The 288,358-nt window shown below is 38.5% G+C and overlaps 3 protein-coding genes and 1 pseudogene across 8 annotated transcripts; 3 read left to right on the top strand and 1 right to left on the bottom strand.

The window, feature by feature from the left end:
* Nucleotides 1-96,902: 96,902 nt before the first annotated feature.
* LOC306863781 (leucine-rich repeat transmembrane neuronal protein 4-like) lies at nucleotides 96,903-153,521 on the top strand (the record flags this gene model as incomplete). The annotated part of the gene is made up of 3 exons (XM_079407335.1): nucleotides 96,903-96,939; nucleotides 124,067-125,712; nucleotides 153,456-153,521. The coding sequence occupies 3 exons, from the start codon at nucleotides 96,903-96,905 to the stop codon at nucleotides 153,519-153,521; spliced, it is 1,749 nt and encodes a 582-aa protein (XP_079263461.1).
* Nucleotides 153,522-163,731: 10,210 nt separating this feature from the next.
* On the bottom strand, nucleotides 163,732-208,231 carry LOC306863780 (amine oxidase [flavin-containing] A-like; annotated as a pseudogene). Its single transcript has 11 exons — nucleotides 208,092-208,231; nucleotides 205,944-206,124; nucleotides 205,494-205,608; nucleotides 204,088-204,288; nucleotides 201,225-201,309; nucleotides 188,246-188,334; nucleotides 187,048-187,206; nucleotides 178,661-178,738; nucleotides 171,962-172,062; nucleotides 168,073-168,244; nucleotides 163,732-163,914 (listed from the first exon to the last, which is right to left on the bottom strand). The product of its transcript is annotated as an amine oxidase [flavin-containing] A-like (transcript).
* Nucleotides 208,232-209,311: 1,080 nt separating this feature from the next.
* On the top strand, nucleotides 209,312-216,284 carry LOC306863986 (coxsackievirus and adenovirus receptor homolog; the record flags this gene model as incomplete). Of its 5 annotated transcripts, XM_079407623.1 has the most annotated exons (10): nucleotides 209,312-209,398; nucleotides 209,667-209,727; nucleotides 210,626-210,745; nucleotides 210,878-210,972; nucleotides 212,434-212,603; nucleotides 212,723-212,927; nucleotides 213,585-213,737; nucleotides 214,833-214,955; nucleotides 215,034-215,169; nucleotides 215,294-216,284. In XM_079407623.1, 9 exons carry the CDS (start codon nucleotides 209,708-209,710, stop codon nucleotides 215,457-215,459), a joined length of 1,188 nt encoding a protein of 395 aa, XP_079263749.1. In that variant the 3' UTR covers nucleotides 215,460-216,284. The 5 variants fall into 5 exon arrangements, with proteins under 5 accessions (XP_079263749.1, XP_079263751.1, XP_079263748.1 ...); XM_079407625.1 differs by lacking the exon at nucleotides 210,878-210,972 and having other exon boundaries at nucleotides 209,342-209,398; XM_079407622.1 differs by lacking the exon at nucleotides 209,312-209,398 and having other exon boundaries at nucleotides 209,506-209,727.
* Nucleotides 216,285-217,042: 758 nt separating this feature from the next.
* Nucleotides 217,043-251,967, top strand: LOC306863985 (V-type proton ATPase subunit B, brain isoform). Its single transcript, XM_079407621.1, has 14 exons — nucleotides 217,043-217,277; nucleotides 220,761-220,816; nucleotides 221,187-221,285; nucleotides 221,382-221,475; nucleotides 221,559-221,636; nucleotides 221,746-221,885; nucleotides 226,800-226,901; nucleotides 226,976-227,073; nucleotides 227,404-227,527; nucleotides 228,146-228,296; nucleotides 231,061-231,143; nucleotides 231,236-231,340; nucleotides 236,307-236,436; nucleotides 250,829-251,967. Exons 1-14 carry the CDS (start codon nucleotides 217,145-217,147, stop codon nucleotides 250,963-250,965), a joined length of 1,530 nt encoding a protein of 509 aa, XP_079263747.1. The 5' UTR covers nucleotides 217,043-217,144; the 3' UTR covers nucleotides 250,966-251,967.
* Nucleotides 251,968-288,358: the final 36,391 nt, after the last annotated feature.

Genomic DNA, 288,358 nt, shown 5'->3' with positions numbered 1-288,358 from the left:
TTTTCACCCAAAACCGAAAACATAGCCTATCTAAATTTTAGTTTGGATGACAGGATTAAATTGAATATTACAGGATAAATATGTTTGCTAGATGTAATGACCTCCAGTCTTCCCTGCAATTCAAAGCCACAAGCAAAACTTGTGTTCTTGTCTGTGAAGTTTTTTTTTTTCTGCTTGCAATGACATTTACAGAGTTTACTAACAGCTTTAGCGGAGATCATCTCTGTCCACATTAAGAAATGTATATTTACAACCAAACATTCGGTAGTTAACCCAAATGCATTTCAAACCATTATGGACTTTGCCTGCCTTTACAGTAAGTCTGCAGTAAACAGTAACACCAGCAGTTAACTGGCAGAAGCTACTTTTGACTCTGATATTAAGCCACAAGACAATGAATCTTTATATTATTGAATAAAAAACGTCTTTCCACTACACATTGACAAACTACAACCCCCCCCCCCCCCCCCCAAAAAAAAAAAAAAAAAACTTTAGTATTAATATTGATATATTTTAGATATACAGTAACTGTGTGGACTGTCTAAGCTATGTCTGTGACTACATGCATACTTCTACAAAAGACTCCAAGGATAATATTCTCACTAGCACATTTCTTTGAATGACATTGGCTGACCTCTTCTATGTTTTCTTCCACAATCTCATTTGGCTTTATTTTAAATAGTGTGAAATATCATCAACCTAGTCTCATGCAGAGAATGTTGCATTAAATAACAGGAAGGCCCACGCAGAGTAAAACGTTCCCCTCGTGTTTTGGCTCCAGTTGCATCAAGCTTGATTCCACAGAGCGATGCTGCTTTAATTGTCTCTTCACTGAATAGCTGTCATATTTAGAAGCATTTACATAATCAGAGTCATTTGCATATGGGGCAGTGGAGTTTGCGGTAGGAGAAGAACTACAGCAGATGTGAGTTTATGGCGCTGTTGTCTGTGGAGTTGTTCATTTAACTCCATATTTGTCAGTGTTGAATAATGGGATACACTCTAACCTCCAAATGCATACCTGTAATTTGGAATGTAATTCTAGATGGCAGCATCTTGGGAAAATAATTGCTTAAGGCAAAGTGCAGTACATTCTTTAAAGATAGCTGGAAGGAAGCTCTGTAATGTAGGCCTATTCATTAAGCAAAACTCCCCTGCTAAGGGCTAATTTTATCTCTGGTACTTTTTTTTCCTTTCGCTTACGCTTATATTCTTATGAGATAAATTGACTTTTTCATCATATCATAAATAAAATCACTAGTTATGCTAATGGACGGGAAATCCCAGCGCTGCACTTTTACTTTACTCTATGGAGTGCTTTCTGAAACTGTGCAGATAACTCTAAATGTTCTTTATAATGATATAAACAAAGTCCATTCTGCAAGGTGTAACATCTGCTTATGATCCTTGATGGTCATTGGGACTTTATGTCTTAAGAGACCCCTTTTAGCCTTTTGACATTTGCATATAATTCACAGACCTGGCCCCACATTCGACCTTTATATGGGTGCTAAATTGCCAATGGTTGCCCCCCACTGTCAAAAAGACGTTAGACAGACTACTATCTGTTCTCTTCATGGGACTTCAAACACATTCCAGAGAACTAAATGACCCTCGATACCAGACACCAGCTGCCTGGCTGACCAGCGGACTACCTCCACGAGTACAACACACATAACACACACGCATAGAGACATTTCAGTTATTTAGACCATAATTAATCCGTTACGTAAAGGTATCTGGTATAGGCACGTGCTGTTTGTATGTTTCCTTATTATATTAGCCTAGGGGGGGGGGGGGGGGGGGGGTGAGTTCGAGCTTCTGGCAGTTTTAAGTCCAGTAACTTTGGCGATTCACTTCGGGCCAATCAACCCATGGCTGGCATGACGAAGCTTTCACTCCTAAAGGAATTTATCAGGAATCTACGCATTATACATGCAGCAGGACAATTTACTCAGCATCAACAAACCAGTGCATGTAACCGCTTGTTAACTATTTAGATGCGCTTCTAGGCTTCGACCCCTTTTGATTAAGGTGATGTAATTCTTTGATGGTTCTAACAGGTTGTGTTTAGCTGATGTGCACTGCAGATCCTGTCATTATGCTCTCTCTCTCTCTCTCTCTCTCTCTCTCTCTCTCCATGCCTTCCTTCTGTTGGCATCTATGTTTAATGTGTGTATGTTTGTGTTTAGTTCAATGTTACACGTTCCCCTGTAGTGTAGTTTAATAAACATCCATATGTATTCACACTTGGTTGTCTGCGGCTCACAGAAGGTCACTTCAACGTTCCGGTTTTGTTACATGCTCTATGAGCAATGTATTAGTAAGGAAATTAATTTTCCGTGGCCAGAGAAATAATTTTCCTTAGAGTCAATAGACGATTAAAACTGTCCATACTGTGGACGAACAAATAATTTTATTGTACTATTAATGCTACAGTTAATTCCTGAAGAGGAATATATAATTGATAACAACCTGTTGTGATTAATTATGTTCATCTCACTTTGAGCTAATTTGTTTCAAAGGATTATTATTTAGCCTACTTTCTGGAATATAAGGGGAAAAAATAGACTGAATGTAATCATTAACTATAGGGTACAACAGCATTCAGGCTCTCTTTTTATTTTGTTCCCAGAGTACTAAAGTATCAAATACAATACCACAGTGCTTTCCTAGCAGACTTTCTTTCCTAGTCTCCTAGTCAAGGTCAGTAAATCTCCAGAAATTTGCCAAGATTAGTTCAGGTTGTGCAATGTTAAAAATCTTTCTGATATTTATAAATTAATAGTTTGTTGTATTTTGAAATGATACTTTTTACCTTGAAAAGCTTGGGGTAAGTAAGAATTTTTGTTTTTAATGAAATGCATATTTTTAATTAGCAAGGATGTATTAAATTGATCAAATGTGACATTTAAAGATTTTTACATTGTTACAAAATCTATTTCAAATAAATCTTGTTCTTTTGAATCTCATCAAAGAGTCCTGAAAAAATAATCAAAGTTTCCAGAAAATTATGAAGCAGCAGAACTGTCTTTAACATTGATAATAATAAGAAAATCAGAACATTAAAAAGGATCACGTGACACCGAAGACTGAAAATTCAACTTAAATTGCATTTTAAAATATATTCAAACATAAAAATAGGCCTATAGAAAAAAATCAAAATATAAATATTTTAAATTGTAATATTTTACTTTATCTTTGATTACTAAATTTAATAAAATATTTCACAATGTGTGAAGAGTCAAAAATAGGGGTGCAACGATTCGCTTGTTTTCTCGATGCATCGATTACAAACCCTGACGAGGCAGAAACTTATTTTTGAATCGTGAATCGTTGATTTCGGCCAATAATCAATTTTAAACACCAAGAATCGAATTAATCGCAATTCCTTAAGTGATTCAATGCTTTAAAATCTGTACACATTAAATTACTACAAGCACGAATTAATGGAGACCTTGAACAGCGTTTGTTCGTGGCCTCACATCTCTGCTTCACGCGTTCCACCTTTTACCGCCTGTCACAGGATTGCGCTCGCGCTCAGTGTTGCCAATTTGGGGATTTTGTCACCAAATTTAGCTACTTTCTCATTGTTGCTGTGACTTTTATTGATTTTTTGCGACAAGGAGCTATTTTAGCTATACTTAAATAAAAATTGCCATTTCATTATAAGCATCAAGATGGCGGAGAAAAAATATGATTACATCAGGGCACCAACTACTCTCATATACTATGAATAAAGGTTTTGTTTTTGGGGAATCATAATATCTCTTGTCTGTTGCATTTGAGCAGGACAGGGATGAACTTTGGTGACACATGAAACAAATGCCCAACATTGTGTCTTTTGTGTCTTTCCATCATCTTTGATGTGCTTGCAAATCACAGGAAGAATGTCGGAAACGCTCCGTAGCTCTCACGGACACATTTTTTAACCAGCCACGTTAATGATCTCTCTTTAGTACTCCTGGTCAGTACTGCTAGTAGGGTTGGGCATCGAGAACCGGTTCCAACTTGGAACCGTTAAAAAAATAACGATGCCATTGGAATTGTTTCTAAAATTTGTTTTCGATTCCGATCATCGGTTCCAAACGCGCAAGTTTTGGTTTCCATTGTGGCCACCGTATTTCCGGAAGTGCTTGCCGCGCGCTTGTTCAGTTGCAGCTATGGAGCACGGTAAGCGGCGCTCAAAAGTGTGGCTTTATTTCACACTAAAAAAGCCTGGGTCGGCACAGTGCAACACATGTGACAAAATGATATCTTGCACGGGAGGATGCACTACGAATATGACGAAACACCTACATGATGTACAAATTAAGGAGTGTAGCGTGTTTGACGTGCTGCGCAGGTCCACTGTCTCGTCCTCCTTGGGCAACCCTGCGCTAACCAACGTTAGTAACGTTACCTCGTCACAACAATCAGATAAGTGACAACAATAAAGCGCTTGACCAAATTTGGTGAACAACAACGTTACTGAAATATTTTTTTTTCCCTCGTAGATGAATGTAGCGTTATGCAAATTGCCCACGCTAGTAGCAGTCCTAATATTACTGCTGCTAATGCTAAACCGGTGGAGACTCGTTGTGAAACTCCATTGGCAGCAAAGCAGGGGAAAATGCCAGCGGAGAAAGTGGAAGAGTGCCACAGAAAAGTTACCGCATATGTGGTAATTTTCTCCTACATGGGCTGCAGCTCCTAAAACTAAAACTCATATTGAATCAAAATAAAATTATCCTCTGTGAAATCAAATGAGCCTGTGACATGTTTTGACTCCAGCCCACAAAGAATCGGAATTGAGAATCGAAAAGAACCAAAATCGAAAGGAAGAATCGGAATCGGAATCAGAATCGTTCAAATCAAAACGATGCCCAACCCTAACTGCTAGAGTAAAGTAGTTTTAAATTTCTTTAGTTTTTCAGTGGCTCTCGGTCATACCATTGACATTGCCTGAGAATTTATTGCATAGACGGAGCCAAAACAATGTGAGTGTCTAAAAGCATATACGCACAGTTCCATTGAATGATAAATGACTTTTAACAATGTTGTTAAACCGAATGTACGAAGGAAACTGTTAAAATAACCACAGCATTTACAACAACCTTGAAATAAGAGTGCAAGGTTTATCTGTCATTGTCAATCATATGCATGAAAGATGCGTTCGTTGTTATAGCAAACAGACATCGGGCACATTTTCTGTCGGAATCATCATTCGCTGATAGAAAGGAAAAGTCAAACAGTTTGTTCTTACATGCCCTATAGTGAAAAATAAATATCGGCCTACTAAAATGCATTTGAAATACATTTATTTATTTTCAAGAATACTACAAATAAATTTACATATTTATATAAAAAATACCCTGCAATTGTACTTTTAGTAGCCTATACTAAACTCCAACTAAAGATTAACTGAAGTATATTTGGTTGTGCTAAAGTGGAACTGTTGCAAGGATATTTCAGGTACACTTTAAATTAAAGACATTTATTATTCAAAGATCATACAACCCTCATTATTAGTGACATTAAAACACATTTTAGGCTTAATATTAAGTAACGCGCATTGCGCACAAGTAGTACTCCAAATAAAGATTAATTAGAATTTTTATATCAGTAAGTCTCGAGCGATGCAGTAAATATGTTAATAGATTCGTATGAAATAATGTAGGCAATTCATTATTTTTACCCAAGTAAAATACATGACTTTTTTACTAGGGTAAATTTCCACATATGCCACATGTCATGCCATAACATCATTCAACTAACATCTAACAATGGATACATTTTTGTTTGTTTGTTTTAGTTTTTTTGCCCTCACTCTCTGACTCCATATGGGCCGCTGTGTAATTCTCCCCTGACCAAGCGTTTAAAGAATTTAGGGGAATCATTTAAAATAATCCTGTGAATGCACTTGAAGAATGCAGAAACAAACCATTAATCGAATCACATTGAATTTAATTGTGAATCGTTTCGAATGGAATCGTTCTGAATTTGCAAGAATCATTCTTGAATCGAATCGAAACCTTATGAATCGTGAATCGAATTGATTCACTGTTTCCCCAAGGATTCACAGCCCTAGTCCAAAATGGTATATATCGAAATTTCCATTCAGTATTTTGATGGAAATGTCTACATTAGGGAATCTAGGACGGATACAAAGACCTGTTAAGCTAAATTGTTGAAATATTTACCAAGCGTAGGAATATCATTGATTCAAATTGCTCCTGAGGCATGCAACAGCATTCAAAGTACAAACTCATGTAGTTTCAAGGCAATGGATGCTGAGAGCACATCGTTTAACTCCAGTTAGAGCTCTGCAGGGCTGTGCAGTGATTATGAGTCTCAGTGCATGAACGTGAATCAAATAAAGTGCAAAATAGGAAGTAGGGGAGCCAGTTTGACTTGATCAATAAAACATGTACACAAACAGAAGCAGCTAACAAAGGAAAAGGTGGCAGAAGTCAGTGCCAAGATGCTTGCAGTCATCAGTTCTACTCTACTAGTTATATCCCCTAAACTTGGGTGGCAAGGTTTGGCGAAGCAGAATGAGGAAGTGTAATGTCTGGTAAGTCAGAAAGATGCATTTCAGCTACTTTTGCATGATTCATGTTATGTCTTGAGATAAATAAATCTGCAAAGCTGACTTGACATGCAATTGCAAAACTGAACCTTTTTTTTTTGTAGAGATTAAAGTTCTTCCAAAAAGAAATCTGTCATGTAGTCACCCTTATGTCATGAACTATTCCTTTAATGTGCAAATGGATACAGTAAAGGAATATTCTGGGTTTAATAAAAGTCAATGTCAGTCAAATAAAAATTTAAATGTTTTGTTTTCTTTTTTTTTTATAAACAAATCTTGGTTGCAGTGGAACACTTACAATGGAAGTGAATGGGGCTGATATGTAAACATTATACTGTATTACACACTGTTTAATAGTATAGTTACAAGATGCATCTTAACATGATTTCAGTGTGAAAAACAAACTAAACTTTTATATGCAAAATCATCTCTAGTTTTACACAATGCAATGCCATACACTTCAAAACTGACAATATAGTTTAACAATTACGTTTCAACAGATTCACAGCTCAATTGAACACTTGTAAGTGCTTTTATAAAATGATGGGCTTGACATTTCTGTTTCTAAATTTGGACCATTTCCTTTTTATTGTAAATGCCTCATTATTATCTTGATTTTAGGGACAAGATGAAATTATTTTTTGGTAGTAATCAAAATAATTATACAAATGTTATCGGTTGTACGTGACCTACTGTATATTGAACCATGTAAAGGAATTGTTCACCCAAAAATGACAATTTGCTGAACATTTACTCATCCTCAGGCCAAAGATATATATGTAGAAACTTTCATTATCTGAACAGATTTGGACAAATTTAGCATTACATCACTTGCCCACCAATGGATCCTCTGCAGTGAATGGGTGCCAGAATGAGGGTCCAAACAGATGCTAAAAACATTAAATAATCCATCACTGGAGGGATGTTATAATAGATTATGGACTCGTATTTTGGCCAAAGACAACAGTTTAAAGTTGAAATGCCTTAATAATGGCTTTTCTCTTCACAAAACGTTAATTGATGGACTGGAGTCGAGTGGATTCCTTTCTCATTCTGATGGCACTCATTCACTGCCGAGAATCCATTGGTGAACAGAGATGTAATAAGAGCTGAGTAGTATCTGATTACATGTAATCTGGATTACGAAATAAGATTCCAAAAATTTAGTACTTGTAATTAGATTACATTTGAAAATACTCTTAATCAGACTACAGTTACTCACTTATTAATTACATAATTACATATTACTCACACAGTAGCAATAAATTATTCATAATTTATTGATTCTCCTCTTTTTCATCTTTTGAATGTTCCACTTCTATACACTCAGAAAGTCTTCCAGTTTTGTGGACAATCACACAAAGATCAGTCACTAGTCAGGTGGCACAGAATTTGACCCCTGGATTTACAAAAGCATTTCAGGTTTAAGAAGTGTTTCAACAATGCATCAACTACTGATGAACACATACATTTTTATTTGAATTATCACTCAGTAGGTTATTTAACCACGTATTACTGTGTCTTTGTAAGGCTTTTGTCTTTCAAACACATCGAAATGCACAAATTCACAAATCTTGAAAAAAAACTTTTTCGTCATCTGAACCTCTTTTACCTAATATTTACTTGAAGTACCCATGCGATTTTTAAAATAAATATTTTAATAATTAAGTATCATAGTTTGATGTTGATCTTTGATGTTGGTTAGTCATTTTACATTCGGGAAACCTGGACGTAATGTAATGTTTAATGCACTTCGTATCGATAAATACAACGAATGGAACATATTTTCTTATTCTTAGTTATTTTTGATCAATATTTAAATCGGTAAACGAGTTAGGTCAATAAGTAATCAAAAATTAGTCTGATTAAATTACCTAAAATGTGTAATGTAATGGATGGATTATGAACTATTTCCATCATGTAATTTGGAATCAGTTAACAGACTACAATTTATACCCAGCACTGTAATGCTAAATTTGTCCAAATCTGTTCCAATAAAGAAAGCTTTTAAATTTTGGGTGAATTATTTCTTTAAGAGCAATACACCCATGTATCACTGAGCCTCCTTGTGTCCATTTGACCTGCAGCTTCACAGCCATATGCCTACTCATAAAATAATTTTTCAAAGCAGAAAAACGACTGCAGGGGTGGTCAGGAGGAGGATCGTTTGATGTGGTCTGTTACTTTACAGAGAAATCATTTTCTCTTAAATGTCAGAATGATGTCAAACCAGCATTTCTGTTAGATTTAGGTTCATTGGGCTGGAATGCCTGTTTAATTCAGGTCTATATTTGCATATGTATGCAAATACATTTGTCACAACCTAATGAGTATTTTGAAATGAAAAATCAAATTATTGATGTCCACCCAAGCTTGCATATAAATTTGTATGGAGTTGTCAGTCAAACAGATTTCTTCCTGTAACAACCCACGTTCGTATGATCAATTACCTGCTTGACATGTTTGACTAGTCTCGTCTAATTAGCCATTTTTCCTCTTTCTAATTAGAGTTATCAATCTAAACTGAAATGAAAATAGACTGAGAGAAACTACTATAGCGCTCAGCCTCATAAGATGAATTATGGAAAGCTTTTCTGCAGGCACTAAATCACAATCAAGAGGCGTATGAGCACATGGTCAATTATGAGGTGAAGTGCATCCTGTTTTGGAGAAAAAAAGAAAGAAGAATCTGCCTGTGGGAGATTATTTTAAAACTCATATGATGTGTGTAACTTACAGTGTTAAGGAGTTAATAAGTGAAAGTAGCAATACCACAAATAATTTTTTTCAGCAGCATGACAGTAGTTCAGCTGTTGTCATAACAAAGTAGCTTTACATGTAGGAATATAACAAGCTAAATGTGTTTGCCTAAAATGAATGCTTTCATATGACACATTGGGGAGTTTGGTTTATTTTAATGAACCAGAATCCTAAAATAATAATAATAATAAAAAATGGTTCCCACAAAAATTTTAAGCAGCACAATCGTTTTCAACATTGATAATCAGAAAAGTTTCTTGAGCAGCAAATCAGAATATTTAGAATGATTTCTGAAGGACCATGTGACACTGAAGACTAGTAATGAAGCTGAAAATTCAGCTTTGCATCACAGGAATTACTTTGTAAAAGTTATGAAAGTTGAACAAATTGTAATAATATTATATATGGATATATATGAACTTATATGCATTTGTATATATTGGGATGCTTTGACATATGGTTCTGGTCTCTTTTGAGATATAAACAAGGGGAGCAGCCAACTGTTTTCTTCATATGATCCATATAAAAAACAAGACAATGCACTCACTTCTCCTAATTGTTTTAATACCTGAGAAAGCCTGTCCGACTGTGGCACTCAGAGGGTGATATTGCCTGTCTCGATCAAGTTCGGGATATTTTGTCTTAAAATGAACTATGCTGCTTGACAGCTATGTTTGTGGAAATAATGAACTATGTTTAAATCATGAAGTTTAGAGCACATGTTCCACCTGAGGTGCATATGAATCTCTCCATCTGTCCGTCTGCATTTTCAGCCACACACAACACCCCATAAACAAACTAAATCTTCCTAACTACCGCTCTGGCAACAACATGCATTAGAAAATCTAAAGGAATAGTGCACCTGAAAATTAAAAGTTGCTAAACATTTACTCCCCCTCAGGCCATCCAAGATGTAGATGAGTTTGTTTCTTCATGGGAACAGATTTGGAGAAATGTAGCATTATATCATTTGCTCACCAATGGATCCTCTGCAGTGAATGGGTGCCGTCAGAATGAGAGTCCAAACAGTTGATAAAAACATAATAATAATCCACAAGTAATCCACATGACTCCAGTCCAGCAATGAATGTCTTTTAAAAACCTGTGTGTGTGTAAAAAATAAAGCCATTATTAAGGACTTTTAACTTCCAACCTTCACTTAATAATTTGTTCATTTAAGAAAAACACTCTAAAATTTAATTTGAAAGTTGACCTTAAATCAAAATGAACCCAGTTCTTGCTGTAGATGATTTATCATTACATGTTGATTTACTGGGAGAAAAAAAATAGTTTGTCTTAGTAATCTTTTATTAGAATGTTATACCTGCCTCTGAAATTACTTTCCAATCATTTCTAATGACAGTAACAAGTAAACATGTCCTTCATCCTTCACTTTGTCCTTCAAGCACACAATGTAGAATAAAACCAAAGAGATGAATAGAAAATTCCGTAGAGGAACTAAATGATCTTAAGCCTGAAGGTCCGAGGCAGTTTTGCACAAAACCTGTTGATAACCCACTTGACATCCAGTTTGTAAAATAAGTAGTTTTAACAACATTAGTTAAATTACATTTTTGCTAACACTTTGTTTTACAGACCCACTTTTGAGGAGTATACTAGAACTGAACCTGAACCTGAAATAAAAGTACATTCAAAAAGTTGGACAGTTTGTGAACATAGATGTAGCTTTGAAGGCCAAAGCCTTTAGGTTAAATGCACAGTGTTTGGGCATACATTAGACAAAGTATCTCAAGGTCTGATAATTCTATTGATACTAAACTCAAACAGTTTTTATTTTTATTTATTATAATTTGTTTTTGAAGGACAGAAAGTCATTAAGGGTGATCAAAAATGCTGTTAGGCTTCATATAGAGCCTACTGTTTATTTAGATTATTTAAAAGTATTTAACTCATAAATGACTCAATTAATTAGTAAATCTTACAATGAATAGGCTAGATATTACATTAATTTGACACTCTGACTTCAAATGTTTTTGTGTAATTAACTGCTTTACACATTCCGTTACTTTTTAAGGAAGAAAATCATGTGTAGGTTTTGTGAATTTGTAGCGCATATGCACTTTTAATATATAAATTGTATATTTTTATGATGCTAAAATATGTTTAGTGACAATGACAAGCTCCTCTACAGTAATCTTCAAACACTAATAAACATATTCCTTAGGTGTGTTATCTCACCTAATGATGTCATGCTGTTACACAATGAGAAGATGCAATGATTAGTTTCACACATTTTAAAAATCCTGGAAGTGTCATTATGTTCCCAGTTCCCGTTGGGTGTAGGTTGGGAGAAGAACACCTCAGGGATTAGTTCATCGCTAGTATTTAATTGGTAAAAATGTCAAGGAGAGAACTGTTCTTTTTCACTGCCAATTATTAGATCACAACCAGGGTAGACTTGTTTTTTGTGAAAAATAAATTGACCTATTTAGTAATTGCATGGCTTAATTTGGTTATAATTTGAAGTGTGATTTCCCACACAAGATGATTTTTTTAATTATTTTTCACTGACTTATGTTTCACATCTGGGTTTGTTTTTTTAAATATTTGCAGAATATTTCCTGGCATTTTAACTCACTTACTGTCAAATTAGCCCTGAGACTTTAGCTCAAATTGTTAAAATTTTGTACATGTCATGCACCTGCAGTTATCATTTTCTGATACTTGACAGTATCTGTCAACATCCTCCACATGGAGGATTCACTCTCCTCGAGTTAAAGAGGTCACAGAATTCAGCTCATATGGATCTATGCAATGTATATTCATGCTATCATATTGAGCCTGCATCAATGACAAATAATTATGCCTAAGATTACGAAAAAGAAAACATCCTTAAAAAAAGCAGAGTTCAAATGCAAGAGCCAAAAAATGTAATCTTGGGTTTATGTTGATTTTATACATAAAAAAGAGTATTTTCAATAAAACATTTTAATGTTTTAAATGTTCTATTAAACGTAATAAACATTTTTATGAAATAATCTAAAAATGACAAAAGTATAATTATGTATTGATATTAAAGTAAAAAATCAAGTAAAATACTTTCTAAACACTGGAAGAAAAATAAAAAGGTACTGGTGATTTTCTACCAAGTTATTCTTCGTTATTTCTTTTCTTTTAACCCTAAAACACAATGCTAAGTTAAAATATAGGTAAAAAACCTGAAAAAGCCAATATGGAAAATTCTTTCACATTAACACAGTCTCCTGTCTGTCGTGCTGCTGAGAGGTTTGCAATTGTAGCTCCGTGTAGCTTCGCTTTTCTGTTGAATATAACTTAATTCCTACCATATTTCTGATATTATCTATCAAACTAACCTGACTAATTTGATTGTTCGCTTTTAATCTAAAACTGTGAGTGCGTGCCGCGTGCTAGCATTTGTTAGCCGGTTAGCTTGTCATAAGTGTGTCTACTTGCGTCTATTACTGTTTTATTTTTTCTCGCTCAGTTTAATTTCTCTCTTGTTCATCAATCACGGTGAGTAATGGCTTCTTCTCCTGCTATTTTTGTTTGCACTGCTTGCCACATGTATAGTTTATCTCTCTCTGTCAGCGACGAGGGATTCACATGTGATAAATGCAGGGAAATAGTTAGGCTGACACAATAGGTTTTAGAACTAGAGACACGCATCCAAACTTTAGTTGAGGACAGTAAGAATTTGAGGGCTCTAGATACCGTTTTGGATGCGACTAACTCAGGGAGTCCTGTACATTGTTCGGTTCCAGTAGAGCCTGTGCAGCAGGGCAACTGGGTGACTGTGAGGCGGCCTAGTCGCGGGTCAAAACACAGTTTTTTTCTCCATTCTGTCACTGAAGGAGTTTTAGTTCCTTGCCGCTGTCGCCTCTGGCTTGCTTAGTTGGGGACACTTCATTTCCAGCGATATCGTCGACCTGATTGCAAAGACACTATTTAAACTGAACTGAGCTGGACGATGACATCACTGAATTCAACAATGAAATGCCTTTAAATGAAAACTGAGAGTTTAATCTGGTCATTTTACATTATTGACACTATTTTCCTATTTTGATATTGTGCAGTTGCTTTGACACAATTTGCATTGTTAAAAACGCTATATAAATAAAGGTGACTTGACTTGACAGTATATTACGCCCTGTTTTTTATTTTGCTTTTTGTTTTTTCTAATCAACATTTTTAAAATACTTTCAAACATATTAGTTAAACCATTAAATACATTGATTTGGCAGATTTTTACGTTAAAACAATATTATACGTTAAAACAATATTAAAATAAACAAATTATATTAAATATATCAAAACACCGAACTGCTAATGCAAGTTTTTCAGGAATTTCAGCTCTGAGGATTTTTTCCCCTTCTATCTCCATAAATGTAATACATTTTGTCTTTAAACCCCACAAGAAGGATCTTAATGACTTGTAATTCAAGTGAAAACATATTCAGCGCATGTTATTCAAGTCATTGTCTGCATGAATAGCATTTTTAATGCATCTTTGAATAAGTGTCACGTCATTGAACCATGTACAGATTGTAATGTAAAGACACTAAACTGCACACATTGCACACACGGTACTAAAACCACTCCATGATAAATGTTTCGTCTGCCTTTCACTAGCAGAACAAAAACGTTTGACGTTATGAGAAAACGTTTGCTATACTTAGCTAAAGTGGGTATTGGAAAAGATGTGTTTGAGTTGAGTGAAGGATTTTTATTTGCCATTGTGTTTGAAAGATCCTCTTTTGGCTTGTCCCACTGGTGTCTGAGTACTCAAGCAGACCTCTTGTGCCAGTGCCCAGGAATCACACAAAGAATGTTTAATCTTGGACGAGGATGGGATGATATATAGGCTGCTGTACTTACCAGGACAGACTGTACTCTAAATTCAGCAGAATACTCAATGCAATAAGTCAGTTAGGAGAACTATTATACTTAATAGTTTAATAAGAGGTATTTGTAAAACTGTAGCAAAGTGTACTAATCTTTGTGTCAATTTCTCAAACTATGGTATCCACCCTGGAATTGAGGAGCCCATTAATTTAAGTATGCATATTGAGCTGCTGTAAAGAATAGACTTACAATGCTGATTCTGAGGGTGTGAGAGATCAATGAGTCAATCAAAGCCTTTTTACATTTACTTAAACCACGAATCGGTGACGTGCGCCTGTTGAGGTTAATCCGCTTACTGGAACACAGCTGGCAGTCATATAAAAAGATATCTGGAAAAAACTGATAATAAATATGCATAAAACAGAGTGCCAACATAAACATGCTTGCTAGTGCTCATTTTAGATTGAGAAAATGATGCAGTCACATTAGCAATTAGAGGCAATTATCATAGAAGTGGTATAAATGCATTTTAATATTTTTACCCTCATATCAATTGCAATGTGTTTTTATTAGGCCCACAAATGTACCTGAATGAGATAATGCATAGATGGTTTCTATAGTTAATGTTCTTAATTAAAACGTTTTAATTAAAGTAAAATTCTTAAATGAATGTTGGCATAATTAAGTAAATTTCATTATCAATTCAATTCATATTGCTTTATTGGCATGACATACTGCATACATGACATAGATACATATTGCCAAAGCATTGTACATAAAATAAAAACAAAACAAAAACCCATATAATATGCATCCATAAATAAACAAAACAAAATACATGTAAAATACATCCATATATATATTTATATAAACATTAATGGTACTATTAATGCAGATGTGTTCACTCTTTACTTCTTAGTTCGTGGAATTTATAAATATGTTGTGCTACCAAAGAGGAAGCAGGTCCTTCACCAAGTAATATTGTTAATTTGTCATTTTCATGGAGTGACTGGAACTCAGGAATAATCTGCTGTATTTGACTGTACAGTGCATCTCTTAAGGACGTGTATTTGTCACAGTGGAGGAGAAAGTGTTCCTCCGTCTCAACTGATCCAGATCTGCATTCGTTACAGATTCGCTTTTCTTTAGGAAAAATAGGACAGAACATATTTTGGGTTCATTTTACCCAGCAAATTCGGTTGTTTATTTAACCCAGCATGGTAGGTTGATTCATATTTTTTCTCCAATACTACTAGCTTAGTTTTTATTTCATACTTGTTTACAGATTAATTTAAATCTTCTAAACCTTTGTAAAATACTCCACACAACCACTGGTTTGCATGATAGCTTTCTTTATTTACATCATATTTACTGTATAGCATATTTTACATAATTTTTAATACATAGGCCATATATATTGCCTATATTTAAACTTGTTTTATAAACAGTATGTAAAAAATTAAACATTAAACAATGGGTTTTTATGTTTGACCCAGGAGCTGAGTAACACAAATACCCAAACACTGAAAAAAAACACAGGTTTTTTTTTTTTTTTTAAGTGAACGAAAAATATTGAATGAAACTTTAATAAAAAAATTATAAAAGTAGTGTGTATAATAAATAAATAAATAAATAAATCTTACAATCAATGTAAGATAAGTATTTGTACTTTTCCTTAATTTACACATTTGAGTGATATGCATTTCTAAACTTTTATTTGTATCTTACAAATATAGTAGAATTATATCAAAGGTTAAAGGGGTCATATGACGTGTAATGCAATGTGTTTACACAGTTTAAGGTTTAAAAAAACAAATCATTTTCCACATACTTTACATTAATGTTACTCCTCTCTGCACTGCCTCTCTGAAACGCATCGATTTTCACAAAGCTCATCGTTCTGAAAAGCACGGTGTGCTCTGATTGGCCAGCCATCCATTGCATTGTGATTTGCCAAATACCTTAAGTGTGTGATGGAAATGTTAATGCCCCTTACCATATTCGGAAACACACAGAGTCTCCACGACATGGCAGCAGCAGCAATACGAGAATAAGTTACGCCTTCTTTCTTTGCATTTACATTTGGGCGATGTTATACAAATTTTCCCATACAGTGATGTAAATTTGTGGGGGCATGTTTGAATGAATGTTTGAATTATAGGAAGGCATGAACGAGTCTTATCTTTTAGAAAGAGTATTTCTTTGGGTTTGAGACTTTAATCTTTGCGACTTTACAGATTTGATATGCACGAACAGCTTGTAACATTCCAAAGACAAAGGAAAACATGAAATCGTATCATATGACCCCTTTAAAACGCATAGCACAAGAAAAAGTAACAAAACGTATTTCGACATTTCTATGAATAACTCATTGAATAACACAGCAATTAATTATTATTATTATTTTTTGTTTTCAATTTGTGTAGCACTTTTCACAATGCATAAAGGAAATGTAAAAGCAGTTTTAAGTAAACAGTGTTATTCTAATTAACTAAAACCATTACATGTTTTGTTTCTTTAAATAAAATAAACATTACATGAAAAAAAAACAAAGTTGCCAAGGAAACATTTTAATTTAGTTAAACTTGAGGTACTGAAACAACTTTAACTAAAACTGAAAATGTAGACATTGTGACACGTGTCCCGAAGCCTCATCAGCGTCGCCCTGGTAACCCACGAGGAACACCTGAAAGTCCTCATCCCGGGCTGATCGGTCACGGCTGCTGGCAAATCAAGCGGCGGCCATATAAGCCGCCGCCAACCCGAACACAAGTGAGTGATCACTCCAGAAGACTGGATGTTAACGTCTGTTCTGATCTTCTCCCACAGAAAGCCCGTGACCGATCAGCACCGCCTCGCACGGACACGCCGCTCTGGGAGCACCAGGATTACCAGCACTACCAGCACTACCAGCACTACCACGGATAAGCACCCCGGCACGTGGTTTCTTCACTTTTATTAATAAATCCACCCTTCGGGGACTTCCCTGCCATTCTCTGTTGTCGTGTGATTCCTCACCCCGCCACACTGGTGGAGAATGCGGGCATGTGAGTGAGGGATCGCCGGTAACCACCCATCCTTGCACAGACACTGAATTGTTGTTTTTTTTTCCTTTTTTCCCCTCTCACCAGGCGGACGCTCCTCCCTGCAGCATGGAAGAGCTGCTGAAGCACCTCACCGAGGTCAGCATCCGCCAGCAGCAGATTGTAGAGCACATCGCCAGCCGGCAGGGAGAGGCAGAACGCGAGCTCGCCGCTTTTCGCGCCACACAACACGTTCCGCCGCCTGATCCCCGTGTCCAGGCTGCCCAGCTGCTGCCTAAAATGACACCCGGCGATGATGTGGAATTGTTCCTGCAAATGTTCGAGAACGTCGCCACCCGCGAGGGCTGGAGTCACCGGGACTGGGCACGGCTGGTAGACCCCCTGTTGACAGGAGAAGCGCAGCGCGCTTACTTCTCACTACCCTCTGAGCTTAGTGACAGCTACGCCGAACTGAAGCAGGAAATATTGTCGCGGCTGGGATTATCCCCGATTGCAGCCGCCCAAATGTTCCTGGACTGGAGCTACAGCCCGCGATTGCCGCCCCGAGCTCAGGCAGCCGAACTCTCCCGTCTCGCGCAGCACTGACTGCTGGCCGGGGATCCCACCGCCAGCCAGGTGGCGGAGCGTGTGGTCATTGACCGGCTCCTGCGTGCGCTTCCCCGCACCCACCGTCAGGCCGCAGGCATGCGGAACCCCACCACTCTCGGCGAGCTCATAGAGGCGATTGAACTGGCGGATGCGACCCAACAGCGGGAGGCTGGGGAGCGAGCGCCGCCTTTTCCCCGAAGGGTGGGCCAGGAGCGACGCACGCCGGAGGGCACCCAGCGGCCAGTAGGCAGGCCGGCGGCTCCTGCTCCTCAGGACGAGCCCATGCCCACCGAACCACCCCGCTCGTCCGGGCGGACTTGGCTGGCAGGCTGCGCCGTTCACCACGCCCCGCCAGGAGGAGCTCCACGGGCGGAAGTGAAGGTAAACGGCCACCCGTTTGAGGCCCTCCTGGACTCCGGAAGTGCGGTCACCCTCGTCAATCCGGCCGTGTTATCCCCTCGCCCGGACTCTAGGGCCCGCCTGGCCATCACGTGCGTCCATGGAGACACGCGGGAGGTGTCCGCACGACGAGTCACCATCGCGGCTTCGCCGGGGACATGGCCAGTCGAGGTGGGGATTGTGAAAGATCTGCCCGTACCGGTGCTCCTTGGAAGAGACTGGCCAGGGTTCGACCGCCTTCTCGTCCCCGCCACTCAGCCTGCCAGCTTCAGCGGGAGCCGCCGAAGACCCCAACGAGCGAAGGGGGACCGGCGTCGTCCCGTGCTGCTGGCCTCCGACAGTCCAAGAGATGGTGAGTCTCCCTCCCGTAATCCTAACCTATTCTATGATGTCTTCCAGCAGGTGTCGGAAGGGGGGGACTTCAGCAAGGCCCAGCACGAGGACGACCGGTTGAAGCACTGTTGGACTCAAGTGAGGGTGATCGACGGCCAAGAAGTCCAACCCGGCCCTCACCCGGTCCCCCACTTCATTGTGGAGAAAGGCCTGCTCTACTGCGTCGCGGAGCGAAGGGGGGAGGAAAAGACTTTGTTAGTGGTGCCACGGACGAAAACCGAGACAGTGGTGGAGTTGGCCCACTCTCACCCTATGGCTGGCCACCTGGGGCCTCAAAACACCATCCAGCGGATCCGCGACCGCTTCCACTGGCCCGGCCTGGAGGCTGAGGTGAAGCGGTTCTGCCAGGCCTGCCCGATCTGCCAACGGACCTCACCAAAAACTCCTCCCCCCCAGTCCGCTGATTCCTCTACCCATTATCGGGGTGCCCTTCGAGCGAATCGGGATGGATTTAGTGGGGCCGCTGCCAAAGTCCGCCCGGGGACACGAGCACATACTGGTGATAGTCGACTATGCCACCCGGTACCCCGAGGCCGTTCCCCTACGAAAGGCAACTGCTAAGAACATCGCCCATGAACTATTCCTCCTGTGTAGCCGAGTCGGCATCCCAGCCGAGATCCTGACCGACCAGGGGACCCCCTTCATGTCCCGGCTAATGGCAGACCTCTGTCGACTCCTCAAAGTCAAACAGATCCGAACGACCGTTTACCACCCTCAGACGGACGGCTTTGTCGAGCGATTCAACCAAACCTTAAAGCGCATGCTGAGGCGGGTGGCGGCAGAAGATAGACGCGATTGGGACCAGATGCTGCCCTACGTCCTCTTCGGCATCCGAGAGGTCCCCCAGGCTTCTACGGGGTTCACCCCCTTTGAGCTCCTGTTCGGGAGGCAGCCCCGGGGCCTCTTGGATGTCGTAAGAGAGGCGTGGGAGCAGCAGCCACCCGCCCAACGAACCTCGATCGAGCACGTCCGTCTGATGCGAGAGAGAATCGACAGGGTGATGCCATTGGTCCGGGAGCACCTCAGTCGGGCACAGCAGGCCCAGCAACGACATTATAACCGGGCAGCGCAGCCACGGGAGTTCCGGCCGGGAGACCATGTGCTGGTCCTGGTCCCGAATGCAGCCTGCAAATTCTTGGCCACCTGGCAGGGACCATATACCGTGACCGAGAAGGTGGGCCCGGTCACCTATCGTATCCGCCGGCCTGGACGAAGGCGCCAAGACCAACTGTTTCATATTAACTTGCTAAAACGGTGGGTCGGGTCCAGGGCCCAACTCTCGGCCCTCACCACCACCACTCCCGTGGTTGTTGACATGGACTCCCAATTGTCGGCGACCCAGAAGTCGGAGCTGCAGCACCTGGTCGGTCAGTTCTCCGATGTGTTCTCCCCACTCCCCGGGCGGACCAACGTCGTACGACACGACATCCGCACACCACCAGGGGTCATCGTCAGGCAGCGGCCCTATCGTGTACCGGAGGCTCGGAGACACGCCATCGAAGAGGAGATCAGGGAGATGTTGAGGTTAGGGGTAATCGAGCCATCACGGAGCCCGTGGTCCAGCCCCATCGTCATGGTCCCGAAGCCGGACGGCACCCTCCGCTTCTGCAACGACTTCCGCCGCCTCAATGAAATCTCCGAGTTTGACGGCTATCCAATGCCCAGGGTAGACGAGCTGCTGGACCGGCTCGGGAGGGCCCGGTACATCTCGACACTCGACCTAACAAAGGGGTATTGGCAGGTCGCCCTAACGGAGGAAGCCAAGCCCAAGACTGCTTTCTCCACCGCCAGTGGCCACTGGCAATACCGGACCCTCCCGTTCGGCCTGCACGGGGCACCGGCGACATTCCAACGGATGATGGACATCCTACTCCGGCCCCATCAAGCCTACGCAGCCGCCTACCTGGACGACGTCGTCATACACTCGGAGCAGTGGGAGGACCACCTCGAGCGACTGCGGAGGGTGCTGGGAGAGCTGCGAAAGGCTGGACTCACTGCCAACCCCCGAAAGTGCCACCTTGCCCGGGCGGAAGCCAAATATCTGGGGTTCCAGGTGGGACGGGGCCTGATCAAGCCCCAGGAGGCCAAAGTGACAGCCATTCTCTCCGCACCACGACCCGCATCCAAGACGCAGGTGCGGGCTTTTCTGGGGTTGGCAGGGTATTACCGATGTTTTATCCCTAACTTCTCCTCCCTAGCCGCTCCCCTGACAGACTTGACCAGGAAGGGGCAACCGGAGAAGACACCTTGGGGGCCCGTGGAAGAGGAAGCGTTCCAGCGGATCAAGACTGCGCTGACGTCAGAGCCAGTCCTCCGGGCCCCGGACTTTAACAGCCCCTTTCTGTTACAGACCGACGCCTCAGCCACTGGGTTGGGAGCCGTCCTCTCCCAGGTCCAGGATGGTGAGGAACACCCAGTGGTCTACATCAGCCGGAAGCTGACCCCGGCAGAACGACGCTATGCCACCGTGGAGAGGGAGGCGCTGGCCGTCAAGTGGGAAGTCCTGGAGCTCAGGTATTATCTGCTGGGACGAAAATTCACTCTTGTCACTGACCATGCCCCTCTGCAGTGGATGGCCCGGGCGAAGGACACCAACGCCCGGGTGACTCGATGGTTCCTGGCGCTCCAGGACTTCCACTTCAGCGTGCAACATCGAGCAGGGACGGCCAACGCCAACGCCGACGGACTCTCCAGGATCTGGTCAGCTTTCGCAAGTCTGTCAGGGCACACTTCCCACCCAACCCCAACCTCCCCGTTGTGCAGGACGACCAGAGCAACGCTTGGGGGAGGGAGTGTGACACGTGTCCCGAAGCCTCATCAGCGTCGCCCTGGTAACCCACGAGGAACACCTGAAAGTCCTCATCCCGGGCTGATCGGTCACGGCTGCTGGCAAATCAAGCGGCGGCCATATAAGCCGCCGCCAACCCGAACACAAGTGAGTGATCACTCCAGAAGACTGGATGTTAACGTCTGTTCTGATCTTCTCCCACAGAAAGCCCGTGACCGATCAGCACCGCCCCACACGGACACGCCGCTCTGGGAGCACCAGGATTACCAGCACTACCAGCACTACCAGCACTACCACGGATGAGCACCCCGGCACGTGGTTTCTTCACTTTTATTAATAAATCCACCCTTCGGGGACTTCCCTGCCATTCTCTGTTGTCGTGTGATTCCTCACCCCGCCACAACATATATATAAAAAACAACCTAATTAATAAAACTTTAATGAAAATTCAAATGGAAAACTTAAAAAAACCCCAGCTCAGACTATAATAGTAATATTATCTTAATGATATTAAAATAACACCAGAAAATGTGATGTTTTCATCATCTGCTGGCACTTCACTCCCACGTTAACTGTTAATTAGACTACAGTAATTACAAAATATATTTGTTAAGAGGTGTCTCTGTCACTCAAGATGACAGAGGCCTCACTTAATGAACAGAAACAAACAAGTGCTCTTGCACTTCAATTAAAACCTGCTTGAAGCCTCTATTGCAGGGGTCAGCAAGTAAGTTTGGCATCGGGCCAAAAACAAATTCACCACTAGATGGCGGACCAGAACATAGTCAAAGGATAATGTAAGATATTAATTGATGAAAAATGCAACCAGAATTGCCTGTGACTGACTGTTACGGTGTATTTTGTAACTGGTAGTGAGCTGTTACTCTGTATAAAATCCCGCGACAGTCATTAACAAAAAGCCATATTTGTGTGGAGGTGTCCGATCAGAGTATGTGAGCGGAGTGGAGCGTCAACAATTTCCCCTCCGCGCATTTATTAATCACTCCACTCCCACTCCCACTCCACTCCGCGCTCATTGATATCAGAAACACCGCTCCACGTCTGAAGTATTTCAGTATGTTTGAAATATCACAGTTCTATGGAAGCCCGTTTCCGCCACTGAATAAACAATTTAAAAAGCCTATTGCGACTTTTTATCTCACAATTCTGACCTTTTCTTTTCTTTTTTTTTTCTTCACAGAATTGTGAGATATAAACTCGCAATTGCGAGTTATAAAGTCAGAATTGCGAGTTAAAGTCCAAAGTTAAAGTTAAAGATGGGGGGGGGGGCTGATATGATCTCAGAATTGCGAGTTTATATCTCAGAATTATGACTTTTTAACTCACAATTGTGAGTTTATATCATGCAATTCTGAGAAAAAAAAGTCAGTTGTCAGCTGAAAATATTCAGAAGGAACAAATTCCGTGAGAAATATAACTTCCCGCTCATGTCCAATGCAGTCATCATAGCCTTCACATTCTTTCTGATTTGAGTGATCCTTTTCTAGCTAGCTAACTAAATATGTTTAACATGTGAATTCTTGCTAAATATGCAGTTATATTACGGGTCGTTGGCATGAATTTTACTCGTGAAGGAGCGGTGATGGAGCGCTCTTGGAGCGAGTGAAAACCACGACACTCCGACTTTTAAAAAATCCGCTCTTCACTCCATTCAAATTCACACCGCTGCACTCGTGCTCCGCTCACATACTCTGATTGTGAGTAACTGTTGCTGTCATGACAGATCTATTTCAGAACCAGCCGCTATCAAAATAATCTGGCTACGGGCGCGAGCCAGATATTATTGCTAGCGGGCCACTTTTGGCTGCCTGTTGCAGACCACTGCTCTAGCGATTAAGAAGTTCAAATAACTTTTCACACAGTAACTATATTATCTTGGACCAATGAAATGCATTGCAACATAGGCTAGCTTCATTTTTATGAGTATTTACAGGCAAAATTATAATGACACCAACCTGCAAATGTTGTTTGTAATTTGTTTTCTCTTTTGTTAAATTGTATGCAGAACTAAAACCACAAAAACTGAAATCTGATTTTAGAAAAAGGATGCTGTTTTTATTACATTTTTAATTAGTAATCCTGAGCTCAGATCTGTTGTGTCCTACAGTAATGAGAACCACAGAGTCACATGATTGACAGTTTTAACACATGAATGTCTATTTTACATCTTCCTACCTTGTATCACCCAGTAAACTTGGAATAGAGGAGATTTTAATGTATGCAAAACTTACTAGAACTGCCTTTTTATACAGATCAATCCAACTCAATTATTGATCCAGAACAAAAGTAATCCTCTAATCCCCATTCAAGAGAATTTTCTTTTAAATGGTCACAGCATGTGGCCAACATATTGTGAGACACACTTTCAAGATTTAAAGGATTTTTTATCATTATAAATTATATTTTTTTGTTTTTTTGTAATGCATTAAATATTTAAAGATGAAGATTTAATATTCTGAAGAAAATTTATGGTGTGTTGTTGGTTTTGATGTGGTCACACCACGTAACTGACAGAGGTTGAACAATATTTAACAATTATCTCAATAAGAAATAATAGCAGATAAACATAATAAACATCCCAACGCATGATGATCTATCAATGAGAAGAGTCACAGTCCATCCAACTGCTCTAAAAACTAAATAAAAATTTCAGTTTAGCAGTTTGAGCTGTCAAGGGAACAATTTGATGTGGAAATCAAATTGTTTGTGCAGTGTCTTTCTCGTAATAAGATAATTAGGTTATGAACAGTGAAGGAATGTGTGCACAAAACTGCAAACAAAATGCTCTGTTTTGATGGAAATAAATATCCTTCACACCTTGTTGTTACATTAAATAGTTCCCTAATAGCTCCCAAAGGAAATTTAATTATATCTTTGAACCACAGAAGCGTTTTTCAGTAAGCATTTGTTTGTTCATGCCCTCAAAAGTCAACATTCTATCTGATGTCACTTATATTTGATTACAGCCTATTGAGAAGAAGTAGTTTGGCAACGAGTGTATTCCACATCTCTCCCATGATGCTCAGCAGTCTAAACTAAATTTATAGAGCACAGCAGTCTGCTTCTGGAAGAAAAACCTTTTCGTTACCCGCAAAGAGAAACAGATTTTATGTGATGAAGTATAAATTGCCAAGACAGATGTACCATGTGCCCTGGAGTTAAGTAACGATATACTGCATTTTTATATAGGAACTTGCTTCAAGGTCATTAAAAAGTGTGTGTGTGTGTGTGTGTGTGAATATATATCTATATATATATAGAGAGAGAGAGAGGAACTTGCTGCTTCAGCGTCATTAAAAAGTCCCTGTAATTCATGTCTCTGTAAAGTTTTCTTGGTTAAATAAATATTACTTACACTTTCAGGAAAAAAAAAATATAAAAGATAATAATCACACGTGGGCCTCAAAGATGTGGTGTTCACGGCAATGCGTAATCTGAATGTGACCCTAAAGTGGCACATGTGGTAAATAGTAAATATGGCCCAAATAGTGCCAACCAAATGTGGTCCACATTTGGCAAAAATGTGGCACAATCGACAAAGGCTAATCAGGTTGTGAATCAAATGTGGTCCACATATGTTTCAGCAAATATGGCCCAGGTATATTAAAACGTATCTGGGCCAGTTTTGGCAAAGATGTGGCACAGTGAGCACTGGCTAATGTGGGTGTGAGCCTAAAGTGAAAGTGAAGTGACATTCAGCCAAGTATGGTGACCCATACTCGGAATTCGTGCTCTGCATTTAACCCATCCAACGTGCACACACACAGCAGTGAACACACACACACCGTGAACACACACCCGGAGCAGTGGGCAGCCAATTATGCTGCACGGGGAGCAGTTGGGGGTTTGTTGCCTTGCTCAAGGGCACCTCATTGAAAGTGGAGAGAGCTGGACATTCACTCCCCCCACCTACAATCCCTGCCGGCCCGAGACTCGAACCCACAACCTTTGGATTACGAGTCTGACTCTCTAACCATTAGGCCACGACTTCCCCAATGTGGCTGTGAGTCTAAAGTGGCCCGCATATGATGCCACAAACACTTGACACTGGCTAATTGAAATGAAAGTTTGAAATTGTAAATATGGCCTAATAGAATTTGGCTACTTTTAGTAGGATTCAACACAGTTAACTGATGCAGGATGATCTGGACATGAATCTTAAGAAGGCTACATGCAGCAATGTATTTTTGAAACATGCTTTTAATGGCAGTTTTTTTATGTATGTACTGTCCAGAATAAAAACAGAAGTGCACTATAATGATAGCTCTTACGGTCAAGGTTTCTCTTAATTTGGACTTTGTTTTCCCTTGTTGTGCTGATTGTATTATTCTGTTCAGGTGTGCCTAGTTAATTATCCTTGTTTGGTCTGAGTAATTAAGTTCCTGTATGTTCACTTTGAGTTTGTTTGGTCTCACGTTTACATGTCTTAAATGTTGCTGTGCTACATTGTGTTTGCATTTACCCTTTTTAGTTTAAAGACTTATGATATGTAACCTTTCATCTTCGTTGTGTGCTCTTTAACACAGCGTAGCTGTGACACTTACAAATTTACTGTGTAGGTAGAGCCTGAGTGAGAAGTATTTAGGTTCAAACTTGTGAAGGACTTATTTTAAAGTATTGGAATTTTTAAATTTCTTTTTAAAATTTGTTGAGTATTGTTGATGCTTGAGGCTTATTGTGGCCAAATGATGTATATTTATGGTTTATTTGGTTCATTATTAATATGCTAAAATGTGGCTGTGCAGTGGCCTGTTTGTGGACCACTGGCAAAATGCCCCCATTCCATGCAGCATGTGGGCCACATAAGGAATGTGGGGAAGACCAGGGTTTGAATAAAAATCAACTGTGGCCCACTTTTATTTGGTTGGCTTACATGCGACAATGCTAAGGTTTACTTGAGGCCCAAATCTGTCAGTTCTGCTGTATTTTATTCATTGTCACGGCTGCCATGCGGCCTTCCTATGACTTGCTTGTGGCCCAAATTTGGCAAACAGGTGTGGACCACCCAAATGCCATCATTCTACATAGAGCAAGGTGTTAGATCTGGGCCAGAATTAAAATAAATAGCCGCTTTTCCACTGTCGAGCCAGTGCTTTAAATGGCCTATGGCTTGCTTGTGGCCCAAATTTTGCAAACAGGAGCGGACCGCCCAAGTGCCATCATTCTCCACAGTATGTGGGCCGGAGCAAGGTGTTGGATCTGGGCCAGAATTAAATTATGCTTTATTTTATTTTATTTATTTTATTTATTCATGGCTGACATTGGTCCTTCCTTTGGCTTACTTGTTGCCCAAATTTGGCAAACAGGAGCAGACTGCCCAAGTGCCATCATTCTTCACAGTATGTGGGCCAGAGAAAGGTGTTGGATACGGGCCGGATCTGGCCCGACGCTCAAAGTTCAATTCAGAAGGAGATAATTTATTTTACAGAATTAGCTTTTTAAGGCCTACAATAAACAGCTGGTGGTAGGTACTCCAACAAGCTACTTCCTGGGTTAGTGACATCACAAACCCGGAAATTTACATAAACCCTGCACCCAGGAACATGCAACGGGGTGGGGCCATGTTGGGCTGCTTTAGAGAAGAGAAAGTGTTGTTGTAGAGTGTTGTTGCCATGCCATCGAAACGCTGCTATTATCACCAGGATTGCAGGGCCTCTTTGGTTTCTTCCTTCTGGACGCTGGATTTATGTAGAAATAGTTAAAATGTTTAACTCAGTTCCTGAAAATTATAATCCCAATATAGCTCTATATGCTGTACATTTTACAGAGGACAGCTTCTTCTTGACAGCAAAAATGCTATTCATCAGATTGTGATTCCAGCATGGTATTAATGTGGTTTGAGGCTTTATTAACGCCTACACCTACCCCAGTCCTAAACCTAACCTGTTGGTAGCATGATCTGATAGGTTTAATTATGTGTTAGAACACTGGATTCGCCCAAAAGCTTGTCCTGAAGAAAGATGGAGTAGCCTAGTTCCCACTTTAAAAGCAGAAGCTGTTGTTAATGGGCCACTACCTGTAAGTGTTTTATTCTTTGTTGATATATTTTTCATTAATAGTTTCTGTTGTTAGTTTTATGTTGTAGCAAGGACATAATCAAAGGGCAAGACAGTTTGGCTCCGCTAGCCAGTCAGCTAAATGCTAATTCATACTCATCCATCAAATGCCTACAAAGTTCTTTTTAATCCCACCAGTGAACTTTGAATGTTGGTGTTTGTTGGCATATCAGTGTAAACTATACTTTGATTAGAGCTTTTATGCTTGTTTATCTACAGGCTCACTAAATTAATTTGGCCACTGTAATAAAGCCATGGTTATATTTGGCTACACTCATTCTATAAAGACAAAACTAATGGTGCTATATACAGGTGCATCACAAAAATTAGAATATTGTGAAAAAGTTCTTTTTTTTGTAACTTATTTCAAAAAGTGAAACTTTCATATATTCTACATTCATTACATGTAAAGTAAAACATTTCAAAAGTTTTTTTGTTTTAATTTTGATGATTAGCGCTTACAGCTCATGAGTCAAAAATCCAGTATCTCAAAATATTAGAATATTTACATTTGAGTTTCATTAAATGACCATCGCTACAGTATACTGTAAATTCAATGTATCTATTGTTCTTTGAAAGCACAATAATGAAAAAAATACAAGTAAAAATATATATTTTTTACGATATTCAATTTCTTTTTAGATGCACCTGTAAAATAAAGGTAAAATCTGTGAAAAAATGTGATTTACTTATTTATTTTATTTTTTTAAACAAAGCATGAACATGTTACAGTGCACCACATAAACACAATCAAGCCAATCAAGAAAATAGCTGGTCGACCATCTCTTTAAAGCCAAGCATGAATCTCGTCAAATTAGTGTTTTAATTTTTTTTCCAAAATAATAACTCAAGGCAGTAACACTTTAAACAGTATATTTCATTTGTAAACTTATGCTCAACTTATGTTCTTTTTAATGGTTAACTTTTTTTTTTTTTATTATTATTATTCGGATCATAAGTCATCAAAGCTCGGTAAATATTGGTCTCAATTTATAAAATCAAATTTATAAAATCAAATAAATCAAATTTACTTTGAATTTCACATAGCTGATTACTCACTAAAAAATCCTAAAAAATGTTTCAAGTCTTATTTTTATGTAACACAGTGGTTATATCTACTGTAAGTGTGTGAGTTGTTTACATACTTTTTAAATTAGTCTTCCCATTAACACCATTATATTGTTTATTCAGACTGATTCATGAACGCGCAAGAACATGAGGTGCGATTTATCACATGAACCAATCGATCATAACTAGTCATATCGCGATAGAGACATTGCCTCCTCTCATATGATTTTCCCCCATTGGTTCTCAATTACTCAATTCATTTCAGTTATTGTTATTGTTACATCACTCACAATTTTATGTGGGAGAAGTAGTTCATTTCATTCACGAAAGGCATTAAGCAACAGAATGTTATACACTTTTTTTTTTTTCTTCAAATCAAAGTTTGTTGTGACTCATCTCAGAGATAGTTGGTTTGCTTTATGATTAGAACTCTTAATTTAAATGTTTTAATGTCTCTGAGGAAGATGAATGAGAAAAATCCTTCCGGAACGAAGGCTTGTTTAAAGGTTGGCGGCCACTGTTGTTCTCCATTGAAGAGAGGATAACAGTATGCTGCTGCTATTGGTGCGAACAGCTTTTTATGGTTTATATTTAGATGTTGATCTAATAATGGTCATACGCCATCTGCGATGCACATGTTTCTTGAGAGTGGATGAGCTAATTCTCACAAACGCAGGGATGAATGCTTCCTGTGGTTTGAATTTACTGTATACAACTGCACACTGTCTTATACAACCTCACAAAAAAAAAAGCAGCAAAGCAAATTCCCGGCAGATTTACGGCCACCATCACTGGATCAACCTTACACGCCTCTCTATTCCACTGTGAGTGTATATTTTTGCAATCCCAGGATGGTTCCGACGGCAAATGCATTGAGACTTTAACCTTTCAAGACAGTGTTAGTGGATACATGACAGTTTCATTTCTCACTACAGTTGTTTGTAAATGGCTTTGTACAAGCCTTTTTATCCAAGGACTCTTGCAACAGTCACACTAGAGTTGATCTTGGTTCTATATTTAAACCCTTTTCAAACTTGAGGTTGATGTGACTTCTTTGTTTAATTGGCTCTGCATTAAGAACAAGAAAAACTGGCTTGATTTATTGTCAATTGGTGAGTGCTCTGAGGGAGGAAAGGCCCTTGGAAAAATATAGCTCAGTAATAAAATATCACCTCTACAGGGCAATATTCTGTGAGAGATTAGTAGGAGTTTCATAAAGAGGTCAGTGCTGACGTGAACTGCACATGCATTAGGTGTTGAATCCATTCATTAGAAGAGTTAAAATCTCTGGCTTTTCTGCAATCACAGGAGTTCTTCTCAAAATGTGCATAATCTGAATTAGATAACATGCATGTCACCTCGCTAACTTTCATTGACTTGGATTTGGAGTTGGATTCTGCCGTTATGCTGTAATGAATAATCTTGTCATAGTTATGTGGTTATTGAATAAATCACATCAATAGAGATAGAGATCTTATTGTAGTTTCTTTGTTTTGTTTTGTTTTTTTTTTCAAAAAAAAAAGTTTCTAACAAGCAGTTATATTTAAATATTTAGCTTATATGTTCATACATTTTTGATAGCATGTCACAGTGACATCATGTCACTGTGCTGTGCATGTGTATGGTCACTGGCTAATGTTACAGTGTGTTTAAAAATGACTATTTTCAATTGTAAATGTTATATTTACAGTTGCCTAACAGTAAAATACTTGTTTTTAATGATGGTTTTAACCCCTTCAGTCACAAAATGGAAAACGTCATAAACAATAGGAAATAAAAATAGGAAGTAGGAAATAGGAAAATGCAATAAATAGTTTATTTTTAATGTTTGTATAATAAAGTGTATAGCTTACAATACTGTTTAAATTGTTGGGGTGGCTAAGATTTTTTCATGTTTTCTCACTAGGCTGCATTAATTTGATCAAAAATACAATAAAATCAGGAATATGGTGAAATATTATTACAATTTAAAATCCCTATTTTCTATTTTAATGTATTTTAAAATGTAATTTATTTCTGTGATAGAAAAGCTGAATTTTCAGCATCATTAATCCAGTCATCAGCATCACACAATCTTTCAGAAATCAGTCTAATATCATGTAATTATGCTCAAGAAATAGTTCTTCTTATTATTATTAGTTGAAAACAGTCATGCTGCTTAATATTTGTGGAAATCTTTTTCTATATATAAAAATATAAAGAGTATTTTGGTGAAAAGAATGCAAACATGATCATATAAAGTGTCATTTTTGATCAATTTAATGAATCATTGCTGAATAAATGTGCAAATTTCTTTCAAAAAAATCTTACTGACCCCAAACTTTTCAACAATGGTTTATACACGCACACACATATATATATATATATATATATATACACACATATATACATACATATACAGTGAGTACGGAAAGTATTCAGACCACCTTAAATTTTTCACTCTTTGTTATATTGCAGCAATTTGCTAAAATCATTTAAGTTCTTTTTTTTTTTTCCTCAATGTACACACAGCACCCCATATTGACAGAAAAACACAGAATTGTTGACATTTTTGCAAATTTATTAAAAAAGTAAAACTGAAATATCACATGGTCCTAAGTATTCAGACCCTTTGCTCAGTATTTAGTAGAAGCACCCTTTTGATCTAATACAGCCATGAGTCTTTTTGGGAAAGATGCAACAAGTTTTTCACACCTGGATTTGGGGATCCTCTGCCATTCCTCCTTGCAGATCCTCTCCAGTTCTGTCAGGTTGGATGGTAAACGTTGGTGGACAGCCATTTTTAGGTCTCTCCAGAGATGCTCAATTGGGTTTAAGTCAGGGCTCTGGCTGGGCCATTCAAGAACAGTCACGGAGTTGTTGTGAAGCCACTCCTTCGTTATTTTAGCTGTGTGCTTAGGGTCATTGTCTTGTTGGAAAGTAAACCTTCGGCCCAGTCTGAGGTCCTGAGCACTCTGGAGAAGGTTTTCGTCCAGGATATCCCTGTACTTGGCCGCATTCATCTTTCCTTCGATTGCAACCAGTCGTCCTGTCCCTGCAGCTGAAAAACACCCCCACAGCATGATGCTGCCACCACCATGCTTCACTGTTGGGACTGTATTGGACAGCAGTGCCTGGTTTTCTCCACACATACCGCTTAGAATTAAGGCCAAAAAGTTCTATCTTGGTCTCATCAGACCAGAGAATCTTATTTCTCACCATCTTGGAGTCCCTCAGGTGTTTTTTTGTGTCTTGCACTGAGGAGAGGCTTCCGTCGGGCCACTCTGCCATAAAGCCCCGACTGGTGGAGTGCTGCAGTGATGGTTGACTTTCTACAACTTTCTCCCATCTCCCGATTGCATCTCTGGAGCTCAGCCACAGTGATCTTTGGGTTCTTCTTTACCTCTCTCACCAAGGCTCTTCTCCTCCGAGAGCTTAGTTTGGCTGGACGGCCAGCTCTAAGAAGGGTTCTGGTCGTCCCAAACATCATCCATTTAAGGATTATGGAGGCCACTGTGCTCTTGGGAACCTTAAGTGCAGCAGAAATTTTTTGTAACCTTGGCCAGATCTGTGCCTTGCCACAATTCTGTCTCTGAGCTCTTCAGGCAGTTCCTTTGACCTCATGATTCTCATTTGCTCTGACATGCATTGTGAGCTGTAAGGTCTTATATAGACAGGTGTGTGGCTTTCCTAATTAAGTCCAGTCAGTATAATCAAACACAACTGGACTCAAATGAAGGTGTAGAACCATCTCAACGATGATCAGAAGAAATGGACAGCACCTGAGTTAAATATATGAGTGTCCCAGCAAAGGGTCTGAATACTTAGTGATATTTCAGTTTTTCTTTTTTAATAAATCTGCAAAAATGTCAACAATTCTGTGTTTTTCTGTCAATATGGGGTGCTGTGTGTACATTAATGAGGAAAAAAAATGAACTTAAATTATTTTAGCAAATGGCTGCAATATAACAAAGAGTGAAAAATTTAAGGGGGTCTGAATACTTTCCGTACCCACTGTGTGTGTGTGTGTGTATATATATATATATATATATATATACACACACACACACACACACACACACACACACACACATATACATATATATATATATATATATATATATATATATATATATATATATATAAATTAGTTCATGTGTATAATTTGACACTATAGAACAAGTGACTGCAGATTCCAAACATTCAGTATGCACATCAAATCCATGTTTGTGAAGTTTGGTTTAAGTTGGCTACACAAATTAACTGCAACCATACGCCAAGAAAGTCTAAAACAAATTTGTTCAGTTTATTCCATGTTTGGATTTGGATGAAGAGGCTGTAGAATATTTGTTGCATTATGCAATTCAAGCTGTTAATATCATTTCTCACCATACTGTTGACATATTTCTTAGTTTGAAAATTATCTTCTTTCAAAACTGTATAAAACAAGCATGTTCATTTTATGCTAAATGAAAACAAAAAAATTTGTGTTTTACAACAAAAAGATAAGAACATTCTTAAACTGAGAAGAAAAGCACCATAAAGTATTATTTTGCTTTAATTTTAACTCTCACAAAGAAAATTGCATGAGGTTTACACGGCAAGAAGCAGAAAACAATTTGCCAATGGGGAAAGAAAAATAAACTTAATTCAATATTGAAAACTAAAAAAATCTTTGTATCTTTTTTCAAAGTTATTTCTTTGAAATTTTTGCCAACCAATGATTCATATACATATATACATTGGTGATTTATTTATTCTTTGTCTTTGTCTGCATTAAAGATTTTCTCTGTGTGCTGAAGCGGCATCTGAGGCATCTACATGAAAGTCTCACTCTCGCCCTCCCTTCCTCTAACTTGCTTTAATCCAGAATAAATGGTTTCTAGGGGAGAAAAGAGCAGATGCTATCAAGCGTAAAGTTCAGCACCCTCAGTGCTTGTCTGAATGTGGGAGTATGTACCATTACAGCAATAACAAAGCAAAGCGGTTAAATGTGAGTCCCCTAAAGCCTTCAGATAACTCAGAGAAGTACTTGTCAGTTATTTGGAAAGGATTCAGTAATGTTGTGGTGCTTTAAGGGAATGCTAGGTTATGTCCATCTGCAGTGATGGCTGTGGACCAGATAAACCTTAATTGAAAAAGACAAGGTAATGCCCAGAATTAAGCAACAGCACTCTCACATATGTTCCTGTTGTTCTTTGTGCTAGATATGCCAATGTCATGGTTTCCAGGGAACACAAATATTACATTTTTATTTTGAATGCACTTTGGATCTTATGAGAAAACTGCAATTTCATATAAATTCATGGTTTGATTCACACAAAAATATGCTAAAATGAAAAATAGTTATGAGAGTGCCTTGAGAGTGTGTTGGATGAAGAACATATGACATGAGACTTTTGCATTTGATTTGTCCAATTCTGAATCATTATATGCTCTAATAATAGCACTGGGATGAAGACACTCCAAGAAGGTCAGCTTGTTGTTTCCTGCATGATCCAGGATGTTCTGTTAGTTTGAAGAGTTTTGGAAGAACATTAAAATAAATTTGTCATCCCATAAAGTACATCTGACTTTACAGGCTTTCGGTTCCTACAATGCAAGGTATCTTTTAGTCACAGTCTCAGACGTCATACCCACGCCCACGGACCATTTTGAAGTTTTCATCAGATTGGTTGAATTCTACAGGATTTCCAGGAGATGTGTGTGTCGTGTTCTTTAACATTCTGCCTGGAAACAAAGATGCTGGGCTGCCGCACGTCTGTGCCATTCATTCACACAGAGACACACAGAACATTCAGGATTCATATTTAAATGGATTTTTTTTTTTGCGCTCAGTATTTACAAACACTAGTCCATATCATGTTTTGATTTAAGTGTAGTAACCTACTTTTGATGTATCCTTCCAAAATTGGGCAAATTCCATGACATTCTGTCAGTATTTTCCACATCAGGGAAATCGTAGGGCTCTTGACGTTTGTCAGTTCAATAGTTCAAAACAGCAAATACCTGAATAAAGGTTTGAAAAGGTTTTTATCTCTCAAACTAGAAGCACATGCTGTGTGAACACATGTGACATGGGATTTTTTGGTTTTAAAATATCTGGCTTTCTGGAATATTTGATTACATTTTCATTTTTGGTTTATCTATTTCTTAAATCTCTTAAAGCTCAGAATCAGTTTTTGCCTTAAAAATGTAAGTAATGTAAGTGTTTTAGAAATATAAGTAATGCACATGTAAGTAATGTAAGTTTTTTTTTCATGGTAAAAAATGTATGTTTTAACATTTAAAGATGTAAGTAATAAGTATTAAATACCATTTATATACAATAAGAAATAATTGCAACTCATAATTGCAAAATAATTGCAATTAAATGAATATTTAATCTCCATGCATACATTCATCTGGTAGATATGTTATGAGCTGAATAATATACAGTTAGACTGCCATTATTACAAAATAAACCCCTTCAGGCTGAAACAAGACCTGTTCACCTTGGCTAGGTTTACTTTGCGACAAATGGCTGACCAGCTGTTTATTAGTTCTTTACAAAAATGAAATTCTGTGCACTAATTCAACATGTAATTGTTCTCTGTGATCTGTGTGTGCTGTTTTTTTAAATAGAGTATACAATATATCTTCCCTGTCTACAGCACTGCTTTTATACAAGTAATAATGGCTCAAGCCCACTCTGACCACAGCTGTTTTGTCAGCGAGGACATTCTGTTAGCACAATGTTGAAAATCACGGTGGATTTTCATGAACAGGGTTCCCAATGCCACTTTTATGAAAAAAGCTATTTATCAAAAGTGCAGAATGTTCTCTGCAAGGACAACCTTTCTGTCTAGACAAGAAGCTCTGTCAGCTTTCATATTTAATATGAGTTTCAGAGTTTATTTCTACAACTATACAGTAGGTGGTTTGACAGACTCAAGAAAAAACAAAGAAAAAAATTGGTAAAACGTGCTTGGTTACTAACGTAACCTCGGTTCCCTGAGATACGGGAACGAGTACTGCATCACTAGACGCTATGGGAAAATACTTTTTCAATCACGCAGCGTGACTGCACGGCCATTGGTTCATGCAGTAAATAAAAACAAACCAATGGCTCGTCAGCAGTGCTGCACGAGCCTATGGCGGCAAAGTCCGCCAGAGCCCACCAGAAAGGGCGGGGCCATCTGGCTATATAAGTGGGCGCATAGGAAATCAGGCCAATTCGACTGAAGCGACGACCTGAGTCATGCAGCTGAATGGCATGGCATGGTACACAGTACTCGTTCCCGTATCTCAGGGAACTGAGGTTACGTTAGTAACAGAGTACGTTCCTATTGATACTTCACTCGTACTTCATCGCTAGACACTATGGGGAACAAATACAATCCCGCCATGCCATGAAGAGAAACGACCAACATAAACTGGCCTTGAGCAATAAGGCTCAGAGGGACCAATTATGAGCAGGAAGAATCCTGCAGGAGGCATGAGGACCGAGCTCCTAGAGGTCAGTCCAACCTAGATATCGTTTCAACGGTCATAAGTACAGCCTCAGCACCAGGAATCGGGCCAAGAGCGTTCTTGAAGAATCAGGCAATGATTCTGAAGGGACCACTTTAAGAAAGGTGTGTGCCCTTTAAGCAGAGAGAAGCCGAGCCTGTAAGACCGGGACATCCAAGTTATAGAACCTGGCAAATGTGGACAGCGAGGCCCAGCCGGCCGCTGCACAAATGTCTGCCAAGAACACACCCCTAGACCACGCCCAGGAAGAGGCCACGCCTCTAGTGGAATGGGCTCTCACTCCAATGGGGAGTCCCCAGGGAGGCCCAGGGAGGAATATGCTAGTGCAATAGCGTCAACTAACCATCGAGATATCCTGTGCTTTTTGACTGGAGACCCCTTGGTGCGGCCGCCAAAGCAGACAAAGTGTTGTTCCGATTGCCTAAAGAGCGCGGAACCCTCAATGTAAGTTCTCAATGCCCTGACCGGGTAGATAAGGTTGAACTCTCGGTCCTCCTCAGAAGGGGGGAGCGCAGAGAGTGTAATAACCTGGGCCCTAAACGGAGTGTAGAGTGCCTTCGGGACATGTCTTGTCTTTAGGACGACCTTAGAGTTGTTAGACCCAAACTCAAGACAGGCAGGGTTTACAGAGACCCACCGACTGTCTGGCTATAGGAGCGTGAGAAGCTGCTATAGCTACCACATAGACTCTGAGCATGGAAGGGGCACGGCCCTTATCCAACAGCTCTTGTAAATAGGACAATATCACTGATATGCCACATGTTGTCGGCTCCTCGCCGTGGGCTTGACACCAGGCGGAGAAAACCGACCACTTAAGGGCGTAGAGGCGTCTCGTGGATGGGGCTCTAGCCTGTTCAATGGTATTTAGGACATTCTCGGAGAGATCTATTGACTCCCATCGAGTGCCCATAGATGCAGGTCCCACAGCTCGGGCTGGGGGTGCCAGATCTTTCTGTTCGCCTGAGAGAGGAGGTCTCGTCTCAGGGTAATGGGCACGGAGCCGCTATTAGCAGCTGAGATAACTCTGAGATCAAATGATGGTTCTTCCAGAGTGGGGCCACTAGAAGCACTTTGTGCTTGTGTTCCCTGATTCGCCTGATCAATCAGGGGAAAAGCATACAGAAGGAGGTTGGGCCATTCGTGGGCCAACGCGTCCTCGCTCTTCGAAAAGTCAATTTGGCAGTGAGAGTCGTCTTTGGAGGCGAAGAGGTCGACCTCTGCCCTGCCAAAGATTCGCAAGATTTCTTGAACTGTCTGTGGGTGGAGCATCCACTCCTCGGAGGGGACGTTGTTCCGAGAGAGCATATCCGCTCCTTGGTTCAGCACGCTGGGCACATGAGCTGCTCTCAGTGAACGCAGGTTGAGATGTACCCATACTAAGAGGCACTCCACCATCTCGAAAAGGCGTATCGAGGTGAGCCTGCCCTGGCGGTTTATATATGACACCACCGTCATGTTGTCTGAACGGACTAGCATGTGGTTCACAATAAGTTTACAGTTACAGGCTTCAAAAGTTTTTAAGACTCAGTATACATGTTTTTGTATAGAATTATAACCCAAATCTGGACCCAAAAATCTGAGTCTACACTGAAAAATCTAATTTAAACCTGGAAGTAAACAGAATGTTTTTTTTTTTTCTTTTTGAAAAATGTAAAACGAAGGCTATAATAAGAAGTACAGATTTTTTTCTCGATTGCTAAAACACTACAACCAGGCTTTTAAACTAAAATTTCAAAACCATAATGACTTTTTTTTTTTTTTTTTTTTTAAGCACACCCATTTCCCTAAACCATAAACTCTATTCCCCTGCTTTGACACATGAGTCAGACTTGGTGAACTGTTACAGCAAAACTATACACACGAATCCCTACATTTCTCAGTGCTTACACCATGTGGTCATCTAGAAAGTACTAGCAATCAATATTGTTCACTCAAGTCTGCAAATTTTGAGCTCAGTTAGCACACAATTACCCAAGTGGAAACACTAGGAGTCTAAATTTATCACACACCAATCAGAACATTGATGGATAGATAAAAAGGCTAAAGGCTAAATGTAAAGCTTACAGTTTTTCTCAGTGGCTTTGGTGCATTTCTCAGATCAGAAATTAAATTCTTAAAACATCATCTAGTCACTTGTACACACCATAAAGTTTCTCATTCTTTTGAACAAGTTGCTATTGCTTTGGTACATTCATGCAACTGATTATGTACATTTGTCTGTGCTTTCCTACATCATCAGTTGCCATTGCCATGTTGCTCAAAATGTATTATATAGTTCTCTGTGCTCTAGTCTTACCCCTCAAAACATCTAATCATTAGTTCACTGTAATTACGGTAAATGCAAAATGGTTGATCTAGTTGTCCTAAACTGTCAAGCATATTTTCTACACATTTCTGTTAGACTTTTTATACATTTGTGAATTGTGCAAGTGAATCTTGACTTTCACTAATGAAGAGAATATAGATCAACCAATGACAAACCGGTTCTCTGAAATAGCTCAAAGGTACATCTCATGAACCTTCAATTGGAAAGCATATATAGACAGAGGACAGTGGTCAGGCCACTAGTAAAAGTGTAACTGTGAATCATAGTCCTTTCAATTAATATCCCACATACAGTAATGTGTAAATTTGCACTTTTGAAATGGATACAGTTGGGCAAAAAAGTATTTAGTCAGCCACCAATTGTGCAAGTTCTCCCACTTAAAAAGTTGAGAGAGGCCTGTTGAAGTGTACCTATGATTTTCATCATAGGTACACTTCAACTATGAGAGACAGAATGGGGGGAAAGAATCCAGGAAATCACATTGTAGGATTTTTAATGAATTAATTGGTAAATTCCTCTGAGCAAAATTTCTGGCTCTCACAGACCACTGACTAAATACTTTTTTGTCCAACTGTATATGGCATTCATAACTACATTAACTGTCAATTTCAGTACAGTAACTGTCATGGATCCAGAGAGAGACGTGAAGGAAGAGGTCAAAGACATCACTGAGGACGAGGAGGAGTAGGGAGTCGAGAAAGAAATGAAGGAAGAGGAAGAGGAGAAGGTGGAGAGGGAGTACAGAGAGGAAGAGGAGGAAGAGGAAGAGGAGAAGGAGAAAGAGGAAGATGAGGAGGAAAAAGAGAAAGAGGAGAAGGAGGAAGAAGACGACAATACGGAAGAGAAAGAGGAGTGAGAATGGCAAGGGAAAGAAGACAAGCAGTCTCAGATATTTTAGTTGGATCAGGCATGCAAGAGGATTTCACCCCCGCTGCCTGGCCAGGGCCAATACAGCCTGTCATGTTGAAGAGGTTCTTTGGCCTGTCCCAGACCAAAGACGGGATGCTGGGGCAGAATAGTTATTTTTGTTGTCGTTTGCTCTATTGTACTTTACTCTACAGTAGGGAATAAAAGACTTGGGGAATACCACAAGCAACACTTATTACCGGTTTTTGTAGTATTGTTTTGAATTTATCTCATCAGTGTGTAAAACTGTGTTATAGTGTGTGTGTTTTGAGGGTTTGTGTGTCATGTCTGAGAGCAAAGTTAGTTTTTTTTTCAGCAAGATTGAGCTGCTTTGAGTGGAGAGCTTCATTTTGACCTGAATATAAGAAGTTTTGGGAATTGAGTTAGAAGTTATGGATTTGTTTAGTTTCGCAAAAATTAATTAAAGGCATAATTTTAAGAAATGTATTTAATCAATCGAGGAAAACTGTAAAATGAAAAATAAATATTTAAGTTATTGATCAAATAAGCAAATTGTGATCCTGACCATGTGAATTCCTTTGTACAAAGGGTCATAAAATATAATTTGCAGTGAAAAATGTTGGTTAAAAAAGAATAAGCAATTGCACCGTATGCATGTGTTTTTTTTTTTTTTTTTTTTAACCTTGAAAGCTCAGTTTAAAGGTGCCATAGAATGCATTGATTAAATATTTTAAATTGTTCTCTGATATCCACATAGAAGGTATGTGGCTTAGGTAAGGGCAAACAATCTCCAGAAACTGTTTTACATGTCCATTTAAAACCCTAACATTTGTCTCTGGAATGATATGGTCTGTTATTACCTTATTTGGAAAGGTAAATACAGTTTTCCATTCTATGGCACCTTTAAATATCATTCTGATGTTACACTGACTTCTGATAAGATGAATGGCTTGTGTTTCTTTCCCATGCTCCCCTCCAAATGTCTGTTCTGACAATGCACAAATTCATCTATTTACTGTAATTACGACAGTGAGGAGAACTGTAGGGTTCTCCAAAGTCACACAAAAATACACAAAACTACATACCTTTGCCTTAACAGAAGCTTTTTTACTAATGATCAGAAAAAAAACGAAAAAAAAAAACCTAATGATCAGACTGTTGGATCCCACAGACAGTGTATATACTTTGAGCAAACAGATAACATTGTAGCATTATTATATTTTTCTCTTACAAAGAAGCCATGGATGCCATTAGGTTTTGAGACAGAAATTCAAATAGCGCAACTGAAAAGTTTAATAAGCATCTAAAACTGACTTTGTATCGAGTTGGCAAAGTTTTGTTGGCGAGTTCCAGTTTGAGATTTAAACTTTAAATAAAGTTTTGTGGAAATGTTTGGAGGTTTTACTTGAAAGTCAAAAATTCTAACAGGCCAGTGTAGGTCTGTGGAGAATAGAGTGATTTAAAAAGGAAGATAAAGAATGTCACAGAAATTAGTATTTGTATTGTACAGCAGGTGTTAAAGCTCCCAGAATAAGATAAAGTATGATTTGGTGAGAATGACAATCTTTTTCCAGGTTTGCCCTTCATGAAGATACATGTGTGTGCCTGGGATGGTTGTGTGGGGAAAAAATGTCAATTACAAAAGACAGAAACTATTGGTGTGGAAAATGATGTTGAAGTTGGTTTGAAGTTTTGGGATTATTGTAGACTCTTATCCCCTCCTGCAGTACTGCTTTGATTACATACATAGAGCTGCGGTCATGCTGATTATAACTGCAGGAGACAGTAATTAAATGAAGATTCAATTAAATACTGCTCTACTTATTACTTACTTTTGATTTGAGGTGGTTTTTTTCACCTTTACAGGTGCATAGACCATTATCCAGACTCTCACCCACCTCAGGGGGCTTCAGAAAAAAATGAGAATAATTCAGAATTAATTTAATGAAATTAATTATATTACCCCTGGTAAAACACATTTAAAGAAATGTAATCATGCATCAATACAATTTTTAATAAGATTTTCAGTGCACGTTTAACATTTATTTCACATTGAAAGTTTATTTGAAAACTTTTTAACATGAAATTGTCTTAATGTAGCACTCATGGGACAAGACAGCAAAAAAAGCTTTGAATATTAATTCTTTAAATCACAATACAGAGTTCCTAAGTACAGTGATTTTGTAAAAAAAAAAAAAAGATGCTGCTGCTGTATTTTTTTTTTTTTTTTTTACGGTGCAGTTCTGCCAACCACAGCTGTTGTTGTTTTTTTTACTGTAAAATTCAATTTTTTTTAAGTGTAGATTTGCTCAGTGAGTTTTTATTTCTGCAAATGTGACTTAAGGGGCTTTGTAACTTGATGTCTTGCAGTGGCTTTTAAAACCAACTCCGAATAGACCTGTTGGATAAACCCAGGTTGTGCCATTTGGAATATAATCTCAATAACTCTCCAGTGACTGTTTCCCCTGTTAGCTCAGGTGCTTACTCCCACCTCAAAATACTAAAATAATCTACAGTTCTATTGATATTTATGTACGCCATCTGCATATTAGAGAAAAAAAAAATAATCAGGATTTTTGTCTTGCATACGATTTGTAAGTTAAATATAGTAAATTCAGGTTGTTTTTACATTTTTATCCTTGTTTTAAGCATACATTTAATGTATTGAGGTTTATAATGTTAAAAGAGGAATAAAACAATACCCCCCCCCTCCCCTACTGTTTTTCCCAAAGTAACCAAGATAAAGATAAATAATTTTTTATAGTAACTATGGACTACGTTGACAAGAGAGATGAAGCTTAAACTGTTGATGTACTGGAGAGAAAACGGATTTCACAGTAAATTATCTAATTTTCAGTAATACGAAAAAAAAAGTGTTTCAAAGCTTGTTGTTTTGTAGAACATCACAGTTATATATGATATGAGAACAATAGGGCATGTAGATAGGGAGTACGTGTTATTGAATGTTATTGACGTGTTATATATTGTTAATGAATTCTTTTTTTCTCAAACATAGTGTGTGGGGTAAAACGCCCCCCAGGGGGCAATGGGCAAGGACTGTAGTTATTCTGTTCTGAACATCAGTATTCTGCACAATAAAAATGCAACATCTTAATCTGAATCTAGATCATGTTAGCTTTGCTGCTCAAACTGGTTAATGCATCAAAGTGCATGAACGCGTTGAATTATTCAGATGGAAACAAGAGTGCAGTCTCAGGTTAATGGTAATTGAATTTGATGATGAGCTGTCCCTTTAGACAAATTGTTTTTGACTAGTTGTCTCTTACTCCCATGCCATAATTAAACATGCTAAAAAGGACAGGAGAACTGAGACTGTGTGAAACAGAGTGTGTCTCTGCACTACCTAGTGATAGCTAATGTGACACATTGCATTGTGAGTCAACTCACACAGGTCCAACCAACTCTAATTATCTAAGACAAAAGCTTTCACAGCTTGTGTCACCTACTTTTCAGTCTTTCTTCATGTAAACTCTTTAGATTGTTTGGTGAAGTGGAAGACTTGCATTAAATATACTGTGGTGTATTTGTGAGAAAATGCTATAATAGCTATTATTTAACTCCTGTATTGGTATGACATTGAAGTTTGTACATTAAAGGCAAGAGGCTCTGGAATTTTATTAAATTCATACTGTGTCACCCTTGAAATATTTTCTATAGACCTACATAAGAACTGTGAAATATTCTTCTCATTTTGACGCACAACCCAATCGTCTATGCATTCTGGAGGTGAAGTGACTTCATTGCTAATTGCTCCCTAGGAGAGCAGTGCTGTAATTTAATTTTCTCATAATAAAGAAAATATAAAGTTTAGCTGTCTGGGTATTTTCTTGCAACCATTTTGCAACCTATTCTTATTGATTATCACTGGCTTAAAATTAATCCCACTGAGGTCCCATTGAGATAATAAAACAATCTTTTCTTTGGTAAAATACAAATAGAAGCATTCATTAGAGGTGAAGACATCTCCATCAGAAACCTCAGAGCACATCTGTTCACAGATGGGTTTACTGATGAAAGCATGGAAGCCTGTCGCCTCCAAGCAAAGACATATTGGAATTCCATATTATTGGAAGTTCTGAGATGATTTAGTGTGTTTCTCTATTAGTGGACTATTTTTATTTTTACAATAATGTTAAATCGGAGGCATTTCCTTCGAGGAAGCATGGCAGTGCCTCTTCAAAAAATTATCCACAGTACAAATAGAAAGAAGAAGAAGAATCAGAATCAGAAAGAGCTTTATTGCCAAGTGTGTTTGCACACACAAGGAATTTGTCTTGGTGTTATGAGCTTCCAGTACAGAAAGTACAAACATAGTGCAGACAACATATAATTAAGGTGATAAAGAACACTAATTAAGAGAATATACAATAATTAAGAATAACAATAGTAATAAAAATAAAAATATACAGAAAAGAGACATGACCATAGACAGAACTGTGAATGTGCATGTGTCCTATGTACAGATGAAGGTTTGATGAGTTATTTACAGATGTACAGTACCGGGGTGTGTTATGTGTTGTTCAGGTGGGATACGGCCTGGGGGAAAAACTGTTCTTGTGTCTGGCTGTTCTGGTGCTCAGTGATCTGTAGCGCCGGCCAGAGGGCAACAGTACAAAGAGAGAGTGAGCTGGGTGTGAGGGGTCCAGAGTGACTTTCTTAGCCCTTTTCCTCACTCTAGAGGTGTAAAGTTCTTGGAGGCTGGGCAGAGGGGCACCAATAATTCTCTCAGCAGTCCTAACTGTCCGTTGTAGTCTTCTGATGTCTGTTTTGGTAGCTGAACCAAACCAAACAGTTATAGAAGAACATAGGACAGACTCGATGATTGCAGAGTAGAACTGTTTCAGCAGCTCCTGAGGCAGGTTGAACTTCCTTAGCTGGCGGAGGAAATACAGCCTCTGCTGGGCCTTTTTCGCAATAGAGTCAATGTGATTGTCCCACTTCAGGTCCTGGGAGATGGTGGTGCCCAGGAATCTGAATGACTCTACTGAAGTCACAGTGCTGTTCATGATGGTGAGTGGGGGGAGATCAGGGGGGTTTCTCCTGAAGTCCACTATCATCTCCACAGTTTTGAGCGTGTTCAGCTCCAGGTTGTTAAGACTGCACCAGACAGCCAGCTGCTCAACTTCCTGTCTGTAAGCAGACTCATCACCGTCCTTGATGAGGCCTATGACTGTAGTGTCGTCCGCAAACTTCAGGAGCTTGACAGAGGGGTCCTTTGATGTGCAGTCATTCGTGTAGAGGGAGAAGAGCAGTGGGGGAGAGAACACAACCCTGAGGGGTGCCAGTGCTGATGGTGAGAGTCCTGGATGTGAGTTTGCCCAGCCTCACTAGCTGCTGCCCGTCTGTCAGGAAGCTGGTGATCCACTGACAGATGGAGGAGGGCACAGAGAGCTGTCTCAGTTTGTCTGAGAGAAGGTCAGGTATGATGGTATTGAAGGCCGAGCTGAAGTCCACAAATAAGATCCTTGCATAATTCCCAGGTTTGTCGAGGTGTTGCAGGATGTAATGCAGTCCCATATTGACAGCGTCATCCACAGACCTGTTTGCTCTATATAAACCGAAGAGGATCCAGCAAGGGTCTAGTGATGTCCTTCAGGTAGGCCAGGACCAGTCTCTCAAGTGACTTCATGACCACAGACGTGAGTGCGACAGGTCTGTAGTCATTAAGTCCAGTGATTTTGGGCTTTTTGGGGATGGGAATGATGGTGGAGCGTTTGAAGCAGCAGGGAACTTCACACAGCTCCAGAGATCTGTTGAAGATTTGTGTAAGGATGGGGGCCAATTGGTCAGCACAGACTTTTAGACAGGCAGGTGAAATACCGTCTGGTCCTGAAGCTTTCCTAGATTTCTGTTTTCTGAAGACCCGGTTCACATCCTCTACACAGACTTTAAACGCAGGTAGAATGGTGGGGGAGGGAGTAAGGGGGGTTGCAGGGGGGGAAGGTGAATGTGTGAAGTGCAGATCAGAGCGGGTGCTGGGTGTCAGTCTGGCCTTTTCAAATCTGCAGTAAAACACATTGAGATCGTCAGCCAGTTGTTGATTCTCCACAGACTGTGGGGGCGGTGTCTTGTACATGGTGATGTTCCTCAGACCAGTCCATACCGACGCCGGATCGTTGGCTGAAAGTTCTTTTTTCAACTTCTCAGAGTAGTTCTTTTTAGCCACTCTGATCTCCTTTGTTAGTCTGTTCCTGGCCTGGTTATACAAGATTTTATCCCCACTTCTGTAAGCGTCCTCTTTGGCCTGACAAAGCTGTTTGAGTTTCCCAGTAAACCACGGTTTATCATTATTGAATGATAAGAATGTCCTGGTGGGGATGCATATATCCTCACAGAAACTGATATATGATGTTACAGTCTCTGTGAGTTCATCCAGATCGGTGGCAGCGGCTTCAAAAACAGTCCAATCAGTGAGGTCAAAACAAGCTTTTAAATCTTGCTCTGCTTCATTATTCCATCTCTTAACAGTTCTTAATACAGGCTTAGAAGATTTGAGTTTTTGCCTATAGGTCGGTATGAGATGAACCAAACAGTGATCAGAGAGCCCCAGAGCTGCCCGTGGGACAGAGTGATATGCATCTTTAATTATTGTGTAACAATGATCCAATATATTACTGTCTCTGGTGGGACATGTAACGTGCTATCTGTATTTTGGCAGTTCGCGGGAGAGATTTGCTTTATTAAAATCTCCAAGAATGATTAAAAAAGAGTCCGGGTACCTTTGCTCTGTTTCAGATATTTGTTCGGCCAGCTGTTGCATCGCGGCGCTCACGCACGCGTCCGGAGGCACGTACACATTCACGAGAATGAAGGAGGAGAACTCTCGGGGTGAATAGAACGGCTTACAGTTTATGAAGAAGGCCTCCAAATTAGGAGAACACATCTTCTTCAGAGTTGTTACATCTGAACACCAACCTTCATTTATGTAGAAACATAGTCCACCACCTCTCGTTTTCCCGTTAGCTCCGTGATGCGGTCTGATCTGAACAGCTGATATCCCGGCAAATGAAGCACGTTATCCGGGATGTTTTCACTCAGCCAGGTTTCAGTGAAGCACAATGCAGCAGAGTTTGAAAAGTCCTTATTTGTGTGGGTGAGGAGAAGTAGTTCATCCATTTTGTTAGGAAGGGATCGGAGATTCGCTAGATGAATGCTTGGGAGCGCAGTTCGGAAGCCGTGTTCGCGGAGTTTAACCAGCGCGCCGGCGCGCTTCCCTCTTTTCCGTCTGAGCGCGCGTTTGACTAGGACCGCTGCCCCTCCGACCAAAACATCCAACAAAGCGTCTGAATAATCAAAAACCGGAAAAAAATTGTCCGGTGTGTGTTGCCTTATGTCCAGTAGTTCGTCTCTGGTAAAACTGACAGTAAAAGAATGACTAAACACAGAACAAACAAACAAAAACAACAAAAGTACGGGAGCGTTCCACACCACAGCAGCCATACTCGGCGCCATCTTGAGAGTAAGATGGCAAAAATAAAATACATACAAATATGACATGTTTTGTTTTTCTAAAGTGACACTGTCCAACAGCGACACCAGTGGTTAAAGTTACAGCGGGAAGCAGTGTCTCTCTTGCCTCCTCTGAGCCTCCTCCTCCCACCACTTTTGTACATGTCTACAAATCTTGAAATGACTTAAAATTAATTGTGAGGTTTTTTTGAGTGCATCAGACCCGTAGTAGTTGACTAATCGCTATTCAACAAGAAGAGACTTAGTCAACCAAATTTTAATTAGTCGGTTGTTCGCAGAAAACTCAAGAGTTTTTCCATGCAGTCTCTTTTGCTTTTCTGACCTTTTATAACAAGTGTAAGTTGCTTTGGAACAATGGGTGAAACATGAAGATATTAGATAAGGGATGATCTCTGTCCTGCTCATGTCCCACAGCCATCTGAAACTGCAGAGTGGTAAATATGACGACACATAAATTAATATCATACACATGTGACTAGTCCATTAATGGCTTAAATGAACAACTAATGATCAACTGGGAAAATCTTTAGTCGGGGGCAGCCCTAAAAGGTACATCTCCAGACAAACAATGAGGATTTCACTTCCTCATTTCATAGCACCAGTACATGCCACTGTATTTGATATAATGAAAGTAAAAAACTACCTTCATGTCAGTCAAAAATGTATCATATGACGTCAGAAGACTTGCTATTTAGCATATGATTATTGGCTACTGTTATGATACTTAAATGGAGCTTTTTGACAAAACAAGTATTTTGTTTTCTGTGCACACAAAAAGTATTCTCGTAGCTTCGTAAAATTACAATTGAATCACTGATGTCACATGGACTATTTTATCAATGTCCTTATACGTTTTTGAGCCTGGGAACATTTCAGTTGTGTTGCTGCCTATGCAGCATCAGAGAGCTTTCGGATTTCATCAAAAATATGTTAATTTGTGTTTCAAAGATGAACGAAGGTCTTACGGGTTTGGAATGACATGAGGGTGAGTAATAAATGACTATCCCTTACATATTTATGATGTCTTTAAATAATACAATCAAGTGCACTTTTAATATGTCATTTGTTAGTTTTTTCCACATTAAAAATACAGATTTCAAAGTACTTTATGCTAAAAGTATATTTACTGTTCAATTGTGAATTTTGGTATACATGTAAACACACATGAATGAATAATCCATTCATGTGCTATTAGTGCATTTATAGTAGCCTAAACACAGAAACTTATAGGATCATACAATACAAGTAATACATTTCTGCTGTATTTGTCATGAAAATCCAAATTAGTGATAGTATATATCCGCTAAAATTTTATGTAAAGCTAATTTAAACGTAGGATAGCTTAATAAAAAGTGTACTGAAATGTAACTCATTTTGTAATCATTCAAAGCACACTTTTAAGAAATACACTAATAAATTCATCTATTTTTGCGGTAGTGTACATTATTTCAATACACTAAAAATGTATTTAAATTTCAGTGGTATTAGGTATACTTTTGCAATTTCACTGAAGTACTACTACAGTAGAATTATTCTTTTAATTAGTGTATTTATATTGTATAAATTTAATAATATTATTTAGCACAAAAAAATAAGAATGTATTGCAAATGTACTTGATTTTGCAATCAAGCACACTTTATATTTACCTGGGATGACACATGGGTGAGTAAATGATGACCGGGTTTTCATTTTAGGATGAACTCTACATTTAATGCTTTTTTTTTGTAAACATTTCTTTTGTCTGTGTTTTTTGTCAAAGCATTTATTCTCTTTTGATTTGCTTCATTTTTCAGTGCCAGCTTTTGTGACTGCATGAAATTACAGCTCATTGTGTTGTTGCTCTTAAAATACAAGACATGCTGCCTTCATGACAGAAATATAAAACGATTGCCAGTCCCAAGTCCTTTTAAAATTCCAATTCTCCACACACAAACACAATATTTTGCATCCATAATTATTGGAACTTGGTTTCTCAATAATCTAATATCGATGTAGATGTAGAGAGGCCAATATTCAGGAAGCAAAGGATGTTGCTGCAAGCAGAGCGTTTGTTTTAGTGGCACAAACTGGTGTTGTTTCGTTAACATATCTGTCCCTGTGTTAACGGGACATGATCCAGTTATTTTAATAGCATCTTGCAGCACTTATTCACACCGAGAGTGAGTATTGGCTGTAAACAAGACAATGGTTTTCCAAAAACCTAAGTGCAAGCTGTTTTTTTTTTTGTACTACTTTATTGTCTTGAAGTACATTGGGACATTTGGCATATGTGCAAACTGTACACATTGCGTGGTTTACACATCCACACTAGAAAGCTTCATTCTTATCCAGCGTCTAAAAGTAGAGTTATGTGTATTTCTCAACTCCCTCACACAAAGCTTGTCAATGCGGGTGTCTGTTGTTGTTGAGTCTCCAGTAGTTTGCTGTTGTTATGTCTCATTGGTTCATTTTTCAGCTGTGATCTGAGCGTATGGAGTAAACCAAAGGTTATTTTTTTGCAACAGATGTCAATGGAAGAGAAGCTTTACTGTGCTGAATAAACTGCTTTTGTGGGAAAATAGCTTTTAATGAATTGGCAGCCTATCGGATAATATTAACATAAGCATTCATTTTGGATTAATCTATTTTTAGAGTTTACACACACACACAATAAAAAGCCAGACAGTTTTGTGACAGGTAGGATTCAATTTATGCCAATATGGTTTCTAGGGGAGAAAAGAGCAGATGTTATCAAGCGTAAAGTTTGATCTGAATGTGGAAGTGTGGACCATTACAGCATTAACAAAAGCAAAGCAGTTGTGAGGCCTCTAAAGTCTTTAGATAACTGCAATATATGGCTGTGGACCAGATAGACCTTAATTGAAAAAGACAAGGTAATTCCCAGAATTAAGCAACAGCACTCTCACATATGTTCCTGTTGTGATTTGTGCTAGATATGCCAAGGTCATGGTTCTCAGGGAGCAAAAATGCTGATTAAATGTTTATTGTGAATGCACTTTCCATCTGCCATAGAAATAACAACTGAATTGGAATATTGAATATTGAAGTGTGCAGTAACAACCCCCGATCACTCAAGAATGAAAGTCAATCAAAATGTCATGCAGTAGTCGCCATTAGCAGTGATTTACATTTACATTTATTAATTCTGGCAGATGCTTTCACACAGAGCATGTTTTTTTGCCCATTCCACTGTACGATTTTTCCATTTTATTTATTTTCCATGTAAACACTCACAAGATGAATGCATTTGACCGTTGCACTTATATCTTTTGCAGTGCCTCGCACATGACATGGTATTCTAGAAAAATGCTCAAGTTAAAATAAGAACTTTCAGGAAAGCCTCAAAGGTTAGGGAAAAGCAATGTAATTCTGTGATACGCAGGGAAGGAGACCAGAGACTGTTTTTTTTGTTTGTTTTTTGAGTAAATGGCAATAAAGTATAATCATTTCTATGCTGAATTAATTGCTTTTGTGGGAAAATAGTTTATCATTTTAACAGCTTATCAGCTAATCTCCTCCATGTTTGCCATTAAACATTCATTTAGGTATTGATCTACTTTTTATGGAAGTCTGTTTCTGCTGATGAATAAAAAAAATAAAATAAAAAAAAAAGGTAATTTGGTCTTTTTTTCTCGCAATTACGAGTTTACATTTTGCAATATTTCCCAATTCTGAGAAAAAAGTAGGAAGATATAAACTTACATTTGCAAGAAATGTTTTTATCATGCTTGACTTGTATTTCTTGCAATTGCGAGTTTTTATTATGCAATTCTGAGAATAAAAAGAAAACCCACTTTCCTTAAGACCCATTCAGACTACACATTTTTTTTGTCGATTATGACAGTCACTGTGTCAGATTATGCGATTTTGACTCATAAAATATTGTTGTGTCGTGAACAAGAAACATGTCAGACTATACGATGCTACCCGAGCATTCATTGCATGCTGTCATTAACGATGTGCGTGCTGTCATCAGACAAGACAGAAGGTGCTATGAGCGTAAACAAACAATAGCTAGCAAACAGCATGTTTTGCCCTGTCTTGTCATCAGAAAAGGCCAAAAAAGAAAGAAAACCTGACAATGTTTCTCGTTTGGCTCTGTTCGAAGGCGGTCGCATTTTTCTTCCCTCCCTCCCTCCTGAACTTCCCTGCTTGCTCTCTTGTATTGTCCTGTCCTTCTTAAGAGACTCTAGCTGCACTATTTACAAAACCGAAATTATGGATCTGATCAACTGGTCTCTTAACGCAATTGACACCATCTTCTCGACTAGGAAAGCGGGATCTGGAGAACCGGAATGTCCCGCTGGGACGTTTGCTGCTGGCTACACGATGGACGCATGGGAGAGATGGCGGGTCGTGTGTCTGGCGGCTCTCTCCGTGGAGGACATTGAAGACATCTTCTTATTCGGAACAATGATAACTGGGTTTCTGCTATTTGGATTAGGCGTTGCCCTAAATTATCAGAAAATTAAGGAGACGGGACTGGCTATCCAAAACCTCTCACGGCTGCCCGTCATGATGGAGGCTGTAGGCAGAGCGGTCGCCTCGGAGACAGAGGCGATTAACCGCAATATGGATTCGATCACGGCTAAGCTCTCGGCTTTGGAAAGAAAAATTGATGGACAAGCAGATCAGAATGGACAATGAGAATAGCTGTGAAACTGGAAGACAGCTGTTCGCCCTAAGACAAAACAATCTTATCTCTTTCCGGCTTTCCACAACAGAACGGCTTGGCAAGGCCGCTCTGGTATCAACTCTCCGGTGAATACTGCAGGGAGACGCTCTTTCTTCCATTCCCTCCCCCCATCAAACACCTTGTTATTGTCGGGCGCTTGTGCTCTGTCCAAGGTCGTTTCCATGGCAATTGCTATGTCGCATCACAACCTGCGAACTGAGTCGACTGGTTTGGAGTGCTGGCGAAACGGATTTCAAGGCATACGAACTCACACGAACTTACACATACACACACTCATACACCTCCCTACCCCCATCCCACGCCTTCGTCGCTTCATCCTGTCAGTGATAACGGGTCCGTGTGTTTGCGCTGTAATGGCTGCTGGCCGGATGGCTGTTTCGTCTGAACTAGGATTACTATGCAAGTTATGTTCCTGTGTTGACTGTGCTTTATGCTGAGGTTTTTGTCTGTTCTCACACTGCACTCTCGTCCAGGAGCGTAGTGTGAGGACAATTTTTTTCTCCTCTCTTTCCTCATGTTATGCTGTATTTCTTCTTCTTTATTGCATTTCGTTGCCTTGTACCTACATGTTCAATGACAATAAATTGAATCCAATCCAATGGGCACAAATCTGGATGGCATGAAGAGGATTTATGGACTGTCAAAAAGAATTGAGGTAAAATAGTTTATTTTACCTTTTTTCACTGTCACGGTAGTCCCTCATCATAAATAAAAAGCTTGTACTAAGGCGCTTCTGTGCTCCTATTGGCCAGTCTCACAGATATGATGGAGTTGTGTACAACAGAAAAAAAAAATGAACATGCTAGTCTTTCTGTGTTGACGTCGTGAAGCATAGCAGTGGTGTCGTGCACTATAACACACTACCCATGATGAAATGATTCAGATCAATGAAGCAGATTGTGGCAAAATCGGGCTAAAATCGTGTAGTCTGAACGGGGCTTTAGTTACTGTTGCCATGTCCGACAATCCATGCCGCTCTCACACTACACATCATGTTCTCACACAAAAAAAAAACAACATTTCAGAGCAAACTATAATCTGACAACTGCCGACATACAAGAAAGAGCAGGTTACTGGTATGAAACAATGTCTCAGCTTTAAAATGTGTCTTTTAAAAAAAACAAAACATTAAATACCATTTTGTGGATCTTTAATGTGTCGTGACAGATCTCTGTATTGCCTCAGTTCAAGCGGCACATGTGAACCGATTGTAACATGGGTTTTGTTTCATGTTCATGCTTTCATGCCTTTTATTTTGGAGTTTAGTCAGGGTACATTTTCTGTCATGTGATTCCCTTGTCTCTGTGTTATATTCTGATTGGTTCATGTGTCATGTTCTCATTGGTTGTCTTAGTCATGTATCCTGTCTCTCATCATGTTGCCTTTGCTCTTGGTTGAGTATTGAACTGTGTAACCTGCTGTTGGTGAGTTTGCGTTTCTGTTCATGCTTAGTCAAGTCATGCTAGTGGTGGGCAGAGCAAGGCTTCATGAAACACTGAAACAGTCGAAGCAAATTAACATTAATAGAAGACATCAAGCCACAACGTCTTACATTTTTTACATATACAATTTTTTAACTCCACTTTTATAGTTTGTGGGAGTTAGGTTGAGACAGATGTGTGATTGTGTGGTTTGTTCCACTGTCGATCAAACACAGGTTCGGGTCTCAAAACACTTGTGAAATGCCCCGAAGCTTTGATTCACCTTAGTCACGTGACGTTTTTTTTTAAATCAAACTTCGGAGCAGTGTTTCGAAACATCTGCGCTTAGGGGATCTCGACACTGTGTCAAAACGTCAGTTTCATGTGAACCATCCCTATGCCAAGTCAAGTCTGTTCAAGCTAAGTCTGTTCATGCCACGTCAATTGTGTTTTAGTCCAGTGAAGTCTCTGTTTGTATTTGGATTACTTTTGAATAAAAGCTGCATTTGGCTTTATCACAACTCCCCCTCAGTGGACTGCTCTTTACAGAATACTCGACCGAACCATGAACCCAGCAGTTTCACGCCTCCTCTGCCTTCGTCAAGGTAACAGGGCTATAGAAGACTGTGGAGAACTTTTGTGGTTTGTATCATCTTGTGGCTTTTAATGAAGTGGCGCATAAGGACATTTTTTATTTTGGTTTGAACGAACCCATACGTTCTCAGTTACCTGGGGCAAAGATCACCTGGTCTCTGGAGAGATATATTGACTTTGCTTTGGTGGTCATCTGTTACACAGTGGGGATTTTTGCTCCTGTCTGCACTGCTGACCTGGTGATCCTCTGTTCCGCCTTGGCTTCCTGCTCTGCCTGCTCCGCCATGCCTTCCTGCTCTGTCGGCTCCGCCATGGCTCCATGCTCCTCTGGATCTGACCTGGTGGTCTCCTGGTCCACTGTTCCACAGTCTGCCTCTGATCCATAGCCCAAGTCCTCGAGTGCTTCACTGATTGCCACTGCTCCTTTTCAGTGGAGCATTTCCGTTTCACGGTCCAGGCTCACCTCTGCTCCATAATTTATACCTACGCTTGCTCCAGGGTTCAGGTCCACCATTGCTCTATGACCCATGGTCTTGCCCATTGTTCCACGGTCCATGTCATTATCCAGTATCGTGAGTTTTGTTTCATATTCATGTTTTCATGTCTTTTATTTTGGAGTTTAGTCACGGTCCTTGTACTGTCATGCGATTCCCTTGTCTGTGTGTTATGTTCTGATGGATTCTTTGCTTCATGTGTCATGTTCTCATTGGTTGTCTTAGTCATGAGTCCTTTCTCTCATTGGTTATTTCTTGTCATGTGACCTGCATTTTGAGATATAAATAGCCCTCGTTGACTTTTGTTGACTCTTGGTGTCTGTGCCATGATGGTAGATGAACAAATTCAGTGTTCCAGGATTAGTTTCGAGTTGACAAAACCAAACCACTCCAATCTGGCTTTGTTGTCAAACTTTCTTTGTCAACTCAGGCTTTGATCCTGAGTTTGTGGAGCACATGTGTATGAATGTGAGACATCATTGCCGAATAGCCAATCACGAGCCTTGGTTAAAGGTTTTGCTAAAGGTTAAAGGATTGAAGAATATGATGAATTTAAATAAATTTTTCATTTTCAAATGAAAAAAAATTACTTGTTCATGAAAGAGGACAAATAAAATAAATTATCTTGCTTTATCAGTGCAGTCACAAGTGAAACTTGTTAAGTTAGTTTATATAGTTGGAAATATACAGCGATTGAGACTCAAATGTAAGGTCACGTAGTCATTTTTAAAGCATTATCTATTGATTCTACAGCTTATTTATATTACATACGATCTGTATTAACAAGTCAAGTCTGTTCATGCCACGTCAAGTGTGTTTTAGTCCAGTGAAGTCCCTGTTTGTATTTGGATTATTTTTGAATAAGTGAAGTGAAGTGACATTCAGCCAAGTATGGTGACCCATACTCGGAATTCGTGCTCTGCATTTAACCCATCCAACGTGCACATACACAGCAGTGAACACACACACCGTGAATACACACCCGGAGCAGTGGGCAGCCATTTATGCTGCAGCGCCCGGGGAGCAGTTGGGGGTTCGGTGCCTTGCTCAAGGGCACCTCAGTCGTGGTATTAAGGGTGGAGAGAGCGCTGGACATTCACTCCCCCCACCTACAATTCCTGCCGGCCGGAGACTCGAACCCGCAACCTTTGGATCACGAGTCCAACTCTCTAACCATTAGGCCACGACTTCCCCATATTTTCATTTTACTTAAAGCATGAAACAAATATGGATGAACATCATAACATTTTATTTCAACAGTGGAAAAATTTCAATATACACAATTTTTCAAGTTTAAGTCCACCGAAGTTTATCAACTCTCCTCTCTGATTTGTTTGTCGGGCAAGATGGTGGATTCGGCATTATGATTGGTCAGATCGCCTGTCAAACAATATGAAGATTGTTAGTCTATTATGCTCACAGATGACACAAACTTACATCATACACACCCCAGTGTACGAATAAAACCTGAAATATTCTTTGGGCTTAGGGCACATTGAACACGTCGCCTTTAATGTAGAATGTGCATTTTTTCTTCTGCTTCTTGAATAGCACACCTTCACTGTTATGAATTTAAAACGATTGATGTATCCTGCAAATATGCTTAGCTAGCAAGATGAGTGATGAAAACACGTTGAGCGCAGCATAATACAAGAAAAGACAGCAAGTCGTTTTTGTCATATAATCAGACATGTTAAGAAGCATGCAATGAAAAGAAATGTATAAAAAATACATGGTCACCCAAGCAAAGTTTCATAATCAGAGTAATTGCAGGAAACATTATTGATTTATTATTGCATGTGCCTGTGCTATTCCTGTACTTTTACAACTGAGCGAGTTGAGCTTTGAAGGATTAAAATGTATGGTGTATAGCTTGCCAATGAATATATTTCAACCCTGTCATCCTTGTCCTTTTTGATTAATTTCCCTCATAATTCGTTATTCCTCTACCAGGCCCTTGCTTTGTATAATTTTGATTTGTGCCTTACACACCAAACCTGTTTCTAGTATAAAGACTCATACAATTTCAGAAAATGACACAATAAACCGTCTGTGTGTGGGCGATTCAGCACAGTTTTGCATTTCTCTCTGAATGAAACAACAGGGTCAGGAATCATCATGGGGCCGTTACATCAGTCATGGACTGCTCTGCTGAAACATGTCCTCAAACTGCCCAGCGGTGCTGCAGTTGTTATTTTTACACCTGTGAGAAAAAAGGTCTATTTGCAGCAGTCTTGAAAGTAATTTGTCACAAAGGTTTGCCAGAGCACTATATTTTTGTAATTTAAATCTTGAATGTTAATTTTTTTTTTGGGGGGGGGGGGGGGGGGGGGGGGGTTATATTTTAATAATGCTATCCAATGATAAAATGTTGTTATCTACTGTCGAACTCGAGGATATATTTTTTGAAGAATGTGCTGGTCTCTGTTTTCTATACAATTAATCGGGAATGAAGCTGTCAAGTTCCAAAACGGACACAAAAGTACCTTAAAATATAGTTTAAAATAGTCCATATTATGCATGCTATAAATATTCCGAAATCATGCGACAACTTTCTGTGGCAAATACCAAAACTGAGGTTGTTAAAGGGATAGTTTACCCCAAAATTTAAATTATTTTTATCATTTACTAATTCACCCTCATGTCGTTCCATCCTGTATGAATATCTTTCTTCTCGCAAAACAAGAGGGAAAGGGAGAACAACATAAAAGGACAGGAGAACATGAGGAACAGGTGACAACACTCAGACGAACAAGGACTAAACAAGGGGGCGTGGTAATGGGAAACAAGGAGGCAGAACGAGAGGAGCACATGGCAGACAACAACAAAGACAGACATGAAACAGAGACAAGACAGACAACACAGTGAGGGCAGGATCCTGACAGTTGTATGGCATCTATTTGCTTTTTTTAGCTAAAATTTCTTGAAGTCTGACAATATTGGAAAGATTGCTCAGAATATTCTTCAAAATGAATCTTTCGTGTTCTAGATGTCTTAGGGCCCTTCACAAAAAATGCATTTCTGCTCTATCGTTCTATTGTTTTTTCTATGTAAACGTGCTATGACCATTGTGTTCATGTCTTTTGTAGCGTTTAATGCATCATTGTAGCGTTGTTTTTTTTTTTAAATGCATCTGTGGACCTTTTTTTCATTCCCCTGCCCTGACACTTGAATTAAGTTCAAACCCGTGTTCTGTGTGAATAACCCCTTTTTTCCTTCGTTTCCTTTGCAAATGTATGTCCAGTTTTAGACCCATAATCTTCATGAACTTGATGACATGCTTTTTCTATGAGAGTGATGCCATACATTAGCCTGATTGGGTTTTTTGTACTTAAAGGCTCGAGTCTGGTCATGTGAGGCTGTCCATTGTGACTGAACAGTCTTGGAACAAGACCGCGTCTGATGAGCCAACACTCCTACACTTCTCCATTGGAGAATGTCCAAGCTGCCCATCATTTGAATGCTAGCCCAGTTTCTGAACGGGCCCTGAGTCAAATTAACAGCAAAAGCTATCTATACTGCAGATCAATCCAGATTACCTCAATTTTGAAAAATACTCTCAAGGTTATCAACACATTCTGTAAATCAAGCGTAATATAATGACATAAACTTCAGAGTTTCCTGCAAACAGGAAAAAGGCCAAAGCAAATTTAAGATGCTTTCAAAGGAAAAGGCTGGATCAACAGACCACTGGGAAGAAACGTAATAAAGCCGTCCATTACATATTGAACTCCAGTAGTCAAGGACTGGAAGTAGTCGAAGTCACATACTCTCTAATTAGGTACTTCTTATGAAAAAGTAATTACTTTGTTTATAAAGTATATTCTTTGTAACATAAACATGCGTACTATCAGTGTAATTTGGATGTATTTATCATGTGACCTACACCGTCAGTTGAGTCACTTCCCTGCCATTTACAACTCCTCTTCTGTGGCCTCATGGGACAGTAAAGTGTCCTTGGATGCCCACCGAAAATAGGTCATCGACTTTTCATCTACTGTTTTATGAATACTATGAATTTAGACATGCTGTACTACTCTTTTAAAGTCATTTTTTTGCGTACTATAGTAGTAAGGAAGCAGCCATATTCAGGTGCAGCCGGGTCATTCCGTGTCAACTCGACCAGAGGTCCCCAGCTCACATTTTTTATTTGGCTAATATTTTTTCTGAAGAAAGATAGGCATGTATAGTAATGAAAGCCAACATATTAAATGGAGAAGATCTGACTCAAAAAAGAAAAGAGCTGGTGCGGATGTCAAGATAGTCAGTCAATAAAAACATACATTTCAGTCTGTTCATCGCGCGGCTATCACATGTATGATTTACAGAAACTTGAAATATTGAGCAATATATAGTTGTTGTCAGGGTTTCTAGGAGAGAGGACTCAAATGCAGGATTGAGTTGACAGTTTATTAACAAAACAACAGACAGGACAAGAGATGGTGAGGAGGGGAGAGAACACAGTCCAGACAACAGGCGGCCTAGGTGAGCGGCCAGAGAGTCCAGTCCAGGATGGCAGACCGCCAGAGAGCTGTGAAGGCAGCAAAGCGGTTAGCAGCAGTGGCCAGACATATTAAACGTATTAAATGCCGTGGATGAATATTTACTGAGTACGTTTTGTTGAGAGGGGTCAAAATGGTTTTCAGATCCAAATTACAGAGGTGTAAAAATGACTTCAGAAAGATAGCAGCATCATATATATATTTTTTTCTCACTCTATTAGGTCTATCTGTAAAATCTGTTGACTTTAGTAATCTTTGTTGCATTATATGCCAATGGTGGGTAAAAGCACTTCCCTTCCAGGAACTTCGAGCTACGTCCGAAGACGCTATGGGAACGCCATCAGCGTAACCGGCGCTCTGAATATTTTATACAACAGTCTAATGGATGGGCGAGGCGTCACGGGCGGGGTGACGTCACGACCAGGAAGTTATATAAGCACGTGCGGCGGAGCCGGCATCAGCTTTCTGTCATTCAGCAAGCGCTCTGTGTGTTGTCAGTCTGATTTTGTGTCTTGTGAGTCTTATTTAGTGTTGTCTGTCCTAAAAAGATGCCTAAAGCAAAGGCCAAGACAATGGGCGATCCCAGATCGCATTTCAGGTTGTGTGTCAGTCCCTGCCCTCGCTACATCACGAGTGGGGACACACACAACCTGTGCGTGGTCTGCCTGGGTGCGGAGCATGCGGCGTCGGCTCTCGAGGGAGCCGATTGCCCGCACTGTGAGCGGCTCTCGCTGCGCACACTCCGCACCCGGAGGGCTCTCTTCGAGGAGGGAGCCTTCGTGAGCGTCCCGCGCGGTGCTGGTCCCGCTGCTGCCGAGGCAGAGCGGCGGCTGCACTCGTGGGGCTCACAGGCTGATCTGGCTGGCGAGAGTGAGACGGGCATGTCCCTATCTCCTCCCGTATCCGCCAGATCTGGCGTCCCGTCTCTCGGGGAAGCAGTTCCTTCCCCCCGAGATGAGGACTCAGCGCTTCGTCTCTCTTCCTCCGAGGAGGTTGACGCGACGAGCGTTGACGAGGTTTCGCCGCCTCTCTCGCCCCAATATGAGGAGTTACTAGAGGTGGTGACTCGGGCAGTGGCCAAGCTCGACATCAGTTGGCCCCCCGAGAAAGCAGCTGTGCCGCAGTCCAGCTTGCTGGACGAGCGCTTCCTGCGCTCGCGGCCACCACCTCTACGCAGGAGCCTTCCGTTTTTCCCCGATCTCCACACCGAGGTGTCGAGATCGTGGGTTAAACCTTATTCATCCCGCCCTTTCGTTCCCGCTTCTGATTACTACGGTAATGTGCGGGAGCTGGATGGGCGTGGATACAGGGCGATGCCCCGGATCGAACAGACGCTTGCGAGCTATCTGTCTCCGTCCGCGGCGTCGTCCTTGAAGGCTCCCACTCTGCCCACTAAGCCTCTGCGCACCACATCATCGTTAGTGGGCAGGGGGTATGCGGCAGCAGGACAGGCTGGTGCGTGTCTGCACACTATGGCAGTGCTGCAGGCGTACCAGGCTGAACTGCTGAAGGAGTTGGATGAGTTCGGGGATATCAGAGCTGACGATATTTTAGAGCTCAGGAGGACCGCCGATTTGGCTCTCCGCGCCACCAAGGAGTCGGCCCGCGCTATCGGCCGCTCCATGTCAGCTTTGGTGGCAGCAGAGAGACATCTGTGGCTGACCCTGTCCGACATCAAAGAGAAGGACAGGGCCTGCCTCCTGGACGCCCCGCTGCAGCCTTCTGGCCTGTTCGGCGACGCTGTGAGCACCGTCGTCGACAGGTTTCAGGAGGCTCGTAAGCAAGCGGAGGCGTTCCGGCGGTTCCTCCCCCGTCGCTCTCTAACTCTGGAGGCTGCTGGGCGGGAGCAGCCTCCTCCGCATACCAGCTCCTCACATAGGGCTGCGCAGAAAGAGAGCGTCGCCTCTCGTGCTCCCCCGAGGCGGGGCCGAGGGCAGCGGCGCTCCGCGCCGGGGACTTCGAGGCCAAGGGCAGACCTGAGGGATGTCTTGTCGGCCAAGAGGTCCTCGGCGAAAAAGTCCTGATGGGCGAGCCCCAGGACTTCGGAGGACGGCCCCTACTGGGGTGGAGCGGCTTACACCGCGGCACACGGTGACCGTCTCCCCTCGGTGCCCTCCGGGGATTTGTCTGTCAACCCTGCAGTTCCAGGGCACAGCAGGTCCCAGCGAGTGGTACTCTCAGGTTCTTCCGCCGGTGATTTCAGCGGGCCTGAGAAACTCGCCTCAGCCGCCAGATCATGCGTCTCCTGCCGGTGCGCCGCAGCGAGGCAGCGGTCTGGCCGCTTCTCTGACACCAGAGGTCAGTCTCGAGAGACTGATTCCCTTAGTAGATCGTTTGGTAGCTTGGCAGCGGCTGCCGAATGTGTCTCCTTGGGTCCTGCGGACGGTAGAGGCTGGTTATTCCATCCAGTTCGATGGGCCACCTCCGCTGTTCAACGGGGTCTGTGTGACTACGGTCCGCCCCGAGCAGGCTCTGGTCCTGGAACAGGAAGTCAACACTTTGCTGAAAAAGGAAGCCATAGAGTTGGTTCCACCTCACGAAGTGTACACCGGCTTCTACAGCCGATACTTCATTGTTCCGAAGAGGGACGGAGGGCTGAGGCCCATACTGGACTTGCGTCTCTTGAACCTCTCAGTCAGATCGCTGAAGTTCAAGATGCTCACGGTCAAGCAGATTGTATCTCAAATCAGGTCCGAGGACTGGTTTGTTACGATAGACCTCAAAGACGCCTATTTCCATGTGTCCATCCTTCCCTCTCACAGGAAGTTCCTGAGGTTCGCTTTCGGGGGCAAAGCGTACCAATATCGGGTTCTTCCCTTCGGCCTAGCACTCTCACCCCGCACTTTCACCAAGTGTGTAGATGCGGTCCTGGTCCCGTTGCGACTGCAAGGCATCCGCATACTAAACTACATCGACGATTGGTTGATCCTTGCTCAATCAGAGCAGTTGGCAGCTCGGCATCGAGATGTCGTTCTTGCCCACATGAAAGATTTGGGGTTAAGACTAAACGCCAAAAAGAGTGTGCTTTCTCCAGCTCAGAGAACCACTTATCTAGGCGTGGTTTGGGATTCGACCACGATGCAGGCTCGTTTGACCCCTGCTCGGATCGAGTCGATCCTCACGGCAGTCAGGAGAGTGCGAGAAGGCCAGCCATTCACTGTCAAGCAGTTTCAGAGGCTGCTTGGGCTCATGGCAGCTGCGTCCAGCGTGATTCCTTCTGGCCTGCTGTACATGAGGCCCCTACAGTGGTGGCTCAAGACCAGGGGGGTCTCCCTGAGGGGAAACTCGCTCCGCGCTGTCAAGGTATCACGGCGCTGCATCCGTGCCTTAGACATGTGGAGGAAACCCTGGTTCTTGTCCCAGGGCCCGGTGCTGGGAGCTCCTTGTCGCTGCGTCTCGCTAGCGACGGACGCTTCCCTCACCGGTTGGGGTGCGGTCATGAGTGGCCACCCTGCCCGCGGTCTGTGGAGTGGTCGCCACCTGACGTGGCATATCAACTGGCTAGAGATCCTAGCTGTGTTCCGTGCTCTCAAGCACTTCCTCCCAGACCTGAGAGATCGCCACGTGCTGGTCCGCACCGACAGCACGGCAGTGGTCTCTTACATCAACCACCAAGCAGGTCTGCGATCGCGCCCCTTGTACAAGCTGGCACACCAGATCCTTGTGTGGTCCCAGGGCAAGCTCCTATCATTGAGAGCTGTGCACATTCCTGGGTATCTCAACATCGGAGCAGACGTCCTGTCGAGACAGGGGCCGAGGCCCGGGGAATGGATGCTTCACCCCCAGGTGGTGAAGCAGATTTGGAAGGTTTTTGGCCAAGCACAGGTGGACCTCTTTGCGACTCGAGAGTCGGCGCAATGTCCCCTTTGGTTCTCTCTAGCTCCTCCAGCGCCTCTGGGACTGGATGCTATGGTACAGACCTGGCCGAGGCTTCGTCTGTACGCCTTCCCCCCGATCGCTCTGCTCCCGGGAGTTTTGGCGAGAGTGCGCCGGGACGCGGTAAGCCTACTGTTAGTAGCGCCGTTCTGGCCGGGCCGAGTATGGTTCTCGGATCTGATTTCCCTCCTCGACGGCACCCCGTGGCCGGTACCGATCAGGAGCGATCTCCTCTCACAGGCCGGGGGCACCCTTGTGCACCCCCGCCCGGAGTGCTGGAGGCTGTGGGTGTGGCCCCTGAGGGGGCACAACTCATAGCTTCCGGTCTGTCAACCGAGGTTGTCGAGACCATCCTCCAATCCAGAGCTCCCTCTACGAGGAAACTGTACACCTTGAAGTGGAAACTCTTCACTTCATGGTGCGGAGACCGCCAGCTCGACCCAGTCAACTGCCCGATCCGCGCAGTTCTGGAGTTCCTGCAGGCCCGCTTCTCCGCAGGGTTAACCCACTCCACTATTAAGGTCTATGTGGCAGCTATCTCGTCGTACCACGCCCTTATCAGTGGCCAGTCAGTGGGCAGACACCCCCTGGTTACACGTTTCCTCCGCGGTGCGCTGAGGCTGAGGCCGAGGCCGCCTGTACGACCCCGTGTCCCCACGTGGGACCTGGCCGTGGTACTAGAGGCTCTGGGCAGAGCACCCTTCGAGCCTCTCGGGGAGATAACTGATAGACTCCTCACGATTAAGACCGTCTTTCTGCTGGCTATCACCTCTCTGAGGAGGGTGAGTGACCTTCAGGCCCTATCTGTGGCCCCTTCGCATATCGACTTTGCGCCCGGTTCGGCGAAAGTCTTCCTCTACCCCCGTGCGGGGTACATACCGAAGGTTCTGACGGTCGTACCACAGCCGGTCGTACTCCAGGCCTTCTGTCCTCCTCCCTTCAGGGAGCCCGACGAGGAAAGGCACAACTGTGTGTGTCCAGTGCGAGCACTGGACGCATACATCCACAGAGCTGCCCTGTGGAGAAAAACGGACCAATTGCTCGTGTGCTTTGGTCCGCCTAAGAGGGGTCTTCCAGCTTCGAAGCCCACTCTTAGCAGGTGGATAGTGGATGCCATCAATCTGGCTTACGAGACCTCTGACCTTCCCCCGCCGTTGGGAGTCAGAGCACACTCGACCCGAGGTGTGGCGGCCTCCAAGGCCTTCTGGGCAGGTGTCTCCATGCAAGACATCTGCAACGCTGCTGGGTGGTCCACGCCCCTGACATTCGCCAGGTTTTACAACCTCGACATCAGAGCCACTCCAGGCTCCTCCGTCCTTTCAGCCTGACACCAGGCAGGGACTTGTCAGTCTGGCGGCGTTGGTATTGCGTCCCCATAGCGTCTTCGGACGTAGCTCGAAGTTCCTGGAAGGGAACGTACCAGGTTACGTATGTAACCCAGGTTCCCTGAAGGGAACGAGAGCTACGTCCCGAGCCACACTTCCGGCATCCCTGCCAGCGCTTGCTTCATGACTTGAAGCTGATGCCGGCTCCGCCGCACGTGCTTATATAACTTCCTGGTTGTGACGTCACCCCGCCCGTGACGCCTCGCCCATCCATTAGACTGTTGTATAAAATATTCAGAGCGCCGGTTACGCTGATGGCGTTCCCATAGCGTCTTCGGACGTAGCTCTCGTTCCCTTCAGGGAACCTGGGTTACATACGTAACCTGGTACGTTTTCAAGTTTTTTCTCCAAATTTTGCATGCCTGTAACTCAATAAGTTTCAAATATATCTTAATGCCCTTTTAGATATTGGGTCTTAACAGTCTTTCCTTTTGGCATCTTCATTTTTAAGGCCCTATATGGTTCAGTTCCTGAGATATTGGGATCTAAATATAGCTCCAGGAGTAAATTGTTAAAATGCACACATTTTCAGTGGTCAAAAATCAAATGTGGGTCACTTTGCAAAAATATGATAGTTCTTTTCTTTTAAAGAGGAAAGACTGAAGAACAAATAATGTTGAAACTAGAGATGTATCTCGTTTCCTTCTGTCAAAACAACAGCATTGGACATACCTGCCTGAGTATACCATAAATATTAGTTTTGCAAAGTTTACATGCCTATAGCTCAAATATGATTTTCTAGTTCATAATAAACTTTCCTCTCATAATCTACATTTTGGCCCTACATCATTCAGTCCCAGATATGGGGACCTCAATGAGACTCCATTTTCAGATTGTTGAATATTACCCATTTTCAGTGGCCGAAGACCAAATGTTGGTGCTGGCTCGGTTGGAAGTGATGGGCCAGACCAGAGCACGGTTCAGTTGGGCACCCCTGTGCACCGCACTAGATGATTATGGAATTTCGGTCCAATACATGCTTATTTCACTGTTTATAATACATACAATATGCTTAAAATGATTGTTCATACATATAAATGGTCACTACTTTAGACAAGGGGATGTAGTTGTTGTTGAAAATAATAATAAAGAATGGCATTGACAGCAGTTCATGTTCAATGTCTGATTAGGAAACTCGTATTTATGATCATTTCCATAGCACTTAAACGCAGCATAAAGCTTGCCCTGGCCTGTAGCATAAAGTGCAGTGTGAGTGCAGGCCAGCAGAGTGGGGTGGGGGACAATCGCGCTCGGGCTCAGTTCAAGGCAAGTGTAAATGCTTGTGCATATAGATTGACAAGACAAAGAACACTGTGAGGAAGATCACATGCGATCATGAGTCAGATTCTCATCTATAATGTTATAAGCACACAGGATACACAGTCTGCTGATCCATTAGAGATGCCCTGTCCAAGACCTGGGGTCCTATTTTAACTATCTAAGTGCATGGTCTAAAGCGCAAGGCGCAGGTGCACTTAGGGTGTGTCCAAATCCACTTTTTCTAGTTTAACGACGGGAAAAACATTCAGCGCGCCCGTCTAAAAGGTTTGCCCCTATTCTCTTAACGAGTAATGGGTGTGTTTTGGCCATAGCGTGCAATAAACCAATCAGAATCTCATCTCCCATTCCCATTAAGAGCCAGTTGTGCTCGCGCCATGGCGGATTCGCTATTTACACGGTAAGTGCATTTTTATATTCTTCCTTTTCTTTGAATTCTTCAATGACTTCAACAATGACTTCTTCCAACTTTAGCTTTTTCTTTGAAGACTTCTCTTTTGACTTCTTCAATTTCTTCTTCGACAAAGACTTCTTTTTCTTCTTAAACTTTGAAATCTTCCTCAAATTTGACTTCTTCGAATTTAAATTCTTCAAATTTAACTTCTTTGACTTTTTTCGACTTTTCACTTCTTCTTCAACTACTACTTCAACTTCTTCTTTGATTTTCTTTTTCATCTTTGACTACTTTTATTTATTCACTTTTTACTATAAATTTCAGTTGTTGATTACTATTATTATTATTATTATTTATTTACAGTGTAGGGTACAGGTGGACTTAATGAGGACTTAAACCTATCTGTTGTTTTTAGTAAGACTATTTTAAAATAAATGACTTAGTTTAAATGAACTTGTGTTCTAACATTTATTTTTTAAATTATTTGCAAGCATCACATGCATTAGTCTTATTTCTTGATATCATTGTAGCTATTGATAGCACAGTAGCAGTTGGCCAGTGAATAGGGCCCCACATTTCTCATTAGAAATATTGCCCTGGTTTGGAAATAATCAAACTAAACATTTCTTTGAAGCTTAATAAGAGCCTGATAATAATTAATAACAAACATACCCTGTCCTCCTTTTGTCTTAATTTTTGCACCATCTTATACATGGCCACAGCAGCTGTCATGAATTAAACATGTAATCACTTTTTTAAAAAGGGCTTCCTCAACAGCAAAATGCACTGAATCTTGCGGGAAGCACAAAACAATCACGATACACACAGCTGAGGTGTAGTTCCACAGTGAAAGTCTGAGACAGGGAACCCTCCTTCAGACGAGTGCAAACTCAGATTCTGTCCACAATCCATCACACTAAATCGAGGCAGAGAATCAGCTCTGGCTTTGCCGTCGTTCCCTCATCATGCAGTGGCCAAAAATACAACCGGAGTGAACCAGAAAACCTTATGAGTGAAGGGGCTGACATAGTCATGCGGGGAGGACAGCAGTGGGCTATAAAATACACACGCACACATACTTTCAAGCACATGGACATGCACACATGGATCTGTTCCTCCTCCACATCTTTCCTATCCACCACCGCCTCCTGAACAAGCTTAGTAATGGTAAAAAGAGAACTGCCCACAAAATACAGCCTTGTAAAAAGAGAGAGACCAGCAGATAATTTAAGTAGGACGGTAATATATGACTTTAATGTTTTTACCATGTTGCGACATTCGTGAGCCGCTCTGTCCTTATTCTTATTCTTAATGGCAATATAATCACATTGTTCAGAAAGCACAAACATTGATTCTTGCACAATGAGCTTGATTAGCTGTAGGCTTTAGCTCAGGCTTTGAGTTATGGCACAGCTGGGGAATACAGTTAAAAAGCCTCTTGCACTCAATATCTCTTCATTAGGTGTGAGGTTTCCTTTGCTCATTTCCTCCATCAGTCTATCTTTCTTAGGCTCTCTCCACCTCCCACCTCTCACCACCAAGCCTCATAAGAAGCACTGCATCTGCCTATTTTTAGCATTAACGTGGCAGATTTTCACCTTCCTCCAATGGACACTCACAGAAGGATGGAAAATATGGTGCTATGATATTGAGTGGGAAAAATATGAGGGGCTTTTCTAGGTTCATAACTGTGGAGTTTTGAAGGTCTTATGTGGAATTATCTACTAAAGGACATCGAGAAGTGACAGTACTGCTGAGAGTGTTACACACCGTGTGGTCCAAAAGATGGAAGTGGAAATGCTTCTATTTTGAATATTCTGATATTCTGATAGATTTTTATAATTATAATTATAGTAATAATCCTTATTAATTAATAGAATATAAACAATCTGATTAATAATAATTATTTTTTATAACAAACCATGTATTATATAGTTTAGGCAACAGTCCGAGTGCCGTAGGTAATCACAGCATTGCTGATATATTGCCATATTGCACTGCTACGAGTGTGACATTTTGTTTCTACAACAGTGAGACAGCATATAGGTGTGTAAATAAAAAATAGAAATCAATGGAGGGGCTTTTAAAAACCCTCTTTTGTGCTGAACTACTTCCTTCCGCCACAAATTCAAATCTCAGTTTGACAGTTTAACAGCTGAGCCCAAGCCTCCATTACTAATTCAAAAACGTCACTTTAGAACTAGTAGTGAAGGAACACTGAGTTGCTTCATTGAAAACTTATTGCATTACTGTAATAAAAGCAGTGTATTATAGTAGAGTATTATGAGAGATTGATGGACTGAGCAAGTGTGATTACCTCCATCTGATATGACATTCATTCTTCAGCTCAATCTCATATTCACAATAAAACATTAGTTTGAATGTCCGCTGAGGAAAGTGATATTGTTGTCGTACTATCCTTTCATCTGTTAAGGGTGATTTCTGATGAGAGCGCTGTTCAGTGCATTTGTTGGCTGCATCTTACAAGCTGTTGTTGAAAGTAAAATTACTTACTTGTTTACAACCCTGTTTCAGTCTCTTTCAATATAAAAGTCTTTATTGCTGACTCACTCCTAAAAACAGTCTCTTGTCGCCATCTAATGGTGGAATAATGTAATTAAAATTACCATCTCAAACACACACACACACCCTGTTTCCCAATAATACATACTATTATTCAATATTATTTTTATTAAATACTATGTATTAAAGAAAAATATATAATAAACAACAACAGCCATAATAAAAGCTGCTAGGCAATTCAGTCAAAAGTACAAAGGCAGCACTCTGATATACAGAATTGAATTTATATAAAATGTAAATGAGATGTTGCCCTCTCAGCCAAAACTGTTTGCTCTGGAACAAATAATAGATTAATGACACCAAAGACTGCACGTTAAATTTCCCCCCAAAAAATAACATTCATGTTTAACCACAATAGAGACATCAGAGTCAGCGGCAAATTCCAGAAGATCTGGCCGAGGTGAGGTGCTCTTGGCGGTTTGAGCGGTGAAGAGGTGCTGACACCCTGGAGTTCACATCTCTGAAAACATTGAAGCAAATTTCAAATAGACATAATCTTTAATAACAAACCTCAAATTTGAAGTATAAACAACAACATTCGTGTCTAAAAAAAACTCGTAAAACTACATTCCAATATACAAACAATATAATTTATAGAATTATAATGGATTTGAATGTCCGCCATGACACTCACTGTGAGGAATACTGCAAGCGGAGTAATACAAAAGGTTGGAATGAAACGGTTTCTGTTCTGTTATCACTATCGCACCGCTGGAAAAAGCTCTCAGCTAATCAGATTTGAAAACCAGAAAGAATGATTGTATAAATATATATTACATTTTATTATATTACTATTAATTGTTGTATTCGTTGGTGTTAAAGTTGATTTTCACAGTATTAGTATTAAATAATAAGTATTAAATGCCATGACCTCATCTTTATTCACAACTAGAGCCATTTCACAGTTTTGATTCAGCTTGATGTTTCAGTACTGAGCTTTGTATTTATCCAAAATAAAGGATAGAAAACAAGATTATTATTACTCTACAAGGCATAAACTGTGCAATTAGCAAACACTTTACATATGTATTTAACACCTTAAATGGGGGAAGTCGTGGCCTAATGGTTGGAGAGTCGGACTCGTAATCGAAAGGTTGCGGGTTCGAGTCCCCGGCCGGCAGGGATTGTAGGTGGGGGGAGTGAATGTACAGCGCTCTCTCCACCCTCAATACCACGACTGAGGTGCCCTTGAGCAAGGCACCGAACCCCCAACTGCTCCCCGGGCGCTGCAGCATGGCTGCCCACTGCTCCGGGTGTGTGTTCACGGTGTGTGTGCGTGTGTGTGTGTGCATTTGTTCACTACTCACTGCTGTGTGTGTGCACTTGGATGGGTTAAACGCAGAGCACCAATTTCGAGTATGGGTCACCATACTTGACAATACGTCACGACTTTACTTTACTTTACTTTAAATGCAGAAGACAATAAAATCACATCAAAGGCCAATTATTACTGTACTGAAGGGTTATAAGTGCAAAAAATAAAGCGTGATTTTCCATCTGTTTCCTCACTGTGGTTCAAAATAGAAATAAGCACTTCACACATTATAAATGCTGAGGAGAAAGCATTTTTGTTGTTGTTGTCTTTTGTTGTTTTGCCAACTTCTTTTCTCACATTATCCATTATTAATATCTTAAAACGTAATTGCTGTATTTATTGTAAAACACAGCTTCAGGCTTGTAGCAATCCAGCCGAGTGGAAGTTTCAGTTAAAAAACAGAAGAGTTCTCACTGATAAACGGCAAGGATTTGCCATGTAAAATAATTAGCATTTGAAAGGAAATTTTAATAAACTCTTAAAAGCTATTTTACAACAGTAAATAAAGCCCAGTGACAACCTTTATTTTATTTAGACTTTGTATATATTAAACTAACTGCAACACACATTAAATGTTTTTTTCTGAACCGAAAGTTGTCATAGTTTAACTTTTTAAACTCATTTTGATGCATTTGGAAACTCGCTCGCTGAACTTGAAGTTGTGCATATTCACAGAAGTTTTTTGGGCATTTGAAAAAACACCTCAGGAAACCTAATTATGCACATATCTAACAGATAAATAGTGGTTTAAATAATAAATAGCATAAAAAACACAGAAGGCACTGTAAAGCAGTACAATGAAATGTCATTACCATTCAGCGGCTACAGAATCAGAATCAGAAAGAGCTTTATTGCCAAGTGTGTTTGCACACACAAGGAATTTGTCTTGGTGTTATGAGCTTCCAGTACAGAAAGTACAAACATAGTGCAGACAACATATAATTAAGGTGATAAAGAACACTAATGAAGAGAATATACAATAATTAAGGATAACAATAGTAATAAAAATAAAAATATACAGAAAAGAGACATGACCATAGACAGAACTGTGAATGTGCATGTGTCCTATGTACAGATGAAGGTTTGATGAGTTATTTACAGATGTACAGTACCGGGGTGTGTTATGTGTTGTTCAGGTGGGATACGGCCTGGGGGAAAAACTGTTCTTGTGTCTGGCTGTTCTGGTGCTCAGTGATCTGTAGCGCCGGCCAGAGGGCAACAGTACAAAGAGAGAGTGAGCTGGGTGTGAGGGGTCCAGAGTGACTTTCTTAGCCCTTTTCCTCACTCTAGAGGTGTAAAGTTCTTGGAGGCTGGGCAGAGGGGCACCGATAATCCTCTCAGCAGTCCTAACTGTCCGTTGTAGTCTTCTGGTGTCTGTTTTGGTAGCTGAACCAAACCAAACAGTTATAGAAGAACATAGGACAGTGAGGAATTTGACAGTAACTTTAGCTGGGAAATTATATAAGCCAAACTGTTTGGTAATATTTGGGATATCTCCAAATACTGACAATTATATAATACTTCCCCTCAAGCAAATGTAACCTTTCACGACTGTTAAAATAAACCGTGTGGGGAGTAACTAACCAAACGTAGCGAAGTAAGTAAAGCTAGTTTTTTGCTAGTGCGATTTGAGCGTCACTAATTTTTATACTTCAAATTCCATTTTTTATGCTTTTCCAATTCAAAGCTAATTTTGTTTGCAACTCTGTACAGTAGCACTGTTTTTGGGATGAAGTTATTATTGTTACGGTTTTTAGTGGTTGTAGTAAATAAAGGTTCAGGAGAACGAAGTAGCATCAAAACTTTTACCTTTTATTAAACAACATTAAACTGAGACAAAGACAAGGGCAGAACTGAGGACTTAAGAACAAAATAGCAAACAAAATGATTAATACAAAACAGGTGAATGGAATAAACCATGATTAACTAAACTAGAACAGGAAAAACCAAATAAGGGCAAACAGGAACTAAACGGAAACCGACATGACAATTATACGTCTCATCAACAATTTTACATTAAATATCAGGAGACGTGCAAATCAGTCATTAATAATTGTCGCAAGAGACTTAATTTAGAAAATGTTTCATTTGACTTACATCATCATAGTGGATGTGATCAATTTTCTAATTGATGTCTGCAAGCACATAAAATATTCATAGGCAAAGGAAAATGCTCTTAAACAGGCATTTTGAAGAACACAATGTACATCAAAGTATGTAAAAGTATTATAATTATTTATGAGGGTCTGATATTTAAGTCAGTCAGATAAAGAATGATTCTTTTCAAAACTTTTCAGATGGATTATAATCATGAATTATTGTTTTTATGAGATAACATGGCATGATTCATGTCATACAGCAGGGTATTTCTTAATAGCTAATTGTTGCTGTGTTATAGTATTATGGTAGACGTTTTTTCCTTTTCATATTATTATTTTTTAATGGCCTGTAATTGAATAGTCATTATGGTAATTAGCTTGCCATGCTTACTTTTAATGATCCTCTTATTTAAATGAATCAGTTCATTCAGGTCACTTGAGTCTGCACACCAAAATCCCCACAATTTTGTTGCAGTTTAATACTTCTGTTTACCATGATTTCAACTTGGATATAACATAGAGGAATTTTCTTTTTTGTTGTTGTATTTTGCATACATTCATTTGTTCAGTAAATGATGTCACTCTATTGAGAACCTTAAATAACTTTATTGGTTTTAGCTAATTGTTTATTAAAGAAATAGTTCACCCAAAAAGGAAATATTGCTGAAAATGTAGTTACCCTCAGGCCATACAAGATGTAGCTGAGTTTGGTTTTTCAATAGAATAGATCTGGAGAAATTTAGCATCACTACTCACCAATGGATCCTCTGTGAATGGGTGCCGTCAGAATGAGAGTCCAAATAGCTGATAAAACTAATAAAAAATAATCCACAAGTAACACACCTCCAGTTAATTAGTTAATATCTTATGAAGCAAATAAGAAACATCTTATGAAAGCATAATTGGAAGAAACAAATCCATCATTACAACTTTTTACCTCATTAAACCATAATTTCTAAACAAAATATACCATAATTTCTAAACAAAATATAACATAATCCATAATAACACGTCATCCAGTCAAAAAGTCCATCCCCTATTGTGCTCTCACATCAAAATCCACCAACATATTTGTTTGGAACTGTAGGGGTAGAACTGTTGCGTGATTCCAAATAAATAGATTATGATTCACAAATAAATGTAAAGAGATTAACAAAAAATAAACATTGACAATAGAATGAGATCCACAAATAAACCTTAGAGCATCACAAACATGACTTAAATAATAATAATAATATATATATATATATATATATATATATATATATATATATATATATATATATATATATATATATATATATATATATATATATATAAACTAAAAACTAAAACTAGCCCAATTCTAGCGTTTCGAGGGTGTTTCCCTGTAAAAATTGCATTCCTGAGGGTAAAATGCACGATTTTTGGCAGGGTGCCCATAGTAAAAGTTACATTTCAGGGGCTAAATATCACGTCATTGGGGTCACTTTAACCTGCGGACATGAAAAACAACCCGCGGCAACAGTGTTAAAGTTGCCCAATTCTGCGGGAAAACTGTTGGGCTTGGCAACACTGGCATGGACTCCACCCACAGTCTACTCAAGCCAATCAGATAATAGCCTTACTTTGCTGACCATTCATTGCACGATCTCACCATAACCAATCACATTTCGCTTTATAGTCTGGATGGGAGCAGATTCATTTTGCAACCCTGTACAATAGTATGTTCCTGCACAACTGGAGGCTGCAGTTTCAGGACTGCAGTTCTAGGGCCACATTTTTAGGACCGCATGTCTAGGACCACATTTTTTTGTCACAGCCGCATCTAGCCAATTCTGTTCCAACAGAGAAGACCTGATTCAAACATAAAAAAAAACAAAAACAAACAAAAACAAAAAAACAGATGCAAAGACTAGATCCATGAAAACTATTAATTTTTTATCTTTCCATCTTATTTTTAATTAAGAGTGTTCGAGGGGATGTCAGCAATCTCCATTAAGCCTATTTAGTTGTGCAAAACTGTTAATTGTGCCGCTGGATGTTGTAAACTGGTATTTGTATTCAAATTATTTGACATTTATTAACATACTAATAAACACACTAATTTGTAGTGCAATTGTTTTACCGTTTGCTGCACTTTGTTTTGTGAGTCACACAGATGTGAAGCACAAGTCTTTCCTTCCAAGAAAACTGAATTTAAAACCAGAATATAGACTACCTGTATATTGAAATAACTTAGGTTAAATATTTCAAGAGGGTTACCAATGGGTGTGTTTAGGGTTAGGATTTGGCTAGGACAATAATTAAGTGTATACAACTACATATTTTCTTAAAAAATAATAATATACAGAATTGAATATCAAGTGCTCTAAAATAGTATGAGCTGCCAATACATACATACATAAAAAAAAAAAAAAAATTGTAAAAAAACTATAGGGGCCTAGAAATGCGGTCATGAAAGTGCAGCCTCCGGTTGTGCAGGAATACCCTTCTCCCCCTGTAAGGAACTGCATTCTATATACACTATTCTATATAATCTATATTGTTCAAATTGAGCTTTAGTGCTGTTTGTGCGGCTTAAAAATCATTTTTCCAAAGGATTGTTGGAGTGTAAGACTTCTTTATATTTCCATCAGTATCATTCATAGATCCCGAGCATCATAAGTAATACACTTCCGATGCATACAAAGCAAATATAATTTTTTTAAATCAGCGATACTGTCTACACTGGACGGGACGCTACATGATGAAGGACAAACGATTGGCACATTTGCTTTGATGTGTCCAGTTGCAGTAACAGCTGTTGCAGCACAGCGTGATAACTAGCAGAGTAGACATAGCATAAGACATGAAGCACAACTGTGGTAACAAATATAAAGCATAATGAAATGTATAATATCAAATATGGACCCAAATGACCATCTGGGCAGCAGCCTCTGCATCACTGCAGCATGAAGTGGGAATTTGTGAGTGAATGATTTAAATAAAAGCTGTGCATTTACTTTGGATTCTGTTACTTTTACAGTCAAAACTTGTAAGTCTGATTTATATGAAATATTGTTTGTGATCAAGTGTTTTGACCAATAAATATCCTGTCTTACATTTATATTCAACACACCTGCACCAAATTTAAAAAAGAACCCATTTGTATTTTTTCTCCCCAAACAATGGCGACTTTTTAATACTTTTAATTTATGTTGAAAACATTATTTTTAATACTTTATATATTGTTAGATCCACATAGCTGCTCATTTACATCATTTAAACGGCTTGAGTGAAAAACTTGAAAACGCTGTTGTATGATGACAATTTAACCTATTACACAAACTCGTATGTTTATCATGAGGTCGAGTCCAGTTATTTATTAGTGAGTTACTTATTGATGCTTTTCTTTCCATTTTGAATTACATGACGCTTCCAAAACGTGTTTGTATCCAGTATGGCATTGTACCCATAGCCATGATCAGGGGCGTTGCTAGTGAGGGAAAAGGGTGACAGAATGCATAGGGCCAGGAGGTCTGTGGGCCACTACCATGCAATTTGATGTATTTATTATATTTTGGCGAATTTAATTCATGTTAGGGAAACCCTAAGATTTATTTGCAGATCATAATATATTTATTTGGAATTACGAAACAAGTCTATAGTTTCCGCTTGTAAACATTGCTTAATCTGTGCATATTTCTCTCCTGATTCAGATAAGACAAGTTTTTTTTTTTTTTTTCTTTTACTGGAGAAAGCAATATTATGGATAGAGGACTTGTATTTTAGCCAGAAGCAATGGTTTGAAGTTTAAAAAATATCTTGATGGATTTGCTTATCACAAATACGTTAGTGTCACTTACATTACTTGTGGATTATTGTGATGTTTGTGATGTTTTTATCAGTTGTTTGGACTCTTATTCTGATGGCACCCATTCGCAGAGGAAACATTAGTGAGCAAGTAATGAAATGCTAAATTTCTCCAAATCTGATCTGATGAAGAAAAGCTCAGCTACATCTTGGATGGTCTGAGGGTGAGTCAATTTTCAGCAAATGGGTGAACTATTCCTTTAAGAGCTTGTCAGCAAGCAGCTGCTTTTCTAAAAGAGAAGCTTTAACTTCAAATTTTGAAGCACTGGTTGGTTTTCCCCGCACTGGACAACAGCAGTAAAGGAATATGATTCGATTTAGCAACAGAGACAGACAAACAAGCCTTTTTCAAAGCTCCTGTGTTTCCGTTATGACCCAGAGGTCTGAAATAAATGAGGTCTTATGGGGCAACCAACTCCAGAAATTCATTTCCATTCTGTTGAACACGCTGCTTCCCAAAAGTGTTTCCTTTGCTTCTTTTTGACTCTTTTATGCGCTATAGTAAAGACATGTTAAAACACTAATCTCCAAATAACCTTTGCTACTCATCATCTCTATAGTTCATTTTCATAGAAAATGCATTGGGGAATTTTGAAACAATTTACTACTTTCTTCTTTCGTGCAGTTGTTTAATCCTTAGTAACAAGGAAAACAGGGTTCAAATCACATAATATATTTTTTAACCCCTTCCTTGTCTCCGAATTGATGCATCTATATTTATTTGGTTTTTATGGTTTTGGTCATGAGGAACTTTAGAGTTTGCTCAATACTGTATGACGATGCTATGACTCTGATGCTCTTTAAGCCCAAGCCAGATCATTTTAATGAGCAGTGGGTTGAATCTATAGCCTGTGGCTAAGTACTAAATGTCAAGTAAGTGCAAATCAAAATTAATTGATATAGGAGCTTATCCGTGTACATGGCACTCTCGGTTTTGTCAAGTTTTCAGAAGCCTAAAGGATGACGCGATACAAGAAGGCCATATTTAATAAAAATAAATATTGCTTGTACAAATTACAGCTGATTATAGTCCTCTCACCCACACGAAAGGGAATGTGAAATGTGTTTGCGTCCAACATCAATTTTTGTGGCCAACTCATAGAGAAAAGAAGGTTCATCTAAGGTCTTCATTTCTTATTTATTTCTTGGCCCGTAGAACATCACTTGAATAAAAACTAGATGTTTTGGAGTCTAGATTTCCCTTGAAAATCTCTCATGTGAAGCACAGTGTTTGCTTTCCCAAAGTGCTTGAATCGCTAGTGATTTCTTACCTTATACAGTGCATTAAGACACTAAAAGAAAAAAAAAAAACATTGTTTTGAGATATTTTCCTATTATATTCCATTGTATCTGTCTTATTTCAAACTACTGGGGGAAAAAATGCATCTGGAATACACATTTAATTGATTTTCTCAAAATTATTATAATTGTTATTTTTTTTCTGAGCAAAAACATTTTCACTTCAGTAACAAGCTGTTGTGATATTCTGAAGATTTTTAGATTTTTACTGAGGTGTTTGTTCATATATCATTTGCCCTTATTTATATAACATTTTTGGTAGTGTTGGGGAAAGTTACTTTTAGAAGTAATGGATTACAATAGTTCATTACTCCCTGAAAAAATAACTAATTACGTTATGTAGCAAAATAAAAGCCCTTTCACACCAAAAATGAAATGAAAAGTACATTGAAAAAACATTGGTTAATAAAATGGGATTAAAATACATACATGATATTTACTTTATTTAACACATTTATTTATTGCAAGTTTGCGTCATATTCTGAGTTTGCATCTCACTGTTTTTATTCATTTCGTGGAACACTGAATCTGTTTTTGTGCAAGTGAGAAGAGTCTAGATCTACAGTAAGCACATGTTCACACCGTGCACACAATGCCTCTGCACTTACTCCTGATTTCTCTCAACCTGCAGTGATGGGAGCTGTTAGTCAGTTAATGGGAAAACAAAGTAACTGGTGTTACAACTTTCAAAAAGTAACTCAGATATTTTCTTGCAAATTAAAAAGTAATGCGTTACTTGAAAAAAGTAATCTGATTACACATAACTCACGTTAGGCTACTTGTACTGCATTACCCCATTATTGGAAATTATCTGGCTGCGTCTGTGTTCTTTAATGTAAGCATTGTTACTAAATCACCTGCAGAAATTTCCCTTCCCATCGGCGCTTTTATGGAATTGTGCTATTAAACACTAATTTGCCCTGTTTAGTAAATCTGGCCATTTATTCATAAAACATAAATATTGTATACATAAATATACATTTTCACACAATTTGTAATAAAATAACATTTTCTTGTACTGTAACTAGTCAGCTGTTATTTTTATCCTATTCACCTTTGGTCTCTTGCTTAAAATCAATAGCTTGAACTGTCATTCCAGAAATTACCATTGTACCCAACATCTTGGACATCTTAAAATGTACTACTCACTGTAATTAATGTGCAATGCCAGGAGAAACCCTTGAGAAAGCTGTTAGCTCCCAGATAAACAGTAGGGCTGAATCATGGGGCACAGCTGTTGTTGCATAACTGATCTGTTTCTTAATAACCGTGTATCTAATGGATATAACATGGTTTTGAATCAAAACACGGACGTTATGATTATCTTAACCCTGCAGGCTTGTGCACCATCTGCCGACATTTGTCAGCCTTTAAGGTTACTGTAAACAAAGAGTGAATTAATTCAGAATAGACTGTCAGGTTTGTGAGTTGAAAAGAAACCCAAATAAATGTTATTTATGTCTCAAATGAGTCCGTTTGTAAGAGAGGCGTTATTATAGCAAATCTACCTGTTTTAATATAAAGTAGGTGGTTTTGTCAAGTCAATTATTTGGGTATGTGTTGCAAAGGTTTAATCCACTTAAGCAGGAAAATGACACTTCTGCTAAACAAATGTCTGTAATCTGCTCAGTTCAGGGGAAAGAGCATGTTGCACCACCGTGTTGGCGAAAATGTCTGTATTTAAAAAAATAAAAAAATAAATAAAAATACAGTTTGTATGCCAAGAACAGCACATTGCTTTCCAGTGTTGGCTGAGAAAATTTGTGCAATATTATTTGAATTTCAAATGTGGAAATATTTCTGATATAAAGATGTTAGATATTAACAATGTGAGATTTCAGGGGTGCGGTAACAAACTGGAAGAAAAAATGTGTGAGGGGCATTTTAAAATATACAATGGGATCCAAAAGTCTGAGACCAACTAACATCCAAAGTGTTTGGTCTTTAAAATGTAAATTATATTGTACAAATAAGGATAAATATTAGGGAATAGGAATTGCTTTTGTTTTATATATATATATATATATATATATATATATATATAAATATAGTTATTGATATTGGAAATGTTATTGTTTTATAGTTATTGTATTTTATTTCTTGTCCATTTCTAAATTTAGATGAACTTTAAATGAGTGTTAGTTGATGGCAAACTTAATCTAAAAAAAAACAACAACAACAACAAAAAAAACACTTTAGCAAATCTTAAAATAATTTTTTTCATACTGTACATTATTGTGATGTCCAGTCTCAGCATATAGAATGTATTTAAGTTAATTTTAGTGTTTTATTTATTTTTATAAAATACTTATACAAAATGTATTCTATAATAAATAGTTATTTATATAATAATTTATATGATAAACAAATATTCCTACAAATGTATATACGAAGTTATTGGACTTTTTAAATTTTTTTGTTATAGACCATAACACAAAAACAGTACTGGGTAGTAACGGAAACTAATCTGGATTGTGTAATCAGATTCCACAAATTAAATATTGGAATTAGATGATGATTTGTGTTAAAATGCTGAAATGTTTTATTTTGTTAAATAACCCTAACCTTAATACAATTACATTTTTATTGATGATTGCATGATTGCGTAATATTCACAAAATGGCAGTAAATTATTCATAATTATAATTAATAATAAACAGATTCCTTTCTAAAAAGCCTATTGCTTATAAATGTTTGGAAGGTCTTCCAGCTCCTTCACAAACCTCAGTTTGGGAAACCCTGATGAAATTTAATATTTAATGCACTTAATGTTGTTGATAACAAAGACGTTTCTTTGAATTTTTATGTCAATATGGTAAGATCCTCATTTTCAATTCAATGTGGTAATTGAGTTGAGAAAGTAATCTCAAAGTAGTGTGATTATATTACCTGAAATGTGTGATGTGATGGATTACAATTTTCATCATGTAATTTGTATTCAATAATTGATTACAGTTTTAGGGTAATCTACCCAGCACTGCTAGTAATATTTACGTATTAATATCTGCTTGTAACAAACAGTCTACTGAAGGCAAGTAGTGATTAACCTAAGTGCAGCTTTTATTCAGAAGTAATCCAAAATACAAACAAAGACTTGACTTTAATAGACTTGACTTGAACAGACTTGACTTGGCATGAACAGAAACACAAACTCACTAACAGCAGGTTACACAGTTCAGAAATACACAAGGATCAAAGGAATCACATGACTAAACAGGGACCACGATTAAAATAAAAGACATGAAAACATGAACATGAAACAAAACCCAAAAACCCACGTTACACTGCCATAATATTAAAATCAGTGCATAAGACAAACATATCGACACACCAAATCTGTTTTTCACATACTTTATATTATATAGCTACAATGAAAGCACTCTATATGCTTCTGTTCAAGTAAATTGCAGAGCTCAAACCTTTTGATGTTGTCTGAGCTGCAGCAATTCCCACCATGTGTGAAGCGGTTTTCTGCAGCATGTGTGGGGCTGATTCTGAGTCAGTATCTGAGTGGGTGGACAACAGCCTACCTGCGGCCCAGGATGTTGGCCTCACACTGAGGAGATCTGTAGACGCTGTGAACCGTTTACCAGTCATCATTGTTCAAGTTAGTGCATCGTTATCCCTTCAAACAGCCCTGCTAATGCGAAGCAAAGTGGGGCTCTCCCACACCGCCTGTTATGGCACAACAGAGGTAAAGCTAGCGTTTTGCCAGACACTGCTGGGAAGAGTATTCAGGGTCTCGCTGGCTCAGTGCGACACAGTGATCAGGATGAAAGACAAAGAAACACTTAGTCACATAACCCATTAAATGAAAACCAGTGGAGAGAGCTGTGCCTTTGAGATAGAGAGAGAGCGAGAGATTGCTCGAGTTGTGGAGTGAGGCTGGAAAGAGATTTATTTATTATCAGACTTTTCTGAACAATTTAGTGTATTACAACATTTGTCATTCAAATTAGAAATGGAGTTCTGAATAGCAATAAGTTTAGTTTTAGTCATAAACTTTCACCCTCATGTGAAATTCCAGATCATGCGGATTCCTATTAAAATGAGTGAACCTTTAGTTGACCGTAAATTGTGAAAATAAACCAACTATTTAAACATTATATATGTTAATTTATTGGTCAGTCACAAAACTCTGAAGTTAGTTATTCCCCAGTATTGACCGTCAATTACAGCAGCCCACTCTTCCCTATATTTCAGCTGAAGCAGGCTCTTCTTTCATGTCTCTAGTATCACGCTTCAGTAATTTTCTTGTCAGGACAATTGTTTAGTATGCCATGAATTGTAAGATAGTAAACAAGTAAGATTTTAAAGCAGTTTTGAAAGGTAAGGTACTAGGATTTAAAATCAATATCACATGTCCGTGTCCCTGTAATTCATCAGTTCCTTTCTAAAAAGCCTATTGATTATAGATGTTTGAAAAGTCTTTCAGTTTTGTGGAACTGCTCAAACTCACTGGCCACTAGTCAGGCAGCTATAATTAGAAATATTGAGAGGCCACACAGCATTAAAAAAAAATTATATATATTCTCTCTGTAATCGCTGATAAAATCGGCATTAGCGCAGTTTTGAGCTTACTGTTTGAATTCATTCACTGCATTCTTGGACTTTCCAGGAGTTTACGATTTAAAATGATGTGATTGCAAAAGCCTGCTTCTTTTAATTTTAAGATATGATTTTCGTTATAAAGTACTGATTCTAATTTGTAATCAATAATTAATTATTATTCTACTACTCCGCGCGCCTCCCCTGACATGCTCTCGCGCACCACACAATGAAGTAGACCGACTCTGCTTGCGTTCATTCATGTGATTGGTCGAGATGAGAGGTGATCCCGCCTGGGTAGTGTGATTTACATAGTTTCTATATAATTTCTAATATATGGGATCATATAGCCTAATCACCCAGACCCTGACGATTTTACTCTTGTGTACCGGCAACATGTCAGAAGTGCCAGTACGCACAAAAAAGTGCAGGTACTCTAAAGGCTAAAATATAGAAGTGCCGGTACCGGCCCACTTCAAGCACTGTATATATATATATATATATATATATATATATATATATATATATATATATATATATACCAGCCACTTTATGAGGTACACCTGTTAAATTGCTTGGTAACACATATTGCTAATCAGCCAATCACATGGCAGCAACTCAATGCATTTAGGCATCTAGATGTGGTGAAGACGACTTGCTGAAGTTCAAACCGAGCATCAGAATGGGGAAGAAAGGGGATTTGAACGTGGAATGATTGTTGGTGCCAGACGGGCTGATCTGAGTATTTCAAAAACTGCTGATCTACTGGGATTTTCATGCACAACCATCTCTAGGGTTTACAGAGAATGGTCCGAATAAGAGAAAATATCCAGCGAGCAGCAGTTGTGTGGACGAAAATGCTTTGTTGATGTCAGAGGTCAGAGGAGAATGGGCAGACTGGTTAGAGATGATAGAAAGGCAACAGTAACTCAAATAACCACTCGTTACAACCAAGGTATGCAGAATACCATCTCTGAACGCACAACACGTTGAACCCTGAAGCAGATGGGCTACAGCAGCAGAAGACCACACCGGGTGCCGCTCCTGTCAGCTAAGAACAGGAAATGGAGGCTACAATTCGCACAGGCTCACCAAAATTGGACAATAGAAGATATTGTCGACATTCAGATGGTAGGGTCAGAATTTGGCGTAAAGAACATGAAAGCATGGATCCATCCTGCCTTGTCTCAACAGTTCAGGCTGGTGGTGGTGGTGTAATGGTGTGGGGGATATTTTCTTCACACACATTGGGCCCCTTAGTATCAATTGAGCGTCGTTTAAATACCACAGCCTACCTGAGTATTGTTGCTGACTATGTCCATCCCTTTATGACTACAGTGTACCCATCTTCTGATGGCTACTTCCAGCAGGATAATGCACCATGTTACAAAGCTCAAATCATCTCAGACTGGTTTCTGAACATGACAATGAGTTCACTTTACTCAAATGGCCTCCACAGTCACCAGATCTCAATCCAATAGAGCACCTTTGGGATGTGGTGGAACGGGAGATTCGCATCATGGATGTGCAGCCGACAAATCTGCAGCAACTGCGTGATGCTATCATGTCAATATGGACCAAAATCTCTGAGGAATGTTTCCAACACCTTGTTGAATCTATGCCACGAAGAATTAAGGCAGTTCTGAAGGCAAAAGGGGGTCCAACCCGGTACTAGCAAGGTGTACCTAATAATGTGGCCGGTGGGTATATATATATATATATATATATATATATATATATATATAAGAATGTCTTTTCAAAAAGTGTATATATAGGGTGTTGCTAACAACACAAGATATGTAATATAGTAAATGATTATGTAAGTATATTTTTCTTTTGCAACAATAATTAAATATCTGATGACTCAATTAGTGCAATTCGCCTTGATTCCTCAAGGTGGCACTGTTTGATACACAATGATGTGACGTGATGATGTGATGTGACATTTATGCCGCAAGCATAAAACAACAGAATATCATCAGCAAAAATTAAGATGGCTTGAATGGCTTTACTGCAGACAGAGCAATGAAATATAAGTGTTACTTTCATTTGATGGTGGATGTGATGAATAAGCTGTCAACGTTCAAGTGATATCCAGCCCAGATGGTCACTGCAGTCACCAGATCCAGTCCGTATCCAGATCAGATGGTGGATCAGCACCCAGAGACGACCTCTACAGCCCTGAACGTCAGCGGAGACTAGGACACCGAGATCAGCGCCAGAGACAGATCCCCAGTGAGGACCCATCCACTTAGACAGCCACCTGAAAAGACCACTGGAACCAGTTGAGCCCTTACAATTTGACTTTGCTGCAGTTGGAATTGAACTGCTGGTTCGTTTGGCCAAAGGAGAACTGGCCCCCCGACTGAGCCTGGTTTCTCCCAAGGTTTTTTTTCTCCATTCTGTCACTGAAGGAGTTTTAGTTCCTTGCCGCTGTCGCCTCTGGCTTGCTTAGTTGGGGACACTTCATTTCCAGCGATATCGTCGACCTGATTGCAAAGACACTATTTAAACTGAACTGAGCTGGATGATGACATCACTGAATTCAATAATGAAATGCCTTTGACTGAAAATCTTTTTTTTTATCTTTTCATTTTACATTATTGACACACTATTTTCCTTTTTGATATTGTTAAAATTACATTGTTAAAAGCGCAATAAATAAATAAATAATAAATAAAAGTGACTAGACTGGACTTGATTTTGAAGACTTTGAAAATTATAGTTTTGAGACTATGGTTGAGATAGTGAATATGAGCAAGGTGTTGAATGTACTGGGAAAAAGCACTCTGACGATGACAGTGATGCTACAATAATCTGCTCAAATTGAACCCTTCTTAAGTTTCAAAAGGTAACAAAATATGCTTTACAGTATTTTGTTCTTTTGTAATTGTTATTTAAATATCAGGAGAGTTTTACGCTAGAGATCCATCCGTGTTTGATTTTCAGGTCCCATGCAGTCGCTAAAGACCTGAAAATGTAATAGTGATTGGCTAAACATTCATTCATTTGGGTTAAGAGCTTCTTAAAAACATCTAAAAATTCTACATTTGTCGATAAACCAGATGCCACCAGCTGCTTGAGATGCCTTTTTTTCAGCTGACCCAAACCTCATGCACAGACTTGAGGGATAATTTTAGGTAATGTTTTGACAAGATTAACACTGATGAACACATTTGCTATTAGAAATCTGCCAAGCTAAAAGCATTCATCAACTATTTTTTTAGTATTATTTATTATGTATCTGATCCATACAGTGGCTCTTATTTACGTCAAGTCCTCACCTGGCTTAATTTGGCAACATAACACAATGACATTCTGACATTACATGTGAGTTAGGTGTTCAAATGCTTTTTTTTAGCTACTGGTGTATCCTAAAAATGTATCCATATTAACACTGAGAAATACTGGCATGAATCCTGGAAAGATCATTTCTCATTAAATTATGATATGGTTTAAGAAGGCAGGAGACTAGCTGACTTCATCCTGGATCCAGCCCACATGGGTTTAAAATAACTGTCAGTGAATAAAGAATAATGTTGTTATTTTCAAGCCACTCCAATGTTACGGTCCTAATGAATCATCAGCTGTATGTCATTCAAAAGTGTTAGTATGAAAAGACACAAACGATATTAATTCAAAGAAAACTAGAAAATCTTTTTGCTTAGTGTTTTTAATTTGTCATTAACAGATGCCAACTATGTAGTGTAATGAACTGTGAGAAATAATTCAGTCAGCAGCCACTCAAATTAGCATCCGACAGCTCAGCTGCGGCTGTCGCTCATCTCCAACTTTGGATCATAAGAAAACCAGGACTACTTTATAAAGAAAACTTGGTCAGTCTTTTCTTTTTTTCTTCACCTTGAGAAAACAAAAACGTGATTGAGAACTCAGGGATTTTTATTATTAAAGTATGTTATAAAGACAACATGATGTTTAGTTATTTTTTGGGGGGGGCAGTCGTGGCACATACATAAAGTATGCATATACTTAAAGTGTTTTTTTTCCCCCAAGTTTGATTCAAATGTATTTGTGTAACAGTTTTCACAATAAATATAGTTCCAATAGTTTTAAAGAGAACACTACAAACTCTAGTGAGCAGCTAAAAGCAAGATGCAACAAAAATAGAAATGATTTTTTCCCCACGTTGCAATACTCAGAAATAATATAACAATCTTTAGAAAGCAGAATGAAACTGTTTATATTAAACTGTATATAGTAAATTATTTATTATTATGTAAATGTTAAGGATATTTAAAATTAAATATGTTTGAAAAACCCCTGTGTTAAAACATAGACAAACCTATGTTTTATAGGTTTTTATAGGTTTTTTATAGGTTATATTGTAGGTTAGGTTTTACCCTAACCTACAATATGCACACATTATAAATGTTCCTCCCTTTTGTTGCTTTAAAACGGCATTCATATTATTAGGAACAATGTCTATAGTAAATGCACTATTATGGCAAATAATGAAGGCATTTTGGTGAATAGTGTGCAATTTTCATTTCCAGCTAGAGGCATAATGGCCATGTGTTCCAGAAAAATAGCAAAGGCAGTATAGTTTACACATGATTATTCCTATAGACCAACCTGAGACTTTTGAAAAATACAGTCATGCAAGTTTAATGGGATTTTACATTATTTTTCAACAATGAACAGTATCTACTTTGCTCTTTGTGTCCCAGTGTTAACAAACACAAAATCTTGTGATTAAATTTGCCATCCTGATGCTCAAGAAAGCACTCCTGAATAAATGTATAGGCCCAAGTCTAGGGCTCTAAAACTGATTTGTTCACTTGCTGATTCTAGCGAGAACAACTGTAGAAATGAATAAATGTCCTGAACACAGAAAGATGAAATTCCATCCATACATTTCTCAAAGGGCTGGGATGAATATTCAAGGCTTGACTCAGAGGTCAGCCTATGGAGTGCTGTTCTACATACAAAAATTCATTGATCCAACAATCTCAGTGATCTAATATTCAGTATGATGCTCTGTTCAATGCGATGAGGATTGTATCATGAATGTAAATGTTCTGTGTTGAGCTGTGTAACATGTGGTTTTGCCGTAATGAGCGACATAAACAATTACATTCTCAATGGGAACCCAGTTACTGTACTGTTTAAAGACCAGAATATCTTAGAGACTTGAAGATGGGCTCTTTTTAGTGAGCAAATAAGCAACACTATAACAACCTAGCAGCCACTCCACACCATATCACTTGTGCATGTGTTGTCCTTCAGACCTTGCAAATCATATTTCTGAAGTGCTTGTGGTGCTTTTTTCATAAAATGACAATTTAAAAACCATCTATCCATAAGCTCTTGCACAATCCTTTTGCCTATTATGGTAATGATCTGAAATCTGTAGTGAATCCTGTGGGTGTAAACTAAAACATTCACAGCCACTGCCTTCTGGCGGTTTCATCATCGTGTCAATAGTATGTGCTCTGTGTTTTAGCGATCTTCTTCTCATAAGACATCCCCACTACACACTGAAATTATTAATATCTGGGGGTGTTACAAATAAAGGTGTGGTGTAAATTCGGATTACAAATTGAGACATTTTTGTGCTCTTCAGTGGCAATTTTTGCACTGTAGGCACTTATAGAGGGACAACTGTAGCGATGGGTGATTAGGATTGTATTTATATTTTTTGTTAATTATAGTTAAAGGCAATTATAATCAATCAGTCAGAATATGGGCAACGCAAATATTTCTTAAAGGAGACATATTATGCCCCTTTTTACAATATGTAATATAAGTCTCTGGTGTCCCCAGATTGTGAAGTTTCAGCTCAAAATACCCCACAGATAATGTATTATATCATTCTGAAAATGCCTATTTTGAGTGGCAGCAGAAACACTCTGATTTTCTGTGCCTGTTTCTTTAATGAGCTGCTGCTCCCACCCCCTTTCCAGAATAGAGCTGTGCCATTTCAGCTCGTACCTGCTAAAAAACATCTGTTTTGGTTCTGATTATCGCGCTGAAATCATGCATTTTAAACCATATTAGTTTAAACTTCTGATAGACTGTTTTCTGAGTGCACACATCTGAAGCACATGGACAGAAAGCGGCTGTTACAGCATGTGAGTAAACTAAGTCTCATTCACACACGAGTTTACGTTAAAAACACACACGAGTTACAAAAACAGTCAGTTATGACTGTGAAGGTAAACAGCTGGGAAATAAATCGCATTATTATTTTAGATCTGTGTGGCAGCAGCATACAGTAAATAAATCAATAAATCCACTGCTCTGTTGTCTCTTCTGAGGCTGGGACTCTAAATAGTGTTCTGTGCTCGTCTGTGTAGCCAAAGGCAGAACAGTTAGCATGCTTTCCTCAAACTTTCACCATGGCATTAGAACTGGTACACCGCTGTCACTTGCGAAATCAAAATGACGGTGCAGCGGGTGGAAACTTACAGATTAAGGGGCGGTAATATGAGATCCCTTTGCCACGTCACCAAGGGAGTGAAATCAGACTCGTTTTTTCAGAAGCTAGCAGAAAAAGGCTTACCAAAACAAAGTTACTGGGTTAATCTTTTTCAGGTTTCCTTGGTTGGTAGATACACTGGGGACCTGATTATAGCACTTAAAACCTGGAAAAGTCAGATTTTCATGATATGTCACCTTTAAGGCCCGTTCACACCAAGGACTATAACTATAAAGATAACGATAAAGATATAGTTCTAAAAATTGTTCTCAGCATTAAAGAGTAGCAGAGTCCACGATAAAGGCAAAGAGAAACAATATAGTTGGAATCATTTTCAGAACGATTTTTCCAGCTGATGAACGATCCAAACATTAACACCAAATCAGAATCCATCCTGCTATAACGAGCTTGAGTATTTAAAGCAGCAGACGAGCGGCCACTTAGAATAAACAGACGATATCATCCGCTGGTGTGAATGCTAATATCTTTATCTTTATAGTTATCGTTCTTGGTGTAAATGGGACTTTAGAGTATTTTTTATTATTATTTTTAAATAAGACTAAATTTTTTATATTTTTTTTATAATTTTTTAAAAATACTAAAAATCTTTTATAATAATGATATCAGCCAATCAGATTTGAGGACCAAAAAGAACTGTTGGCATATATATATATATATATATATATGTATATATATATATGTGAGCATTGTCACACTCGTAGCAGTGAGATATCAAATATGGCTGTATATCGGCACGGCTGTGATTCGGCCGTAGGCATTAGGCTACAGGCCGAGTGCCGTAGGTAATCACAGCAACAAGAAATTTTCTTGCAGTTCTTGTTGTAACCTGGATGAACCACAGCTGTTTTTTGGGGTGATTGTTGTTCATGAGACCTTTGATTGTCCTGAACTATGGTGGCCGATAGAGCTCACCACGCTGCTACTTCAGAAAACACATGCAAATAGAAAAAGTACGTAATTGAACCCTTTTCTACTGTAGCAATGACTGTATGATTTTGAGATCTGTCTTTTCACAATAAGGACTGAGGGACTCAACTGAGGGACTCATATGCAACTATTACAAAAGGTTAAAACGGTCACTGATGCTCCAGAAGGAAAAGCGCTGCATTAAGAGCCAAGGGTGAAAACTGTTGAAGAATGAAGATGTGTACATTTTTATTTTATTTGTTTGCTTAAATATCATAATATTTAGTGCTGCCCTTCAGAAGCTACAGAGGATACTTACATATTTCCCAGAAGACAAAATAAGTTAAATTTACCCTAAACTTCAAATTCATAAAGTTTTCACCTCCAGGCTCTTGATGCAGCGCTAGTGACCATTTAAAATTTTTGTAATAGTTGCGTATGAGTCACTCAGTTGTTCTCAGTGTGAAAAGATGGATCTCAAAATCATTGTTGGAAAGGGTTCAAATAAGCAAAAGATGCTGGAAAATGTCCCAGGTTACGTATTTAACCATGGTTCCCCGAGGGAACGAGACGCTGCGTCGGAAAACGCTAGGGGAACGCCTTCAGCGATATCAAGCTCTGAATCATATGTGTAATCAGGCCAAACGATGGGCGAGATGTCATAGGCAGGAGACGTCATGACCAGGAAGCTTAAAAGCACGTGAGCTGCGTTGGAAAATGCTAGGGGAACGAGATGTCCACGCCACCAGACTTGCAAATCCTTGCCTATAGTGTGGAACAACACAGCTATGGCAAGAGAACAGAAGAGCCAGGGGTGGCTCGCAAATCTAGGTCATAGAAAGGCCTTGGAGGCCGTCACACTTCTTGTTGAGTGAGCCTTGACCCCCGAAGGTGAGGGGAGATCAGAGGACTCATAGGCAACAGTAATGGCATCAACTATCCACCGGCTGAGGGTCTGGATGGATGGCAGGATGACCTCTCTTAGGGGCATATAACAAACAAACAATTGGTCCACCCTTCACCACAGGGCAGCTTTGTGGACGTATGCTTTAGAGAAGATATTGCTACGAGAATTACAGTCTTAAACGTAAGAAGACAATCAGATATCTCCTCGATAGGCTCAAAGGGAGGCCTACATAGAGCTTCTAGCACCACAGCGAGGTCCCAAGGAGGGACACGAGATCGTACCTGAGGCCTGAGCCTCATCACACCGCGGAGGAAACGTGTAACCAGGGGGTTCTTGCCCACTGACTGACCACCAAGAGGGGCGTGGTAGGCCACTATAGCCGCCACGCAGACCTTAATAGTGGAGTGGGTTAACCCTGCGGAGAAACGGGCCTGCAGGAACTCCAGAACTGCGTGAATCGGGCAGTTGACTGGGTCGAGCTGGCGGTCCCCGCACCAAGAAGTGAAGAGTTTCCACTTCAAGGCGTACAGTTTCCTCGTGGAGGGAGCTCTGGATTGGAGGAGGGTCTCGACAACCTCGGTTGACAGACCGGAAGCTATGAGTTGCGCCCCCTCAGGGGCCATACCCACAGCTTCCACATCTCCGGGCGGGGGTGCACAAAGGTGCCCCCGGCCTGTGAGAGGAGATCGCTCCTGATCTGCACCGGCCACGGGGCGCCGTCAAGGAGCGAAATCAGGTCCGAGAACCATACTCGGCCCGGCCAGAACGGCGCTACTAACAGTAGGCTTACCGCGTCCCGGCGCACTCTCGCCAAAACTCCCGGGAGCAGAGCGATCGGGGGGAAGGCGTACAGACGGAGCCTCGGCCACGTCTGTACCATAGTGTCCAGCCCCAGAGGAGCTGGAGGAGCTAGAGAGAACCAGAGGGGACATTGCGCTGACTCTCGAGTGGCGAAGAGGTCCACCTGTGCCTGGCCAAAAACCTTCCAAATCTGCTTCACCACGTCGGGGTGAAGCATCCATTCCCCGGGCCTTGGCCCCTGTCTCGACAGGACGTCTGCTCCCACATTGCAATACCCAGGAATGTGCACAGCTCTCAGTGATAGGAGCTTGCCCTGGGACCACACAAGGATCTGGTGTGCCAGCTTGTACAAGGGGCGCGACCGCAGACCTCCTTGGTGGTTGATGTAAGAGACCACTGCCGTGCTGTCGGTGCGCACCAGCACGTGGTGACCTCTTAGGTCCGGGAGGAAGTGCTTGAGAGCACGGAACACAGCTAGGATCTCTAGCCAGTTGATATGCCATGTCAGGTGGCGACCACTCCACAGACCGCGGGTAGGGTGGCCACTCATGACCGCACCCCAGAGGACTTCGTGAGGTGGAACCAACTCGATGGCTTCCTTTCTCAGCAAAGTACCGACTTCCTGTTCCAAGACCAGAGCCTGCTCGGGGCGGACCATAGTCACGCAAACCCCGTTGAACCGCGGAGGTGGCCCATCGAACTGGATGGAATAGCCAGCCTCTACCGTCCGCAGGACCCAAAGAGACACATTCGGCAGCCGCTGCCAAGCTGCCAAACAATCTACTAAGGGAATCAGTCTCTCGAAACTGACCTCTGGTGTCAGAGAAGCGGCCAGACCGCTGCCTCGCTGCGGCGCACCGGCAGGAGACGCATAATCTGGCGGCTGAGGCGAGTTTCTCAGGCCCGCTGAAATCACAGGCGGAAGAACCTGAGAGTACCACTCGCTGGGACCTGCTGTGCCCTGGAACTGCAGGGTTGACAGACAAATCCCCGGAGGGCACTGAGGGGAGACGGTCACCGTGTGCCACGGTGTAAGCCGCTCCACCCCAGTAGGGGCCGCCCTCCGAAGTCCTGGGGCTCGCCCATCAGGACTTCTTCGTCGAGGACCTCTTGGCCGACAAGACATCCCTCAGGTCTGCCTTCGGCCTCGAAGTCCCCTGCGCGGAGCGCCGCTGCCCTCGGCTCCGCCTCGGTGCTCACAGCGTCGCCGAACAGGCCAGAAGGCTGCAGCGGGGCGTCCAGGAGGCAGACCCTGTCCTTCTCTTTGATGTCGGACAGGGTCAGCCATAAATGTCTCTCCGCTGCCAACAAAGCTGACATGGAGCGGCCGATAGCACGGGCCGACTCCTTGGTGGCGCGGAGAGCCAAATCGGCGGTCCTCCTGAGCTCTAAAATATCATCAGCTCTAATATACCCGAACTCATCTAACTCCTTCAGCAGTTCAGCCTGATACGCCTGCAACACTGCCATAGTGTGCAGACACGCACCAGCCTGCCCTGCTGCCGCATACCCCCTGCCCACTAATGATGATGTGGTGCGCAGAGGCTTAGTGGGCAGAGTGGGAGCCTTCAAGGACGACGCCGTGGAAGGAGACAGATAGCTCGCAAGCGTCTGTTCGATCCTGGGCATCGCCCTGTATCCACGCCCATCCGATTCCCGCACATTACCGTAGTAATCAGAAGCGGGAACGAAGGAGCGGGATGAATACGGTTTAACCCACGATCTCGACACCTCGGTGTGGAGATCGGGGAAAAACGGAAGGCTCCTGCGTAGAGGTGGTGGCCGCGAGCGCAGAAAGCGCTCGTCCAGCAGGCTGGACTGCAGCACAGCTGCTTTCTCGGGGGGCCAACTGATGTCGAGCTTGGCCACTGCCCGAGTCACCACCTCTAACAACTTCTCATATTGGGGCGAGAGAGGCGGCGAAACCTCGTCAGCGCTCGTCACGTCAACCTCCTCGGAGGAAGAGAGACGAAGCGCTGAGTCCTCATCTCGGGGGGAAGGAACCGCTTCCCCGAGTGACGGGACACCAGATCTGGCGGATACGGGAGGAGATAGGGACATGCCCGTCTCACTCCCGCCAGCCAGATCAGCCTGTGAGCCCCACGAGTGCAGCCGCCGCTCTGCCTCGGCAGCAGCGGGGCCAGCACTGCGCGGGGAGCTCACGAAGGCTCCCTCCTCAAAGAGAGCCCTCCGGGTGCGGAGTGTGCGCAGCGAGAGCCGCTCACAGTGCGGGCAATCGGCTCCCTCGAGAGCCGATGCCGCATGCTCCGCACCCAGGCAGACCACGCACAGATTGTTCTCGTGATGTAGCGAGGGCAGGGACTAACACACAACCTGAAACGTGATCTGGGATCGCCCACTGTCTTGGCCTTTGCTTTAGGCATCTTTTTTAGGACAGACAACACTAAATAAGACTCACAAGACAGAAATCAGACTGACAACACACAGAGCGCTTGCTGAATGACAGAAAGCTGACGCTGGCTCCGCCGCACGTGCTTATATACTTCCTGGTCGTGACGTCACCCCGCCCGTGACGCCTCGCCCTTCCATTGGACTAGTTGTAGACGATATTCAGAGCGCCGGTTACGCTGATGGCGTTCCCATAGCGTCTTCGGACGCAGCTCGATGTTCCTGGAAGGAAACTCTCCATATCTGCTTCACCACCTCTGGGTGAAGCATCCATTCCCCAGGCCTCGGCCCCTGCCTCGACAGGATGTCTGCTCCCATATTCAGATGCCCAGGAATATGAACTGCTCTCAGCGAGAGGAGTTTCCCTTGGGACCACACAAGGATCTGGTGCGCCAGCTTGTACAAGGGGTGCGACTGCAGACCTCCCTGGTGGTTGATATAAAAGACCACCGCTGTGTTGTCGGTTAAAAACACATGGTGATCTCTCAGGTCTGGTAGAAAGTGTTTGAGTGCTCGAAACACGCCAGCGTCTCCAGGCAGTTGATGTGCCACGTGAGATGGCAATCACTCCACAGACCGTGGGCTGGGTGGCCACTCACACACCACAATCCCACACCACGCCCAGATAAGTGGTCCTCTGTAATGGAGAAAGCACACTTTTCTTGGTGTTTAGTATTAAAGTATTAATTATCTCGATGTCGAACCGCCATCTGCTCTGATTGAGCTAAAATCAACCAATCGTTGATGTAATTTAGTATGCGGATGCCCTGGAGTCGCAGAGGAGCCAGAGTAGCATCCACACACGTCGTGAAAGTAGGGGGTGAGAGTGCTAGGCTGAAGGGAAGAACCCGATATTGGTAAGCTTTGCACATGAAAGCAAACCTCAAGAAATTCCTGTGACTGGGAAGGATAGATATATGGAAGTAAGCATCTTTTAGATCTATCGTGACAAACCAGTCCTTGGACCTGATCTGAGACACAACCTGTTTGACAGTGAGCATTTTGAACTTCAGGCGCATGACTGAGCGGTTCAATAGCCGCAGATCTAAAATCAGTCGCAACCCCCCCATCCTTCTTTGGAACAATGAAGTACCGGCTGTAGAACCCAGACTCTCTGTCGAGAGCAGGGACCACCTCGATGGCCTCCTTCCTCAAGAGTGTTCACTTCTTGTTCTAATACCAGAGCCTGCTCAGGGCCCACTAATGTGAGAAAAACTCCTTTGAAAGGTGGCGGCGGAGTGCCGAACTGAATACTACTTTCTCTACAGTCTGCAGGACCCAATGAGATACATTTGGCAGTAGTTTCCACGCTGCTAAATAATCTACTAAGGGAACTACTAAGGGAACTAGGAACTAGAACTAGACACTGGCCTCTGGTGTGCTTGGAGCTGCTAGCTCGGTGCCCTGAAGCGGAGGACCGGCAGGAGATGGCTGAACTAGCTGTTCAAGAGACCCCCGAAGGGGTGGCGAGGCTCTCAGCTCCGCTACGATCCCGGGAGGACAAAACTAAGAGAGACACTCGCTGCAGACTGCTGCGCCCTGGAACACTGGTAGGGTTGGCAGAACGATCTCCAGAGGGCGCTGAGGAGAGACGGACACTGTGTAATACGGTGCACCCCACTCTTCCCCAGTAGGGACCGCCCTCAGCAGTCCCAAACTTATGATGTCAGGACCACTTCGTCGATGGCTTCCTAGACTGAAACACGACCCTCAGATCGGGCCTCGTCTTAGAAGCCCCCGACTTAGAGTGTCGCCAACCTGTCCCGCTGCGGGGGAGCACAAGAGGCATCACTCTGGTTTTGAGTCTCCCTGTATGAAGAGCTGGTACATAAAAGAGCTCCCGCCCAGCAGCCCCCAGAGCTATAGAACGACGAGGGAGACTCAAAACCAGAGTGATGCCTCTGGTTTTGAGTCTCCCTGTATGAAGAGCTGGTACATAAAAGAGCTCCCGCCCAGCAGCCCCCAGAGCTATAGAACGACGAGGGAGAAACTGCTGAAACGCCGCCGCCTGTTTACGAGCCTCCTGGTATCTGTTGACAAACGGAATTGACGGCGTCGCCGAACAGACCAGAAGGCGCAACCGGGGCATCCATAAGGAAGACCCTGTCCTTCTCTTTCATATCAGACAGGGTCAACCATAGGTGCCAATGGCACGGGCAGTCTCCTTGGTGGCGCGGAGAGATAAATCAGCGGTTCTCCTAAGTTCAGTTATATCATCTGAATTAAACTGCTCGCCTTCATCTAGCTCGTTTAGCAGGTCGGCTTGGCACGCCTGTAACACAGACATAGTGTGCAGACACGCATCAGCCTGACCCGCTACCGTGTACCCCTTGACCACCAGCGCTGATGTAGTGCACAGCGGTTTGGAGGGCAAGACCGGAGCCTTCAGAGACGATGCCGCGCAGGGAGACAGATAGCTCGCGAGCATCTATTCAACCTGGGGCATCGCTCTGTAACCGCATTCACCCAACCCCGCCACATTTCCATAATAATCAATCATCGAGTTTACTTTTCTGCGGTTCAGCCTGTTTCTCGGCGGGCCAATCAAAGTTTAATTTGGCAACTGCACAAGTAACTACCTCCAATAACCCCTCATCCTCCCTTGAGAGCCGACTCTGCGTGCTTCGCTCCCAAGCAGACCACACACAAACTGTGTGTATCCCTGCTCGTAATATAGCATGGGCAGGGAGGAACACACAGTCTATAGCGCGATCTGCTTTCGCCCTTAACTGTCTTAGCACTTGCTTTAGACATTGCTGGAGTTTCTTGTTGCTGAATGCTTGGTGTAACTTGAGTAGGGCTGGGTATCGAGTTCGATACTTTTTAGGCACCGACCGAATTGCCTCGATACCACCGAGTATCGAAAAACGTCTTGTCGTTCGGTACCAAATTTCGATACCTAAAGGGTTAATCTCATCACCGTCAGTGAGCCAATAATCCTGCAGCACTAGGTGTGTTTGACTAGAAACGGCGACGTGCTGATTGATCAGTGTTTGACCTCCGCAAGAGCGTTTCGAAAGCGCACGGAGCAGTCCGCTCTTTATATCGCGCGGTTTGTTTACTAACGTTACACACAGACTGAAGCGCGCGTGACGTTCGCAGTGATTTCAGCGTCTGCCGTCTCACTAAATGAGGACATAAACACATGAACAACATCTCCAGACCTGCTCTGAGACTCACTTCATGAGCATTTTACCGTTTGATTCGAGGAAAACTAGCGTCATATCATATACACACAGAACTGTAAAGGTATTCCAGGCAACCCGTCAAAATAAAAGTTCGGTTTAACTCGGAAGACACTGCGGCAGAAATATATTAATATTGTTCAGCGGACAGTACATACTGCTACTACTGGGCTACTATTAAAATTATTAAAACTTTATTTTTTTTTTTTTAGTAATGATCACACAACAGTTATTCCATGTTTTCATTTTAATAGTAACCCCCCCTTTGTTTGCCAAAATAAATAAACTTTGATTTTCAATAATTTAAAGATAAATTAAATTAATGTTTTATGTCTTCATTTGAAAACCAGATACAGAACACAGAATTTCCGAGGAAAAATTAAACATTTCATAAGGCTATTTTAAGAATAAATTTAAATAAACAGTTGTTTTTATGCATTCAAATAATTAGACATACTACACCATAATTTAATAACAATAAAACATGTGGTGAAAGAAAATAAAACACCCACTTATGAAAGTGGATGAAGATTTTAAATTTCTTGAAGTCTTTAACAACCTAGAAATGATGATTCTGTCTGAGCTATGTGTTTTAAAATGAACACGCACTAATGTAAACGTAGCCTAACAGATGGTTAAACTGAAAACAATTTTAACTTTATTAAAATTATTTATTTATTTATTGTGTTGGATATATTTTGTTCCTTTGTGCAGTGGCTCAGGAGATGAGGCTTTGAGTCTGTATAAATATCAACAAGCTAAAAAAAAATAGTTTTTTAAGATAATGTAATCTTATTAATGGTATCGAAAAAAGTATCGTTCAGGAACCGGTATCGAACTCAAGGTATCGGTATCGGTATCGGTATCGATATCGAAAATTTTTGAACGATACCCAGCCCTAAACTTGAGACAACAGTAAATAAGACTCACAGACATAGATCGTGACTAACACACACAGAGAGCTCTGCTGAATGACAGAATGCTGACGCCGGCTGCACCTCACATGCTTTTAGGCTTCCTGGTCATGACGTCTCCCACCTCTGACATCTCGCCCATCGTTTGGTCTGATTACATATATGATTCAGAGCTTGATATCGCTGAAGGCGTTCCCCTAGCGTTTTCCGACGCAGCTCAAGTTCCTGAAGGGGAACCAAAGAAATTGTGAGACCTGAAGGTTTTTTCTGAAGAACAGTGAACAGTTTAACAATTCAGGACAAGCAAGGGTCTCATGAATAACAATACCCCAACAGCTGTGGTTCATCCAGGTAACAACACAGTATGAATATAAAAAACATGCATTTTGTATGATCCCTCTTACTTTGGTAAAAAATGTACATTTGATAATTTTCTCTATCTATCTATCTATCTATCTATCTATCTATCTATCTATCTATCTATCTATCTATCTATCTATCTATCTATCTATCTATCAATCTATCATCTATCTATCTATCTATCTATCTATCTTAATAATAACATTCCTCAATAGGACTCACTGTGTTTTGGATGAAGGAAGAAGTTTAAAATATCCATTACCCGAGGGTTATGAGGCACAGCCAACAAAATAATGCTCTATTTATTATTTATTTATTATACTTAGACATTACAAAGAAGAATGTCAAGATGAACTCACTTTACATTCTGCAGGACAATTCTAATCCAATGTGATATTAAAACTAAAAGCATAAGACAATTAAAAGAATGAAGCAATTTGGCCATAAAACACTAATTCAATTTACTTACTGAATTAATTAGTGCACACAAAACATTTATTATTATTTTAGCAGATGCTTTCATCCAAAGTGACTTCTAAAAATATAAAAAGTAAATATAAAAATAACAAATAATGTTTAAAAAATGCTCCTTGTACAGTACAGTTACTGTCGTTGCGCAAACTGTCAAATAGATCATATTTTTGTCTACAAAGACAAATTCTTGATTCATTGCTCTTTTATATGTAAACATAGTTTCTGTGGGTTGTAATGTGAGCAATTCATTACTGTAAACAATAGAATGTGGCTTTTTACCCATTGGGATACAGTAACAAATGAACCAAACCCATAATGTTTTTGTATTTTTGATTTGTTTTTTTTGTATTCAGCAATACTTATAAATTATAAATCATCCAAGTGCAACAAACAGTAATATCATGTGCTAAATGTTCACTGCATGCCTATAATGTATTTCTAGGGGCACTCAATGGACCTCCATTCACCTGTGAGTGCACTGGGGACAAAAAGCATCATGTAACAGCAGTTATGCTCTTTATTAGACATTATTTTTGGACTTGCTGTCTGTGAATGTGAGCAGCACTGTATATGGAAATATCAAGTGGCCTGTCGTGGGCCTCTGCAAAGTGACTCTCAAACGAAGAGGTCAGGATCTCTGAGAAGGAAGCCTCTAGGGGTGTCTCTGATGGCAAACAGTGTCTGTTCCATAGTCATTAAAGTAAAAGAGTGCTGCTACGGGTAATGTTAAGCACAGAACAGAGCCCGCAGGAGAATAGTCTCACATTCTGGTTTGCGGAACGCAGTCAGGACACCCTCTGATAACCCCCAGCATGTTATCTATAAACAGTGTTTATCCAAGTGTCAGCAAGGCAAGGGATCAAGATGGAGGCATAATTTTCCCTGCCATCCATTATATGGCTGCCAGGCATTGTCAAAAGATGAGAAATCAATTAGTATGGAGCATCTTGACAGCAGACTCCACTGGCCCTCATGATTGCCCTGCTGATAGGATGAGACAAAGTGTAAGTAATGAAGACGGCCACCCACAACTTCTCCGTGTCTGAGAATATCTCTGTTTACGGTCCACCAGAGAGATTCTGGAGCCTGGATCACGGGCTGGCTTTAGAATCAAAATCCAACCAACTACATTAACTACGTTTATTTGTTGCTGTTTTTCAACAAAAGTTACATAATTCTGTGTATTTTTAATATTTTATTTAGTGTAAATGTATTGGTTTAATGTTTAATTTTATTTAATAAAGTACAAACAGTATAATGTAAAACAAAATGGGTGAATTTTATAAATTAATAATTTATGTAATTTAATATACATTCAATAATCTGTGTTTGAGAATACAGCACATCCTACAGAAGAGGATTAGGGCCAAGCAATACAAAAAAAAAAAAAAAAAATCTCAAGATTAAAGTCTTTATAATGCGAGATTAAACTTCTCAGGATTTTCTTAATATTTTATTTAGCCTTTTTTCTCAAAACGATTTTTTCCTAATAATTTAACGAGTTTATTCTCAACATTTTATTTAGAAGTTTTTTTGCAAAACAATAACTTTATTCTCTAAATTTAATGAGTTTATTTTTTTTATTTAGATATTTTTCTTGAAAGTTAACATGTAATGATTTAATTCAAGATTTTTTTATTACTTGGCCCTAATCCTCTGTCATAACTTCCAATATTAGAGACTGTTTTAAAAAATACACACTAATGGTAAAAAAATAAATACTTTTATTCTGCAAGGACACATTAATTGATCAAAAGTGACAGGAAATACATTTATGATGTCACAAAGTTTCATTTCAAATAAATGCTGTTCCTTTGAACTTCCTATTCAACAGAGAACTAAAAAAAAAAAAAAAACAAGTATTACAGTTTCCACAAAAATATTAAGCAACAGAGTGATTTTCAACATTTATAAGCAGAAGAAATATTTCTTAAACAGAAAATCATCATATTATAGGATTTCTGAAAAATTCAGATTTGCCATTACAGAAATAAATTCAATTGTAAAATATATCAAAATATAAAACAGTTATTTTTAATAACAATAATGTAATATAATTCAATATTATTACTGTTGAATGGAATTGAATTGAATTTAATATTTTATTCACAATAGAACATAGATAACATTACAAATGTTTAAACTGAGAAATTTTACAATTTTATGCACAAAAGCAGCTCATTTCTAATTTGATCCCTGCTGAAGGTCTCAAAATAGTTGGGACGGGGGCATGTTTACCATGGTGTAGCATCTCCTCTTTTTTTCAAAACAGTTTGAAGACGTCTGGGCACCAAGGTTATGAGTTTCTGGAGTTTTGGTGTTGGAATTTGGTCCCATTCTTGCCTGATATAGGTTTCCTGCTGCTGAAAAGTTTGTGGTCGTCTTTGACGTATTTTTCATCTCTAAGACATCCGTTTTATAGCTAATCATGTTACAGACCTGATGTCAATTAACTTAATTTGTTGCTAGATGTTCTCCCAGCTGAATCTTTTCAAAATGTCTTGCTTTTTCAGCCCTTTGTTGCCCCCGTGCCAAATGTTTTGAGACCTGTAGTAGGCATCAAATTTGAAATGAGCTCATTTTGTGCATAAAATTGTAAAATTTCTCAGTTTAAACATTTGTAATGTTATCTATGTTCTATTTTGAATAAAATATTGGCTCATGTGATTTGAAAGTCTTTTAGTTTTCATTTTATTCAAATTTAAAAAACGTCCCAACTTTTCTAGAATTTGGGTTGTATAGTTAAACTAGCTTGTAAATTGGATTGCCCAGCAAACTATTTTATTTCCATAATATGCTGTATTATATAAGCAACAGAATATCCATCAAGAAAAAAAATTTAGTGTGGGACTTCATTTTATCCATTGTAATAAACTGAATCTTAAATAGTGGATGTTACTACTGAAGACGGTTGAATGGGATGACTGACATTTCTATAAAAGAGAGACAAAAGACAAAATATATATATTTTTTAAAAACATACTCCGATGAATTATGCACAATAAGACCACAAACGTGCATTAAGGAGGTTAACATAGTCATTTCGATGTCATGTTGAAAATCAGAAAGGTTGCTTGAATCTCACAGGGATGCATGGAGGTAGTGTTCAGGAACACGTGAAGAGCGGCTCCATAGAGTTAATGTGTTTATTACACATGTCGCCTGCTAAGATCCATATCTATAATTAAGTCCTTTTGCCAGATGAAGGGTCGATCCCCAGTGCTGTTACTCTTTGTGCACCTGCCGTGACTTTAGAGATGGTACACGGCTCTGAAGTCACGTGTGTACAGTAGATCACTGCAGCCAGTCCCTGGGGAATTAATGTAATAGCTGAGAGTGCAGACAGCGTGTGTTTCTCAATCTTTGTAAGCACAGTCTCAGCGTGATGTGCTTTTTAAAATTCCTCCTCCAGCTTCATGTCTAGCTTTGCTGTTGCCTTTTAATAAGCTCAAATTCAAGGACAAGCTCTTTATAACGTTATATTGTAGGCACCAAACAAAAACTGCCAGTACGGTTTATTGTGTTTTCAATTCATCACACTGATTTTATTATATAACATTCCTCTGTTTTTGATTGTGATAAATTTGTGTAATTTGTTGTTTGCAAATATTGCCAGAGCAAGAACTGAGAGGCTTAAAAAAAACAAAACAAAAAAAACACGCTTAACTTTTCCTATAGTTGGGTTATTTATGTGAAGCTACATCTATGTGGATGACCCTGAGTTTGTCTCAATCTCTTCTGAATACTGTGAAATTTATAAGAATAATATAAGATTAATAATGCATTTGATAATTACTCTTTATGTTTTGAATATAGAGTGATTTGTTCACTTCGGTAAAATTAGATTTCTTAAGGATCATGTGACACTGAAGACTGGAGAAACGATGCTGAAAATTCAGCTTTGCATCACAGGAATGAATTACACATTACAATATATTAAAATAGAACGCAGTTATTGTCACATGTAGCTATGGAAAGCACACAACGTTGGAGTAAAAATAAACAGAAAGTCTTTTAATAAGTCCACATGCAGGAGAAATGATAAACACAAATCAAAATCATATCAACTTAATACCAGAACTGAGGAGCTAGGGCAGGGTTCCTCAAATCTTTCCCTGGAGGGCCAATCTGCTGCAGAGTTTAGCTCCAACCCTGATCAAACTCACTCTGATTAGCATGCTCAGGTGTGTTTGATTAGGGTTAGAGCTAAACTCTGCCGGAGTGGGACAGATTTGAGAATGCCTGAGCTAGGGCAAAACACAAGGCTTAAATACTAGAAAAGATAATTAGGGAGAACTGAAACAGGTGTGGAGCTTATTAATCAAAAACCATGGAAACTAATAGACAAGGGAACTCAGGGAAACGTGGAGACCAAAACAGAACATAACACGTGACAGTTATTTTAAATTGTGATAATATTTGACAATTACTATTTTTACTGTATTTTTTAACTTCAAGTAAGGGATCCGCACTCACTTAATCTTCTTAATCACTTTCAATTTGTTTTAATTTTGCAACAAACAAGCACACGTTTTGGCAAAAAGCCTTCTTCATTGAATCATATAGTCACGTTTCCCACGAGAGTTTTTAAAAAGTGAATTTCAAAGATCACCTGGTGAAAAGCCACATAACAGGTGTTACTGATCACAAACTTAATTGACCAATCAGTCAAGCAATTTCAAGACAAACAACCAAAGATAATTCCAAAACACTCAACACATTAAAATAACATAATACAGGCACAAAAGGAAAGCATGCATCACAAATAATCCATCAAAAATAAAAAATAAAATCTACATCAAATCATCGACATTAATCAACGTGACACATCAGGCTGCAAGCTGTTCATTACTCTGTATCGTATTACTCACTGTAACCAAACAATAAAGGGTTAAAAAAAAATGTGTTCTTAAAGAAAACAAGAAAGATAGAGACGACAGACTTTTTAGTTGATACAACCAATAAGCTACTCTTTGTAAAAGTTTTTCCTCTATGTTACCACCTCTTCTGGAAATTCTGGAAACTTTTTCGATACCTATAGGCCTACAACTTAAATCCTTAATGTTATGACTACAATCATGAAAATGTCTTGCTATTGATGAATTCACATCACGTCTGATTGCAGATTTATGTTCACTAATACGAATGTTTAGCTGGTGACTCGTTTTTCCGATGTAAATAATGGACATGGACATTTGAACGTATCAACAGGGCCAAATAGGTGCCCTAAGCAGGATTGTATTGTTGTGCCCCCTCCCTCAAATATTATGGAAGTAAAAAAAACACACCTACTGTAGGGGTCAAAATAAAACTTCAATACAATATAAAAAGTAAATAAATAAATTGTAATTAAATTGTAATATTTACAAATTACAATTGTAGCTCTAGACAGTTACCTATGGCAGTAATACAGTTGTCTGATTGATTTTATGGTCTCAAGCATTCAGAAATCACGCAAAAGAAAATTAAGCAGTTTTCCTATGAAAACCGTGGTTAATTTTTTGTAAGAGTTGTGATGTCCACATGTTTTTTGTTGAAGAAATCATAGAGGCTGTGTAGCAAAAAGGTGGCCAAAAATGAAAGATTAAGTGGATATTTGAATTAAATGTTTGGTCAATAGCCTATTAAACAAGGATATGATCGTCCCGTAAGTGTAACAGCAGCAATGCCAGGCCTTTGGCTCCCTTTACAGGCATTTGTAATAACATGTAATGTTGAAAAAACAATAGACGCAATAGAATTTGTAATGGTTTTACTGGTTATAATGGGACTTGTATTGGTTTTAATGGAAACTGTCATGACCCTGTTGGTCTCTACTGGTAATTGGTCATCTTCTATTGGTGGCTTTTTAAAATCAATAAATCCTAATGGAATATGTCCCAAAACACACTACAGAAAACCATTTTTTAATGTTAAAAGTTGATGATTTGTAATGTTTGTAATGGTATTTGTGATTCATCTGTGATGGTATTAGGATTTTCTGTAATGGTTCTATTATATTTTTCAGCAGACTTGCCTCATAGTTTTTATAAAATGCATTTTAAGTCATTTTAAAGGCTGTTGTTGGCTTAGATTTGTTTTTATAACCAGAAAAAAATATGATCTTAATACTTATTTGTGTATTATTATTTGAAGTAACAAAACCATGGTTAATTTGCGGTTACCATGGCTACATCGCTTTTTTATTTTTTTTATTTGTTTTATTAGTGTTAAAACCATGGCTAAATTTCATAAGTGAACATGGAAACTCGGAGATAATATTAGATGTGTTGTTGGTGGTGAAATTTTTACCGACATTAAAACCTAACCATTAATAAAAAACGTTCTTCCCACTGAATTGATTGGTTTTTATTATCGATGAGCAGGCGGCACAATTCCTACAGGGAAAGCAACCTTTTATAAATGTTTTAGTCTTGTCTGTATAAATATCAGATTTTACCAGTCTGTTAGCTATATTATTTGATCTTTTGTAAATAAACAAAGGAGAATTAAAAAAAATATATCACCTAAAGAAGGGTCAGTTGAAAGAATATTATTCCAATATTTTGTTATAATTTCCTTAATCTGATAAGACTGTTCGCTAAAGGTTAGCACACATTTAACTGACAAATATTTCCCTTTTTTATGAGCTTTATGTAATAAGGGTTTTCTATTTAAAACTTCATTTTTATCATATGCCGACTGAAGCCAAGGTTGTGGAAATCCACGTGCTTCGAATTGACCAAACAATATGAGAGACTGTTCCTCAAAACTTTCTTCCAAATCACAGATTTTAGTCGATGGAATAGACTCAATGGCAAACCCTTTTTTAACGAAAGAGGGTGAAAACTATCCCCAGCAAGAATTGTGTTTCTATCTGTTGGCTTCCGGAAGACAGTGGTTCTTAATTTTTTGTGGTCCTTTACCATTAACACATCCAAAAAATGGATAGTGTTTTGGTCTCGCTCCATCGAAAATAAAATAGATGCCAATCTGGAATTAAGAAAATTACCGAATTCTACCAACTCTTCCTCCATTCCTGTCCAAATGAGACAACAGTCGTCAATATAACATAACCATAATTTTACTTTTTTTTTAAGGATTGTTGTGATAAACATTGTTTTTATAAAATGTAATATATATATATATATATATATATATATATATATATATATATATATATATATATATATATATATAATCTCAATGATAGGAATAGAGTACAAAGATTTTTGAGCTGTATCTGGGAGGAAAGTGGCTTGTAATGTGCCTGACTTAATGTCTAACCAATATGACTTTGTGTAATGTGAGGTAAGTGGTAGAAAATGTATGTTGAAGTAATGTGATTCATGACTATTTTACAGCATGTAGGGTTCTAAACTTTCTAAACAATTAATTGACTAATTATTTTATTGTTCCATGACCCTTTCATGATTTTATAGTTGCCTGTGATAACTAGGTAAAGAGCTAAAGATCTGAGAAATGACTACAGAAATTTTCATGACTTTTCCAAAGCATTTTTTTTTATTTGAGAATTTATGAATTCTCATTCATTTTCAAAGTCTGGAAAATCACTCTTTTGATATTCCCTGATACCTTCAGGCTGCATGGAATCATAATACACGACAACATATAAAATACAATATAAATCATTAAATAGACACCTAATTGGCAACATAAATGTAAACATGCTTAAATGGACCAATGGTATTATAATTTCTTTAAGTCCCTTAAAGAATAAAATAATAATAATAAAATAAATAAATCTCCATAAAAAAACACTTTATGCATGATATATTCCCCTGTAGTTTGTCAGAAAAAAATAACAAATGTTGCATATGCTGTTTTACATAAAATATTAATCAAAAGCAAGAAGTTAAACAAATTCTGTGATGCCCATTGAATGTCTTTAATAGTGACTTTTTAATAATAAATGTTGTTCTAAATTATTTACTTTTATGTCTTGGCAGAATGCTTACAGTGTAGTGTACAATGTTTGTGTTTGACAGCTAAGTTTGCTTGTAATTGGCCAGTCCAGTTCCAAACTGTTGACAAAAAAAGACTTCAACTATAAAACGTCCAAAACAGCAGCTAGCAATCCCAAGCTCTTTCTTTATTCAAAAGCACAAGTTAATAAAAAATCATGTGCTTGACACCACCACAAAACAACTGTTAAATGGGTTTCCATGTTTGTTAGAAGTCAGGTTTTCTTTTGATATAAATAGCTCTGACATATGTCCTTTGGAAGGTCACATGCTGGCCTCTCCTGCTTTCCATATTAATGCATTTACCTTTAATCGAACAGAGTACATCACACTCCAGAAAAGAGCCAGCTGGAAGACAGCATTAGTCATTAAGCCTTTGACAGGTGACTATTAGGCCTTGTATTATTGCTTTCTCTTTTCTCTCTTTGGATTTGTTTTCCATCCTCATATCTCTTCTCCTATTATTTGATTAGCATCCCAGTTATTGTGCTCACAGTGTGGTGTAGTGGGTGTTATGTTTGGTTGATCAATACATACAAGACAGCGACAGAGCAATGCAATTAATGTATTCCCTGCTTTTTCAGCAAGCTGTTGAGAGCTGTAAATATCCTCCTTTTTCCGTTGCCAAGCTTAGCTACCCTTCACCGCCTGTGATAATTTGTGCATGAGCTTGGTGTCTGTGCTTGAACCTATGTTCTTAGAAAATGCATAGTGCAGAGTATATACTGTTATGCAGTACATATGTTGTATTATATTTTCTATAACAGTTGTTTCAAATTTGATTGGCTGAGTGACATCCCATGAGTGCTGATAAGATTGTATCACTCTGGTCTGTTTGCAGTTTCCACAGTCTGTGCGTTAACGGTGGCAATTATGACTGTTGAGTGAGTCTCTGAATTACTCACTCAATCAAACTGATTCATTTATCAGTGCCACAACTGTTTTTGTTGTAACATGTTAACAACACCTGTTGGGTGTTCTTGTAGGCCCCATTGGCAGTGTTGGCCACATGTACAAGTAATGCAAGTTATGTAATCAGATTACATATCCTATCCTGTTCCCATGTTGAGAGAATTTGGGAGTGAGGTGCAGAGGCAGACACATTTCCTTCAGCCTGAGGCTTATTCATTTAACTTTTGGTTTAAAAGGGCCTTTACAGTTGCCAAAAATATAACTTTCGGGATTTCTGTTAATAAAAATAAATAAATAAGCCCAGCTCAGGTGACAAATAGTAACACAAAGTAGTGCATACTTTCCATGAAAAGTAACCAAGGAACACAATTAGTTTGTTGTTATGGAGTAACATCAAATTGTAATGCATTCAGGGGCATATAATTAGGGGGGACGCTAGGGACATGTCCCTACCAATATCCAGCCACTACCAAACTGTCCCTAGCAATAATTTTATTTCTAAAGTAAAGTATGCTATGTGCAAACTAATTATAATGAGGTGGTTGTTTTGCAACAAGTTGGAGATGTGTTGATGAAAAAAATTTGTGAAAAAAGTAAACACACATAAGGGACAGAGAGATGTCAGGGAAAATGAAAAGACTAAAACGGGAAGTGGAAGTTCAATTTATAACCTTGAATTATTTTGCACGGCCTCAGACTAGGGATTTAAACTTTTTTATGTGATGATGATGATGTTCATACAAAAAATATAGTTGTCCGTGGTTTCAATTTTTGTTGTGGGTTTATGGGATGGCCTGGATGAGTGTGAGATTTCAAAGCCTGAAATTGTGTCCCAGTCCGCTCCTGCTCCCTATATAAAGCATATGGACAGAAAGACAAACGTTGTGCGGAAAGATACACAATCTTTCAGCCTAGGATAAAGTCATGAACATCAACAATAATTTGGGACAAATATAATGTTATTTATTATTTTTTTTTTGGTAAACTATGCAAGTGGCAGCAGTAAGTAAGTTTGGTGCAGCAGGATTTGGAACAGCATCCTGTGTTGCCGCGGAGAGTCTTTAAATTTATATTAATGTTGTTCAACTGAATGTACAAATCAAATGAATGTTAGCTGAAATATCCACAAAATAAAAAACAACACTGATATAAGAACGTGCAGTTTATCTGTCAATCAGATGCGCACGAGTTTCGTTACTACAGCTACAGCAGAATATTCTTTCAGAATCATCCTGGGTCCAATTCGATTAATTTTAAAATAAAGTGATGTTTGATTAGGACAACCAGCACTCTGATGCTGATGTTGTTGGTTCACAAAATCATAATTCATTGTGTAATTATTGTCTGTTAAACATACTATAAAAAAAAGAAACTCTGAGTTATATGAATTATAACCGGTGGGGGGGTTGGGTTTATGTCCCCACCAATGTCGAAAGCAAACCTACGCCCTCGAATGCATTACTTTTAAAAGTAACTTTTCCCAATCCTGCCCATTAAGCAATGAAAATGCAAGGACTATTGATACAGATTTCTCAGTTCTGTTTGATTCCCGGGTCACAATCTGTCTTGGTTCAGATTACGATTCTGATTTATTTTGGTTATAACATCCTTTTTTCTTATATATGAACCAATTTTTTTGTAACTGCTAATGGTGTAATTATACAGGGCGGTGTTGATACTTAACAGAAACATAAGTAACAAGTCGTGACCTAATGGTTAGAGAGTCGGACTTGTAATCTGAAGGTTGTGGGTTTGAGGCTCAGGTCTGGCAGGGATTTTAGGTAGGGGGAGTGAATGTCCAGTGCTCTCTCCACCTTCAATACCACGACTGAGGGGAGACTGTTGAGCAAGGCACCGAACCCCCAGCATTGGTTGCCCACTGCTCCAGGTGTGTGTTTACGGTGTGTGTGCACTTGAATGGGTTAAATGCAGAGCACAAATTGCAAGTATGGGACACCACACTTCACGTCATTTCCTTCCTTCCTTTCCAGATATTTGCCATGGAATATCCAAGTGTAATGTTTTACCGTAAAAGGAAATATGCAGGACACAACTTGGTTCTATGCATTGATTGTTGATTGGATTTTAAGATGTGGGCATGGCATTCAAAAACAAAGGCAGATGAACGCAAGATTACAGAGACAGGGTTTAAGCAGACAAAATGACTGGAGAAATTTTGCATACGTCACCAGAGAAACATCTGTTTGGACAAAAACTGGGTGAATCCTGGGTGGATTCAGCTCCTAAGGGTAATTTGTTTCAAGAATTAGACTGTTTGTCACAATATATGTTTTTATGTTATAGGCACAAAGGTGTACCTTTCGAAAAGTACCACCTCAGTGACAACTTTGTTTTTTCTTTTTTTTTTCTGAGAGAGTTTAATATATGAAAACTTGACTTTTACTTGTGGTGACTTGTTGAGCCTGGTAAAACAGCAGATTCCCTCTAGATAGAAGACTATTCAAGGCAATCAATAGAAAGACAACTCAGCCCGACCCATGTTAAAGTTCTAAATCACTCAAATGGAGCAGGCAGAAATGACCAGTTCCCTGTCGATACTTCACTCGTACAGCGTCGCTAGACGCTATGGGGAAAACTCCTTTTTCTCCGAAGACTGAAGACTTTTTAAATCACGCAGTGTGACTGCACGGCCATTGGTTCGTGCAGTAAATAAAAACAAACCAATGGCTCGTCAGCGGCGCTGCACGGCTTCCTTCAAAATTGGAGCCTTTTACCCACTCAAATCGTTTCAGAGGATGCTGGGCCTCATGGCTTCTGCATCGCCAGTTCTTCGGTTGGGCCTTCTCAGGATGAGACCCCTTCAGTATTGGCTGAAACCTCTAATTCTGCCTCATGTGTGGCGTCATAGACGCATCCGCATCAGGGTGGACCGGGCCTACGTGTCAGCCCTGGCCCCCTGGAAGGACCTACGGTGGTTGAAACAAGGCGTGACAATGGGTTTGGTTTACAGAAGGAAGGTTGTTACGACGGACGCCTCCAACACAGGTTGGGGGGGCTCTGTGCGATGGCGAACCGACCTTCGGCTCCTGGACGAACGCAGAAGGACAGCTGCACATCAACTGCCTCGAAATGACAGCAGTATGTCGAGCTCTTCAGTTCTTCCTGCCAGTCCTGAAGGGACACCACATGCTAGTCCATTCGGACAACATGACAGTGGTGTCATACATAAATCTCCAGGGCGGGCTCACCTCGAAACGCCTTTTCGAGATGGCGAAACGCCTCGTAGTATGGGCACATCTCAACCTGCGTTCACTGAGAGCAGCTCATGTGCCCGGCGTGCTGAACCAAGGAGCGGATATGCTCTCTCGGAACAACGTCCCCTCCGAGGAGTGGATGCTCCACCACAGGCGGTTCAAGAAATTTGGCGAATCTTTGGCAGGGCAGAGGTCAACCTCTTCGCCTCCAAAGACAACTCTCATTGCCAAAATTACTTTTCGAAGACCGAGGACGCGTTGGCCCATGAATGGCCTATCCTTCTTCTATATGCTTTTCCCCCGATTGCTCTGATTCCTCAAGTAATCAGGCAAATCAGGGAACACAAGCACAAAGTGCTTCTAGTGGCCCCACTCTGGAAGAACCATCATTGGATCTCAGAGTTATATCAGCTGCTAATAGCGGCTCCGTGGCCTCCAGAGCCCTATTGGAGTGAGAGCCCATTCCACTAGAGGCGTGGCCTCTTCCTGGGCGTGGTCTAGCGGTGTGTCCATGGCAGACATTTGTGCGGAGGCCGGCTGCGCCTCGCCATCCACATTTGCCAGGTTCTATAACTTGGATGTCCCGGCCTTACAGGCTCGGGTTCTCTCTGCTTAAAGGACACACACCTATCTTAAGTGGTCCCCTCAGGCATTGCTTGATTCTTCAAGAATGCTCTTGGCCCCATTCCTGGTGCTGAGGCTGTACTTATGATCGTTGAAACGATATCTAGGCTGGACTGACCTCTAGGAGCTCGGTCCTCATGCCTCCTGCCTCCTGCAGGATTCTTCCTGCTCATAATTGGTCCCTTTGAGCCTTATTGCTCAAGGCCAGTTTATGTTGGTCGTTTCTCTTCATGGCATGGCGGGACTGTATTTGTTCCCCATAGCGTCTAGCGACTCAGTTCGAGTGCAGTATCGACAGGGAATGTACTCGGTTACTAATGTAACCTCAGTTCCCTTAGATACGGGAATGAGTACTGCGTACCGTGCCATGCCACTCAGACTGCACGACTCAGGTCGTTGCTTCAGTCGAATTGGCCTGATTAAGCGCCCGCTTATATAGCCAGATGGCCCCGCCCTTTCTGGCGGGCTTTGCCGCCATATGCTCGTGCAGCGCCACTGATGAGCCATTGGTTTGTTTTTATTTACTGCACGAACCAATGGCCGTGCAGTCACACTGCGTGATTGAAAAAGTCTTCAGTCCTCGGGAGAAAAAGGACTTTTCTCCATAGTGTCTAGCGACGCAGTACTCGTTCCCGTATCTCAGGGAACCGAGGATATGTTAGTAACTGAGTACGTTATGAGAGATTTCCTTTATTACTCTTAAAATGTCACATGCTTATTGAAGATATTCCCAAGGGAATGCACATAATTTTTATTTTTTTTCAAAACAAAGAAAATCACACAAGGCTAGAACTTTTTGTGAAGCTCAGCCAGTGTGCTATATAATTTGTGAACTTCAATCCAGAATGCCTGTTATTGAGAGCCATGTAATTGGCTTACATTAGCATAGCGGAAGCTCTTGGTGTTGTTTCAAGACAAATGGGTGACAATTGGTTTCATGTCTGGGCTCAGTTTTTTTTTTCACTGATTATCACATCCCTCATTCATTTTCTCTATTACTAAAAAGACAATATGCTTTTTATAAATCCGCAACTACTATAAGAGAGAGATTTTTCATTTCAGGTTGATCTGGTAGTTTAACCATTAACCATTTATACATTAAATGACTCAGATATTTAAGAAACTCTCATTACTAGTCTCATTACTTATAAATAAACATCTTTCTACACAGCATCTAAAACAATGGTGAATTAAGATATGCTGCTAGCAGTGACCTTGTTTTGCCGTCATCCATACTTACATTGCCATCAGCTACTGCCTGTTTGTGCCTAACTACTTGCACTGCTTATACTGGATAATCCCCTGCTAAAATATATTCCATTGCTTAAAATTATCTGCATGTCTTCAATGCGGCAAGAGATCAAATAAAGCCATAGCATCCTTAATCCACTCATATCACGACTGCCAATGTGCAAGTTCCAAGAATTTTATTTTTTTCATTGTGAAAATCTTGTATAAGACAGCCAAGTTGGAACTGAGTTAGGGAAAAAATAATAGAAGGGAAAAATAGCTTTTCTAGCGAAAGAAGCACATCATATTGTCTTTTTCACTTGTGGATAATCTACCAGAAACAGTTTGAATGTATCAAGAACTGTAGTTGCACCTTGTTAACAGAGCCCGTGATAAAATAATTGACTTATGGAGCATAAAATTAGATGGATTCACAGGTAAAGACCGGAAGAAAACTCATCAACATGCACTCATTTCATGTTCCCAAGCCAGCTCCAAGTCATTTACATTTATCCACAAGGATAGAAAAAAACAATGTTCCAACCATGACATTCCTATTATAAAAGTAAATGAAGCTGGTATTTCTTTGTGGCTTTTAACTATTTGCTTTGCTTTGAAACATATATAGAAGTCAGGTCAGGCAGAGCACAAGAATAGCTTGGAACAAACCTGACTTTCAAACCAGAAGATGAATCAGAATAATTGGTTTATACAGATTGCATGAGTGTTTTCTTAATTCAGCTGCTGGTCTCGCTCTCTTTTTTTTTTTTCACATTAAGTGCATAATAATCAAAACCCACAGAAATTCTTGTGTCAAAGAACATCAAGAAAAAAAAAGTATCTGAACATAACATTTCTACTTCACATTGATGGCCTGACCATACGAGCATTATCCTGCTTATTATAGGTTTTTAGTAAATAAAAAGGCATTAAATATTGATTTGAGATGTAATTATTTGAAGATGTGTGACCAAAAGACTTCCAGATCAAGATTTCCATAAGACAGTTGTGGCCTAATGGTTAGAGAGTTGGACTTGTAACCCGAAGGTTGCGGCTTTGAGTTTCAGGTCCGGCAGGGATTGTAGGTGGGGGGAGTGAAAGTCTAGCGCTCTCTCCACCTTCAATAGCACGACTGAGGTGAGACCCTTGAGCAAGACACCAAACCCCCAACTGCTCCCTGGGCGCTGCAGCATTGGCTGCCCACTGCTCCGTGTGTGTGCGTTCACTTCTCACTGCTGTGTGTGTGCACTTGGATGGATTAAATGCAGAGCACATATTCCAAGTATGGGACACCACACGTAATGTCCTTTCCTTTTATTTTCTCTTTACAGTTATACAAACAAACAAATAAAAATATTGATGCTGAGTTCCACGATTCAGTCAGAATCAAATAATCAGGAGCTGTCTGATTTTATTCAAGCAAGAAATATTTATTTATTCAATGCCTAATGAACCTGAATACATGGCATTGCATTGATCAAAGCGATTTTAAAGTTGAGGTTCAGGTAGAATTAGCTCTGTGAAGCCTTGGGTCCATATTGCAAGGGATACATTGAATGATATCTATCAAATGTATTTAAAATATCTATTTAAAAAATCTCATAAAATATTGAAATATTTATTTTTAAATATTTTAAATGTGGTTAAAATGTATTTTCAACAGCAACGACCATCTATTTTAGATCATTCTGTTGAGTATGGTCTGGCTGAACCTTCCTAAAGCATAAATCTTTCTGTCAGACAATAATTCCGGACATTAGGATGTAAAGATCAAGTTGGTCAAAACTAGTATCTTATTAATGGAATATATTAAAAAGTATCTTAATAAAATAGTCAGTCAATCAGTCGTTGTTGGTGACCAAACCTTTAATGGTATACACTGGATCTCTCTTGCTATTGTATGGCGATTAGCAGGGTGTCATTTATATTCATCAACAGTCTTGGTTGGTAGAGGGGTGTTCTAGCATTCTGCTAGTGTTTACCGCAGCAGCTTTGCCTCCGGGTCACCTTTATTATGACTGTAGAAGACCTGAGGGCGGGAGCGCACAATCATCACGGTCTGTGATATTTCTCAGGGACTGAGCAGCTCTGAGACTCTCTACTGCGGCGGCGATCACAGCTTTCCTCTCACGCAAAGCCCTCAAGACTCAGTCTTATTTTGGCTTTGCTTACCTCTGGTACCTCTTGGTCGATAAGCTCCGCATGATTTAAACATTATTGTTTCAGTTATGCGACCCAGAACAACTTTTGCACTCATCTTTAGTCAGTTGCTTGCTGCGTAGCGAGAATTCATTCATATTCCGTTTGAACGACGGATGGCCATCATGTTAATTGCTGGATGGACACTGGTTTGCCGTGTTGTTGGATTAAACGGGGGACGCAGCACGTTCTAAAGTCTTTTGCGACATGGAGTCGGATCGATAATGATTTTAGTTTGGCTGTAATACTGCTCGGACTAAAGGTAAAAGTCTTCGTTGGAGTGGACCCTGAGAGACTGAATATCTGTGCAGTAACCGCAGGGATTAAACGCGAGTGGAATCAAAAGCGCGCGGCAGATATGGGTGAGTAGCCTACTTGGCATCCTGGGATAAAGTTTATCCATTAGTATTGATGAGGATTCAATTATTTTATATTTCAAATCGATGTTATATCATTTGCAGATTAAAAAACATTAATCGCTCCATTTGTGTAAAATGAAAGCGGGTTATATATTGCACTCTTTAACATCTAAAATGAGGAAACTACCATTTTTCTTCTTCTATAGGCTATTTGTTAGACAGGACATTATTCATGGAAATATGAAAATAATTTCAGGCACAGACAGCATCGAATTTCAAAGAAATGATGGCTTGTCTGTTAAACATGATTGGCCTTTATTGTCATTTCAATAGTGATAAGTTCGATTTTTTTCTAATCGGTTCTTTCGAACAAATCGTTTCAAAGAAGCGGTTCGAAAAACTGCGTTTTACATAAGCACGTGGTCTCTGACAGTGTGGTATAACTAATGCAACAAAAAGATAAATATCGTTTTATGCAAATTGCTTTTTATTGTTCTTCCGATTGTGTTTTTGTAAGGCTATGTGTATTTATTTTTACTACTTTTGTCCCAGTTTAGCTTGCAACAGAAAATACCCTAAATATAATTAGCATTAAACTGTACTACAATTAATCTCCTAAGAAAAAAAGTTAGCATGTGTCAATAAAAATAGCCTCCTGTTTGAACTCATTATAACAGCTCTTTAGAATCAGCTCACTCGGTTCCCTCTCAGTTCACTTGTTCAGCTCTTTTTAAAATGATTGTTATTATTATTGTTTGTTGTTGTTATTTTTTATCTTGGTGAGCCGTTAACTGGATCACTGGGAGTCGGATAGTCCGAAAGATCCGATGTGACCAATGATTCAGTTCGTGGTCCAGACCGATTTTTGTCAACTGTTTAAACGGTTCATTAAAGATCCGACTATAAAACGATTAGTTCACGAATCTGATATATAATGCGTTATTAGATGACGAAATGTAATGAAGCCCCCCCCCCCAAAAAAAAACCTAAATATTGTAAGCTCACCACCACCTTTCTTTTTTTTAAAATAGAATAAGAAATGTCCTAAATGTGTTTAATAGTTCAGTGGAACACTCACAGAGGAAGATTTTAGTCTGTTCCATTCGCTCATCATTTTCTGGACCTGTTTTTTTTGCCCTCAAAATTATGAAATCAATGTGATAGGCTTTCGTATAGACATTTTTTTCTATCTGTTCTTTAAAAAAAAAGTTATATTTCATTGATGTATCTTTTAATGTAGCTTTAGATATAGCTTACCTGGCAAACACTGTTTTTATAGTGCAGCATGATTTCATATGTAGCCTACAGGGGAGACTGGGGCTAGTTGTCACACTTTATACACAAGTGATTATTTCTCAGGGTAAGTTTATTCTTTAAAAAGACAAGTCTGAATAGTTGCTTTAAAGACTGAGCTACAAAAAAAGCCAATATTTCCACTGTTCACACTGTAAAGACTCACTGACCTTTGCCCAATAGTATACATTTATGCCATTTAAAACGCATCTTGCCCTGACTTTACATTTATGAAAAATAACTTGTTCTGAGTTTCCAGTTCAGCCTTTTATAGTAGATTCCTTTGTTATTTATAGTTGGCCGTTGTCTGAATCTAAGTCAGCGTAGTTTTACTTATACACAATTTGTTTACTTAATGAAATATAGTCTTTTTAAGAACTTCCTTGTACTGTATGACTGTATGCAAATTATATAAATGAAATTGTATTATGGCTTGTAATGCTTTTACAGTGAGGGTAGCAACTCTTACATGGTTCTTAATGTTTTAAACATTCTAATTCTCTAATTCAGTATTGGATTCCAGAGTCCCAAACATAGCTAAACCTAGCTAACATGATTTCACATTTATTCCTGCTGAGTGAAGAATAGAGATGGGCCATGGCGGGGTCGGGATGATGGATTGCACTTAGAAATTGCCAGTTGTCATGAAAATACACGTCTACATGAATCAGATCCATTCTTGAGGCCATTATGTTGATCACTAGCTCTACATACATACTTCAAAAGCCTACAGGGAAGGCTTATATTAAAACTACAGTGCTTTATCACTTTACCATACTCAAAATTACTCTTTAATATGTCAGCCCATGCATTCTGAGAAGATCCAAGTATTTAAATTCAACTGTAGACTAAAGATCTCTTTTCTAACAAAAAAGTAAAGTGACTCGCATTTGTACTTTGCTTTCATTTACACAGACCTTTTTCCTTTCAAAGCTGGTATTTCTAGCTTGATTTGGTTTTCAAAGAAGGCACAGATATTTTAATTTCACTTGGTTATATCATCATACTCATTTACCCTTTTAATGCAATACCTGAAGTAAATATAACTGCGAAAGGATGTTGAAGTTGCTGCAAGCCTTGCGAATATTAAAGGGACAGTTCACCTAATAATGAAAATCCTGTTATTGTTTGCTCACCCTCATGAAGTTCCAAACTTGTATGAATTACTTCCTTCAGTGGAACACACACACACAAAAACGATGCCTCATTAAAACATTTTGTCCATACAATCAGTCAATTGGGTCTTGTTATTTTGATCCCCATTGAATTTCACTCTATGGACAAAAATAGTGACAACAAGAAGAAAAGAAGTCATGCAAGTTTGGAATGATGACAGAATTTTCACTTTGGTTGAACCATCCCTCACAACAAAGTATACAGCTGCACAGTGAAGTTTCTCTTCTTAATATTGAATGAAGAAAGATGACTGGTCTCTGCATGCTTATCTTTACAGTTATGAGCATGTTTAATTTATTTGTGAGTAGTTGCCACTAAGCTTTTAGCATTTTTAATCCTGAGCACCATCGTGAAGCCTGTTACTTACTGTGTACAATTCAAATGTACAGTATATCTGTCTTACTGCAGCACACTTTATTCATAGCAGTGGATTAAGCTGATTTTACAACCACAATTGTGCCATAAATATTGCTTTTAGTATAAATCACACTTTTGTTCGGCGCTCCACATCCTGACACAGTTACAGCACTCTTCAATCTCACAATTAATGTGTGTTGAATAATGTGCCTTAAGTATGCAGGATGTCCATTGTTTCAATATTGCAGCTTTGGTTTGACCGGGTGAATTATGTGCTTGAGCTGTAGTCTCGTATGGATAGAATCCAGCATCCCAGCTCTGGAATTAGTCGAGAGTTACCTTCTCTTGTTAAAAACTGGATGTATCCCATCCTGCTGAATGATCTCTTATTTAACCACCCTAAAATGTCATTATACTAAAACTTTGCATGATCTTGAAACACATTAAGCAAGTGCTTAACATTGTTATAGAAGAGCAACTGTGTGCTACATCCAAATAAAATTGGAGTCTTTCTCAAGATGTTGTTTTGGAATCCGTTCAGAAATACTTTGGGTGCAGAACACATGCATTTTTGTCTTTAAAGCATATCCTACTGTATTTCACCTGCCATTACAAGAATGTACAATTTTATTGGATTTTCTTTATTTTATTACAATTGACATTATACTGTCACTCACCCCTAAAACTACTTGTAGGATCAAAAAAGTCAGACCTCATATATAAAACATTAATTCATTCAGTTTCACAGCCTGTCTTGTCCCGGTACTCAAGAATGAGTGTGATGAAATGATTCAGTAGTCTCATTACTGGACTTTGACTGTTTAGTATTTGTATGTTTGTATATTTTCTATAATTAGAACCAAATCATGCTCAAGAGGGGGATCCTATGAGAGGCAAACAACTTGAGAAGGTATCAAAAACATTATGCAGCAGCTGTGAGTCATATTTCATCATACTATTGTATAATACGAGGGGAACCTTTGTAAAGAAAATTACCATTATTTTAAATTCCAAGAACAGACATTTTCATTTCCTGTGGCTACTTTGGTCTCAAGTCATTAATATTGTATTTGCACTAAATTTTCTGCTCAAAGATTAATGTAGAGAGATATAAGTGCAGTTCTTCCATTAAACATTTACCCAGTCTATCATACAGCTGACGTGCCGTTAGTGTTGATTTGACAACTGTTGATTTGAGTTTGATGCAAGCAGCAGGAAGTCGGTTCTTTTTTTTTTTTGTTTTTTTTTTTGTTTTGTTTTTTGTATTAGTCTACTGAAACTGGTATAAATAGGAAAACTTATGCATCAAAGCCATTTGATTCCATTCAGTTACAAAGTACATGTTTCATCCAGGTTTTGCCATTATCTTGGCACTTTGGGTAATAGCCTTAGCTTCACCGTAGCATTTATATGAAATATCAGGCTTGTCACAGTGCCAAGGAATACGACAGCTGACTCTGCTGTATGTGCCAGCATCTTCCTAGCCATTTGAATAGGGGCCTGCCACAGTTGTACAATGTTTTAAATGAGTGGCTTTTAAATGAACTAACCTTGGATGAGCTATGGCACATGGACCTTCAAAGTATTTTAGTTCGCTGAGTAAAAAAGTGTCGTCTGGGTCGATTTTTATCTGCAGTATTACTCACAGGTGACAGACTCGCCATCACAGTCTGCCATAAAGATTCGTTCGACACTGAATGACATTTGCAGTCAAACACTACTATGCCGCTGCATTTGTAAGTGGCTTGTTCGTTGTTCTCTTGATTTGAGTTGTTTCATAGACAGTCTGAGGTTTGGTTTATGAGGGGTATTGTAAATATTTATATATAAAGAAAAAATATATATTTAATGGTTTAAATCTTGCCCAACTAATTACTGAGCCTACTAGAGTTACTGCTCGATCTCAGTCTCTTCTTGATTGGATACCTTTTCACATCCTAACAAATTTTTAAGGGCAGGTGTTATGTCTGACTGCTTTAGTGATCACTCTATTATATTTTGAAAATGTATTTACCTAAATCCCCTTCTAAATTAATTAAAATCAGACAATATAAAAAAAAAAAAAACGTAATCTAAATTAATTTATTAATGATTTGATTTCGATTAATTGGGATAAATTTTATTTAATTCCTAATGTACAGGATGCTTGGGATTTTCTTTATACAGAGTTCGTTAATGTTGTGGACAAGCATGCTCCCTGGAAAACTATTAGGGTTAGGGTTAATCATCTCCCTTGGATTAATTCTGAATTTATTAGTCTTTTTAGGCTAAGGGATGAAGCATGGTCAGTATTTCGTCAGACAAGAAGCAATACTAATTGGGAAGTATATAGGCACTTGAGAAATTTGAGCAAGGCAAAAGTATGAAATGCGAAATCTACTTATTATAAAGAATATTATTTAGAGAAGTATTTAGAGAACTTATTAAGAGAAGTGTTTTTGGAATAAAATGAAAAACATATTCAGTGCTTCAGATAAACATTTAATTAATCAAATTAGAGTTTGATTAATTGGTCAGAATAAATTGGCCTTGGTCAGAATAAATAAATTATTTCAATTTGATTTGCAATTAATTATTTATCAGTATTTTCTTTTGATTAAATCAGTGAGACTCTTCTCATTTCCTTTTTATTTTAACAATAGTTGATCAATGTCTTATTTTTATTTTTTTTAATCCTCTGTAGTGCACAGTTTACCCAGAGTAATATTTTGGTTAGCCTTTGACTAACGGGAAACCTTTTTATGAATAAATAATTACTATAAATGCGAGATTAGTCCATATATCTCCTGTTAATTGGGTAAATATTCTCACTGAATCAGACTTCTGAGTCTGCAGTTATTGTTTTTGTTATTATTCATTAAAAGAATGGCCCATAACAGTCATCTGTCATGAATCAAACTACAATGCTGCTTGCAAGAATATCTCAGTAAAAAGACAACGTCCTTCCTTTATTTTGCAGTACAATGTCTTTTTTTATCTTATTGCATTTAATTCAGCCTGGCAACTCGCATTTCACAGCTTATGTAATTTATGATTTATTTTGCTTTGGCACTTGAGAATAAGGAGAAATATGTTCTTTGCAGCCAGATGGTCTAGTTAGGGCATGTACGTGCTGAAGATAACAGGGCCATTCTTTCGAGCCAAACCCTGACCCCTTGGGTTAATAATGCCCATTACTGTAGGAAGCACACAAACAGGTAATTCTTACACTTTTTCATTTGTACTTGCAGAATTTTTGAAGCTGGGTATTTTAAGACTACGTGAGTATTGTTCTGGCTGCAGTATGTGGACAGCTCAGTGTGTTTTTAGGGAATCATTGTGAAGGTTAAACTGCTCTTGTTCATTGTACATCTAATGGTTCCTGTAGCTCTTAAGGCTTACATGGACACCTAAGGAAACATGAACCAAACATAGTGTCACTTCACAAATGTCCTTGTAGAGAGGGATATAAAGTGTGTAATGGATTACCAGTGAAGCATAAGAATTGATAAAGAGAAATGGTCCTGGGCCATTTTATTTCTCCTCAAAAAGCCTCAGAGGACAGTTAATAGCTGGTGTGATGGCTTTCGTTGGCATCCATATGTTTACTTGGAAATCTATACTGAGTCACTACACGCTAACCACAATGATATGCAATTATGAGATTGATTGCTCAGACTCTGAATTGTTTTTTTTTTCACTGCTGTGGAGAAAAAGAGACCTTAAAAAGACAGCACTGTTTGAAGATATAATGACAGTGATCTCTAGGTTTTTTTTCTCCAGCCTTCTTCTGAATTTTTTTTAACTGCATCAGTAGGATTATAGTTTGGTAAAACTGATGACTCTGTAATTTGCTCTGTATGCTTGGATGGTCTCCGTCCTTTTTTTTTTTTTTTTTTTTTTTTAAACAGTAGACAATGAGTTCATGGTAGTGCAGATCTTCAACTGAATGCTTATACATTAAAACTTTGATCAATTTTTTTCTTCTTTGTTCTGCATATTGCTGTATTCTTTTTCCTGGCAAAGAAAACTCCTGTTGCACTTAAAACGTATTAGATGCAAAAGATTGTAATGAAATTGTCCATTTTGCATCATCTTTTCTGGCATGGATAACACAATATGAAACACATTTCAGATAGCAGAGGTAATAGCTTCAGAGTAATTATGTTTGATGTAATGATTCAGCTCTAAATTGACTAATCAGTTTCCATAGAACAGTATAAAATATGGTATTAAAGATATTGCTGGACATTAGTCACATCTTAAAGTTGATTAGTGCATAGGTGAGGATTACTTAAAAAAAAAAAAAAAAGCTTTAAAAATGGTTCCAACTAAATTAATCTGAATGAGTCTCTTGAGACTCCTTATGTAATTCTAGTGTAATTCAAAAGAGAGTGCCAAAGGCTAAATAACAGATTTATAGTGATTATAGAGCTGTGAGCTTTAGAACTTCTAAATCCTGGGTGTTATGTTACTGAATAATATATGTGCAGATGTCATGACAGCTGGATGTGTACAACATCTGCCATTGGTCGTTTTGAGGTCTTCCTAGAATATGAGATCATTATGAGATCTAGCCTATATGATCCCATATTCATATAGAATATAAATATGAGATCTCATATTCTGAGACCGATGTCAGATGCAAGCCATTCTGATGTATAAGAGCTGTGTGTGATAATCTTGACGGGGAGTGGGAAGGTTTATTCGTGATCATGAATTAATTTATTATCTCTCAGTTTGAAGAGACCAATTCCGAGACCAATCCCAATTATGCAGTCAACCAATCCTGAAATAAACAGCAAACAAAGAGTCTGAAAGAAAAATGTGCTTTTGTATTTATAAAGATTTATAATACTGATTGAACTGCACAATTGCTAAATTTACAGAATCTGAGTAACAGTAATTTATATATATATACTTCTTGCTGTTTAATACTGATTGAGCTGCACAATTGCAAAATTGACAGAATCTGAGTAACATAACTGTTTAACATTTAACTAAATACCTAATTCAAAAGAACTAGGGGCAATTTTTCATGTTTTAATATTATTCTCTCTTTTATTTTATTTAATATTTTTTTATTTTGTGAGTAGCCATCATGTATAATCAGTTTTTCATAAATCTGCAATAGGTCCAAAACTGTCCTACCAATGACCATTTTTATTAACTATTATTATTATTATTATTATTATTATTATTATTATTATTATTAATGGGATAGTTCACCCAAAAATGAAAATTCTGGCATTAATTTCTTACCCTTATGCTGTTTCAAACCTGCAAGACCTTCGTCCATCTTCATCACAAATTAACCTGTTAGCCTGCACCAGAGCGACCTCGCACTGAACGCTCTTTGTTTGCATGTGTCATTGTTTTCTAATAGAATAAATGAAACGGGACAAAGTTAATCTTGTCAAACTCTATATCATTCTGAGGGTCTAAGCCTCAAGCATCGACGACAGATCGCTGTTTTTCGATGGAAAGCTTATAAGGAATGAGTGGCACAAATTTGCTACATTTGTGTAAGCAGTACACATCCAAACACGCAGAGTAAAAAAGCCGTACGTACCTTTATCATTGTAATAACGAGCCACAAACGCGTCCACTGCTGAAATCCCAGTTTAGTTAGAGAGGTAAGGGTCCACAGAAAAACATCCCAGCGAGCACTTTTAGTCCAGCGAAACAATAACGTTGTAATAAGGATGAATATTCCTTTGTTTACGTTTCATTTCTTCAGAGAGTTATTGTTCGCGTCCGTTATGGAATAAATTACGCTCAAAAACAGCGTCTTGGTGGTAAAAAAACAAAACGATTTTGTAGAATACGGTCTTACAAACATAATGAGACCGTCTACGGAAAAAAAAGTCTCAGAAAAGCGGAATATAGATTATTTGAATTTGGCGCTCCCTCCTGCCGGCAGTGACGCTTCTGTGACGCACGCTGTCATCTGAGCGGGGCATAACTTAGCGATCTGCTTTATCCATAAAAAACTGTTTTTTTTTTCTTCTACATTTTTTATATGTGTGTGTGTGTATTGTGTGGGGAATGTGGCCGTGTCTGCATGATTATAATCTGTATGGACGCACATCAGCGTGTTTATTAGCGACTCTATGACGGCTATCATTGTGATTCATTGATCAGCTATTATTGATTATATGGCCCATCTGTTTGATTATAATCTGAATGGAAGCACATCAGCGTGTGTTTACTGACTCTATGACCATGTCTGGCAATATCACTTCACGTCTGGCAGTGATATTTATCATTGTAATAACGAATAACGAAGAATACTTCAGTATACATACTATATACAAAGCATTTTTTTCTATTTTTTTTCCTTTTTTATTACTCAAATAATTATTTTTGTATTTTTTAGTGCTCAAATAAATCTGTCTATTATTTTATAATTGAAAAACTATGCAGGAACATGTATAATGACTAAAATAGCTTGTATAATTCTGCAATCCATTTGGTGGTTATTTTTCCTCAAACAGGGGGGTGGGGGGACTATAAATAGTTTCAGAAAAAATATTGCAGGAATCTCATTTTTCATGGTATCTTCTTCAAATTTGAAATATGAACTGATGAGACACATGGCTTTCGATCCATTACTTTTCTGGATTGCTCCAGGACTTATTTCATGTATTTGTATATGAAATAAAAAAACATTCAGTGTGGAAAAATATTTTTCAAGGCACGTCAGTGTCTATAACTTTTTATCTTTTTGAGCATTATCAACTCTGGATGATAGATAGTAAAGCCCAGAGTCTCTTCTTTCCAAAGATACCTAATTTGTTTGTGTAAGCACACTTTGTCACAAACTGTTACCATTTTAATTCAGGTAGGTTATTTTCACCTGCGAGGCCCTAAATGGGGTTGAAGGTTAAAGTGTTAAGATATTTTGATGAAATCTGAGAGCTTTCTGACCCTGCAGAGACAACAATGCAACTGACACGTTCAAGGCCCAGAAAGGTAGTAAGTGCATCGCTGAAATAGTCCATGTAACATCAGTGGACCAACTGTAATGTTATGAAGCTACGAGAATAATTTTTGTGAGCGAAGAAAACTAAAATAACAACTTTATTCAAAAATTACCACGATGCATGCATGTGCATTCCTCCACTTGCAAGAAAGGCACAGCGTGGTAGTTGCATTGTTGTCTATGCAGAGTCAGAAAGCTCTTGGATTTCATCAAAAATATCTTAATTTGTGATGAAGATGAATGAAGGTCTTACGGGTTTGAAACAACTAATGACAGCTGAAAATTTTGCCAAGTAAAATTGGTCTTCTTGTTAAACATGATAAGCTGACGTTGTGCTCTCTCCCTCTGCAGGTTCTGTTATTTGTGACAAGAGACTAGCGGGCCTCCTCCTCCTCCAAGCCTCCTCCCTCCTGCTGTTCAGTTCTGGGGAAAGGATGTGCCCTTATAGCTGTCGTTGCGAGGGAAAGATTGTCCATTGTGAGTCGGCTGGCTTCCAAGATGTCCCAGAAAATATTTCAGTTAGTTGTCAGGGTCTATCCCTGCGCTACAATGACCTGCACACAATGCTCCCTTACCAGTTTGCCCATCTTAACCAACTACTGTGGCTGTACCTGGACCACAATCAAATCATGTTTGTGGATAGTCGTGCTTTTCAAGGGGTGCGGCGATTGAAGGAGTTGATCTTGAGCTCCAATAGAATTTCACAGCTTCATAATGTCACTTTTCACGGAGTACCTAACCTACGCAGTCTCGACCTCTCCTACAACAAGTTGCAGGAGCTGCAGCCAGGCCAGTTTTTTGGTCTTCGAAAACTGCAGAATCTGCACTTACGGTCCAACGGGCTGACGACAATCCCTGTCCGGGCATTTCTAGAGTGCAGAAGCTTGGAGTTTCTAGACTTGGGCTATAATCGGCTTCGGGTTCTTACTCGTACGGCATTCCTGGGTTTGTCTCGACTTATGGAGCTCCATCTGGAGCATAATCAGTTTTCACGAATCAACTTTTTTCTTTTTCCTCGCCTTGCTAACCTTCGTGCCCTGTATCTACAATGGAACCGTATTCGAGCTGTCAACCAAGGCCTTCCGTGGAGCTGGTACACCTTGCAAAAGCTTGATATTTCTGGCAATGAGATACAGGTACTAGATCCTGTAGTATTTCAATGTCTCGCCAATCTTCAGGTCCTCAACTTAGAGTCTAACAAACTGGCCAATGTGTCTCAGGAAGTTGTGGCTGCCTGGATCTCCCTAACAACAATTAGTCTTGCAGGCAACATGTGGGATTGTGGACCAGGCATTTGTCCTCTTGTTGTCTGGCTCAAGAATTTCAGAGGCACCAAGGACACTAGTATAATCTGCAGCAGTCCTAAGCACCTTCAAGGGGAGAAGGTCATGGAGGCTTCAAAGAACTACATTGACTGTGATGATTATGAAATTACTGCTCAATCACCTTTGTATCTGCAGACCTTTGATCCAAATTTTGACCTTACCCCTGAACCGACTGAACCGACAATGGCTCCTACAACACCGCCTCCACCCTTGCCTTCACCTGCCTCTGAGGAGCCATTTCCACCTCCCCATCCTCGGCCACCTCAACGCCCCACCTTCCCCAGCCGTGCAAATCCAGATCCCAGAGACTCCCATCAATGGATACCCTCACCATCCAACAGCTTATTAGTCACACCAGCTCCTGAACAAGACAACGTGTCATTACACAAAGTGGTGATGGGTGGGGTGGCACTGTTCCTCTCAGTGTCCCTTGTCTTGTCGGTAATTTATGTCTCCTGGAAACGTTACCCCGGTGCCACCAGGCTGTTGCAGCAGAGTTCAGTGGGCCGTAAGTGGAGGAAAAAGAGTCAGGAGCCAGAACAGAACCTGAGCTCCCAGCTCCAGGAGTATTACATGAGCTACAACCCTGCAGCCACACCAGAAGCCTTGGAGGTGTTGGGCAATGGGACAGGTACCTGCACCTGCACCATATCCGGCTCCCGGGAATGTGAGGTATGACATGTGAAAGCAGCCTAAAATCAAATCAGATCAAAACAAATGAACGACTCAGGAAATAGAGGTAATTCTTCATTGTGCATGCTGCAAATATTAATCAGAGCAAGGGTAAGCACCCTTGACTCCTTAGGTTTTTGAAATATCTCATTTAGTCTACTTTCCTTGAATCCACTTTATATTTTGAAGCTGATAACCAGTATATTGGCTTATATTAGCTGATGGTTGACATCTTACTTTAAATATCCAGACATCTACATGTGTATATTGATACCAAACATTATATTAAATAAATCTGCATTTTTTACTTGTCAGACTGATAAACAGTCACATTTATTGAGTGATACCAATATGATCACAGAAAAATTGCGTCCCTAATGTTGTCATACAACGTAAACCCCAAACCAGGAGTCAATGGTTCCTTTACCAAAAAGCACTGCCCTGCCGCACACATCTGCGTCTTGGTTTTGGCCTCATTATTTCACTTGTGAAAGGCTTATTCATTTTGTTTGTCCTAATGATTATGATTAGTATGCTTTGTTTTTGGGACACTGATAGTCACTTGAGATGTAAAAGCGTTTCTGAAAACCTCTGATTTGATTATTATTATTATTTACTTGCAGACAGTCAAAACCCTGCCTGTTGCATTGGGGATGGGTTTGCATCATTTAGCTTCTGAGAGTACAGCAGAAAGAACTTTTAAAAAAGACATCTGTCGATAATTAAAATTGCAATGCGGGCTAATGATATATTGATTGCCACAACCCATTAGAGCATGCAAAATGGCTCCTACTTTACTCTCTAATGTCATGTGTTTAAAAGCATCAATCTCTCTATCTGTGTAAATCCATAATTGTTTTTTATTCAGCTCTTTTTAAAGATTTTTTAAGGCTGTATTTTAATTTGAGATATATTTTATGTGCAAAGTAATGACTATTATCTTTTAATCATACTTGGATGACATAGGTGATGAAAGTCAGGGCAATAGTAAAGATTGTCACCTTCATAGTGTGAAGTGAAGATGCTGTTTTTAACAGTCATGCAAAATCCCATGACGCAGATCTGCTTCAGTTCAGCCAGAAATAGTCTGTAAAAATCTGTAAAATCACGATTTCCATCTTCCTGTCTTTGATGTTGTAAAGAATGTCTCACTGCAAAGAGATCAATCTTATCAATGGACATGCACGGGGCATGTTTGAACAAAAAGGTTTATTTGCACTTAAAAGAGAATTTGTGTATGGCAAGGTAACCAAAATACTCAACTGGAAGTAATCTACTTATTCAAATTAGCTAATGGAAGTAACCAAACATCAGTGAATAAGAAAAGCGGTCACACTTTATATTAGGTGGCCTTAACTACTATGTACTTACATCAAAAAATAAGTACAATGTACTTACTATGTTCATATTGTATTGTAAAACACGTTTGCTGCTACTGAGATGGGATACGGGTAAGGTTAGGGATAGGTTTGGTGGTACGGGTAGGTTTAAGGGTGGGTTAAGGTGTAAGTGATGGGTCAACAGTGTAATTATAAATGTAATTACAGAAATTAATTACAGATGTAACTACATATAGGTATTTTTTAAAATATAAGTACAATGAAAAACATGTATGTACACAATAAGTACATTGTATCAAATTATTAATTTAAATGTAAGTACATAGTAGTTAAGGCCACCTAATATAAAGTGGGACCAGAAAAGCTATTAAACTCTGTAAATGTTTAGTTTGAGCAATGAAAAAATTACTGAGTTGAATTAATGAGACAATGAACATTCATAATAGAACAAACAATACGAAGTGCTAAAACAATACCACACAATACACATTTCCTTTTAACTGATGCTTCAGAATTTCTGTACAAGTTTTCACTGTTATTTTAGAGATTCTGTGTAAAACACCACCTCCATAACAAGGTGGGTGGTTACATGTCAGATTTATTTGCACCTTGTCAGTGCATTTGGTGTTACCCCAAGAAGATACGTATTATTTTGAATTGTGAGAAAGCAAGAGAACACTTTATTGATCCCAAAAAGGAAATTCAGTTATTTCAGCAGCTGTACTTCTTTCTAAATATATTCATCTGAGAGAGTTGCACATTAATGGCAGCAGGGAAGAAGGGACTCAGTGTAGCCCATGATATGGATGCTTTTCATGATTTCCGAAAGCCTGGACAGCATTGCCTTCGACCACCACCTGCAGGAGAATGAGGTTTGGTCTTGGACTGAGGTACCTTTCTTAATTAAGTTAGAGCCTTGTGGGATCTCCTGCCTAGGTACTGCAAGCCCTTTTTTTTTACAAGGAGTTTGTTTTTTCTACCCATGTAGGCCTATTTCACCCCAATGTCTTCGCCAGTTTTGGTGAAAGGGGTGAATGGAGTTCTTTTCCTCCCAAAGTCTCCTTACCATTCCTTAGTCTAAGTCTTACCATGTGTTCACACCGCCGCCGGAGCGTCAAAGTGGCCAGAAGTCATTAATTTTCAATGTGAGCTGGCGGCGAGCTCCGGCGAGAGCAGTGCGGCGTGTCTTGGACAGTGAGAGCGTCAAGGAGAGTAGAAGTCAGGTCAACTTTATGGTAATAAGCTATGACGCGGTTGGGCGGTAACCCATCGGAATGTAGAAATCCTTCGCTTGCGAGGATTCCAGAGAACGCAGTCCTGTAAACTTTGGTTCCGACCACATTAGTTTCCAAGCATTTTCACGCTAGAACGCTTGTTTTTCAGCGGGAATGCATTTCATTTGCTCAAAACAACACCGATTTGACCAATTGCATTTAGGCTGCACTTCAACCAGGACAGTTTGGAATGTAGGGTGTGCACAAATTAATGTTAATGTTAATTAAAGACCTGGGCTAATAAAACTCTCTTATAAACTGCATGTTGAAATTAGACTAGCACTTAACCATGAACATAAGAAAACACACCACACAAATGGCTTTTATTGGTTTATTTCGTTAGCAAACATGTAACTAAAATTAAGTTCTTTCCATCAATCAATTTCTTACTTTCACAATTAAAATATTTCATGAGCTTAACTTATACCCTACTTGTGGTCAGTCTGCACAAGATCAACATGCTTGTTTCCTTTTCTGCTCCTTTAAATGCAAGCCCACGAGTTCGATCGTCAGAGCGTCAACTAATCTGTCTAGAGCGTTGTTGGCAGGGCGATCAGAGCAAATTTTGCCGCTCTCTCCAGCGGCGGTGTGAACGCACAGTTAGATGAAGATTTTAAATAGAGGCAATGGATTCCCATGGAGCTATTCACACCGAATATGAACTATCACCCGCTGACAAAATGAAGTTTATTTAATTTTTTTTCTTTGGTGGTGTGTTCATTTTTTTATCCTTGTCCAGCATTGAAATGCATCTGCCATTAGGATGTCCAGAGCTACTGTGGATACACATATCAGAGCATAATTGTGACTGCCGTGTTCTAATAATTAGATAATTGAAGAAAATGACAGTTAAAACATATTCTACAAAAAGCTAACCTGCTGAACATTATATACAACATAACAGCTAAAAGGGGCTCTTTTGCAGAGTAGTTGAAAATAAACATAAGGTCATTAAACATTGCATTAAAGCCATTTTCATCTACATGGTGCGCAACCAGAGCCAGAAGATTTGTCTTCCATTTTTTTCTTTTATAAAACTCTTCATCTACATCTAAATTGCTTTGATCCCAATATACATTTATGCATTTATTATAAAGAGTCTTTTTACAGAAAAAAAGAAAACATGAACCAACCTGAATTAATTTGCCAAAATGCATCATGAAATATAATCGCAGCAGGCTAACCAGTGCATTAGAGCTAGTATTTGCATCATGATACAGAAGACAATTTACAATATTAATACTATGCTTTTACTCAGAAATTGCTTTAAAGGGGTCATATGATGTGATTTCATGTTTTCCTTTGGAGTGTTACAAGCTGTTTGTGCATATATAGGATCTGTAAAGTTGCAAAGATTAAAGTCTCAAACCCAATATTGCTTATTCTTTATAAAAATTAAGACTTGTCCATATCTATATCACGGTGTGGGAAGATTTGCATAACGCCGCCCAAACGTATACGCAATGAAAGAAGGCGTAACTTTTATTCTCGCTGTAGTATTGTTGCTGCAGCCGCCATGTCGTGGAGACGCTGTTTGTTTTCGTTATGAAAGCGAAAGTACTTTGTTTGGCCTTCCAAATGAGAACACAACTAAATATCAATGATTAAGTTGTATTTACAACACTGTTCCAGAACAGTACCATGCAAATATTTGAGTGTGTGCAGTGCATTTTACGGAGAATTATTTCCTGAACCTGGGAGAGTAGCCTACAATGTGAACACTATGAATGGCTGTGAACACTATAAAGTGGGGCAATTCCAACGTCGCAAGGACAGTCTGGTGCTTCTGACTCACAGCCTGTAAGTACATTTCGATATTTAAAGAATTTGCTATTGACTATTCAAACGCGAGTTTTGAGCAGTGTAGAGTAGTGCTTGTTTGGCGTTTCTACGATCACAAATGCAGACATGGTGTTATGTTTACGTGGTGCGGCGCAACGTGTAAAAACACCGTATAAGTCATTATAATCAGTAATTATGTCCTCACTGAATGCAACAAATGCCTCGTTTATAATGGGTTTTATTGTTTTAGTCTTGTCACGGCGGAACACGGCATCACAACATGGTAAGGGGCGTAACATTTCTGTCACACGCTTGAGGTATTCGGCCAATCACAACGCACTGGATAGCTGGCCAATCAGAGCACACCTCGCTTCTCAGAACGATGAGCTTTGTAAAAATCGACGCGTTTCAGAAAGGCGGAGCATAGAGGAGCAACAATAATATACAGTATGTGGAAAATAATGTGCTCATTTCAAATTTGTTGCCTGCTACAGGTCTCAAAATAGTTGGGAAGGGGGCATATTTACCATGGTGTAGCATCTCTTGTTTTCAAAACAGTTTGAAGACGTCTGGGCATCGAGGTTATGAGTTTCTGGAGTTTTGGTATTGGAATTTGGTCCCATTTTTGCCTGATATAGGTTTCCAGCTGCTGAAGAGTTTGTGGTCGTCTTTGACGTATTTGTTTGTTTAATGATGCGCCAAATGTTCTCGATAGGTGAAAGATCTGGACTGCAGGCAGGGCAATTCAGCACCCGGACTCTTCTACTACGAAGCCATGCAGTTGTAATAGCTACAGTATGTGGTTTTGCATTGTCCTGCTGAAATACACAAGGCCTTCCCTGAAATAGACGTCGTCTGGAGGGGAGCATGTGTTGCTCTAAAACCCTTATATACCTTTCAGCATTCATAGTGCCTTACAAAACATGCACCATACCATATGCACCCCCATACCGTCAGAGATGCTGGCTTTTGAACTGAACGCTGATAACACGCTGGAAGGTCTTCCTCCTCTTTAGCCCAGGGGACACGGCATCCGTGATTTCCAGATAGAATGTCAAATTTGGACTCGTCTGACCATAGAACACTTTTCCAGAACAGTCCATTTTAAATGAGCCACGACGGCGCTTCTGGACCATGTTCACATATGGCTTCCTTTTAGCATGATAGACCTTTAGTTCACATCTACAGATGGCACGGCGGATTGTTTTTACCGACAGTGGTTTCTGGAAGTATTCCTGAGCCTATTTAGTAATGTCAATGACAGAATCATGCCGATGAGTGATGCAGTGTCGTCTGAGAGCCCGAAGACCACGGGCATCCAACTTTGGCCTTCTCCCTTACGCACAGAGATTTCTCCAGTTTCTCTGAATTCCACAATCTTTTTATGTACTCTTACACAGATTGTAGAGCCTCTGCCCATCTTTACTTCTGAGAGACTCTGCCTCTCTAAGACATCCCTTTTATAGCTAATCATGTTACAGACCTGATGCCAATTAACTTAATTAGTTGCTAGATGTTCTCCCAGCTGAATCTTCTCAAAATTTCTTACTTTTTCAGCCCTTTGTTGCCCCCATGCCAATTTTTTTGAGACCTGTAGCAGGTATCAAATTTTAAATGAGCTCATTTAGTGGATAAAAGTGTAAACTTTCTCCGTTTAAACATTTGTTATGCTCTCTATGTTCTATTGTGAATAAAATATTGGCTCATGTGATTTGAAAGTCTTTTAGTTTTCTTTTTATTCAAATTTTAAAAATGTCCCATAATTTCCGGAATTTGGGTTGTATCTTCCTGTTGGGATCTAATGCGGCTTTTGGTCATATAATGTTGTTGAAATATGTTATTTACCTTTTATAAACAGATATTTGTTACACCTACTTAGTATTATTATTATTATTACATTTCACGTGCAGAAGTGTTTCTAACTTCTGGGTTGGCCTACAAGAAAAAAAAAATGTAATCCCTGCGTATATAATCCATTCACAATTTAAATTAAATTTTTGGGAGTGAGTCCAACAATCATTCTGTGAGTTCACATAGTTATGTATTTATTTATTTTTACCTAGAGTTTGCAGCCCTAAGAAATACGAACACTATATTTTAAGTCTGCATTTTTTTAGACAATATTTACACACCATTATCTTTATTACTTGGATTACTCTTAATTAATTAATTTTTTTTACCAATGTTTTTGCTGCTTATTTACATTTTTTTTGTTTTGTTTTGATTTGATGGAATTTGAGTTAATTTTTTAAACGTGTCTGATTACAGAGCAGCTAAGAGGTGTGTTTGGGTTGCACCATTTGTTTTAATGGGTTTTGTTCAGAGGTGGGTAGAGTACCCAAAAACTGTACTCAAGTAATAGTAAAAGTACTTCTAGAAATATTTACTGAAGTAAAAGTAATAGTCTGAATAGTTACTTGAGTAAGAGTAAAAAAGTACCGGATAAAAAAACTACTCAAGTAGTTAGTTACTTTGGATCATATAGGTACTGAATATAGTCTATTTTTATTTAGATATATAGATTACATTTATGTAATGTGTATGTGTATACACACACAGACACACACACACACACTGCCGTTCAAAAAAAAAAAATATATATATTTTTTTTTTATGTAATTTATTTCAGTGATGCAAATCAGAATTTTCATCAGCCTTTACCCCAGTCTTCAGTCACATAATCCTTCAGAAATCATGTTGATTTATTATCAGTGCTGCTCTTTTTAGCTTTCTATTCATCAATGAATACTGAACAAAATGTCACAGGTTCCAAAAAATATTAAGCAGCAAAACTGTTTCCAACACTGGTAATAAATCGATATATTATAATGATTTCTGAAGGATCATGTGACTCCGAAAACTGGAGTAACAGCTGATGAAAATTCTGATTTGCATCACTGAATTAAATTATATTTTAAAGTAAATTAATTATGTATTATCCTATAACCTCTGACACTGAAACCTCTGAAAACGCCTCACATGACTGCTCTGAACATAACGAAACAAATGCATATTGACGAATCTTCTGTTCTGCAAAATGTAACGTTAAACAAATGTAGCCTATATTTTTGCAAGCGTAAATATTGTAAAAATATGAATATTAATTGTCTAGAACAGGCCGTGCCGCTGCACAGAGCTAACGCGGGTTCCGCGGGTGTTCATTTCATACTCTGTGACAGCTTATTTAATGTATAAATTATACATTGTATTTAATGTAAGGTACATGTACAACAAACTGGTAATGTCATAGTGGTATCGTGGCCTATAGGCCTACCTGTGGAACAGTAGACAGCACACGCGGTGTTCATCTAATAAAAGATCTTCATATAGCTCTAGCAAACAAGCCTTTGCAGATTTGCTTTCAACTGACTGTAGATACAAAGCCACGTCTTCAGCATTCTTGATGTTCTTAAAATCTCTGTTACCTGAGTGAGAACCGCTTCAGAGACTCAGCGCGTGCGGCAGGGAACTGAACGAATCATTCAAACTGATTCGCGAACCGATTCACTGGTTTGCCAACTGGTTTGATAAAGCCTTTAAACAGAATCGACTCAAAAGAATGAATCATTCGCGAATGGGCATCGTTCATTGCCCAGAGAAAAGTAGACGGCGCGTTTGGAATAAACCAAAGCATTTTTAACTTGTATTGCATTAAGATACAGTAACGAGAGGAGAGTCGCCCACAGTAACAAAGTAAAAGTACCGTTTTTTTCTCTAAAAATATACCTGAGTAAGAGTAAAAGTACCCATTTTAAAATATACTCTAAAAGTATTAGTTACCCAAAAAATGTACTCAAGTAAATGTAACGAAGTAAATGTAACTCGTTACTACCCACCTCTGGTTTTGTTCAGCTCTTGGTGTGAATAGAACATTTGGCAGCAATACAAGGGCCCTTACGTTTAATCTTTAATTCTTAGTCCAGGTATCATTTTAATCATCATCTAGAGTTGAATGTCTTCATTCTAACAACATTTTATTCTGAGTCAATAATAAGCATACTGTAACCTCAACAAGAGCAGTACAACTCTTAAAGAATGAGCCTGTTTAATAGATCTTTTTATTCCTATATGATCAAAGCTCTTTTGAATCTTTTCAAAAGAACTGAGAAAAAAATATGTATCAAGATTAAAGTAGTGTGTGACAGAAAACATACTTTAAATATAACAGCATCATTTACTAGACCGTTCAGGTCCTAGTCTCTGTAGAACTGTTGTTTTTGTTATTGTACCGGTTCCTCGCAATGTTTAATAATACAAGAGCAGGCGTCCATTCTGCTTATGCGAGCATAGTGTTGCAGTGCCGGGTTCAGAGCTTTTCATTTCAGGTCATGCACAGTGGAGGTTGTCCCTGTGGATGCTGGTAAGACGTGCTGATCATGAGCAGTACCGATGTATCACAGTGTGCTGAAGCTTTTGGTCTGTAATAGAATCTGCAGTGGCGAGCAGGAAGGGAAGAAGGAATGAAAGCCCAGGCAGCTCTTTGGACTTGAATGAGCTTATTCATCTCTTCCTTTCCCACAGAATGCATTAGTAAGATTCAGAAATGTTGGCTCTGGATTTTCAATACATGAAAATAAAAATACAGTGTGGCTAGGGAACATGCTTCAGAAATACAGTCAGCTGCACTTTCGGCTCCTAAATGATTAAAAAAATGTATAGGATTTAGGATTTTTGGTGAAACATTTTAAATTAAATGTTACATTTTGAAGCACAAAGACTGAAATAGTTTTTTATTGTAAAACATAGTCCAATAAAAAATTTTTGATATGTGGCCATTTTGAGATTATACTCATGAACAGTGTTTTCAAATATATATATATATATATATATATATATATATATATATATAAATTCAAATGCATTTACCAAACACTTTAACCAAAGTAAGGAATAGAGTAATATACATCATTTTTTAACAGAGCCAACAATACACATAGCAAACAACGCCATGTTTTCATACAACAATGTTTATTTTCTGATACTTAATAATAATACTTAAAGGTGCCATAGAATGGAAAACTGTATTTACCTTGGTATAGTTGAATAACATATTAATAACATAATAGCCTCAAACACTGAAAAATAGGCGAATCAGAACATAACACCGACTGTGACGTTACAGTCGGTATCACTAATATGTACGCCCCCGATATTTGCATATACCTGCCCATGTTCTAGGCCAGCCGGACCTGAGGCGTGCGACCTCTGACATATATAGCAATTGTAAGTCGCCACTCGCTTTGGATAAAAGCGTCAGATAAATGTAAATGTAAGATGTAGTAATAAGTACAGATCCTTACAAAAAGATGGCCCTGGTGTGATAAATAGACATTTCTGCTAAACAGAAATTTCTGAACATCTTTAACCCTTGAAAACACGTTATAGCAAAATGGCAGCTCTTATTTTAAAGCAATTAAATAATACTTCAGTATTATTATCATAGTTCACTCTGGACTGCATTCCAGGAAGAGTTCTAGGAAAAAGTTGTATAACAAGGTCACTGTGACAACTCTGCTAACACTTCTGCAACTAATGTTATTTGAATTGCAATTTGTTTAGTAATTGAAAATGGATGACTGAAGATATTTCTTCATATATTTTATTCAAAATTGGCCTTATTGGTCATTATCTTTTCTACATTCAGATAGATGGGCCTGTTCAGAAAATCTTTTGTTGTCATAAAAATAAAAAGATTTTTGGCATAGCCTTATGAAGCTTTAAAGGTCCCATGGCATGAAAATGTCACTTTATGAGGTTTTTTAACATTAATATGAGTTCCCCTAGCCTGCCTATGGTCCCCCAGTGGCTAGAAATGGCGATAGGTGTAAACCGAGCCCTGGGTATCCTGCTTCGCCTTTGAGAAAATGAAAGCTCAGATGGCCCAATCTGGAATCTTCCCTTTATGTCGTCATACGGGGAAAGGTTACCTCTTTCTCTGCTTTGCCTGCCCATGAGAAAATGAGCTACGACCTGCGAGGAGAGCGAGAGACATCATGGCTAGCAAACGAGCGAAGCATTGTTTTTTGGCACTTCAGATCTGTTCTAGTCTATGAACTGTCACATACTGTAATACAACTGAATGCCCAATAAAGCTGTTCACATTTACATATTTTCTGTTGTCATACATAAAACAAGTATAATTAGTAAACACGACCCATTAATAATACATGTTAAGCCTGAATCACTCACACTTTACTCCTTAAATCCTGATTTATAATCGCAACATCGTTTGATAAAATCAATATACATCTAACTTACACTGAAAAGCCACTATATGCAGTGGTTTTGGCTATATTACGGTTTTGCGTCTGAGTAATAAACTATGTGCACTTTAACAGACAAAAGTCCAAACAGTCAGTAAGCGACAAATGCTTGGAAACGCTGTTTTGTAAATGATTTATTGATGAGTCTGCTGCTTTAAGGCAAACTGAAAGCGTTGCTTCTCTGCCGCTCGCTGCTCAGAACAGACGCCGAGAGAGGTGACACTGCGCCGGGAGAGTCAGACCTCTCGCTCGCGGGGCAGTACTGGAGACATCTTCCAACTGAATGATAGGTTTTAAAAAACAAAAAGTTGCTAGGTTTGTTAATATGTACCCGTTATGGGAAAAAAGCCGCCAAAAGGGTCTGAAAGTTACTAAATATTGTTCTAAAGTCACGCTTGTGTGTGTGAGACGCGGGAGCTGATGGCAGCGGTCAGTGGATATTGTTGCGGTCCGCCCAGGTAAAGTCTGTGTGTGGGAAACACTGACCGTATCCAGACACAATATTTTAAACTAACCATTCGGAGACGTCCTGCTGTAGCCGCTGAGTTGCAACTTCTTCATCCGGTGCTTCTCCATCTAGATCAGAATCTGGGTCAAACTGAAAAGCTTGTGTCTACGAGCCATTGCGATACATCCACTGTCAACAATAGCGCATGGTACCGTGGCCGCAAGCTGCAGGCCACACACCCACCCTCCACCTTGCCCCGCCTCTCTCCTCCTCATTAGCATTTAAAGCTACAGACACAGAAATGGCACATCCTAAGGAAAGCTCATTGTGGGACTGGCTCGTAGTGGCTGAAATTCTGCACCAAGGCTGAATTTCGGGAACGAGACTTCAAATGCAGTACTAGGGACCACTTAGGCCTATATAAAAGCATCCAAAAAACAGTATGTCATGGGACCTTTAAATAAAGTCTGCGATGACTGAAATTGAACTCTTTAGGCCACATCAGCTATTCCACAGTCGTCTTTTGGCATCACTTCCAATAAATTAATTAATTAATACATAAATAAATACATACATGCATAACTAGCCCATGTGCTAGGTCAGGTAAAATAAATTATTATAGATGAGTTTAAGACCATGAGTCATATGCCCTTCTGCAAAATAAATATACTAAAATGTATTTGAAATACATTTATTTAATGCTAAATTTTGTGGGGTTTTTTCCTGAAATTTTGCATTTCCATCACTCGTTTCTGATGCCAAAATTCAAAATGAGCATTAAAACTGGGTGATGGAAATATACTGTAGCTACAGTCCTCATCAATAGTGACATTCAAACACATTTTAAGCTTAATATTAAGAAATGTGCACTGTGCACAAGTAGTACTCCAAATTAAGTTGAATTATAATTTTTATATCAGTACGTCTTGAACGATATGCCAGAAAATGTTAATAGATTTGAGCTACAATATACTTGGTACAAAATAAATGTATTTTAAATAATTAGTAGAAATATTTTCAAAATATATTTCAGCCTCCTAGCTAGCTGTTGACCTTTTTTTTATCATAAATAACCAACGTTACAATTTTGCAAAACTTTCTTGAAAACATTTTAAAATCATGATTTTTATAATCAGTGGCTTCCTAAAAACCTGTTTCAGGTAATAAAAAAGCATCATCAATTCCAGAGCTTGGGTCCGGGATTAGACAATAGTGATGTACTGTATCAATTATCACTTCTGTTATCACCATTATTTTTTTTAACATCATACGAACCTGATACAGCACATGCCCATTGATTCTCATTAACTCATTAGATTAAAATGTTCATTAAGTATTTAGTGCCTCAAGATGTCAAAGAGGGTGTCATTATGAATGTTAGGAAAAGTATGATTCACATTAGTTATACCACCCGAATTCTGGAAATGTTGGGACGTTTTTTACATTTGAATAAAATGAAAACTAAAAGACTTTCAAATCACATGAGCCAATATTTTATTCACAATAGAACGTAGAGAACATAACAGATGTATAAACAGATAAATTGTACACCTTTATCCGTTAAATGAGCTCATTTAAAATTTGATGCCTGCTACAGGTCTCAAAAATAGTTGGCACGGGGGCAACAACGGGCTGATAAAGCAAGAAATTTGGAAAAGATTCAGCTGGGAGAACATCTAGCAATTAATTAAGTTAATTGACATCAGGTCTGTAACTTGATTAGCTATAAAAGGGATGTCTTAGAGAGGCAGAGTCTGTCAGAAGTAAAGATGGGCAGAGGCTCTCCAATTTCTGAAAGAGTGCCTAAAAAGATTGTGGAATACTTTTAAAATCAACATTCCTCGATGTCAGATTGCAAAGGCTTTGCAAATCTCATCATCTACAGTGCATAACATCATCAAATGATTCAAAGAAACTGGATAAATCTCTGTGCGTAAGGGACAAGGCCGAAGACCTTTGTTGGATGCCCGTGGTCTTCGGCCCTCAGACGACACTGCTTCATGATTCTGTTATTGACATTACGAAATGGGCCCAGGAATACTTTCAGAAATCACTGTCGGTAAACACAATCCGCTGTGCCATCTGCAGATGCCAAATAAAGCGCTATCATGCTAAAAGTAAGCCATTTGTGAACATGATCCAGAAGTGCTGTCGTGTCCTGTGTGCCTAATTTAAAATGGACTGTTTCAAAGTGGAAAAGTGTTCTGCATACTGTATGGGCAGCTTGTATGTTTTGGAGGGCACTATGAATGCTGAAAGGTATTTAAAGGTTTTAGAGCAGCATATGCTCCCCTCCAGATGACGTCTATTTCAGGGAAGACCTTGTGTATTTCAACATGCTATTACAACAGCATGGCCACGTGGTAATTCAGGTGTAGGGAATTATAGCGGGTAGAATAAATTCAACAAATTAAGAAAAACATGAAGGCTTGGAAGACCAAGCGTGAAAGTCTTAAATCATCTTGTTTGTTTGTTGTAAATGACTCTAGGCTTGCCTCAAATTGACAATTTATTGTACAAAAGGTCTTGCGTTTTATTAAAAGCCCCAGCTGGAACCATGTACAGTCCTCAGGCGAAGACAACAGGGAAGCCTGATTTTCTTCTTCTTCTTAGTAGACCTTTAAAATAAATGTGAGACAGCAGCGATTCAAGAGAGAGAGAAAGCGATACTCTTGATCTACTCTTGATCTCCAAATGAGTAAATTGACATGCTGCTTTCACTCTGGGCATGTTAAAATATTTAAACTCTTTCAAAACGCCATTCACAGATGGAGGATGCACACTTTAGCCCCATCATGCCGATCTAACGTGCATTGTAGCTTTGCTGATATAGTGGAGCCTCTGTGTTTGGCGCACACATAATTCTTATTAATTTTGGAAGCATATTTAATAATTGAATTCTTTTTATCTTCTGTTTGTGCATTTTCTTGCAAACTTTCATTTGGATAGGTCAGTGAAATCTGATGGCTACACAGTTGGATTTTTGATATCTTGGTTTCTGGTATTTATAGTTTCCAACCATGAGTCAACAGACTAAATCGTTACCAAAGAGATTCAATGAATGTGCGAGGATGGAATACAGAGAAAAAAAATAGGACTACTCTTAGGACTCGGGTGTACTTCAGTGCAATTGAAATTGTGTGGAGTAGTTGCTCTACCAATGTAAAAGTCTCAGTAGGGCTTCGAAGGTCAAGGACTGTTATTCCTCAGCTTTTGTCTTGAGTGCAGAGTACAAATCAGCTGATGCGTACATCATTCTCAAGCTAACGATTCAGGTTTTTTTTCAAACAAATATACACTCACCTAAAGGATTATTAGGAACACCATACTAATACTGTGTTTGACCCCCTTTCGCCTTCAGAACTGCCTTAATTCTATGTGGCATTGATTCAACAAGGTGCTGAAAGCATTCTTTAGAAATGTTGGCCCATATTGATAGGATAGCATCTTGCAGTTGATGGAGATTTGTGGGATGCACATCCAGGGCACGAAGCTCCCGTTCCACCACATCCCAAAGATGCTCTATTAGGTTGAGATCTGGTGACTGTGGGGGCCATTTTAGTACAGTGAACTCATTGTCATGTTCAAGAAACCAATTTGAAATGATTCGAGCTTTGTGACATGGTGCATTATCTTGCTGGAAGTAGCCATCAGAGGATGGGTACATGGTGGTCATAAAGGGATGGACATGGTCAGAAACAATGCTCAGGTAGGCCGTGGCATTTAAACGATGCCCAATTGGCACTAAGGGGTCTAAAGTGTGCCAAGAAAACATCCCTCACACCATTACACCACCACCACCAGCCTGCACAGTGGTAACAAGGCATGATGGATCCATGTTCTCATTCTGTTTACGCCAAATTCTGACTCTACCATCTGAATGTCTCAACAGAAATCGAGACTCATCAGACCAGGCAACATTTTTCCAGTCTTCAACCGTCCAATTTTGGTGAGCTCGTGCAAATTGTAGCCTCTTTTTCCTATTTGTAGTGGAGATGAGTGGTACCCGGTGGGGTCTTCTGCTGTTGTAGCCCATCCGCCTCAAGGTTTTGCGTGTTGTGGCTTCACAAATGCTTTGCTGCATACCTCGGTTGTAACGAGTGGTTATTTCAGTCAAAGTTGCTCTTCTATCAGCTTGAATCAGTCGGCCCATTCTCCTCTGACCTCTAGCATCAACAAGGCATTTTCGCCCACAGGACTGCCGCATACTGGATGTTTTTCCCTTTTCACACCATTCTTTGTAAACCCTAGAAATGGTTGAGCGTGAAATTATATGACACATTATATGACACTTCAAACATGAAGACACTTCAAACCTTTGAACTGTATTCCATAGTCCATATTCCTCAATTCAGTCAACAACTTGCATTTAATTTTATTTATACATTTTCTTTTCTTTTCTTTCATTTAATTTTAATTTTATTTGTTACGATAAGTCAAAGAAGATTTATTAGTATTATTATATAGTATTATTTAGATGTGGAAGATGTGAAATATTAAGTAACAATGCATAATTTAAAGCAGAAATTAATAGCTTTATCTTTTATTTACATATTTCGGTCCCACTTTATATTGTGTCCCTAATACCTGTCTACTTACATAGTAACTAGATGTTTACATAGTATGTAACCACAGTGTAAGCACACATTGGTACATAGTATCTACAGCTGTAATATTTCTGTAACTACACACATGTAACAACCCTCAAAATGGTATGTGTAAGTACACATGTGTAACAGGACATTGGTAACAAAACTTTTTTTCACTTCACTAAGTACTCGTGTAAAAGGAATTATATAACTACATTTTGTAACAACAGTATGTATAAGAGTAATTGGAACAATTTGATCCAGGGTGTGGAAACGGGTAGGTTTAGGCATATATAAAGTGGGAGGAGTTGGATCTCGAGTTGGTGCACCACAGTAATACCAGTGTACTTCCATGGTAACGCCTCAGGAACTGTCCACTTAATATAAAGTGTAACACTTTCTTTATCAAAAAGTTATTTTAGTCCTGTTACACATTTGTACTTTCATTACCAAAAAGTGTTGTTACCAATGTCTTGTTACACATTTGTACTTACACATATCATTCAGTGGGTTGTTACATATGTGTAGTTACACAAACATTAGAGCTGTAGATACAATGTACCAATATGTACTTACACTGTGGTTACATATTACATACACATCTAGTTACTAAGTACACAGGTATTAGAGATACTTAATATAAAGTGGGACCCATATTTCAAACAACTAAACCTAAACAAGAATATTAAAATTTCTTCATGGAATTTACCATTCTTAAATAATAAAAGGATATTTTATTTCATTTCATTTTATTTATTTATTTAGTTAGTAAAGTTGAGTCTGGGAAGATGAAATGTTGTTATTTAATCATGTACAATATTGCAAAACTATTTAAAGCATGAATTTATGGCTTTATAGCTTTATCTTTTCGTTACTAATTTCATATAGCTTAACAAAAAGAATAAACTGGCTTTTTACTAAATGTATAGTTGGTTCTTTAGTTGGAAAAAAGTCATATTACATAATTTAGTTGGAAATAAGTCATATTACATGCACTGTAAAAGAAAAAAAAAATATTTGAGCCAACTTAAAATTTTAACGCAACCAGCTTTTTGCTGATTTTTGAGTTCTCTCAACTTATTTTTGTATAAACGTTTTTGTTGTTTAAGTTGGCTCAACTTTTTTTTTCTTTACAGTGTAGAGCTACATTCCATCAACTTTTTTCACAAATCTTTGAATTATTGAAGGCTGATAAGCAGTGAAAGGAATGAAGAGATGCTTTTTTTTATTGCCTGTGGGCACACAAAGGCATGTTTCACATATGGAGGTTGCAGTCCAGCGAAATGAAACAATCCACATTCTCTCTCTCTACTTCTTTTTCATATTGTGCCACAAGGGACAGAAGTACTTTTATGAAATAGGGTTTTTTCAGCTTTTCTCACACTGAATATGATTCAGTTGAAATGACTTATGGGAAATAATCCACACTCTTTCTGTGGCCATATGACATTCCTCTTTTAGTGTTCATTACTATATACTGTATTTGTGAGATTCATTCAACTGTATTGTACTGTGCAATTAATCACACTCATTTCACACTCGCGATTAGGCAAAAGCTGCGATTGTCATGCGTATCATTCATTGAAGCGCGGTTCTGTGTTCAGTATCAAATCTCTATCCGAAGGCCAGAGGGTGCTCTCGTGCGGAAACTCCAAATATGCCCCGCAGAAGAAACCCAGGAAATGCCTATAGTGGTTGCTGAATAAACATAAGATATAACTGCTTTCATTGATTCAACGTGACTAATAAACACACAGCTACGTCAATATATGGTTTATCTGAGTTCTTTTTTCTTATAATTTTCCTTATAATAAAGTATATAATAATGCAATGCTAATCCACATAGCCTTTATCACTGCTTAGAATACTATAAAATATGTTGCATGCCTTATTCTGTGTTAGAAGCCACATTATCTCACAGAGGGATTTATTTAAAACACTCGACTGACATAATGAAGTGAGTTTGGAGTAAAAACATTAAATGTGGCATTTTCACGTGCATTCAGATGGAGCAGCATTTACAACAAGCTACGCAAACAGCTTTCATTATTGCAGAACAATTTCATAATCGTGCGATTAAATTGTCTGCGATTATGAACGTGATATTGCGTAGCTTGTCAGTGAACTACAGCTTTGTGTAGTAAATGCTACTCCATCTGAAAGCAGGTGATGGAGATTTACTAGTAATCACAGAACTGGCTTTACTGACAAGATGCACAAGACAATGGCATTCGATTAATTGCACAGCCCTACAGTATTGTACTTTAATTTGATATTTTAGTACTTTAATTGGATTTTTTTAGTTTTCAATGTTTGTCTAAAGCTGGGGTCACCAAGTTCGGTCCTGGGCCGGTGTTCTGCAGAGTTTAGCTCCAACCCTAATCAAACACACCTGAAGCAGCTAATCATGGTCTTACTAGGTTTACTTGAAACTTCCAGGCAGGTGTGTTGAGGCAAGTTGGAGCTAAACTCTGCAGGACACCGGCCCTCCAGGATCAAGTTTGATGACCCCTGGTCTAAAGGGTCTACTTTGGAAAAGCCACATAATGTTCTCAGAGTCAGCCTTTTTATTCTCACACATGCAGCAAACATTGCTTTTGATTAGGTATCCAATCAATCTAGTTGAGATTGTTTTCTCAGAAAGTATTTTCATCTAAGTGCTAGAAAAGGGGCTGAAGAAAGGCATTTATTTTCATGTATTGAAAAATTATTATAACTGTCCCAAATACTATAACACACTAGGATGTTATGGCAAGATGTGTATAAAAGCACACTGGACTAAATGTTATGTTGAAAGCAGGGTAATTACGCTTTTGAAAATCCTATACAGTATCACCGTAAAATATGACCAAAAAATAGCATTTGATGGAAACCATGACACATACGGTGACCTACTAGCATCACTATTGTTAGTGGAAGAAAATGTGTCCAGTTGTTATCATAATAACCCTTTCTACTGAATTTCAATATTGCATTTCTCAATATTAGGAAAGAAAGATTAGCGATATCCGTCTTGTGGTGAATAATGTGTCCTGGCACTCAGATGTGGCTCAGCAGTAATGAGCTCAATAATGCAAAAATAAATAAACACAGCCTTGGGGTTCAAACAGACCGCCGCTGTCCATGGATCAGAGAGATTGGAGGGTGGAAATGTCCCATGTAATGTGATTTGTCATACATAGTGAATAAGTCCAAGGGCACCAGAGCAGAATGAGCACTGAACTTCTTTTTTCTTTTATAAGACACTCTGCTGTGAGCGATCTACTGAACATTCAGGATATATTCACAGTCATTTTGTTGGTCATACATTAAGCAGCACTGTTTCAGTTTTGATTTGGCCATTAAATTTGCTAAGGAGAGATTCATTGGATAAGTGTCATGATCCTTCCTGATTTAAACTTCAGCGTCCAAAATGCTGTTAGAGTTGATAAGCTCAATTAATTTCTGAGAGTCTTTTAAAATTAATCATTGCAAAACTTTTATTTAATAATTAAGCTCTTAAATGCCAAAGAAGGGTTTAATTAGACTAGTTTTGTGATTCTTAAACTTCCAGTTAGAGTTGGGGAGTTTGATTCATTTCTATGAATCATTTCAAATAAATTCAATCCAAAACTCGGATTCTGCAATTCAGCTTTTAAATTCCTAATGAGAGTTTCATTACATTGGTTTTATGATTTTTTTTTTCCTGATTTAAACTTCAGTAGCCAAAATGCAGTTCAGAGTTGGTGATTTTGGTTCATTGTAGTGAATAATTTCAAATGAATCAATTCAAAATTTTGATTCAATAATTCAGCTCTTAAATAATTCATTTGATAATTCAGAAATGCTCATGCAAGTCCACATTTGTTTTGGTATTGTTAACTAAACTAAACTAAAACTATTATGTAATTTTCAGTAAATGAAATAAAATAAAATATATGATGGAAAAAACCCATTAAAATAAAAAAATTGAAATGTGGCCTTGGTAAGTTTAAGTACTAAAATTACTAAAATTAAAACTGAAATTAAAATCTATTAAAATGACATCAAGAATATAAAATAAGTAAAATAAATAAATAAAATTACAAAAGTACATACATTTTTAAATGTTAAACTATAATAATAATAATAATACATGAATGAATAAATAAATAAATAAAAAGCGAATTATAAATATCAATAAATACTAATAGTATATAAATAATCCTAAAATAGCACTGGCCCCTGTGTGGCAATTATCTTAGATTGAAATGTTTTACTACTAATATACAGTACAGTATGTAGGTAAATATTGCTGTTTATATCTAAAAAAAATTGAATATCTTGAAAAAGTAAATTTTTTCTTGTAACTTTTTTCAAAATGTGAAAATTTCATATATTCTAGATTCATTACATATAAAGTAAAACATTTCAAAAGTTTTTTTGTTTTAATTTTGATGATTTTTGCTTACAGCTGATAAAAGTCAAAAATCCAGTATTTCAAAACATTGGAATATTTACATTTGAGTTTCAATAAATGACCATCCCTACAGTATAAATTTGGGGTATCTCTTGTTCTTTGAAACCTCAATAATGGGGAAGACTGCTGACTTGGCAACGGTTCAAAAGACAATCATTGACGCCCTCCACAAAGAGGGCAAGTCACAGAAGGTCATTACTGAAAGGTGTGGCTGTTTACAGAGTGCTGTATCAAAGCATATTAAATGCAAAGTTGACTGGAAGGAAGAAATTGGATAGGAAAAGGTGCACAAGCAACAGGGATGACCGCAAGCATGAGAATACTGTCAAGCAAAGCTGATTCAAACACTTGGGAGAGCTTCACAAGGAGTGGACTGAAGCTGGAGTCAGTGCATCAAGAGTCACCACGCTCAGACGTCTTCAGGAAAAGGGCTACCAAGCCACTTCTGAAACAGAAACAATGTTAGAAGCATCTTACCTGGGCTGTGGAGAAAAAGAACTGGACTGTTGCTCAGTGGTCCAAAGTCCTCTTTTAAGATAAAAGTAAATTTTGCATTTAATTTGGAAATCAAGGTCTGGAGTCTGGAGGAAGACTGGAGAGGCACAGAATCAATGCAGCAGTCCACCAGGAGATTGTGGAGCACTTTATGCTTCCATCTGCTGACAAGCTTTATGGAGATGCTGATTTCCTTTTCCAGCAAGACTTTAACACCTGCCCACAGTGCCAAAACCACTTCCAAGTGGTTTACTGACTATGATATTACTGTGCTTGATTGACCAGCCAACATGCCTGACCTGAACCCCATATGGAATCTATGGGATATTTTCAAGAGAAAGATGAGAAACAGTTGATCCAACAATACAGACAAGCTGAAGCCTCAATAGTGCCTCAGCAGAGCCACAGGCTGATCGCTTCCATGCCACACCTCTCTGATGCTGGAATTTGTGCTGAAGGAGCCCCGAACAAGTACTGAGTGCATAAATGAACATACTTTTAAACATGCCTTTACATAACTTGAACTTTTATGTTTTGCAAATCCTTTTTTTGATTGATCTTAGGAAATATTCTAATATTTTGAGATACTGGATTTTTGACTTTCATGAGTTGTGAGCTCTAATCATCAAAATTAAAACAAGAAAAAACTTTTGAAATGTTTCACTTTACATGTAATGAATCTAACATATATGAAAGTTTCACTTTTTGAAATAAGTCACAAGAAAAAATGAACTTTTTCACGATATTCAAATTTTTTGAGCTGCACCTGTATGTATTTTATTGTTTATTAGACCATATAAATGTATACATTTACTAAAACAGTGCATTAGTTGTTTGTTTATTAACTACATTTTGAATGGGTTTTACTTCTTGCGTTAAACATTTGAATGGGCCTGGCTCAACTTGATTCAAATGATACTTATTTACCTTTTAAGTTTAAGAAAGCATTGAAATATCATTAAAAACATCAAGTTCTTTTTAGTTATATTGACAAGTCATATACATAAAAACGTACAAATCTATTTGAAGATCCCCCAAAATCAACCCAGGCATTTCGAAAGAGCCTCAGTTCAAAGGCGTCAGTTAAACAAGAGCAAACCTCACTGTAAGGTTGGAGCACATTTCAAAGGCAACCTTTTCTCCTCGGTCTGAAACTTCCCTCATTTGCTCACTCTTTCATGTTTGCGATATGTGAAAAGGAAAGCAGGAGACCCTGTGCACTGCAGCTGACCTCCCGTTGTTTGGCAGACACAATGGGATAATTGGAGCCTTGGGCCAGAAACTAGTAGAGAAACAGCGTGGTTTTACTGACAGGTTTAGCCTGACATATGTCTCACTTAGTGCTTCATACTCCCGACACAATACAAGCTAATTACTACATATTTCTGCTCCTAATTAAACCTCACTAATATCATCTAATTACCGCTCTGCCCACGAGGAAGTGAGGTTAATTTTACTTTCCTAAATAAAGACTAAACGCAGTATAGATAATCACCTTGGCCTACAAAGTGGAAGTCTAAGTGATCATCCATTATTTAACTTGGCTTTAAACCAAGTGTGTTGTGATAATTGGAGGTGCCAAGGGTTCAGCCAGGCAAAACTTATTAGCACACTAATTAGTTAAGTCAGCTTTACCATCGGGGGTTTCTGTGCATCTCTTTGTTGGAATTTCCAGCCATGCTCATCTCAGTGTTAAATATGTTTCACCTTGTCTGTTTTATCGCATCTCTGCTGTATAATTTTGATTGCTGGCTGGTCTGTTGTCAGTAATGACAGGACTGTGCTGTTTACCCTGTCATTGTGTCTGTCACTGCTGTCATAACAGTAAATATGTTTCCAATCGCATGCTACCATACTGCTATTCTTATTTCTACAGTGCGAAGCATGTATACTATGCATTATACCAAGTTCAGACTGCACGATTTTTAATGTCGTCGGACCACCGTTGTTTTCACACTGCACGACTATCTGGGCTAGCATTCAGTTGCTGCTGTGTTCACATTGCACAATGGATCGGCGACAGGAGGTTACACACTGCATGGCTTTACAATAGGAAGAATTGTTTCATATAACTCCTCCCTGAACTTCCCTCTGCCCTGTATCTTGCTCTCTCATTGGCTGTAGGTCATCGCCGATGTATTTTTCAGTCAGAACTCATTTCACACATCAGGATTTTGAATTGCTGACAGGTCCAGATATTTAGCATGCCAAATATTTCACGGGCGTTGGCGACGCATCAGCGATTCTCTCAGACTGCGTCTTTTATCATTCACAATGCGTGATTGTTGCTTGAGTGAATGAGGACTGATTTGCCTCCAATTTCGGGTATTTGTCGGCGATTTCGCAAAACCTGTCGGTGAGTGAAAATCAGAGCTAAAATCGTGCAGTGTGAACACGGTATTAGGGCTGTAAGCAACAACTAATTTGTAATCGACTCATCTGTTGATTATGTCTTTGATTAACTGAACGATTAAATATTCTATACTGAAGCCTGTATCATTTACAAAGGCGGACAGTAATGAAGTCTTTTTATTTTATTCAAGTAAATTTAAAAAGTATCTGTAGTTTATAAGAGTGTTTTTCTTTGGAAAACTTTACTTCACTACATTCCAAAGCATAATGTCATACTTTGTAATTAAATATTAAAGGGGTCATCGGATCCAAAATTCACTTTCAAGTTTTTTTTTTTACATAAATGTGTGTTGGAAGTGTGTGTACACACCCATCCTATAATGATAAAAATCCACCCAGTGTTTTTTTTTTTAATCCCCATTTTAAAATCCCCTTTCTCAAACCAGGCTGTTCTGAGATTCCTGTCAGAATGACATAGTTCTGTACAGGCCCCTCCTACGATAGTTGACTGACAAGGCCATCTTACCTTAGACCCGCCCTGAGTAAGCTGAGTGAACTGAGTGAGCTGTAAACAGCCCGACCGCCATTGTGTCGACTTCAGTGCAGGGGAAGACAAGATGTCTTTGTTCCTTTCTAATTCTTGAGTCATTACTAGTGGGTTACCATGATCTTCATTTTAGAATTAATTATACATTATGCATAATTCACATTAATTATGAACCTGTATACAGTAGTTCTTAGTAGTTCTCCAGGATATATAAAAAAAATAGTAGTTATTGATGAGCTAATAGTGAACTACCAGTTTCAACTGAGCGCTTTTACTAACTAAATCAATAATCATAGTTTCTTTTTAAGTAATAGTAGTTACCACAATGTTAATAGTGCATTAGTGACTTTTTCCTGTGTAGTTATTCATTAACAAAGGATCAGTATTCTAAAGTGTTACCCATTAAAGTTTAAAATGCATATCAGGGCTACACGAATGTTTTAACTGATAAAAATGTAATTAAAATTGAATTTGATTTTAAATTGATTATATAAATATAAATTTAAGTAAATATAGCTAATAAATAATAATAATAATAACAATAAAATAAATATTTATGTGGTAATATTTTACTGTAAAGTTAAAAAATGAATTAATTAATATTATTTTACATTACAACTGTAAAATTACAGTTAAACATTCTGAGGTAGGCAAATATTTTTCAGGAATTTGCAGCTGTGAAGAAGGTTATTCAACCAGATTTGTGTCCTATCACTTCAGAGTTATTTCAAAGGTCGTTACAGCCTGCAGCAGCAAAAGAACCAAAACCCATAAAGACATTGACCAAGCAAATACTATTTTTTGTAATAATTCAACAATCTGTAGAATGTTCCGAACACAGCCAGTGACAAATATCTATGTAGCATTAAAAACATTCTGAAGTTAAAGGCCAGACTCAAAGTTTGCAAATCAAATGCTGATTTCAGCAACACAGTGCAAGGAAATAAACGTTATCTATTCTAGACTGTGCATCTGCTTCCAGCATTTGTTTTGAGTGTCTTGAAGTGTTTGCTATTTTGTTAGGCTTCTTCATTTCATACATTACAGGGCCCCTCAGTCACATTTTTGCGTAGGAGCATTTCTTGTTCTTAAGTGATTAAAATCTGCAGGATAGATAGATAGATAGATAGATAGATAGATAGATAGATAGATAGATAGATAGATAGATAGATAGATAGATAGATAGATAGATAGATAGATAGATAGATAGATAGATAGATAGATTCAAAACCAAAGATTATTCAAAACATCAGTGGTTTACGCTCCATAATAATGCAGTTTGCAGTCTGTCTGTGGTAGATTTGACATTTCCAGGTGTTTGCAACTCCACTCACTAACTAACAAATATGTATGCTTATGAATATTTAATGAGTTAGTGGACATTCTCAGAAGGTTACCCAGCAACATCTGCATGACCCAATTAATATTCACGTGGTCTGCTTTAATTTTGCATTGGGGCATACATATTGGATGCCGTTTATAATGGAGCAGAATGCACAGTTGAAACATCATTTGCATATAAGGTCAGATGAATTATGGAGTTTTGATGACATTATATCAATCCACGAATTTTACCGGTGCTGCTAGATAAATTTCCATATACACACCCAAGTAATTTTCAGTGACTGTAGAGCCCTGCATAGGCTGTTGTATCTCACTGAAAGAACTCACTGAAAATACTTGCAGCCTCACTAGAAGTTCATTTCAATTGTAAGTCTGGGGTACAGCTTGTGTCAGCCAGTTTGACTACAAGAAAATCAAAGCTCATCCTCAGGCAGCTCAAACATAGTCTCGTAATGGTGGTAAAAAGTTGCCATTTTTAGTTTTCTGAGGTGTTAAACTAAACTTTATAACTAAAAAACAGATTCCCTTTTGCAAATTGCTCTTTCCGAGAGCTTCCTCCTGAAGAATCTGCTACTTGCGCATCGTTTGCCGAAACTATGAAGCTTATGTCCCATTTCTGTGTTCAGAAAACATTTAAGTGGACATTGATTTTGTGTGTATGACTTTTTTTCCCGTGGCTCAAAAATTGAGATATGTAGCAGAATGTTCAAGCTGCTCTTTTCCATACAATAAATGTGTATGGGGACCATTGGAATAAGCTGTATCATCTTTCCCTTAGAAAGATGAAAAACATGGCATTCACTATGTGTGATATACTGTATATAGACGAAGCTAGAAGGATTTAATCGATTTGAAGATTCTTATTCTCAGAAAACGGAGCATCCTTTTTGTCCTCATTTTATCAAGTAATTACTTTAATCTTTGTATGAAAAGATGTCTTCACGTTGACTCATTGAACAGTGTAGCTGTTATTCCCATGGTTTCTGAAAGAGCCTTAGTTGAACTTGGGGATAATTGAGATAATGACGATTGTGCTCAATACATATTGCTAATTAGTATTCGCGGCGGTTTGTTTAATCCATTTAAGACAAAGTGCTCATGACAGCAAGGTCACTTGAGCTGAGTAAATTCAGTCGTCTCAACTCTAATTAACATCTTAACAAAGATGGCACACAATGTGCTGCCATATTTCGATTTCTGACTTTCTTAAACTGATAGCTGCCAAGTCATCTAGTATTGCTTCACAAATGTTTTTTTTTTTTTGGGCCATGCATGAGTGTTTCATTTTACATCAAAATTGCATGCGGTTGAATTACTGTGGCTGTATTATTATCCTGACACTTTTATATAGTCAGATTTATTTTTAATTAACATTTTGCTCTGTGGGTCAATGACAAATAAGACAGAGAAAATAGAAAAATCTAAAGATCTAGTTTAGCACTCAGATCTTAGAAATGTGCGCTTAGTTTTCATATTGGATTCATGTGGTTCTGAGAAATTTACAATTATATTTATTATGTTTACATTTATTAACTACATTCAACCAAAGATGTTGTGGTTTAACCATCAGGGAGAAAGCTTGTCCTTGCATTTGAATACATGTCAGTGTAATACACATATTATTCATTATTTTTCCAAAGGTTTTCAAAGATTAAGTTGACTACTCAAGGTTTTGTCCCATATGCAAATGTAATTCAGTTAGTTTGTTAAAACAATTTAAGTGCTGTCAATTGATTAAATTTTTTTTTAACTAATTAATCACACGTTTTTCTTAAATTAATCACGATTAATCCCACCTAACATTAAAGTTTTTAAATATACTTTTATGTTGCAATAATTTCACATTCAATCTTAAAATTAGAAACAACATAAAGGCAGTATATTTTAAATATTTATTTAATGGCATCATTTTATGACTGAAGGTGAGTTTCACTGATACCTGTACTACTGATGTCTCTAGGAAATTATTTATTTTTTCCCTAATATTTAACCATTGACTGTAGCCATTCAACATTACAGTATTGAAAGCTATCAATTTTAAAATGTATTAGACTTTAAAAAAATAACTTTATAATTTAAGTTAACCTAAAAATCTTCACGTAAACCCATTATTATAAATGCCATATTTACCTGTTCCCTTCAGCAAGTAGGAAACTGAATAAAGTTATAAGAAACTGAATAAAGTTATCAAACACTAAATTCTAACTGACAAAATTCAGTGATGTTCTACTGAAGGTCCATGTCACCTGTACCATTTTCCGCGCTTGTTTGACTAGCGCCAGTTGCTGAGGCAAAGTAGAGTGCACGTCTGAAAAGTCTCCTGTTTGATGTGGACGTAAAGACGCTCTGCGTCTAAATAAATGCAAGTCTTGTAAAGAAAAAGAGACCGTAGTTGTGAGTGAGGTGGCCAACCCTAGCTCTGCCCCTGCATTAACTGCGTTAAATATTTTTAACATAGTTAAATCTTTTTAACATTGATAAACTGGAAAAATGAATTGCCTGCGTTAACGCACTAATTTTAACAGCTCTAATATTTGGCATATATGGTTGCTTCATGTAATACCATTTAAAAGAATCATATATACATATTCACATGTTACTGTTAAAACTGCTTGAAACTTATATAACTGTTAGAAACTTATCTTCATCTACCCAGAGAATGTGCATACAGTATGTGAAAATTATACATTGCCTAACATATGGCCATGTCACTCTATATAGGACAACGTATGTCAAATATTATTTTCCACATGGGCTTTTTCAAGAATACGCCTACCAAAAAGCCTAATGTCATTGACCCCTGTATCAGTACTAAGCTGAACCTCATGTTTTTGTAACATTGTAATCATCCGTCTTGTTTGTTCCCCGCAGAATGAATACACATGTCCCAGACCGTTACCTGGAGCTTGGATTGGAGACATACCCACCATACACTGAAGGAAACGTTTTGTCCCCCAAAATAATCCACCGACTGAGGATTTGTGCCTACCTGCATTTCACAAGCTTTGTTCGCATGATACCACTCATGCTTTCAATGCTTCTTTAATGGATTGTGGTGGATATTCTTCAGTCAGATACTGCAAATGGACATCTGAGAGACAGTGGGAACAGATGCCTCAGATGCATATTTTACTAAAACACATTTGGATGCCTCACTTTGTTATTTTATGCGCCTGGATACATGTGTCAGGTTTATTTGGGAAGCCTTCGGTGGAACATACCAATGAAAGTTATCCAGCCTTTGACGAATCGGCCAGCGTCATTTGACGTTTATGTGGACCTTTACATAAACTATTCACTTTGTTAATATATTCTCAATTTTAAAACAGGACTTGCCCTTTCCTTTGTTATTTAATGTAAATCCTTGGAAAATTTGTGTGTCAGAATAACTAAATAAAACAACTGAGATAAAACCTTTATCTTTGCTGCCTAATACTGGATTTGTTACGCTTTGAGTTTCTGCAAACTTCTGTACAGTTTTATTTGAAGAGATTCTCAAGTTTACTTACCCTTCATAACAGTAATAAACTTCATACTGTTATTCTGAGTAATTTAAACACGACCTGTGATCTTATTGACTATGCCAACACTGTTTGAAATGTTTGCGTGTACATATGTAGTCTCGTTTTATAGGAAAGTGTGTAAGCAAATGTCAAGATGTGAATATAGAGAATGTGTTTTAAGTCCTAATTTAAAGGCAAAGTGTTTTTTGTTTCGATGTTTTCCATTTTGTGCCACTTCATTTGTGGCACAGAAATGAATCACCTTTTAAACTGTATAGTTTGTTGGCGAAGGGTGTGTGTGAGTGTATCGGGTATTGAGATTTGTTAAGGTTCCACCTGCCCCTCAATCTTCAAATATTGCAACTTGAAAGTGTAATGTATTTATATGCTCCCGCACTTTAATTAAATAATTGCATTTTGTAACCAAACTGTATGAATTGAATGCCACCAAGGTCTGTTTTATATTGAAAACGTTGTCGAAATTAATGGTGAGAAATATACATTTTTCAAATGGAAATTAGTATTGATCAACTTGTTCATTTTTTTGCATTTATTATTAATACTTTATTTAACAATATGGATTTTCTTGCAAAAGCAAAATTGAAGAAAAAAATACAGAGAATAACAGAGTAAGCTTGACATTGTTTTTCACTTGTAGCTCACTTGTACATGAAAATTAAAATGAAAATTAATTAACTAAATTGGTAAAATTGAGCTTTAATTTTTCAAATGTTTGGAATAATTAAGATTTTGTCTTTTATGCTTAACAATGCATTTACTTAATGAAGAAAACAGTAAATATTCTGAAATATTATTACAATTAAAAACTATTAGAATATATTTTAAAATGTAATTTATTCCTGTCATTGCAAAGCTGAATTTTCGTGTTTAATCAGAAAGTATCTTCGTCTCTATTTTAGAGTTTATTTGGCTGAGTTTAAGTCTCAGATTTTTCTATGAAGTTTGTTGGACTAAAGGGGCTGTCCAAACTGACCATGATTTGCGGCGACAAAATCACCGTAAGTCATTCATTTTCAATATGATCTGGCAATTTTGGGCAGCATGGGTGACGATGTAGGCATTTTTTCTCATTTGTGATTAGTTTTCAAAATCTACAGCCAATTCCACTTTCCCAGCAGCATCGACTACCAGCGACCGGTGGTACTGTAACCTTCAGCGGTGAAAATCTGTCATTGTAAACAAGTTAGTAAAAAACAGTTCAAGCTACTTGGCTGCATCCGCATGCTCAAGGAAATGTATATCCATATATCTCCTCTTTGAGATGCTGTCAGATCAATATTGGCCTCATAACCCTGAAGGACAGCCTCTCTGTTTTGTGCCAGCACTGCCCTCTCCAAACAAAAAAAGCCCTGGATGTTCAAATCTCACCCGGCATGTCATAATTAGCACTAAATATGCCATTTCTCAAAAGGGGGCTAACATGAAGAGTTTGCCCCGCATCGAGTCCTCCAGGAACATGTCAAGCTGTCTGATATGAGGTACAGATGGCAAATCAGCTTCGGTGTTTTCCTACAGTGTTGTATCTCCCCCCTCTCTCTCTTGCCTGCCGAAGCGACAGCTGAACAGACACAGCACTGTGGTCGACCGAACTCTCCCCATTAATTATTCATCGCCCCCCATCCCATCTCGTTCGGAAAGGAGTCTTGACATTTCGCCCAGTCAACGGCCTCCAACTGGAATAGTGCTGTGTTCAGAGGACCCGACTGCATCCAGATATTGGCTGTGTGCTCTATTAACCCCAATCATGATGCCCCAAGAGTGCACAGGCACAAAAGACCAAAAAATCAGTTTTGTGAAATAGTCTGTGTGAGTTGAAGTAAAAGACGTGTTAAATATCTTGGACTAATACTTTGTTCAATTTGTGCATTGATTTGATTTCAGACTATTCTATATCTTCGAATGCTATTGTATTTCTTGAATATTTTCTTTTAGAGCGCAGTCATATTTTTTTTTATAATGCAAATCATACCTGCTCCAATAAATAATGCAGACGTCACGTTCTATTGCATGCCATCACTGCTACTGTAGACCTTTTGTTGAGACTGATTTATAACAATCGAGTAAAACTACTTTGGGTATCACTTTTAGATTAGGAAACACTAATCACTGCTTATTAACATGCTTATTACTAGCATATTGGCTGTTTATGAATATATATATATATATATATATATATATATATATATATATATATATATATAAGCATATATTAATGCCTTATTCTGCATGACTATATTGTAGATCCATTAACCCTACCAAATACCTAAATATAACTACTACCAAAAACCTTACTATCAATAAGCAACAATTTAGGAGTTTATTGAGGGAAATCTCTTCATTAACAGTGAGTATGTGTTCCCTAATCTGAAGTGTTACCAAAGTTTTTTTGTATTCCACTGCTTTTCCATAGCTTTTCTATGTAGACTAAACATATGCTAAACTATGGAAGCTTGTTTCTGCCACGTTGGGGAAAAAAAAAATTCAGTTTATATCTCAGATTTTTTTTTTTTTTTTGCTATTTTCTCCAAATTCCACGATTTAAACTGAGAACTGGGGTGAGAAAGGTCACAACTGACCCTTCACAAAGACCCTCCCCTCTTAGTTAATGTTGTTATATCTGACAAGCCAATGTGAAGCAAAGAGAAAACTGACAATACTCCAAATACAAGACAGAGCAGGTTACTTCTGGAATGAAACTTAAATTTTATTTTTCATTGTTTATCTATGTAAACATGCATACATGACCATTGTGCACATCTTTTACTGCTTCGTATTTACACTTGACTTGCTCAACGCTTATCTGTGCTTCTGCGCTGTCTAGTGGGTAGCTCAGCTTCACCACACAGATTTAAATCCAGACAGATGAAAAAAACAGGCTGGGTGCAGATTCATATTTCTGAAATAAATATTTATTTGAAATACATTAGATTGCACAGAAGAAAGCCCAATCTTGGACCTGCTCTGTACAGTTTAAGAATTGGTACTGCTATAGCAACAGAGGACTCTTATTTTGTTGAACAAGACTGATGAACAACTAATGACATCACAGGTTCAGATTTGGTTGACCAATCGGCGGAAAGGGGTGTCTCATGACCACCCACATTGGAAAAATCTGTTTTCTACCCATGGACCAAAAAATGTCAAATTGAGCCGAAATCTCTTTTTTTGTTGTTGTTTTTTTAAACAAACCAGTTAAAACGAAAAACAAACTATCAAACCGTACATGGACCACAGCGTCTTGGATGTGGCAGTAATTCCAAAAATGGTTGGTAAAAACGCCTTGTTAAAACATTCTGTGCCCTGTGTCTTGCGTTTTATGAGCAAAAATGTGTTTTGTGTAAATGGCCCTGAAGAGGCACTATATGTACAGTGGCCGGGTTGCTGCCAGACTACATTTTTGAGGAGCAATGTTTTGTTCAAATTGATTTTAAAGTACAGTATTGTTTAATATTTTATTAGTAATTTCCCGGTCCTAGGATTTCACTGTGTTATACAGTCCAGCAGCACTGGGACATTTGACTGTTTGTTCCAGACTCTTGTGTTAGACTTGTTTTCCATGCAGGTTACACTGATGCAGCAGTAGGTGATGACATGTAGTTGTTATTATGAGTGAGTCATTTCATCATTTATTCAACCGATTATGACGGCATCTGCATCTTTAGCTGGCAACACAAAACTGACAACGATCAACAAGTCTCTAAAAAGTAAGTTGCTGAATTTTTACTGGACATGCAGAATATGGGCTGCTGCATACGGATGGAAAAAAAATAATTGCAGCATTAGAATATTCAATGGTTGTTGTTTTTAACCAGATCAGAAAAATAATATTAAGTATTATGTATTCCTTTTGTTGCACTTAAAGGGACAGTTTTGGTTCCCTTTGCCTTCCATTGTTATTTTTGTCCATACAATGGAAGTCACTAGGAACCAAAACGGTTTGTATAGGTAATATTTTTGTGTAATGTTTTACTTTTGATTTAAGTGTCCTTTAAGACACGGTATATATACATTATTTGTAACTTCAGGTACATTTTAGTTAATGCTTACAAAAGAACAAAATTCACTGTGCGATAAAAAAATGTATCTTTCATTACATATACAGGAATAGACAGACGGTTTAAAAATACTCCTTGTTATGGATAGATCAGATTTCAGAGTATCATTTGAAAAGTGCGATTGCATCACAGATGATTGACAGATGATCTCAGATTGATGTGGGTGTCAAATGACAGTACTGCTGGGAAAGATTAGGCCTCAAGAGAATATCTCGTGGGGAAGAAAACTGCCCCATTCTTGATCTTTAGCAGCACATGGTTACACACTCTCTAGGGAGCAAGAGGTTGGAAAAACCTATGCAACAACCAGCCAGAAATCGTCTTTTCCGAACACATATCATAGCTAATTAAAAACTGAGATGACCCAGACTGCCCACACAGTAAAATATATAGTTTAAGAAGACCAAGAACCTATATCAATTAATATGAAAACCAGTAGTTTGTTTTATCCACAAACCAACAGATAAGGTTGCAGTGGTAAAAAGAATAGTTAAGCCAAAAATGAAATTTGATGGAAATTTACTCACCCTCAGGTCATCCAATATGTAGAGGAATTTGTTTCTTTATGGGAATAGATTTGGATAAATTTAGCATTACATCCCTTGTTCACCAATGGATACTCTGCAGTGAATGGGTGCCTTCAGAATGAGAGTCCAACCTGCTGATAAAAACATCACAATATGTGTTTACATTTGTTTTGCGTACAAATGATGCTTGATCTGTGCATACAATATTTCTCTCCTGATTCAGATGAGACAACTTTTTCACTGGCAAAAGCAACATTATGGATAGAGGAGATGTATTTTAGCCTGAAGAAACCATTTGAAGTTAAAAATGTCTTAATGATGGATTTGTTTATACAAACATTCAGCTTTTCACTTGACAAGACATGAAAATGATCTATCATCTATATCTTAGATGGCCTGAGGGTGAGTACATTTTAAGCAAAGTTTAAATTTTGGATGTACTGTTCCTTTAACGTGGGAAAAAGGTGAAATCTCTTTAACATCACAAGGATATTAAATGTTTAAACCCCCCAAAAATAAAAGTTCTGTGATCATTTACTAACCCTTGTGTTGTTTCATCCTGCTATGACTTGGTTCTTTCAGAGGAACCTATTGTTTACAGTTATTTAATAACTAATCATCACAATACTAAATAGAGCTCAAAGCCTTTAATAATAAAAAAAAATGACATATCCCAATCCCTGTGTTTTTATCGAGCATACATTTAATTATTGATTTAATAATTATTCAAGAGCAAGGGCTTATGGGTATACACTCCAGTCACAATGCTCACAACAGTATATTGCAGTCTCTTGTTGTCACACAGAACTAGCTTATTATGTTTTTAACTGGATCAAAAAGAGACTAAGGGCCAAATTTACTAAACAGTAAATTAGTGTGACAGCACAATTCCATAGAAGCACAGTTGGGAGTGGAAAGTTATGCTGGTGATATACTGACAATGCATAAATTAAAGAACACAGTCACAGCCTGCAAATTTCCATAATGACCATGTCAAGCACAAAATGGTTTTGGGGCATTGAATAATGGTGCAAATACTTGTAATCTACCACAAACCTCACTAAATCACCTTGCTTGATTTAAATACTCCTTAAAAACTCCATAAATTTTGGTCTAAAAGGGAAACTCCTACAAATGCAGTAAGGTCATCTTCAAAAACAACTGTCCACACCTTTTCATTGCTAATTTTTCACTATATGTCTTTAGTAAATCCTGAAGGTTGTCTTATGCCACCAAGAGAGGGTTTGGACTGGCACAAGCTCTTAATAAATCTGACCTTAGACCTATTGGTATTTTTTTTTTAATTTGGTTTCAAATTTGGATTTTTTTTTTTTAAACCTGTTGTCTCTATTCAGCTGAATACAATTGTAATTGTGTATGAATAAACAAACTTGTGTAAAAGGTAGGTTTAAATTTTAAGTTTAATTTTATTGACATACAACTGAAATGAAAGAGCAGCCTTGAGCAATATACGTTTTCTCCGGTGCTCCTTTACCACCCCTACAAATTTTGAAAACATTACATAACAAAATTTTGTCAGCATCTTAAAAGCTACAACCACCAAACCTTCAGACTGGTCTGAAGTTAGTTGCTATATTTTGTTCCAACTGATCTGACTTATGGTTTTCAAAAACCAGACTATCAAAAACACGAAAAACCCCATAGACTTGCACTGAGGGGGTCAAAACTTTTGTACAGTAAGATTTTTAGTGTTTAAGTTGTCTACCGGCAAAGCGAAATGACTATCCTAGAAAACATACTAATTCATGCTAATAACATACTAAGGGTGCATCTCAATTAGCTCCCTAGTTCAGTAGTCGGACATTTTACGGGCTATCTCAATCGCGGAATCCTCCCAGTGCACTGGAATGTTCGCTCCCTGAAAAATCCCATGATGCATCAAAAACTCTAGGGAGCATCTATGGAGCAACATTGCTAAACTGTTGCCAAAACAACACTAGAAACTGTAACCTAACATCATAACCAGTTAATATTGTAAAGACTTGCATATACCACCTTTTTGCCTCAGGTTGTGATTTTCCAATGTAAATTTATCGACCATGCACATGAAATCAAAACCATAAAAATTATTAATCTCTTGCTTCTTAACTCAGAGGGAAACATCAAACACAAAAAGTTTACATTTTAACATCTTTATTTAAAATTATGAATGTGTGTTTTCTGGCTTTCACCCAGACTCACTGATTAATCCTGCAAAAACAAATAAGCAAGCTTCATTGAAATATTGAAATAAGATACATATATAAAAATTGTAAACTTTATAACCCGTCCTTAAGGCTGCATTTACACTGCAGGTCTTGATGCTCAATTCTGATTTGTTTACTATATCTGAAGTGCTTAACTGTCCATTTAAATTAAGCGGTGTAACTTTTGGAATGGTTATGCAAATACTCACCACTGACAGTCTTTGTACGGTTTATGTCACCGATCTTCTCAGCCAGGCATTTGCGAACCCTGAAGAGGTGCTTGCATATGTCCTCTGAGGTGTGAACTCCTTCTTTAAGTCTCTGAGACAGACACTCTGTTTGGCATACCGAACACGAAACTGAATCTCAAGTATTGATGACCAGTGTTTATCACATAATTTGTAAATGCAATGTTGTATGCATTAATACAAGGGTTTTCAAGTCTGTGTGCCTCCCTTCTGTCACAACATATGTGATGAAGGATGAAGTTTTGAATTACGAAGTTAAACACTCTGAATTGACCTGGGGAGACTAAAGCTACAACATTCATGTCTTTTACACGGAAAAGAAAACATGGTGAAATGTTGTATACATGCTTAGTTTTTAGTTTTGTTTGTTTCAAATCCAATGTAATCCTCCCACAAAAATTGCAGTATGATTGTATGAATAGCATGCTAAAGTACACATACATGAGTAAAGTGGAAGCAGAGTTTGAGAAGAAAATTCTCTCACAAATGTGCATTGCTGTTGAATAATGATATAAAATATTTAAGTCTATGTTTGATCATTTGTAGACCTTAACCTTAAATGGATAGTTTACCCACAAATGAAAATTCTGTCATTAATTAATCACCCTCATGTCGGTCCAAACCCGTAAGACCTTCGTTCCTCTTCAGAACACAAATTTTGATATTTTTGATTAAATCTAAGCGCTTTCTGACCCAGCATAGACAGCAATGCAACTGACACGTTCAAGGCCCAGAAATGTAGTATAGACATCGGTAAAATAGTCCATGTGACATCAGTGGTTCAATCGTTATTTTATGAAGCTATGACGATACTTTTTGTCCGCAAAGAAAACAAAAATAATGACATTATTCAATTTCTTCTCTTCCGGGACAGTCCACCACCATTTACATGAGTACCACGGCACATGCTTGTGGTACTGCTGACGTAGAACACTCATGCGCGACGCCTTGTTTACGAGAAGCGGAATGCACATGCATACGTCATGGTACTCTCGATAATGGTGCCGGACTGACCCGGAAGAGAAGAAATCGTTGAATAAAGTAATTATTTTTATTTTCTTGGTGCAAAGAAGGTATTCTTGTAGCTTCATAAAATTACGGTTGAACCACTGATGTCACATGGACAATTTTACTGTTGTCTATACTACCTTTCTGTGCCTTGACCGTGGCAGTTCCCTTGCTGTCTATGGAGGGTCAGAAATCTCTCAGATTTCATAAAAAATATCTTAATCAGGGCTCGAAATGTACTTTAGCACTGGTACTCCCAAATCAGTCAAGGCTTTTTCAAGCAAACTTCAACGTTTGTTCGCAAACTTTACTCATAGTTGTAAACTGTAATAATATTTCATATTACTAATTTTACTATGTTTTTAATCAAATGCAATCTTGTGGAGCATAAGAGATGTCTTTCAAAAACATTAAATCTTTCCGACCCCAAACTTTTAAACAGTAGTGTTTAGAAATCCAACATCCTTCAACTGAACATACTGCATCAGGTGTTTATACTGTACACAGTCTATATATTTTTGTCCAGCAGTCTACTGTTCTTTTGGATCAGTCTTGCTAAGTTGGGTTCTTTGACAACTTTGTGTCCCCGCTTTATGGATTCCTGCTGCAAGACCAGCAGGTTTTAGGCACTGCTGCTTTTTTCTGCAGTGAAAATGCATGGAGCGTTTCCAGATCGGCCATCGGCTCCTTGTCAGTGGAAGAGTGTTTGCAAGGCTAGTCAAGAAAGAAATACGCATATAGGCTCTCTTTTGAAAACCAGCTTTGTGAGCTGTCTTTTCTATGGGTCTTTTGCATTACAATGAAATATGAAGTTATTTGAAGAGTCCTGAGTGCTTTGAACTTTGTAAAAAGATTGGATGGTATGGAATGTTACAATAGGCCTTTATGCAATATTAATTTTAAATATTTACATTTAAACTACCAAATGTTTTTTTGATGGAACATCAATTTACAGGTTGAATATAAATATTTTAAATACATTTTTCATTGCATTGCATGAAATCTAAAATGCAACAAACACATCATACATCACTGTAGGTGATTCACTCATTTTTCTTTCGCATGTCAGAAAGTGTCTGTGATGGCTCTTGTGTGCACACTTGAGTTCAAACTCCCCCAGACATTCATAAGTCTGTCATTATGAATATTACAAACCACCGTGTGGTGCAACACATCATATCCCAAAAGAAGAGTCCAAATGACCCTGCGATTCTCCTAAGGGGCCGCCTTCCGTCTTGGCAAGGATACACCTTATTTGAACTTGGTGCATTGCTTTGAATCAGACATCTTCAAACCACAAACCGATGCAGGCGATCTGCCAAAGCCTGGGACAAGTTGTTAGATTATGCAATATTTAGGCGGTGGATCCTTTGAGACGCACGCAGCTGCTTGTGGGACGTCCAAAATAATAGCCAATCCACACGGCAGAGTGGCTCTAAATGAAGACTTGTGGCCGAACGTGGAGGTAATCTAGCAAATGGAATGGAAAATCAGATTCACAATCACAAGAGACTCATCTTTCCCGTGGCTTCTGGCCAGAGCGAGCAGAGGAAGTGCTGGAGCCCATAAATTGGACGCTTACAAAAACATGCCGGTCAGGCTAGGGATTGATCTTGATAGGGTGGGCGTGCAAGCAGGGAAAATGAAGAGTTGATCCCCCGCGAGGCGGCGATAACGAAGACAAATAATGCTCGGATAGGGGCCGCTGGAGGAGTTAAATCGCTCCTTGGAGAGCATCTGAGCTTGAGCTTTTTCTATCATCTGTGTAATCAAGCATTAGCGATTAAATCACTTTCACAGGGACGTTTGTGCGGTATGAATGGCTCATCCATCTCTCACACTCCTCGAGACGTGTCTGCCGTGCATGTGTGGGCGGCCACACGTGTGTCCATGAGTGTTTGATCTGCTGTGCTGTACGGATGAGTTTATTTCAAAGTCGCAGCTCAAAGTTTCTTCCAGATCTGGCTTTGTCTATATTTAAACCCCTCGCTTTCCTTTCTTTTTCCGTCTGTGTGCAACAAGAGCAATTACACACGTTTAAAGAGGCCTTGACAAACTTGTTGCTTGTCTAGTGTGCTTTATTCTACTAAAGCACTGAAACCAATTGACATTCCCATGGGGTTGACAGAGAGAGCACTTACTGTGCATGACAATAACTTTTATAGCTCACGGTGTATTTGCTTCAGTTCTGTGCTTTGATGTTTCATATTCCCTTCACATCGGAACATTGTAATTATATGGCAGGGCACAGAAAGCAGTTTAGAAGATCCAATATGGAAATTTCACAAATTCAAGTTTCGTTTTAAGATAATAATGACTGATGTTCCGGTTTAAGTTGATTTTAAAAGATCCGTGCTCAAAGTCAATAGTTTTACTTAGCACTGAGTTGCTGCGCATCTTAAACACTTCTCTTCTTTTAACCATCTGGCTCTATAATGCACAACGGTGAAAATCCCTTTAATTAATTTTCTCGACAGGGGAATTGATTTTTAAAGATAACTTCTAAATCATTAAAGACAGACCTACTGTGAGCTACGAGGTTGTTAATTGTTGTTTTTTTTGTTTTTGTTTTTTTAATAATTGTCATTAAAAAAACTGCATTACACATGAATCTGCAAAAATCTCCCCCAATCAGAGAATCATAATAAAAGCTCTGCCCACTCCCCTGAAGCACTGTGAATCAAACCTAATTCAGGGCATTGATAAATGTATTGTTTCAATCATAAAAACTTCACATTACAAGTAAAATGCAATATTGATGGCTCTGAATTATTGTTTTTTTTTTAGAATTTATTCTGAGCATTTAGTCAACAAATTTACCTACAATTACTTACAATTTTAAGATAATGAAGATGAGACAAAAATAATTTAATAGAAAAATAAAACTAAAAAACACATTGCTTTATTGTGCAGTTATTAGATATAAATTAATATGGATTCTTTGTGCTCTATTATTTAGCATTAATTACAAATACTGTTCCACAAAAATTTACATCACTAACGGATTATAAATGTAATCACTGGCTAACGTAGTGCATTTTCAAACATACTGTCACAAATGTGACAGCATAAATGTAATATTAGCTGCATCTTATAATTTGCAACAAAGTTAACTAACACAGGTGAACATGAACAAAACTAACAATTAACAATAAGCTATCTGTAAAGAACATGCACTACCATCTAATGTAATAAAGTACATTGTAGGCAAGTATACAGCGTGAATATTTGTTTCAAGACTTATACATTTTTTGAAACTGTCTGGTTGCAGTTTGGCTTATAGTTTTAACATTTTCCCTGACCATATATTATTATTAACTAAAATGTTGTGGCAGTAAACTCATTTGACATGTTCAAAGAGGGCTTGACAAACTTGAGTGTCCAACGTGCTATATTTTCCTGAAAACAATAGAGATTCTCATGGAGTTGAAAGGAAGAGTGGCACTTGTGCTTGACCAAAACAATTCACGTAGCTCACTGTATGTTTGCACTTCTGTGCTTTGATGTTTCATACTCACTTCACATAACACATAGTTGCAATTATATGAGGCACTAAAAGCAAATTAGAAAATCAAATATGGAAATTTCTCAAGTCAGCTTCATTATTAAGTACAAGATACAACGAGTGATTATACTGTAATCATGTTTGATTTTAGAATGCTGATACTTAAACTTAACGACTGACAGACTTTAATAATTCACATTTCCTTTTCATGCACAATTTTTAAAAATGTCTGCGTAAACATTCAGCACAAACTTGCTGTGCATCTGAAATGCTTCTTTCTTTTTTGGCTGACATCTCCAAGCCCTCTTATTTCTCAACACCTTCCCACCAACCATCTGGCTCTATTCTGGTATGCAACTTTCCATTATCCAATCAAATCCTATTCTGTTTTTCCTTTGAAAATAATGTTTCATACAGAAATGCATTGCAAGTAAATACGTTACGTAAAGTAAAATAGATCAAGTTGACATGAATCTGTAAATTACTGTTATTTTAGTTGTGTATTTCAAGGCACAAAATGCTGCCATTAATCCCTTTAAATCCATTCAAATCCCAGTTGTGGTTTGGCCAGCAGGTAGGTGGTCACCAGAGCAGCTGCTGTCATTACCACGCCAAAGAGGTAGTAACACTTAGACGACTTGCACTCTGAATCATTTATTGTGTAACGTAATAAAAGTAATATTAATATGTAATTTAAAGAAATAGTTTAATTTAGCTCAAAGGGAATCATTTATGATTTTATAGCGATTTGAACAGAATCAGTGTTACGGCGATTCACTGAACGAGCCGTATAACAAACTCTGTACTGGATATTAAAATCCAAAATATAGTGAAAACACTATTAAACAGCACAATAACTAGATCGGCAGATTAAGACATTAACTTGTGAGCAGAAAACACAAGATACTTCTCTTTTCAATATAAATAAGATTTTATTTATATAAACCTAAGACATCAACTAATCTAACACATGAACACAAGCATTCACACATTCGCACGTTGCAGAAAGAGAGAAAGTGAGGAAAGAATGAGTTTAAGAGAATAGAAATGTGAAATCCCAAGTTTACAGCAATATGTTCAATTGCATAGACCTGAACAACCATCAATCACTTATTTAACCCTCGCTTTGAGTTTCTCAATGAGGCTAAAATTTATATTAAATGCACCTGATTCAGTTAGAACCTGGAGTTGTACTTGCTTGCTTTACCTGTGTTAAGAGGTTTCCTTTGTGTCGTCGTTGCAGGAAAGGGGGTTCCCCGAAGTTGCTGATTGGTTGAGAGTTCAGTAGTCTTTGATGTGAGGTCTTGGGCGTTGGCTGAGGATGCGGAGTTGGTCTGGTTGAAGTTTGAAGCTAGTGCAGCTGGAGCTGGACTTTGTAGCAAACTTACATTAGAACACGAAACTCCACGGAAAGAAAAGAAACTAAAGTAAAAGAATAAAAATAAAAGGATGTAACGAGACTAGGTTGGTTTTCTTTCCATCGCGGTAGCAGCTGGCACGTGGGCCAGAGCACGCTCAAAGAGCAGCACGCGGTGGCAAAAGAGAAGAAGGGCGACCAAGAGAGTAAGAGTGACTAAGAGAGCATTTTTACGAAGAAGAGTAAGAGAAAGTAAGAGGAAGTTTGATGGTGTCCTGAGTTTTTAAACTCAGCTTTCAGACCGTCCCATCTGGACGTCTTGACCAATTAGATACTGTCCTTGCTTGGGGTATTGCTTTGTTTCTCCACCCCACAAATAAATCGTTGTTATCTGTTCAGTCAGAGGTCCGAACTTTACAGGCTCTTGCAAAGTATACTTTTTGAACATGATTTCTATAACAAGACTATGATGCATTTGGCAAAGAATTGATTGGAAGAAACATTTAAAGCATGAATTTTCAAACTCATACATACCAAACATTAATATTAATCCTTCAGCTATTACCACTACATACACAATGAGTGATTAAAACAAGGATATTCAAATGTGTGTTACATACATAATATGCAGTTATGCATAGAAATGATTAATTTCATTAAAAATTGAAAATGAAAGTCTTTTATGTAGTTCTATGGAGAACGAAGGCATGTTCTTTTAGACAAAGTAATTTTGGTTTAGTCTGTCTTCTATGTGTGGAGACCTGCCAAAGAGAGTCTGTAGCTCGTGATTTTCTGTCACAGGTTTACATGTGAACATCAGTCTTGATTACTTGCAACAAATTTGACAGTCTCCTTCTTGAATTGGAATTATCAATAAGTGTTCTTTTGTCTCAATGTTGGAAGCTGTTTTGTGAAAGAGGCTTGCTGGTTAGGAGTCAGGAATCCGATTTATGGCATTGTCCTGTTACAGCTTTGAGGCCTCTCTGCATTCCAGCTCCTCAGGTTTCAATGTTCTGATGCATCTTAAATTCGTCTGATTCGGTCTCTGATATCTTACACTTGAGTCACTGTGTTTGAGGGAAGCTCGCACTGCGTCCAGTTCCTCCCGAGACAGAGAAGAAGGACACATCTGAGCCAGGACCTCCATAGCCGCCCGCTGACCGGCCTGAATTGCCCCATTAATGTATCCACACTATTGCGTAGCCGTCTCTGTGCCTGCCCAATGAGTCCTGACAAGAGACAGACAATTAAGAGACAAGAATGAATCATGTTTAAAGTGCTTAATCAAGTATTACAACTTCCTATAAAAACTACTATGACTAAGTATCAAGACCCGGGATGTGGAAAATGTCAAGGTGACTTCATGGTTGATAATTGTCAAAATGAATAATGGCTATATTTGAATAATGGCTATATATAATGGCTATATTAGTTTGTGCTAATAGCAGTCATGACTCTTTAGGTAAGTATGTCATTGAACACTCAAAAGACCTTAGACTAAACTATCATATCTACTACAAAATAAATAAACAATATATACTTTTATTCAGCAATAAAGCATTAAACTGATGAAAAATGACAACAAGGACATTTATAATTTTACAAAAGATTTTCATTTCAAATAAATTATGTTCTGAAATTCTTCATTTATTTAAAATTAAGCAGCATTAAACAACATCAGATTATTAAAATTTCTGGAGGATGTGATGTGACACTAACGACTGGAGTAATGATGAAAAAATCAGCTGTGCATAACTGGAATAAATTACAAATATATTCAAATAGAAAAGAGTTATTTTAAATTGTAAAAATATTATACAATATTACAGTATTTCCTGTATTTTTGATCAAATAAATGCAGCCTTGGTGAGCATGAAAGAGTATGCGCTTCAAAAACATAAAAAAATGTAACTGACCCCAAACTTTGGAACAGTAATTAAATCTTATAAATAATATAAATTCATATAATTTTACAATTAATTAAAAACGATTACTTAATATTAACAACATTCAAAGTAATAATTAAAATATAAAAGAGTAGTAAAATTAATATCAAAATTTATACTGTGGTAAACTGTAGTAAAATTTAAAACTGCACATTTATGCATTTAGCAGACATTTTATTCAAAGCACCTAATAAAAATAGGGGAAAAAAAGTAAATAGCTAGTCATATTAATTCAATAGCGTGGTTAATTTATGCACATATAAATCAGATCAGAAAACAATGCACACATTTATGTCTGCTGTGAATTTAACAGAAATAACTTTTAATTGGGTTCTAAAAAATGCTTATCGCTGCATTCAACAACATATTTCCCATGCAAGGCTGTTTCCCATCCACCACGCAGTTTAGTCTTCATGCATTATGGATGCATGGACTTAGTTGTTCACGAAACCCTGAGGGATATATACCCACAGTGCTTTTCACCTATGCTCTTTGTCTGTGTGAATCACTAAGACATAAAAGCAGTTTGTTTTCTATTCCACCATCTATGGCAGGCGAGATATGCTCTTCTAACTTTGGAAGTACTGCATCAAAAGAAGCCAGCATAATAGAGTCTAGTCCTGCAGTTTTTAAACTTTTCAGGCCAAACATCACCTTAAAACAAAATCAGAACATCCAAGTACCACACCTTGTCAAAACATTGCTCCCTTCAGGGTTATTATAGTTAACTAAAACTGAAATCATAAAAAGCATTTGTTATTTGAAATAAAGTACTAACTAAAATTAAAATTTAACAGAAGACAGATACATTTTTTTACCAGCTGAGAAAGATGTATTTCTTCATAAAATTTGTTCATAGAGCAGAACTCTTTTTTTATTTAGAATTAAACACTGAATTAACATGTTAAATTGACAGCCCTACTTTTAAAGTATTATAATTTTACAGAACCTTTTCATGAAGTACAATCTACTACAGAACTCTCTCGAGACGTCTTGACTGGGATGCTTCAGAACTTTGTGCTAGTGGACCAGTTATTAATTCATGCTTTAGTCCTTTTAATTATTCACACCTAATAGAAATCATTTAAATTTTCAGAAGCTACAGTTAGGAAGAATGGATGGAGATTTAATGCATGAAAGTGTCTTGTAGCATTCAAGAGATCATTAGTTTCAAGATCTCATCTGTTTCCAAGTAGGTCAAGGACAGATTACAGCCCTCCTTCAGGAAACGGCTCATCGCCCGCACAGGTACCAGACAGAATGGGAAGTCTGTACATGCCTCAGCCACCTTTATATGATGAACTCATTCCTCTCCCTATTGATTTAATTCTATTATGGAAATTTCCCCTCCACTCCAGCCACCGAACGCTCTTGCTTTTTCTCTTGCACGCTCTTTCTGTACGTTCTCCTTGGGCGAGCATTAGTTCAGCCCTGTCAATCGCTTAACCGGGCCATTTCAAATAGCTTTTGAGACGTTTTCCCCCGAGAGTCCTGTCCTTTCGACATCTAGTCATGCATTTGGGGAGCATTTGCATTTCAAGGTAAAATGGGCATTTATGTACCACTCTCACTTTTATCTTTATCTACAGGTAATGTCTGCTGCAGTCAGTTGTTTACCCAAAATTTAACATTACTCTTGTTCATGTCATTCCAAACATGTATGCTGTTATATTATTATTTATTTATTTAAAAAACAAAATTCAGAATTGTAACACTCCTCTTACCCATACAATGTCAGATCATATGTCTGTCATACTCGAAAGAGGACAAAAAGTAAAGAAAAAAATTAATAATAACTGCTATTATTATTATTTTTATTATACATTCTAATAGTAATACAATTTGTTTCGTAGACAAGTGTTACTATTAATAACATTGAATTATAAACGTAATTATTATTATTGTCACCATTTATGTGTTATATATTACAAATTATTTTGGTGCCTGGACTACTATTATTAATAATATTATTATTATTATAATAATAATTAGTAGTAGTAGTGTTATATATTCTAGTAGTATCACCGTTTTTTAGTGCCTTGACTACTGTCATTATTAATAACAGTGGTTAATAAATACTAATTATTATTTTTATTACTCTTATTATTATTATTAAATATGCTATAATTTTTTTTTGTACCTGGACTACTATTATTACTAATAACAGTGATAATATAATATAATATAATATAATATAATATAAACTCTTAAAAATAAAGGTGCTTTAAAAGGTTCTTCAAGCGATGCCACAGAAGACCCATTTTTGGTTCCACAAAGAACCATTCAGTCAAAGGTTCTTTAAAGAACCATCTCTTTCTTACCATTTTATAATCTGAAGAACCTTCTTTCACCACAAAAAAACTTTTTTGAAACAGACAGGTTCTTCAGATATTAAAGGTTCTTTATAGCACCATTTAGACAAAAAGGTTCTTCTATGGCATCGTGAAGCACCTTTAGTGTAATGTAATATAATATAATTATGTAGTGGTCTTGGTTGCACAAAAATGGAAAGTGGACTAATACCTAATCACAATCAAAACTAAAAAGTAAAAAAATCAAAAACTAAAATGACATCTGAGCTCCTTTGATTTCCCAAAGAGAACTGGATTCTTTTCATACTAGTTTTTTCACTCCAAGACCATAAAGGTAATCTATATAACTCGTGCTCTGTATTCGAAGTCTTCAGAAGGCGTTCAATAGCTTTAATACAGGCTTGGAGTCGAATGGACTACTTCCGTTGTGTTTTCTTGAAGCTTGACAGTTATGGTCACTCTATGAACTGCCATTGTATGGGAAAGAGCAAAACTCCTTTTGTGTTCTGTAGAAAAATACCAGTGGGTTTGGAATGACATGATGGTAAGTACATAATGACATAATTTTCATTTTTGTGTGAACTATTCCTTTGAAGGACAGAGAATGTGAAGGAAATGAGGCACTGGAGCTTTGAAATAGGCTTTGTTGAACATGAAGGGATTTGGCCAGCGTAGTGGATTGGTTTACCTGCCGAAAGGCTTTCGAAGACTCGGGTGGTAATACGTTAGCATCCCAGGGGTCATTACATTCACAGGACAGCCTCCACTCCACTCCTCTTTTGCCCAGTCCTTAAAACACAACACAATTAACATTTTGTAGCAGTCAGTGCCAATGCAAACTCTAATTTTGGGTTAATAAATGATCTGGGAAACATTAAGACTCTGTTGTTGTTATGTAGCTCGTCCTTTATTTCCCAAGAGAGACGGATTTAATATGCAGGTGCTATTTGCATTGACACTGACAAAACTTTTCGATGTCTGGCAGACAACATTTGGCAGACAGTCTTCTTGTTTCTCTTCACAATGAGCAGGGTATTTTTATATTACTGCAGCTTCACATCATCATAAACTCCCTGCGACCTCCTATTTCTCTCTTTTAATAAGGTCACCTCAATGAATTCTGTGTGGATTAGACTAAATGTTCCCTTCAGTTCATGTTCAAACTAAATAAAAAGGTCTAGAAATGATTTATAATTGAATTTAATGAAGAATTATTCATTATTAGAGCCCTGTAGGTTTTCTTCATGAAATACCCTGATAGTCTTAAGTAGGCATCTTGGTTAATGTTGAATGTACTTAATTGCGCCTGTAGATTTTTATAAAGGTACTTGAAGCAAAACCCTTAAACTATCTAAGCCTCTTAGAATGATTTACATGTTAGTAATGTATTTTTGGACTTAGATGATTATATTAAAAGAAGGCTGTCTTCTCAAGCAGCTCTCTTGGTAGTATGCATCACCTTTCTATGAAAATATTAATAACACCATTATAGTTTACCATTGTTAGCTATCAGCTGAATACTAAAAACAGATGCTACCTCCACACCACTAGGTGTCAAGTCTGAGACCACTGGCAAGAACAACACAAAAAGAATTACATATAATAATCCCTTCACATGATACATTTAAAACCTCAAACATACAATATATAACCAACATGAATTCGAAAAGCAAAAAAAATAATAAAATAAAAAAAACATGTAGTTGGCGATGGACCCTTTAACATGGTCCAATTAATTAACTGAATGTCAAAAGGTAACACACTGCCTCAAATGCTCATTTAACAGATACGACTGCATATAGTTTTAACACAGAAATGCAGTGGATAATTTGTTGTAGAATTATGATACAGGATAATTGTCTTGGACAAAATGTAAAATAAGAATGGAGAATATATCAGTATTTCTCTGATTTATAATTTTTCGTGTATTAAAACTACAGTTGGACATTATGCACCGGATGCTAAGCACAGACCCTTTACCCAAGTGACAGACTGGACTTGCAGTATCTGTGGATCGCCATTTCATGATAACAGGTAAGATTCATTTTTATTTTCAATGTTGTGACTTGTACCCCTGACACAATTATTATATTACATTTTCTAGAACATTTCTATTGTAAAACAGTGATCAGATATCAAAGCTGAACCCTTAGACCTTTCTAATTATATATATACACAGTAGACTGTCAAAATTAATAAAACATTTTGAACAATAGCAGACACAGTAATGGTAAACCAATGTAAATAAACTTACCTGAATGCACGAAGTGGGAGTCATTTACTAATGTAATTTACTAAATGTTAAAAAGTGCATGGGCAAAAATGGATGTAAAAAAAAAAGGGTTTGAAATAAAATGCCTTAATACCAATTATTTGTAAGCCCATTTCCACTACATAAGAAAAAAAAATAGTTAAGACATCATTTGAAATGGTCATAATTTACATAAAAAGTCAAAATTATGCGATAAAACATCAAAATTATGAGTCATGATTCTGAGAAAAAAAAAGAGCTGAAACTGACTTACTAAGTTATAATTAACAAGTCATAAGTATGAGATAAAAAGTAGAAATTATGAGATGAGTAATAATTATGAGATGAACTGGCCACAGGTCCAGTGTTTTTTTTTTCCAACCTTGAAATTATAAAAAGTCATAATTATGACATAAAAATGTGTTTTGTCATAATTATGTGTTATGTCAGCTTTTTTTTAATCTCAAATTTCAACTTTATGTAATAATTATGATTTAATTAAAACAATTTAACTGTCATAGGTATGATTTACCAAAGCCATAATTTTGAGAAAACATTTTGAGATGGTTCTGATTTGTTGCATTTATGACTATTTATGATATAATAATTATGTATTGCTAAAAATAATTATTACCAAAAGTAGAATTTTTGATGCATAAATTCAGGTTAATTCAGTTTGTTTTCATTTTGAATTTAATTTTAAGGGAAAAAAGTCATAATTCCAACAAATCATAATTATGATATAATAATTATGTATTACAAAAAAATAATTTAGACAAAAAGTAGAACTTATGACTTCTAATTGTTTTAATTTCATAAATTTGTTTAAATTTTTAATTTAGACTTTTTACCTAAAAATTATGACTTAGTGTTTAATAATTTATGTAATAGTTATGATTTACCAAAGCATAAGTTTTGTTTTTGTTTTTTCTTATGTGGAGGAAATGGACCTTCATTTTTTATTATTAAGTTATTTAAAGCCTGTTATGGGAGAACAAATGTGCTTTATCTCTTTTACACTATATGCATTAAATATCATCTGGATATTTTTGAGTTGATGAGCCTTTGCTTTCAACAATGCACCCATAAGCCCAGTGCGTGAGACTTCTCAGGGCACTCTGGGTAATTATCTAGTTGAAAAGGTAGCGTATTTCCTTTCTCAGTTGCAGCTCATGTAATAGTTATGATTTACCAAAGCATAAGTTTTGTTTTTGTTTTTTCTTATGTGGAGGAAATGGACCTTCATTTTTTATTATTAAGTTATTTAAAGCCTGTTATGGGAGAACAAATGTGCTTTATCTCTTTTACACTATATGCATTAAATATCATCTGGATATTTTTGAGTTGATGAGCCTTTGCTTTCAACAATGCACCCATAAGCCCAGTGCGTGAGACTTCTCAGGGCACTCTGGGTAATTATCTAGTTGAAAAGGTAGCGTATTTCCTTTCTCAGTTGCAGCTCATTGGAAAATGGCCTTGCCATCAGTAGTCCCATCATCCTCTCCTGCTCTCTCTATCCACAGGCCACAGAAATGCTTAAGGCTGTTCTCCCTTTTCACTTACAGTGCTGAAGTGGCCTGACACCCCTTTCACACCAAGGTGGTAAAATGTTAACATACTGTTGCAGCTGATGGCTGTCAAACCAATGTGCCCGTTTGTCAATCTCAATTATGCCTCCATTATGTTTTATGGCACCTTTTTACCTCTCAGGGGAAATAAATTCCCATTTCGTTTGTGAAATGGTGCGTTTTAGGCACAGTGTAGGACTGGCTCTCAGCTTTGGTCAACGAGCAATAGAGGTGGCTGCAGGGATTTTCATTTTCAGTTGACGCCTGTGGTGAGTGTCACACGGAGGCTTGTCAGAGTCATACAGGCGATTTGACTTCAGGTGATGAACTCTAGCAGGTCTTAATAGGTTTCATGCCTGATCCTAGATAATGTGTGTTATTTTCACATGCTGACTCATTCAGTGAGAACAGGAACTGCAAACTGAGAGCTTTGACATTTGGATCCATTCAAGACTAAAAAATGTTTTCACTGCCACTCTTTCATCCTTCCATTTTCCAAACCGCTCACCCAATACAGGGTCGTGGGGATGCTGGGTGTACCTCTATATATCGGGCCACATACTGTAATGTATTAATTATTGGTACAGCTGAGTTAATTTGAAAGGAAATCATACTTGAAGACTAAAGTAAGTGCTGTGATGGTAAAGAGAATGTGGGCAAAGAAAGACAAGTGTGTTGGCTAATCAGTTGAAAGTAGGACCTCTGAGCTCTATTTGTTTGGTTTATGATGGTCAAAGTAAGTGAAGTAGTGGAATAGTTAGGTGTTTTGGAAGGTTTTTTCACTTAGTGTGGAAGAGTTTGAACAAAGCTTGAGAATGTTTGTTTTTAAATTCCTTGTTTTTATTTTTGTGATTATTATTTTTTTTTTTTTAATGACTATTTTACTTCCTTTTATGTAAAGAACTTTGAATTACCACTGTGTATGAAATGTGCTATATAAATAAACTTGTCTTGCCTTATTCAAATTAACCTGTTAAAACTGACCCTTTACTAAGCCCCGCCTTAAAAACGTTACTGGCCAATCTGAACTTAGCATAGGATCCATTGGTGAGCAAGTGATGTAATGCTACACTTTTTTTACATTTCGGAAAAGTTTCTGTACAGCTATTGCTATGCTTCATTTTTTGAATATTAACTGTTTTTTTTTCCAAGGCATTGTTAGATTCCAGTGTTTCCTGTCATAGCTATGCAAAGATTTGGTTCAAAAAACAATATCATAGCTAATAAAATATTTCTTGTTATGATTTTAAATATGTATTTAATGATCTCAAAGTAAGTCTGATTTTGTGGTGGCTGTGCTTCAAAGGGGACATTGATCTTCCACAAGTTGGTATGATTCTTTAGGGTCTTCATGAATGGTCTGCAACATACGTTGGTTAAAATTCCTCAGTGGTCGTGTAAAACAACTCCCTTTTTACTTTGCTCTGTTCACAGCGACTCATTTTGGGGCATGTTCCTTTAAATGCTAATGAGCTCTGCTCGTCCGCCCCTCTCTTCCATGGAAGAGCAAAGGCGATTTGCAAATAATAATAAAAAATATAAAGTGTCAGACTTGAGGTCATTGCACACTGAGTCCAAAATTTTTGTCTGAAATGTTTGCGTGTTGAAAAATAAATACGATCTCACGTTATGTCAATCATGTTTACACACTACCTCCGAAATTTTCAGCCGTCATAAAAACATTCAGATCGGGTTTGATTTATTCTGTTTTTCGCATCCGTAGCAAGCATTTTGAGAGATGTTTTGACAGTTCAGAGCCACCGTAAGCGAACGCCAAAATCCAGAATGGGATCGTCAAATTCATCCACTTCATCTCGCAGCACAAAGCAATGTATATAGATCTTTGCACACAGAGTTCACAGAAATTAGTGGTCTTATTTTTAATATGCGGCTCTAGTATCGCTAGAAAAGCATCAAACTGAGCCACTGACATCCTGAAGTAAACTTTGAATTGCCTGTGATGATCCCGCTGCTCCTTAAAACTCCCCGTCCTTTCTATATTTTAGGATTGGATGGACCCAATATTTTCTTTATTTTTCTCTTTTTAAGAAGCGAGAGGACAGCAAAATCATCCTCAGACTCCATTTAGTAGGCTAGTTTCGCAACGGATTAATTAATACGCATTGGACTCAGTGTGTTTCTGCGCATGACAAATGTTTAGGATTACGAATACGAAAAAACGCATACAAAAATTTTGGACTCAGTGTGCAATGACCTTTACTTCTTCTGGAGGTGCAGCTGGATCACGATCAATGGGTACTGATCTATCCTTGAGTTTTAACTTTTTAACAAAACCTGCCTTGAATTGTCCCTCGTTCAGAGAGCAGTTTGGAGTAAAATTATTTGCGCAGACATAAACAAATTTAGGTGTATCCGGTGGCACATTATCATTAAAAACAAAACTAATGCACAGCATCCTCAGTGGCTCTGATATCGGGAGAAAATGAAGATTCTTATGTTCTTCTACATCACACAACTACAAAACACCTGCATTGCTTACAAGACATTGTCGCTACAGATGCTGGAACGTGGAGACAATTATGGACTTCCTACAATTGGCTGAGGGTGAAAATATGCTAATATTGGACAGCACTTCAGCAGTTGAGGGTGGGGCCTGAGCAATATGACATCATACTGCTCGGAAAATCAAAACTGCTTGATAATTGAGACTGTTTAAGATTTTGGGGGATTAAAAAATGGATGGATTTTTATCATTGTAGGGTGGTTGTGTCCGCACACTGCTAAGATACATTTATATGCAAACACCATGTAAAAGTGAATTTTGCATCCAATGTCTACTTTAAAATTGAAATATAATCTTAATTCAAGTGATGAAGGATTTCGAAAGTGTGACAGTAATCAGTGTTGAGTACTACTGTAAGGTCTACCCTGCCTGGTTTACATGTTTGAAAATGATTAACAGTTGAAAACATTAGAAATTTAGAAAAGTAATCAAAAAGTAATCAGTTACATTAATAAAGTAATTGAAAAGTTACACTACTTATTACATTTTAAGTAGGGTAACTTGTAATCTGTAACCTATTACATTTCTAAAGTAACCTTCCCAACACTGGTAATAAACATATATTTCCAGTTAATTTCTATGTGTTGTTCTGCAATCTGAAATATATGAGTTAGCAGCAATTACCAAAGTGGGTGCAGCTAAGCTAATAATTAATTACTACTTATTAAAACAGTATATTTTTCTTGACAAGAATGAAGAAGTAAAAATAAAAGTAACCACAATTTCTCCACAATCAAAGATTAACATAAGTTAGTCAAACAACTGCAGAGGGAAACCTCCACAGAATCAGTGGTGTCCCCAAAATGACCTAAAAAAAAAACAAATCTAGTGTCTTCTTCAGTCTAGTTTCCACATTTTTTCTGCTGTGTGTAAGACACCATAAATATGTTTTCTGCATAATTTTTCATTTTCTCTTGGCACTGTCTTCCCGTACACTCCAGGTGCTCCTAGATGCTACTAAATAAAGCTTAAGCGAAGGGTTTCACAAGACAATGACTATACTTTATGTGACTGTGCATATATTGGCTGAAATTCGCCACATACCTTTTCTTTATAGTGAATATAGGTGGACGCCTCCGGAACAAGGTACTTCACCAGGCTGGAGATCACAGCATCTTTTCTCTATCTAAAAGGAGCACAAAACCATGTGTTTATCAACATATCACAAAGGTATTAAAATATAATTGTCCTTCCATCCTTGTGAAAAAGTACTGAATGTACACTTCTAGGGCCAGATTTACTAAACAGGGCAAATTAGCGTTATAGCGCAATTCCATAAAAGCGTAGATGGGAGGGGAAATTCTGCGGGTGATTTTCTGACAAGGTGCACATTAAAGATCACAGACGCAACATCTCATTTCCATAATAACCAGAGCAATCTACCAAGAGCAGCGCAAATTACTGCCTGCTTTAAGACATGCCTTTTTGGAGTGTTAAATAATGCCGCAAATGCCAGTGAATTGATGAGCACAAATCTTAGTAAATTGCATGCGTGATTCATTTAAATATCCTCCTTCCATAAATTTACAGATCGAAAGGGAAACTCCTACAAATGTTCATTCAATAAGGTGAGTCGCAAAAACCCATTGCATGTCTTTAGTAAATCCTGACAGTACTTTTTTGTTTTTGTTTTTTATGCCAAATGAGGGTTTGCACTGGCTCAAGCTGCTAGTAAATCTGGTCCCTACTGTACTTTAAAACCTAAAAGTACATATAATTATAAAATGCTGTATATTATATAAATATAAATTTAAACGAATACATTTTCATTTAATTACAAATAACATCTCCAAAAAACATTATTTATTCTCTTCTAAAGTATACAATCTCCTTAATAAGTATTCTTTTGCAAATTATGCTAAACTACTTATTTTTCACAAGGGGTGAGAACCGGGCTGGATCCGGTTCTCCAACCTCCATCGATCTGAATAACTCAATCCCTCTTTGGTCTCTGTTCTCCATGAGTTATGGGCAGAGAGGGGCCAGGCCGCGCACCCTTGCTGTTACTATGCCAGGGAGTGACAGATGTTAAGGGAACATATAAAACCCTGCATCTGCATGTTGTGCACACTTCCACTTGAACCGAGTGTCCCAGCCCATAATTCAACTTACAGTTATGGCTTCGCACCAGGTAGGGGGCGGGGCAGCAGAGGAAGTATCTGCAGGGGGTGTTATAAAAGTGCCCATAAGGAGTTGGAGGACTAGCCACTATCTCTAATACTTGGCCATAAAACAAACCGCACAAAATTACACTTCATGTCCACACTTCAAAGTTTGCCAGCTCATTCATGTGAAGGTAATGTCGAGTAACGGCAGAAAGCACACTGCTGCATTGCGCTGAGTAGTCAGTCTGGGCTCTTCATACATCTGTAAGAACCAGAGCTTGTCGACAAATGCACTGCAGAGTACATGACTCTTCATTTTACAGACAAATCTCAATTAATGGAGGTGAAAAATGGGTATTTCCACATAAAACACTACCTAATGCAAACTAGTAATGTTGTATTAGCAAATGAGAACCAGACTGGCTTGTCCATCTGATTCATTATGAATGAAGTGACCATAAATTCACTGCTCTTGTCTATAATGCATGACTACACACGGTCTTGGAGTTTTATAAAAAGAGGCGAGATGGAAATGGAAATCGGACCAGTTCATCTCAAAGAGGGAATTCTGGTCTCATCTGGTTTTCATGGAGGTTTAGCTGTAGGCTAGCTATTTTCTGCATGCAAGATGTGTGGCCTTCTTTGTTTGACTGAGCGACGAGTGACAGATAAATCAATAGTTGGCCACATTATCAGTCAGGGAAAGACTCTTTGAAGACTCAGAGCTGGAAATATTTGTTTTCCCAAGATAGCACTTCCAGTTTAATCTGTACCAAAGACATTTGGCTAATCACTAATCTGATATTGCTAGTTTACAGACAATTTGGTTGCAGAAAGACTAGCATACACGTATTATCTATATACTCTTATACTGTATTATGTCTGAATACTTTGGATCATTTTTGTATTTTCAATTTTTGTATTTTGTATATTTTTCAGTTTTCATTTTGATTCTCGTTTTAGTAATTTTATAACATGATTGTGTAATTTTTATTAGATGTTGCTTGTTTTAGCTTTAATTGCTTTTTTTCATTTCAGTTTTAGTAATTTTAGTACTTCAACTTAAAAATTACTTTAGTTACAGCTGCAGTCCATAACTTTTTTTGGTTAAAAATTATCCAAAATCAATATTTGAGCAAGTACATAACCAGTGAGTGTTCTAAACTTTCACCTTACTTTAGCCCGATTCACAACGGTTATCTTATAATAATGTTTTCTAATCTGAGTGGTACGGGTAGGTTTTTGCATGAAATTCCAGCATGGCACTGCGTCATTACGTCACGTCTGTAAACATAAAGAAGTTGTCCCAGGCTACTAGGCTATTGCATGTGAGGATCATTTATAGCCTTTTCTAACAGTAGCTATATTAATTAAATGTATCATTTTGATGACGGATTGTAATCCAGAAAGGGTTATGTGTTTATGAAACACATGTGAATGAAATGAAATTATCTTTCAGTTTTAAATGTGCTTCTGATTACAGATAGCCTGGGATTACACAAGATTTGTATTTAAAAAAAAAACAGTTCGAAGGGAGCATACTTTCACATCTAGGTAGCCCCCCCATCACAGACGATTCTTGAGATTCGCAGTCGAAGGGGTGGTATATCAATACAAGGTCCTCCCGTCTGGGCTGTCCCTGGCTGCCTGCACTTTTACGCGATGCATGGATGTGGCTCTCTCCCCTCTGCGACAGATGGGAGTCCGCATCCTCAACTACCTCAACAACTGGCTCATTCTGGCCCAGTCAGAGTCAGTTTCAACATCGCACAAGACCCTCCTTCTCAGCCACTTAGATTTCCTGGGGCTCAGGGTCAACTTTGTCAAGAGCATACTGTCACCCAGCCAACGAGTGTCGTTCCTGGAGACAGTTATCGACTCAGTGCAGATGACAGCAACTGTCTCAGCGGAACGAGCCATACCTGTTCAGTGCCGCGCGGCCTCCTTCAAGGAAGGGACCGTCCACCCGCTCAAGGCTTTCCAGAAAATGCTGGGCCTTATGGCAGCAGCTTCGCCAGTACTACGGTTGGGCCTGCTTCACATGCGGCCCATCCAGTTCTGGTTGAAGCAGAGGGTTCTATCTGCGGCTTGTTGTCACGTTCGCCATCGCATAACGGTGACTCGGGCCTGTGTATCAGCCCTGAACCGTTGGAGGGAACCCCTCTGGCTGAAGCGAGGTGTGATCTTAGACACGGCGCACAGAAGGAAGGTTGTCATGACAGATGCTTCCAACAAGGGTTGGGGAGCACTGTGCGAGGGCAAGCCAACCTTCGGTCTTTGGTCCGAAGAGGAGTCGGGTCTGCACATCAACTGCCTAGAGATGCTAGCAGTGTGCTGTACCTGTCAATTCTTCCTGCCGGACATAAGGAGACACCATGTGCTAGTACGCTCAGACAGCAGGTCCGTGGTGTCATACATAAATCACCAGGGCAGCCTCGTCTCAAAGCACCTCTGCACGCTGGCGAAAGACCTTCTTGTTTGGGCTCAGACCAATCTGCACTCACTGGCCAGGCAAAATGAACCAAGGAGCGGACATGTTGTCAAGGAACGTCTCCTCAGAGGAATGGACGCTCCATCTGCTCACGGTTCAGAAAATTTGTGAAGTCTTTGGCAGAGCTCGAGTAGACCTCTTCGCCTCCGAAGACAACTCTCATTGCCCAATCTATTTCACGAAGAGCACGGACGCCCTGGCCCACGAATGACCCAGTCTTCCACTCTATGCGTTCCCTCCAATCGCTCTGCTACCACAGGTACTCAGACGAGTCAGGGAACGATGGCACAGGCTTCTTCTAATATTCCCCCTCTGGAGGAACCAGCCGGGGGTATCTGAGTTATTGAGGCCTTGAGACGGGACCTCCTCTCTCAAGTGAACGGCACGCTGTGGCATCCACGGCCCGAGTTATGGGCCCTGCATGTGTGGCCGCTCAACGGGAGCCTATTGACCTCCCAGAGCGTGTCTTAAACACTATGGCAGAAGCTAGAGCCCCGTGATACCAGACGCCTCTATGCTCTGAAATGGTCCATTTTCTCAGCTTGGTGTCAAGACCGCCACTTAGATCCGGTCACCTCTGAGGTATCAGTGGTTCTTTCGTTTCTGCAGGAGATGCTGGATAAACAGCGTTCCCCATCTACCATCAAGGTTTACGCTTCAAGCGTAGCGGCTTTTCACGCCCCTATTGCTGGCCGATCGGTGGGCAGAAATAGTGCGGTGGTCCAGTTTATACGAGGCACCAGGAGAATGAACCCCCCGTGCCCTCGTACAGTTCCACCTTGGGACTTACCAACCATGGTAAGGGCCTTGAGAGGCCACCCATTTGAACCACTGCGAGCCTGAGATCGCTCTCGTTTAAAACCGCCCTGCTGTTAGCACTGGCGTCAGTTAAGTGAGTAGGAGACCCACAGGCCCTGCTTGCCTAGAATTCGGGCCTAACGACTCCAAGGTTATCCTAAAACCAAGGCTGGGTTATGTAGCTAAGGTGCTCCCAGGTCATAGCACTTTATGCGCTGGCCCCCTCGACGGATGACCAGGGATTGTCCCTGCTCTGCCCCGTCAGGGCCCTCAGGGTATACTTTGAGCGTTCCACCTCATACAGGAGGCCGGAACAGCTTTTTGTTAGCTTCGGTAACCGCGCTAAAGTTCGCTCTGTTACGAAGCAAAGGATTTCCAGGTGGTTAGTGGATGCTATCACCCTAGCATACTCCTCCTTGGGCTTGCAGTGCCCCATTGGAGTCAGAGCCCATTCCACCAGAGGCATCACCTCTTCCTGGGCATGGTCCACGCGTCCACATTTATTGTTTTACAACCTGGATTGGTGAAAAAAATTGGTGGAGTATATATTGTTCATTGTTTATTTAAACTGTAGGCTTGTGTAATAGTGATAAAGGAATAAGATAATTCTTGCCTCAGTCACAGATGTGTAGCGTGATACCTTACTACACATTTCGCCGCAGTTTCAAAGAGAAATGTCCACTGAGTGGTGCTAAAACACAGTTCAATACGTAAACCCTGGCACGTTTTTATTACGTTGATATAGGTATGTATTGCTGTGTTTTCATTACGTTGCTTCAGGTATGTATTGCGGCGGTTCAGAATTCAAATATTCGGGGACCGTCGCTAAAAATGTATGCTCTATCGTGTTGGAAATATGCCCTACTCAAAACCCAACCCTAAACCTACCCGATAGTGTTGACAAATGCAAAACTGATATAAAAACACATTTGTTGATGCAACCATGCTATTTGAACGTCCTTATATGCAGATTTGAACTGTTTTGTCGAACCGTTGTTGCACGGGATTAGAACCAGAGCTCCTCACCTCTCAAGTACGTCTCCATACCCCGTGAGCTATAGAACAAACCTATCGTCTATGAAAACCCATAGATATGAAGCTGGATATGTGTGAAGCTAACGTTCAAAAGCATCAGTTTTCAAATCTCCCAGCATATTAACCCTCTAAGCGCCAAAGTCGCAAAATTGCGACAAGACGTCATACTTCATGAAATAGGCTGTAGTTCCTAATCTGGTGTAATGGCTCATTTGTATTCCCTTCCACTAGATGGCAGACATGTAGTACTTCGATTCTAGACCAAAATTGTTCGAGGAAATAGCAGAGTAAGTGAGCTATCATGTCATTGATGCGGAAGTAATTCAGTTCATAGCACCTGAGTAAATTGTGAGATTTGTGAGAGAAAATCGCCAAACGGCTAATAATAAGTTGTACTGTGAGGATGTGTTGCAAATGTCATTCGCCGATTCTGACTCTGAAGGGGAATATTTGCCTTTTGGAAATGACGATCGGCCGTCTAATGATCGCGCTTCTCCCGGTACATCTTTTCCGCGCAATGGTGTCGCGCGCAAGGCGCGATCGTTCACAAAGCACAAACAAGTGATCATTTCAACACTTTGGCCAACGGGGATGGGGGTGGCAGGGGTGGACGTGGTCTTAGTGTCCATAGGAGAGCTGTTGCTCTCTGATAATCGGCCAGATTGCGTTCATTGTTCTGATCGCGCGCGCTCTAAGGGCCGCCGGCAGACAGTACAGGTGCAGTCAGTTTGGGGTAGGTCTGTGTGCTGTGCCATGCAATGAGAGGTACCATAATCTCAAGAACTATAAACTGTGTCACATAGATACCTGATTGGGCAGATAGCTGGTCAACTGATCAAAAAATAGGCACATGTATTTTACTATGGCACAGTAATATAGTAATAATTTACTACTTTCTCCTGTTTTACTGTTGATTTCCTCTTTTCCTGATCATTTGGAATGAGGATAAAAAGACAAAAAAACAACAACAACATGCAAATAAGTTCAAACATCCATTCAATATCTATTATTTCCTGAATATTACTGATGAACTGATCAAAAAGTAGGCTACTGTTCACATGCGTTTTACTACTATATAGTATAGTAATATAGTAATAATTTAGTACTTTCTCCTGTTTTATTGTTGGTTTCCTCTTTTCTGATTATTTGGAATGAGGAGAAAAAGACAAAAAAAAACAAACAAAAAAATCAAACATCAATTCAATATCTACTATTTCCTAAATATTATGAAATTCAAGAGGGCCGCCCCTGATGACGTCATAATATGCAAATTAGATGAGTATATTTACACCCCACATAAACTTTCGGTCATGCCCAACATTTTTCTAATTTACAGTAGATCTCTATCTTTAAGCCCTTTCAAGCCACAAGCTTTTGAAATCTTGATGTCAAAATCCAGCATTTTTTCCAAAAAACCCTGGCACCTAAAGGGTTAATATTGTTTTGAAGTCATAACATGATATTCTTCAAGTAATTGTGTGAAAATGATGCTTTATTAATCGAAACTCTGTAAATTTGTGTGAAAAGGAATAAAAGGCGTCAGAGTTTTACTGCCTCTAGTGTTCATTTCTTTTGGAAACTGCGGTGATGTACTTATTGGTACGGATTTCGCGTCTCTCTAAAAAGTGCCCCCAGGTACGTTTATGCCATGAGACCAGGTAGGTTAATAAACACTATACTCATAGTCACGCAATGCTGATGTTGTTAACATTAATAATTTGAGAATAAAGTACAACAATAATAATAATTTGCATGGTTTGATGTGATATGAGCTAACAGATTGTTAGATTTAATCACCATTGGTAGCGTGATTTATTGTAATGCTTTTTTCCTCAGTTGGTCAGAACAAACATGGTAGACTTGTTACTTTATACAGTGAAAATTCTTATTTGGGTCATTTATTCCAAGACGTAGGCTAGAATCTGTGATTGCGAAGGACAGTAAATATCCACACCGTGTAAGGCAACATGGTAACACATTAGTATAGGGACCAATTCTCACTATTAACTAGTTGCTTGTTAGCATGCCTATTAATAAAATATTGGCTGTCTATTAGTACTTACACATATTCTGCATTACCCTATTCTACAACCAATACCTAAACGTAGAAACTACCTCATTAACTATTCATAAGCAGCAAATTAGTAGTTAATTGATGCAAAAGTCATAATTAATGGTTTGTTAATAGCGAGAAATGGACCTTAAAATAGAAGTCTGACCGGCATCATTTCTGATTTTTATTTGAAATGTTTTTGTTTAATATTAAAAATTTCAGGTTGATTCCATCTACCAAAACTGTTTTAATAGCAACCAACAAGTCATAATTTTCTCCAGCAAAATGTAGCTCATGCTGGTTGAGCAAGAAATGTTTTGCTAGTTTAGATACAATAAGTGGTCAAAGTTTTGTTGGGTAGCATGGTTAGCAGTTATTCCCTAGATGCTGGAAGTGGGATCAAAAGACCTTTGAAATGTACAGTAGCTGTGCAATCTGACAAAAAAGCTAATAGTATATCATAGTATATTTTTTGCAGCTAATATTTTTATTAAATTGCTAACCACCCATTTATTATAATACAAGGTTTTGAAGGCTCCTAAAAGTGTGAAATGAACTTTAAAATGGGAATGCTAACAGTTGTCTCCACATATTAGAGGCCTTCAAGTTCAGCTAGATGAAGAAAACAAGCACATGAGCTTCCAAAACCCAACATATGGTTATGAGCAGCTCTGCCGGCCTCTTCAGCAGGGTATTGTGACTGTTATGTTTTACAAAGGTGGTTTTTGAGCAACTAAATGTCAATATATATATATATATATATTCACCTCATGACTGATTGTCTCAGTATTCCCTGGAAGTGTGAAACTGAGAATAGACCTGACATATTAAACTTCCTTCTCTGTATCTCTCACTTTCTCTTTCCATTTCTCACTCTTGCTATATGCTATTAAAATGCATTGCTCTCTTTCCCAAACCCTCACTCTCATTCTCTCTATCTGTCTCTCACCTTTCTGTCGCACCAGTCACGGGCCTGTACTTCAGTGATGAACCCCACCAGCGCAGGATTGCCTCTGGGGCTGGTGGCATCAAATGTGACACTTAAAGGGCAGTCCTCTGAAGGACGTGCCACAATTTCCCCTGAGAAACCTTTTTCCTTCCAAAATGCCTGTGAAGTCAGATAAAAAAAAGCAGAGAATGAACAGCCTAGAAAAAGAAAAACATTCATTCTTTATTAAAAGAGACCAGTGCAATGCTGAAAACAGATATTATCTGCATAAATGTCAACTATATTTGCATAAATTGTAATTTATAAAATAAAAATTCATTATACAAGCTATTTTAAATATTTTACTGACAAAGATGTATAACAAAATGTGTTTATGTGGTATTGCTCATTTTCAAAGTCAATTTGGATAAAAGAATTTGGTAAATTAACAAGTCTAAAATGTAAATATATTCTTTGCATACTTATGGGGCTCCCATATGTAACTTCAACAGCATTCATAAAAGTGTTATACATAATTCATGAACATATGCAATTAAATATAATAATAAAAGATTAAAACACATTTTTAAGCACTCAGGGAGGGTATCATGGACTAACAATTAGAGTACAAGTGCATTGTGCAGAAAAGGTTCTCATGCAAACATTTACAACAGGGTTAATCTATCATTTTGTTAATCTGAAAAACAACTTACTACAGAGTTACTTGGTTATTAAATTTGTGATAACACCACCATTTCATATTAACGCAATCTTACTTAAAAAAAGTTTCACAGCCAATTCTGGGAGTGATTTTTGTGTATGTTTGGTTTTCAGTGGGCTCTAATTGTGTAAACTTATCAATATCTTTAAACATTTAATGCACAAGTAATGAGTGAATACTCCTATTATCTTATTTAATATGCAAAATATGTTCAAAAACATCTTTCACAGTTGACAGAAAAATCTTATCCTCTGATTAAGGTGGCATCTCCAGTCACTGCAGAGCCAAGATTAAATATTAAATTAAAGCGAGGGCTTATACTGAATGTGCTAGTCAGAGCACCAGGAGGCAGCACTCCATGCCTCTGCACATTTTAACTTCATTATAGAGTTTAATGCAATAGAGCTGTAGGGGAAGTGACTGCACTGTGCTGGGAAAGCTGGGAAAGCCAGTAAGCCGGTTGTGGGTAAGTGGATGGGTTATATGCGTGTTACTCACAGTGGGGTACGTGACGATAAACTTCGTCATGTGGCACTGGGTGAGGCGCTGGCGCTCAGCCGGCAGGGCAGGCTCATAACGGATCTGGGCTGAAAGAGAGATAATCAGAGTGCCACTGAATTAAATAAGAGTCATTTAGCACTAGAAAACAACAGTTGAATGATACTGACATTAAACAGGAAAGACAGCGCTATTCTTACAATTAACCCTTCACACAAAACCCGCCCTCCTTAGTTACTGTTGCTATGTCTGACAAGCCATGCTTCTCTTACACTACACACAACGTTTTCACACAGTGAAAATACATTGCAGAACAAAGAGGAAACTGACAACTTGCCTACAGACAAGACAGAGCAGGTTACTTCTGGCATGAATCTTTTTTTCTTTTTTTAATTAAGAAATTCAAACAATAAATACCATTTCGTGGCTCTTTAATATATCGTGACAGATCACTGTATTGCCCCAGTTAAAGTGGCACATGTGAACCGATCATCTTTTCATATTTACTTAAAGCAAAAAATGAACATGAATGAACATCATAACTTATTTTATTTCAACCGCAGAAAGACATCAATACATAATATTTTTCAAGTGAATCTTTTCCACAGTTAATCTACTATCCTGTCTGATTTGTTTGTCGGGCAAGATGGTGGATTCGCCATTATGATTGGTCAAATGGCTTGTCAATCAAGCTCTTTGCGAACAGTCAATTGCTAGGATCCATTTTTCTAAACTTAGGTCACATTTTCAAAACTCTTCCAAAAAAAATAATAATAATAATTGGTGTAGCAACAATTTTTACTCAGAAATTTCACAACTAATTACAAAGAAACAGCAAGTAACTCATTGAATTAAGCATGACATTTTAGAGTAGAAAGACTAATAGAAAGATTACTTCAATGATCTTTGTTTTATTAATTTACTTCAAAAACTTAAAGAAGTGCAGTTATCACAACAGCAGTCAATGTGGACTAAACTGTAGGCAATTTTTTTATTGGTGTGGCACAAAATACATACATTGTCTACATCTTTTAAATTACATAAATTATTTTCATACTCAGACATAACCACCGCCATTGTGCCTATAGAGGCCAATTTGCACGTTTACATAACTGTTAAACCACTGCTACATTTCTACAGTAAGACTATATTGAAATAATTCCACATCTTAAAAATAGAAATTCTATCAAACAATTAATAAAAAACAACTGTGTAACACCAATTTCAATTTCAATACCATCTCCACAAAAGGGGACTTGCCCTTATGAAAATTAACCATGGTTTTACTACAAATAAAACCAAAAAAAAAAACTGTCACAGTCTGTTGGAGCAAGGGAATGAGGAGATGAGGCATTCTTCAAATAACAATATCTTTTAATCAGAATATTCACAGGGAATCCAAACAAGGAAGACATTCACAGATCGGGGTGAAGACAAACAGTACCGGACGTTAGAGACGAGGAAACACAGGGCTAAAATAATGGGACTAATCAAGGAGAAATTAATGGGAAACAGCTGGGATCCAATAAACATAACGAGAATGGGAACAGGAAAAACTATATATGGACATAAGAGGGAGGGAAAAACAGAACACGGGGACACAAGTCTGACAAAAACAAGGTAAATATAGTTAAACCATGGTAACCACAAATCACCCATATTTTACTACACTACATTAACTATAGTTCAACCATTGTATTTATAGTAAAACTGTGGTTGCTACACACACAAAAAATTAATCAAACAAACAAACAAAACACATGGTTACTACACGTGTACTATAATAAAACCATGGTTCATTTTCATAAGGGTAGGAATAATTTTGCACTCTAATGTAAAAATGGACCATATAACATATACTGCATTGAATTCCAAACAGCAGCGAGGTGTCAAAGAACAAATTTACAAAAGAAATCACTGTATAATTAGTTGTTAGTGTTTTTAAGGTATAGTTTTTTGGACGATTGTTGGGTGACAACCTTGCTAGTGTTGTGATATAATGACTAGATTTGAGACATGTATTAGAACCCTGCACGGGGCTCAAATTTAGGCCCTAGCCCAGCCCTGGCCCGAGACGCTCAGGCCCTAGCCCGGGCCGTCTCCAACAGCTTATCAGAATTACCGGCACGAGCTCGACCCAAGCCCGTCTTTTTTCCCCCTTCTCCCAAAACAGCTTAGACTACTTTTTCAGCTATTAAAATAGTTCAGTTTTGTATGTAATGGCAAAGTGATTATATTTTGTTTTGTTTTTTTAGTAAGTTATTTTAGAAAAACGTTTGGAGCATTTTTGTTCGTTAAATATAAGCTTTTGTTTTTTTAAAGTAATGACCAAGTGGCCAGCGGAAGACAGTGAGCTGACCATAGCCTATGTTTGATCAATCAAAATAAAATCTATAGATTAACAGTTCAAGCATACAACAATGTTAAAAGCGTGCTTTGCAGGACAGAGGCGCCAGTGCAATCACTTGCATTTTTTTCAGTGGAAACAACTTAAAATACGTTGTCATTTTTGCTCATACAGGTAAGAGTAATACACCATTCGGAACTGTAAAGGGTCTACTTTAATTTGCGTGCACTCACAATATCAACAAAACATGCTTGTATAAAATAAACATGATGCGCTTTCTGCCATCTCGGTCTTGAACAGAAGTGCTTCACAAAAATGAACCGAAACTCAGCGAATACATGCCTCAAAGACATGACAAATATATCCATAGAAAGCTTTAAATTACTACTTAACGAAATAAAACAAATTGAAAACAAAAACTTTCATTATAATCATAATCCGTAAAGATGCACTTCTCTCTAACGACGTGTCTAATGAGGAGATGGCGAGTCAGAATCGGCAACTTCATCCTTGCGACACGGACTCAGAAAACACTAGTTTATTAGTAAATAATTCAAACATCTCCTTACTATTTCCCCCTGACACATTCATGGTAATTTTGTTTTGCCAGTGCTTTGCGGTAAGCTTTAGCCTATTGTGTGCATTTGAACGCAGAACTCTTCAGCTGCGGTGACGACGCATGCTGCTTCTGGCGGAGACACTAAACACCGTTGAGCCGCTCTTGACAATCTTGTGTTGTTTCCACCAGTGGCAATTTGTTTCATCACTAATTGATGGATGTCTAAAATATATAAAAAAAGGAGAAGCCTAAAACAGGCCCGAGGCCTGAGGCCCAGTCCGCGTCTGAACTATGATGTAAAAATTGGCCTGAAGCCCAGCCCTAGGGGCATAAAAAAGTCGGGGCCCATCGGGCCTGGGCTGAAATGCAGGGCTCTAACACGTATGAAGTGTTTTGGTAGTTCAGTGGATTTGAAATTACTGAAAGTTGGTAAGAAGTGTGAAGAGTTTTGAAAAGGTGACCCAAATATTGAGAAATACGTCCAAGTGATAAAAAAATAAAAATGTAAAAGTTGTGAGCTGTCTTATTGGTTACTGTCTTCATAGGCAGCTACCTTCTGAGGAAAGCATTCTAACCACAATAGAAAGCAATTTGGAACACTTTGGAAACATCAAATTGTACTCCATATGTAAGAAGCAACTCATAATGGGGGAAGTCGTGGCCTAATGGTTAGAGAGTCGGACTCGTAATCCAAAGGTTGTGGGTTCGAGTCCCCGGCCGGCAGGGATTGTAGGTGGGGGGAGTGAATGTACAGTGCTCTCTCCACCCTCAATACCACGACTGAGGTGCCCTTGAGCAAGGCACCGAACCCCCAACTGCTCCCCGGGCGCTGCAGCATGGCTGCCCACTGCTCCGGGTGTGTGTTCACGGTGTGTGTGTGTGTGTGTGTGTGTGCATTTGTTCACTACTCACTGCTGTGTGTGTGCACTTGGATGGGTTAAACGCAGAGCACCAATTTCGAGTATGGGTCACCATACTTGACAATACGTCACGACTTTACTTTACTTTTTTTACTTTTTATAATTTAAAGTTTGATGTTAGCATGTTGCTAAGCTAATGCTATGAAACTAACTAGCTTAAAAATAGATAGTACATAGAAATATTGGCTAAAATGGTAGTTAGTTTTATCAATTCTTTCTCAGTACTGAATGAAATACAGTACATGTTAATATGCAACATTCCAACAATCACATCAGCAGCCATCTTGGATTTATATTTTCACAAAGCTCATCGCTGTGTTTTTCTTAATAGTACATTGGGTACATTCTACTATAGTCTCAGAGCAAAGTACACATCTATCATGCCTTAAAATTCTGCCTACGTAGGCAGCTCTCGGTTTTTTTACTCTCGGCATCACTAGGTTTTGGAAGGTCTCGCTGACACTCTTGATCATAGGGGATTCTGGGATCCTGTTTATACATTGGATTTAGGGGGCGTTATAGAGGACAGGACAGGACTGAATAGAAATATGTGCTTTAAAGTGAAATGGAAAATAGCAAATGGATTCATAGATATGAAAGGGAAAATGGTAAGCACAGGAACACAGACAGGAAGAATATGACATAGAATAACTCATAGGTCTCAGATCATCCTTTGGTATTGATTCAGGTGGCTATACCTTCTAATCAAGCAGCACTTTGGCAAATTGGATCTAATACCCCAGTGACTAGCTTTCCATGAAATTGCCAATCTATTAAAGAACCCTGCGATTTAACACTACTACTTTGTTCTCCTAAAAGCCGTAATTAAGGCTTAGCCATTTTGCGAGTGTAAGTGTGGGGTACCCAATAACTTTATGTGCAGCCCTCAGGGCCATCTCTACGCCTGAGTAAAACAAACAGTGCCAGAAGGGACACTGACCTCATTTTTGACGAGACAGCCATCTGGCAACAAGCCAACATGTCAGCTATAGCCTTTTGAAGAGGGGGCACACAAATAAATTGTTGTCTCCTGTCGGTCACTTGAAACATAGACTTTACAGCCTAACAGTAAAACCTCTGTGAAAAAGAACTTATGGAAATAATATACTTTAAAGTAACTTATTTAAGTGTAAACTGAATTTAAATGTTTTCTGGAGACATAATTGCATGTTATTTAAAATTAGATTTATTTTAGTTTACATTTAGTTAGTTTACCCCTACACACTAGTTTACCCCTAGTTAGTTTACATGTATAGTTTATCCCTGGCTAATGATTTGCAAAGTTATAAATATGTTATGACTTTACTTGCTGAAGCACAGAATTATTTTATACTTTAACTCATAATTATCTGTGCATTAGTTAAGCATGAATTAATGCATATTAGTGCCACCGTATTGTAAAGTGTTTCCACTCTATCTAACCAGAGGTCATGACCATTACCATAGAACCAAGTTGACCAACTTAACTTCTTCTAATGATAACTTTATATAATCATGCTGTGATTTCTCACGTACACTTTTTCTGTGTAGACCCGCACATTTGCCACTCTCATAAACACTACATGTGCAAATCGGTGGGCAGGGCTAAACAGGCAGTGATGTAGAATCAGTGGGCGGGGATAAAAAGGCAGTCATATAGAATCGGTGGGCGGGGCTAAACAGGCAGCAATGTAGAAGCGGGCGTTGATGATCTTCTGTGGATCTTATCCATACTATTACATCATAGAGTAGAACATTCCAAAAGCTGTCATTTTGTCAGAATGCCTTCAATATAAGCTGTTTTTAGACTAACGACAAAGGATGCATCTCCATCAGCTCAGCTCAGTAGTCAGGGCACTGATCAGGCAGTCGGCCATTTTAACGGCTGTATCAATTGCAAGATCCTTCCATTGCACTGGAATGTTCGCTACCTGAAAAATCCCACAGTGCATCACAAATTCTAGGGAGCATCAATGCTCACTATGCTCCATTACCAGAAATTACATCACGTTTCTGAAGCGTGAAACATAAACCAAACGAGCCAACTCATTAAATTTAATGACAAGATTTGAAAGGACAAAAGTTTTTTAAAGATATTTCAGCATAAACACATATCGCTAGACAGGTAATGAACAACTTCTAGTTAAAATTTATAATTATTATTCAGCTGAAATACTGTAAGAACATGTAACAGAACAATGTGTTTAAATAGAATAAAAATTAATATAAAAAAGAGATAAGTCCTGCCCGTTGTTTATTAATTGGTGAGGTTCTACTATGTTGTCAGTTGACGTTGTATGTAGTCATGTCTCCGGAAGCTGAGTGATCATTGTCCCAATGTGAAGTGAGCCAGGGTACTTACCAGTGACCGAATTTGAGTACACGATGTAGTGATTTAAGAGCTAGGGAGCTGATTGAGATGCACCCAAAGTTTTGAGTTCTGAAACTTGCAGGATGTTTTTAAAGTAAAATGACCTCTTATATGTCAAAACATCAAGGGAATTTTTGTTTCTCAGTTCATGACCCCTTTAAAACAAAAAGTAATGCAAGAAACATGAGGGTATTTCTCCAGTTTTGACACCCCACGTAAACAAACATGAGCAAAACAGGTGTGCAACCTAAAAAACACTGAAAACAGAGTGAAACAGACTAGTTTATTTCCTCAAGACGTTATGTACACAGTCTTATACTTCCCTATTTTCCAATTTTCAAATACTTTTTTAGCTTCGAGTCAAATGTTGTAATGTTGTTATTCATTTGGGAGCTGGCTAGCATGGTTCATGGCTTCAAACTGTTCACTGAAGAATAAAAAAAAAAAAAAAAGGAAAATGAGTAGGGAAAAAAAATACTTCCAGAACCAACGTTACTTAAATAGCTGCAGGTCACTGTTATGCCAGCTGAATGTGTGTTTTGATATCTCAACTAAATGAATATGATTATCTAAAAAGCCACAGATACAAAACAATTACAAAATACCAGGGTTATTGTAACAAAAGGGACATAAAAGGGAGCTTGGATACTGTTGGGAAGGAAATTGTCCCTAAGTCCATCTGTAAAATATTTAGCAAATCACTCAACATCATTCAAGTGGATCCGGCACTACACAGAAAAGCATTTTAATTGGAGAGAATGTTAATAAATGTCTCTATCCTGACAATGAGAAATCAAACAAGACAAGCAAAGCGGAGAAGCGCTATACGTGTAATTTTATTAAGCAACGGCAATCAGGAAAATATATTTTGATTACATTATGTTTCACGAACATTGCTAATTGAACAAGAGGCTCTGATTAGCACATTTCCATTGGGTTAACTCTCTCCGACATGTTAATGAATAAAACAAACCACACAACATGCTAATGCATCTTTTCTTAACCATGATTTATGTGCAATTGTTTACATGTGACCGACAATCCCATGTCAACCCACATGAATCTGTTTCTCTGAAGGGCTGTGATGGCAGACGGGGAAACAGATCTAATTTAGCCGCAGTGACTGAGCCGTGGAGATGTTCTCATTGATTGAGAGCGATCGCTCTGTGCCTGGCAGTCCATCATAACTGTGTGCTTGTAAGCGACAGCGGCTGTCTGCTTACTTCAATATGCTAGACGTTGGGAAATAGCATTGCTGCAATACCACCTTTCTGGCAGTCAAATACAAGGACAGAAGGGTGAATTCATTTGCGCAGCTTTTGAAGAAATAAGATATTTGTGTGGTTTTATATCACTTGTGGCAGCTGTAATTCATCTAATAACAATCAAATGATGGAGTGAGTGTTAAACAGACATATACTGTATCAAAAAAGTGCAGTACTGCCATTTTAACAAAGCATTCAGGGAGTGACGCTGTACAGGTCAGTGAAGTGCACCAGATTGTTGTAATCTGCTGTATCCTCCACAACCGAGCATTCAGAAATAGGCTGGAGGATGGAAATTGTTTTGTGCAAATTGCATTCAGCACATAGTATTTGAAAATGTTTGTCTTTACCTGGTTTGCATGATTCCTTTAGTGAACCGGGTGTTAAAACAATAATGTAAATAAATAACACTAGGCACATGCTTTGTGGCTGCAGTTCATGCTTTGGTGAATTCCCTGGATATTTTTCAGCCCATATTTTAGTTCCTCTTACACTTCTGTCAGTCTATCCCTCTATTTCTTGCCCTCAGGTTTATATATATATATATATATATATTTTTTTTTTTTTTGTGTGTTGTCTTTGTTCCCCCCTCACTCGTTGGCATCTGTTACCTATTACTCAGGTAGCCGTGAGTGGTGGAACAGACATTTATAGCATAACCTCATGCTAATGTGTCACAGGTCCTCTCAGCATTTCTGTAGGATTCTCCCACTTGCCTAGAGCCTTGGGGAAAACTGTACTTAAAGAAAGAAAGAAAAAGGGGGTGGGAAAGAAGAAAAAACTACTTCACACTACTTTTGCACCGAAACAAAAAATTCTGGACATAGTAGGCTGAAAACCAAGAATGCTTGTTATCAATTAGCTTTTTGAATAACAAAACAAATTATAATCTAAATTAATACAAATATAAATTTTGCATACTTTTTAATATAAAACTTTTAAATAATTTCAAAAATACTGTACAACTGTGTAGATCTAAAAACACAGACGACTCATCCTTTTCATCACTTTTCAGAATTCTGTCCAATCAAATGTGCCCTAGAATGACAATGCTCCTCCCCCAATACCAATATTTAGGCCTACATTTAAGATTTGTGTATTTGAGTTGCATATTAAATTTCCATCCAATTGAATTATAGTTTTAACAAACAAATCAATCAACTTAATGCAATGCATATTTGTCACCAGATAAATGAAATAGTTAAGACACTGGTAAGATTTTTGTAATTGTACTAATAAACAGAATAAATGGCACAGTGTTTTAAATACACAATAACAGGGTCTATATACTTTTCCAGTATGTTTGGATCTCATACATTTGAACTAAATGAATATTGCTTGTTCTACAGCTAGCCATATTCATAGCCATGTTCATGCTACTGAATAAATGTAATTGTTTTCACAGTTAGCAGGTGCATTTATTTTAATTGCTTACAAACAGCAAATTACATATTGTTAAGCAATTAGAAAAATTGCCTTTGAAAATGTGATTATTTAAATAAAATGAAATAAATACAAACTGTGCAAAGATTTAAGTGCAGAAAGCGCTGTTTATTAAAGTAAGGTAACTGTAAAACAAATGTGTGAAAATTTTATTTGCAACTCAAATACAAATACAATTTTTGAACCCTTTTTTTTTTTTGATTGTTTCAATGTTTCCTGTCTATTGCCCAAACTTCCAGTTTGAATAAGAAATATGTCAACACAGAAAATAAAACTGCACCTGTCAACTGATGTCAAAGCATTTTTAAACTTTGATATTTCCATGTGAACACTGCCCCCCCCCCCCCCAAAAAAAAACATTCTAGGCATTAATGTGTTCACATTTTCTATTTTTTTTTTCTTTTTTTGTCAAAACTTTCATAAAATGCCATTTTCAGTTGAAAATTCCAGTGCCCAAAATCTGCAGCATCCTTTGTTCCCGTTCACACACCCACCCTGCCTTCATTTATCTGTGAATGGCAAAGTGATACCAGCAATTTGCTAATTAAAGGTTTGGGCATAACGCCTGTGCTTTTGAAAGCATTCCCAAAGCGCTGGGAAATTGGAAACATCCTGGCCCTTTTAAACCAAAAAATCATCTTATACTTTGTTGTAAACATCCTTAAAAATAGGTCACGGCAGTCAAACGGATGCTAATGCTTCCCTGTAGTATAAAAAGTCCTCGAAGCGAAACTCTGAGTGACGCGTCTGTGAGGTTTCTTGCCACCACCGTAGTCCGCCGTCACTGGAGATGCTCTCTCATCAAAGTGTCGATGTGAGGCCGGGCCGGGGACCGTTTTCTCTGCCAGTCAGCTCAAATTGCATGCAGCTGCAGTGCCAGCTTAGTCAGGTACAGCATTTTGGAGGAAGACTTGGGAGTTAAATATAGCATCCAACCAGCTGCACCCAGTTATGCTTCGACACGCCACAAACGCACCGAAGGAACGCGTCCAAACTCGGTTGAGCATCCGAACACTAACCAAAATACCAAGACAAAAAGCACATACATCCCACAACCTGATTAATTGCAGGCATATTGTAGGCTTGGTGCAGCAAAGCATGAATACTTCATGGGTTTATACAGCTACACACGCACCCACGCACAACAATCTCAGCAAACACACACACACACACACGTTCATTTCTCATGGTTGCCCACGCACACCCACACTTCATATTCTGTCCTCTCCCCAACTGACAGAGAAATCCAGGATTGCATATAAGGTTTAACACGCTTATTTAAAGCGATCGCTAGAAGACGTCCGTCTCACTGACTTTCCTCATGACTGGCATTCCCTGTGACATCTAAAGTAAACAAATATCTAAAAACGATGACTGTAAAGGTAGGGGAAGAGTGTCTAATTCACATGGAGTCCTCTTTCAGGGCTGTCCAAACTCAGTCCTGGAGGGGCGGTGTCCTGCAGAGTTTAGCTCCAATCCTAATTAAACAGACCTGAAGCAGCTAATCAAGCTCTTACTAGGCATACTAGAACAGTGGTTTTCAAACCTGTCCTGCAAGCACCCCTGCCCTGCATATTTTGTATGTCTCCCTTATCAGACACACCTGATTCAACTCATCGGCTCGTTAGTAGAGACTGCAAGACCTGAATTGGGTGTGTCTGATAAGGGAGACATATCAGTCGTGGCCTAATGGATAGAGAGTTGGACTTGTAACCCGAAGGTCGTGGGTTCGAGTCTCGGGTCCGGCAAGGATTGTAGGTGGGGGAGTGAATAACCAACACTCTCAATACCACGACTGAGGTGAGACCCTTGAGCAAGGCACCGAACACCCAACTGCTCCCGGGCGCCGCAGCATTGTCTGCCCACTGCTCCGGGTGCATGTACACTTGGATGGGTTAAATGCAGAGCACAAATTCTGAGTATGGGTCACCATACTTGGCCACACACCATTTCCCCCTAAACTCTGCAGGACACCAGCCCTCCAGGACGGAGTTTGGATAGCCCTGTCTTAGATGAATAGTTCACACCAAACCTAATATTCGATCATTGTTTATTCACCCTTATGTTGTTCCAAACCTGCTATTTGTTTTATCTGTAGACTTTTTAGACTTTTAGTAGACTTTGGTCACAAAAAAAAAGAGAAACTTTACGCATCTCTTGACATGCAACAGCAGTTCATGGGTTCTAAAAAGGTCTAAAAATACCACAAAAGCACAGTGAAGTATTACACAAACTGCCCTTATTACTTCAGAATTCACGACTATGCTACTTGTGTGGAGCTTGAATGGCAAGGACATTTGGAAAAACAGAAAAATATGGAGTTTGTAATGATACTGAAGTCACATTTTTTATTTTTTTGGGTGAACTATTCCTTTAAATGTTTAATGTAATATGAAACTCAATATTGAGAATATACAGTGAGAGGCAGCTCTTGTGGGCTGCCAGTAGAACAGAAGTCTTCTATTACCTGGCATGGCAAAATGAAGCACAATAAAGTACTATCAAGTCAAACAGTTCATTAATCATTGAAATGGAGGTGGTGGGGGAGTGACTTCACTCATTATAAAAGATAGATGGATGGGAGGTTAAAACATTGGTCTCCATCAGCCCAGATGACAAGAAGACACACAGTGGGACACGCTAACACTCCAGTGAGTGAGTCAATAGGCGTTACAGACCCTGTAGGTGTTCAATGCCCAGAGCGGATCAGTTTGTACATCACAGAGAGAAGTAAAAAAACTGGAATTAAATAATTATTTAGTAATGACTGATATATATATATATATATATATATATACACACACACATCATAACATGTTAATAACATGTTATAATAATATTAATATTTTAAACTTTTAACATGTAATAATATGTATATTAATGTAAATCAACGATATTTATGACATTTTCAGATCACCCCCCCCCCACCACCACCACCCAAGTAAAATTGTAAAATTATGAACCTATAATATTAATACTATAATAATAATATTATTACTAATACAATTAGTAATAATATATATTAACGTTAACAAAATATTACAATACTGTAGTAACATTAATGTAAATCAACTATAAGACATTTTCGGAAAACATTATTCATAATAATAAATAGTAATATTTTATATTTACAAAATATTGTAATAATATACTATAATACTATTACTAAATGTCTTACACGACTGCATATCAATTTAAGACATTTTTTGGGGACATTTAAATTTTTTTGTTTTTAAATATTTTTCATATAAAAAAATATGAAAATGACTTGAATGTGAATATGAAATATGTGAAATATGAATATTACTTGTTTCACTATATCCCAAGTCTGATGAAGTTATATACTAGCTTTGTTCAAGTAATTGACTAAAACAATGTTATTCCCTGACTGTCATTACTCAACATTTTTGAGATTGTTTGTGGGTTTTGTTTTGGGTTTTTTCATTATTAAATATTGGCATAAAATCGCCATCAAATTGTATTGTATGAATTATTTTTTAAAGCTACTTTCCAACTTGCAAGCATCACCAAAAAATAAGTTAAACTTTTTTTTTTTTTTGCATTGTCTCATACGTAATATGTACAATTATATGTGTGCAGATTTTATAATGCATTCTGATTCCCAGTAAGACTGTCAAGAAAAGTTTTCAGTTTTTTAACAGGAGAAGACAAGCCAGAGGGTTGACTTCAAGCCACGCTGCCTTCATTATTTAATCGCTGAATGCATTTTGGACGGCTGTCTAATCTCAACATTGTCTCCAGTTTTTAAGAGTTCCCGTCACCTGTCAGCTTGCCATCCGCAAATTCTGATTTAGAGCCAGAAAGACGATGGCAGTTCAGGCACTCTGCGTAATTCAGAGCTGTCCTTAGATCCGTCACATTAAAAGTGTCCTCGCCAGACTCCGCGCAACAGACTGCGCAGGACTATCTGTTAAACCAAACGTGGCAGCCAAACTTGCAGCCTGGATGGCGGTACTCCAGGAGGAAGTGCACTACAGGGGGCACATGATTGACTGCTGTTTTGGGGTCAGTTCGATAGACTGTTTTACACAAACCATGTGATTCTCATAGACTTGTGTGTGTACGTTCACTAACCTGCCAAGTGAGAAGGACACGCAACAATGACAGCTTTACAAGTGACTGTGCCTGCCGAAGTTGTAACTTTTATGTTCTCTGAATTCTGGAAGAGAAAAACATATTAGAATTGATTAAAAACTGAAACCAGATAAAGGTATTGAGAGGTTGAAACGAACTAGAATGGCAAGGACACTGACAATGGCCTGTTGTGAAGGAAACTGTATTCAGCACAAGATAATTCTTCAATGAACTTTATTGATCCCTAGGGAGAAATTCATGGAATTATGGATTGAACATGGCTTGACACTGTATACACACACACACACACACACACACACACTTGTTAGACATGTTGGCATCAATATGTCATAAAGCCTTCACAAATAGATTGAACTGCTAACCGGACTGAGATATAAATGAATACTGGCTGTTACAGTATGTAGGACTTCCAAAGGTGCCACAGATAGAAATATGAGTGCTACCTCTAATAAACAACTATTTATAATGGAGACCAGCTACCAAATGTGAATCTATGGCCAAACCCCTGGGCAGGTTATCATTCGGGACATTCATGAACGTTATCCTGGGCTATTGGATGAGGGGGGCACATTAAAGGGCACCAATTATGCAAAATTCACTTTTACATGTTGTTTGAGCTAGGGATGCAAAGATACCATATTTTCAGAACCGATCCGATACCAAAAATTCTGAGTATCGGCAGATTCTGATCCGATCTGATCCGAGGGCAGTTTTTTTAAAAAATTTTTAATCATTGTAGAATTTCTATACTTCTGTGTGTTGACCTGATCATCACTCTTGTGTGTGTTAAACACAATCTGCTAACCTCATTTTAATGAAAAATAACAAATAAAAAAAATATATAATCATAATCTATGACAAAAAACACTATTGTAAAATATGTTAGTGGATAATTCAGCAGCAAAAGTTATTCTAGAAAAATCATGGGTGCACAATAGTTTTATAAATACAAACAAAACTAAACATTTAGTGAAACAAAATGATTTACCGTAGCAAAACGTTGGGCACCGGTGTGAGCCTGAACGTTCCCCTGGATTTCCCCCTTGGGGTGAAAGTACAATCAGAAAAAAGCCAAAAAGACAAGATGGCAGGCCCTGCCATTGTAAACAGTGAAAATGTCAAATAACATAAAATGCAACATAAAAATATATTATGTGACCCTTGATTTGTTTTCTTTAAACACAAGTTTAACATCTTGCTATTCTGTAGATAGGAGGTAGTTCTGATAAATATCAGTGACTGTAGGTTGTTTTTTGGCGGGACGATGACAAATGATATTCCAGATCTTGAGCACCACTGACAAACAACTAATCTTGTAAAATGTGTTGTACTGCCGCTCCATAGTTTTAAAGGTGCAATATGTAAGTTTTCGCCACTAGACGAAGCTTGATGACACTATGAAGGAGGATGTTCATGAGGTAATGATGGATTATTTTTTTATTATCTGTACCTTCCACAGTTATTTTAAACAGTGAATACAGAGAATGCGAGCAAAGAACTTATATTGTCAAAGAACATTATGACTGACTTAAGTCTACCGCGAGTTTAAGCACTCTCAAAAAACACGTAATTTTAAAATGATTTCTGAAGGATCGCGTGGCACTGACTGGGGTAATGGCTGTTTAAAATAAATAAAAATAAAAAGTTATTTTAAATTGTAATAATATTTCACAATATTGTCTTTTTACTGTAATTTTGATCCTTGATGAGCATTAGAGACTACTTTCAAAAATATAAATAAATCTTACAGAATCCAAACTAATTTTGCAAGGGCACATTCATAATTTAATAATATATGTATAAACCAACATCAAATTAATTCAGTATAAGTTTAAAAGGATGTTGAATACACATCTTCATATGTATAACCCAAGACTTCTTCAACCTGTAGAAAGGTGACAAATATTTTATTAAGTAAAGGTGCTGAATGTGATGTTAGCCATTTAATTCAATTCAATTTCAATTGTTTTGCTAGTTTTCTGATTGACATGGGAACATTAATATTTTATTCATATTAAAGTATTTTATTAATTTATAATATGTTTTAGTAAAATATTGTATTGCCTAAAAGTGCTGATAGCCATTTAATTCAACTCAATTTCAATTGATTTGTTCATTTTCTGACTAGCTTAAAACAAGAAACAAGGGAACTGATTTTTTGCTGTTGGTAGAGCCAGTGACAACTGATTTCTCAGAGGACCTTTTTCAGGAGATTGTTATTTTATGCATATAATATTTTGCAAAAAGAAATTGCACACTGTGCCTTTAAATAAATTACACATTTTCCCATTTATATTTGACATTTATAATGTAAACAATTATATTCATATATTCAAAGAATGTGGCATTTTGCCTTTTACAACATTTCGAGAGATGTGTTGCTTATTTGTTTGTTTGATAGAAGTCAATGAGTTCAAGTGGATAAACAGTTGGGGTGAGTAAAACTTTCTAATCAGACATGTCGAAGTAACACCATTAAGATGGCTAATGGATTTTACCTCTCTATGTGAGAGAGCGACATTATAGGCTAATTCCCCGACGTGAGGCTTTCAAAAGATTTTGTGTCACCGATCCTCAAATGAGAGCGATCTAATGGAGTGGTTTTGATTTAGCTTATCGAAATATTTTAGTCATGACAAGCACGTCAGCGTAAGTTGCCATAATGTATAACATAGAAATGGAAAGGAAGAGGCAGTGCAAAACAAGCGAAAAGCACCCAGCGGGACCCAAGTCTTGGTTTCCGAATAGTATCTTGTTTAAAGGAAAGGAACTGATCACTCGCACCACTGGTGGAGAAATGCTCGTTATCTCTGTGTCAACCTCGCGCTGATGGAGTCGTTACCTGACATATGGCCCAGCCGAACCCGTTCTTCGCCGATCTGCTCCACCAGCTTCTCTGACAGCTGCTGAGTGCCTCCCTGTGGAGAGAGATGGCCATCACACTGAGCTCGCCCACAGCTGCTGTTCTCAACACACGAACAACTCCACAACTCCTCCTTACAGGTGTCTGTGTTGTGGCACGATGCCCCACTGGGCTTCTTCTCTGCCACAGTGATTGCTGAATTACTTTCAAAATATCTGGGGTACAAAAAAGTATCATGCCATGGTGATAGATCTGTGTTGTTTTGTTTTAAGAGACTGCATTGCCTGTGCTGCAAAATTGCAATGGCAAAAATGCCTTGTAATAATATGCGGTGCTCAATGGGTAGATCTAATCTGGTGGAGAGATAAACAAGACTGACAGTGCTGACAGAAAGTAGGTAAAAGAGGAAAAGAAGATAAAAGCTCTTCTAAATGAGCTGCATTTCACCCTTTCCCCTAAATCAGCTGCTGATATCTAATGCTTTTGCTGAGTTCCGAGTTGGCCCACATACATTTAATTTAATATTTATTTATAGATATTTTTGTTAAAACTTGATATTGATTATTATTTATTTATATTTTTATTTATGTTTATAAATTTTTTATTTATACAATCTTTCTTTATTTTATGCCAAAATATCATATATTTTTATTCTTTATTTGTATTTTTATACTATTAATTTTGTTATTTATAATTTTTTTTTATTTATTAGTATTTTTTTATTAATCATTTTGCTATTTATACAATATTTCTTTATTAGTAGTATTATTTGTTTTTATTAATTTTCTTATTTCTACAATATTTTGTATTATTTATTTGTATTTTTTTAAATAATATTTTTTTTGTATCAATGAACTATGAATTATGTTTCTTTATATTATTATAAAAAAAAATAATTACAACTAGGGGTGCTCACATTTATATAGAAGCCCATTTCTGCCACAAACATTTTTGGGCTCACGATTATGACCTTTTTTTGCCCTCAAAATTGCAGAATATATTTATTCCCATATATTTAGCAAAATCCAATCCCTAAATACACATATATTTATTTTAATCTTATTTAATAATTTTAATTTGAGAGAGGAGATAAATACTTTCCCTTTCTTTACATTTTATATTATATTAACTGCTTAAAACTTATTTTTTTGTGCACTGGGTCTTTCTACATTTTTGCAGGCCTTTTTACAAAGCCACTTGAATTGATATTTGTCGTTTTTTATTAAAGTAATAATTCACAAAAATATGAATTCTATTTTCTTTCATTTTTTCTCCAGCTCCTCTTTTACCTCTAGGACACACAGATAGATAAGTATCGACAAATGTCAATGGGCTACTTTGCTTAATGCAGTGAACTGAAAATGCAGGAAATGCACAATGCTCACCTGTGGTCCAGATATGTTTTTCCATGAAGGTGTGAAGCGTCATGCCGTCATAAAGCTCGTCATTAGGAGAACTCATTGGGTTTTCAACTGATATGGTCTGAGTAAGATGGTCAATCTAGGCGATATGCACATTTCTCACCTTATGGTTGTGCTTGAAACTAGCATGAAGTCAAAAATTACCTCAATAGACTGGAGAAACCCATTAATCCATTAACCACTCTTAGAAATAGCAGCTAAAAAGCTTTCATACATCTATACAGATCTACAAGATCTATTGTGGCTGAACGGGCAACGTAAATATGCATCTTAGATACGATATACCTGAAGTCTTCATCCATTAAGATATGAAATAATGGCTATTAGTCACGTTCTAGCACTCAATAAAAAAAAAAAGAATTATTCTATTGTGGACCAGCACTTTGTCAGATGAGATGGTGCTGTTTCTCATACCCCCCGCAGAATCTGGGTGAAGTCCAGCAGGGTGAGCGGGGAGTATGACGGCATGCTAGAGGTGTACGTTTTGATTTTGGCATGCGGACCACCCACACGATGCACCTTCTTGCCCTTGGTGTATTGTGGAAAGACCTCCAGACCAAGCTCTCGGATAAGCTCCATGACATGGGTCTGCGAGCTACAGGACATGAAAATCAAATAAATTACCAGTAAGTGTGTTTCTGCACACATTCGGACATCTAAAAGCAGCCAGACGTCTGCTTCAAATCGACTTTGTGTAAGTTGATGAAAATCCTGCTTGCCCTCATTTAAAGCGAAGGCTTTCACAGCCCCAGGCAACGACTGTTTATTGATCTCGGTGGATGCTGAGAGTAGCTCGGGGTATTTTTTCTAATAGTTCAGGTAGTGGATTACAGCAATAAACATCTTGCTTGAAAACACAGTTTTGAAGCTTGTAGGCTTGAACAAGCTTTTGGGATGTTCCAATTATCACACCTCAAAAACAAGCAAGTTGGGGCTAGTTGTCACAAACACTATATTTCAGTAAGGTTTTGGTTCAGAAGGCCAGTTATACAAATGTGTGTTATTTCCTGTTAAATAAAATAAAAATCTGATCCTTCAGCCTAGAATTAAAGGGATCATTTTAGTGACCCCCCATGTAGGCCTTGAAGGTGATAGTTGTGTTGCTGTCTATTCAGGGTCAGAAGGCTCTTGGATTACAACAAAAATATCTTAATTTGTGTTGCGAAGATGAACAAAAGTCTTATGGGTTTGGAACGGCATGAGGGTGAGTAATTAATGACAGAATTTTAATTTTTGGGTGAACTATACTACACAATATGTTCAAGCTGTAAATTGCGGCTAACAAACGAACAACACTGACATAAAATTCAGGCAAGAGTAAGCTTTATAAGACTAAAAGGTTGAAAGAAAAGTATTTTGGTAACTCTTTACAATATGGTTCCATATGTTAACTACAGTATAATCAACACAAACTACATTAATAATTAAAATATACCTACTCAATTATTATCATAGTGAATGTTATTTTCAACATTTTGAATAGAAGAATAGAACAAAATAATATTCAGTTAAATTCAGCTGCTTAATAATGTTCTTAAAATATAGGCTAATTGTCTATAAATTCTGATTGTCAAAATCAGAATCAAATATTTAAGGAAAATGCATATTTGAAGTCTACATTTTTTTTCTTCCAATATTATCTTTGTTGAACAATGACTGTTATGCTGTTATGACTTCATTGGAATGGAAATATAGGCTAAGTATTACATCAATTCATATAATTTGCAGAATCTAGAACATAATAGCCCTGATAGCACACATACATCTCGGAGACGTCTATTTGATGTCTGCATTTACATCTGCAAGACGTATTTTTTAGGGTGTTTGCTCATCTGCAGTATGTCTATAGGACGTCTCCTTTTAGATGTCAAATAGACGTCTAGATGTCTTTAAGATGTTTATGATTTAGAATGTATGTAAAACTGACATCTTACAGATGTCTGTCAGACGTTTGTAGCCAGCAGATGCTTTCTAGATCAAGTGATCTTTACCCGTACCTGTGCTATCTGGGAGTAAAACGTAAAAGCTGGGAGCTGCAGAAAGTGTTTCTCAAGGTATTGAAAAAATAATAACGCCCACAACTTCCCGCATTTGACTTTTCCCAAGTTTTAATTTCGGACCTGGTTTGTGGTCACACAACTCTTTTAGCGTTTAGCCCAATCGAGCCTCTTCATCCATTTTTCAAGCCGTTTGTCTTATGCTGGAATGCTGGAGCCTGTCTCAACGTTTTGGACCTTGGACAGGGAAACACACTGGACAGATGGCCAGTCCATAACAGAGACAACACACACAAACATAGCCTACCTACAGACAATTTAATGTCTCCAATTCAGCTATCATGTCTTTGGACTTGGGTGAAACCAGAGCACCAGAAGGAAACCCAAAGCAAAATGTGGAGAGCATGCATGAGATTTATTTTTGTTATTTGGCGTAAGAAATTGTATTGTGAAGAAAAAGCATGAGACAGAGTCTAAAAGTGTGTCTCAACTCTGCATAAAGTGACATTAAAAATCTTCCCTGAAACATGCAAAAATAATAATAACAGTTGAATGAAATGCTTACCTGGACACCCACTGTCCCCCCATGTCCCAATGGTCAATGCCATTCGCAGCTGGCAGGTCTTTACTTACAGTTCGTCCTCCAACACGGTCTGTGTTGAAGCAAATAAACTTTAGCTGTGCAAGCGGACCTATATGGCTCATTAATAAGGATATCTTAGATAAAAGTCTTTTTTTATAAAGCGGATCGTTGGGGGGACACCGGAAGATAGCTACTTACTCAGACCTCCCACTTCTGATTAAGTTATGTGTGCCCAAAAAGTGTCAAGTATTATATAAAACACCACACAAGATATGAAAAAATGACTTCCATGCATTAGACAACAAAATGTCAAACCAAATGGCAATTCAAACAATGCAAACAAAAATGTGTATTTAAACAGAAAATAAAACAATGTAAATAGTAAGACAATTATGAAAAACAAAAGATTTTGCATTTACAAACATATGAAACCATTGTTTTGTCCAACAGAAACTGTAACCATCAGGGAAAAAAGGGAATTTTTTGCTGACTTTCAGATACATTTGTCATGTTAAATAATATTTAGAGTCAAATATTTAAAAAAATAAAATAAATAAATAAATTGCAAGAAAATTTATGCAAGAAAACATGTTTAGGTTACCTGCACAATAAAATGCACAGTAGATTGTGAAGCAAAAGTTGTGATTTCGTGTTCATATGTGCTTTTTTTAACTATATGAATAGCCTGCTAACCTTTGATCCAAACAGTGTTATTTTGTTTATTTATATTTTTTAGGAAACATTTCTTTTCCCAGCAGTCTTACTGAACTGCATAATTGCCATCTGTTAAACATTTGAATCTCACACGTGAAGCCAAAGTTGCCAGAGCAGCTGCTAAATGTCCTAAATGTATGTCTTTTTCATGATCTTCTCGTTATATTTTTTAAAAAGCATGGGCATTTCTTAAAGATAAGGTTGCAGTGGCCTATTTATGGCGGCATGAGGGAGCCTCACTGTTCTTTGTAAAGGAACCACCTTTAGATGAACTTTCACTGCATGTTAGCTTGGTAAAAATGCACTGTGCATAGCAAGAAAAAAGCTCTATTTGTTGTCAATAAACTTAATTGCATTAAACAATTGCCCTTCATGAAACATTCCAATAATTTATTATTCTGTCCTTTGTTTTTCTGAGTGGAGTAACCAGTTGTCACCTGAGACCAGTCTCTGTGGACCATATCACCATGGCACCACCTGCACTTGATACCAGAAGAGACTTGTCTCACAGTGGAGCCATTCAGAAGGTGACGTGCATGAAGACTAAAGCAGAGAGATGAACTGGCCATCCGTGTGTAAGTCTCCATGTATAATTGCAGAAATATCTGTGTTTTTTATGGCCTATTTTCTAGCTTAGATAAACGTTTGCACACAGAGGAACCTGTTGTTCCGGTCGATCAGCATGAGCAGCCAAAATGTTTCTTCTTGTGTTGTATAATGTATGGTACAGGATAGATTTAGCTGAACAATGAGGTTACAGGCTCTCAAAATAGTGTAGGAGGAAGAATGGAGTGTGTTACAAAAAGAAAAGCAACAAAGATGTGTTCTTTTCTCTCACCACAGGGAAGTAGATAAGAAACTTTTTGGTTTGTGATTGTGGAAAAATGTCTTCGGTTCACAACAGGTGCGTATTTTTGACTTTTGTGGTTTAACATTTTTCCAGGATTTGTGTTCTGTTTTTGCTTTTTATATGTAAGACGCATGCATACTACCATTGAAGTGCTTTTAACAAGCTGTAATGTTTTGTTAACATATCCAAATGTTTATCTGAACATTTAAAATGTAATTTTTTTCACTGTGTTCCAGTCATTTTGACCCAGAGAGAATATTATTTTCCCCAAAATGTTATCACATTAGACGAAAACCTTCTAACTTTGTTCATACAGGGTATAACAACTTCCTAAAATGTGATCATTTTGGGTATTAACATATCAGTAACTTTTTTGGGATTTGTTTACCAGCTCAGATCAACGAGGCCTATAACCAATCAGTTCCAAAAAGAAATACAAAACATCTGCTAATTGAAATAAAACAAGCTGACAAAAAGATTGAATCTGAGATTTAGTGATAATATAGCATTTTTAAACACAGTTTTTAAAAGCCTGGTCATTTTTGACTGGGAACACCAAATTAGGTGAAGAATTTTTTGGTAAAGAACATTCCATTTGATCATTTTGCAGACATTATGGGAACGTTGCTTTTGAATTGTCATTCTGAACATTCTAAAATTAGTAACATTTTAAAAATGTCAGCCAACAAAAATGTTCCAGAAAAAAAAAAAAAAAAACTCCCATAAGCAATACATTATTAAAGATCAGATAACTTTGAACAAATAATCTAGCAAACATAATTGGAAGAATGTTTGTTCATAACTTTGAGAGAACCTTGCCAGAAAGTTTTGAAAACATTCCCTGTAAGATATAATTTGGAGATAAGTAAACACACCATACTTTATAATCATTTTGTGAAAATTCACTATAAAGTGAATTATTGGCGTAAAATATATATCCTTTGTTTTGCAGTCTCTTTTCATTTCTAGGCTCAAGCGTGTGTCTTAAAAACTTCAGTCAGCTGAATAGGAGAAAGTGGCACACAGAAAGGTGTCCAAACGGGAATGTACAAAAATGCTTCTGCAACACAAGGTACTGTGTGTTACCACTGAAAACTCATAATATGGTACCCAGCAAGACATGCTCATTATCTTCCTCACAGCCACTTTCAGTCGTGTTCTTCTTCTTTAGCTTTTTCTGTCTTTTTGCTTTCATCTTTCACAGATGTCTGAAATGGCCTTGTGTTACACTTACAAGTTTGTCCCCGTCGTCCTCATTTATGATACTGACTGTGCTCGCCATGCTTTTTCTCAAAGCAAGTAAGTTTGTTCACAAAAAAAACTAAACAAAAAAAACCACTTGATGTGCTTTGAAACTTGAATTCCAGCACATTCTAGACCAAGATAATTTGACATTCTGCTCACAACACAGCTAAAGTTCCTCAATTAGCCCTGAAAGTTTTCCTTCATCCGAGTCATGGATGTGATGGGATTTATTCACAAGCATTTGGACCAAATCCAGATATTAGTCATTTGGAGAGTTTCATTATATGAGCTCATATGAATCATTCATGAGTGAGCACCAGGACAGACTGTCAGCATGAAACCAGGAATATGAGGGATTTTGGAATTACAGGCTAATTGAAAATGATCATCCTTGGGCTTTGAATGACAGAAAAAAAAATGACCTAGAAAGAACAGAACAATTTGAAGACTATAGTTATGCTTAAAAATTATTTCTGGTTTGAAGCCTCAATATATCACATTTAAAAGAAAATTCTCTGTGAACTGTAAACTGTATTTACTGTTAAAATTTGAATATGTTTGTAGTCCATTGGTAATTCATAAAAAGAGAGCTGGCATTTTCAAGCCATGGATTTCCTCTTTCTTTTTTAGAATAGCAGTTTGTGTGTAAAAATAAAGTCTGTGCTTAAAGTTACTTTCATGTGCACAAGGATGTGAGGTTTTAGTCAGTATATTGTAGGTATGAATGTATGTAATATGTAGAAGCCGATTTCTTTCATGTAAGAAAAAGAAAATCTATTTTTTCATTATAAAAAGTCAACATTATAAGTGATAATGAGATAAAAAAAATCAATAAAAAGTAAAAATTGTGACCTAAAAAGTCACATTTGGCATAAAAAGCCCAAATAAAATACTATAAGTTTTATGTTATGACTTTATCACATAATTCTTACCTTTTATGTCATAATAATGACTTTTTATCTCATATGATTGGACTTTGTCGTAATTGTGCGTTTTCTGTCAAAATTATGACTTTTTATCTCATAATTTGAACTTTATGTAATAATTATGTTTTTTTTCTATAATAATTCTAACTTTTTAATTTTAGAATTTGACTTTGTAATAATTGTTTGTTTTCTATCATAATTGTCTTTTTATCTCATAATTTCGACTGTCATAATTTTTTTTCTCTCATAATTATGTCTTTTTATCTCATAATTTCGACTGTCATAATTTTTTTTCTCTCATAATTATAACTTTTTATCTCATAATTATAATTTAGCAAAGCATGATTTTATTCTCATGTGGTGAAAATGGGCCTCCATAATAAATATGTAACATTAAAGTTTCTTCACATAAAGTTAACCACAACCCTATTTTACTCAAATCAAAAAACACTTTTAAAATCTCATTCAAAATGAATGATATTGATTAGCCTTGCACATTGGCATATAAACTGACATAATGACTGAACAGCTCTTTCAACAGAGAATTTTGCAGATAGATGAACATGAATCTTTTGCCATACTTTTGCAGATGTGACAGCAGCAATGAAAGTGACCTCTAGTGGGCCACAAACTATTCAGATGGCTCAAGGGGATCCGGTTACTCTAGATTGCACCTACACGTCAAGTCAAGCAGACATCGGCGAGCTTGATATTGAGTGGTCAGTTGTTAGCCCAGACACCACAAAAAAAGACCAGATGGTGCGTAAGGCGATCTGTCACTGCTTCCTATCCTTGAAATGAATGACAAATTGGCCTCCCTAGGCTCTGTTTTGAACAGTCTCACTGATGCTTTTATATTTCAATATTTTGTCCATTAGATCATATCATACACAGGTGGAAGGAAATACAGCCATGGTGACTCTGATATAATGAAAGGAGTGGACTTCACAGCTACAGACCCTTCCCAGGGAGACGCATCTCTATCGATCGCCTCGCTGACTGCCAGTCATGCTGGAACGTATCAGTGCAAAGTCAAAAAAGCACCTGGAGTGGACAGCCGGAAAATATCACTGATTGTGATGGGTAATGTCACATATATCCAGTCTTTGTATCAACCTTATTTTGCAACATGGAAGTGAGATATTTTATGTGAATGTGTGAGACTCTGATTCATTAGCCACTACAGGTAAATACTTAGAAGGATAATAAAGTGAAGTAAATGGCAAAACTGGTAAAATGGTCAAATAATATGATAATAAACATAATGTTTCCATGAGGGATCTTTAAATTTCCTTCAAATTTTGAACTTTCCCAGTTGAATATGCAAAGACAACATTTGAGTATACCACAGTCGTACTATCAAAGTAAAATGTTTAAGAATCCTGACCAGCCCTACACAGCAAATATGGGGCTCAACCAATGGCGTGTGTTTGGGGACGGGGCTATCAGTTCATTTGACCAATAGAAATGGAGATGTGTTCAGGCAAACTCAGTTTTTCATCGAGCAATTTGAAAATGATTTTTCCTCTGAAAGGCCCTTGAATATAATAGCCGTTTACCGCATCTCAGAAGTTCTTTTGACTCACTATAAAATTGCACAATACAATTATATTAACAGTCTTGAATTTGTATGGGTGAAGTATCACAGTTGTTTGACTTTTTTGTGGCAGTGAGGCCGCCTATTCTGAAGTATTGAGTTGATTGTGAATGCAAGAATTTTTTCGCCTCTCTTTGTGGCAGTGAGGCCATCTGTGCCAAAGTGTTGGGTTGACGGTGGTGAAGCTGTGGGTGAACCAGCATCTCTCCGCTGCGGGTCAGATGAAGGCACCGCACCTCTGCTGTATTCATGGAAGAGAGAGAGTGGAGGGCCTAGTCCTCCAGATGCCATTCAGAGTAAGTGCTACCTCTGCTGGTAAAATATTGTAATGACATGCTTCTTCTCCAGTAATTCTCTCATGATATTTTAATATCTAAATTACGGCTTTTAAAAGAAGAATGCTGAGCATATGATATAGTATATCATGCATTCAATAACAATTTATTTGATTTATGTCTAGTGGAGAAAAATATTTAAAATGAATTGGAATGACCTAATTAACCTAGTTAATTAATACCTAATTAAAATAAAATAATATAAAATAAACAAATAAAAACAATATTTAAAAAAATATAAATCTAATTTGTTTGATAAAACATTTATGTCATTTAATTCATTTATTGTTTTTACATGGTGGAATTGATTTATTTTCATTGAAGCTCAGCAAGGATTAAATAAGTTATTTATGTATAAATGTATGTAGACAGTGTACAATAATATGTTTCTGTTCAGATTTATATTTCATAAGAAAGTAAAAAACTAAGACGTCATTTAGAAAATTAGCAAACACTTTCATAATTTCATATATTCATAGTGATTTACACAATTACAGTCACCTATGTTACAGTTACTCTGGGTCAATTCATTTTGACATTAATTAGAGTATATATATATATATATATATATATATATATATATATATATATATATATACATATACCAAAGGGGTGTTTTGCCAATTAGAAAAAAATAATAAAAATATTTAATATTCTGCACTATTTTTATTTTGTGACAAAATGAGAGCTTTGTACAGATGTTCTTTGTTAGATGTTCATTCTCAAATCATGCTGGAGAACATGATCAGCGGGATTTGCACAAAGTTCATGCACTCTTGAGCTGGTATCATTCAAGCAAAATGACACATAATTATGCCTAAATTCTGAAATATATTTTTTTCTGAATTTTCAGTTCAACTCATATTTTACTGATGTTGTTATTCTAATAATATGAAATATAGTAAAGCACATTATACTGTCACAGGTGATCAATATGCATTATAATAACATTTCTACATATGAGATTAAGAAATATATATAAAACCCTATAGATTTATGGACGATTTATATTTTTAAATTACTTAAATATATATTTTTTGTTCTCCATACATTTAGACTCAGTCACAGGAGAACTTCTGATCAGTAATCACTCTGTAAGCCACTCCGGTGTCTATTCCTGCGAAGTTTCCAATGCTGTTGGGAAAGAGAGCTGTCGGCTTAACCTTCAAGCTGTGAAGCGTAAGTGAAGCATATAGACACACCCCGGTGAATTTACACTAACTGATTTCTCATAATCGTTTTCTTAATCTTCCACAGCTCCTAACAGAGCAGGGGTCATCACAGGAACTGTTGTTGGATGTTTACTGCTCATCATGATCGTTCTGATCATTATGGCTCTCATCTTCAAATGTAACTGGAATCGACATGAGAAAGAGCTCTCCAATGACATTAGGTGATATCAACCCCTCCATTTTTCTTCATGAATCCATCCATTTCCTTCAATTATGTGAAGTTTGATGATGATAATGAGACATTATCTGGCTCTGATGTCTTTTATTTTCTTTATGTCCTTGAAGAGAGGATGCTCCCGCACCTGAGAGTCGCCCCACCAGCCGAATCTCCAGCTTCCGTTCAGGTATGGCCTACAGCCAGGTGGGCCAAACCCAAAATGAGCATCCGCCCTCCACTAACACCAGCTACAGCACTGCAAAATATGATAGCAGGTTTGGTTATGCTGTATGAGAGACTAGTCATACATGTATTATAGATTGTCATTGGTTTGCAGTTTACTAAAAGAATAACCTTTTATTGGATTTGATCATGTTGCAAGATACAAACTCGAATCAAATTGTTGTCTAATGTAATTGTGTAATATTCAATGTAATCATACAGTAGGTTTAATATGAGAGAAGGATAAATTATGTCTCGAATTAATGATGCACAATCATGTAAGATGATATTGGTAGAACTCTTATCAAGACCTAAATTCAATATTTGTGTGTGAGGAGCTTCCATTATTGATGTTTTGTTAAGATGATGTAAAAAAAAAAAAAAAAAAAAAAGATGATGTAAATAAATATATAAATTGTATGGTTTTTCTATTATATTTGAATGTTGATGGTAATGATTAAACATTATTAAGAAGCTATTTAAATGTAATGACAAAAAGAAATCACAAAAAAAGGTTTATTTTGACATGTAGACTAACTCTCTTTATTCTTTAGTGTTTTTATTTGATAACCTGTTTGTTTTGCTGTTGTTGTTTTTTTTTTTATCTACTTTTGCCCAAAAGATGACTGAGATGCATTTTTTTATTGTAACAAGAAAGATGGGATATCTTTGTTTTTGACAACAAATAATAATAGTTTCTTCAACAATTGTAGGACTTTATGTTATTCTGAAAAGTTAAATTTGTTTGTTGAGTTTGCAATAAAACATTTGTTGACAAATAACAAAGACATAACATTTTAAATATCAATATCAATATATTAATATGTAATCCATCTAATTATGTCTCTCTCTCTCTCTCTCTCTCTAATATATAGAGCCTATAATAAAATCAGATTCAAAATCAATTGTATTATGTTATTATTAATTATTTATTTTATTATGTCTTCAACAAACTAAATGGAAATGAAATAATATATATATATTGAATTTATAAATGTGTATATATACGTATATATATATATATATATGTAAAGAACCTTTTGTTCTTTAATATTTTGAATTGTTTTTAGCTTTATTTTTTTTGTTTTTCATTTAAATGTTAAGTTTTGAAATTGTGTTGTATGCATTTGTCATTTTTATTTACTTTATTTTTTAAATGTGTATAGGTAGAATTTATAAAGTTTTAGCCTTCAGTGTTGGATCTGTTTTTAGTTGTTGTAATACTACAATTGATTGCTTCTGTTGTCCTAATTTGTAAGTCGCTTTGGATAAAAGCGTCTGCTAAATGACTAAATAAATAAATAATAATAATAATAAAATGAAAATAAACAAAATGTAATGTAAAATGTTGAAGAAATATGTAATATTCTGCACTATTTTTATTTTGTGACAAAATGAGAAATTTGTACAGATGGTTTGATGTTCATTCTCTAATCATGCTGGAGAATGTGACCATCGGGATTTGCACACAATTTATTTAGAGCTGGTAGGCCTATTATTCAAGCAAAATGGAAACATAAATACGTTTAAATTCTGAAATTAATTTTCAGTTCAACTCATATTTTACTCACGTTGTTATATGAAATACAATAAAGCATACTGTCACAGATGATCGTGCCAAACACGGACATCTTTAGAGGGCGTCATCGTTCACTGCGTCGATTTTGAAGGGGGGCACGTAAGCACTATAGCGCATGTGCAGCCGTGTTCTCACGCTTACATATCTACAGTAGTGATTTCTGTGTAGTATAGTCATCATGAAGGCTCTTAGAGGAATGGTGAGCGGAGCCGTGAGTGAAATATCATCTGCTGTTACCGGGAGCAAACACGTCGCCGTTCGGGAAAATGTCCTCGCCGTGACTCGTGACTACATGTCTCAGCCGAGATTAAGTGAGTGACCAATGTTGACTATGAAGGGCCCGTACAAATAGAACCCATCCCCGTAGCGATGTGTGTATGTCGCAACGAATGAATGACGCTCACTGCATCTGCTAATCATCCTCATCATATTATTTTCAGCTGCAGATATTTAGCATTTAATTTATAGCATTTCTGATATTGTACATCTGTGATCCATATATGAAATCAGGTGAATTGGGTTTCAGCTTGCTAGCTAGAGAATATTTTCCTTGCAAATGCATTTTGTTTACGTCTTATTGCATGATCTTAACATCAATTTAATGATTGGTTTGGTTTTCACCACATATGACGTTAAACAAACAAACAAACAAAAATCAACATGATGCAGGTTTTAGGTTTATTCTGCTTCGTGATGGCTTCATGGCAAGCCGTTTTAACATTTAGAGTAATCCTTTAAATAATATCTATAATTATCTTACTAGTCCTTTTTCATTACTTATTATTTCTTATAAAATAACATTCAGGAGTACTACTACCAATTAATAATTTGATACAAGTAAGTACCAGAAACAATTGGAATACATAGTTTAAGTGACTATTCAATATCTGAACCACCATAGAATGACAAAAATGTAAAATTTGTTACCAGTAATAATGGAATAGATATCGTTTAGTACTGGAAGCAGAAAATAAATAGCATTTTGTGAGATGTTGCTAGTAAAACTAAAGATACTAGTGACCATTAAAAGAAGAACAAACGAAGTCCCAAGTAGGGGTGCACGATGTATCGTTTCAGCATCGATATCGCGATGTACGCATCCACTAAAGTCACATTGCAGGATGCGCGATGTTTAGAATACCGATCGTTATATTTGATCGTTCATTGCTCACACACAAACACCGTGTCTACAAAGGATGCGGCAAAGCGCCCGTTGCAAATCGTTTGAACTTTGTGTCAGCACGTCATAAATAGAACGAGGCACCTGTTTACTGTCAGGGATTTGTCGTGTCGTGCCGCGTAGCATCTTTAGACAGCATCACTGATTATAATGGGTTCAGTATTTTGTTGTGGCGCTCGCGTCCGGTATAAACATGGTGAGAGCCACGCAGATGCACGTGAACACTGAATTTCGTTCTCTTCCGCATCTATTAGTGTGAAATTATGTCAAAATGCATGTCTCTGCATGCAAGTATCCTTTAAGTTGCTTTTGGCTTTGGCGAAGGTAAACAATTGAGAAAGAAAATGGATGTGTAACAGTATATTGGTTTACAGCAGTTTAATGTGCCACGAATGTTAATCAAACAACAAAACACATAGAGAAAAATCACTTTTGTAGCTTTAACACAGATTTATTAAAGTCCATGTAAAGTAATATTAAAATATGTGTTCTGAGTTTGTCACACAACAGAAAAATGTGTTATATTATAAACCGCCAAGTAACTAAAATAAGTTATCAAAATCTGAAACCACGGCCACTCGCGGGAAAGCGGCCGTCTCTCTCAACTGTCAAATACCGCTACAACCTGAATGGATGCTACAGATGCTACCTCTAGTAACTTAATTGGATTTATACAGCCATACATGTTTGAGCGTGCAAGTTTGTTATTCGTCCTCAAGGCAAGCGCTGCTCATGGTTGCTTAGCAACGGCAAACACCACGAGAGTGCAAGCTCCGTTGCGCTTTGAAAGAAGAGAAAGCGGTAAAGCTAGCGTTTCTAGATGCGAATTGTGAACGCTTCATGTTTTTAAATTGTATGTATTTTGCCACATTTTGATGTCTCTGGGCTAAGATCCGGGTATCCATTCACCCTAGAACCGTCCCTGCCTAGAATCTGTATATCTAACATCACAGACATTCAAAAACACTTATTAAGAACTTGACCTCTCAACAGTTATTATTGTGTTAGGGGCGTTTTAGCCCGGCCAAAAAATCCTGAACACAAAATTGGTGAAACTGTTTAACGGTTTAACTCCACATTTCAGTACAACATAGTTCAGAGTCTTTGTAATGTGTTTCAGCAATACATTTCTAACATTTGTAATGTGTTTTGAAACAATTCTCAGAATTCTCTTTACACACACTTTAAATTCAATTGATACAGTGAAGACTACGCAGTGTTATTTTACGTTTGATTTACATTTTACACATTCAATTTCTGTACCTGAATACTGTTAAGACTTGCCTGAAAAAATGTAAACCACTGTTTATTTAATTTGTATCTTTGATGTATTATATTTATCTATACTTGTAATTTGTTTATTTCCTATGCTGATTTACTCCCCTACAAATAGAGCTATTCAAGTCATCTGGTGAATTTTTATTTTATTTTTTTGTATTTTTTTTCATATCACAATATATATTGCAGAAAAACAAAATATCGCAATGTGAGTTTTTTTCAATATCGTGCAGCCCTAGTCCCAAGTCATTTCACTCTGCGGCTTTCTTGAAACGCCTCTCCAAATATGTAATATTACAATTAAATTTCATGTTTGAAATCACTAATCAAATCTGGCAACAACTGCCTTTATTGTTAATAATGTTGTCAAAAGTACCGACTGCAATACCATTCAGTGCTGAATGGAATAGTGCCGATTGGTCGTTGTGTTCAAGCGCTCAACAAATACATCTGTGATTGGCTGCTCAACAGCGCTCAAATGTTCTTGGGAAATGGACTTATTTAAAATTCCAGGTACGAATGGTATCGCTGTCGGAACTTTTGACAACACTAATTGTTAAAAAAGCTTATAACACACAGAACACTGACAGTTTTGTAACTGTAGCTTCTAATGGCAGCTGCCAATTAACGATTGTCTCTTTTATTTAGAAGGTGGGACTATTCTGCCATAGTGCGCATTGCACTTTCACCCATTTATAAGTCATATGAGTGCTCCATCTTTATATATCTACAGTCTCTGGTATTAATATCTATTCTAAATAATAGTTGCTAGTGAGTATAATCCTGGTTACTAATTGTGTGTTGTCGTTTTACTAGAAATAAAAAATGAGTAGTAACAAAAAATACAGATTAGTTTTAAGGAATAACGTTAAATTGGCTTGCCATAGATGGCAGCATCATCAGATACACTGATGACATCACAACACGCAAGCGTTAACAGATTTGATATATAAACTGGTTAATTAGTTGAAAAAAAGGCTAATTTCTTAAACTTGAGCAAATAAACAAAATAAAATGTTAGGGAGGCATCATGACCTTTTATTTTATGATTATGTGTATCTCTGTTAGTTATTTATTTTAGGATTTATGTTTGTGTATATTATGATATGCTCATTCTTTTTCTTTATTTTTCTTTTTAAGACACTTTGACCATAACATGATGTCATATTTTATCAGGTGATATGTTCTTTATTTTTTACTGTATTTATTTTTCTTAATGCAGTGCTTACTGATCTTTTTTCAAAACTTTGGAGAATTTGTCTAACTTAGTTGTTTTTGTAATTTGATTTAGACTGCAAAAACACTCTTTTGACATTGATGTTTATTGTATGTACAGCGTATAAAACCGTTGCTGGTGTTAATGGACCCCTGGTGATTTTGGATCAAGTGAAGGTATTTTATATTGGATTTCTATAATATTTATTACCATTGTTACATGTCTGATTTTTATTGTGTTTTAGAAACAATGCATTCGAATGTGTCACCACAGCTGTCTGCTTGCATATTGAGTATAAAATATAAAATAAAAACCAATATAAAATAATTTAATGTAAATGGTAATGACAACTTGGCCACGTCTACTCAATAACCCATCTAGTTACAGCTGTACAGATGTACCATTGCTGAGATGTTCGTTATTGTCTATTGTCTGTAACCATGCATTCAGAAGTGAAGGCAATCATCTCATTTGTTTGGAAAATACTGGATTACACTAAAGTTCTTGATGTAATGTTAACTGGTTGTTTAGTAACATGTGGATCAGTTCCCCAGGTTTGCTGAGATTGTTCATTTGACTCTGCCTGATGGCACCAAGAGAAGCGGACAAGTGCTGGAGGTCACAGGCTCCAAAGCTGTGGTCCAGGTCAGGGAACGAGACCTTCTGAAATACCTAGGTTTTATTTTATTTTTTTCACCATTGTGGAAATCTGATCATCACCCCTCATTATTTAATTTTTAGGTGTTTGAGGGAACATCTGGTATCGATGCCAAAAAAACCACATGTGAATTTACAGGGGACATTTTGCGCATGCCTGTGTCTGAGGACATGCTGGGTAAGAAGAAAAAAGGAGACGTGTTGAAGCCGTGAGATATTTTTTTATCATGTGTACTTGCTAAAACTAGAAGTCTGTTACAGGTCGGGTCTTCAACGGTTCAGGAAAGCCAATTGATCGAGGACCTGTGGTGCTGGCGGAGGACTACTTAGACATAAATGGTACAATTCAATGAGGCCACATAAATTGTTATGCTCACAAATAGTCATCAGTGGCATTTTTGAGTATTGTTGATATGTGTACCATCCAATTTCCTCCTGCTTCCTGTAGGTCAGCCGATTAATCCTCAGTGTCGTATTTATCCTGAGGAAATGATCCAGACTGGCATCTCTGCCATTGATGGAATGAACAGTATTGCAAGAGGCCAAAAAATTCCCATTTTTTCTGCAGCTGGTCTACCCCACAATGAGGTGAGACTGCTGTTGTGGTTTTTTTATGTTTTATTTTCTTCTGTTTTTCATGTAAGGAGGTTGGAAAAAAAAAAAAAAACCTATATAGATGTGTATATATACAGGGTGCGATTTGTGAACAAACCAGAGAGGTGTTTTGAAAAAACAAAAAAAAAAACTTTATTCCCCCTCCTTTTTAAAATATATCACAGCAATATATAGATCATTTTTGACAGCTGTTACAAAGCCATTTTTACAATAAATGTTTTGATTTGACCTTGAGATTAGATAGCTTCGATAATTGACCAATATTTATGATAATACTTGTTTACAGTGACACTAATAGTTCTCATTCAGTTTATTTACAATATCTGCATTAGGTAACATTAGAGTGAGTTTTGAGCAAAAACGCTGGGTATCATATTACTATGAAATAGTGCGTGCTGACTTTCTGTAAAGCGCTGTATGAACTGAGGGGCTTGAACCAGGATCACGAAACCCAGAGCGCCGACAGTTAAAGTCCATTTCTGATTTTATTGTTGTTTGTCATGTTGCAGTAATTTTTTTTTTTTTTGGTATTCTGTATGCTTTGTTGTTGGTTGGTGGAGTAGCATCACCCAGGGGAATATATATATGTGTATTTATTTTTATGTGACATATTTTCCGACGCATGCTCTCTGTCCGCTGGTGGGAGTGTGCTCACCTGTGTAGGGCCCTATGAAATCAGTTTTATTTTTTTTCCAAATTCAGTTTTCTTCCATTTAAATTTTTCTGGATTCCACTTTTTTCTGTTTTAATTTTTCTAGACTCCTTTTTGATGACTAAATTACATTTTATTAATCGAAAAGCTTGTCTAATTAATTAAAATCATGAAACTTATTTAATTTCACATCAGTTTATTACAGGGTAAAACAAAATAAAAAAACTACATGCTTAGATTTTAAATGTTTAATTTTTTCTCACCATATGTTTTATTGTTACCAAATTCTCTGTTTTAGCATGTCTAATCATTTGAATGCATAAAATCAATTGAATTTATTCAAATTTATTCTTAAAATAGCCTTATGAAATGTTTTTTCCTCAGACATTCTGTGTATTTAATTTTTTTCTGGTTATCAAATGAAGGCATAGTACATTAATTTAATTGATCTTTTAAATATTGAAAATTAAACTAACTTTATTTTTTTGGCAAATAAAGGGGATTTACAATTAACAATAAAACATGGAAGAAATGTTGTGGGATTATTCCTTAAAAATTATTAGCGTTATATTAGGCACCTAATATAATGGTAGGGGAAAATTCCAGGGCAGAAGAAAGTACGGACATATTGCAAACATACATGATAGTGTAGACATAAATAGGAATAACACAGTAGAGATGGAATATAACAATAAGAAAAACTGAAAATTAAATAATAATAATCTACAGACGTAGAAATGTAGAAAAAAAAATTAATTACAGATGTTATTTACAAGTGTGCAGATTTGTTATTTACAAGTGTGCAGTTTACAAATGTACACATTTTGAATCCTACGTATAAACATAAATATGTCATTTATGATGAACAATGTATAGTTATGGAAGTTTTAATTGTTCAGGCTGAAGATAGCCTGCAGGTGGTCAGTGCTCTGTAGCGCCGACCAGAAGGCAACAGTTGGAGAGTGGGCTGGGTGTGTGGGGTGATTTTCTTAGCCCTTTTCCTCACTCACAAGTTCTTGGAGGGTGGGCAAAGGGGCACCAATAATCCTCTCGGCTGTCCTAACTGTCTGTTAAAGTCTCTTGATGTCTGATTTGGTTGCTGAACATGGAAGAAATGTTGTGGGATTATTCCTAAAAAATGGAAGAACAACCTCTGCTGCGCCTTTTTAGCAATGGAGTCTATGTGGCTGTTTCTCAATTCCAAGAACGCAGAGAACAGACTTGCGTTCTCTTGCCAAGCTTCCTTGGAAGAGCGAACTCGGAAGGACACGAGGACAGAATGCATCCTTGTGAGAATTGAGATGCACTGCGTTCTTGCTTAACTGACCGCATAGTCTCAGCATAAGCAGCGGCCAATGAACAATAAATATAACATTACATACAAATTCATAACTTAAAACATTTCATACTATATATATTATTTTCATATAATTGTATATCGTTTTATTTTATCGCATCATATGTTTAAAGGAGCACTGCGTAAGTTCTGAAATTTCTAACAGTTACTGACACCAGTGGCCGTTAGAGGAACTGCAGCCAGTCTCATGCTCGTTCTCGGTGCACACTAGATAAGGGTTTTTTTTTATTTTTTATATAGCTTACGAGGGGTTTCCGTGGGTGTCTGGGTTGTGCTGGAGGCTGGTCGCTTCTTTCCGTCCGCAGAGTCCATTTCAAACACTACCGCTAGCGATTGCCGCTGTAGACGAGAACGCGCATGACGTCACATTTTGTGAATTTTCGTGCCAATTCGGACCCCTCCAGACACAACTGAGCATACAGGCTGATAGAGGCAACCGTGGTGGACAGTAAGAACGACACCTTGACTATTACATTATGGTTGGCTCATAAATGGACAAATTAAAAACTCTATCTTAAAGATTTTTTTTAAGTAAAAACCTACACATAGCCCCTTTAACTATGACTATGTTAAGATTCATTTTAATATGCCAATAAAAATTCAGACTTTCTCCGGGTCTTATAACTTTATTAAAATTAAGCAAAATGATAAATGTTTACTTTCAACTTCAAGAGCCGTCAAGTATTTGTGAGAGGGAGTTTAAAGCTTACAGGCTTCCGTACACCGGCTGCCCGCAGCGTCTTCTGGGATTTTTAACGGCTCAATTCTCTCAAGTCTGCACTCGATGCATCCTCGATATCAAGAACATGTCCGGGCACTTTCATGCATCCTCTGTACTTGCGTTCTTGAGAACTGGAACTGAACTGAATTGACGGTTGATGATGACATAGAACGAGCACACAAGGACGCAAGATAGTTGAAGAATGCATATTGAGAAACAGCCTGTGAGTTCAGGTCCTGAGAGATGGTGATGCCCAGGAATCTGAATTTTTTATTCTCACTTCTATAAGCATGCTTTTTGGCCTGACAAAGCTGCTTGAGTTTTCCAGTAAACCTTGTTTTATCGTTATTGAATGACAGGAATGTCCTGGGATGCACACATCCTCACAGAAACTGATATATTAAGTTACAGTCTCTGTGAGCTCGCCCAGATCGGTGGCTGCAACTTCAAAAACACTCTAATCAGTGCGGTCGAAGCAGGCTTGTAAATCAGTACAGTACAGGTTTTGCTGATCTGCCTGTAGGCTGGTATGAGATGAACCAAACAGTGATCAGAGAGCCCCAAAGCTGCACATGGAATAGAGTGATATGCATCCTTTATTGTGGTGTAACAGTGATCCAATATATTACTGTCCCTAGTCCCAACTTTGGGAGTTCACGAATGCGAAATCTCCAAGAATGATTTAAAGAGAGTCTGGGTACCTTTGCCAGTTGTTGCATCGCAGCGCCACACTGCCAACACACATTTATGTCCAAACACCATGTAAAAGTGGATTTTGCATAATAGGTGCCCTTTAAAATTTTACCTGTATTGAGTTGGCTGCAACTCCCCAGGCATTCACGAGAATGAAAGAGGAAAACTCCCGTGGCAAGTGAAAAGGTTTACCGTTAATGAAGAGTTGCCCCTAAGGCCCCGTTTACACTAGTGCGTTTTCGTTTTAAAACGCATAACTTTTGCTACGGTTACACCTATCGTTTACACTACTCTGGCGTTTTCAAGGTCAAAAATGGAGACTTGAAAACACAGCAGACCCCGTTTTAGTTTGAAAACTTAGGGGTTGCGTTTCAGTTTAAACGGATCAAAACGAAGACTTTTGAAAATAATGGCATGGCTGCCCACATTCGCTCTGTGTATCCTTGACGACCGTGTAAACAATAACATCATGCTCATTATTGTACCCTTAGATATGTATGGGTAGATGCCCGATTCGATCGCTCCAAGCACGCAGACGCGTCCGGCATCTCAATAATAGGGAATCTACCTATACATATCTATGGTTGTACCTGCATGAATGGTCACGTGACATGCATTTTCGGTTGAGTAGTGTAAACGGAGATCGTTTCTGAAATGTAGCGGAGACACCCGTGTAAACAGGGATCGTTTTCATTCTAAAACGCCGTTTTAAAATGAAAACGTACTAGTGTAAACATAGCCTAAGTTAGGACAGCATACCTTTTTCAGCGTTGTTACGTCTGAACACCAACATTCCTTGATGCAGATACACAATTCACCACCTCTCTTTTTTCCTGTTAACTCTGCGATACGATCCTCTCTGAACAGCTGGAAGCCAAGCAGATGAAGCACGCTGTCCGGAATGGCTTCACTCAACCAGGTTTCAGTAAAGCACAGTGCAGCAGAGTTTGAAAAGTCCCTGTTGATTTGGGTGAGAATTTCATTCGTTGTTAAGAAGGGAACGGACATTCACAAGATGAATGCTTGGGAGCGTGGTTCGAAAGCCGTGCTTGCGAAGCTTAACCAGTGTGCTGCCATGCTTTCCTCTTTTGCATCTGTATGCACGTTTGAATAGCACCGCTGTACCTCCGACTAGAATGTCCAACAAAACATCTGAATAATCAAAAACCGGAAAAATATTGTCTGGTATGTGTTGCTTAATGTTAAGGAGTTTGTCTCTGGTAAAACTTATAGAAGAAGAATGAGAAAACACCGAACAAACAAACAAAAACAGCAGAAGAATTGCGAAGCTCAGCGTCGTGGCTGCCATTTGCGGCGCCTTTTTGATGTTAATGGTAATTAATAATATAATTAGCAATATCGTGAAAAATACCCAAAATGCCCATTTTAATTCAAGTCTAATTACCTAACAATTGAACCTTGAACCTGTTTTTTTTTTCTCACTGTAACGTAACTGTTTTTCAGATTGCTGCACAGATTTGTCGTCAGGCGGGATTGGTGAAGAAGTCCAAAGATGTGATGGATTACAGCGAGGAGAACTTTGCCATTGTGTTTGCTGCCATGGGGGTGAGGAGCACTTCTGATTAGAAGTCTACATCCAAACCAATGGGAAATCTTCATGAAGTTACTTGTGTCTTTAGGTCAACATGGAGACTGCAAGATTTTTTAAGTCTGATTTCGAAGAGAACGGGTCCATGGACAATGTGTGCCTCTTTTTAAATTTGGCCAATGATCCCACGTCAGTATACTCTCAAATATTCTTGAAAGTTTAAGGCATAGTTCACCCAAAAATGAAATAATGTCATATTTTACTCACCCTCATGTCATTCCAAACACAGCCTTTTGGGTTTCAAATATGCATAAAAGCACCATAAAAACATCCGTAGTCTAAATTATTACAGGTGGACGAAAATTAAATGCTTTACAGAAGAGCAACCAGTACAATCCTTTAGAATGTCATGCAGGTTTGGAATTACATGAACGTGAGTAAATAATGACTCAGAAAATGTTTTTTAATTTTAAGTATTTTAATGTGACTTGGACCAAAATGTTTGATTTCCTGTTGCAGGATTGAACGCATCATCACCCCTCGCCTTGCGCTTACCTCAGCTGAGTTTCTGGCTTACCAGTGTGAGAAACATGTGCTGGTCATATTAACTGACATGAGCTCTTATGCCGAGGCTTTACGAGAGGTACGATGTGTTAATTTTAGGGCTGTCAAATCGATTAATCGCGATTAATCACATCAAAAATAAAAGTTTTTGTTTACATAATATATGTGTGTGTACTGTGTATATTTATTATGTATAGATAAAGACAAACACATACAGCATATATTTAGAAAATATCTACATGTATTTACATGTGTATATATATTTATATTCATATAAATTATATCATATACAAATATTTTTAAAATAAATGTAAAATTTTTCTTAAATATAAATATGCATATCTGTGTGTATTTATATATACATTATAAATATGCACAGTACACACACATATATTATGTAAACAAAAACATTTATTTTGGATTTGATTAATCGCGATTAATCATTTGACAGCCCTAAAATATGTAATAACATGTTTCTTAAATATATACGTGTGTGTGTGTGTGTGTGTGTGTGTGTGTGTGTGTGTATTTATACGTATATGCATATAAATGTATACAGCACATACACATTACGTAAATCTTTATTTTGATTGCAATTAATCGATTTGGCATCCCTAGTGAATTTATACAGACAGCCATTAGCATTAAGGCAAAACATGCTACTCGTGACTGTGCATTAAACCCTATCATCTTGAAGGTCTCAGCAGCTAGAGAAGAGGTTCCTGGTCGACGTGGTTTCCCAGGTTACATGTACACTGATCTGGCAACAATATATGAGAGGGCCGGACGTGTGGAGGGACGCAATGGCTCCATCACCCAAATCCCAATCCTCACTATGCCCAATGATGGTTAGCAAACCTACTTGTTCCTACTCTTCTTTTAATACTTTAATTATCATAAATCAGGGTTCCTCAATAGGCAGCCCGCGTTAATTTCAAATAATGTGGCATGAAAATTCAAACGCAGCATCAGAAAGCGACATTCTTACATAATGTCTACACCGGATGCGAGCGGCATGGCGTGACGCAACAAAATACAATAGAACTTATAATCAGTGATGCTGTCTACACTGGATGCAGCACTGTGCAACAAATCCCTGACAGTAAATTGCTGACTCGTTCTATTTATGACTGATGCAAAGTTCAAATGATTTGCAATGGTTTGTCAAGTCCAGTGTACATACTATGTGACAGCAAAAACATGGCAAGTGTGAAGTAAAGAAAAGTGGACACGGATAATAGATGATTCAAATGTGAATGGACTGAACAGTTTTGAGTGAGTGATACCATCTTTGTTATGGATGTTGTTTCGCAGTGAGTTCACAGTTTTAACATATGTTTGCTTTCATTTATTTTCAAGATCTGAGGTAAAATATCTATTGTTGCTTTCACTATGGCTATAAACCTCACGTAAAATAATATTCAAACTCACATTAGACACTTTTAATATTGAATAATATTTAGTATGTTGTTCCTGCCACGACGTTGCAAAAAAAAACAAATCTAAAATAGAATTCCGTGTCGCTGATTGTCACGTGTCGCTGTCGCGGGTGGTTAGGACAAAAATTACATGGAAAATATACTTTTTATCGCGTCATGTCTGGTTGGGACACACGGTATTACAGTTTGATCCTCCCCAAAAAAATCTAAGTGTAAAAATATTAATGCTGACAGATCTAGTAATTGAATCTGCAATTAGGGAAAGTGGAGAGAAGAGATCCAGTCTGGAGATGAGCAGGAACAGTTGATTTGAATGGCAGACATGGAGATCCAGATTTTTTTGTTTGTTTGTTTGTTTGTTTTTAATATTCAGCAGGCAAAGTTCTTCTGTATTTAAATGCAAACATTTTCATAATTGTTTGAATAAAACACTACTGGGGGAAAAAATCTGAATATTTATCTTGTGACCATCTTGTGACTATTTTAACAAAAGCAACAATAATATAATAATAATAATAATAATATATTGAGTTAATTTGTAAAAACAGATAACTCCATTTTGAATAATTATCAGTATCAGTTGTTTTTTGTGCATTCCAAATAAATCTCAATCAAAGTTGAGATGAGTTATTTGGTTATTTTGGGTTATTTTGATTAGGTTAAAAAATAACAAAACAAAAAAAAATACAGCTAACTAACACAATAAAAACACAACATGATAAAAAACATGATTATCTCTGAAGTTATCTCTGATTTATCTGTTTTTGCAAATAAACTCTTCGTATACAGTGCCCTCCATAAGTAACAGTAAAGTCAAAATTGCTCTGTTGGCTGTGGAGTGAAGACATTTGCAAATATGATTAAAAGATGAATATGAGACAAAACTACAGAATGTCACATTTTATTATTATCCGTTTCAACACGTATATGTTTTACTAATTAGAAAGAACAGCACTTTTAGAGTTCATCCCACTCATTAATGTGAGCATAAGTATTGGGACAGTTGAACATAAGGCAGATATAAAAGATTAAAAGCTATTATTTAGTTGCAGATCCCTTGCGCACAATCCCAGCAGTGAGTCTGTGACCCATAGACATCACCAGACTCTTGGTCTCATCCTTTGAAATACTTTTACCAGCCTTTAATGCAGCCAATTCCAATTGTTGCTTGTTTTGGGGAGTTTCTGAAATTCATGTTCAATCGGATTTAAATCTGGAGATTGACTTGGGCAATCTAAAACTTTCCATTTCTTTGCCCTTATAAAGCATAGGCTGTATGCTTGGGATCATTGCAGTTCCCTTTTTTTCTCCACATTTTTGCTTTCCCATCACTTAGATAAAGGTTAATCTTTGTCTCATCGGTCCATAAACACAGTTCCAAAACTCTTCTGGCTCACCTTTGTGCTTTTTTGCAAACTCTAATCTTGCCTTTCTATTTTTGGTGCTGGTCAGAGGTTTGCATCTTGCTGTGTAGCATCTGTAATTCTGTGTCAAAGTCTCCTGAGGACAGTAGATTGTCAGAACATCACCCCAGCTTTCTGGAAGAAGTTGTTGGTGATTTTACAGACATTGGTTTTTAGCTTTTATGAATTGTCTGTCATCAACTACTGTTGTTTTCTCAGCCGATCAGGTCGTTGTTGGCTGCTGGTGTCGCTGGTGGTTTCCAAACTCTTTATTTTTCCATGCCATTTGTTTTTGCTATAGCTCTAATTGACTTCCTCTTTTCTTTTAGCATCCAAATTGCTTGCTTTTCTCTCAAAGTCAGCTCCCTCGTCTTCATCCTGTTTTGTGTGTGTCATCATCAATTGCAAGATTCAGAATACAGAAGTAATGGATATAACTGATACGACACATTACCTGCTTTAAATATCTGAAGAATTAATGTAACAGGACACAGCTGATCACTTAGAAAGACCTGTGAGGCAACTGTTCCAATACTTATGCTCACATCAGATAGAGGGATGAAACTCTAAAAGTGCTCAACTTCTTAGCTGGTAAAACAATGTCAGCCAACAGAGCAATTTTGTCTTTACTGTTCCAATACTTTTGGAGGGCACTGTAGGTCAGTGGCCCTTGGCTTGGTATTGTTGGCAGAATTCAGCCCTCTGCAAAAACTATTTGAGGAACCATGTCATAAATGGTTTACTTGCATAATTTCATCTCCTGTCCACAGATATTACGCATCCTATTCCCGATTTAACTGGCTACATCACTGAGGGTCAAATTTATGTGGACAGGCAGCTTCATAACAGACAGGCGAGTAATGGAAACAAGCTCACAGTCTTAATATTAGTTATTTAGTACATGATTGAATCCGTTTAATAGCATCTGTTGATGTTTCTATACAGATCTATCCTCCCATCAATGTACTGCCTTCTTTGTCTCGATTGATGAAGTCGGCCATTGGTGAAGGAATGACACGCAAAGACCACTCAGATGTCTCTAATCAGCTGGTAAGTATGGAATTTTACATCATTTTAGATTTTCTAATTATGTCTAAAGATATTTTCATTTTTGGTAAAACTTTAAGGTGTCCCTGTTACACATTACATGTATTTACTATTATAATAGCAATAAATTATCCATAATTATTAGTGCCCCGATTGATCGGCTACCAATCACTATCGGCCGATAATCGCTTCTGGATATTTGATTGGCAGTCTCTATAAAGGCCGAACTCATAAACCAATGATGCACCGGCCGTGAGAGGTTTGGCATGACATGCAGCGGCACCGTCTCAGTCTCCGGCGCAGGTAAAATAATTATAATGCTGAAGGTGAGGTACAAAATATTTCTTCATTAAATAACTTATAACTTAGGGCTGCACGATATATCGTTTCAGCATCGATATCGCGATGTGCATATCCGTGATAGTCACATTGCTGGATGTGCGATTTTTAGTATAGGCCTACTGATAGTTATATTTATACTGATCGTTTTTGCGACAGCTGTTGCGTCGCGCTGCCCCACCTTGTCTATACTGGACACGACAAAGCGACCATTGCAAATCCTTTGAACTTTGTGTCCGTACGTCATAAAAAGAATGAGGGATTTATTTTCAGGGATTTGCCATGTCGCGCCACATCCAGTGTAGACAGCATCACTGATTATAATGGGTTCTATTGTATTTTATCGTGCTGCGCTACTTGCGTCTGGTGTAGACATGGTGAGAGCCACGCAGATGCATGTGAACACCGAATTCCATTCTCTTCCACGTGTATTTGTTCCTAAAGACACATACTGTATGTGCGAAACTGTCAAAATGCATGTTTCTGCAAGTATCCTTGTAAACACAGTCGCTTACGGCTTAGGTGAAGGTAAACAATTGATAAAGAACATGAATTTATAACAGTATATTGGTTCACAGCACTTTAATGTTCCTAAGGCTGTCTGCGTCATGAATGTTAATCAAACAACAAAACAGACTTATGTATTACTTTTTTGTAGCTTTAACACAAATTTATTAGATTTAATTATTTGTTCTATTACATTTATCTATGTTTGTAATTAGTTTATTTTTTATGCTAATTTACAAAATCACCCCAATCATTGATTGATTGATTTTTTATTTTTTTTTAGGGCTGTCGCAATTCGTCGATTTTTAAAAATCGTCGACTTCATTTTGTTCGCGTCGACTAACCGGAAAAATACCGGAAGGGGCGCATTTCACGGACGAGAATCCATAAAACACATTTTTAGACTATTTTCCAAGGCTGTATGATATATTAAACCCATTTAAAAATCATAATTAAGCATAATTGTGAATTCACAAATGCTATGATTTAATTAAATAATTATATGCGATGCAGTTCTCACAGTATATGCGCTTTAATTATTTACATGTGTGTAGGTTAAGCACGTGCGTCTCACAGCGGCTCCGTTCACAGTAGCTCCACAGAAACATTATCATTTACATGTGGAGCGTCTTAAACTCCATCCCTGCATGTTATTGTGAGTTTGGGTTTATTATAACCTTCATCTGGGAACGCAGCTGCCGCCATTTCATCGGATTTGTAAGGTAAATAATTTATAAATCTACACTAATACAGGAGAATACATCGCGATTTCAAAATAAAAGCTCAAACCCTCACTCTGAGTTTACACGGTTTGATGTCCCCTTATTCATTTAATTACGGCGGCTATAGCATTTCTGTCCTAAAAAAATGGACAAATATTAAAGATTAAGTGTACGCTTGAATTAAATGGTGCTTGGTCAATATTAAACAGTAATGTGTAAAAATAATAATCGTCAGGCCGTCGGCGCCCCCTGCAGGCTTTTGTTGTAATGCGTAATCTACATTAGCTCTATTGTTTATAATACATTATGTATTTTAACAGTTTTGTTCAATAAAACCATATGATTTCTTGCTTGTGATACTTTATTTGAACTCATTATTATTGCATCATTGCTATTATATATGTATTTTAAGTCATTTTAAAAGCTATCGTTCACTTAAATCCATTTTTATTACCACAAAAACATATTATAATTATAGGGCCCTATGAAATCCGTTTTATTTCCAAATTCAGTTTTTAAAATTGTATTAATCAAAAAGCCTAATTAATTGAGTTTTACAGTTTTATTTGTACCAAATTCTCTTTTCCATTATTTTCTGGATTCCATTTGAATGATTCCATTAAATTTGAATGATAAAAAGCCTCTCAAATTAATTGATTTTATATTTAAAAAAGTTTTTTTTTTTCAGAAATGCTGCACATTTACATTTTTCATCTAAATAAATTCTGGTAAACAATATTTCTGGTAAATGCTCCTTTAAAAAGTTTTTTGATTATAATTGTATTATTAGACCAGAACACGTGGATATGTTGTCATTCTCACACTATAATACTGAACTGTGATTTCAGTGATTTGACTGAGATGGACAGTTGCTTCTTGCACTCTGTTGCACTTCACTTTTGATTTAAAAAAGTATTTAATAGAAATTTGGATTTCATTTGGTTTAATAAAATACTTTTAAGTAGAATTGTTTTTGTTTTGGGTTTTTTTGCTGAAAATTAATCGTTTCGATTAATCGATTAATCAAAAAAATTTGTCGATAGATTAATCGAAATAAAAATGGTCGTTAGTGGCAGCCCTAGATTTTTTTCAAATAGAGCTTTTCAAGTCATCTGGTGGTTTTCGAGTCATCTACAGTACTGTGAAAAAAAAAGAAAAAAAGAATCACAATGCTGAAAAGCATTTTCAGTAACAATGTTTGGATTTGAAATCAAAATAATGGATAAATGTTGTGTTGGTGGTAAACAGCCACGGATCAGTAGCGGACTTGGTGTGAAAGTACAAAGCACTGCAAACGGAGTATGTGTGAACCTGGCGTAAAAGTCTGCCTCATGAAATCAGGCTTGTGCTGTGTGTAGGCTATTGTGCAACAATTGTACGATTGTAAAAACCAAATGCACTGCATCATCAAACATTTAGGTGAGATAAATATATATATTTTTAAAATGTCTAAAAATGCCCCCTCAAAAACAAATCCCCCTCACAAGAGTCACCTAAGAGGGAATTTCCCTTCCATTTTCAAAAATGAAATTTAGGCCCTGAATAAATGTCTAAAAATCCTAATTTGAGTATTACTCTAAATAATTTCACATGATAAAAAAGAAGGCTTTAATAAGATCGGTATCGGTGATCATATCGACAGATACTGCTTTCTGTGATCAACGATCAGTGATCGGCCTGATCCTGATCAGAGCACCCCTAATAATTAAATGCAAGTAACCCTAAAACAATCCCTAATCCTAATCTTAACCCTAACCAATATAGTAAGTGCATGAAGTTAATTAATATTACTCAGTACTTAAAGGGGTCATCGGATGCGACATGTGCTTCTACAAGCTGTTTGAACTGAAATGTGTGTTGGCAGTGTATGCACACAACCACCCTATAATGATAAAGATCCACCCAGTGTTTTTTTTTATCTCGTGAAATCATTTCCCCTTTCTCAAATCGATGCCGATCTCAGATGCCTGTCTGTGTGACATCACACAGACCCAGGCCCTCCCACGATAGTTGATTGACAGTAGTGTTTCAGCACAGACTGGACTGGTGTCTTACCGTAGACCTGCCCTGAGTGAGCTGTCATCAGTGCGCCATTGTTTTGACGCCGGAGCAGATGTAGACAAGAATGTCTCCATAGCGATTGAGGTGTTTTGTTGTTGGATGTAATAATGAACATAGCAGTCGTCTTTGCTCCTGACATCTGAGCCACTGGAGACGTGGTGGATTACATTTGTTTCTGAAGGGAATGCACCCCCGAATCCAATCTACCTAAATGCATCTATCTTCACATGAATAATTTGTGATCCAGCTCCACCTCCAGAAGAAGTGAGTGTAAGGTTTTTTAATGAATCTTTGCAAATCGCCTTTCCGAATAATGTGCTAATCAGCAAGTTTCATGATGAATGCGGATAAAGTTTACCGTCTCTCAGAGAGCAGCTCGGAAGAGAGGGGTGGGATGAGCAGTGCTTATTTGCATTTAAAGTGACATGCAGTAAAACAGCTTGCTGTAGATAGAACTTTTTTTGACAGGGTAAAAACAGTGTTGTTTTACACTACCAGACATTTTAACCAAACTATGTTACAGACTTTTAATTAAGACCCTAAAGAATCATATCAACTTGGGCCTCCGATGACCCCTTTAAATGTATAAATATATGGTAACAAGGACACCTTAAAGTGCCCCTATCATGGGTAATGAAAGGTTAATATTTTGGTTTTGGGAGTCCCCAAAAACAGGTTGACATGCAAGGTCAAAAAAACACTTTCATTGTTTTATAATATGCTTTTTTTTGTTTTGTTTTTTTACCTTACTTACTCAACGACTCCCAAATGATTCGCTCAACAATTAATTTTTTCAAACCCCTCCTTTGCGTGACGCTAATCGGCGGTGATTGGTCTCATTTCCATTTCATCATGGCTGTAATGCCTGATGAAGCAGCGTTTGTGAGCAGTGCCGCTTTGTGTACAGTGGAAAACGTTATTTTTACCGCTCCAAAAGCGGCTCCTAGTGGCAAAGAATGAAGTTGCATTTTCATTCAGACCAACAAGTGGGCGGGCAATATGCTAATGTATCATGTTGACTTCAACATGAAACAGCTTGGGATTCGTTTTAAATACGACTCGTTTCAATGATTCAGAGTCGACTTTCTTTTGAGAGACAATAACTTTATGCACGGTGCACTTTACAGTTTAAAGGTTTTAAATCTGAGTGTAAACTCTCAAGAAATTAATAAAGAACAGCATCTCAGTGGTGACTAAAACAATTGAGTCTGTTTCACAAACAATTGTTGCCGTTTTTTCCCCGTTCCTGTAAATATTAGTTTATTTTATTCATCTGATGTTTTGAGTACATTATGTATGGGGATTTAAATTTTATTTAAATTATTTCTCATCTTTTGCAGTATGCTTGCTATGCCATCGGGAAAGATGTGCAGGCAATGAAGGCCGTGGTTGGGGAAGAAGCACTGACATCAGATGACTTGTTGTACCTGGAGTTCTTACAGAAATTTGAGAAGAATTTTATTTCCCAGGGTAAGTAGCAACTGGAGAGCACCTGTGGAGTGATACAAAAAAAAAAAATCTCGTCTTAAGGCCCGAAACTTTTCAAGCGCCAACGCAGGCGTCAGCCAATCAGATCGCCTTATGCAAATACCCTAGCGCAGACGCTAGCCAATCCCGTTCATGCAGCACCAGAAAAGTATGTGATTGGCTATTATCACTATGACGGCGCATCAGCACCAGAGCCGTTGAGAAACAGAGTTGCGACACTCCCATAGGCTTCCATAGGAACTTAGGAATGCGGAAGTAAAGCGTGTCATGGAGCAGCCAATAGTTCCAAACAACCGGTAGTTTCAGCATTGAAGCCCATTCATTTCAGTGCTTCTCAAGCACAGTCGCCAGAAAGTTGAGGAAATTACAGCATTTTTTGCCATTTCAACGCATTAGTTTACCTCTCGGAAATCTGACCAGTAGTTGTATTTTATGAAACACGTTATAGTTAATGTTTATTTTTAGATAATAGGCAGTATATGCTATATTTGCAGTTAGATAACGTGGATATATTATATAATAAAATATTTTGTTGAATACAGTTGGTTGCCTTTTTTATTTTGAAGTATTTGCAAAACTTAAATTTAAATTTTTTTCATTTACATTTAGTCATTTAGCAGACGCTTTTATCCAAAACGACTTACAATGTAGAAGCAAACAGACCAACGAAAGAGCAACAAAATAAAGTGCTGTGACAAGTCTCAGTTAGTCTAGCACAGTTCACATAGCAATGATTTTTTTAATAATAAATATAAATAAAATAGGTAAGTGCTAGTATTAATTGGTCAGATGGTGGCAAAAAAGATGTCTTTTTAGATTTTTTTTTTTGAAAATGGCTAAAACCATTTCTAGCATTTTTCTAGCATTCATTGATATTCACTTGTGTATGCATATTGTATCTTATATTTTAACATAATATTGTATTAAAATGTGAATAATAGATGACCATAGATGAAGAAATATATATTAATACAATAACACATTTTACATACCATTTAGATTTCTTATACTCTTTAAATATGCATAATTTATTTCATCATTGGTCTGCACATCCACATGAATAAGTGTAACGCAAAAACACACAAAGTCATGCCTCAAGTCTCCAATCTTTATTAAGCAGTTTACACTATTTATGCTTTGCATACAAAGAAATGTAACCGCCTTATCCTGTGTGTTGCATTGTACTATGTTTTTACTCCATAGTTAAACAAGAAAACCCCATTAATGTTATTTCCATTAAACGCCACAGACAATCAGTGTATTAAACGAATTAATCAATGGACTTTTTGTGTTAATATTTGCCGGAAAATGCTGCAAGTATACCCGCTGTTGTTGATGCTGACCCGATGGACAGCGCGGAGTTGTTTGGAACTATTGAGAGCTCCATGAGCCACGTGACCGTGCGGCGGCGGGATCAAAGCGTGTCGCAACTCTGTTTCTCAACGGCTCTGGTCAGCACCGCTTCAGACACGCCCTCCGTCAAGCGTTGATGCTGACGCCCCGTTGAAGCAGCGCTGCGCAGAATGATCACCGTATGACATCAAAGTACCGCAAGCAGTGCTCGAATTGAATCAAGTCTTATGGGGGGTCCCCACCATCAGACTTTTTTTTTTGGTGGGGGTGGGGGTTAGTCTCGCAATATACAATTTATACAAAATAAACAATATATTTGATCATAATATGCATAACTATATACTATTTAATGTTGCATAACAAAGAGAGATAAGCTACTATTCTTCTTTTAATGGCTTACTCCAAGTAGCTAATACTGGATTTCGAGGGTGACAAATCAGCAGACCCAAAAGGGCAACTATGGCAAATATACCAGGGGACTACATATAAGGCACTTGAAGATCCGTAAAAGCATGTGACATAAAAATACATTGAAATTTCTCAAAAACTGTAGAAAATATTCAGATGGCTTTCAGACACACTGAATGGTATTCAAATTCAGCAGTGGCACAGGAATAATTATTTCATAATGTTTCAGAAAGCAGTGATAAAGGAGCAGTCAGTAACTTCAAATGGACCTTTTTATTACTTAAACAGTAGCAAAAGGATACTATAGAGATGAGATTAAGTATTATTCAAAGAGTGCAAGACAACTGGGCAAACAGGATATAGTCTTTATAATAGTTTATAAGTTTAGCATGTCCAGGAGATTCTCAAAAGTCAACTCATTTATCCATAACAGCTCTCAATGTAATTTCAGGAACCAGTGGGTGAAGACATAAACCAATATACAGGTGCATCTCAATAAATTAGAATGTCGTGGAAAACGTACTCGGTTACTATCGTAACCTCGGTTCCCTGAGATACGGAACGAGTACTGCGTCTTGCTAAAGACGCTATGGGAAAAAGCCTTTTTTCTCCTTTACTGAAGCCTTATTCAATCACGCAGTGAAACTGCACGATCATTGGTTCGTGCAGTGTGTTAAAAACGAACCAATGTGTCGGCAGCGGAGCTGCATGAGCCTATGGCGACGGAGCCCGCCAGATCCCGCCAGAATGGGCGGGGTTATCTGGCTATATAATCGGCCGTCTGGCCATAGGATCCTCAGGTTTACTTCGACTGAAGCGACGACTGAGTCGTGCAGCTACCTGGCACGGCAAAGTACGCAGTACTCGTTCCGTATCTCAGGGAACCGAGGTTACGATAGTAACCGAGTACGTTCCCTATCGATACTCCACTCGTACTGCGTCTTGCTAAAGACGCTATGGGAACACAATTCAATCACGCCGTGCTATGGTAGAGGAACGACTGTGTAAAATACCTCCATAAGCATTCCATGCTCAGAGGGAAGTATAATAGTATACTCGGGCTAAAGCGAGCTGAGCTCGTAGGGGTCACGCTCGGCCCGGGTCATTCCATGCATTCCTCGCATACTCAGCACTTTCAGGGCTGAGATATGCAAGGAACCCATCAGAGAGCTTGAGTGCCCGTGCAGTCAAGAGTTCTCCGTTAGGGTTGTTCCCACAACGTAAGTCATACTCATCTAAGCAGATAGGACCCTGGCCTGCAAGGCCGGTACATCCAGCTTATAAAACCTTGCAAATGTGGACAGCGAGGCCCAGCCGGCCGCCGCACAAATGTCTGTAATAGACACACTGCTAGACCAGGCCCGTGACGAGGCAATGCCTCTAGTCAAATGGGCTCGTACTCCAATGGGGCATTGAAGGCCCAAGGAAGAGTAAGCCAGCGTAACGGCATCCACTATCCACTTAGAGAGTCTCTGCTTCGTGACCGGAAGCCCTTTGGCGCGGTTACCGAAGCTAACAAAGAGCTGTTCCGTGCGCCTGAAGGAGGCGGAACGCTCAAAGTAGATCCGTAGGGCTCTAACATGGCATCACAAAATTAACTCCCGGTCCTCCTCAGAGGGAGGAAGCGCGGAGAGTTTGATGACCTGAGCTCTGAACGGAGTGGAAAGTACCTTAGGTACGTATCCATGCCTTGGTTTTAGGACGACCTTGGAGTCGTTTGGCCCAAATTCCAGGCAGGCGGGGCTCACAGAGAGCGCCTGCAGGTCTCCTACTCGCTTGACTGACGCTAGTGCTAGTAGCAGAGCAGTCTTCAGCGACAGTGACCAAAGGTTCGTGGACTGGAGCGGCTCAAAAAGGAGGGCCCCTCAGGGCCCTCAGCACAGTGGGTAAGTCCCATGTAGGGACAGTAAGGGGCCGAGGCGGATTCAGCCTCTTGGCACCCCTTAGAAAACGGACGATAGCATTGTCCCTGCCCACTGATTGGCCCGCAATAGGGGCGTGGAAGGCCACTATTGCCGATACGAACACCCCGAGTGTGGAGGGAGAGCGTCCTTTATCCGGCAGTTCCTGCAGGAAGGACAGAATCACCGCCAACTCAGATGTAGGGGGGGTCCTCACCGCGGTTTAGACACCATTTGGAGAAAACCGCCCATTTAAGGGCATAGAGGCGTCTCGTAGACGGGGCTCTAGCCTCAGAAATGGTATTTAGCACTCGCTCTGGGAGGCTGGTAGGCTCCCGTTGAGCGGCCAGAGGTGAAGCGCCCACAGTTTGGGAAGAGGGTGCCACAAACCATTCACCTGAGAGAGGAGATCTCGTCTCAGGGGCACGGACCAGGGGGCTGCGGTTAGCAGCTGGGTCAGCTCTGACATCCAAGGCTGGTTCTCCCACAGGGGGGCCACCAACAAGACCTTGTGTCGTTGTTCCCCGATTCACCTGATGACCTGAGGAATCAGAGCGATCGGAGGGTATGCATAAAGGAGGAGGTTGGGCCAGTCGTGGGCCAACGCGTCCTTGACCTTCGAATAATAGGCTGGGCAGTGGGAGTTGTCTTTGGAGGCGAAAAGGTCTACTTCGGCCTTGCCAAAGATTCTCCAGATCATTCGAACCGTCTGCGGATGGAGCATCCACTCTTCTGAGGGGACGTTGCTCCGTGATAGCATATCCGCTCCTCGGTTCAATCTGCCCGGCAAATTTGCTGCTCTCAGCGAGCGCAAGTTGAGCTGAGCCCACTCCAGAAGTCGCTCTACCATAAGGAAGAGGCGCTTCGAGGAGAGACCTCCCTGGTGATTTACGTAGGACACCACTGACATGTTGTCTGAGCGGATCAGCAAATGTCGTCCCTTTAGCTATGGCAGGAAAAACTGGCAGGCTCGACACACTGCTAGCATTTCTAAGCAGTTGATGTGGAGGTTCTGCTCTGCCTTCGACCAAAGGTCGGTTTGCCTTCGCACAGCGCCCCCAACCCATGTTGGAGGCGTCTGTTGTGACAACTTTCCTGCTGCAGACCATCCCTATGGTCACACCCTTTCTGAACCATCGTGGGTTCTTCCAGGGGACCAGGGCTGTTACACAGGCCTGGCTCACCCTGATATGTAGGCGATCATGTCGCCATGCGTGGGGTGGAACCCGTGGTTTCAACCAGCGCTGAAGGGGCCGCATGCGAAGCAGGCCCAACTGTAGCACCGGCAATGCTGTGGCCATGAGGCCCAGCATCCTCTGAAACGCTTTGACGGGGCGAGCGGTGCCGCTCTGGAAGGAGGCTGCGAGCTTTTAAATGGCCAGAGCGCGTTCCGGCGCTAGCACAGCTCTCATCTGAGCTGAGTCCAAAACTGTTCCCAGAAACGACACCCGTCGGCTGGGAAACAGCGCGCTCTTGGCAAAATTGACCCTGAGCCCCAGGCATTCTAGGTGGCTGAGGAGGAGGGCTCTGTGTGAGAGTAGTTGTACCTCTGACTGGGCCAGAATGAGCCAGTCGTCGAGGTAATTGAGAATGCGGATTCCCATCTGCCTGAGAGGGGAAAGAGCCGCGTCCATGCACTTCGTAAAAGTGCGTGGGGCCAGGGACAGTCCAAAGGAAAGGACCGTGTACTGATAAGCCACTCCCTCAAAGGCGAATCTCAAGAATCGTCTGTGATGGGGGGGCTATCTGGACGTGAAAGAATGCGTCTTTCAGGTCCAGGGAACAGAACCAGTCCTCTGAGCGAATTTGCGAGAGGATCTGCTTCAGTGTGATCATCCTGAACGACCTCCTCACGAGGGCGCGATTCAGGCGTCTGAGATCGAGGATGGGCCGGAGGCCGCCATCCTTCTTGGGAACGAGGAAGTAATGGCTGTAAAAGCCTGATTCGCTCTGAGCTGGAGGAACCATTTCTATGGCTCCTTTTTTCAACAGCATCATCATTTCTGAACGTAGAACGTGAGCGTTCTAGCCGTCTACAGAAGAGGAGACCACGCCGCTGAAGCGCGGGGGTCTGCGAGCGAATTGGAGTGAGTAACCTCGTTCTATTATCCGTATAACCCATTCTGACACTCCGGGGATGGCCCTCCTGGCCTTGGCCCGCGTGGCAAGGGGCTGGATAAACTCGAGTGGCAGGCCGCCAAGCGGGGACCTGAAGCTCGTGATAAGAGGGAGAGGAATGTGCTCCCTTTTGAAAATGTTTGTGTTTTATTTCCTTGCTATAACAGCGATCAGTTGTGTGGGCGCTTTTTGAAAGGGCCCAGTGTTCACAACAGTATTTACCACAAACTCATTGCCATCGGCACCCGGAGCTAAACGGGGTGTTTGGAGGCATGACAGAGGCCATTTGGGCCGAGGGCACAGCCCAGAAGCGTCAGGAGTCTGAAGCTGTCAGTTATAATCATAGTGACAACTTGCTTTCTATCTGCCTAAAAGGATCAACCACTCTTAGAAGAGGGGTATTAATTACCATTGTGTAAACACACCAGCAGATCAAAAGTGTCGCGCGCATCCTCTCAGATCCGCTCGTAGCGGACGAGGGGAGGGGCCATCTTCACTGAAGAAGGCGAGCCGAGATCAAAGAGTGAAACGCGGGGCTGCCCTGGCGTAAATTCACTCAAGCTTGATCGCGCGAACCCTGGAGCTTGCAGTTTCTTCCCCGAGATAACTGGGAGAGTAGAAACACTAGAGCAGGGGAGGCGTGGCCACCTTCATTGAAGAAAGGGACCGTGAGCGCGGCAGGGACAGACTGAAGCTTTCATAATGAAAGTAGCGCTGGCAGATCAAAGAGCTGCAAGAGGCGCTAATACTTAGTGTAAACACACTGGCAGATCAAAGACTGTATGCAGAGTGAAAAACGCGGGGCTATGCCGGCGCGAAAAATCACTCAAGCCTTTTTTTTTTTTTTTTTTTTTTTTTTATCCGTCTCCTTCTCCGAGGTGACTGGGAGAAGAGAAACGCGAGAGTCGGGGCCGCCCAGTGCAGCATGTTACAATGTGCACAGAAGGATTGAGCCACTCAATGTAATGAGGCGCGCTAATCCACACGCGCTGGCAGATCAAAGCGCTGTATGCAGAGTGAAACACACGGGGCTATGCCGGCGCGAAAAATCACTCAAGCCTGAACGCCCAGCCATGCGATTTTACCGTCTTTTTCTCCGAGGTGACTGGGAGAAAATAAACGTGAGTGGGTGGCCGCCCAGCGCAGCATTTTACAATGCGCGCAGAAGGATTGAGCCACTCAATGTAATGAGGCGCGCTAATCCACACGCGCTGGCAGATCAAAGCGCTGTATGCAGAGTGAAACACACGGGGCTATGCCGGCGCGAAAAATCACTCAAACCTGATTGCTCAGCCTCACACGCTCTCCGAGGTGACTGGGAGAAGAGAAGGGGGGAGGCGGGGCCTGCTACATAGAGGACCGCGAGCAAATCAGAGCAAAGCCCGGCTTTCGGTGAAAGCAGGCTGCCTGTATGAGCGCAGTCTCAGTGACGCACACACATAGCTTTCCACTCCGGTCCGCCAAAGAGAATAGAGCCGCCCAATGAAGGAGGAGCTCTGATTCTCACGTGTGAACACCGGCGGATCCGAGCGCTGCAGGAAGCTCCGTGGCTCTGATGTTTCATTCTCCGAGCTTTGCTGAGAGAGGGGAAACGGGAGAGCGGAGCTGCCTCCACAGAGACGGACAGCGAGCGGGAAGAGCGAGACTCATACTCGAACGAGCTGTCTCAGTAAGCGCGCAGTCAGTGCGTGGGCGAGACCCAGACAGGCGGCACGCGCTCACTGCTCTTTTGCATCGTGCAGGATTCCCTGCACGAGCCACACTCGCTGTTGCGGCATTTGCAACAACGCCGATAAATATGCATTTTATAGCACTCACCGGATGGCGGCAGCGAACAGACCGGGGCTTCTGCGGGGCTGGAGCGCGGTGAAAGCGGCGTCTCAGCTGGCAGGAGGTCTCTGGCTCAGCTGCGAGGCGTGTCAACGGCGAGGCGGCTTCTTGGGATCAGCGAAGGCGAGATGTCGTCGCTGAAGGAGAAGAAATCTGAGGATCCTATGGCCAGACGGCCGATTATATAGCCAGATAACCCCGCCCATTCTGGCGGGATCTGGCGGGCTCCGTCGCCATAGGCTCATGCAGCTCCGCTGCCGACACATTGGTTCGTTTTTAACACACTGCACGAACCAATGATCGTGCAGTTTCACTGCGTGATTGAATAAGGCTTCAGTAAAGGAGAAAAAAGGCTTTTTCCCATAGCGTCTTTAGCAAGACGCAGTACGAGTGGAGTATCGATAGGGAACTTCATTTATTTCAGTAATTCAACTCAAATTGTGAAACTCGTGTATTAAATAAATTCAATGCACACAGACTGAAGTAGTTTAAGTCTTTGGTTCTTTTAATTGTGATGATTTAGGCTCACATTTAACAAAAACCCACCAATTCACTCTCAACAAATTAGAATACTTCATAAGACCAATTAAAAAAAAAAAATTTTTAGTGAATTGTTGGCCTTCTGGAAAGCATGTTCATTTACTGTATATGTACTCAATACTTGGTAGGGACTCCTTTTGCTTTAATTACTGACTCAAGTCGGCGTGGCATGGAGGTGATCAGTTTGTGGCACTGCTGAGGTGGTATTGGAAGCCCAGGTTGCTTTGATAGCGGCCTTCAGGTCATCTGCATTAGATTCTCTATGGGGTTCAGGTCTGGTGAGTTTGCTGGCCAGTTAAGCACACCAACACCATGGTCATTTAACCAACTTTTGGTGCTTTTGGCAGTGTGGGCAGGTGACAAATCCTGCTGGAAAATGAAACCAGAATCTTTAAAAAGCTGGTCAGCAGAAAGAAGCATGAAGTGCTCCAAAATTTCTTGGTAAACAGGTGCAGTGACTTTGGTTTTCAAAAAACACAATGGACCAACACCAGCAGATGACATGGCACCCCAAATCATCACAGACTGTGGAAACTTAACACTGGACTTCATGCAACTTGGGCTATGAGCTTCTCCACCCTTCCTCCCGACTCTAGGACCTTGGTTTCCAAATACAAAACTTGCTCTCATCTGAAAAGAAGACTTTGGACCACTGGGCAACAGTCCAGTTCTTCTCCTTTGCCCAGGTAAGACGCCTCTGACGCTGTCTGTGGTTCAGGAGTGGCTTAACAAGAGGAATATGACAACTGTAGCCAAATTGCTTGACACATCTGTGTGTGGTGGCTCTTAATGCCTTGACCCCAGCCTCAGTCCATTCCTTGTGAAGTTCACCCAAATTCTTGAATCGATTTTGCTTGACAATCCTCATAAGGCTGCGGTTCTCTCGGTTGGTTGTGCATCTTTTTCTTCCACTCAACTTTCTGTTAACATGCTTGGAACAGCCAGCTTCTTTGGCAATGAATGTTTGTGGGTTACCCTCCTTGTGAAGGGTGTCAATGATTGTCTTCTGGACAACTGTCAGATCAGCAGTCTTCCCCATGATTGTGTAGCCTAGTGAACCAAACTGAGAGACCATTTTGAAGGCTCAGGAAACCTTTGCAGGTGTTTTGAGTTGATTAGCTGATTGGCATGTCACCATATTCTAATTTGTTGAGAGTGAATTGGTGGGTTTTTGTTAAATGTGAGACTAAATCACAATTAAAAGAACCAAAGACTTAAACTACTTCAGTCTGTGTGCACTGAATTTATTTAATACACGAGTTTCACAATTTGAGTTGAATAACTGAAATAAATGAACTTTTCCACGACATTCTAATTTATTGAGATGCACCTGTATATATTCAAGAGTTTTTATTTGTCACATACACAATTATACCGAGTATATCCAGCAGTGAAATGTAGCATATATATTTATTTATTTGTATTTTTTTAAAGTAAAAACATTAATATTGTGAGAATGTGAAACAGCTGTTTTCTATATTTTTCTATTTTCACATCATGATCCTGATCCTTCAGAAATCATTTTAATATGCTGATTTGCTGCTCAAACATTTATTATTATTATCAATGTTGAAACCAGTTGTGTACAAATGGTTTTCAGGATTCTTTGATGAGTAGAAAGTTCAAAAGAACAGCATTTATCTTAAATATTATCTTTTGTAACATTTTAAATCTTTACTGTCACTTTTGATCAATTTATGCATCCTTTCTGAATAAAAGTATTAATTTCTTTAATTTATTTCCACCCAAAACCCCCAAACTTTTGAACGATAGTGTATAATGTTACAAATTATATCTATTTCAGATAAATGTTGTTCTTTTTGAACTTTCTATTCATCACAGAATCCAGAAAAATATAACTGTTTTCAACATTGATAATAATAATGAGAAATGTTTCTTGAGCAGCAAATCAGCATATTAGAATGATTTCTGAAGATCATGTGTGTTACGTTCCCTTTTATTCTAGGGGTGACGGGGAAGTAGCATATACCATTAAAGGTGTATGAAAGCGTAAGAGAGAGAGAGTGTTGGCTTTATCTGCAATCACAGCACTCACACACAAGGAAACTCTTCAAGAATTCATTTACAAAGTAGTGTCTCTAGTACAGCAGTAAAAAAAAAAAAAACAGAAGTAAACAGTACAGGCACTGAAGACTGGAGTAATGATGCTGAAAATTGTTTACTATTGTATTATTATTATTTTAAATTGTAATAATATTTCATGATATTAGTGTTTTTACTGTATGTTGGATCAAATCAATGGAGGCTTGGTGAACAGAAATGACTTTTGAACAGTAGTGTACGTTCAACGATTTCAGTGCAGTTTACATAGTTACGTCCAGTAGGTGGCGGCGTGGACTGTTATGAGGGAGTCTGTCAGTCAGCAGACTATTCAACCATTTCTGTCCAAAAGTCTGCTTTATTCAGGAACTTACTATGGCTATCAATATGTCAATCATAGCTATTTCAAGAGTGAATCCCGCATTTATATGCCGATGTAATTCCCGAAACTTTGCAGCGTGTATGTGGCCGTTGGTCTTAGCAGCATGAAAAACAAGTTTTATACAATTCTGAATGGATTATATATAACGTTAGCACAGAAACCGCACAACGAGCACTCCCTTTATAATTACTAAAAAGCTGTCACTCATCTTCATCGAGATCTATAGCACCCCAGAACCAGGCCTAATAATAATTTATGCAAGGAATACAAAAGACATGGAGTTGATAAATATAGTGGAAAGATATAGAGAGAAAATTACCCCTCAAAAAAGTCAGTAAGAAGCTTCCTCTTCCCGACTGCGAGTGGAGGTTTGTTATTCTGCATTTTTTTAGCTGAAGTTAGCTTGATGGAGCGGCGCCAATCAAGCAGTCATGTCAACGATGTCCTGCGCTTAGCGGTCTTTAGATGTGGGGCGGGGCGTTTAAAATTTAAAGAGACATGACAACTAGCCCATAAACAAACTTAATATAAATTATTGTAAATAATTCACGAAATTTAATTTACCATATCCATTGCTTGAATTTAATCACATTTGTCATTATTATTTTTACAAAAATAAGAATGTCTGAGGGACCCCCTTAAGTCTATTTTTTACTTCTTATGGGGGGTCCCTAATGCCTTATGGGGGGTCCCGGATCCCCCCAGCCCCCCTTCAATTCGAGCAGTGACCGCAAGAGTGATTTGAATGCATAGGATCTGACTGCTTTCTTATCGCTCTCGTGGTAGTTTGATGTCATACGGTGATCATTCTGCGAACGCGCCTATTGACTCCGTTTAGGTCTGCCGCATTGTTACGTGTCACGTGAGTGACAGCGGAACGTGGCCAATGAGGGAGAGGAGAAAAGTGATCGAGATTTATGATTGATTGGTGAATTAATGTTTTATTATTGTGTGAGTGTGACCAATGCGTGAATGCAGCATGATCTGAATGCAGGATAATACACGGAAGTGAATCGCCGTCATTTAGAAATGAGATCGCATTTATGTATGAATCGAGATCGTGATTTTTTTCAGATTAATTGTGCAGCCCTACTGTATATATTAATTTTTCCATGGGCACGGAGGAGAATCAGAGATTGTGGATCACATTCAACAGACAGACACTAGCGCACTGTATGTTTAGATTTATTTCAACAAATGATAACTAAAATTAAATCACTAAAGCTTGTGAACAGTTTTGTAGCATTTTAAAATGCTGGTTAATGTACTAAGACAGTGATGATAAAAGACATACAGACAAGCCCAGAATATTAATGCAACTTGTTTAAACGTTAAGTGTTTTCCCTCCTTTCGAAAACCATAATAAATGATTATGCATTAAGACAGACAGCATTCAAAGTTCATATTTTGGGTTCGTCAGTTTTTCTGCGCAGAGTATGCTTTATTAGCAAGGTGTGTACAGAATGTGGTCTTTAATACTGTCGTGGTGCATGAGAGGAAAACACGTTGCGTTAAAAATTTGTGCTTATAAGTATCTGCACATAGTATGCTTTACAATTTTGTCTTATCGCTATCTTGGTACCTTAAGAAACATTTGTATTAAGCCTTATGTCCCTATTCAAGTTTGTTAATTCACAAGCCGAGTGAGAATCATACTCGCAAAGGTGATGTTATTAAACCAAACAAAATGAAAACTTTCAAAAACACGCAGCAATGTGATCCTTTTATTGAGTGACAGGCAGTGGGTTAATCAGTGACATTATTAATAGATTTACTATTTGGCGTCTTCTCATCATCTCCGCGACCTGTTTCCCTTGGGGTTTTTACACAGAGAAAAGGTGAAAAAACATACTGCACTGTCCAGTTTTCTCTCAGAACGAGTACCAGAGTTACTTTTGCAATTCTCGATGCAGCATGAATGACATACAATGGTGACATTTTTCACAATCACAACAGAAAATCTAAATACTGCCCAGAACTCAATAGTGGAGAGGCAGTGTGATCCTCTAAGTATGTGAAAACTCATGGGAAACTGGCGTGACGTCAGCTTCATATTCTCTATAGAACATTTTAACTTTGTGTCAGTACATCGTGTCGTGACTCGCGCCGCACCACATTCAGTGTAGACAGCATCACTGATTATAATGGGTTCTGTAGTATTTTGTCGTGCCACGCCACGCCGCTCTTGTCCGGTAAACAGGGTGTATTTAACTTTCTTATTTAAAGCTACTTTCTTATTTAAATGTATTATTTCTTTGATATATTAGTTTTAGTGTTTTGCAGGCTGCATGTTCACTGACGGAAGTGCTAATAAACATACAGGCTTCTTAAAGGGTCCTATTATGCTTTTTCACTTTATGAATTTGAGTCAGTGTGTAGTGTGTATGTTTGGGCATAAAACAATCTACAAAGTTACAATGCGCAAAGTCCACTACAAAGGGAGATATTTCTCCCTACATTTCACTATTGGTCCCTACATTTCACTGCTGGTTATACTCTGTATAATTGTGTATGTGACAAATAAAAATCTTGAATCTTAAATTTAGTTTTTTTTTTTTTTTTAATCCCTTTTCAAGAACTACAACGAACGGCTCGTTTGGAATACAGCGTTGCTTTCCAGTGTTTGTGATATCACAAAGCAGCCCATTAGAATCATTAAATAAATCCCGCCTCCGGAAATTCGAATGGTTGGCAGGTGGTGAGAACACTTGGTTGAGCACTGCACATTTCAAAATTGAAACCCGGTTCAGGTGTTTTTATATCACTATTTCAGAAGGAAACCGATTGTCTTCAGAAAATTTTGGATGTCATTTTCATTTCATCTTGCATGTAATGTCTGATAAAGCAGCATTTGTGAGCGTAGCTCTGCTTTGTGTACAGCGTTATCGGGGAAACCTCGGTCTCCCGTTCCAACAGCGGCTCCTGCTGGCAGAGAATGAATTTGCATGTATATGCCGCCACGAATAGTGTAACTCTGTGGGACTATGGTATATATAAATTCAACTGTATAACACTTTAACTGCAATTCATGTTATAATGTTAGAATTAAAGAACAATAAACCGAATACATATTACCGTTGCACTTATCTGTACATAGTAAATTCAGGTATTTTTAAGCTGTTGTTGACATCCTATTTAAATGTGATTTAGCCCCAAAAAAACAACAACAATAATGTTACCACTCTAATATGTCCGTGCGTGCAAAGGTTCTGCGCGATCCTCAATATTCTCAGGGTCTGAATTGATATGGCAATATTGACGAACTTGCTGCTTTGGCAAGGGGCGGGGCGATACTGTAACACCGTCTAAGCTGTTCACCAATCACAACACACTGGGACAGCTAACCAATCATAACACATTACGTGAAGGCGGGCCTTCATCAAGCCCGGAACTAATGGAGCCGTTTGTGGCAGACTGGGGAGAGGTATTGTAATAATGTAAATTATGTGAAAAATGCGTGTTTCGAAACACCAAGCATGAGATCATGTTTTAGTACACCCCCAAAACAAAATCAAGACTTTGTAAAAGAGCATAATAGGACCCCTTTAATAGATAATCGAGCCTCATTTATTTTTTTTGTTTAAAAATATATATAATCTAAATTCTATATATATCACAACACCGCACCACAGACAGTAGTTAGTCCATTTCCACCATGGTGGTAAAAATCTGCCACCGTCACAGCCGTACTAATATGTAGTAATATATATAATTGTGTGGACGGCAACGGGCTGCACTATTATGTGTCTTCTGAATGAGCCTAACATGTTTTATGCCACAGGTGCATATGAGAACCGAACTGTGTTTGAATCCCTGGACATTGGCTGGCAGCTGTTGAGAATCTTCCCCAAGGAGATGCTGAAGAGGATTCCTCAGAGCACTCTGGCCGATTTTTATCCCCGAGACTCCAAACATTAGTCTTGCTTCTTTCCTCGTTTATTCATTTTGTCTCTCAATCAGCCATAAATCTGTCCTCTACACTCTGCTCAGATCAAGTATACTGAGTCTTCATTGATGGAATACAAAGTTGTTTTGATTGCTGCTCTTGGTATTTATTTATTATATAAGTGTTGCTGAATAGTAAAGCAAATATTATATTGTTGCTACACTGCAGTGTGAAAGTTTTGTGTGTGTGTATGTGTAGCTCAGTGTGTCAAACTGTTTTGAACAGTGCAGGAAAGGCCAATATTTCTCTTTGCTGGCAAAATTTTAGAGCAGGGATCCTCAAATCTGGATCATTCCTGCAGAGTTTAGCTCTAACCCTAATCAAACACATCTGAGCATGCTAATCAGAGTCTTCAAGATCATTAGAAAATCACAGGTAGGTGAGTTTGATCAGGGTTGGAGCTAAACTCTGCAGCAGATTGGACCTCCAGGGTAAGATTTGAGGAACCCTGTTTTAGAGAGACTAACAAAGCTACTACAAAGCAGCCTGTGTTTCAGAAGTGCCAAGTTGAATGTATAATGGCTTAATGTATTCTATGATTTTTTTATATAATGAATATTCAATATAATGAATTATATAATGAATACACTATGTAAAAAAAACTGCATATGAAGTATATAACATGAAGTATGAAAAGAAGCCATATATTCATAGAATGCATTACAAAGGAATAGAAAAGCATAGTGGCCCAATCAAATCAAAGGATGAAAACCAAACACTGAGCAATAGATTTATCTTTTTTCGAGTACTGTTAGTTATTTTACATTTTGTATAAAATGTACAACTTATGTTTTGTGTAAGTAATATGTTTATTATAATTTATTTTGGTGCCATGAATATATGTACTGTGTTAAAGTGTGTGATATCAAGTGAATTCATAAAGAAGTGATTGTTGTCCAAATGCATGAACGCTATATTGAAAATATGTATGTGAACACTCGCTTCATGAAATAAACCTTGATGTGGTATAAATGAATGATCATGCTGATAGTAATCAAATATAATTCTTAATGGTTTAGTTTTGATTTATTTTTATACTGATGTAATTTGCGCAACAGTACTTTACAAAATATGAGGTGCATACTCCTTTAACCAGGAAATATTGTAGTTTTGCTTAGCCGTGTTCATGTAACTTACTAAGCCAGACTAGTAAAATAGTATAGTGTAAGTATATGTATGTGTATATATATATATATATATATATATATATATATATATATATATATATGTATATGTGATATGTATAACATATGACATGATGTGGCATATATTATGTAAGTTGTCTTACACATCTTATGTAGTATACAATGAAAGTAATGTTCTAGGATTAATTAGCTGCTTTAAAATGTTTAAACTGCAGAGGGTATCAGAGCCTTCACAAAACAAGCATCAATTATCTTTTAACGACCAGTTTCCCAGGTGAACAATATTTCATGTAATAAGTCATTTGCTCTAATTGAACTGGTGAAGGCCTATAAAATACACATACCTACAGCTTGGTGTTTGTTTGAATTTGTAGATTATTTGTGGTGGTTTGAGAACGTGAACATTGGGGGTTTTTTTGTTGTTGGTTTTTTGGAAAACATGTTGGTTTTTGCCATGGGTCAAGGGTGGAAGAGGTGAGTTTATTCACTCAAGCTGTGTTTGTGAATGACTCTACAGACACCTGTTAATGTATTTGTTTTTTTATTATTATTTGTAGGTTACCCATGATGGTAGTATTCTTGCTATTTTGGAGGACTTCTGATGGATTTAAAGGTGAGGTCTTCCCTTGTCTTGCAAGAAAGCTTGTTTATAGGGCTTGTGTATGAAAGTCTTTTTTTCTGTTTTGATTCTATAGGGGGCGCTTATTCCAGTGCACATCAGTGGGGCCAGCCTTATGACACTTTCTTACCTCGTGTGGTCCAGTCTTCTATGTCAGAGGCCCGTGTGACTGGGACTTTGCCTGTTGAAGAAGTGGGCTCCACTTTATTCTCTAACAAACTCTTGAAAAGCAGGTCAAAGTTGAATCTGCTCCAGTTTGTCAAAGGTGGTTCTAGTAGCTATCAGTCAACGTCCCATGCCCAGACTGCTCCAAGCAGCTATGCCTCAGTTTCCTTGCTTCTGCCTCCAGATCAACAACCTTCAAGCGGTTTGCTGTCCTCTGGATCAACCATTCCAGGTGTTGCTAGTGGATTAAGTTTGGAGACACCGTATGCTGCAAGTGGTTCTGGACACCCGGTTTCTACGCAAGATGGTAGCTACCCTGCCAAGCTTTGTGTTTCTGGCCAGTCCACCAATGATGGTTTGCATGTGTCCAGCTCTCAGGAAACCTTTCTTCATCAATCCGCAGAAGCCTCTTTGCCTGTGTTCTCTCAGCAGAGTATTTTTTTCCAGCAGTTCATCTGCTCCAGGTGCCACTTCTCAAAGTATCCCTGTACTATCCGAAAGCTCTGGTCAACCTGGGTCTTCTCAGGGAGAAGGTAGCTACAGTGGTTTGTCTCAAGGTGCCAAATTTTAGCTTCTAGTTCTTCCTTTCTAGAGAAAGTGACCGGGCTTGATTCTCTTGAGACATCCAGTCAGCCTCTACCCTTAGTGGTATCTAACCAGTCTACTAATAGTCAAAGCTCCCCTAGTCTGCATGTAGTTAGCCCTCAGAGCAGTTTTAATTCTAAATCAACAGATGCTGCTGCATTTCCATACGCTCAGGGCAGTGTCTCCTACAGTAGCTTGTCTAGCCAGGCTCAAGGCTCTGCCATTTCTCAGGGCAGCTCTGGGGCTGTATTGTCTGCAAGTTCTGTCCCCGCACAAGTAGGGAGTGATGGTTACAGTGGTGTGTCCCAGTCTCTCACTGCCTCTAGTCCGTATACTGCAGGATCTCTGATGTCTAACAAGCTTGATGCATTACCCCTGGGGGTTTCTAGTCAATCCACAAATGCTCAAAGTTCAACTATCGTTTCTTCGTCAAACACCCTGAGCAGGTCTGGCATGCAGTTAGCGACTTCTAGTCACGCCTCAAGATACTGCTAGCCAGTTTAGCCCTGGGTCTCAGTCATCCTATGAAAAGGCATTGCTGTCCTCACCCCAAGCTGGTCCATCTACTACTGCCCAGGGTTCACGGAAGAAGTTTACCTCTACCTTCACAGGCAGCTCTGGCACCCAAGCAGGGTCCTCTACTCCCTTCACCCTGCATCGCACCGCTTATGGTGGATCATCTCAGCCTCAAGATACTGCTAGCCAGTTTAGCCCTGGGTCTCAGTCATCCTATGAAAGGGTATCACTGTCCTCACACCAAGCTCTTGCTGGTCCTATGCTTCAGAGCTCACGGAAACGGTTTACCACTACCTTCTCAAGCAGCTCAGGCACCCAGGCAGGGTCATCTACTCCTTTCACCCTGCATCACACTGATGGTGGATCACCTCAGCTTCAACATACTGCTGGCCAGTTTAGCCCTGGGTCGCCATCCTCAAATCCAGGTTTATCGCTGCACTCACCCCTAAGTGTTGCCAGTCAATCTAGTTCACCGCAGTTTACCTCCACCTTCACAGGCAGCTCTGGCACCCAGGCTGGGTCCTCTACTCCTTACACCCTGCAGGGAAGCACTGCTTATGGAGGATCATCTCCACCTAAAGTTGGTGCTAGTCAGTTTGTCCCTGGGTCTTCATCCCCATATGCAAGTGTGTCATTGTCCTCACCTCAAGGTGTTGTTAGTCAGTCCAGCCAAGCATATAAAGGCTATTCTGTGTCCCAAAGACTGCAGCCTTTTAGCCCCTCATTGGATGCAAATTATTCAGACTTCAGATGCAGCTTCATCACAGGGCAGATCATCGTCAAGCTCTCCAATGCAGTTGTCTTCCCTGTCATCTGCAGGAGGCTCATCAAGAGTTTCTAGTCCCTTTGTTTCTTCACAGAGTGGTAGTACCAGCTTTGATGGCTCTTTCACATCTCAAAGCCTTTCTGCAAAGTACAGGTCCTTCTCAAAAAATTAGCACATTGTGATATATATAATCTTTATTACAGGCTCTAGGCCCAATAGTAGGACATACAACACATACAACACAAAAAAAAAAAAACATGTAGATAAACCTATAAAATACACACGTTTTTCACAAGAGTCATACCAATGCTTCCATAGATGTGATTATATAAAGTTCATTATTTTCTGTAATGTACTGATAAACATTAGACTTTCATATATTTTAGATTCATTACAACACAACTGAAGTAGTTCAAGCCTTTTATTGTTTTAATATTTATGATTTTGGCATACAGCTCATGAAAACCCAACATTCCTATCTCAAAAAATGAGCATATCATGAAAAGGTTCTCTAAACGAGCTATTAACCTAATCATCTGAATCAACTAATTAACAACACCTGCAAAAGATTCCTGAGGCTTTTAAAAACTCCCAGCCTGGTTCATTACTCAAAACCGCAATCATGGGTAAGACTGCCGACCTGACTGCTGTCCAGAAGGCCATCATTGACACCCTCAAGCAAGAGGGTAAGACACAGAAAGAAATTTCTGAACGAATAGACTGTTCCCAGAGTGCTGTATCAAGGCACCTCTGTGGGAAGGAAAAAGTGTGGCAGAAAACTCAGCACAACGAGAAGAGGTGACCGGACCCTGAGGAAGATTGTGGAGAAGGACCGATTCCAGACCTTGGGGGACCTGCGGAAGCAGTGGAATGAGTCTGGAGTAGAAACATCCAGAGCCACCGTGTGCAGGAAATGGGCTACAGGTGCCGCATTCCCCAGGTCAAGCCACTTTTGAACCAGAAACAGCGGCAGAAGCGCCTGACCTGGGCTACAGAGAAGCAGCACTGGACTGTTGCTCAGTGGTCCAAAGTACTTTTTTCGGATGAAAGCAAATTTTGCATGTCATTCGGAAATCAAGGTGCCAGAGTCTGGCGGAAGACTGGGGAGAGGGAAATGCCAAAATGCCTGAAGTCCAGTGTCAAGTACCCACAGTCAGTGACGGTCTGGGGTGCCATGTCAGCTGCTGGTGTTGGTCCACTGTGTTTTATCAAGGGCAGGGTCAATGCAGCTAGCTATCAGGAGATTTTGGAGCACTTCATGCTTCCATCTGCTGAAAAGCTTTATGGAGATGAAGATTTCATTTTTCAGCACGACCTGGCACCTGCTCACAGTGCCAAAACCACTGGTAAATGGTTTACTGACCATGGTATTACTGTGCTCAATTGGCCTGCCAACTCTCTTGACCTGAACCCCATAGAGAATCTGTGGGATATTGTGAAGAGAAAGTTGAGAGACGCAAGACCCAACACTCTGGATGAGCTTAAGGCCGCTATCGAAGCATCCTGGGCCTCCATAACACCTCCGCAGTGCCACAGGCTGATTGCCTCCATGCCACGCCGCATTGAAGCAGTCATTTCTGCAAAAGGATTCCCGACCAAGTATTGAGTGCATAACTGAACATAATGGCCATTCTTTTATTGGTCGGATGAAATATGCTAATTTTTTGAGATAGGAATTTTGGGTTTTCATGAGCTGTATGCCAAAATCATCAATATTAAAACAATAAAAGGCTTGAACTACTTCAGTTGTGTTGTAATGAATCTAAAATATATGAAAGTCTAATGTTTATCAGTACATTACAGAAAATAATTAACTTTATCACAATATGCTAATTTTTTGAGAAGGACCTGTGTATGTATGTATATACGTGTGTGTGTGTGTGTGTGTATATATATATAAAATTAGAATATGGTGAAAAAGTTCATTTTTTTTTTCTTGTAACTTATTTCAAAAAGTAAAACTTTCATATTTTAGATTCATTACATGTAAAGTAAAACACTTCAAAAGTTGGTTTTGTTTTAATTTGGATGATCAGAGCTTACAGCTCAAGTCAAAAATCAGTATCTCAAAATATTCAAAGTTCAAGTTCTTTGAAGTGTTCATTTATGCACTCAATACTTGGTCGGGGCTCCTTTAGCACAAATTCCAGCATCAGTGAGGAATGGCATGGAAGCGATCAGCCTGTGGCACTGATGAGGCACTATTGAGCCTTCAGCTCATCTGGATTGTTGGATTGACTGTTTCTCATCTTTCTCTTGAAAATATCCCATAGATTCCATATGGGGTTCAGGTCAGGCATGTTGGCTGGCCAATAAAACGCAGTAATATCAAGGTCAGCAAAGCACTTGGAAGTGGTTTTGGCACTGTGGGCAGGTGCTAAAGTCCTGCTGGAAAAGGAAATATAAAGCTTGTCAGCAGATGGAAGCGCTCTAAAATCTCCTGGTAGACGGCTGCATTGACTTTGGACTTGATAAAACACAATGGACCAACACCAGCAGACGTCACGGCACCCCAAATCATCACTGACTTCTGAAACTTCACACTGAACTTCAAGAAGCTTGGATTCTGTGCCTCTCCAGTCTTCCTCCAGACTCCAGCCCTTGATTTCCAAATGAAAAGCAAAATTTACTTGTATCTTAGAAGAGGACTTTGGACCACTGAGCAACAGTCCAGTTCTTTTTCTCCATAGCCCAGGTAAGATGCTTCTGACATTGTTTCTGTTTCAGAAGTGGCATGGTAGCCCTTTTCCTGAAGACGTCTGAGCGTGGTGACTCTTGATGCCCTGACTCCAGCTTCAGTCCACTCCCTGTGAAGCTCTCCCAAGTGTTTGAATCAGCTTTGCTTGACAGTATTCTCAAGCTTGTGTAACCCTTGACACTTTCAGTATGTTTCAAAACATCACTGCTTTAATTTGGTATTGCCCCTTTAAGAAGGTGGGGTAGCGCGTGCATGAAGAGAGTGCACGGTAATAGCGGATTAAGTGAATGTGACAAGAGACGACACAGCCTGTGAGAGTCTTATTTCCTTGATAAAGATTAAGTAATTCTGTTGTGAAAAATTTTCTTTGGGTATATGCTTTGTTACATACACAAGCTGAGATAGTTGCCGAAGTTGAAGAAATACTTATCATTCCCTACTGTGGTTCTTTGTTTTCCAAGACACTTTGGTGAGTCGATTCTGCTTGTATATATTTATTTTGTTGTCATTGTAGTACTATCTGGAAAAATACCAGTCAGAGTGAGATTGTATTGAAGGAAATACAGTTAAATGAGTGTGTAACTGTGACGTAAAATTGATAAGAGCGCAGTTATATGGTCCTAGCTTTGCTAATCATGATGAGCATGCGGTGTCCGATGCCCCATATGAATCATATTTTTCCCCCACATTTAAGTGGAACTGGTTAGTGATTAAGATGTAATTAATTTTGTTTATTTGATATATGTATTTTGATTTAAGTGTTTTGTTACAATGTGTTGTTCAAGTTCAAGTTCAAGTCAGCTTTATTGTCAATTCTTCTACATGTACAGTACATACATACAGAGAATCGAAATTGCATTACTCTCAGACCCTTGGTGCATACAGTTAACATTAAACACGTTCAGATACAGATAAATACAGTTTAAACATATGTACATACAACTATACAATTATACAAATGAGGATATTGTAGAAAAAAATAAGAATTAGATCGATAAAGTGGCATAAGGCGCATGTTGTTACTGTTATTAATTTGAGATGTACACTTGTTTCAGACTGTTTTTTTTTCGCTTGACCTATTCACCTTATTTTTCATGTAAACGCGGACGCCGCCATTTTCTAACTATAATGTGTCAGATTTCCGGTAAAGCACTTCCGCTAATATTAGTTGTATTGTGTTAGTCGATGCAAAACTACGTATACAACTGTGTAGATTTTACAGGCTAGTTAACTTTTAATATGGACTACAGAAAGACTGGCGTACTTTGCGCAGTTAGGGGGTGTCATAATAGCTGGTTCAAACGTAAAAAAATACCAGCAAGACATTTGTTTTGATCATAATCCACGCACAAGAGCTGAATGTGTATGTGGGGCACCCTATGATTTGCACGCACCTCCGAAGGGTGAAGAAGCTCGTCGGCTTTGGTTAAAAGCCTTAAACTTAAAGAAACCACCGAAATTTCCGTACGTTTGCTCTTTCGACTTCGTTGATGGCAGACCCACGGACGATCATCCATTCCCCGAGAAATGGTTGGGCTACGATGCTTCATTGAAGACATCATCCATGAGGATACAGAATAAAAATGTATACATTGTTCACTATCTGCCTTGTTTGTTAAACTTATGTATATTATGTAAATTTACACTATTAGTTGTTGAACTCCACTTATTTGACAGTGGTTCTAGAAATAATCAGTTGTACATTATTATTGTACAGTATTGTGTATATAAAACCACAAATTCACTGCTACTAATTTAGTAATTTAATTACTACTAATTTAATTTGATACATTGTGTAGTTGTTTGGAATTATTCAGTGTGGTTTCCTCAATGCACAGACCATTAAATATACTATTTGTACACAAATATTTTCAAGGTCTTATATTACTTTTTTCTCCCTGTATATGCACACACACAAACACAAATCATAATGTCATATTTTATCATATTTTATAACTTATTTTGGATGCTATTAATCAGACCTAATGCTGCACAGTACAGTAATCAGTTCACGGATAAGGACCAACAAATTTAATTACTAATTTAAAACTATCAACAAGTGCTTTCACAGATGAAAGAGATAAAAACATGTCATCATTTACTCACATCATTCCAATACTTTGAATACTTTCCTCAGTGGAACAAAAAAGGAGACATTATTCAGATTGTTAGCCACAGTCACCATTCACTTCACCATTCACTTTCAATGCATATTTCACTGCATATTTTGTCTACTCCGAGCGAAAACACAAAATAATTGAAAATGTCCTCATAAATTATGGCAGGCCACGTTTACATTTCATCCTCCCACTGTGTTATACACCGCGGGTGTGGTAAATATTTACCATCACGGCGTTTAACAGTGTTCTCCCCACATCGCTCCTTACCTACAAGGTAGCGAAACGGAAGTCTAACACATTATAAGGAAGTACGTCATCGTATTTACTCTATTGAAATAAGGTGAATAGAGCTTGGCAAACTACTTCATGCCGCGTCAGATTCCGCCATGTTTTATGTAACGCTCAGGAGCACACAGTGTAAACGCATGCAAATCACCACAGAAAAAAGCCGACCGTTTACTATTAATATTTTTTTGAAAACCATCTTACATATTCTTAGAATAAAACGGACTAATAAGTAAATCTCTTTAAATAAAAAAATGGCTGTGCAAATAAATAATGAACCAAGTTGAAGATTTCTTACTATTAGAGATGACGAACAATGATAAACGATCAAATAAATGAATGAAACTTAATCCTTACAAACAAGTGGCCTGGGATCAATAAACTGCCACAGATAAAATTTCCATATATGATTTTCTTTTATTTGTAGTGTGAGGGCGAACAGTTTAATGTAAATCACTGTATATTAAATCTACAGATATCAATTATTAAGCCATATCTTATTTGCGTCGTTACCGAGTTTCAGTTTAACTTTCATCCAAGTGTGAATGTAGACATTTTAAAGGCTATTATTTTATATTATATTATTATTATTATTATTATATATATATTTTATTTTTATCTTTATGTGATGCAACTTAAGATTGCGTTGAATGATTAACGCTTACTGTATCAACAGCGTTAATCAAAAGCAGAGGTATTTCATGCAGACACTGATAAGAGCTAACTTATGGCATCTATTAATGTCTGCAGGAAATACCTCTGTTTTTTCAGCTTTCTAAGGCTGATAAAAGCACGTTTTTCACACCGGCTGTGCAAAGGGCTATGGAAAAGGATGTAAAGTGAGCCTTAACCACTCCAACGCGATCTTAAGTAGAATAATAGAAACATTAAATAATATCAACGTCTATATTCACTATATTATCCAGTCTCCGTGGTAGCTCCCGTTACCTAAATTCCCAGAATGCATTGCCGCTGTGATGACACATTCCCAGACTCTATTCGTTGGATGATGATACTGGGACTTGAGTTCTCTGAGTAGTCCCTCCAGGAGTGAGTTCCTTTCAAACAGATGTCTATCAGCTCTTCATCTCGTCATCGTCTATCAACCCTTCAGTTCTTCATTCATACATCTTTGATAAACTGAATGCCATTCCCAAGCTCCTTAGATGAACCCAGACAACTAGAATTAGATCATACAGCCCTGACATAAACGTTGAAGCCGGGGTTACACTTGCGGTCATCCCTGTTGCTTGTGCACATTTTCCTACCCAATTTCTTCCTTCCAGTCAACTTTGCATTTAATATGCTTTAATACAGCACTCCTTGAACAGCCACCCTTTTCAGTAATGACCCTCTGTGACTTACCCTCTTTGTGGAGTGTCAATGATCGTCTTCTGGACAGCAGTGTTCCCCATCATTGTGGTTTCAAAGAAAAAGAGATACCCTGAATTTATACTGTATGGATGGTCATTTATTGAAACTCAAATGTAAATATTTTTGAGAGACTGATTTTTGACTTTCATTTGCTATAACCTAATCATCAAAATAAAAAACAAAAAACAAAAAAACATTTGAAGTGTTTTACTTTATATGTAATGAATCTAAAATATATGAAAGTTTTTTTAAATATGTTACAAGAAAAAATTAACTTTCACTATATTCTAATTTTCTGAGATGCACCTGTGTATGTATGTGTGTGTGTGTGTATATATATATATATATATATATATATATATATATATATATATATATATATATATATATATATATATAAGAAAAGGTAATTGTAGTCTGTGTTGTCCGTGTGATATTAGATTTCGGTTTTAACCTTTTGGCTAATTTTCTCAAAATCCACTGTTTTATTTCATTTGTCCACTGCCTAAAACAGTTGTGCATGACATTGAGGATGCTACCACAGAGTGGCGCTGTGGTCATTAAAATCATAAAGTAGTCATGAAAAGACTAATATAGAATCCATTTCTCACTGGGCTGCTGCCCTTTGAGACCATTTCTGAGACATTTTAGTGGGCAACAGTTTGGATAAACATGGAACTATGTGTATATGTAAATTATGATCTCTAGTATTGATGAAAAACATGAGAATGTTAACACCTGACAATACTGATAACACTGTAAAATGAACAGAGAGAACAGGAGACAAATTTAAAGGCGGAATACTAAGTATCTCTGTGTGTTTACTAAAGGTTTGACGATTGTGATCTGGTTCAGCCCTGTTTTCTCATTTTCATGTAATGCTCTTCTGTCAAGATGTTGCTTTACGGACACGCAGCGTATTTTCCTTTCTGTCCAGCTGTGTGTATGAAATTGCTGGCGACTGAAATGTGTGGGTTCAGTGTTTGAGGCCATTTCCTGATAGAAATTGAATATTATTTCCATGTGTTTGTATCTCAGTCATGGAAATAATCATGTCATTTGCACAGGAGAGACCAAAGTGAAGGTGTTAAGGTGTTCGGCATAACACACAATGCCAATTTCAACACAACCCTAACAAAATGTATCACAAAAAGTACCAAATGTTGGTACTGAGTTCCCTTAGAGAACTCTCCGAAAAGTGTTATTTATGCTCTTCTGGTCAGTCAGAACCTCACCGGTTTGAGATTTCACCGCTGTAATATTAGCAAATGTTTCACTATTACGCAGTCTGAGAGCCAGTAAATGGCTAGATGTGCTACCTTGAAAATAATAATTTTGTCTAGATCTTTGAATAAGAAATTTGTCTCTCTCTCTTTATAACAAATTAAGTTCTTTCCTAACAGTTTAAATCTTAGCTGCCGTACGATCAGAAAAAGTGTGTTGGTTTGCCTGTTCTAATGATCGGAGATTGGATTCCAGGTCAGAGATTTTCTTATGGTGAATTTTCTGGCGAAAGGAAGCAAATGATATTGAAAACTTCCTTATGAAGCCCTTTGTCGCCTCCCACAATATCTGCGGGTCATCTACCGAGCCTTTATTGATGTCAATAAATTCATGTAGTTTACTTCTGAACTGATCACAAGACTCATCTTTTAATAAATTAGAATTAAAGTGCCATCTGGGGGCTCGCGAAGGTCACTGGGTAATTGAAAGCTTCAAAAAATTACTACTATGGTCTGAAAGAGAGAGGGGAAAGATGTCGACTTCAAGTAGTATTGAGGTCAAGGAAGAGGAAGCAAAAATTTAGTCAATCTGTGAATATGATTTGTGTCTAGCTGAGAAAAATTTATGTTTTTTTTGGAGGGGTTGAATAATCGCCATGCATCTACTAATGAAAAAGAGGCTATGCATTGATTAAGTTGCTCGGTAGAAACAGTCTGGGAGTAAGAAAAATTGTCACCAGATCTATCAAGTTCATTGGACATTACAGCGTTCATATCTGTACCCATTACCATCTCAAAGTCTGTTAGATCAGAGAGATGGGTAGATAATTCAGATAAAAAGGTGGATCTGGGCTGCATGGTGCGTAAACTGATAGAAATACTATCTTCCTATTCCCAACCATAGTCTTTATACAAGCTATTCTGCCAGCATTATCACCATTTCTGTCTAAAATGGAAATATTTAAATGTCTTCTAACAATTATCAAAACACCTTTAGTTTTATTGTTAGTCACAGCAAAAGAGACCACCTCGTAATATTTATTATTACATCTATGAACATCCTCCTTCCGCAAATGAGTTTCCTGGATTAAAGCAATGTCAACCTTTTTTCGTCGCAATAGTTCTAAAAAACTTGTACGTTTATGGGGGCATTTAAACATTTGTATTGACATTACAACTTAGAACATTAATTTCAGTCATTACTATCAAACAAGTAAGTGAACTGAAAAAAATTTAGAAAATAATACCGCTGCAAATGAATTCTCAAGTCTGCCTTTAACCCATCCCTCCCTCACCGAAAAACCCATTAACATAAAGAAAACCCACCCCTTAGAACTTTTACAGACTGGGGTGAAAACAAACCCCAGCCTGCCGCCCTCCACTGTCTTAGTCAGTGACATTAACATGACAGCCAAAGCAATTCTCTAGAACACCACCATTAGCCCTATTGTAAGAGAACAGAATAACTTCAAATTCACACTAGTAATAAAGTGGGGTTAAAAAAAAGGGAGTATGTATACTTTCTATAACGAGGAAGCAAACACAATTGCATCATGTGCACCGAACACTGCACATCAGTGACACAAAGCTTCCTAGCCCACATGAGGAACTGCCAGTAGCCGATCGTCACATAGTTCCAGAATAGCAAATCAGAAGTCGAGTCACTCCTATTATCAAACCCTTATGCCACGTTCATCCCAGGAGTGGGAATGGAGCTCAGGAACCGACGCAATTCGTCCGGTGAGTGCATTAGTAGTGTTTCATGACAATCTTCAGAGTACCTGATTACTGAAGAAAGGTCTGCAGACCTGCCTTTTTCATTTCCTTCCGTATTGCACTGAAGATGCTCTGTTTCTTTGCCGTCGCGGGATAGAAGTCAGGGGAAAAAGCTCAACATCACAAGATCACCCGCTTTTACAGGGCCGCGGCGTCTTGCTTCATTTACAATAAAATTTCTGTCGTTGTAGCGTAACCGTTTGAAGAAAAACACTCTCAGTTTGGAGAGATTGAAGCTCGGTGCGCGCGTTCGATCTCGATATCTTTGCCCCAAAGTGATGGGATCCAAATCGGCAGAGACCATTTCAGAAAGCCGATCAGGTCATCCTTCTCGGCGCCTTCAGGTAGTCCCAGCAGGCGTAGACTACTGTGTCTGCTGTGGCCTTGTAAATCAGTAACTTGTCGCTCGAGGGCATGCAGATGCACGGTGTGTTCGTTGATCACCTTTTTCTGCTCTGTCTGTTCCCCGATTAAAAAGTGAACTTTAGTGAACATATATTCTGGATTGTAGTCATGTGAGAGGCGAATTCGGTGCGCATTGCTGCTAATTCAGTTTTCAAAATCTCCTCAAATCCTTTATAGTGATCGCCATATTGTCTTCCTCAATATCCGCTCGTCCTGCTGCGGCGGCTGATTTAGATTTCTTCTTAATTGGCGAGGGAATGACGGTGAAAGATAAGCGAGTTTCTGACTGTGTGACATCTACAGACCAACGGCACGAAAAAACTACCCCAAATTTAAAAAAAGAAAAAAGTCTAACAACAGTAAACAATGGGCTACATAAGTGGAGCTCAGCTAATGTGTGTCTTGGCTCATGAAAGCGTCACGTGATCCCCCCCCCCATTGCTCTAATTCTTAAAGGAAGAGTTCTTTCAAAAATGAAAATTTGCTAAAAATTTATTAATTTCACCCTCAGGCCAATCAAGATGTGAGTTTATTCTTCTGAAAAGATTTGTTGAAATTTTAGCATTACATCACTTGCTCACTATCCTCTGCAGTGAATGGGTGCCTTCAGAATAAGAGTCCAAACAGCTCATAAAATCATCGCAATAATAAACAAGTAATCCAGATGACTCCAGTCTATCAATTAATGTCTTGTGCAATGAATAGGTTTTGTTATAACAAATTCAAAATCAAGACATTTTTAACTTCAAACCATTGATCTTGGCCAAAATAAGAGTCCTCTATTTATAATATTGCTTTCTCCAGTGAAAAAAAAAAAGTCTCGTCTGAATCAGGAGAGAAATATACACAGATCAAACACTGCAAGCAAAAATAAGAAGAGTTTAAGCAAATGTCAGAGGATTTTGCCAAGAAAGGCCAAAAAATGGATGGAGCATTATTATTGTCAGGGTTGCCTACTGCGAGGAACGAGGAGAAATGGAGTAAACACAAACAGTCTTTAACAATCCTCAGAAGGGGTAACACAGGGCAGGCAGAAACACACATAGCACAACTCAAAGACATACAACACCGGACAAGGAAACGATGGTGGAGAGGAGGGAGCTAGGAGCCATGGTGGAGCCGCTGGGTCAACGGGCCGAGGAGGAGTCCTGGACTCTGGGGCGGAGACAGGGGATCCTCCAGCTACGGCGCCGATGAAGACTGGCAGACCCGCAGTGATCCCACCGCACAGATGGTGGGCTGAGGTTGAGCAGAGGGGCTGCCAGACGACAGCGGGGGAGGAGGCAGGAGCGTGCAGGTGGGTGTGCATTTGTAAGCCTCCAGGCTCTCAGGACTGCACTCTGGAACAAACGCCCTCCCAGGGCTGCCACTGGGAACCGACGCCCTCTCCTGGCTGGACTTGGAAACAGGAGCCCTCTGTGGGCTAAACTCAGGAATGGAAGCCCTCTCTGGGCTGGACATGGAAAAAGGAGCCCTCTCTGGGCTTGACTTGGGATCTGAGGCCCTCCCTGGGCCAGACGTGGAAACAGCAGCCCTCTCTGGGCTTGACGTGGAAACAGGAGTGACAGAGGGCTCAGACAGAGGATGGAGGAGAGGTGGTAGGTCGACATATAAATCCCCAAATGCTCCTTCTGAGTTCCAGATCCACCCACTGCACCATGGCTGAGCTCCTCTCCGCTCTCTTGCTGTCCACAGCTTTTTCCCTCATGGCGAGCGTTGTAGCTGGCTCTCGCACCTGGTCTGATGTCACTTGCATCGGCTTCGCGACGATCCTCAGCTCTTTCACTCCGTGCGGCTATGGCTCATCGGTTGCGGCGGGCTCGGGCTCTCCGTCATCGGTGGGCTTGGGCTCCGCACAGCGGGGAGAGGGTGGGCTGTGCTCTGGATTGGGGTAGGACACTCTCCAGACACTGGATAATCGCCTCCTTCCAGCTCAGTCTCTAGGAGGTCGACGGCGAGATGGAAGTTGGCCCCGATCCAGAACAGTGAGTTCAGCGCAGCGTCGTTGAACGGCGAGCTGGCTGAACTCAACCGCATACTCCAGGAGATAAACATTGAGGCAAGGGAATCCATGGGGAAAAAACAAACGAAACGCTTTCAAAAACGGAAACAAAATGGGGGGAAAACACTGCCAAAAAAAATCGCCACGATTGTTTGTCTGGGACAGCCGAAAATCATGCAGTGTGTCTCAGGCTTAACACCGGACAAGGAAACAAGGAATAGACAACACTTTAAATACAAGACTGAACGAGGGGATAATTAATGGGACACAGGTGAATGAAATGACTGCTGAAACAAGGGAGAAACTAGGTCACAGAGAGCACATGGGGAGAAAAACACACAAACAATCCATGGCCGTAACAATTATGAATTAAGGACTTGTATTCTGGCCAGAAGCAATGGTTTAAAGTTATGGTGCAATAATGCCTAATTATTGTTTACAAAATACAAACACATGGCATTTCACTTCACAAAACATTAGCTGATGGACTGCAGTCGTGTATATTACATTTGGATTTGGTAATGGTTTTTAGCTGTGGGTCCTCTGGACCCATTCACTGCAGACTCGGAGGATACTGCTTTAATTGTTTTCTACACAAACATGTCTTACTCATGCTTGAGCACTGCAATTTTAAACCATAGTGTCAAATTAAAAGTCCAGCTTTTAAATGCATCTGTACTTCATCATGCAATTTGAAAACACAAAAATGCTTTCTGTATGAACTGCCACAAGATTTCTGGCAATATGCTCAATCCATGTAGCACTGTCTGAAAATGCTCAGTCTTGTCTGCAAAAAAAAGACCATAATAATCAGCATAAAGACTGTTTCCCGCCCCAGGCTCTTCATAGCCAACCAGCAGGGTTTTGTGAATGAGAAATGTTTTTGACTAAAGCTCTTGTACCACTCTTTTCTTTTGCAAAGGGACAGATCCTGGCATACAGTGCTCCGCTTGGCAGCTCATCTCTCTTTTTTTGTAATCATCATTAAAATCGTTCTTCCTGCTGCTCCAGTGTGACCTCATTGTCACATCCCATAGGTCAACATGCATCTGCCAAACACTAAGGCCACTATCATGGACAGACGTGTCAGCAGGCCCTCAGGAGGTGGCAGCATTCTGGTGCCAAAAGCTAGTAATTGATTATTGTCATGACATATCACCTTTTGATTTGATTTGATGTTTACAACAAAATGCATGGTGGGTGTAGAAGTCCATGAGAAGAGTGGAGGGAAAACCAAAGACCTTTTTATACCTACCTTTCAGGTATCGATTCATCATAATATAATCTAAATATGTAGAGCTGGTAAAGCATAGCATATTTAATGTCTGCTATGATACAGTTATCATCATTATCTTCTCTGGCCTCCCTAACAGCTTTACAATCCCAATGAGCTCTCTTGGCAACAATATTTGCCCTACTTTATGAGAACATTAATCACATGTCCATGTACTTTAAGTCACATCATTTCCCTGGTGTCCTGGGGCTCTGGTGCAACCTCTCATTGCAACAGTCCTCCTGGATTATGTTTATTCATACTGTAAGCATCTTCAACGATTCTAATGATGTCAGTGTATTTTTGAGTCTGCTGCCCTTTTGCTCATACATTTTAATATGGAGCCCCTGGCAAGAATGTTGCATTAATGTGCCGCCTGCAATGATGAAATATTTAGCTTTTACTTTGTTAGTTTGTATTGCTGTTCTAATCAGGTTGATTACTGCCAGTTTTAAGTTGAGGATCCGAGACATCAATATAGATATTCAATCCCCAGTGTCATAGCACAGGCTGATGTAAGCGAGCAAAATATTTAAGCAATTTAAACAACTGAGGTGGCAGGATTAGCATGTGACATGAAGAAATGAAATAAAACAGCAAAAAGTAATACAAATAAATCAAATTTTGGAAAGTTCATGCCCAGGATGATTCGAAGATTTCAGTCTAAGCAGGGCTGAGCATGAGGTGTTGTGACTCAGAGGTATATTAGTTGCCTAAGGTGCAAGTGCTCAATTTATAACTTGAAGTCAAATAAAATCATTAAAATGTGAATTAAAATTAAATGCAAATTGTATTTATACAAACTATTTTAATTATCTTTTAAAATAAATTTAAATTTAAAATATTGAGGCAAAATTTATTCATATGAAAATCAGTATTGTATTATAAACATAAACATGAATCAAATTTATTTACAAATATTTATTAAAATATTTTTTTATTTAAAATATTTAAGCAACATTTGTTGAAATTAAAAATGAAACAAATTTACTTACAAATATGTATTAAAATAACTATTTAAAATATTTCAGCAATATTTATTAATTTAAAAATCAGCGTTAAAAATATAAAATTTTTAATCACATTTATTTTAAAATATTTATAAAATATTTAATATAAAACATTTGTCACTTGGAAAGATAATGCTTAATTTAATTAACTTTACAGTTTTTAACACTTGTTAAGGGGGGATTTGGCCTGTTTTTAGTCAACATGTAGTGAGACAAAATCACAAATTTATAAGGGCGCTGATGACTGAACTAGCAGATTTCCATGATTCTGAGATGAAAACAGGGCCGACGCTTTCCAAATCAGAGTCTAGCAATGCCTTTTGAATAAAATTAAATGTTTTAGCCATCAGATTTCTGTAACAACTGTATGTTGTTCACTGTCCATTTAGTGAAGCCTCTGAGAGGAGGTAAGAGAAACTACTACCAGCAATAAAAATCTCATTTATGATGCCCTGAAACTGAACTCGGAAAAGATTGTGGCCTCTTTTGACTGCGTGTTGAACCCAAGAAAAGTGCCACAGGCATAACAAAATATGATGCATGTTTCAAGGTTGTGTAGTAATGCTTTAGCTGTAATACTGCTCAGATAAAAAAGGGGAAATATGCGTGTGCATCCTAATAGCGACAGCTTTTACAGAGCTGGCAGTTTCACCATTGCAAACATTTGGAGAGTAGTGATCTGGCTGTCTTAAGCAGCCTAGCAGATGACTGATTATATGGCTGATTCCTCCAATTATTTACATTTGAGGGATCCATGGGATCCTTCAGCAGGCACATTAGAGTGTGTTTGGAGTGTAATGAAACTGGCCAAAGGTAGAGTAATATGATTAGCGTAGCACTGGTCATTGCAGTAATAAAACCACATGCTTACAAGAGAGAGAGTTGTGTGGTCAAATGACCATTATTTCCTGAACTAAAAAAACACATTTTCTTCTTGCATTATACAATAGGAAACACATTATCGTCTGCTTGGATATGACTCCAAGCTTAAAATCAATGAACTTGTCAATTATTCATCTGAATGATTTATGAAACCAGGTGACCCTTAATAATGGTCATAAATTTAAATGCATGATCACCTGGAATTCAGAGGTTAACATAATTCCAGCACATTTCACAAAAAAAAAAACAAGCAATTACTGTCTAATTCATAATTTTTAATGTTAACAAAAATAAACACATAAATTAAAGGTAGGGTAGGTGATTTTGCAGAGGCTAGCAATAGCAAGCTATCTTTGAAAGCATAAGATCCCACCCTCCCTGCAAACCACTCTCCAAAGCCACGCCTCCTCCAAAACACATGACCGCACTCAGGCAGACCAGAGACTAACCAGTGACACGATGAGAGATGGCGTTGGTGGAGGGTTGAATGTGATGCTGTCAGATTACCTCATGTCTCATTCACCGATGGAAGCACATTACAGTTAGAAGCGCATAATATTACAACATTAACGTCCTCCATTCTCACTTGGTCTCAAGGTTTCAGCAAGTTAAATGCATGCTCAATCGGGTTGAAATCAGGAGACTGACATGGCCATTGCAGAATATTCCACTTTTTTACCTTCAAAAACTCCTGGGTTGTTTTTGCTGTATGTTTTGGCTCATTGTCCACTTGTACTATGAAGCGCCATCCAATCAACTTTGCTACATTTGGCTGAATCTGGGCAGACAGTATATCCCTGTACACTTCAGAATTCATCCTGCTTCTTCCGTCACATCATTACTAAACACCAGTAACCCAGTCCCACTGGAAGCCATGCACACTCATGCCATCACACGGCTCCACCATGTTTCACAGATGATGTAGTATGCTTTGGATCATGAGGTGTTCCAAGCCTTCTCCATACTTTTTTCTACCCATCATTCTCGTACAGGTTGATCTTAATTTCAGCCCTCCAAAAAATGCTTTTCCAGAAGTGGTCTGGCTTTTTCAGATGTTTTTTGGCAAAGTCTAAGCTGGCCTTGTTTGCACCTTGTGGTGAACTCTCTGTATTTTCTCTCGTGAAGTCTTCTCTTGATTGTAGACTTTGACAGTGACATGCCTACCTCCTGGAGAGTGTTCTTCACTTGGCTGGATGTTGAGTTTTTCTGAAGAGAATTGTCTGATCATCCACCACTATTGTCCTGTATTTTTTTTTCAGAATCTACCAAACTGTTGATTTGGCCTCTACTAATGTTCCTGCTGTCTCTCTGATGGATTTGTTTTGATTTTGTTTCACTTGCATGGAGAGCTCTTTTGACCGCATGATATGAGTTCAGAGCAACAGCTTCCAAATACAAATGGCACACTTACAATCAACTCCAGAACTTTGACCTGCTTAATTGATGTAGAAATAATAAAGGAATAGCCCATGCCTGTCCATGAAACAGCTTTTGAGTCAATTGTCCAATTACTTAAGGTTCCTTGAAAAAGGGGGAGGTACATATTAAAGAGCTGTAATTCCTTAACCTTTCCTTCACATTTTATGTGATTACCCTCAAATTAAAGCTCAGATTGTGCATTTAAAGCCCATAGTTTATTATATAACTGTAACTTGAATATGTTTTGGTCAGCAGCTAAAATAATAATAATTGTTCCTGTGTCCAAATATATATATGGACCTAACTACATACAGGCACATCTCAAAAAATTAGAATATTGTGAAAAAGTAATTTTTTTTCTTGTAACTTATTTCAAAAAGTGAAACTTTCATATATTTTAGATTCATTACATGTAAAGTAAAACACTTAAAACTGTTTTTTTTGTTTTAATTTTGATGATTAGAGCTTACAGCTCATGAAAGTCAAAAATCATTATTTCATCCAGCTACAGTATAAATTCAGGGTATCTCTTGTTCTTTGAAACCACAATAATGGGGAAGACTGCTGACTTGGCAATGATACAGAAGACGGACATTGATGCCCTCCACAAAGAGGGTAAGTCACAGAGGGTCATTACAGAAAGGTGTGGCTGTTTACAGAGAGCTATATCAAAGCATATTAAATGCAAAGTTGACTGGAAGGAAGAATTTGGGTAGGGAAAGGTGCACAAGCAACGGGGATGACCGCAAGCTTGAGAATACTGTCAAGCAAAGCAGATTCAAACACTTGGGAGAGCTTCACAAGGAGTGAACTGAAGCTGGAGTCAGTGCATCAAGAGTCACCACGCTCAGATGTCTTCAGGAAAACTTCTGAACCAGAGACAACGTCAGAAGTGTCTTACCTGGGCTGTGGAGAAAAAGAACTGGACTGTTGCTCAGTGGTCCAAAGTCCTCTTTTCAGATGAAAGTAAATTTAGCATTTCATTTGGAAATTGAAGTCCCAGAGTCTGGAAGAAGAGTGGAGAGGCAAAGAATCCATGTTGCTTGAAGTCCAGTGTGAAGTTTCCACAGTCAGTGATGATTTGGGCTGCCATGTCAACTGCTGGTGTTGGTCCACTGTGTTTTCTGAAGTCCACAGTTAACGCAGCTATCTACCAGGAAATTTTAGAGCACTTCATGCTTCCTTCTGCGGACAAGCTTTATGGAGATGCTGATTTCATTTTCCAGCAGGACTTGACACCTGCCCACACTGCCAAAGGTACAAAAAGCTGGTTCAGTGACCATGCTATTACTGACCTTGATTGGCCAGCAAACTCGCCTGACCTGAACCCCATAGAGAATCTATGAGGTATTGTCAAGAGGAAGATGAGAGACACCAGACCCAACAATGCAGATGACCTGAAGGCCGCTATCAAAGCAACCTGGGCTTCCATTACACCTACATTGCTATCGGGATTTGAAGAGACTTTCAACCAGCATAACAAAAAATGTTTTGAACCAAATCATCTACCCTGCCTTTAATGAAAACATATACCAATTTTTCCACACTTTTGGATCTTAATCTTCAACTTTAGATAAACTGAAACATGGAGGCACAAAGCAGAGTTAAATGGGATTGTAGAAATCAATTACGTTTTCTTCCAAACAGCTGAGGTCACCCTTTTACTCCACACATCTGTGAATATGTGAGGCCGAAAATAATGGTGATGGAAAGAGGAACTCTTAAACCTGAAATCCAACCATAGCCCATTTCATTTTTGGTGTGTTATCAAATTACCACCGGTCTAAAAGCGCACTACTGACAGCAGCTGTAGCTTTGCAGACCAAAGGGATATCAGCCAGAGAGCTGCAGCCTATCATCAACCACTATGCAGAAGGAAAGGCACATGGTTAGCTGACTGGGGAACAGTCTGGTGGCCAAACAAGTTTGGCTCTGCCAGGCACAACAAAAATTTTCCCTGAAAATCATTTCCAAACATTGATTAATGGGATGGCAGGTGTGTAAATGCTTTCTCACATCCCAGATGGGGAAAAAGCTCCAAGGTTGTTTTCCTCTCAAAGGAGGCAGTACTCTATGTTCTAAAGCGTAGCATTCAGTCTAAAGTAAATGGGATGTTGAGAAGCGTGCTCCGGGCGGCAGAAGCATAGGACATGATAAGCTTTTCCAGAACAGGGGTACATCTGAGCTGTCCCGAGCACTGTCAGAGAGATCAGCGAAGTGAGGGTGACATTTGCTGGAAATAACATTTTCTTTAGTGTCATTCAAAAGACCATATCAGTGAGAGTCAGCCAAGCAGCCGTACAGGAACAGAGCCGTGAGAACACTACTATTCTGCTGGAATATTGTTGAGGGACATTAACTGGAAAATGAGCTATTTTCTTGCATTTGTGAACAATCTTGTCAAGTGTATAAGAATACTAGAGAAAAAGAGGCTCACGATGCAACACAAAATGCTGGTGTTTCTATGTGTGAACTTGATCCAGATCATACACTTTTTTCAACACTTTTTCACACAGGGCCATGTGGGTTTGGATTTTGTTTTCCCTTCATAAAAAAACCCTTCATTTAAAAACCGCATGTTGTGTTTACTTGTTATCTTTGATTAATATTTAAATTAGTTTGATGATCTGAAACATTAAAGTGTTACAAACATGCAATAAAATAAAAAATCAGGAAGGGCGCCGACACTTTTTCACACCACTGTAACTCAACACACAGCCCTTAATGTCTAAACCGCTGGCCACAAAAGTGAGTACACCCCTAAGTGAAAATGTCCAAATTGGGCCCAATTAGCCATTTTCTCTCCCCGGTGTCATGTGACTCGTTAGTGTTACAAGGTCTCAGGTGTTAATGGGGAACAGGTGTGTTAAATTTGGTGTTATCGCTCTCACTCTCTCATACTGGTCACTGGAAGTTCAACGTGGCACCTCATGGCAAAGAACTCTCTGAGGATCTGAAAAAAAAGAAAGAATTGTTGCTCTACATAAAGATGGCGTAGGCTATAAAAAGTTTGCCAAGACCCTGAAACTGAGCTGCAGCACGGTGGTCAAGACCATACAGCGGTTTAACAGGACAGGTTCCACTTAGAACAGCTAAAGAAGCTGAGGGTAAAGGTGATGGACTGGCCAAGCATGTTTCCAGACCTAAACTCTATTGAGCATCTGTGGGGCATCCTCAAACGGAAGGTGGAGGAACGCAAGGTCTCTAACATCCACCAGCTCCATGATGTCATCATGGAGGAGTGGAAGAGGACTCCAGTGGCATCCTGTGAAGCTCTGGTGAACTCCATGCCCAAGAGGGTTAAGGCAGTGCTGGAAAATAATGGTGGCCATACAAAATATTGACACTTTGGGCCCAATTTGGACATTTTCACTTAGGGGTGTACTCACTTTTGAGGCCAGCGGTTTAGACATTAATGGCTGTGTGTTGAGTTATTTTGAGGGGACAGCAAATTTACACTGTTATACAAGCTGTACACTCACTAATTTACACTGTAGCAAAGTGTCATTTCTTCAGTGTTGTCACATGAATAAAAATATTTACAAAAATGTGAGGGGTGTACTCACTTCTGTGAGATACTGTATGTAATTTAGGTGATGGTCGAGCTGGCAAGCTACCATCTTAAGATAGATTTTCCATCTGCAGTTTTCCAAGATCTCTGGACTGTCAGACAGATTTTTATACATGTTCCATGCAGACTCCATTCGACAATATCAAAGACCAGAATACAGAATAGTAGGAAAAGGAGGAAAAGCCAACAGGCTATATGCTGCCAGTTCACCTTCAAGAGAACAGGTGAGTGTTGTCAGATTCCTCTCCAGCTCTCTGATTTTCTGATCGATGGTCTTGTCTCCTGCAAACAGACATGAAGGTGAAGGAGAGGGTCTCGAGCAACTGCCATCAGACTGAGGAGGAAAAACTGGCATGTGCTCTCGCTGTTCAAGTGACTTCAAAGGTGAAATTCGCAAATAATGAAGAGGCAGCTCCAGCACCTAATCTGAATTTGAGCGAAGTGTGCATATTCAGCGGTGCACGGTAATTAGTCAGGCTACTCGCCCTTGCATGCGTTGAATACCAACGGGTGTGTTGAGCAGCTGTGTTGATACTCGCCACACACCCTTACTCTGACTGCAATGGGTGCGATTATAGCATTCTCTGTTAATTAGATGAAGCTATATGACACAGTTTCTTCCCCCACATCCATGTCTAAATTTGTTTGAAAGATCTGCAGGTAATTGTCACGCATAATGTCATGGTGACAAATGTGTTTACAGTGTAATTATATGAAGAAACACATTCTCTGGGCAGTTGTCTTGCAATTAAACCACAATTACCACGTAGAGTGGTGATTGATTGGGTGACCGCACAGTACAACAGGCAGCAAGGTAGTTTAATGGCCTGATAGTTATTAGACCTATTTCAGGAATCACTGGAGTGTTTTGCAATGAGAGATTAAAAAAAAGGTAAATTTATCTGCCAATTAGAAAACAACTTAGGGTAATGGGACCTTTATGCTTAAGCAAGCAATATTTCAAGATAAAAACTGTCTTATATTTATTTGTGCATATTTATACTAATTGTATTAATGTACTGTATAGTCATTGGCCGACTGTAGTAGGCTATACGTTATTATGGGTATACATTATTAAATGGCTACTCACCAAAAGTCACAGCAAACTCATCTACAGTATCCATAATATATGTGCCACCTTTATGAACATTTCCCTCAGTGCATGCACTAAATTAACTGCCTATGTCAATAAAAAAAAATTTAATTGCTTTAACTCATCAAATTACTTCAACCAATTTTTATATCTAAAATATTGCAGGCAGCAATTGAACTTGACTTGAGCAAATGTGAACTTGACTTTTTGAGCTGAAGAAGGGGGAAAATGGCCAGTAAGGAACAAATACATGTTATTGATGTAGCTGATGATTATGTGAAGCTAATGCACAAATAAGTAATTTTGTATAAGAGGGCAGAGCAAGTTGAGCTGGGCAAGTTAAACTTTTGCTGTACTGTACTCTTTCAAACATGGCGTGACTATGTTTGAAAGACTTGAACTTTTTCTGTTCACTGGTAGCCTTTTTTGGAGGTTGTGAGTCTATCTTCACTTGAAAAAAGACACTCATAGACTTAGGGATGTAACAATTACCGGTTTGACGATAAATCATGATAAAATTCCCCATGGTTAGTATTACCATTTCATATTTTAATTATCATTAAACCGTATTCGATTACCACGATTTGAACAACTCACGATAAATGAATACTGTCCAGCATAAAGCGCAGTTTTAAGTAACAGTCTCACGTGCGCACAGCAGAAAAGTTTCGTTTTGAGTGAAAATAGGGCAGAAAAGCTGGGTGGTTTTAATTGGTGGAATTTATGAATGAATTAAGTATATGAATGTATCTCTGAAGGTTCTGAATGTCTTCAGAAACGATTTGATGGCATTTTGTTTTCATCTTCTCTCCATGTAATACCTAAAGGAGGTGTTCTTAATCACAATACTGTTTTGTTCACGGAGTTTACGGGAAACAGCTGTAATTTAGCTTTTCCATATAAAGCACCACCTGCTGTCAGAGAGTGGATTTACAGAGACTTATATTTACATTCAGCCTGTGTGCAGTTTCTGTCTGGCCAAAAACGGACCGGATTTGCATGCCCTGCTGTAAATTTTGACCGACTGATGAAAAACAAGCTTATGGGGATTCTACACATTTAAACAATTCAGATAAGTTATCTAGAATTATTTTTGGAGCAGATAAAATACATATAATCATTTATTAATCAATTATCATTTTGACTTTTCTTTATTTAAAGGCTGAAATGTGAGGTTTGCATTTTTATGAAACTTTTTCAAAGCTTTATTTGAACATTTACATTAGATATTTGAACATGCTATTAAACTGTTGTCAAGTTGTCATTTAAAATCCGAACATCGTTGGTCATGTTATTGTTTTAGTGATTATGCAAACAAAAAGTCATTTTATTTGTTTGTTGATTTTTAAATATAAAACTTGAAGTGATTTAGGTGTCTGTAATTTTTTAATATCTCCAGCACATTTTAATAATACCGTGATAATACTGATAACCGTGATAATTTTGGTCACTATAATCGTGAGAAGACATTTTCATACCGTTACATCCCTACATAGACTGTTAACGATCATATTTGAGCCTTACTTAAATGTTGAGCCTGTCAAACATTTGTATGAGTAGTTCATGTTTTATATCTTTGTTATAAGAGTTTTGTGTTAAACTCACTAGTTCAGGTTTATAGAGCAGTTATTTTGTTAATTGTCAATCTATTTGAATGGAAGCTGCGAGGGAGTTAGTTTCGCTCTATTTTAGGTTAGACCTTTTTGATAGACAAGTTTTTCTTTCACTCCCAGCAGCTCCACTGTTCATATGAGGTTATCTTCTTGGCTTTGTTTGGGGAAGCTGACAAAAGGGGAAGGGTGTTTGGTGTGTTTGGTGTTTTTTGCCTGCGTATCTGCTTCTCTGATTAATATTTATTCAAACTCTTTTGCAGCCGCCACTACTTCAGATAATATACATTATGGCTGGTAGGGGCCCCCCTTATTTTCTTTCAATCGTGGCAGGGGGCAGTCGTGGCCTAATGGATAGAGTTGGACTTGTAACTTGAAGGTCGTGGGTTCTAGTCTCAGGTCCGGCAGGGATTGTAGGTGGGGGAGTAAATAACCAACACTCTCTCCACCCTCAATACCACGACTGAGGTGAGACCCTTGAGCAAGGCACCGAACCCCCAACTGCTCCCCGGGTGCCGCAGCATTGGCTGCCCACTGCTCTGGGTGTATGTTCACTACTGTGTGTACATTTGGATGGGTTAAATGCAGATTAATGGGTTAAACTGCTTTTTGCAGTTGCAGTCGAACCTCTCGCCCTTGCCATTAAAAACAATCCCTTAATATTGGTCCCAAATATAGGCCAAATTAATCATCATATTTTTCTTTACGCAGACGATATTATTTTATATCTTTATAAGCCAGAACAGTCTACATCTCCATTACTAAACCTGTTAGAAACATTTGGTGAACTCTCTGGTTACTCACTAAACTGGCAAAAAAGTAAATCTTATAATATTGACCCAATTTTTATGCATAGTTTACCTTTTAAAATAGCCATAAATAGCTTGAAATATCTTGGAGTTAATATACCTAGAAACCCTAAGGAGATATATAATGATATATATAGAGATGATGACATTGCCCAGGTTCTTATATCTGTTTCAGAACTTACCAATATACTTGCCTAAAAAGTTCTTCAAAATTTTAGACTCTATTATACTGCCATTTGTCTGGGGCATCAAAACACATAGAATATCTAAATTACATGTATGTAAGCCAAGGTCACTGGGGGGGTTAGGTCTACCAAATTTTCAGCACTATTACTGGGCTGCCAATTGTAGAGCCTTAACTTACTGGTATGACCCACACCCCGATAGTTTCTCAGATGATCTTCCTTCGTGGCTTGTGATTGAACGGAGTTCTTCAAATTCGTCTCTCTCCACGATGCTATTCCTCAGAGTCATCTAAAGCTGCAGTAGGATCCCATCAATAGTAGGATCTGATTAATAATTCTCTCAGGATATGGCGTCAGATTAGCAAGACATTTAAACTGTCAAATACCTCTTTGTTTGCTCCAATCAGTTGCAATCATGCCTTTAAACCTTCACTCTTAGATCCAATGTTCACAGGTTGGGCTAGAAAAGGAATTCTCACCTTACGAGATTTATATATGGACAAACGTTTTGCTACATTTTCTAAGCTAAAAGAGAAGTATGACCTTCCTTCACACTTTTTCAATTTTTACCTACAAATTAGAAATTGTTCATTCCACTATGCAAAATTTTGAAATGTTTTCAACTGATAATGAATTACACAAATTGCTTACTTGCACCCCCAATACCCCAAAGTTAATCACAAAACTTGTAGATTTCTTTACAAGTCAGTTAGATGTCTCTACTAATCATCTGAAAAACAATTGGGAAAATTAATTGGATATTCAGGTTTCTGAGGAGGACTGGGCAGAATGTCTTAAAAATATTATACAGCTGCTCTATTAATGCCAGACACCAGTTTATTCAGTACAAGGTGCTGCACAGATTACATTATTCAAGGGTCAAACTGAACACTTTTTATTCTACTATTTCCCTTCTCTGCAATAAGTGTGAATCTGCGGAAGTCTTTAAATTTCTCTCTGATGCTTATGCATGTGAGCTTCCTTTAGATCCTGCGACTGCTGTTCTTGGCTGGTCAGCTTCCCTGCAGCGCCTTAGCCATGCTTTCCGACTGCCTATACAGTATGGTATGATGATTGTAAAAAATTGTATTCTTTGCGTGTGGAAGAAAAAGTCGAAGCCACTATTCAGAATTTGGTTGTCAGAACTCTCCTCCACCCTGCATGTGGAAAGACTTAAATATAGTATTTCTGGAAATATAGATCAAATATAGATCAGACCTCTTAAAAACTTCTAATAATGGTGATACTATTTGAAATTAAATTTTCTATAGTAATTGCTATCTTCTTTAACTTCTGTCAATCTTATTATGCTCAGTTTTTTTTCTTTCTAAATTTAATTTCAATATTTGACTCTTTCTTTTCCACAATTATTTGTCAAAATAGTGACAATGCGGACACTGTTGCAAATCTGTTCGCTCTCTGTTACTATGGTCATTTCCCTTAAGTAACGTCTTTGTGAGGTAAAAAGGCCTAGGTTGTTACCTATTTTTATTATTATTATTTTATAATTGTTATTATTACAATATTATTTTGCCTTGTTTACGATGTCATATTGTGCAAATAGTGGCTTTGATGTGGTTATCTGCAAAATTGAATCTGATTGGAGTTTTTTTGTTGTTTTTTTCTCTTTCCCTTCTTGTTTATGCAGTTCTGATTTGGTCTGTCTTGTGATTGTACTGTTTATGTGTCTGAAAATTAAAAATTACCAAAATAAATATAATAATAAAAAAAGAAGAAATAAAAAGGAAAAGAAAAAATAACAGACATAATGAACGAAATAACTATTACAGAAATAACAACGGTACCTCAACTAGTAAAAAGGAAGCGATCATAATTTTCTAAGAAACTTGGTATCAATGAGTTTATGAGATTTTACAATAAGGGAAACATCAACAGGAAAGACATCAAATGTCTTGAGAAATTTGTTTTTGTGAATAAAACATTCCCAATGCAACACAAATAATTTAACAAGAAGATCAATATGATGGTCACTACGTGAAAAATAAGGAAATATATATTTCAAGTTCTCCCAAAGGGATTTAACCTAATTGCAGTGGTACAATAAATTAAGAATATTAGAAAAGTTTCTTTCTCAACTTTGCAGAAGTTAAGAGACATCAACAAAATAAGCAATGTAGGAGCTTGTTGTATACACAGTATGTAAAATCTTAAAATGTACCTCTCTTATTTTATTAGAAATACAGATTTTTAAGGGAGTAGCCAAAAAAAAAAACAATTCCAGAAATATTGACATCTAGGGAATGTGCAGACTGAGTAATGTAACAATTTATACATTCAGTCTAACATTATTAAATGACAGTAAATATTACAAAATATACTAATGTTTTATTAATATTGGTGCTTATTTAATTTAGCACCAATTTTAATTATATTTCAAAACTCTTAAATAGTTCACTTAAAATTGATATTCTGTCAGATCATTGCGTATTGTGTATGGAACACAAAAATCTAAATGAGATTGTTGACTGAACTGTTTCAATAAAAGTAAACTGTTACTAAGAGCTGTCAAGCTCCAAAAATGACATTAATGCACCATAAAAGTGTAGTTTACATGATTAATCCTCTGTATTCCAAGTTTCCTGAAGCAAAACTAGCTTTGTGTGAAATTTCAGACATGGTAGTTAAAGCTAACATACGGCTTCAGTCATAATGAATCATTTTTGTGAACTTTACAATGACAGGTCAAAACAAGCCACAAACCCGATTCCAAAAAAGTTGGGACACTGTACAAATTGTGAATAAAAACAGAATGCAATGATGTGGAAGTTTCAAATTTCAATATTTTATTCAGAATACAACATAGACGACATATCAAATGTTTAAACTGAGAAAATGTATAATTAAGTTTATTTTAAATTTCATGGCATCAACACATCTCAAAAAAGTTGGGACAAGGCCATGTTTACCACTGTGTGGCATCCCCTCTTCTTTTTATAACAGTCTGCAAACGTCTGGGGACTGAGGAGACAAGTTGCTCAAGTTTAGGAATAGGAATGTTGTTCCATTCTTGTCTAATACAGGCTTCTAGTTGCTCAACTGTCTTAGGTCTTCTTTGTCGCATCTTCCTCTTTATGATGCGCCAAATGTTTTCTATGGTTGAAAGTTCTGGACTGCAGGCTGGCCATTTCAGTACCCGGATCCTCCTCCTACGCAGCCATGATGTTGTAATTGATGCAGTATGTGGTCTGGCATTGTCATGTTGGAAAATGCAAGGTCTTCCCTGAAAGAGACAACGTCTGGATGGGAGCATATGTTGTTCTAGAACTTGGATATACCTTTCAGCATTGATGGTGCCTTTCCAGATGTGTAAGCTGCCCATGCCACACGCACTCATGCAACCCCATACCATCAGAGATGCAGGCTTCTGAACTGAGCGCTGATAACAACTTGGGTTGTCCTTGTCCTCTTTAGTCCGGATGACATGGCATCCCAATTTTCCAAAAAGAACTTCAAATTTTGATTCGTCTGACCACAGAACAGTTTTCCACTTTGCCACAGTCCATTTTAAATAAGCCTTGGCCCAGAGAAAACGCCTGCGCTTCTGGATCATGTTTAGATATGGCTTCTTTTTTGACCTATAGAGTTTTAGCCGGCAACGGCGAATGGCACGGTGGATTGTGTTCACCGACAATGTTTTCTGGAAGTATTCCTGAGCCCATGTTGTGATTTCCATTACAGTAGCATTCCTGTATGTGATGCAGTGCCGTCTAAGGGCCCGAAGATCACGGGCATCCAGTATGGTTTTCCGGCCTTGACCCTTACGCACAGAGATTGTTCCAGATTCTCTGAAGCTTTGGATGATATTATGCACTGTAGATGATGATAACTTCAAACTCTTTGCAATTTTTCTCTGAGAAACTCCTTTCTGATATTGCTCCACTATTTTTCGCCACAACATTGGGGGAATTGGTGATCCTCTTGCCATCTTGACTTCTGAGAGACACTGCCACACTGAGAGGATCTTTTTATATCCAATCATGTTGCCAATTGACCTAATAAGTTGCAAATTGGTCCTACAGCTGTTCCTTATATGTACATTTAACTTTAAAATATAATAAAATATAAGTTTATGAGATTTGTAAATTATTGCATTCCTTTTTTATTCGTAATTTGTACAGTGTCCCAACTTTTTTGGAATCGGGTTTGTACAATAAATGTGAATATTTCAGTTTTTCTTTAATTGTCAGTTCTTAATAATTTTTCTGCTGACCTTGTGTTGGCACACCAGATCTGCTGTTGAAATAATGTGCTGTGATAAAGAGTAGCATAGCTGTTGGTGAAATAGTGTTCTTGGTCGTGCTGCTTTGTGGTAATTTGCAGATGCTAACAGTCAGTGTCTCTCATGACCATGGCAGCCTTCTAATCAAATCAACAGCAGAGAGGTTGAAAGGGTCTGCTGTGCAAAGAAACTGCTCCATTTCAGCTCTGCGGTAGACCATTGCCTGTGAATAAAATAGCAGGATAAACTTTTGACATGGTAAAACCTCATACAACTTCAGCATTAAGTCATCTCCAGCTGTGAGGATTCTGTCATTATTTACTCACCCTCATGTTGTTCCAAACCCGCACGGCTTACTTTCTTCTGTGGAACAAGAAATTAGGTTGAACAGTCTTTTCTATACTGTAAAGGAAAACGAAACCATAAAAGTAGTCCATGTATTATATTTCAAGTCTTCTGAAATCATAAATGTTCAGAACGACATTAAGAAAATAATACATTTATTATTAGTATACAGCGTCATGTAACAAGTTTAGAGACCCTGTAACATTTCACAGAAATGTAAGTTCTTTATGCATTAGAGCTCATCATCTTAAATGCTGTTCAGATTGCATGAATATAAAAATGACTCTCAAAGACATGGCTTCGCTACTTATGTGCACATAATCATTGTTATTACAGAAAGTGTTCATGTGGAAAAGCTGTCATACTCTTACATCATTTTGCAGCTCTTTAACCTTATATAGGAGAAAATTTACAAAAAAAAAGTTATACAACATCTTTTAAAAGGCTGCACTGAAAAAAATAATACTGATATTTTTTGTCTTGCTTTCCAGTACAAATATCTAAATGTTCGTAATACACAAGTATTTGTGATGCAAAATGACTTGAAAAAACAAAACAAAACAAAAAAACTTTTTTTTTTTTCTGAAAAATGTACCAAAATTAAAGGGATAGTTCACCCAAAAATTAAAATGAACCACATGATTTGCTCACCCTCAAGTAGGGCCAGGTGATATGGCCCAAAAAATGTTCACAATAAAAATGTTCACATCAGTCAGTATCAATAATAATAACAATACATTTCAAATCGTTATTTCTTTCAAGTTTAAAGGCAGATTTTTGCTCAAGTCAAAGTTGTAGAAACCAGACCGTTAATTGCGGTTTTAAACTACTCTTTACGGTCAGAACATGACAAACATTTCATGTTTTTGAATTCTGTACACTTTTCCTTTAATTTTGTTCTTCACAAAATAAATATCTTAATAGAATAATTAATTTCTTAGATTCTGTATGTTCTAATGAGTGATACTGTTTCAAATCATGAAAGGGGTTTGTTTTGCCTATTTTCAGCACAGTTTGCAGTGCAGGCTGCAATATTAAGATTACATTTTTTTTGGTCTCTTAGAAATGCACATTTGACAATAGCTTGAGTTGACAGTCGTAGTAGTTTGAGTTAGGATGCAAATGTAAATGTATATGCATTATCAAAAACAGTGACATCTGTAATAACTGTAACAACCTAATTTTTATATGGTGAATCTTAATTATTCTGACTGTTTGAGTTTTTTAAATTTACCTTTGGTCTTCTATAGTAGCATACATTTAGATCATGATAACCACAGTTAAAACCACACAATTCGATTCTGTGGTTAAAATGTAACTATAGGTATGTGCATGAAAAACCGTAGTCTAAAAACATTTAGTATAAATGCACAAACACTATAGTGTAATATATACAGTATATATAATCACAAAAAATACTGTCATTTTATCCCATTACTAATGCATCAAATGCATCAGTTCACTTTAGGCTTTTATTATCCCCTCAGAGCCATGTGGAGCACTTTTTATGATGGATGGATGCACTTATTTTGCTTTAGAATCTTGACCACCATTCACTGCCATTATAGAGTTTGAAAGAGCCAGGACATTTTTAATATAACTCTGATTGTATTCATCTGAATGAAGAAAGTCATCTACACCTATGATGATTTGAAGGTGAGTAAATCATGGAGTAATGTTCATTTTTGGGTGAACTTTCCCTTTAAGTGAGTATTTGCTTAAAAAGAACAAAATGTCTTTCAATGCAAGACAATTTTTTCCCCTTTTGAATTGTTTATTTTTAAGATATATATATATATTTATTTTTTTTTTAGCAAAACCTCAATTTTTTGACATTTTGTGTATCAAGTAAATATATCTTAATTTAAGAATGTTTAGATATTTGTACTGGACAACAATGCTAAATACTTTAAAGTTATTTTTTCCTGAGAGTGAAATTTCTCACTGCCTCTCATGTTAAATATTTCACTCAAAATGATCATTTTTGTCAGATTTAGATTTGCTGTACACTGAAAGTGAATGGTGACCACTGCTGTCAAACTGAATTTTAAATTATGCTGAAAACCAAGTTAAATTCAGTCAGCATTCACTCACACAATACTGTTAAATGGCTTTCAGAAGAGTTCAAATATATATTTCATGATTCATATGGACTACATTTGTAATACTTTAAACCTCCAAACATGAAACTTTAGATCAGGGGCGCCGTTTCCATATGGCAGTTGCCATACCCTAGCCCAGTCAGGTGTGCCGTGGAAAATTATCCAAACTTCACATCTCTATAATATTTTGTTATCATTTTAAATCAGTGCTATTGGTCTTCCTTATGTCTGTTTGAAGGTTTTACAAATATTTAACCAATGAAAAGCAATTCAAAGAGCTTGTCAGTAAAAATAATGCCATTGGATCCTCAAAATATCAGCGAAACCTCGTAACTTCACCCCGCCTCCATTCAGAATGAAGTGCCGCGCACAGCCTTGAGCAGACAGATATCCACTTGTTCGCAATGCAAGGGTGTAACTGATATTTGAATAAGAAAAGCGTTTTCTTTACTTAAACACCATGTCTGGCTAATTAAAGGCTATTTTTTGTGTGCTTGAATAGTAGTATTGAAGAAGTATTTGCCGTCTAGTTGTGGCCAATATATTTTTGTACATTGCATATAGAGCTTCATATCATGAGATTTTGGCCAAGTGTATTAAACAACAAGAAAAACTAAGCGCCTGTATAGCTACAATAAACGTTATAACGTAAGTTGATGAAAGCGCAATTTCATATAATGTTAAGTGCAAGTGTCTGATAAAACCCCAATACTCTGAAGACGCAGTGTTTAATTACTGAAAAAACAACCCCCCCCCCCCCTCCTATTTTTAAGTGCTTCAGTGTACCGTAGGATTTGTATTTATTTATTTGATATATTTATTAACCCCCCCACCCCCACCCCCGCTTGTCATACCCTATAGTTTTGTGAAACGCCACCACTGCTCTAGATGGCGCAGTCCGATAGGTCTAACTCAATCTGACCTAATGACAACATTATCACATGGCACAGCTGATTGGTTCTCTCCTTTATCGGTAGCCAATGAGCTCTCTGCTCAACATTCAAATATGACTAGTTCTTGTTGTAGCAGTTCGCAGCGTGCTTCAGAAACCCTCCACCTTCCCCAGCTCCACCTGTATAGATCTGCTACGAGGTGATTCATGTATGCTATAGGGGGTTATTTCATGCTTGTTATATTTGCAGCAGCAGTATTTCTTACATGCCCACAGCAGCATGTTGTGGATGTATTGGCAGGAGCAAGTCTCGGTACTTGCTCTGCCACAGCAGCGTAGCAGATCTGTTCCGCCAAGACCAAATACATTAACATTGTCACGTACATAACCATGCCAATCCCTCTGAGAGTTCTCATGACAGAAATTCCTTTTTCAGACGTATCCAATCAGAGTTATATTAAAAATTGTCCTGGCACTTCTAAGCTCTGTCATTGCAGTGGGCGGGTGTTTCTATTCAACAGTCCAAAACATGTTAAATAAAGTGTGCGCATCCATAATGAAACATGCCTCACACGGCTCCGGGGGGTGAATAAAGGCCTCCTGTAGTGAATCCATGCATTTTTATGAGAAAATGAATCTGTCACGAATCCTGGCCATGAACTTCCATTCGCTCACCACCAGAGGTCACTCGCTCTCTGCATGGACTCTTGCACTACACTACACTACTGGCACTTCACCTCAGACTGCATGTCCCATCATCCATTGCACGGACGACACACACACAGCTGATTACAATGATCACGCTCACAGCTGAGAACTATCTCACAATCACACACTCTTTATAAGCCTTGGACTTTCTCTCTGTGATGGCCGAGTATTGTATAGCGCATATCCTAGCGATCGCTACTCTACGGAGACCTCTCAATTATCATAGCCTTGCCTTGTGTGTTTTCTAGTGTTTCGATTCTTGCCCGTGTTTTCTGGATTAACCCTTTGCCTTGCCCTTCAGACTCTGTTTGCCCCTCGTTTGGATCTTTGCTTGTGTACCTGGATTATCTCTCTGCCTTGCCCTGTTGCATATTGTTCGCCGATCGTCAACCCACGCTTTCTCTAGGATTACTCCGTGTCTTGCCCATGCCATACCTGTCTGCTGTTGTCTGACCCTGCCTGTGAATTGACCATGTTTATAAATAAAAGCTTGCACATGGATCCGCACGCCTCACGTCTTGTTTGCCCTGTTACAGTAGTGTTAGACACTGGGGACATGTACAAATGCTATATCTTCAGTGTTTTGTAGTTTTAATAAAAAAATTTAATTATATATTTTTTAAATTTGCAGTTAGATTAATGTGCAGGACACTTTTCTTAATAAAATGTATTTTATAATTCATTTTTATGCATGTTTGTGCTTATAATGTCCGGTGGAATGGCCCAGTTGCGTTTAGTGATGCACTAATAAATGTTGAATGCAACAATGTAGTGCATCATGCAAAAAGACAAATTACTATAACTAAATTATTTATTGCAAAACGTTGTATGTAGCTCAAAATGGCTAATGCACACATCTAATCAACACTTTTACAAATGTAATATTTTCCATCTCATAGTAGATTGATTAAACAGTTGAAAGCCTTAGTCATAAAGCTTATTTGTTCAACTTTTTCAAATAGTCTTCTACAGAACTAAGCCTAAATTAGCTTAAATAGGGCCTGCTGATGTTAACCAGCCAAACTTTGACCCCATCTTAACCTTTCTCATATGAAAGCTAAATCCCAGACAAAGAATAAAGAACTTCAATTCTGGTGAGTTTCTTTTTTTAACACTCCTCTCAGTCGCTATCCTCTCCTCTCATGATACCTTTTTCAAGATCTACAAAAGACATGAAATCAGAAACCAAGGTCAAGCTATTAAGGGATGCTTAATACAACGTGACATTGTTACAAAGACTTTTCAAAAGACAAAGGCATAAAGACGGAAAAAACAATGATCCGTTCAACTGAATTCACCCTGTTACGCTCACAGACAAGCAGCAATGTCAACAAAATGGCCAACTAGGTAACAATGAGTGTAATGAAAGGAACAGTCTTTTACTAACATACAGATATTTCACCTCATTTGTATTGTGAGTTTAAGGTCAAAGACAGAGGATTATTTAATCAATCATAATTCCCTTGATTAGTTTTGAACTGTGAACTGTGTGAGTTTGCATATTGTTACGGCCCATATTAATAGGGTGAGACGCGAAAAAGTGATGT

The sequence above is a fragment of the Barbus barbus genome (assembly GCF_936440315.1).
Source record: "Barbus barbus genome assembly, chromosome: 45".
Taxonomy (NCBI): Eukaryota; Metazoa; Chordata; class Actinopteri; order Cypriniformes; family Cyprinidae; genus Barbus; species Barbus barbus.
The sequence above is the reverse complement of the archived record's forward strand: the minus strand, read 5'-3'. Positions and strand labels throughout refer to the sequence as shown.

Excerpts from the sequence above, each read along its gene's own strand:
- LOC306863985 (XM_079407621.1), top strand. The coding sequence starts at position 217,145 with ATGAAGGCTCTTAGAGGAATGGTGAGCGGAGCCGTGAGTGAAATATCA. Across the intron at positions 220,817-221,186 it reads TGATTTTGGATCAAGTGAAG|TTCCCCAGGTTTGCTGAGAT; the intron begins GTATTTTATATT and ends CATGTGGATCAG. Across the intron at positions 227,528-228,145 it reads ATGCCGAGGCTTTACGAGAG|GTCTCAGCAGCTAGAGAAGA; the intron begins GTACGATGTGTT and ends ATCATCTTGAAG.